The following is a 209,725-nucleotide window of genomic DNA, read 5'->3' on the forward strand; positions in this document are numbered from 1 at the left end:
GCTCTTGTATTTTAACGATGGAAGTTACAGTTGCTACAGTGATCCGCTACAACTAGCGGACCACTGTAGCTCTTGTATCATTATTTTAATAATAAAATATCACTTTTACTTTTCTTTAACTATTTGTTATTTACTCTCTCTCCTTTTCCCCTCTCTCCCCATTTGGCTCTCCCGATATCAATTTTACTTTTTAAGTAATTAATTGATAATTAATTAATTAGGGAAATATTTAATCATATTTAATTAATAAATTAAATAATAATTAAAACAGGAAATTAATTGATAATTAAATTTGATACTCACTTGATATAATTAATATCTCTGATTTTTATTTTATTTATTTTTTGATAGTGTTAATTTGATAATTAATTGTAAACAACATTATTTTTTACATGTTATAGATACACAAATAAATAAACAACATTAATTGTTTGTGCATGATACAATCGGTAAAAATGAAACATAAAAATATTGAAAGTGTTATAAAAGATATTAAAAGTGTTTGAAGAAATTAATATTTTAAGTTATAGAGGATGGTTTAGAGGAGCTGCTGTGAAATGCTGTTGAATTGTGATTCTATGAAACTGTAAAATGACTCATTTTACTGTATTTTAGAGAATCTGTTAAGAAGAGCTGTAGTGGATGCTCTTATAAATTATCCATTATTTCTTTATTTTAACTACTCGAAACTTTTCTAAAAAAGAATATGAAAAGTTGCATAATAAAAGCACTCCACCACCATTCCCTTTTAAGCTAAGCTAAAATAAGACTACTCCCTCTCTCTCCTTCTCTTGGGTGTGGATGTAGAATAGTGTACATGAACATACTTACATGTAGTGCCAAGTAGAAGACAAGAAACAGACCAACAAAAGAGAAGCCACACAATATGCAAAACGGTGTTTGCGTATGTGTACAAACATGATATATATATATATATATATATAGGGGACAAGAAGATTTAAACGAAATTGATGCAACATTTCCAATGAAACAAAATGTGAGAGCCATTAAAAATTGGAAACAACAATGTCTACTTTCGATCCCATTGGTCGTCCTGTTAATTGAAGCCCATAATTTTATTTTTATTTGTTTTAGGATTATGATTGTCCGAAAATTGATAATTTCTAAGGAATTTAATTAAGTTTTAATTAGACAATGAAAAATGGTAGCAAAAGTTGCACAAAGTGCGTGAATTACAAACACTCAAGTCATTAATTGGAATGGTAACGATGATGTGTATCATCCTAGTGATCAGGATTCGAATCCTCATTTTTCGTTTCAAAGAATATAAATATACATAGGAACATTAACACATGATGCTGGCTTTTATGGTGTTCTCGTCTAAGCAATAATATTCACAGATCATGAACAGTAACAACGGTATTCAGATCTCACCAGAGGCAAGAGCGCACACATGAATTTTTCATGTGCTTATCCATTTTGCATGATTTGTGAACTATCACGTAGGCCCGATGATTTAGCTAGTGCAAACTTAGAAGGTAACAACTACGGATTCCATCGTTAAAAAAACAGCATTAAAGGAGTAATACACTTTTTATTGTAATTAATATGGTGACCTCCCACCTAATTATTGTATTTTGTGTATCAATAAGATAAAGGGAATGGAGATTGTCCAGCAGAGCATGCCATATTGCCATGTAATGCAAGTAATAAATTGGCATATAATTGTTGAATTTTGACCAGCAAGTCAAAAGAGAGAGCCGTCGCTACCAAAATTCCCTTAACAACCACTACACAATCATCAATCAATCAATCATCCTAACTTGTGGAATGGAAATGGCCCTAATTCCTAAACTTTAATTTTAGTTACAATTCCCTCTAAAAATTTTTATCAAATCATCAATTTTTTTTTTTAAAATGACATATTATAATTTAAGAGTTAGGATTTATAGCTTAATTTTTAGTTTTTAGAGTTTCGGGTATATAGTTCAGAATTTATATTTTTTTTTAAAATCTACTATATTTTAACATTATGAATATCAAAATACTCAATTATACATTTTAATTCATGATTTAACATAGTCTTGATGGATAATTGGAGTCCACCATCGATCCCTTTGACCTCTGCATATTTAATAAGCCTTACAACCATGAAAGCATCATGGTTTTGGACTTTTTTTTATGACAGTAGTGCATAGACTTGATTTGGGTACGTATAGATAGTCTGAGATAAATAAATGGGCATGGCTGCTGATGAAGCCTGATCATTGCTCCTCTTCTACATCAAGAACCCAAAAAGGTGTTTGGAGAAAGTGACTTCAAATCCAGCAAAGCAATGCCCGGTCAGCCATGCAGTTTTGTTTGAAATCAAAGTCCAAAAAGTGAATTCAATAGACTCATACATACACACACACACATATAGATATATATCTTGCTCAAATTGAAATAAACAAGACCCAAAAACTTTGGTTCAATTCTATCTGCCTTTCTCATTGTATAAGAAAGCGTTGTCTACCTAACTAGACTCCATAATGCATTCACACTAACTTGGTTTGAAATTAATTTGATTTATATGGTTTGTTGTCTGTTACTGTCGATCTATGCATGTATGGTATTTGCAGTGAAGGTGTTGCATAAAGGGCCAGAAATTAATGCATTCATCCTATCTATCATACACCATTATGTCAAGAGTAATATCTCATATCGGATTGACATAACCCAATCGAATAGTATATAAATAGAGTTCTAGCACCAGTCACATTATTTTGGTCTAAGAACCAATGACAACGACCCACAAATAATAAATCCGTCTACGAATTCAGAGTGGACAATATTCAATGATGTATATGGGCTTGGATTACTAATTATTTACATAAATGAAGGCAGGCATGAAACAATATTGACTGAATATATACACATGAAAAAGTGGCATGTAATAATAATAATAATTGAGGTTATATATATTGTGTCATTATATTAGTGTTATTGCATAATATAAATGATCATGAGTAAATAACTATATTGTATAGGTGGTGGGTGGGTGGGTCATGAAATGATTGCAATAGATTAATCATCTTCATATATACTCATAATTAATTGTAATCACCTTATTTTTACCGCTTAATCAGCTTCATTTAATTATATAAGCTTAATCAATCCTTCAATATTCATAATTTGACAAAATGCCTTTTTGTACCTTATTTTGTTGTAGAATTAAAGGAATGGTATTATTATTATAATTGGATCACTAATTTACTTTTTGGTCAACACCATAATCAATATATTCTAATCTTGTAGCAGTTTTTTTCCCCCTTAATTAACCAAATCCAACTAATAAAGAAAGGAAATTCTAATCTTGTAGCAGTAAACTTGTTATTCCTTTCCTCGAAATCAATAAAAAAAAATTAGAAATATCTCTATAAATAATACTTTTTTTCCTGGTCAAACAAATTATTTTACAAAGTAATAATTTAGTAGTCCCAAACTTATTTAAGTAACAAGTTTCTTAAATATATTTTTTAATTATTAGTCTATGTTTTAGGCAAGAACCCAGTACACCTTATGAGTTCTGACATTTTTTTTAAAAATAATTTCTGACAGAATAATTTAACGAGGAAATTTGGCAGAAAATTAACTGGCCAATGAACGTACGAATTTTTAATTTACTGTGATCATGAATTTTAACCCAAACAAACCTCTCAAGTCTCAAGTTGACTCCAATCATTGTCATATATAAAACTCCATTTTTTTTCTTTTATACTACTCAATTAATTAAAAAAATTATAAAATAATGCTAGATCAGTGTAAAAAAAACTCTTCTAATTGATGATTTAGGGAGCGAAAATGACATAGAACCTAATACACATGTGGTAACTCAATGCAGCCCAAGTCTACCTGACCCCTAAGGGACAAGTCCATGTCATTGCCAAGGTGTAAAAATTGAAACCCAGCGTCTTCTCTCTCCCCGCTCACGCAATTCTCTCCCCCTCTCTCTCTGATCGATGGAAAACTTCGCTTTCCCTCTTTCGCTTCCGTTGCCCTAGCGTTCGATTGTCACTGACAGACATCGCCGACCAACTCTTCCGTCACCGATCTACTTACCTATGCAACATTCATTGTCAACTCCTTGAACCTCACTCCCATATCCTTCACTTTCGAACCCTCAGATTTGTTCAACCAGGTTGGACTGGTTCTCTTGCTGGTACTTCCATATCCTCATGTAAGCCTTGAATACATGGTCACGGTTGTTTTGTCTAGATGAATGGGTATTTACTCTGGCTGGTTGATTTTGTGCTTGAAATTGATGATTGTTTGTTGTGTGATGTGGGGATTTATGGTGGTTTGTTCTTATTGATTGAAGGTCTGGCCATTGGGATGATTGAAGCAACAGTGGAAATGATGAAAATTGTGATGGTTTGAGTAGTAGTGGCGGAAGACGATGAGCAAGGGTGGTGCTGGTGGACGATGGTGCTAAAACTATATAGTTATTACACTAATTAAAAGAATGAAATAACATTGATTCTTGAATTTAAAATAATGGATTTTTAACCATTTCACTGATTAAAACAATGAAATAACGTTTTGAGATGGATTATAGAACTTAAAATAATTGATTTTTAGTCATTCCACTGATTTAAACAATGAAATAACGTTCTGAGATTGATTCTTAAACTTAAAATAATGAATTTTTAACTATGTCATTGATTAAAATAATGGAATAACGCTATGAGATTGATACTTGAACTTAAAATAATGGATTTTAGTCATTTCACTGATTAAAACAATGAAATAACGTTCTGAGATTGATTCTTGAACTTAAAATAATGGATTTTTAGCTATTCAACTGATTAATCCAGTGGCGTTTTGAGATTGATTCTTGTACTTAAAATAATGGATTTTTAGCGATTCAACTTATTAAAACAATGGAACAACTAATTTCAGTTACAGATATGGGGATCCTTCATCCAAAGAGGTATACGGTAAAATTAAACAACCAAAACTCACAAATTAATGTAGTAAGACAAGGAAATGAGAATGGATTGAAAGTGTAAAATCATTGTTATATCATTCTGACAGATCAATACATGTCTATGAAAAAATCAATGGAAAGACATATTAAATCAATGAAATAACTATTCCGACGACTATTCTGATCGTCTAAGGGCTGAAACCTGTAGAGCTCATTAAGGCAATTTCAACGACCGTGCTGGTTCGTGATGGGGTGGCCGGATCGGGCTCCAAAAGCTTCGTTTTACCATGGCTTTAAAACTAGATTCCTGCGAAATAGGTGGATGTTAGTGGCAAAGGAGGTTGGGGATGAGTCATGACACTCCGACGGTTCAGTTTGGTGAGTCGACGACCATGATCGGTTGCCGGACAATCAACGTTTGTTTTCACCGTGAGGAGAAGAGAGGGGAAAGGAGAGAGAGAACTAGAGAGAGTGTGGTTGTGAGATAGATTCTTGAAAGATAAAAGAGGGTAAAATTTTTAAATTTTAAATTTTTGTCAACTAGATTTTTGACATAGACATGTCACATATGCTTGGGTTATATTGGATTGTCAAAACTTGGGCAGACTATCACTACTATTTAAGGAGACATTGTCTTGGGAAAAGTAAATTGGTCCAAAATAGACAAACCCCAAATTACACTATTCTTAGGCCTTTTTTTCCTTCTTTTAAAGCTCCTTCATTATTTATCATACCTTTTTTTTTTGCACTTGTAAGTATGTTGTGGATTGATATGATTGAACTCTAACCCACTGAAAGATATATATATAGAATTAAAACAACAAAACAGAGTCGTAGTTAGTGTTAATCTGACTAATCAGCACGACCCAGTCACCAAATTTGGGTATGCTTTGTGTTTGTTTTTGGTTGTCACATGGTGTGATTTGTTCAATTATAAAGCAATTAAGCAAACACAATGCTAAGAAAAGAAAGGAAAGGAATGGAAAGGAAAAGAAAACAAAATGACTGATGAGTGTTTCAAGAGAGGGACTGGAGAAGAGAGGAGAGTTTTAGGTGGTTTGACGTCCATGGCCCGGCAACAACCTATCTCCGCCTTTTGCGGAGAAAGAGATGGATGGCTTTGTGCCTTTGTGGCTCTCTGTACTTGTAAAAATGATTAAGGAAAAAAGAAAAAATGTGAATTCTATCTTTTTTCATCTATAAAACTTGTGCACAACACAGGTTATATACTCTTCCCCCCTTCCCATCTTTCTTTCTCTCAGTCTCTCTTAACCTTTTTACCAAACTAAGTTTCCTTCACATACCCAGTCTCTCTCTCTTTTCACTTGAAATACAATCAATTTGAAGTTTGAACTCATAATTTACACATTTTGAAGGAATCCCCAATTCTGCAACTGGGTTTTGATAGAATCATCCTAAACTTCATTGGTTTTGGAGGGGTGTTAGTGTGTAGTTATGGAGAATGAGTTCTTTCTAAATGCAGGAATCCCACCAGCAGTGCCATTGGAGTTTGGGGCAACTTCAGCAACACAAATGCACAATTGGCAGTCACTCTCATCAGCCATGGAAGTTCAAGCTACAGAGCTTAATTGCTCACTAAAACCAGTTCCTGATTACTTTCTCAACCCCAGTTGGGAAAAGTCAACGGATCAGGGTGGCTTTCATTTTGAGTCTGATCTTAGTTCAATGGTGTCATCACCAGCTGCTTCCAATTCCAATAATATCTCCAATGAGAGCTTTGTGATCAGGGAATTGATTGGAAAATTGGGTCACATTGGAAGCAAATCTGGTGACATCTCACCACATTCTCAGCCCCTTTTGGCATATATGGGTGGTGGTGGTAACAGTACCAATACTTCATGTTACAGTACACCATTGAATTCCCCTCCCAGGCTCAATTTGCCAATTGAGATCATACCCAGTTCGGCAAAACCCATGGTTTTGAGTTCCCATGTCGCTGATTTCACGGCTGACCCTGGATTCGCAGAAAGAGCTGCCAAGTTCTCTTGCTTTGGCAGCAGAAGCTTCAATGGCAGAACAACCCAATTAGGGCTAAACAACACCGAATTAGCCTCTAGATCTATTCTCAATCCAATTGCGGTCAACAGTCAATTATCGCGGGTTTCGATTAGTCCTTCACTCAACGCAGTCGGATCTCAATTGGGAAACAAGAATTCATCACCACATGATCGAATTGAGTCGCGAAATTCTTCCTCCCTTGAAGCCTCGACAGTCTCCGAGCAGGCTCCGATTGGGGAAAGTGGATTTAAGGCCGCCAAGGATTCCAATTCCAGGAAAAGAAAAGCAGTTCCAAGAGGAAAAGCGAAGGAAACTCCACAATCCCCATCAAGCAATGCTTCAAAGGTAAAGTTTGTGAAAAGTATTTGTTCAAGAAAACCCAATTTTCCCTTTTCGATTCTGTACAGAATATTGGTAAAAAAAAAAAATTCAATTCAGGTGACCGACGCCATTACTGAGTCCAGTTCAAAGCGAATCAAGATCAATGAAGGCAATGGTATTGCTAAAGCAGAGGAGGAGACAAAAGGAAGCAATTCAAGTGGTGGGGATGATAAGCAAACAGAGACTAATAACACCACCACAAAGCCTCCAGAGCCTCCTAAGGACTATATTCATGTTAGAGCAAGAAGAGGTCAAGCCACTGATAGTCATAGTCTTGCAGAAAGAGTAAGAATTTGAATTACAACCCAATTCATTGATCATTAAATTTAAGCCAAATGAAGCCTCTTTTAGTCAACATTTGCATAATTGTGTCTCTATTAGGTTAGAAGAGAGAAAATTGGTGAAAGAATGAAGCTTCTTCAAGATCTTGTTCCAGGTTGCAATAAGGTTAGTCAAATGTCATGAATTCTTGAGAGAATTATAGACTCAAATTGCATCAGAATGGACTTAATTTGCTTAATATGTATATTTTTCCCCCCACTATAGGTCATTGGGAAAGCTCTTATGCTTGATGAGATTATAAACTATGTCCAGTCATTGCAAAGACAAGTTGAGGTAAAAAAAACTTTAATATCTATGATCATGACTAATGATGGAGATTTTTAAATTTATCTTCCTAATCATTATTATGCTTTTGTTGTTTTCTTAATTTGGCAGTTTCTTTCAATGAAGTTAGCATCTATCAATACCAGGCTGGATGTTAATATGGATAGCATATTGTCAAAAGATGTAAGTCTGTATAATCTCTGTTTCCAGCTCCATTCATTAAGAGAGCATTGTGCACGAGAGTTTCTTTATCATAATGGGTAACAAACAGTGCACCACAATGAGTAGTCCTACCATATATGTATAAACCAATCTCTCTGTTTGTATCATTTTCAGCTTCCAACATTCAGTGAGGATGAGCTGCAAACAATTGTGCAAATGGATTTTGACCAGAATCCTAACCAGGAACCTACATTGCTGTCACAAAGCTTCCATGGTAATGACAACAATCTGTTTGAACAGTCTTAGTGAAGAACCCATTTTTATCTTCAATTGAGTTGTTTATATTGAGAAAGATTTGTGACATTGCAGGTTCAAACCAAGCATTCAACATCCAAACTGGGTTTTAGATCACAGTTTTTACAGTCTGAATTCACTGTAATCAATCAATGAAGAGGTGCTTTTTTTTATTTTTTCTCCACATCTCATCTTCTCTATTTTGGACACTAACATCTCTTCAACAAATCATATTCTTGATTTCTTATTTGGGGGCCACATCAAATACTTGGTAGATGGCATAATGTGGATGGATTTGATTGGTGGGGTTTTGTTGTTAAACCAGCTGTATGTGTCCCTTAAAAGTCTAATTTGGGTGATTAGGACATTGGATTTTGTCTGAGGTGGGCTAGCTGGAGTCAAACCACCACAATTTGTGGCAGTAACAATCCCCCTTTGAGAGAAGATTCTGTACCCTTTTTTTACTGTGCAGACATAATTGGTCAATTAAGCAAAGATTGGAAGTTAGAAGTTCAGACATGAGAACTACTCCTTTAAATAACAGCATGAAATTAAAGAATCTCAGGTTGGCAGTGGTAAGATTCTGACCACAACCAATAAATCAAAAACAACTTCTATGCCAAAAATTTTGGGTCAGTGATATGAGCTTAGGGAGATCGAGATTCACTAAATGTATTCGTTTCCTCCATTATTTTTATCTATGAAGAGTCAGATACACAATCTCTTTAAAGTCTCCGTCCTAATTACAAACTTCGAGTTAGAGGCGACAAAACTTTATCCGATTGATTCGGATGACCAAATTTATCCGACTTGAATTAAACCAAATTTAAACATAAGTCATATGTTGAAATTCCAAGTCCAAACACAAAATTTTATCCAATTTAAAACCGGATTAAGGTTAGAAATGACCTAATTAAGTCAGGTTAGAATTCGATCATATAAATATTTCATAAACATGTGTAGTTATTCGATCCGAAACTAACACCTAATAATTATAATAATAATAATAATATGGACATGCAAAAAAGTTAAATGTTCTCGAGGGCCGACTCAAAAAAGTTAAATTGGGCCCATGGGCTTTGATGTTAGCCCACTATCTAATAAGAAATTAAGACCGATATAGTCTGATGATTCTATCACGACTCATCACTCATCAGCGCCAAAGGAACACCATGCAATTCTTGTCGCCATAATCAACGGCATATACTACAACGTACTTCATTAGGAGGACTAAAATAAAAAATCAAAAGCCCACGGATCTAATGTCATTTATCTTCTGCTGAAAAAGAGTCTCATTACAATCCCACATTAACCAAAAAAAAATAGTAGTAGGCATCGAATCTAATTGCACCTTTGTCGGCGCTTATGCTCCTGATACCCTTATGCCTTGCTGTCCACAGCCATGAGTTCTGGTTCCTTGTTTGCAGCTGGTTTCTGCATTTCCAAATGCAATGTCATCAGAATACTATGCAAACGGAGAAAAATAACTTCTAAATTCTGATCCAAAATATCGCAAGAGGACCACAGCAATATATATATAATACTCACATCAGAATCCAGGGATCCCAACTTATTCATCTTAGCAAACATGTTGCCATAAAATTTGGCTTCCTTCTTGTTGAATTCTCTCATCTTTTCTTTCAAAGTTTTGTATTCCAGCTTCACATCCCTGATTTTAGAGAGAGAAACAAAGATGATGAGTAATGTTCAAAAAAAATGTGGTCACCCTGCAACTAATGTTGTCAATACTAAGTTCAATCTTGCAAATCTAGTGTAAAAAACTCATACCTGTTGTCAGGATCAATCTCAAGAGCTTTCTTGATATCAAACTCAGCCAAATCCAGATCTGCAAGCTGAATATATGCCTGAGCCCTCCTGTAAAGAGCCTTAACGTTTCTACTATCCAATTCCAACACCTACAGAAACATCATATTACAGTTTATTGCTAAAAAACGAGGATGAAAGATGGCGTTTAGGAAAAGTAAGGAAACTAAATTCTCCATACCTTGGTGCATAACTTCTCTGCCTGCTTATAATCCTTAAGCTTGAGTTTGCAAGCGGCATCATTCAGATTGCAGGCCACCTTCAATGCCCTCGCTTGCTTTTTCTCCTCTTCGCTAAAGGAAGAATCGTAGTCAATGAACTTCACAGCCTGCTTAGGAGTAATTCAGTCATTAGTTTCACAAAGCATTTCTTAGCAGTAAATCATCTAGCAATTTTTGGCATATATACCTTCTCATATCGCTTGGATGCTTTGAAATATTTACCCGCCTTAAAAAATGCATTTCCTTCTTCCTTCTTTTTACCAGCAGCTTCAATCTTTTCCTGAGCATTCATATCCCATGATTCTTTCTCCTGCAGGATGCAACCAGACTCTTTGTAAGCACCATTCACCAGATTGTCATATGCACATGTATATACAACCTGCTTACATCTTCCTATCCATTTATATAACACATTACTAACCTTGTCAAAGGAAACCAGCTCGACCTCATAGCACACAGTAGCATTTGGGGGTACTACAGCCAACTCCTGCTGCGATTCAGAAGACCCAAAGGCATACTCAGGGGCAATTGTCACCAAACCTAACTCACCTTTCTTCATTGTCATGACAGCTCTATCAAGGCCATCAATAACTTGTTCTGTTAAAAAAAATACAAAGTCCACATAAACCAGGATGTACAGCACAGGGTTAATTTGAAAAGAATCAGACAGTGATCATGGTGACTTTCACAGTTCTTACCCTCATCTGTCTTAAACTCAAATGGCTCTTCTTCATCACCATGACCCTTCTTTATAAACACAGTGCCATCTTGCAGCTTCCCAATCAATTTCACTGCATGAAGGAAAATCGTAAAATTAGTCTAATATTCTGCTATCCTTAATTTGGCTATGTACACTCCATTGTTGACTGCTCAACACTTACCTTTAACTACAGCTCCATCGTTTGGGCGCTCGTACCCCTCACCTTCCGTGAGGATCTTTTTAGTAACCTTCTTGTCATCGGTCACATCTGTAACAGTCTTCCACGATACCAACTCCAAAGTAATATGAAGTGTGGCATTTGGTGGGACTGCTCCTTCTTCACCAGAGACTGGTTTTCCCTTCTCCCCAAACCCATCTGCAACCATCCAATGATAAGCAAAACAAGTATGATTGATAAAATATGTAGAGAAAAAAAAGAAGAGACGTCACTAAAAAAGAGCATCAACATTGGACTTACATTGTGGCTTCACTGTCAGAAGCACCTTCTCTCCCTTCTTCATTGTTTTTACAGCCTTTGACAATGCAGGGCAGAAATGACCTATGCAACAAGACACACATTATGAGCTTCAGAAAGCTGGAGCCATTATAGAATATATGAATGTACAATTTGGACACCAAGCTCTTACCTTCCCTGACAGTGAATTCAACACCATCACTCTTTGAAACAATTGTTCCATCCTCACGCTTGACTTCATATTTCACTGCATTCATCGAAAAATGACATCAGTGAACTAAGTCTTTAACACTATTACAGAGTCAACAAAATCCAGAAATAAATTTGACAAACATGCAGTCAGAATCCCAAAAACATTTATACATTCCATACCTAGCACTTCATCTGCATCCTTTGGATTCTCCCATTTCTCTCCTTCAGCCATTATCTTCTTGAAAATTCCACCATCCTTGCAAATGTCCTTGACACTAGTCCAAGACAAAAGTTCAACATCAAACTGGAGTGTTGCATTCGGAGGAATGGTCGGCGGAGAGCCTGATTCACCATAAGCCAGCTCAGGAGGAATGGTGAATATAGCATTTTCACCTTTCTTCATAGTTTTGATACCTTGGTCCCATCCCTTGATCACTTGCCCTGCGGAAGGAAAGTAAGTCATGAACAACCGAAAAATTCCATTTCTGCTCTCCAAATGGTCAACAACTGCCAGTACTTTGTAATATAAGTAACATACTGTACTTGCAACAAAATATGTAAATATCCAGGTAAAGCAACACTGACTTCACTAACATACTGCAACTTCCCCACTTGTTGATTAACTTGTCAGGGATAATCAAATGTCAAGACTCTGGCCATTGCAATATTTAGTACCAAACATGACTCTTTTCTCATGATCTCTTCTAAAAGAATAAGAGTGCATATGACTAATGCATTAGGCAACAGCAGAATTATAGACCAAATTACCATCATGCATCATTCCCATTAAACTTTTGCATCCTCTCAAGCAGCCACCCCGACTCCTACACTATAACAGCAACATGATCCACACAATTTTGTACAACTAGTTTAACACGGTCAAATACCCCTACAAACACATTGGAACACCCAACTATCTAATCGATGAAAGAATTATTCAGAACATCTCAAATTGTTGTTCTCATCTCCCCCTGAACACAAACCAAATGCTTTTCCAAACAACTCCCGCTTGCAAATAGATATTCGTCGAGAATTAGCTAGACTATAAGGTATGGCTTGTTTCTTTCTTCCATATAATTGACTTCTATTCAAGTTACCAAAAGTGCATTTAAGAAGGAAAAAAAATAGTCTCATTAATTGGGGTTCCAACAATAGAAAAAGCATTCGGGAGACAAATATGGCTAGCAGCATCCTCTCTTGGTTAGAAAGCAAGCAAAGACGCACACAAGAAACAAAAACACAGAACGAAAATCTAGAACAATTGGTCGTCACTTCAATTGATCTCCCAGTTTTAGGAATAATTCTGCTAATGCACTGGCAACATGCACATCGACGCACAACATGGGTATGATAAAACAATCATTAACGTACAACCGCAACAATGGAATATGGATGTGCACTCTCCTAAATAACTTAAGAACAGAAATTTAAATTCTACTACGAGGCACTGGTCTCAACTATTTAGGCATAGCCTGTTCAGTAGTCAAGTCAAGCTCCGTTCAAATCCAAGTACCAGAAATGCTCACCTTGACCGAGAGTAAACTTGAAGGGGGAGTCTCTATCCCTGCTCGAATCGAACTTAGTGCCATCAAGTAAGGTTCCAGTATAATGAACTGCAATTGAATTCAATAGTCAAACCAAAACCAAAACAAAAGAACAAAAATGATCACCGAAAAAAAACACAATCCAACAATAAACTCATCCATGAGAAATATTACCTTCAACTTCATCTCCATTATCAGGTGTATCCCATCCTTCACCTTCCTTGACGAGCTTCTTCTTCAATCCCTCCTTGCCGATCTCCTTCTCCTCGCCTACTTTCAAAATAGGGCTCTCGTCGGGGAGATCCAAGCCATCGCCCATCATCATCTCATCACCAGCTGGCATATCGAAATCGTCCATCTACGCCTGATGAGAATCGAAAACTTGATCGGAAGAGAATCAAGAGAGAGAGCGCACAGAAGACTCTAGAGTCACAATGCTAGTACCTTGTATGGGGCGGCGAGGGCGAGATAGGGTGGGGTTTTATGTAGTGCGTGGAGTGTGGAGGATAACCCAGAGGCTTCGTGTTCTAGAGAGTTCTACGAGGGTTTAAATTCTTTGACCAGTCGGGACGTTAGAGATAAGCCAGATCTAGTGTAACTGCACTTTAAAATTGATATTTCGTATATATATATATATATTTTTTTAGAGGATTAATTGTTAGGCACTTGCAATGATAAATTATTGTTGGACCAACAAAGATGTTGTCTCTTATTGATGTGATTGTATTGAAAAATGTGTTTTGGTGATATGACTATATTAAGAGATGTGTTTTGCTGATATGGTTATACTGGGATTGTGTGTTGTGGTGTAGTTTTGCTGGGACAACATAGATGCATGAAATGTTGTTGACCTCAATCTTAGGTGAGAAGGGATAATGTATAGAAATTTATGTTTTATTGATATGACTGTATTGAGATATGTGTTTTGTTGATGTGACTGTATTGAGAGACATGGTTGGCTTGACTTTTTGTATAATAGAGATGAGATCGGTGTAATATTTTTATTGGCCCAGTAAATAGGACACCATTATAGTTACCCTAGATAACAAAGAGCAACTATGCTTAGTTTCCTTTTCTTTCTTTGTTTTTTTTTAACAAAGCAACTACCTAATTCAATGTATCCTTCGGATGGTTGAGCCCTTCTCATAATGGACCGAAAATTCACAAGATCAAGAAAAATCCAAGAAAATATTGTCAAGTTTGAAATCCCAACCTTAACAGTATGAATCCACCCTAAGCACGGAGGTATAACATAAGTTATTACTTTATGATTTATCCTAGTTTTCCCCCTTGAATTGTTAATGGAAGTTGAATATTAAATCATCTGTAAAAGCTTATTTAATATATATTGATTAAAATACTATTATAAAGCCTTAGCAGTAATAAAACTTCAACCAAAAAACAGTATAAAAAAATTTGCTCAAAAACAGTATTAAGTTCTGAATTTGTGTATATAAAATGTTTTTTTTATAGAGCTCGCAACTAATTACTTGAAAAATCCATCTACTTTTTGAATACATGGGAAGGAGATGGTGAAACTCTAACTCAAGACCTGAGATATCATCTGAATTAGTCATGGTTCTAGAAATCTGTGTCCTTGAATTTGCTTTGTTTGATTGCGTTAATTCTACTTCACTAAGATAACAGATTGGTCTACCCGTTATCACTAGCAAAATATTAGACATCGGAGTGAATGTAGCAATGATCAGCGAAGTTGATACCCACCAGCACCAATAGCCGAGGGAGCTGCTTCCATGTGTTACGATATAACCACACTAAAGCCACAACCAAACTAAAGCGCAGGGAGTTGCCTCAACTCCTAACATAATGCGGTTGACAAACATTTTTTATCACCGCAATTCACCTCAACTCACAACAGTTTCAAAACTGGCCACCTAACCACAGGTGGCGAAACATACCCGTTACTTCAATGACGTATACAATAAAAGAAAACTGTAGTTGGTGTCCAACTCCTAGGAAGATGATATGCTTACCTGGTCACAGTAACACACCCAAATTCAATGGTTTTAGTTCCAAAAAACTGTGATTTAGGAACATTGTCATTATTAGGGTTTCAGAGGTGAGTATCGCCAATTTGGCAATCAAATACACCATCTCTTCAATAGGCAGTCAGTATAGACCTCACTGTGCAACACAACACTTGGTATTAAATTGCACAAAGAACAGAAGTTGATTTATTTTATCTGGTTCAAAGAGACTCTTAAATCTAATATGTTTTAGAAACAGTGGACATGTTTTAGTCTATGAAAGAAAGCTACCTAGAAGAAAAACGATCAACTCTCCTGCCAGTGACTATAGGCTATAGCTCACTGTCACTTGCTTCCTCTCCGCTAGAAGGATTCCCATTCACAGCAACAAGCTCTGTGTCAAATATTAGCGTTGCTCCGCCTGTCATTATCCAAAGAATCACATTTAAATTTTCTGGTGAAGAAAATAAATATCTAATTTCGAATTTAGCGTACAAGAAACTACGGAGAAATTCAAAAATCTAATTATGTTAAAGAAAGGTCTCACATGAAATCTAACAATATATGGTAAAGCAGTAAATGTGCCATGCATAAACTATTCAACCAATGTTAATGGGGAAATGGTTCTAACTTCTAAACCAGTTCTGACTTTCAAATCATACATGGAAAAACCTGTGGTACTACACCTTCTAAACTCAGATCTATAAAAGAGCTAAGATGCTATCAACTTCTGGGGCCCGAGAGATTACATTTTCTATGGCTGCATAGCAGCATAAATTCAGGTAATGTATTGCATCCACATGGAATTGTCAGTTATATAGTATGTGAAACGAAATTGAACCTTCAGTGAATCAAAATTGCACTGCCTAGCTACTCCAGGAATATGTAACTTGCATAATCCAAACTAACCAAACATAAACATAACCTTCACAATGAATAGCAATAAGTTTAGACCACAAAGGCACCTGGGATGGTAGGTGGGGAACCCTGGTCACCATAACCAAGTTGTGCTGGTATTTTCAACTTTCTCTTCTCACCTACACACATTCCCAACAGCCCTTGGTCCCATCCTGCAAAGAAAATTTTCCAATCACAAAAGATGTACAATCTCAACCAACAACGGGCACAATCCATCTAAGTATGAAAAGATATAAGGAAATTACAAACGATGTAGCTAAAGCAGTGTGCAGTTACTTCCACATCAATTACCTTTGATAACTTGACCACTGCCAAGTTCAAACTCAATTGGATCACCTCTTTCAAAGCTGGAGTCAAAAACAGTTCCATCTGTCAGTTTTCCCTGCAAATAAAAGGGAAAATATCACAAGAAGCAATGTTAGTTAAGGAACTAGTGAGACTGTGGGAGGAAGGATAACGCTGCGCTATAAGAAGATTAAAGCATTCAAATGTAGCCAACTGTTAAAAGAAGTAATTGCTCGAACTCATGTGGCAATAAAAATATAACTAAAAAGCAGCTCATACAGCCTTGCACACATTGTGATACACAAGGCAAATATAGTTTCCAATTGAATATCTGAGGCAAAAAGGCCAAAGTCTTGTAACAACAAAGAATCTGCTCATCTCATTTGCAACTACAAAACAGCCTAAAATGAACCGATCCTCTTATTACCTTCACTAAGAGTATAAGATACGCATATACCAAGGATTATAACTGACATTATATCTCATTTACCCACCAGCTAATACAATCAATGCAAAAGTTTCATTTGCTGATACTTTGTTTCACATATCGGATTTATGTGAATGTAGGAAGAAACAAGACGCCGTTCAAGGAAAAAAAAAGGCCACTAATATAACACACTAGCTTATTTCTGCCAGAAAATAATGCCTAGGCAGCGGCCAACTGGCACTTGTAAGTACAATTTCCTCTATTTCCCAATTCCCAAACCGTCTATATAAGTCAAAGATTTTGACTGGAATTGCTTACAACCAAAAGTGGAACTGCCAACTATGCGTTCAACAAAAACCTATAAAACAACTTGAAGAATAATAGTAAGTTCACAGACCCTGTTGAACTGTAACTAATAATGAACTACAAAATTTCTGCCACTAGTTTTGAAGAGAAAAGAGACAAGCATAAGTGCATAACTGCTACCATGACTGACATATGCTCCCTTGAATGTCATAGACCCCCTATTAAAGCAACTTCTCAAACTACGACAGTGAAACTATAAACCAAATCAAGGCCTCAAAAGCACTTCTGATTACCCCACAACAAGCTAGTGCTCTCTTGAATGTCACAGGGACCCCTATTGAAGCACCTTCTCAACTCGAACTAAGACGGTGAAACTATAAACCTAATCAACGCATCAACAGCACTTATGATTACCCCACAACAAGCTAGTGCTCTCTTTTTCAAATGTTCCACTGTAACAACTGACAGAAGTTTGAGATAACTTCTCACTTTTTCTCATTAAAATCTAGTTGGACCAAAAGAAGATTTGAATTCTTGGAGTTATCTGATCGTGCGATACCACCTTTCTTCTTTTTTGAGATATTAAGTGAGTAAACCTTCTGATGAGTTAAGTTTGAAGTAAACAGGGTCAAAAGCCTTCGAAAAAAGAACATGGATCATGCTTCTGTCCCTTCATTCGATACAATTCATCAAAATAAGAAAAATTCATTCAATAATCAAAGCATACGGCTGCATAATTTTTGAAAAAGAAAAAAAGAAGACCCATTGTAAGTGGCCATAAAACAGACTTGGTCTTAAACCTAAACAATTAGATCACGATTAAAGGAAGAGAATAACAGTGTCCTGCAAGCTTATAAGTATATACTATCCCGTGAACCAGTAATTGAAGCTGCATTCACACTAACCCGATAGTGTACTTTAATCCTATCACCTTTGTGTGCCTGAAACTCGCAAGTCTCTGGCTTATGCTGCAGATGTAGAATGCAGGAGAAAAAAAGTTAGTGCGCGCCAAGGGTTTATGCAAGTACAAACTCGTATCATCAGCCAATCGCATGTACCAAGTCGATTACAAAAACTTTTGGTGCAGTAGAAACCAGACCTTATGACATGAAATAGTTGAAACAAGAACATCAATCAGTGATTTACCTTCACGCCGATCTGTAACTCTGTTACATCGCCGGACTTCTTCCCGATGACTAAAAGATGGAATAGTTAAAAATCGAATCAATGAGATTGAAATTCTCAAAACGATGCTCAAGAAGAATCAGATCTTCAGGTTTTAACAATTTTTAAAAATAATTTGTCAAACGAAGTCGTCGATCAATCCAAGGAAAACAGAAGAAATTGTAACTTGCCTGATGACAAGAGAACGAAGAAAAATAGAACGGAAGCCGCCTTCAATACGCTGCTTGAACTCATAGTTGCTCTCTCTCACAGTCTAAGCCAACTTTCTCGGAGTCCGGAGTGTAAATAGACCGATGAATGAGATCAGAATGATTTGGATATGGGCCTTAGTCCATGGGTCTGTCAGCTGTATCAAATGGGCCGGGCCTAACATGAAAAAGTGAATCTTAACTGGTGTATTTTGGAAAATTCTTCTCCTTTATGGTAAAGGAGATCAAATACGATTACTTGTGATGCATCAAAATTTGAAAAGGAGATGGAAATCCCAACAAGCCTAGAACTTGAGAGAACCCTATATAAACATGAGTCCCTCGGTATACGTTTCTCGTCATTCTTTCCACATACTCTTGCTCTCTGACAAATACTTGGTTTAATTTTATTCCCTCAACGATGGGTTTGAACAGAGGATCAGTAGCTTTGGCTTTCTTGGTTTCTTTAATGGCTATTGTTGGAGCCTGTTCTGGTGCTGTTTACAGGGTTGGTGACTCTGCTGGGTGGACTGACAATGGCTCCGTTGATTACAACGAATGGGCCTCTTCCAAGATCTTCCATGTCGGTGACACTATTGGTATGTGTATTATTGTATCTCCTTTGCAGCCTTCTTTACGTTGTAAACGATTGATAGATATAACTATATGCTTATATTATTTACACAGTTTTTGAATACGACGCACAATTTCACAACGTGAAGCAAGTGACGCACCATGAATTCCGGTCATGCAACGTCACTTCTCCGAAGGCAACTTACTCCAGCGGCAGCGATTCCATCACTCTGAAGAGGAGGCCAACCCACCTTTACTTCGTCTGTGGGTTCCCTGGCCACTGCCAAGCCGGCCAAAAGGTCGATATCAGGGTTCTTCCTTCTTTTCTCGGCCCAACTGGTAGCCCGAGCCCGAGCCCGAGTGGTCTTCCTCAACCAGCTCATAAGAGTGCTGCCACGTCTGCTCTCTATTATTCCTCGTCACTCGGGTCCGTGCTTTTGGTTGCTCTTGGATTATGGATGGTTGGGTTTGCTTATTAATTAGAGGAATTTCTTTCGATTTTTTTCCTAATTTAGTTACAGTTTATTTTTTTTTGAGTGGAAAATTTAATTACAGTTTGATTGTTATAGAATTCTTTTTATATATGGAATATGATTTTCATCTGATTTTTCATACATTGGTTAATGTGATTATTTATTTTCATCTGATTGTTATAAAATTCGAATTATTTATGATCGAATAGGAGTTGTGAATAAATTAACAATGTAAAGAGATGCTATCATGTTACTCAGTTTCTAGCTACATATATATATATATAACTCAATATCTTCAACTTAACATTCAACCCCCAAGGAAAAACCACATATATAAACACTGGAGAAGGGGAAGAATAGCATTCTTGTCTGACCTACAAAATACCCCCGTCGCTAAGAAGGAGAATGAATGTCCCCTAAAAATACTCACTAAGCTACACAAAATTACATCAGAGTCTACCATACCTCTTCAAACAAGGTCAAGGTGTGCCGAATTAATCACCTGACGGTTCTGCAAGTTTGAAACTGCACCAGGGAGCAAAAAGAAAGTCATGTAACAAGGATGTGAAAATGGGTAATGCTGTCGTAGAACCTCATTGTATCAATGCATGAATCTGCACCCCCGGCCAACTATGATCCTCAGTAGCAATGAGGTGTTCCTAAGTGAGCTGAGCATGCGTACCCAATAGAGTTCACTACCCACAATTACCCATTCCTACTCTATTTTTCTTCCTTCTGGCCAGGAAAGTCAATTTCTGATTTCTCTGCCCAGTGTGAAAATTACTCCCCTGGTCTCAAAGAATGCGAGAATGTGATTCCATCTCTCCGGAGATCCTCTGACAAGGTTTAAAACAATGTATCCAATCAAACAAGTAGCACCATCTCTTATGGTTTATAGCTCACAATCGAAACAGCAGGCTCTAAATGCTTGCTCAGCCGCTGAGCTCTCCCATAAAGGATTTTATTAATCAAGGGAATAATACAGCAATTTCAATTGGAAAAGCATCCGAACCTACTTTCCATTCAGGAAATGCAAGCAGTTCAACAAGATCTTAAAATTCTTCTCTCCCATTGACTGATCTCTCTTTTTCTATTCCTCAAGCAACTCCATGGCTTCATTACCTCTACCTTCCCTACACATCCCCTCCAAAACAGTCTTTTATCGGTTAACAAATCCGGTTGCAAAGAATTTCCCACCATGTCAAACAAAGTCTCAATTGCATCCTCAAACCTCCTCTCCAATGCCAAACAACATATCAAAACCATATAAGTACTACCACTGGGCACCATCCCTTTAGCCCTCATTTCCTTATAAAACCCTAAACCCTGCCCTATTCTCCCTTTCTCACACAACCGTTTTGCTATATACTCAAACGTATATTCATTCGGTTCACAACCATATAAACCCATTTCACGATAAACCCTGATCGCCTCATCAATCTCCAAACAGTTGGCGCAAGCTTTGATTATCATATTCAACACAAATGTGTCTGGTATAACACCGGAAGCTTTCATTTGCTTATTCAGCGACTTCACAGCGTGCAAATATACGTAACACACATTCAATTTATTGAATCTCCTAAGTAGCGAATTTAGAAGTAGAGTGTAAGTCTTGAGCGTGGGTTTACAATCATCTGATCTGAGCATCTTTTTGTAGACATCGCAGGCGCGATTGAACATCATCTTCCGCCCGCAACAGGAGCGGATTATGGAGTTGTATAGAGGTACGCTCATCTCACAAGCCCCCGCAAGGACCTCCTCGACCAGGGTCTCGGCTTGGCGGTACCGCCGGCCGTTGATCAGGGTCTTGATCATGGTCAGGTAGGTCAAGTGGTTATGCTTGTATCCACGCTGCTGGGCGGTCCATCGGAATATGTCGAGAGCGAGATCTGGGTCCGACTTGGCACGGATTGCTTCGTCGACGTCGGGTGGTGTGAATCCGGGTTTGAGATTTTGGATCCATGTTTCGAATTGGGTCTCTAGGGGTGTCCGCGTACGCGTTCTAGTGATCGTACGTACAGCGTTTTCGGGTGCGGTTGGAGATTGAGGGTTATCGGGAGAAAAGGACGATAGAGTGATCGGAAAGTGAAGAGATGATTGGGATCATGAATTATGTTATTTATGTGGAGGGAAGAGAGACAACGAAATGGAGGATTGCATGTTAGGGCTGTTCATAGAGGAAATAAACAGGCCATATAAGCTCGCAGACCTCATCGCGGTCTGCACAGAGTAGAATCAGATGGTGGCGAAGAGTGACGGTGCGGCGTTTTGCTTGGTTTGGGGGAACTCGTGAAACCAGGTTGATGGTAGTGGGTTTGCGAAAAAGTCCATATTCTTTTGCCAAATTTTGTCAAGCCCATCTAAGTTATACTTATTGGGCCAATGATCTCCCAAGGCTCCAATGCCCAAACTTGGCCCATCCAGCATCCTTCGTCGACCCATTGAAAGGTATAAAAGCCTAGCAGCTGCCATCTGAGCCTTGGAGGCTAATTATGTAAATTAGGATGACGCCCGAGGTCAACAGTTTGAACCAAGATATTTCCTTGGCTTGGTTCTCTGGGGACTGGGCTTGTCTCACTTTCAAACTCCTATCTAGCATGACTTCGGTCCAATCTTATATGTCATTAATGTGATGTGGCCGTGTGGGTTGTTCTAACAGTTAAAGATTTATGCTCACTCAATTGTTCAAATAACAATGGTCAACTGGGTAGTTCCTCAGTGCATTGTCCCCTTCACAAATTGTTCCCTCCTCACTCAAATGATTATAAATTAAAAAATTGGCCCCCTTGACTGCTATTTTTTATATGTTCGAGTTATTTTAACAAATAAGTGACCCCTTTGACAGTAACCATGTAAGTAAAAAAAAAAATCCCTATGATTGTGATCCTTAAAAATTTAATATCAGAATTAAATATGAATAAATCATAAATAGGTTTTATATAAGATTCTCTTTTTCGTGGTGGCAAGCAGCCATGTGGAGATTCATGGTACCGTATGGCTTACCGCCTGTTTGGCACAATAGAAACCGAAGCGGAGCTACTTCCGACTTTCACTGTGCCAAATGGCACAGCGGATCCAGCGGATCCACTGGAGTTTTATAAGCTCCCAAAAACGGATCCACTATGAATTTTTTTTTTTCAAAATTTTTTATGTGGATCCCACATAATGATTACCCTTTTATTACTTTTTAATAAAGGTTGGGCCCACATGCATTACAATATTACTTTCTTTTATTTTTTATTAATATTTACAACATTATTTTTTATTTTAAAATTTTTTAACTTACCACATTATCTTAATTAATTTTACATAAATAATTATTATAATATTTAAAATATTTAAATTTTATATGTAATATTAATTTTATTACTAAATTACATTTAATAAATTAAGTGTAAGATTAATAAAAATAAAAAATTATTATAAAATCATTATATTTAATATTTAATAAAAATAATTATTTTATTAGTTTTATTAATAAAATTATATTTATTATATTAAATTTAATAACAAAATTTGTTATAAAAATTATAAAATTTAATATTATAATACTTTAATTGAACAACATTTCAGCTAGCGTCAATTTTTAATTCGCCAAACACCTCACAGCATATTTCACAGCTTTAAACTCATAATATTTTTCACAATATTTCCGTTAGCATTGAAAATTCAGTTTTTCACTCTGCGAAACAGAGCTAATTCCAAACCCAAGCGGTACCGTCTCATACAATGTTAAGGCTAATTATGTAAATTCCTTGTCTGCATAGATTAGTTACTCACCGATAAATCCGCACCAATACGAGGCAGAGAATCTACAGGCACCTTCTGGCTTCTGTACAGTCTGGCGTCTCCTCTCTATATATCTCTGCATTTGTTTTTCAGTGAGTTTTTGTGTGTGAAACGGCGTCGCTTTCTCTGAATATGGCGGCGAAGCTTATGCACGCGGTTCAGTACGATAAGTATGGTGGAGGAGCAGATGGATTGAAGGTTCGTCTTTCATGTACTTGATTTTCATTTTTGTTAATGAACAATATATATCTATCAAGCGTCCTGTACTATACATACGTCAGCGCTTGAATTGCTTAGTAATTGTCATGATTATCTAAAGAATTTAAGAGTTGGGAGAGGAGGGTGAAATTGAAGATTTGGATCGTTACATTACGCGGATGAAGCATCTTTTACTTTTGTATCTAATTTTATTATCTGAGAAGATAATTCTGGAATGGATTGGGGACGGATTTAGGTAATCTTCGTTTTTACTGTACTATTCATACTTTAGCGCTTGAATTGCTTAGTAATTGTCATGATTATCTAAAGTATTTCAGAGTTGGGAGAGGAGGGTGCAATTGAAGATAGTTTTGGGAAATTTTTTATCTTAGCATACTAGAGATCTGCTCTTTTTGTTGAAGTTATTTGTGTTTGGCTGTTTTGTTTTTCCGACGCCGTATTACGATGTTTTGGGCCGACTTATTTCATTAGAATATCTGCTTGTTGCAGCATGTTGAAGTTCCAGTTCCTGCTCCAAAGAATAATGAGGTTTCGCTGAAACTAGAAGCAACCAGTCTAAATCCAGTTGATTGGAAAATACAGAAGGGCATGCTGCGGCTTTTTTTGCCTCGCAAATTCCCTTATATACCTGGTGATGTGATCTTACTTTTGGGGTTTTATTAACGGAGGATGAATCGACAAATCATAATAATGAATATGCTTGCATTTGATTTTGGAGTCCTGTTATCATTCAAAGTGGCAACTGGCAACCAATTATTAATTTAGCCGTAGCCCTTGTTTGAAACTGTGCTGTGCTGGATTGATTTTCCCTTTCATATTATACAAAACCCTTTGTTGCATGTTTTGTTACAACCTAGTGTTATTTTAAAATTAGGTGGTGATGTTAATACTTTTAAACAATTTACACAAATTCTAACCTCATGTGCTCATAATGTTTTAGGAGTCTCGTTCTCAGTTCAAATTTTGCAGTGTCTTCTTTTTTAGGGGCAATTGAACTTTGTTATAGTGCTTAAATGTGGAAGCTGATGCTTCTGTGATTGGACATGGTGGGATATTCTACATCTCACTATATCTGTATATGTGGACTTGTTTCTAGTGTTAGTGAACTAACAAAAATGCTATAAACTCATGATGGACGTTAAATGTTTAGCAATGGAACATTCTGCTCAATTTTTGCTCTTTCCTTTTTTCTTGAATTGGAATTGGACCATTCACCATTGAAACTTTTGTTATGATTGGCAAATCCCTGCCTGCAATCTATACTACGAGAGTCTTGGTAAATTTATGTGGACTAGTGCTTGCTGGCATTTATTTTGTTATGTAAATTCGATTGTGACTATACTGGTTTTGGTAGACTAGTGTGAAATGGTCATTATTCAATGTCTTTAGCAATTTTCAAATGGGACTTTGTTTTTAATACAACATTGAAGGTGTATCACCATAACTTTAAACCTTGATGGCAAAAGTGGATGTATAAGATTGCTTGATTATTGAAATTCTGGTTCTCTATTTATTTAACTTGGTCAGCATCAAATTCATTTGTAATTGCATTGCAAAAATGGAAAAAAATAAAATTTCTTGTGATTCTGCTGGGAAAACTATTATTTGTCCATCTACAAGCATAACTGGTAACTGGTAAGAAGCTTTGGGGTGTTTCCACTTAGACTTCATGTTTCCCTGGACAGCTACCGATGTGGCGGGAGAAGTTGTTGAAGTTGGACCAGGAGTCAAAAATTTCAAAACTGGAGAAAAAGTAGTTGCTATTCTCAGCCATCTTGTAAGTTTGCTCACTTTTTCCTTTTATTTAGATATCTTTTTTCCTAGACTGGGGTGGGACCGTAGGACTATGTTAAATGGAAAAGGGAGACTAGAGAAGTGGAGATGCTCATCTGTAGTGGAATTGGCAAAAAAAACCAAGGCAAATGCACGATTAGTGGGTCTTGACATCCAATCAACTGTATAGAAGTTTGATTTATTGGCTAAGTTGGGGCAAGTTGAACAAGTCAAGAGCAGTTGGCAAGCAAATAACAGAACATCTAAATGTGTCTGAGCCGCTTTATAAGTTTATAGACAAATTATGTGCCTGCTAACTGAATTTTTAGTTTATAACAACTTCGGACCTCCTGTTGTTTCTAAATACAAGATAACATTTTTAACTATCTGGCCTGTGTATTAACCTGGATCAGGCATAGCTGGTTAGGTCCCTGCCTCTAGAATGGTCCGACACTATAGGCTAGCATATCAGGATCTAGTGAATGTGCAGCCTGGGTGTTCTGTTGTTCAATCCCTCTTTGCATCGTACCTTATGTTTTGGAGTACAATTTTTATGATGACAGAATGGAGGTGGGCTAGCTGAGTATGCTGTGGCCAAGGACAGCCTAACGGTTGCAAGGCCGCCAGAAGTTTCAGCAGCTGAGGCTGCTGGCTTACCTGTTGCAGGTCTTACAGCTCACCAGGCTCTTACACAGTCTGCAGGGATCAAGCTTGATGGTAGTGGGAAGCAGGCAAACATTCTTATTACTGCTGCCTCAGGCGGGGTGGGTCACTATGCTGTTCAACTGGCGAAGCTCGGGAACACACACGTAACAGCCACATGTGGAGCCCGTAACATCGAACTCGTGAAGAGCTTTGGGGCTGATGAGGTTCTTGATTACAAAACCCCTGACGGGACTGCCCTGAAGAGCCCATCTGGTAAGAAATATGATGCAGTTATTCACTGCGCAACAGGTATTCCTTGGTCCACTTTTGAGCCTAATCTGAGTGAAAATGGAAAAGTAATAGATATTACTCCTGGTCCTAGTGCCATGTTGACTTATGCCATAAAGAAACTTACACTCTCTAAGAAGCAGCTGGTGCCGCTCCTGCTAATTCCCAAGGCTGAGAACTTGAGTTATCTTGTTAATTTGGTGAAGGAAGGAAAGCTGAAGACATTGATCGACTCGAAACATTCTCTGAGCCAGGCTAAAGACGCTTGGGCTAAGAGCATCGATGGCCATGCCACGGGAAAGATTATTGTGGAGCCCTAGGGTTAACCACAATGTGCTTTAAAAGACTGTTGTTGAAACTGGTTGTTTGATATGCATGTGTGGTGTGCATTACATTTTCTTTTCCTTAATAATTCTGTAAATGATAATGTTTTAAGTGTGATGTTCAACTTATGAGTATTATGCAACTTTACGACAAGTAGTTATGGTATTTTACTTTGGTCAACAGAATGCTTTGGTCGAAATGGTGAAGTTGACTGTATAATTCTTTGCAAACACAGGAGGTCGAACCATCCTTTTTGTTAAATGTATTGAGTTCAAGGATAAATGAATTAATCATTCTGATTGTGGAATTGAGTTTGATGAATCTATATGTACACACACCCCATAAATACTTTGGAAGTGGAGCTAACCAAGTAGGCAAGTCTTCTTACTTTTTCTCATAATTCACACCGACGTGATTACTTCTGTGCTGTAGCACAGAATAGTCAAATGCCCGATTGGTCGTCGTTGAAAGTCAAACGGTGCATCTTTCTTCCTTGCTAAAAACTCACCAAAGAAGGAAGAGTTCAGAGTTGGGATCGAACCGTAAGGCCACAATTGCGACAGCACGCATGAATGCGAATGAAAGGTGGGTATCACCGGCCTCCAAAGACGACGGCTATGTCGATTAGTCGCCGTTGAAAGTCAAATCTTGCTATAACTCACTTCATATAGATGGGTATAAAAACAACCCACTAACCACTTCATGTAATAAAATAAACCATAAAACCATACACCACACTCGGTTTCACTTACTCTCCCAAATTTATTCAGGGTATGGCGGGAAAGCTTATGCATGCAGTTCAGTACAGTAAGTATGGTGGAGGTGCCGCTGCTCTCAAGGTTTCTTCTTCTTCTCCTCTTTATCATATATATATATTGGAATGGGTTAGTATACATATATACACACACCCACATACAGTTTTTGGAGCTTGAATTCTTAGTTTATCGAATTGATATTTTATCATATATGCAGAGGGTATGGGGTATTCGGGATTTATCATATATGCTCGAATGGATATGCTAATGTTGGGTGCTTAATTTGGTTCAGCATGTCGAGCTTCCAATTCCGACACCAAAGAATGATGAGGTTCTGATTAAACTGGAAGCGACTGCTTTGAATCCATTTGATTGGAAAATCCAGAATGGCAAGACAAGGCCTATTTTGCCTAAGAAGTTCCCTTTTATACCAGGTAAATTAAACGACTTCCTTTAATTTATTTTCAGGCTAAACAATTACACCCACTATGATCAAGTTTGCTAGTTAACTTGAAAGATCAGACAACACAGCGACATAATTCTTGCAGAATTTTAGGTTGTGCTTGGTATCGCTTCCAAAAATTTTGAAAACAAAAATAAAAAACAAAAACATAAAACATAAAATTGAAACTTGTTTGGTTGAACACTTAAAACTGGAAACAAAAACTGAAAGCATAAAACTGAAAAAAAAAAAAAATGTGTTTGTGCTTTTATTTTCATAATAATAGAATATATCCACACCACTATATTTTTCATAACTGCAGCCTTTGCCGTGTCTATTGCAATGTAATTCACCATTGAAAACATCAGCAGAAAGAAAAAAAAGATAAGAAATAAAACAATAATAAAGTATATTTGATCATTATCTTCATATCTCTATGCAATTTGCAATATGAAATCTTAAAGAAAATGCAATCTATAATAAGTGTAACTAGTTCTGTTTTCAAAACTTTTCAAAACCTTTTGTTCTTGTTTTCAAAAATTTTGAAAACCTGTTTTTGGTTTTCATAAAACCAAAACAGAAAATACAACCAAACAATATTTTTTATTTTTATTTTCTATTTTTTGAAAACTAAAACAAGAAACAAGAAACAAAAATGATACCAAACAGACCTTTATAAAACATGGTCAGCACCCACGTTGATTTTGGTCCTCTGTTTGCTCCACAAAATCCATTTGTCCATTGTTTTGATGGTTATCTACATTAAAGGGACAGCCACTAATGTGGCAGGGGAAGTTGTTGATGTTGAGAGGGGAGTCAAAAAATTCAAAGCTGGTGATCAAGTTATAACTAGTCTCTATCGTTAGGTTAATTACATCTTTATTTTTTGTGTGTTTTTTATTTTTTACGTTTTTATGTCTTGTACCTGTCTGATAATGTGTACTAGATAGTTATTCAGTATCCTTTGTCAATTTAAAATGGGGCTTTGATGCTTCATACAACCTTGAAGGAGGAGTATCACCAAAACTTGACGGCAAAAGTAGATATATAAGATTACTTGATTATAGGAATACTGGTTCTCTATTTATTTAACGTGGCTAGGAGCTTTGGTGGTACTGGTACATTGGGGTACAAGTATATATAACTGATACGCTTTGTGGTGTTTTCAACTAAGATGACATATTTTACTGAAACAGCTTTCGACGTGGCTGGAGAAGTTGTTGATATAGGACCAGGAGTCAAAAATTTCAAGGTCGGTGATAAAGTAGTTGCTCTTCTACGCAACGCTGTAAGTGTGCTATCTTATTTTTTCTACTTTTTCCCTTTCCTTTTATGTTAAATGGAGAAGGAAGGCTTGAGATGCTCATCTGGTTAAGGCCTCTATTCCAAAGTAGTTGAACTGGCAAAATGGACAGAAGCCAATGCACGATAAGTTTGGCTTGACATCGAATCAACCACATGGAAGACGGACATATTGGATAAGGTGGCAAGTTGAAGAACTCAAGAGCAATGTTTGCTGTTATGGCAAGCAAATGGTAGAACATCTGAATGTGACTGAGCGACTTTATAGACAAATTATGTGCCTGCTAACTGAATCCTAATAACATTTGCACTCCTGTTGTTTCTAAAGATAGAATAGCAGTTTGACTATCCGGCCGACTGTGCTATCTGAGACACACTATAGGCTGGCGTATGCACTGTTCTGTATTCAATCTCTCTTGTGCATTCTATGTTATGTTTTGAAGGACAATTTTATGATGACAGGACGGAGGTGGGCTAGCTGAGTATGCTGTGGCCAAGGACGTCATGACGGTTGCAAGGCCACCAGAAGTTTCAGCAGCTGAGGCTGCTGGCTTACTCATTGCAGGTCTCACAGCTCACATGGCTCTTACACAGTCTGCAGGTCTCGAGCTTGATGGAAGTGGGAAGCAGGCAAACATTCTTGTTACTGCTGCCTCAGGCGGCGTGGGTCTGTACGCTGTGCAGCTGGCGAAGCTTGCAAACGCACACGTAACAGCCACTTGTGGAGCCCGTAACATTGAACTGGTGAAGAGGTTAGGCGCTGATGAGGTTCTCGATTACAAAACCCCAGATGGGGCTGCCCTGAAGAGCCCATCTGGTAAGAAATATGATGCCGTTATTCACTGCGCAACCGGCATTCCTTGGTCCACCTTTGAGCCTAATCTGAGTGCAAATGGAAAAGTTATAGACCTTTCTCCTGGCCCTAGGGCCTTCTTGACTTATGCCATAAAGAAAGTTACACTCTCTAAGAAGCAGCTGGTGCCACTGCTGCTAAGTCCTAACAGTGAGAGCAGGATTGTTATAAGTTACCTTGTTAATTTGGTGAAGGAGGGAAAGTTGACGACAGTGATCGACTCAAAACATCCTCTGAGCAACGCTGAAGATGCCTGGGCAAAAAGTATCGATGGCCATGCCACCGGGAAGATTATTGTGGAGCCATAGCTAACCACAATGTGCTTTAAAATTGTCATCCTTCTTTTAATAATTCTGTAAACGATAATGTTTAAGTTTGATATTGAGCTTATGATTATTTTTCTCTTTGAATTTATCGATTCACTATGGATACATTGGATCCGCAAGACTTAGTTTTCATGAGCCGTCACCATTAGTATTGAGAAAAAAACATGTTATTAATATGAGAGGGTATGAACTTTGCATAATAAGCCACTCGACTAGATTATTGCCATATCAATGTGGGAATGCTACATGAGAGACATAAGCTACGATACTTGGACTCAGATACAGCCTACGGGTTTTGGGTATGGGTACATATTCATGTGTCTGGTTTTTCAAATTGAAAACTGTCATAGAGGAAGACAAGGTAAAGTAAAGAGTCTAGGTATCATACCAATACCCGTGTCATGTATACCCGACATTGATACAACAGGATAAAGTGAAGAGTCCGGGCCTTGTTCAAGGACAAACGGCAATGGTTTGGAATTAACTATAAAGTAGGTCATTTCAGGGAATCAAAGTGGTTTCTCTAGACTCTAGAGCAATCTTATAGTTACATATGTTTATACTTTATAGAACAGCTTGGGAATTCTCAATTATTTATGTAGCGGCGTATTACATGCCCACACCTTGCCAATCTTATCATAAAATAAGAAAAGGATAGTCAAGAGATCTTGCTGTCTGTCTACCCATTTGAAACTTTGTTCACAAGAAAAGAAGCCAGAATCAATTGTAGCAAGATATTTGATGAATCAATCACACTTGCTTTCCAGGCTACAAACATCATCGTTGAATAATTAAGCACAAATTGGTATAAAATAATGGTAAACCAAGATAAGCACAAAGAAAATAGATGAATTTCTAGACGCTTCTCTCACACTCCATCGATGTCATCACTTTTGTCTGGCACAAAACAGTCAAAAAATGGTGATTTAGCCGTTGAAAGTCAGACGGTGGATCTTCTTCCCATCCTTGCTAAAACCCACTTCATATGGAAAACCATAGACCCGCATAACTTCACCATCATCAATTCCCACACACACTAATAGCTTCTGCGACTCTGTAATCTTCCAGTCTCCCAAGTTTCTTCTAGCTATGGCGGGAAAGGTTATGCATGCTGTTCAGTACAGTAAGTATGGTGGAGGAGCTGCTGGTCTCAAGGTTTCTTTTTCTCCTCTTCCCTTTTACCATATTTATGTGGGTGTAGTTTTTATATGTATATATAGCTTTAGGGCTTTTGGGTATTTGGAATTTTGATGGCCTAATTGTCTAATTGATGCAGCATGTTGAGGTTCCAATTCCCACACCAAAGAATGGTGAAGTTTTGATTAAAATAGAAGCGACTGCTTTGAATCCCATTGATTGGAAAGTGCAGAAGGGCGTGATGCGGCCATTTATGCCTAAAAAATTCCCTTTTATTCCTGGTAATTAACCTCAGCTACTTCGTTTCATTTGTTTTTCTTCTTGGTTTTAGTTAATTAGGGTCTGGTTTTGGCCCTCTGTCTTTGCCTTTTGTTATCAATTTCATCCTTTCAAATGGTGTCATGTTTTGCAGCTGATCTACATCTCTGAACTTTGCTTTAGAGTTTTTCTTTGGCAACTTCTGTTTCAGATTATGGTGGATATTATTACTTACTGACAAAAGTATCATTTCTTGTTCAATTTGATTTTGATCATGGTTGATTGGGCATAAGAACTGGATGAGGGGTGTGTGTGTGTATATATGTGTGTGTGTCTATATATATATATATATATATATATATATATATATATAATTATTCAAGATCAGAAGGTCTTACATGTGGAGAGCCTGAGCCTGAAATTGATGCCTAGCCCCGGTAATGGAACTAAAACATGGTTTTAGCTTGCCAATTTGCAAACAGTAACACCAGCTATGATCAGGTTCACTAGTTAATTTGAAGGAACGTTATTCATGAAGTATTTGATAAAACATGGCCAGCGCCTACCGCTTGTCTTGCTCCACAAAATTCATTTGCCTGCTATTTTGATGGTTGGCTATATTAAACTTCTGTGTGCTATAGCTAAAAGGAGTGCTTATATTTTGTTGGAACAGCCACTGATGTGGCAGGGGAAGTGGTTGAAGTTGGAGCAGGAGTAACAAAATTCAAAGCTGGTGATAAAGTCGTAGCTAATGTCAGTCGTGAGATTTATGTTCATCGTTATTTTCGTGTTTTTTTTCTTCTTTTATCTTTGTAAATGTCTTATACGTTCATTTTTTACATTATTAGGGTGGAGGAGGACTTGCTGAATATGCGGTGGCTAAGCAGAGCTTGACAGTTGGAAGACCCCCTGAAATTTCAGCAGCTGACGCTGCAGGGTTACCTATTGCAGGTCTTACTGCTTACCAGGCTCTCCAAACTGCAGGGATCAAACTTGATGGAAGTGGCAATGAAGTAAACGTTCTGATAACTGCTGCCTCCGGCGGAGTTGGTCACTATGCTGTTCAATTGGCAAAGCTTGGGAATACATTCGTAACAGCCACTTGTGGAGCGCGTAACATTGAATTTGTGAAGAGCTTAGGGGCTGATGAAGTACTTGATTACAAAACCCCAGAAGGGGCTGCTCTCAAGAGCCCATCTGGTAAGAAATATGATGTAGTAATCCACTGCACATCTGGCATTCCTTGGTCGACTTTCGAGAGTAATTTGAGTCCAAATGGGAAGGTTATAGACATGAGTCCCAATGCCGGTACAATGTGGACTTACGCTAAGAAGAAAATCACTCTCTCTAAGAAGCAGCTCGTGCTGCTGATGGCATCTCCCAGCAGCGAGAAGCTGGAGTATTTGGTTCAACTAATGAAGGACGGAAAGCTGAAGACAGTCATCGACTCAAAACATCCTTTGAGCAAGGCTGAAGAAGCGTGGACTAAGTCTATCGAGAGCCATGCTACCGGGAAGATTATCGTTGAGCCTTGAGTAAGGTAACTGGAACATGTTTGAAAAGGCTGAAACTGTAAGTATTTGGTTTTGTGAAGGTGCTACAAATGGGTGTTATTGGGAAACAAGAGATTGTGTGATGTAAAGGCAGTTGTGTGTAATTTGGTTTGTCTGTGATGTTTAATGTTGTATTTTGTTATGTATTCAGTAAACAGATTTACTGGATGATACTGGTTGAGTTGTGTGTATATCTTATGGCTGCCTGTAATTATTTTGGATTTCAGAAAGAACTGTTTTTGATTTGAGAATAAAGTTTTGATGGTCTAGATGGATCTCAAGTTTATATTTTGGAGTTCGCCATGTATGGAGTAGAGAAGCTTTTCTCAAGTAATATATGGAAAAAAAAAAAGGGTTTTTCTTTTCAGCTGTGACATAGGGACTGGATCCCTTCAATTGTCCAATTAGTCATCTTTTTTTAATAACTGAGAAATCTGTGGATTGGTCGTAAATTTGGCCATCAATTCAGTTCGCTTCACATTGACGATAGGTAATATCGGACTAAAATATGTACGGTTAAAGAGAGTTAACTCTACAAAACATCAAGACTGTTGGATGTGGAACCATTAACTCATTTTGACATGAGAAATAATTTTCAAGAATTCCATAAAAATGAGAAGTGATATGTATGTAAGATTTTTAAAAGTTCATTAAAAATAGATAACAAATATGAGCCGTTGGTCGAATGATAATGACTTTACATATAAGGATAAACCCATCATTACAGCGTGAATCCGAGTCTCGCCCTCTCTCCATCTCTTATATAAAAAAAAAATTCGAGTTGTTGGACGCAGAAGATATAATATTTTTCTTTCATTTTCAATGCTCCAAAACATGATCCAACACTTAAAAATAATTCATATTTATCATTTTTTATTTAAGATACCAACTACCAGGTGCAGATCAAACTTCAAAGGGGTATCCTTATCCTAATCTCAACATTGAACAATTAAATTAATATATTTTGGATTTTGGATGTACTGACTTGGAGTGCAAGCCAAGCTTTTAGAATTCTTGACCCAATCCAGTCAAATCTCATCAGCCCAAGCCCAGCCCATTGCTCGAGACGTAAGTAAAAAGCATTTTTTGAAGGGTATTTCAGTAATCTAGAACAAGAATGATATAATATTATATATTCATTATCACTCCCCAGGACCACGCGACTTCCCCACCACCACAAGGTCCACGACCGAGTATTTCTTCCTCTTTTAATTCTACTTTAATTTATTTTCCAGGAATTTCTTTGGTTTCTTCTCCTTCGCTTCTTCTGCGGAATCCCCTTGTCATGGCTTAACCACTAACCAGTCTGTTTTTGTGGCTATAATTTCCGCTTTTCTTTTCAACTGAATCGCCTGTGCGTCGGTGATCTATATATACCTTCTGTTAAATCTTCGCCGATTGTATCTATTTAGCATCAATGGTGAGTTTGACCTCTCTCAAATTCTCGATTTTTTTTTTCTTTTACATTTATTAAGCTTTGCAATTCAGGATTCTGAGATCGGTTTGTGCCTCGTTGAGGTTTTTAGAATGTAGTTGATATTCTGCTCTGTTTATTAGCACAGGATGAGAAAGAAATCTTGATTTCTGGAACCTAATTTCTTTAACTTATTCGGTTAGCGGTGTGATTCAATTAGGTATTGTGCGATCGATAAGTTGCTCGGTAGCGTAGAATCGAAGATGTATGAATTTGTTCTCTCTTTCCTGTTAGCAAACCAATCAAACAGGAATTGATTGATATGCAGTATCGGCTAGGTTCGCTTCCATGATGATTATTAATTTTTTTATTCCTATATTCAGTTTCTAACTGATGAGAAAATCGTGCTCAAAATTTATGGAATTTCATCATGTTAAATTTTTCTGAGGTGATAGACTGAATTCTTTTTTTCCTCCCTGAAATTGGAATTGAATGCTTTTCTTCTAGTCCCTAGAATATAAAAGTTGTTCTATATTCGTTTGTTTTGATTCAATTGATTTTGCCGAGTGTAGAATTATACGTATTACATGCTTCCTAGTTTATTTCGTGCTGGTAGTTTTTATTTTTGTTCCAAGGACTGGAAAAGACAGCAAATCTACTTGACTCTCAATATAACTAAACTGATGTGTGAGACCAGTTTTGCTCACGTAAGTCAAAGTATCCTATTTGATTTATGTGTGGAATTCACTTCCATTTTCCTTTGTTTCCAACTGAAGATCAAGTGTTATATTCATTTTACTGGATTTTTCTGATTATCTTTCCTGTTTTAGGTTTTCACAGAGAAGACTTGTCTTCCTAGAATTTTAACAATTTTTTGTCCATATTTGCAGTGGTGCCATAGTTTCTGGCAAAATGGGTATTGTTGGAAGTAAAAGTGAGGAACATGGGTTCATGCAATTCAATGCTCGTCCTCCTGAAGTTCTAGTTGAATCCCCGGACTGCGGTTTTCAGATGATAAAAAGCTGATTGCAGCTTGTAGAAGCTGTACTTAAGTATGTTTATAATATTATTGCAGCTATTTAATCACGCCAACAATGAAGAGGGGATTCCTGTCAACAATGTACGTATTAAGCTACAGTTTAGCGTTAAACTTCATGTGCAAGCCAGTGAACAACACAGTGTCGATAGAGTAGACACCTTTTGGAGGATCTTAGAAGAGCATTAACAAAGCTTTGATTGTCATTTAGTCCAAGTGTACCAATGGAGCGGTAAGTTGCTGGTCAAGACCTTGAATTAACTAAGACCGTTAAAGTTCCCTTCTGCAATTCTTGCCATGACCTCCATTTTTGTAAATTTGATCTTTTCGCATCTCAGGTATAGGATCTTGGAAGAGCTTGGTGATGGTACTTGTGGTAGTGTATTCAAGGCCCTCAGTATGGAAACAAACGAAATTGTGAGGAACTCTTTACATTGTATCAGATAACTTTTACCTCTCCTATTTTTTTACATATATTCTGCCCTCAACATTATTGAATTTTATTATCCATTCTCTTCTTCATTCAAGTAACTTTTGTCTTTGTTCTATTCACCATACTAGAGTAGTAGTTCACTTGCACATTTAAAATGATTAATAAGTTAACGGAAAAGCAGAATGCTGTAATTGGTTGATAGTATTTACGTGGGCTCATGGGGGAGCACCATAAATAGTTAAATAATCTGGTTTTAGCTGGTGGGTATGTTACTTTTTCTATATGCAGAAAAAAGATTTAAAAAAAAACAGGTTAAAAGAAAGATCATGGGCATAGGTCTGATGCAAACCTTAAATAACTTTTTAATGGTATATTTGCTGTGTACTACATAGAACTATACGCAACCCCGTTGATGTTGTGTGGCAGTGAGGGATGCTATTGTTGGAATAACCTTTCATGATTTAATTCTCTGATATCAGGTTGCTGTCAAGAAAATGAAGAGAAAGTTCTATTTCTGGGAAGAATGCATGAACCTGCGGGAAGTGAAGGTATGTGTCTTGATATTTATGGAAGAGAGTTGCCGCAGTCTGACCAAATAGACGCTTGCACACATCTCTTTAAACATGTCATTATATGCATGTGCCTCTTGTTAATTTCTGTTCCTAGTAACAGGCGCTAAGGAAGTTGAATCATCCCAATATTATAAAGCTGAAGGAGGTTGTGAGGGAAAACAATGAGCTCTTCTTCATTTTTGAGTACATGGTGAGAGTTCCTTCTCACAAACTCCATGCAATTTCTAACACGTGATTTATTCTGTTGTGTTCTTGTCAAGTTGATGCGTGCACTGGGGAAGGTGAATTTGCAGCATTATCATACACTTCCGTTGTTCTTAAACATTATTTTTATTACAATAACATTCTTCGAAAAAAGCTCATGGTTGTGGACAAGCCCTTTCTTATGCATTCATATAATTATCGAAGGAACTGGTAGGGACAATGTGTATCTAAAACATTATCACGAATCGTGGACACCCCAAAACGAGCTTTAAGAGACATATTCAGCATTTAGTTTCCTCGAAGTTTTCTTATTGTTCTATCTTTATCGGTGCATCTGTGTGTTTGTTTGTTTTTATGGGTGGTGAGAGTTGAGAAATACGAATTCGAGGTTTCTTAACTACTGTTGCCAAGATTGTTAACATGCAGAATTGTCTACAATATAAGTACGAAGTCGAGGTTTCTTAAGTTGTGAGAACATGATAGTCATGCTTGGAACTGATTGTAGAATGGATCCTTGACTCTAATAATTTAGCACTTCTTAAATTCACATTCTCAGGAATATAATCTTTACCAAAGAATGAGAGAACGAGAAAGACCATTCTCTGAGGAAGAGATATGGAACTTCATGTCTCAGCTGTTGGAGGGACTTGTTCACATGCATAGAAATGGATATTTCCATCGAGACCTAAAGCCTGGTATAGCATTATAGGCATTATCTTGATTTTAATTATAGCTAATGCATTATTCAGTAATCTCTGGCATCTCTGTGGATGCTTCCATCTTTGTATTGAGAATTATTCTTAAATAATTCATCATTTGTGAAGAGAATTTGCTGGTTACGGACAATGTTCTTAAAATTGCTGACTTTGGACTGGCGCGAGAAGTTTTGTCAATGCCTCCCTATACTGAATATGTATCCACACGGTGGTGAGCCCATATTCTATTGGATGTATTATTTATTTAGCTCAGTCACTGACACTCTTTCAGTTATAGCAATTTTTCACTTCATGATTTCGTTTAAATGTGATTCCTTCCTAGGTACCGAGCTCCTGAAGTCCTGTTACAGTCATCAACATATACTCCTGCAATTGGTATGGAAATCTTCATCTTTTCCCGTTTATTTTTAATCCTGTTGCAGTATTGGTGCTATATTCTTTTTTTCATTTATCTTAACCGTCTGTCATTTTTACTTTGTTACTGAGGCTGGCATTGGGTGAAGTTTATCATTAATATAGCCTTTCTATTGAACTATACCACACATAATGGATCTGGTTGGAGAGTTCAAACTACAAACCAAATTTTCTTCACTTGAGAAGACTCAACCTTCTTTAGGGACTCAAAAATCAACTATAAAATTACAGTGATTGTTTTGTCAAATTATTTTTGTGACAAGGTCATGGCCTTGGATTTAGATAATTCTAGTATGAGATAGTACAAACAGAAGAAAGAGATTAAAAAAGACATGCATGGAAGTAATAAGAAAGAATATGACATTTATAGTATTGGTGGATACAATAGCTCTACAAAGGGCATTCTAATGTTGGTAGAAATTGTCACCATGATGTATCACGAGTAAACAATCAGTGTGTAGTGGAAATTGAAGTAGCTTTAGCAACTTGAGAAAATTTATTTCATAATAAAAAATTATTACTGGTAAACATGTGGCCCAATGGTAAAGTTGCAGGGTGCAACCTAGAGGTCACGAGCTCAATTTCTCGCAACTGCCTCTCCACATATTTTGGGGGTAAGGTTTGCGTACATCTTGTTCGTACAGACCCGACCCTACCCAATGCGAGAGCCTTATGCATGGGTGTTGCTTAATTAGGAAAAAAAATGTAAATTAATCTACTGGAGTTTACATTGAAACTGCTGGGATCTCTCAAACGGTGCTGTTCATCTAAGGAATTGGAATTCGATCAATTGGTGTAGAATAATGACAAATCTAACAAGTTCTTAGCATTTTTGAAGGCAACTGTGCAGCATTTTCACTTAAACTACATGTTAAATTATCTTTTGTATCTTCTATGTGGTACTTTCTAATTAAATCTATCTGCATCAACATCTCTTTTTGCTTATTGTATAGCAAATGCAATGCATTATCTTGATGTGTGCATTTGTGAGTTCATGCGTATGCTTTTGATACTGTTAAGATAGCAGAAGACAATTAAATTATTATGTTAATTAGTTTTAATGCATCAAATTTTCACATGAATATGTCATTTCATCTTTTTAACTATTGTTCTGAACACTGAGAGTGCACACAGACATGTGGGCAGTTGGTGCAATATTAGCTGAGCTTTTTACTCTATCCCCGATTTTCCCTGGAGAAAGGTAATACGCTCATCCCAAATTATTGTTGTTGGATTTCAATGATATTTTACAATTTTCTAAAAAAAAGAGAGTTTCCTCTCAATTTGTCAATTCCCCTATGTATAAGCTCAAAACTCAGCTCAACTTTTTATGGTTACATGGAAGACTTACTCTACAACTGGCCAAAAATTATTGCACAAGTTTTTGAATTTCATATAATGAGATTAGCTTGTTCCATGGGCAGTGAAACAGATCAATTGTTCAAGATATGTCTTGTTCTTGGTGCATCAAATTGGACTGCTTTCTCGGAAGCAGCAAATACATATCGATTGATTAATATTAGTTATTCAAATGTAAGATTCTGAATGAACATTTTTTTTTTCTGTTTTGCTATTGTTTCCTCTTATTCTTAAACTTCCCACTTACCTTTTCCTTTTTTTTTTCCCACTCTAAATCTGTTGATAGATTATTCCGGTCAACGTATCTGATTTAATTCCCAATGCTAGCTCAGCAGCTATTGATTTGATTAAGGTAGGCCTTGATCTTTCTGATACAGTCAACTTACACTACTACTTCAAATTATCAATTATTATCAATCTTTAACCATGCTGATTTACTGCATTTCATTTTATTTGACCTTCCTTGAATGTCTGAAGCAACTTTGCTCGTGGGACCCATTAAGGAGGCCAACTGCAGAACAGACATTACAGCATCCATTCTTTCATGTAATATATTGCTCTCAAGCTTTTTCTTTGCTTTATTTGTTATTAGACTAAGACACTAGCATGGCTTATATAGGTGGGTATGTGGATTCCTTATCCGCTCAGGGATCCGCTTGAGCTGAAGCTAAGTAACATTGGTAAGTCTTTATCAAGACTGGAGTCCAACGTTTCAGAATTCCTTTTCTTGCTTCATGTATTTGTGTTGTGATGCAGGGACAGAGCCAAACCTTGAGCTGAATTTATGGGACTTTCATGCTGAACCTGATGACTGTTTTCTTGGATTGACACTGGCTGTCAAGCCCAGTGATTCAAACATGGGTATGCATCGTCGTCTTTAGCATTTTACAGTTTAGTGAATGGGGATTTACTTTTGCAACTGCTTGCTTTAGCCACATTTGGCAGCATGGAAGTTTTGTTAGCATATGTTTTAGTCTACAAAATTTGTAAGTAACCAGGAGAGGTTGGAAAAGAAGGTAAATCTGGAAGCCCCATCCCCAGTTTCCTCTCTTGGAAAGAGATTACTATAAGATGCTTCACATTGCTTTATAAGAACTGCTCATGACATAATGTCTTTCAGACGTTTTTGGTTATGATCTAAGGAGGTCTTGTCTTTCTGCTTTTAGCTTCTTATTATGCTTGATTTATATGTAACAAATATTTATCTGATTTTAAATTATCTGTGGCAGAGCTGCACCATCGTATGTCTAAAAGTATCGAAGAGGTGAGTTTTTTATGTCTTAATTCAGATATGTATATGGCTTGCTTTACTCAACTACACATAAGACATTGTTCTGTCCTTAACTTTAAACAGATTGCTTGACTAAACTTTGAAATTTGATTTCTAAAATGCAGGATATAGAGTTTTGTACTGGTTTCAAAAATCACTCAGTGCAGTCGGGTAACTTTCTGGTCTTGTCTCTCGTGTACATGCTTTATGAGTTTATGTATTATAAGTTTACTTCAGGGAGAGAAAAAGACAACTTTTGCACAGGGTCCATGGAAATGATTCCTGAAAAGATTTTACCCTTCATAACATTTCGGTCCCCCATTTTATTGATATTCTATTGGAATAGGAAAGGGTGATACTGTGTTCTGAGCTTGTTGCTGCCTCTAATTCTTAGTACCTTACACAAAAAATTGAGAAACCCTAGTTGAGGCATAAAGTACCTGCTTAATTTAACTACAAAGAAACATATCCATAGATTTATAAAACATTAGAAATTTTTATCTGTTCCGTGTTTGCTAGTAACATGTGTGTACTGTGTGTTCCAGTTTTTTGGTCTCTTCTTTCTCCTGATCAAGATGTACACTGTGCACCAGTTGAAGCATCTTTGTCATTGTCATTCAGGTAAGAACATATGTGTTTGCAGTTATTCCTTTGCACATAGATGTGAAGTTTTCAAAATAAAAGATTATCCTGGGCAATTCTGGTTTTTCTTTCATGTCAACTTTCGATGTGGTTTTATTAGTGTCTGAAGCCTGACTGTCTGTGGGTAAAAAGGTGCATGTTGTGCTTCCGCAGACATTAACTCCTTCAGTCACTGCTCATCACCCAACCAAAATTGGTTGGCACTTCCTGTTTATAAAAGTTTTTTTGGATGGAAATGAAAACTCAAATGAGTATTTTTGCATCATAATTTGAGGCTTGCAGGCTGCAGCTGCTATGTTCATATCATATCACTGGTTTCTCCCTGGGGTATCATCAACTTCAAAACATTTTGCTTTACTTCATTGTGTGATAGAATCAATAAACTTAAAAAATTCAGGATTTTTCCCTGGTGCACATTAGTTTCACTCCTAGAAATGTTACATTTAGTCATGAGAGGCGCATTTTTCATCCTTGGCAGTTCAATTCAACATCCATTGAATAGAGTTCCACAATCAGCTGGGTTCACAGTTGGACCACTGCAGACTGATATTTTTGACCGTCCATTGTTGGCTGCATCCTCCCCATTGCAGCAGAGTCATTACCTCTGATCAAATTGATTGGTACATAGTGTAAGGAGACTTGTAGAACTAACCCGTCTACCCATGTCGTTCTTTGGTTTTCTTTTCTCCTATTGTAAAACCACATTTAGTATTGTTGTAGATTATTTCTGTGCCTTACGGGTATGGCTGGACGGCCAGCATTTGTCACAGAATACGTCCCAGTATAAGTTTACAGGAAAAATTCATGCCTTTTATGGTTTACGAATACATGTACCTCAGTTGTAAGAAAATACAGGCTGTGGTCTACTTTTCTTTTCTTTTTTTTCCTCTTGGATCATTTGTTATTAAATTTCTCCTTACCAAACATATGAAATATATGTTGCAGGAATTTTAAAGGAAATGTTATTATTTCATAACAATTTGAAAATCACACTTGACGGAATTGGCACACAGAAATTGACAAACTGACAAAGAAAAGGGCAGAGGCCTTTAGGTCATGGCTTTCATTTGTTCAACCATGTCTGTGATAAACCTATCCTGTATCTCTTTATTCAGCAAGAACTCCCTCCAGTTATTGTTATTTTCTCTAATGGTTGCACCAGGCTCTTTATCAATGTCAACCATCACTGTCTTTATTGCCTCCAAGATGTCTTCCTTCCCAAAATACCCATCCTCATCCCTCCTATTTACCTCCACCCCTGCCTTCATGTCCCCGGCTATTAACTTTGCGTTCAAGAATTGGTCCCCCTTGAAAGGCAGAAACACCAATTGACATTCACTTACTATTCCTTCAATAACAGAACTAAATCCAGAGTGATTAACATAACACCCCACACTATCATGGCCCAGAATCAACTGTTGTTGGATCCACCCTTTAATGTGAACAACCCCTTTGCTTTTCACTCTCTCTAGAAGTCCATTGGGCAAGGCCTTCTTCAGATGGGCCTCCCCATCAACTTCTGCTGGAAACCTCAAGACAAGGAAAAATGGTAGCCCAGTAAGATCCAAGCCCAGTACAAGCTCTCTTATCTGATCTTCACTCAAGAATGTTTCACTACCAAATGAGCAGAAAATAACAGACTTGGAAGGGAACTGGCTCAGCCATGTGTCCCATTTCTCCTCCAGCACACCCGTTGGCGGGTCGGGCACGAGTGGGCCTGTACAAAATACGGGTATTTTGAATTGGGCCGCCGTGAAATCCAGGTAAGGCCCTTCCATTTCGTAGCAAGACTTGATAAAAAACGCGGCGGAGGAATTAATTGAATCGACGTCTATGTCGAAGATGGTTGGGCGTCCATTGAAGCTGGTGAAGACATACTTAAGGTCACGAGCTTGAAAAGTGGGGATGGAGGTGAGGGAAGTTGAACGGAACCCATTTGGAGGTTTTTTGAGATCTTCCAATGTGGGATTCTTGGGTCTGGCAGGATTAGTCAAATAGGCAGCTGCAACTGCAGAGAAAACAGAGAAGCAGAGTGGTTTGATGCCGAGTTCGGATGCTAGTTTTGGGACCCAAGACAAACACATATCGTAGAAGATGAAATGGGGTTTGAGATCTGACAAAATGCTCTTGATTTGAGGTTCCATGAGGTCTATTGCATTGCTGAGGAGGCCGTGATCTGATGGTTTGATGTCTGCGGTGTTTTGGAGGTCTGCAGGGAGACCTTCAATGGGAGGTAGAGTAAGAGGGATTACTTCAATGTTTGGTGAGGGAGTAAGGAGAGATTTGACACGAGAGACATTGCCTGCAACTGTTAAGAAAGAAATTCGAACTCTGTTGTTTGAGAGTTTGTTTGAGAGTTGTACAAATGGGCTTATGTGACCAAATGCACTGTGTGAAACCATCATTGCATGAAGATCCGATTTTGCCATGCTCGACTACTTTCAAATATCTCTTCTACCTGATGGAATATATGAATGTCTTCATCAGTTGATTGGTGTGTGTATTTATGGAAAAACAAAATAGGGAATGGTTGGGGGGAGAGGAGCGTAGCATATACCTCATTGCATTAATCAATGACCAATAGTGAAGATGTACGTGTTGAAAGTTTGATAGCAATTAATTGTTCCTTTTTTTTTTGTAAATACATATCGAGAACACACGATTTTGTTCTTATTGAACGTTTCACTTAATGATACCTATGTTCAAAGAAAAAGACCTTATTAATGGACATGAAATGAGACTTTTCTTATAAACCACGGTACTTTGGTGTCCGAACAATATGGGATATTTCACAAGTCTTGACAATTAATGACAGGTTAAGATTCGATACAAGATAGGTGATTGATAGGTTCAATTATGATCGACAATTTTGTATAGCCCTAAGTTCGTCTATCGGAGGAAATCAGTCACAACGTAAACCGTGGAAGAAGAGAAAGGACAAGTGGTGGTTATACAATTATTATTATTGAGTTGTGACAGAGCTATTATTGTATGTATGTATGGCCCAATGCTAGTGTTGGTGTGTTTTGTGGACGAGGAGAGCCTTTTCTTTTACTGTCAATGGTGACCATAAGTTTCACGCATGGCCGCGTGTTCCTTCCTCCTTCACTTGCAATGGAAATTTTTTTTATTAATATTAAATCTCACTTTCTTTTCCCCCTCTTTTTTCTCTAATCACAACTATAAATATTCGTAATCACTTTGTATTTAAATACAAAGTGATTCGAGAATCATAAATAATTCAGATGGCACTCACGTTGTGATATCTCATAGAGATTTCGAATTCGAACATCCCTCATTCCCTTCCCCTATAATAAAAAAATACAAAGGGATTTTAGATTCAACTATTTTGTCCAGCTTGATTAGTTATAAATCCTCAATGTTCAATCGCGTAGGGCGTTAAGGAATTTTAGTCAAGCATTTGTAGTATTGCTTATAAGTTTATAATATGCAAAGACAAGAGTTTGGAATCAACTACATGATTTTATTAGAAAATCAACGGAAATTCTATATATATATATATATATATATATATTTGTTTTTGTCATTCATTTCTATTTACGTTTATATTTTTATAATCTCATATTGAATCCACATCCTTTCTTATTACCCCAAACAATGTTTTTGTAGGTATTCCAGTTCGCTTCGTACTCAATCTTATAAATTATCTCGATCTCTCTTACCGTCGCACAATCATCTCTACGTTGTATATGTACATATAATCTTAAACGATTTTCTCCAATGAAATATTCGTATTTCTGTTACATACATTTTTAAAATGATATGTTGTAACAATTAAAATCATACATCATCACGGACCAACTTAGTATTTCCCATTCAATTTTAAAGGATCATTCGGTTGCATCAATACACGAAAAGACCAGTAAGTTGCTTTAAAGCCCAGGGCCCAAGACCAACGGCCCAATATTATGTTTCAGGCTAAATAGATGGGCTTGAAGCAGATCCAACTAGAATTGGTTTCAGGCTTTCAGATGAAAATAGATGGGCTTGGCCCATAAATTTTTCACACACAAAAGAAAATTCAAAAATTAATTTATTTTAAGTGAACCATAGAAGTAAACCCGAGGGAAAATTTGGAGTTCTAGGAATAATTTCTCGACAGAGAGAGAGACAGCCTCTTCTGATCTTCTCTGCTGGAAAACCCATACGTATCTGTGGCTTTCTTCCATCAACAACTATGGTTTGGAGGTCTGAGAGCACGAACTGATGATACATTCATATAATAATTATACATATATAATTATATATTTACGAGAGATATTCATATACTTACACAGAGAGAGGGAGGGAGACAATCACTTTACTAAACTTTCTTGTTCAATCTTTGTTTTATTCCTCTGAGATCTTATGATCTTTCCTATACCTTTCGAAACGAGTAATTTTTCTTTTTAAAATTTTGAGATTTTTCTCGTCTTCGCCAAATTTTACGGCAAATCGAGCTTTTAATTTTGTTTATAGAACCCTCGTTTTTTTTTTTTTCGGTTTGATTCTTCGAAGTTTGGTGAATTTACTTGTATGGAGACGTTTGGTGATTGAATTTAGGGCTTTTAGAAAGTGGGAGCTACTTGAGATGCATTTTTAGGGTTTGATCAGGTCGTCACTGGAGCGAACCGTGTCTAATTTTTCAACTTTTGAACTCTCAGGGTTACAATCATTACTTATAGAATCGAAGGATTGGATCCATCGATTATTGTTTCTAGGAATTTGATATGTCGGAGATCATTAAATGTATTTTGTAGTCTGCGCATTGAATCTACTGAAGTATCGGAGGGCGCACTTGAATTTACGGGACGATTATTTGTTCTCAGAAATATAGTTTTGAGTCAGCAGACTGTATATTGAGAACTGTGTTTGTACTTTGTACCTGCAACGACTTGGAAATATATACCAGATTTTACGAGGAACTGAGGTTTTCTTCACTACAAGGTTACTTCTAAGTTGCATTTCTGGTATGATTTTTGTTCTTTGCAGTCACGGAATACTCCTGACATTTTTTTACTCATGAGCAGACGATTGCCAGAGACTTCAGCCGTTGTCGACAAACCTTGCAAACAGAATTGGGGCTAAACTTCAGCATTTGAGTATTGGCAATATTTTCATTCTGAATTGACCTATTGATAAACATCTTTCTATTTCTGGAGACCATTTGGGTTTAAGAGGATACTTGATAACTTTCGATTGGAGGACTAGGGCTTGATTTTCAAGCTGGAGATGAGTGCAGGGACATGGTGAATGGACAAGGGCATAGCTTCAGGTCTGTTCCTGTGTTGGAACAACAGTTCAGTAAACTAGTAGAAGCTTTTTGGTCAGTGGAAGGACCCCAACTCGTCCTCTGCAGGATCGCATGCAATGTCTCGCTGCTTTCCATTTCCTCCACCGGGATATGAAAAGAAGATTACAACTGATAATACTGGCCTTCCAAAAGAGGTGTACCTTTTACTTAGTTGCCCTGGATAGCTGGAGTTACTTTTATATTTTTGGATGTTGCTGATATGTGATGCTTCAATTTCACATTTATGTGTTGATCTGCCTATATTGCTGATCAACTTTCATTACTCGTGTTAGAGTTGAAAGTACAGTATTGTTTCCTTTGTCCTAAGAAAAATGAAACTATGCAACAATAGCTGAAGAAGATTTGGAATTTCTAAGGGGAGAATGAAAACTTTGGTGCATGGTAGATGAAAGATTATTTTGGGCGCTCAGATGGAATTCTGAAATTACTCTTTAAAAGGATGGTGTACTGTTCATTGTTTATTTTTTAGAGAACTGTTGGAAACTCTGAACAGACAAGAATTGACTCTAGGTGATGTGAGATGTTCTCTAAGAGCAGAGAAGGTGACTTACGACAGAACCTCTAGAGTTAGTAGAAGAGATGATGTGTTATAGGGTATTCTAGCATTACTCATTAGGGAGAACTTTGGTTGAACTATATGTTCAGACGGTATTATGCCCAGGTAACCATATAATGTCCCTCCTTGTTACATGAGTCGCATACTCACATAACATTTTGAAGTACATTGCGTGCCCCCTAATCGTGACTTGGCATTGATGGGTTTGATTGACATATATGATATATGTCCAGTAACCAAGTAGATGCAATTGACATATACAAATTTTCTTTAGCAGTTCTTACTGATAATATTTGTTTTAGTTGAAGGCTTTGAAGTTCTTGTGGATATTTTCTTGAGGCAATCGTTCATGCCTCCTTGTAACCTCAAGTACACTTCCTTGGTGCCTCATGAATAAATTTATACTATTTAAAAAAAGTAAAAAATTACATGCAATCGGCATGCTGTGTGAAGAGGCTATATGTTCTCTTCTGGGGTACTTCATGAATCTTTCTTGTTTCTAGAATGTTTTGAAATGATTTTAGACCCTTGATTGAGTTTATTATAGTAATATTGATAGTTGTTTTATAAATATGTAAATGGTCATTGATATTTTCATGATTTTTAATTGTATTGATACAACAGGAGAAACGGAAAGAGAAAAGACATAAGAAGGATACAGAAAAGAGGGATAGGGACAAAGACAGAAGCAGGGAAAAACACAAAGAAAAGAAGCGCAAGGATAGTGATAGAGATAAACAACAAGACAGGATTTCCAATGAGAAGAGAATTGGAGTGCAAGGGTGTTCTAGTGTGGAAAATCTTGGTCCAAGGTGCTTGCAGAATATTGGGATTACGAATAATAAATACGTGCAGGAGTTGGCCAGAAGAATTGGGAATGCAGACACAACAGCAGGAAGCCAAATGGTTGAGAAGATTGATCCTGCAAAAAAGAGGAAAGTTGAACAATTGGCAGCGCCAGCAGAGAACAACAATGGCAATCATACTAAAGAAGAAGGGAAACCAAAGGATAAGATTGGAGATGGCAGGAGGGTCAACGGGTGTACAGACCATTTTGTGGCAAGCTGCCTGGAAAATGCAATTGGTGAAAACCTTTTCGGAATGGATCTGAAAAGAGTTGATGGAATCTCCTTATTAAAGGAGAATCAATTGGATGAGAAAGAGAAGAAAAACAAGGAAAGTGGTAAGAGTGATCGACAGAAGGATAGACATCAAGAAAAAACAAGAATGCCAATGGATAACAATTGGGAGAAAGAAAAGAAGATAGAGGAGAAAGCGGAGAAGGTGAATGGGCAAAGTAATGGCCATCTTAAATCAAAAGAACACAGTGCTAGGTTAAAAGAAAGTGGTAAGGACACTGTAAATTCATGCAATTTTAAGCCACCAAGACTTTCAAAGACGAGCAGTAAAACTTCTGTTGGCGAGGAAAGTGTTGGCAAAGGTAAAGATCTAGAGTTGAATAGTTTTTTACACGGTGAGTCATTTCTTGTATTGTACAATGATCACTCTCCAGCACCCTATTATTGTTCTCTACTGACTGGAAACATGAATTTAGATTTGTTTGTCACTGCGAATGTCAATAAGAGGAATGTTGCATTAGATGGTCCCATAACTAATTACTCTCTTTTTTGGTGCAACTGGTGCTATGTTTTTTCCGCTCAACCTTCTGAAGAGCATGATCTTTTGTTTCTTTTACTGATCTCTACTGACTGAATGCATCCACTGATTTCTTTTGAACGTTTGTTCTTTGGTATGCACATCTAGCTTCTTATCACATTTTCCCCTTACCCTTGCCCTTACCTTACTCGTTTAACTTGTCTCACAGAGAATGGCTTTCGGCCTAATAAGTTTCCGAGACCTATATCTTCTCACTCAGTTGTAGAAAACGGAAAGAAATTGGAACCATGCCAAACTGCTTTTCGGCTTACATCTGAGAAGCAGGGGCCAGTTCACTGCCAAACAGTGGATGTTAAGGAACATGGGCTTAGTAGTGTAGTAAAGGATCAAGCACCCAATGCATGCTCAACAAGGTCTTCATCTGCTGTTCTAGCAGTGCCCAGCAATGGTGACACATATGCAAAGCCACCACATCCTGATTCCAAGTATTTGAGTCAGATACTTGCTGTACCCAAAGTGGAGTGGTCTGATTTCGATGATCAGGAATGGCTGTTTAGCAGTGATCTACTGTCAAAGAAGCCCAAAGTGACTTGTAATTTGGTTGATAGGACACCGCAAGTGTGGGCAGATGCTCTAAAGATAGATTCTGCCGATGTTACTGCACTGCCATATGTCATTCCATACTAATTCATATTGAATGGGTTTGACCATAGTATTATCCTGAGAATCTTCTAAGCAGGTACCCCAGAATCTGGGTCTTGACGACATTGTTTCATTATCCTGGCTTGTTTTTTGTTTGCCATTATTAGTTCTTAGGATACATTGCTGATTAGTTCTGATCTCTGTTGGAGTAAGTTATACTGGTTTCTGGATTCCTTGCCCTGTAGTTGATTTATTTTGGGTTCTGATTATGATGCTGTGGCTAGAGCATGACAGTTGAAAAGCCCCCTGAAGTTTCAGCAGCTGAAATCTGCAGGCTTACCTCTTACTGGTCTCACATCATACCGGGCTCTCCAAACTACAGGGATCAAGCTTGATGTAAGTGGCTGATACAAATGCATTCCCCAAGCTTTGCCACTGGGAAGATAATCACTAGCCGTAAGTAACATAACTGGAACGGGTTGAAAAGGCTGAAACTGTTTAGTACTTAGTTTTTTGAGGGTGCTACAACTACAAGTAGGTCCTAATGTGACAAGAGCTTGTGTAATGTCAAGGCGGTTTTGTGTGATTCGGTTCGTTTGTGATGTTTAATGTTGTATTTTGTATTCATTCATTAAAAGGTTCAGTGGATGCATGAATCTCTTTGTGGCCAAATCCTATGCACTCAAGATGTTCTGTGCTTGATTCCTATTGGAAACAATATTTTTATGGTTTCGCATTGGGTTTTGGTCTAACTTGTCTTGTCGTTAGGTGAGGAATTTTTGTACACGCAAGCTTGATCGTTTGAGTTTAGACGTATATCGAATGTTCAAAGGACAAATTTATATAGTGTCATTTCAGTTTAAAAAGAAATATATATTGTTTTGAGTTTTGTGTATGTTAATCAATGAGTCATGAAATTGTATATTGTAAGCATGTTGTGAAGAATCGAAACTTCAATTTAACTTATTAATCAAGTAAAAGATGAAGCATCTTTATATCAAATTGTATGGATTTGGAATGTCATGAATCGTATGGATTCGAAACGTCATGAATTCGATTTTCATTGAAAGTAATATACTCGTGGTCATGTGTAGGGTTTTGGCTCAATGTACCTATTACCATGTTGTCACGTGACAGTCCGAATTTAGGTCAATATCTAAAGATAAATTTGTATGATGTAATTCTTAATTTTAAAAAGGGAATTACTAAAAAGGGTAAAATCGTAAACAATGCTGCAAGGACTAATTTTCACTGCTATACTATCCGCTCATATACGGAAGTAATGTCTGGATCCTGACACGTTTCTCGTGCGTCCCCCCCAATTGTTTTCGATTATAAATACGCTTTCCAAATCAGCATAAAAACTTCTCTCTTCCCTTCCCTGGGGGAAATTTTGGAGAGCTCCCACTTTGAACATATTCTAGAGAGAGAAAGTGATAGAGAGAGAAACAGCCTCTTCTCTGCTCCCAAAACACACCCATACCTATCTGTGGCTTTCTTGTATCAACAATCGTGGTTTCAAGGTATGAAAGCACCAGCTGATACATTCATATAATAAATATATATACATATATATATGTATCTGCGAGAGTTATGCTTACGCAGAGGGAGGGGGAGAGAAAATCACTTTACTGAACTCTCTGGTTCAATCTCTTTCCAATACTCGGAGATCTTCTGATCTTTCCTATCCTTTTGAAACGAATAATTTTTTATTGATAATTTTGAGATTTGATCATCTTCGCCAAATTTTGTGGCAATTCGATCTTTCAATTTTGTTTACAGAACACTCCTTGTTTGGTTTTTTTCGTCTGATTCCAAAGAAAAAAGAAGCTTTGAACTTACTCTTATGTAGACGTCTGATAATTGAGATTAGGGCTTTTCGAAAGGAGGAGCTATAGTCGATGCGAAATTGTTGGCTGGAACTTTTTAGGGTTTGATCAGGTCGTCACTGGAGCGAGAGTTATTTAATTTTAAAATTTTTGGACTGTTAGGTTGCATTAATTGCATATAGAAACGAAGGATGGGATCGATCACTTGTTTTTATTAAGTTGATATGGTAGAGTTCATTATAAGCATTTTGGAGTCTTGCGCATTAAATCTGCAAAAGTGTAATTTTGAAAACAGTGATTTTTGAGGCTGCACTTGAATTTATGGGACAACTATTTGTTCTGAGAAATCTAGTTTTGAGTCTGCAGACTGTATATTGAGAACTGTGTTTGTACTGGCCAAGACTTTGAAATAGACACCAGATTTTCACGAGGAACTGAGGGTTTCTTTGCTACAAGCCTACAAGGTTACTTCTTAGTTGCATTTCTGGTATTGTTTTTGTTTTTGTTTTTTGCAGTCACGTAATATTCCTGACATTTGTTTCCACTTATGAGCAGGCGTTAGCTAAAAACTTCAGCATTTGTTGACAAACCTCGTAAACAGAATCGGGGCTACGTGAATGTTCACTGAGATAAACTTCAGCATTTGAGCCTTGGCAATATTATCATTCTGTATTGTGTATTGATAAAATAGCTTTCTATTTCTGGAGACCATTTGGGTTTAAGAAGATACTGTATGATGATTTTCTGTTGGAGGTCTAGGGCTTGATTTTCAAGCTGGAAATGAGTGCAGGGACATGGTGAATGGACAGTGGCATAGCTTCAGGTCTGTTCCTTTGTTGGAACATCGGTGCATTGAACTAGCAGAAGCTTTTTTGTCATTGGAAGGATCCCAACTCGTCCTCTACAGGAATAAGTGCGATGTCTCGCTGCTTTCCGTTTCCTCCACCAGGATATGAAAAGAAGATTACAATTGATGATACTGGCCTTCTGAAAGAGGTGTACATATTTCTTTTGAATTAGTTTCCGTGGATAGCTGGAGTGACTTTTATATTTTTGGGTGTTGCTGATTTGGCATGCTTCAAATTTACATTTATGTTGCTTATCAATTTTTATCACTTGTGCTAAAGTGGAAAGACCTTTGTGCTAAGAAAAAAGTAACACCTATCCAAGCATTTGGGGTTTCTATTGGGAGAATGAAAACTTTGGTGTGTAGTAGATGAAAGATTATTTGGGGGCACTTAGGCGAAAATCTGAAATTACCCTTTAAGACGAATAGAGAACGTATAAAAATTGACTCAAGATGTGAGAAACCGAAAACATAAGATATGAAACAAATGTCTTGAAAAGTTCCCTAGTGATTTCGACTTTTGAGACCCTTAACAATCCTCTGTTTCCTTTCTAGCCAGAATTTCCAGCTGATTGCAAGTTGGATGATACCTTGATTGGTTGACTACCTAGCCTGTATAAGCTTTCTATCAAGAGATTCAGCACTAACCAATGAAACTTTTCCAGAGTACAGTATCTGCAAGATATTAATCTCTCCCCTGTTCTGGTGTCTGATTATGCTCATATTGTATAGGAATCTTGTGTATGTGATGGGTTGTCGAAGTCGTATTCTTTTGTTCAGTTTAGCATTTATTGATAATATTGCTGTCCTGCCCCTGTACAATGGGAAAAAAGTTATTGCCATCCAGCTTCAGCTGAGAAGAATCATTCTATCGTAAACTTCGCTTGAATGTTATGTAGGTAAATTTTTTAAACATTCCAATGGTAGTAATTGAGTAATATATGTTGTGGTATTAAAGCTTGCATCATTGTTGTAAACAGTAAAGTTGCTACCATATGAAGTTATCTGTGAAGGTGCTACAGAAGCTGCCTCTTTTTGACAGAATCCATTAATAGTCATATTATTATATATTTTATACTCACATTGTGGTTTTTATGGCGTATATAAAATTCCCTATGGACATTTGTGTCTGATTGCCTTTTATAGTTTCTGGCTATGAAATTTACATAATACTTTTTATCCTCTGCTTAGTATTTGGCCAAGCAATTTTATTGTTCCCTCAGTTATGACTGTTTCGTACTCAAATCTGAATTGTTAAGTGCCCTGTTCGTATTCGTCAGAGCTTGTATCTCTATAAATGCTGGGTTTTTACATTTTTTAGTAGAATCCTTGCTTTTACCCTTTATTTTGGTTTTTCAAAATGACTTTTATTTTGGGGTGTCTTTGCCTTTGTTTATATAAAGTATAAACTATTCTGATGAAGTATTTAGTTCTACAAAGAGTACAAGAAGTTAAAAAATATAATGTATTGAGTTACAAAGTGCCAAACGGGGTTTGAAACTCCCTTTTAGAAGTTCATTTGCACACATGCATTCGTTTTGATGGATGATAGCTCCTGTTTGGCAGCTAAATGTTGTACTGTTGTGATTTTCTTGACCTTTTGATTAACGGTTTATTAGAAGTCTATTAGAAGTCTTCCACTAGATAAGCAACGAGCAAACCGTACAGTAGCTCTTTTGAACAAGAGGTATGTATTGGAGGTTTTGCTCTCTCAAGACTGAAGGGGATCTGAAACTGGTAAAGTTGAATCCCCAAGAGTTTGATTACTATGGTTCTGTAATTTTGCCACCTGTTTCAATCACCCCTCTGTAATTAATGGGAAATATTTTTATATTTAAAAAGAAGAAAGGATATAGAATGAGAGGAGAAGATGCCTTTTAGAGAAACAAAAAGGCCATGAAGAATTGATGAGGGTTAATCACGCCACATCAGATTTATATTACAGCAAACGAAATGTCCCTCGTCGTAAAAGTTCTTCTTAATCAGTAAATCCTCATCAAGGAAAGAAATTGGATGCATCACACCCTGCATCCTTTTTGTGTCTTTTACTGCTCTCTGTTTTGGGGACTGTTCACTGTTGTCATTTATTATGTATTATAGGTTACATATAATTGTTTTTTAAATCTGTGGGAATATTCATTAATAATTTTATGATTCTTTTAATTGTCTTGATACAACAGGAGAAACGCAAGGATAAAAGATATAAGAAGGATAAAGAAAAAAAAGATAGGGACAAAGACAGAAGCAGGGAGAAAAACAGGGAAAAAAAGGAGCGTAAGGAGAAGCGCAAGGATAAGGATAGGAATAGAAAAGATAAGCAACAGGACAAGATTTCCAATGAGAAGAGAATTGGAGGGCAAGGGTGTTCTGGTGCAGAAAATCTTGGTCCAAAGAGTTTGCAGAATAACGGGATCAGGGATTATAAATATGTGCAAGAGTTGGCCAGAAGAATCGGGGATGCAGATTCAGCAGCAGGAAGCCAAATGGTTCAGAAGATTGATGCTGCAAAAAAGAGAAAAGCTGAACAATGGGCAGTCCCAGCAGAGAACACTAATGGCAATCATACTGAAGAAAAAGAGAAACCGAAGGATAAGATGAGAGATGGCAGGAGGGTCAATGGGTATAGAAACAATTTTGAGACAAGGTGTCCGGAAAATGCAAATGAAAACTTTTTCGGAATGGATCCGGAAAGATCTGATGCAATCTCCGCGTCAAAGGAGAATAATTTGGAGCAGCACTTGGATGGGAAGGACAAGAAGAAAAACAAGGAAAGTGCTAAGAGTGATAAACAGAAGGATAGACATCAAGAGAAAACAAGAATGCCAATAGATGAAAATTGGGAGAAAGAAAAGAAGCAAGAGGAAAAAGCGAAGGAGGTAAATGATCAAAGTAATGGCCATCTTAAATTAAAAGAAACCAGTGTTAGATTAAAAGAAAGTGGTAAGGACTCTGTAGATTCATGCAATTTTAAGCCACCAGGCCTTTTAAAGAGGAGCGGTAATAGTTCTGTTGGCGAGGGAAATGTTGGCAAACGTAAAGATCCTGAGTTGAATGGATTTTTACATGGTGAGTAATTTCTTGTAATGTACAATGATCACACTGCGACACCGTTATTGCTCTCTACTGATTGGAAACATGAATTTAGATGCATTTGTCATTGAGGAAGTCAATAAGAGGGATGTTGTATTAGATGGTCCTGTGCAAATTAGATTTTTTTTTTGGAATGCTATTGTTGGTATGTTTTTTCCTCTTAACCCTCTGTAGAACATGATCTTGTATTACTTTCATTGGTCTTTACTGACTGACTGCATTTAGTATTTTAGTTTGAACACTTGATGTTTGGTATGAACATATTTAGCTTATTATAACATTTCCCCTTACTTTTCTCTTACCCATTTAACTTGTCTCACAGGGAATGGATTTCCGAGACCTGTATCTTCTCACTCAGTTGTAGAAAACGGAAAGAAATTGGAACCATGCCAAACTGCTTTCCGGCTTACAGCTGAGAAGCAGGGGCCAGTCCATAGCCAAAGAGTGGATGTCAAGGAACACGGAAGTAATGGTGTGGTAAAGGATCAAGGATCCAATAGATGCTCAACGAGTTCTGCATCTGCTGTTTTAGCAGTGCACAGCAATGGTGACACATCTGCAAAGCCGCCACATCCTGATTCCAAGTATTTTAATCGGATACTTGATGTGCCCAAAGTGGAGTGGTCTGATTTTGATGATCAGGAATGGCTGTTTAGCAGTGATCATCAGTCAAAGAAGCCCAAAGTGGCCTGCAATTTTGTTGATATGACACCGCAAGTGTGGGCAGATGCGCTAAAGATAGATTCTGCCGATGTTATGGCACTGCCATATGTCATTCCATACTAAATTCATATTGAATGGATTTGATTTTCCGATAGTAATATCCTGAGAATCTTCCAGGCAGGTAGCCCAGAAGCTGGGTCTTGACAACATTGTTTTGTTATCCTGGCCTGTTTTTTGTTTGCCATTGTTAGTTCTTAGGATACACTGCTGATTAGTTCGGATCTCTGTTGGAGTAAGTTCTACTGGTTTCTGGATTACTTGTCCTGAAGGTGATCATCTCTCTCGAGTTCAGATTATGATGCCACATACTGATCAATATTTGACCAAGTCTGGATCCCAATGGAGAAGCCATTTTCCTATGAAAGTGGACCTGTTGATTCTTAATTGTTGAGACGGACTTGATTTATTAGCCAAGCTGTAACTTACACGATTGCAAATATTAGGATTGTTCTGGCCTTTGTTGCACGCCCAATTTTTGTTTTATTTTATGTAAGGACTAAGGATGAATGGAAGAGATACCCCATGTAAATTAAGGATGGAATGAGTTAAGATTCTACATTAATTACAAGGCATTGGAGGGGACTTTTTTATTTTATTTTATGATCATTGACTTGTCACACGTTGTACTTTGCTTCATATAGTTTAGTGGTTTAAATGCAGCTAGTTCATATTCATTCATTCATGTGAAGTTGAAAGTCTTGACCATAGTCCTGTTTGGCTGAGTTTGAACTTCCGATCTTGGACACCATACGCCTTGAGTTTGGAGATGATCAACTAAACTATCATTAAATGGTTAATTATTATAAGTGAGTCATTGATTGAACGGGCATTTACATTACATGTAAGGATTCAACCATCCACCTATTAGGACGTGAATTCAAGTCTCAACCCTTCCCCATACCCTGAATTTCAAAAAAAAAAATTAATTATTTGATGAAGTTTCTGTGTGGAATCTTCTTTTTTATGATGACCATGTTAATAAATTATGAGTGGAGAGACCAGATTTTTGTTTAACTACTGTCTGTCTTTGTTTTTGGGTTCTCCTTTTGACCACAATAATTATAAAAGGGACCCCGACAAACTATTCCCTTTGCTGCTAATGCGAACGTAGTCTGTCCATTCATATTCCAAGCACGTGGAAAGGCTTCTCTGGACTGGTGTACAGGTACCAGAAGAAACTCAAACCTAATCTTTCTGTACAATGCACCTTCTTAGCTTCTTCTGCTCCATGATGCTTTTATCAAATTCCAACCACAATTTCATGTCCCAGTGATGGAAAGTCAGAAAACAGTTTAGGCACTTACTTTACTTGTATCAAGAAGATTAACATGATTAATTGAAAATGAAAATGGCAATAGTTCAACACTAAAGGCCAAGGGTCACATCCCTATGTTCAGCACTAGCAGCCATTGGCACTCACCTTGACGCAACAGTTTCCTCATATGAATAAAGTGGAATCAAAAGTACAGAATTCCCTGGTGCACCAAAGATTAGACAAAAATGATATCCTTCTATTTCATGTGACAAACTTGAATAAATACTTTGGTGATTTTCTTAACATTACAAGTCCCATTTTTTGGGGTTGAAAATGACGTTGCAATACACTGATCACTGATCATGAAATGAAAGGATGACATGCCCTTGGACTTATCTTCCAAAGGGTTTATGCTACAAACAATGAACAGAACATTACCAGAAAATGAATAATTCAAGATATCTTCCCTTTTCAAACCAATGCAAAACTGAAGCCATGCTAGACTGGTTCGGCCAATCGTCAAAAGTTCAGTCAAAACTTATTTCTGCATACCTGGTATTGCAGAATTAAAGAAAAGCCATCAAGAAGTCAAATATAGATTAGGCAGTTGAACTAAAGTCGGAACCAGCAGATGTAGCAAAGTTTGGAATACTCCTTAAGAACATGCTCCTTGCAGCGGGTTCTGTAGAGAATCGACCCACTACACCTATGGTTGCCGTATTACTTCCAACCTTCTCTATCCCCCTTGAAATCATGCAGGTGTGATTAGCCTCCACAAGTACCATCACATCTCCACCTAATAACGATGAGACAGTCTGAGCAATTTGCCTGGAGAACCTTTCCTGTACTTGGAGCTTGAAGCCATAAAAGTGTACCACAGACTGCAAAAGAGACCTTCCGATGGGGTTGATTCTGTCAGCAGAGAAGTAGCCAATATGGACAACACCATGAAAGGGAAGTAAATGATGCTCACATTGAGACCAGAATGGCAGGTTCAACTCAGTACGTAATTGTTCTTCATTATGGATGATTTCTCCATTGGATCGGATATAATCATTTTTACCATAGACAGGGCCATTCAGCTTCATCTCCAAATTTGTATTCTGGAAGTTCATTAACCAATTCACAAAATGACTAGGAGTTCCTATAAGTTCTTTTCTTGAGGGATCTTCACCCAATGATCTGAGAATTGAAGTTGCTGCAGCAATCATCCCTGGGTTGGCTGGTCCAACATTGGAGGAAAATATCTCACTAGAGGAAGAGCGGAATGGACACCAGCATTGCTCTGTGCAGTCTCTCATATGAATTTTATCCACACTTATGCCTCTGAATCTCATCAGACTGAAAAAATCACTCCAAGCATCAGCTTTTTCATTTTCAAAAACTCCCGAACCTGAACTCACAAGCACCTTTACACTTCCTTGATGGTTAGAGTCGAGAAAGAATGATTGTACATTGGGGAAACGTAAATGTGAACATTGGAGTAAGACAGCAACACCTGCTGGCTTGATACCGTGATCCAGAGCAAAACAAATTTCATCTGCCAAACGCTGTGGATCTTGGAGTCGTTTTGCAAAGGCATCAGCCACTCTAGAGAGCTTGCTTAACCCTACAACACGCTGACCACATGGCACATAACCTACATGACACTTAATCTGGAATGGAATCAAGCAAGTTTCACAGTATGAGAAGAGATCAAGATCACGAACAACTACAAGCCCACCCACACCTCCAGCATAACCAGCTGCATTATCTAAACCAGACTCAGGAAATAGAGCACCTTGGACAATGTCTTTCACCTTTTGTTTGTAACCTGAGAAAACAGGAGCAATCACCTTGATGAGCATTTACTAAGTTATACATGCATCAGGGATTCAAGATCACTTGTTTAAGAACTAATTATAATTTCTATCAAACATGAATCATCCATTCTCATCAAAAGATTTACTTCCATTAACAATTTGCCAACGAGTCTAAGTACAAAATAATTCTATGTTTATTATTGACAACCAAACTATGCTTTTAAAGCAGAAGGCAATTTAAGTGCCAGACGGATTATCAACCTACCAACCCCAGATAGGAAATAAGTACGAAATGCCAAGCCAATTTGGCTGAGGACAGTAAACTTAACTAAGCAAGAAAAGTTTGTACTTTCATCACCATCCAAGAGGACCAAGCCCACAAATATTTGGGTTGGAAATCATACAGATATTGTGAATGCTCTTCTACTGAAATGCATAATTCAATTTATTATATATATTTAACAAGTCTTACCAGTAAACCAAACCACTTCTGCCTATCACAACCAGGGCAACAATAAATAACTCTTTCATTCTCTGGTCTAGAAAACATATAGTTCCACAAGAAACCCGGCAGATCCTGGATGACCGATATAATAAACAAAGTTTGCAAAGTAAATAAGCCAATTTAAAAAGAGGAGTAGAATTTGTTCAACACCTGTGGTTCCCTGGCGAAGTGCTTTGGCAACCCGGAGAGGGGTCTTTAGGAGACCTTCTCTATTGATATCCTCTCCCAAACCCTGCAGCAGAACTTTCACAGCCTCTTCAATAGCTACGGTCTCTGGCTCTCCTTCTACGCCCAACTCAATGCAACTCAATTTCACTCCATTATCAAGCTCCACACCAAAATGCCCATCATCCAAACAGCCCATTGAAAGACTACAAATCTCACCAAAACCAAAGCCCGCCGCCCAGATCCCAATCACAAGCAACTGTATGTCACCGAATCTCAACCTTCAAAGAGGTAACTAGCGATAACAAATCAGGAGAAGAAAAAATGAGGACTTGCGGGTACCCCAGATGTCCAAAAGAACGGAATAAGGGGAACAAATCTTCCCAAAGAGCCGAAACCCAGATACAAATCAGCCAAAAAAGTTAACAGTCAAATAGCGAGCCGCTCTGAATCAAATCAAAATCAAAACTCCGAATAGAAGAAAAGCTCGGCAATGAATCAATAAGCAAATACAAAATCCTAATCCTCGCAACCGAAAAAAAAATAGAAAAACCAAATCAGGAAATACCCTTAACAATAAAGCGGATACAAAACCAAAAATTGTATCCCAGATGTAGAAGAGGAAACCGGGACCTATGGCACGGAAAAAAAAGAATGAACAGAATCGAAGATAGGATGAGGAAACTAGGAAAGTGGCTGGAGTGGAGGAGGAGCAAGCGAGGAACGTAGGGTGACCGTTGATTTTAGGAAAGTGTGGAACTGTGGATAGTACCTTAGCGCTATAGGTTTTCTCTCATCGAAATATTGCTGTTTTCAATTTTCAGTTTTCAAGGGGGATCTAGCGGTTGAAAAGGGCGGTGGTTGGTTAATCGGTGCAAAAGTGTTTGGCGAACCAAATAAAAGTAAATCGCACGCTCCGAATATAACAAGTTGTCAATTGCCTTTACATGTCCTTTTGTTGAATGAATATCCAAGTCAAAAATTTATTGTTGTTGGTAAATTGTTCCAATTCCTATTAGGTGTGGTAAAAAATCGATTTCATGTCGATTCCGGGTAGAAAAACATCACATTTTACAAAATATTTACGTGTTCGAATGCTAATTTGAATTGTTTTAGACGTACTTAATTGATCAAATCTAGATTGGTTTAAATTTAAACAATAACCTAATTTAGATTAGGTTCCAAAAAACTAAATCGGACAAGATTATTGTGTTTAGACCTGAACCCAATTTTAAACTAGGCAAAAAAATTTTGTTTGAATCTGAATTTCGAACATATAACTTATGTACAAACTTATTTTAATTAAAGAGGTACCAATTCGGGCATCCGAACCGGACAAAGTTTACCACCACTAATTCCAATAAGAAAACCATTTTTTTCTTCATTTATTTTACTCTAGTGGGTGAAGAAAGACTTCATAGACGTCTAATGCCTACTGGCGACTAGTAAGTTGGTGAGAAATTTGAGTTTATTCTTTTGATTTTGAGGCCTGAAACAATTATTTAAGGCCCATGAAGCCCAACCCCAGAGCCCATGAACAATGTTTCATGAAACCTAGTGTTAGGAGCAATACCTTTTAGGCTTTTATATCCAAGTTCTAAGCTTTTTTCCAATGCTAGTGATCTTCCATCACAGGAAATCTCAACTTAAATCAACAGGCAGATCTGAGTTCCTAAATATTATGTATACATACACGGGTGTGTTTGAAGTAAATCCCCTACAACTCTCCAGTACCTTAACAAATTTATATCAACATCGTAACGCAAAGTCTTCATCGAGAAAATCAGCTTAGTAGGGATGACAGCTCTCCTACACAAGAGTATGTTTTGAAGTGTGGATTCATAGTTTAACAACAGTACATGCCATGATATATTTACTGCTCCATGTAGCAGACAAGTAACCACATCATGTGAACAACATAAGATACCTTAAGTAAAGATCCATTTTGCCACAGATGACCCACAGAGAGACAAGCATCCTAGAAGAAGGTAGCCAAACAACTTTTGAGGAAAAAGAGTTGAATGAACCTTTCCCAGTAAATGCGCAACCCCACAAGATTTAGGCCTTTGAAGGAAGTTTGCTGAAAGCAGAATTGATTCTATCTTCTTTAAACCGTTGGCTTTCATAGAAATCTAAGATCTCCATTGAGATATTTTTCACCTGTCAAGTAACAAATTATTGAATGCATCCATGAGTGAGTAACAAGCCGTATATAACTTCAGTTTCCACCTTAACAGAAACTAATTGCAGTTTAACTAGTAAGAAATCTTGTGTGAATGTAGTAGGAGCATGTGGTTAGTCAATATCTTTCACAGCAATCTGCCTGCCAAAAATTCTTTTACCTCAGGAGCCTTGAATTTCTCTCCTGTATAAGTTTGGCTGCTTCTAGTTTTGGTTCAATTTATACTATTATTCAAAAATAAGCAGAAACAGTATAAAATAGGCAATACCAAAATGACCTCAATTCATCATCCCTTGGCTTAAGAAAAGTTAGACCAAGTACATGTAATCGTGCAATTGAATCCAATCACCAACTCTGCCTACATCCATTGCTCCAGTTATGAATGACTAAATTAATTAATATGCTGGTGTGGTTCATGTCAGCATTCAAAACGCAGAAATGTATAGATTCAACCAATTAGACGTAAAAGAAAAGGAAAATAATTCATCTTTTTTATCCATTAGACGATTTATTTCTTCATAATGCTCAAACAATTCCCAAAAATCAAAACAAGCAATTAATCAGCCATTTATTTTCTCAATTCGCAACTACCCCTTTCACTAACAATATATGTATATATAAATAGCAAGTTGTGGATGTCAATTTGTGTATCGAGGAAGCCATTTCACAATGTCAGGGAGGCCCATGTGGTCTGTTAAGGGTGATTTAATTTCCTTCTGAGTGCATTTTTTAAATCCATACTTCTAGAATTTGCATATAACTAACAAACCTATGCTAATCAAAGTTTCTACCTATTGTTGGTAGGTTTGACAAATTAAAAATAAAAGGATAAGCTTATAACGCAAACCCTAAACCCTAAACCAACAACCATCAGAAGATATGTAAGCTTTAGTTATAATAAGATTAAGATCAGTAAGAACTTGCACAGTGATTAGCTAGACCACTTGACTTGATACAAGGTTGACATCTCATTCATGAAGAAGACATGGCATATCCATAAATCAATTGTGTGAACACTGGCATGAGACTAATGTCAATATAATTACTTATTTGAACAAAACCAAATCAACAGGTGTTAACAAAGTTAAAAAGATTACTCAACTTACATGAATTTTAGTTGACAGACTTACTCGAATATTTTTCAAGTAATAAGTTTAGAAAACTCACCACATTCATGTCAACACGAAGTTCTTCAAACCATGTGGTAGTATCTTTGTCTCTATACACACTAGCGATGTATATGCAAGCCAAAGCAATTAGGTGAGGAGGGTGTATGAGAATAAGATCCATCTTGTATGTATCGTTCACTATACCCCTGCGTGTTTCATGAAGGCTAGGTTACAAGTTTATAATGCATTGAATCAAACATTCTTGGAAAAAAAAGGAAAAAAAAAGCATAAGAAGCGATTGGTAAATGATAAACAACTCCCGCAAACAAGGATTGGGAAGACCGGAGGAGATGAGGAGTAACAAAAAATGAGAGAACCAAAAACATGTTCAGATGCCTGAAATCCTGAAGCAACTCTTTCTTTTGTCCTAACATTTGGCAGAGAGTAGAATGATGTATTACCACTGAACCAGATAAGACTTCACTCACTCACCTTTGATGTTATGAAATAAATTCATTCAGAGGCAAGATCACAATTTCCTTTTTATCACATTTCGAATGAAAGACTGGCAATTGTGCCCTTACCAAGTTAACTGAGTCATATTTATATCATTTATTCCAGCATCCTGCAGCAACCTGCAATGATGAAAAAAAGAAACGAGGAAAAGCATTGTAACTTGTAAGTAAGATAGTTCAAAAATAAAATGGATATAAAAAATGCCAAAATGACCCACGAGAATAAAAGGCAGCAAAAACAAGGTTGTTTTTTTTAATTCAAAGGAGAAAATTTTATTAACGGGCACATAGAAGGCGCCAAGAAACTATATGGCACCAATGCCCAATTTGAGAACATACAGTAGAACTAGATATATATCTAATCCGATCATTGATCCCTCAAACGTACCTCATCTTTGATACAAAAGGGTCATCTTAAAATCATATATTGATTTATGATATAGATTACTCAAGGCTCAACCAAACAAACATTTCATTCACTATCCACTCTAATATACCAAATGATGCCAAAATGGAGTAGAAGATGACTTAGATATTTGCTAAACCCATATCCGATCTCATCAAAACCCTTTCAAAAGATATTGTTGGTTATAACTTTCATAAGAAGGCACGGTCTGATCTCTGTAAGTGAGATGTAAGTAGCAGCAAGAATAAACTGGAACTCCTTGAGGTTGACCTTCAATTTTGTAAAATAAAGTGTTAAAGGTTAACAAGAGGACAACTAATATCGAGCAAGATGGAGTCCAGAAAATTCCTTCTCCATTCATAAGAACTAACTTCTTGGCAAAGCGAATTGATTTAGATTTTTTTTAAGTTGGAAATTGTGTTAGAGCCCATAAACAAATTCAACCCAGATATAAGCAGCAATTACCTAACCTTTGCCTTTCCTGGGTATCCAATCTCAACATCTTTATCATCCAATCAATAAACATATATAACATGAAAATGGAAAAAGGATCAAATTGAACCAAAGTATGAATACATAAAGAAACCTTGCAAGAAAATAAAAAGACTTACTGAGATAAAGCACGATAAGGATGGAACACAACCAAATAATAATTAAGAGCTTCTAAAATCTTCATCTCCATTTCAAGTATATCTTTGATCTCATACCTATACTTTTCATCAATATCTGCAAAGCAAAAATGGTAAGCATTCAGCAATTTATGCCAATAATCACCTGAGAATGTTCGGAGGATATATCTATTGAATTAAGTCACCAGTGCTTACATAATTTTTTAATGTAAAATACCAGAAGCCTGGCTTGTACTGTGCTTTCTTCCGCTTTTGATGCCAAGTACAAGCAGGTTGGAGCCACGAGCCGCGGATCATACTCTGTCATACCCTTTCTTAAAGCACCAAGAAGAACCAAAGTTAGGGAACAATAACCATATGTAGGGTTAAAACTCTCCCGAATATGATTCGTTTTCACACAATGCCTGAAGGGTAATATGTGAAAACATGTCAAAGTGTGTGACCAACATATGGTAGAAACTAGTTTGATGAGTGCTCAAAAGTTAGCAGCTGAGAACTTTAGAAAATAATGTTTTAACAAAACCAAAATATACTCTTTTTAAATGACTTCCTAATTTTTGATCAAGCAGGGAAACATTGCAGAAAAGCAAGAGGAAACAATTATAACTACGGGTTAAGTTCTTCTTTACATACACACATATAAACCAAAGACTAAGAAACTTTTGTAGTACCTGGTGTAAACCCGTCTCATATACGTAACAGCAGTAGCCACAACCCTGAAAGGTTGACCAATGCATTAGACAACACTACAACAGTAACTGGTGAAAGTAGTTCAAGTGAACAATAATAGGAAAAGGTCAAATAACTTTCCTTTCACACATTCCTTAAATTATAATCGTGGAAACTAAATATTCTTCAACTGATTAGCAATATGAGAAAAACGACATGAGAATGAGGTCAAACCTTTGCCTCACTTTGACATGTTGAGCTAATTTCCCTATATCTGTGGAAAGGGAATGAAGAAAGATGTAACTGTAATTGAAGAATGATGCCGAAAAATAACCAAATAAAACTGTAGCACGATGCCATATCGGCACACACAGAGGCTGAAAATAATATCCTTTTAAAAGGGTGTTCTTCTCTTAAATGGGGATGGTATTTCCCATACATATAAACTTTTAACAATATTCCTTTCATCTCAACATCAGATGCCAATAATTCAAGTATGAGCATCAAAATAAACACACAATGCAAACATCTATGGCTTGTCTCTGTATTTACAATTCTAACAGTGAAAGCCTGAATAGCAACAGTTAACAGCCACGTATCAATTTCCAACTGTATTCCTTTTTGATTGATCTTCTTTTGAGGTTAACTCAATTCAAAATTCAATCACAATGATCGTGCCTGACTGACGACTGCTCGGAACGAATTAAGCATGGATCATTCAAATTCAAGTAGGAGAAAAGGGAAGATAGAAAAACAGCTACGCTGTAAAAAAATTAGTGAACAGTCGTGATCGGACATTACCGAAGAGAGGGGGGAAAAAAGGAAATACAGAAACCCAGATGATTTTGTTTCCCATATGGTTCAAAAAACAACCAAAGAAACTGGAAGAAATTGATCAAAAGCATTCAACAGGAAACCAGAGAGGCGCACAAGAAGGGCATACAATTGGCCATGCTCATCTTGATGATCTTGCAATCTTCAAGGTTCAGACCCCTTTCTTTGTCAAGTGGGTTCACCACATCCACCTCTTCCTGGTCCAGGAGCTGCTTGCTGTACAAATAAAATGAAATTTGAGCTAAAGCAAACGAGAAGGAGAACAAGAATAAGAAGAAGAAAACTAAAAAGAATAAGAAGAAGAAAACTAAGAACACGAAGTTGGGGCGTTAGATTACTCACTAGTGCGAGGAAGTCCAGAAATTGGCAGCCATCCTTCGCAGAGATGTTGGAAGATTTCTGGAATTAGCACTTCGGTCTCAAATTTCAGGCTTTGAGCCCCAATTATGAGGGCGAGGGTAGAACGTAGAAGCCGATCGCAAGAATGTTTTGAATGAGCTGGGCCCATATTAATTGGGCCGAAACTCAGACAGGCAGAATACTGAAGAGTACTAGGCAGCAACAAAATTGGGCTTTTTTGGGCCTAAACTAACTCTTGCCCAATATTTATTTCCTTTTATGGCTTTGAAAACTACAAAAGGGCCAGGCCCAAACACTGACTCGGTGGGTCATGCCCAAGATCCAGCGACCAATAGCCTTATACTTGAGGTCCAATTCTTTTTGCTTTTTTAAAAAAATAATAAAAATAAAGTATCCTCATTAGTAATAGACTTGTTCCATCACCATGTGAAGCTACCGTTTTGGACAATTGTAGTACAACACAGGGAAAGTTGATGTCTACCAGACAACTACCCATAAAGTATTAGTATGTTAAAAGGTGTTAAAGGGATAAAAATCTCACATCGATTGTTGAGGGGTTTGGTGTCTAGTTTATAAGCTTGTCCAAGTCTTCAACTCATTGTCCAGCCTTTTCCAGGAAGGTGGGCTGGGAACTGCCACGGCCCAATGGGCTGAGATGGTGGGGAGGCTGGCTCTGGGTTGTGCCATAGTGGGATTTTCTACATGGTATCGAAGCAGGTGTGCTCGTCCCCGATAAAAAAAAAAATTTCCACTGTTGGGTCGTGGGCTTTGGTACCCAGTCCACGAGTGCGGGGGAGGGTCGTGGGCTTTGGTACCCAGTCCACGAGTGCGGGGGAGTGTTAAAAGGTGTTAAAGGGATAAAAATCTCACATCGATTGTTGAGGAGCTTGGTGTCTAGTTTATAAGTTTGCCCAAGTCTTCAACTCATTGTCCAGCCTTTTCCAGGAAGGTGGGCTGGGAACTGCCACGGCCCAATGGGCTGAGATGGTGGGGAGGCTGGCTCTGGGTTGTGTCATAGTGGGATTTTCTACATAGTCAAATCTTTATTGGTTTTAATCGTTAGTCTAGTCAATTACTAGTTTAAGAATCATTAGTCAATTCTTAACAATTTATGCGTGGTCAATAAGACACGTCACAGGTTTGACTGCTCGAAATGTCCAAAATTTATCCGAGTCCGATGACTGAGTCGTAATTTGACAACTCTTTTAATAAGACACGTCACAAGTTTGACTGCTCAAAATATCGAATATTTGTCTGACGTCCAATGACTGAGTTATAATTTAACAACTCTTTTAATGACCAAAAATTACATTAGCCGAGTCTTATTATAATGCTTTGCTTTTTCTGGTTATGGAATGAGTAAAACGTGGTGGGTTAATGTTGTGCCTCGGTGGAAACTTGTTAGGAAGTTAATTACCCGTTGCGTCTTGCTTCAATTTTGGTTTCTATTGCGAGTGCCCACCATGTGTTTGATCTATTGCCCATGTCATAATACCATCAGCTTCACACGTTTAAAATTTACTACAGAATATTACATACCCTACACGAACCGAAGTAATTCCAAGGGAGGCAAAACCTTGCAAGAAACAAGTGATAGAGAAATTAGGCTAAATGGCCAATCCAGAATTTGATTACAGCAATTTGATGACTTCTTCTGTTATTGATGATTAATTTGATTTCGCCTGCGCATTCGAGCCCCCCATGACAAGTTCTCTCCCGAATCACCATTCTTGCTTCTTCTATGGAGCTCTCTAAGCTGGATCTGCCACCAGTTCTTCCATGCATCTTTCTCGTAGTCCAATCCCTGCATACCAATAACAAGAGAGTCAAAATCAAGTCTTCATCTAGAGAACCAAATGGGTATTGACTGCCTTCTCCTTTGTTTATTTTCAGTGAAAAAAAAAAAAAAAAAAGAGGCAATGAAAATGGAAACCTTAAATTTCAAAGCAAATCACCTGTTTGTATGTGAATTTTTTGCCAGCAGAGTATGGCAGGTGTAACCCTCTCCCTCTGGCCATATCCATATCATACAAAGCTCTGACATTGGGGTCTGACAAGGTCTCGTAAGCCTCCCGGACCTGAATAAACACTTTGGTGTTTTCTTCTACACGATCCGGCGGAGACAAATCTGGGTGGTACTTCCTGGCAAGTTTCTTGTAAGCTCGTTTGATATCAGAGAGAGTTGCAGTCTCTGAAGTACCCAACAAGTCATAGAAAGTCCCTTCACCTTCAACGCACAAATTGCCAGAACAGGCGTTTGCTCTTGTCCTGTAATCCCTGGAGTGAAGTTTGAGGGACAAATCTGATTTGAGGAGGCGGTGATGGGTTTTGAAGGTAATGAAAGAACAAGGTTCAGGCATGGATTGTCTGGTCTGAATGTTGTGAAAGCTAGCTTGGCCTCCATCTGTGACCCCGTACACCATTGTTTTGCTCATTTTTGTTGCTGCTGTCTCTAGCTGTCTTCTGGTGCCATTGGCTTCATAGCTATATAAAAAGAAGGAAGCTTTCATCAAAAGGAGTCGTTGTTAATTTGAATACCATGCCATTATGGGTCTGCTGCCGTTGATGAAAGTGGCGCCCACATTAAAGTATTTTGATCTAACGGTGAAAAATGGTGACCATATGATTATATCAAAATGCAATGTATGGTGGCTGGAATTGTGGTTTAGGCCAAAACGGCCATGATTGAATACCATAAAATATCTTTTTGTTATCATAAAATATCCCATGAAAATTCGGCGATTCGATGGCTACAACGGCTTGACTGCTTTGAGCTTTTACAGTGTATTTTACTAATCTCAATGATATTTTAGGACGAGGGGGTTGTATCCAGCTTTTTTTTTGGCGGGCTTAAGCAATTAAAGATGGGTCATAACCCAATTCAAAGCCGGGTTGTCTGAGGAGAAGTAGTAACAAACAAGTTGGGCCAATTCATGGGCCAGATAGCAGGCCCAAAGATATTTAGATAAAATACTACTAGTTTGCTGTGTTCATATTAATTACTCAGTTTGATTCGAAGGTTTTTACCTCTTATGATGAGGTGAGGCAAGTTTCGAAAATGTCAAGAGATGATGGTAAAGTTTGATTTTTTTTTCATTGATATGATGAATTTATTTTTATAAAATTAAATGAAATAATAAAATTTATTGAGCGCAAAATTAGAAAAATCTTGTGTCTTAATTCTGAAAATGCAATCAATCGCGTTGCGTAAGGAGTGAAAACCATCCTCAACAGATTGAGCTACAAAATCATTACAGTGCGATAATATCATAATGCACCACTTGGTTACATTTTTTTTTCCCCAAATATTGTCTGTTCAACTTCTGTTATTGAGCTCAATTTCTAACGCTTCTGAAAATAAAAAACATATCATTTATGCGATTCATGGGAGATATTTTTTTTTTATCATCCATACGGATAAAAAAAATTATAAAGATCTCAACAACATCCATCCCAAAAGCATCTCAAGCTTTCAATACTGCGTGACACTTATTTATTAACAATGTCATCACATTCGAATGAGTGTCATACGTTGCGGCATGGCATTTGTAGCAATGTAGCAGTCACCCACACCATCTACTCATCTAGCACCAACGATCATCACCTTCCATATGTACGTGGCGTCCATGCAGAGCCCAATCACTACTCTTTACATTTTCAACTTTCAAAGCTACGGTCACAGGTGGGTCCCGCTTTATAGCTTACGTGTCGCAATTCAAGCCATAGTCCTTTCATTCCCAGTCCATTTGTTGGCTTCCACGAGTAAGACAAACTGTATAATGACACGTCTCAAATCTCAATCACACCTATGAGCTGCAAAGCAAACTTCCATTTGCTGAGCTGTAACATAATGAGCCTCAGCCACGTGTCCCTTCTGAGTTCTCTAACCAGTCTAACGCATCGGGGAATAGACCTGCTTGAACCTCACGTGACACGCATCGTCAAATTTGTACGTAGATAAAGACGGTGGAGAGTTCTGGAGACAGCAAGATCTTGCACCACGTGTCCGTATATCTGACGGAGATTAGAGACTCCAAGAGGAGTACACTTGTCGAGTTCTTAGCTTTACATGCAAGCCCGACAAGTGTCCGAAAGAGAATCTGCAGGCCTGCGGCGTGCGTCAAAGTCAAAGATACAGGTAATTAACAAAACAAAGATAACGCATTTAGCAGAAACAAAAAAGTCTTAATTAGCGATTAATAAGGAATTAGTGGTGTAACCTTGCTTAACGCTTCTTCTAATCACAGCCAACAACAATATTCTCTGAGGTGTCAACAACCGTCCGTCTCCCCTTCTCATATTTCGCCACGTGGAACCCTCCTTTCAAAGTTCAAATTCTTTTCCTGGTATTTCTCTGTCATTTTTCTCCTAATCCAAACACTATAGATTTCTTTTAGTTTGTAGCTGATTGTCGAAGCTCTTCAATGGAGAGAAACTGTGCAATGGTGACGAACACGATTACTGTTGCGTTAAAAGAAGAAGAGATTGAGCTTGAGCTAGGATTGTCAATAGGTGGAGGATATGAAAGGCCGGAAAATTTGAAGCCGATTAAGAAAGAGCCAGTGCAGGATCAACAAACGAGCAATTCGAATTCTGATGGCTCTGAATCCGATCCGCGTGAGAAAAACTACCACCATCAGAGATCTACTGTCTCGCCGTGTTTTATCAGAGATGCAGAGCAGGAGATTGATCTGCAGGTGAAGCGTGAGATTCAGGCGGCCCGGAGGCAAGAAGCGAAGAAGAAGAGAGAAGAGAAACAGCAAAAGAAGCGGATGTGTAAGGGGCAAAATGGAGATAACCTGAATGAATTTGGTATAAGAGAAAGGCAGGGTAAGAGAAATAAAGTAGCGGACGCAGTCGCTGGATCTGGAAGCAACGACGATGAACTTATAAACGTGAATGGAGAATTGACCAATCCAATGGCGTACATTGCATCGCCGATGTGTACCGTTATGCCAATGCAGAACCAGCTTCCGCCTCTGCAGCTCGTTCCGGTTACAAATGGTTTTGCGTGCATGATGCCTTGCTGGGCCCAGAATGGAGCCGGAGTAGTGGGAAGCGAGAGAAACGTAATTCAACCGGTGGCGAACCGAATTGCGGAGCCAGTGCAGGCGACGTCGGAATCGGTTCTTAGTTTGTCAATGTGCAGTTCCTCTACCGTCTCCGAAGACCACAGCTCTTCTCCGCAAGAGCAAGGTAGACTAGATCGGAAGAATGATACAGCGGAGCGAGCAGAAGACGGCGAAAGCATCAGCAAATCAACAAACCACATTGATCAGCCAGCATCAAATGCTATTGAATCATCAAGGAACTTGGTTTCAACTCCAGCCACTAATACATTCAGGGAAACAAAGGGGAAACCTCCTAAGCCTGTTAATTCAAACCCGAACACTACTACTCTGCTTCCTCATATGCCCCGCGTCTCGACGACGGGGAACGGTCCGAATGGGAAGACCGTCAATGGTTTTCTGTATAGATATACGAAATCAGAGGTCAGTATTGTGTGTGTTTGCCATGGAACCACATTCTCTCCCGCTGAGTTCGTGGAGCACGCTGGTGGCACGGATTTATCACAACCTTTACGACACATTACCGTGATTCCATCCGCCCTTTGACAATAAACAAATAGCATGTGATATGAGCGGTTGGTTGAACCGGAAATCATGTTGTATGTAAGGGACCGACCCATCCATTAGGGTGTGCGGAGGTGGGTTCGAGTCTGCCGCTTTTCAACCCCTGTTTAAAAAAAAATACATGTGATATGGACTCTGAATCTGGATGATACTTCAATTTCGGCTCATTGTGGAAATTGGGGATTTTGTTTTGAACAGATCAACAATTATGTAGAAGAGTAAGGATTCCAAATGCATTTCTTGATCAGGCAAAAGGCCATATGGTGTAGGAAAGGTATATATTTTTGTTGAATCCTAAATGCATGGGCTTGCTGGAAATGCTTGGGAAGAGGGCTTTCGCCAAGTTATTTTGGAGACAAATTCCTCTATGGTTGCAGATTGGCTAAATAAGCAGAGTGTTCCACAACTCTCTCTTTCCAATTTGATTAGTGTGTGCCGGAAGCTTGTAAATCAAGCTTGGGAGGTGAAAGTAATTCACGTGTATAGAGAAAGAAGTTGGGTTGCTGATTTCCTTGCATATGAGTCTCTCAACTATGGTAATGGGTTAACGATTCTTCAGCATCCTATTGTTGGCATTCAGGGTCTGTTTTGGGAGGATTTTATTGGAGTTGCTCGGGCTAGGCGGGTCTTGCAAGTAGAAGTTTAATCATTTGATTTGTCTGTGGGTATTCCTCCTCCCTAGTATAAAAAAAAAAAGAGAAGCTATAGTCCAAATTCATCATGCAAGAAGAGAAAAACAGTGGGAAACTGGGAATGCATTTAGGCTTAGAATTTGATGCAGCCCATTTGAGGTGAACATAAATTTTCTAGTTTTATTTTTTTCCAATACATATATTTATCCCAATCGATCCATCGGTCGATAATTCAACATTAATAACAGCCTAATTGATATTGTTATATAATAATAATAATAATATATTATGGAAAAATACATGCAAAAAACATAAAAAATGAATACCATTCCGATATTTTTAAAAACTATACCATTCCGAAAAATGATCGTGGTGCGTGCCACGTATTAACTATAAATATCATGAACCATTTTGTCAATTGTCTCTCAGTCTCTGTCCTCCCTCATTCTCGCTCGTCCTCTTCAAGATCCAGGGAAACAAAACCCTAGAAAAGCGCTAAGCGAGGTGAGAGAACCGAACGCAGGAGAGGAAGAGACCGGAGCCACTCTCTCTGTCACTTCACTTACTCGCGATCGAAATCCATACTAAGGTACTATTTTGATATTTTCCCTTCCGATGTCTCGGTTTCATCTCTCTTTGTTTGTCGATGTAGCTGTATCTTGATCGCCTATTTTTAGCTTATAGGGTAGAAAATAATCGTATTCTTGCCGTATAATGGTGACGGAGAAGCATGAACTGTGAACTGAGTTTTTTTAACTGGTAAATTTCCCTGTTAGATTCACTTAACATCCTTGGAACGTAGCAGCCTGTTTGTTTTGTTGTGCTAAAACTCATATAACCACAAACAAAGCACCAAATAGGTTAATCAAATCAAACACCCAACACTAGTAAAGCAGAGAAATCAACACAAATTAGTAAAGAGACAAGAGATTTGCGTGTTTCGGGTAAAGCCTACGTCCACGGGCGATAGAAGATGGTTTCACTATGTATGGAGAAGCATACACCAGCAGACCCTATCAGCTATCAGCAATGCAAAAAAAAATGAGCCAAACAACCACATGTTTATATGGATATTTTTAGAATTTTGTTTCAGAATTATTTGATTTGATTGGGAAATTTTGACTTGCATAGTGGTCGTGGTGATTTGATTTTTGTTCAGTGCTTTGATTGCTATTTGGACTTCAGGAAAGTGTAGTGATGGCAGTAACGGTTGAGCAAGCAGCAGCACCAACGGTTGAGCAAGCAGCAGCACCAACAGTTGAGCAAGCAGCAGCACCAACTGCTGATGTGGTATGTTTGATTTGTTGTGTGCTAGTATTATTTCTCATACACTTGCTTGTTTTTCATTCGTGGTTGTTGATTGGTTTTCAATTAATTTTCATGATTTTAGGTGGGGAACGCCTTTGTTAACCAGTATTACCTTATCTTGCATCAATCACCCGAGCTTGTCCATCGATTTTACCATGATATTAGTAAGCTTGGTCGTCCTGGAGGAGACGGTGCGATGAGTTTGACAACCACTATGCAAGTGAGTTTTCTGGATTTTTATAAGCGCATGTGTCTCATTATAAACATATTTGCTTTTGAATGTGTGTGCATTACTGAGCCAACAAGAAAATTCTTCTCCTGTTGCATGTTTTTGCCGAGAATTGTTTTTTTTTTTTTTTTTTCCTTTCTATGTTTCCATGGAGATACTTGTATTGACTTGGCCACTTATTTTCTATTGGGTAAGAGTTGAATTAGGGCTTTTTCCCAATTGGTTGGGAAATTCCTGTTTGGTTTGATATTCTGAAATGTGTATGGAACCTAAAACAGAGCCTCAAAGGAATAAAAATGGAAAATAAGTGGGAGGAATGTTCATCACTCCTTTAAGTATAGGCTTAGTAGGCAAACGCCTTTTCCGTTAGCATGTTTACTACCCTTTTTTGACATGTGTGAACTTCTGAATGATGCTCATTGGATTGTGATCAAGTTTCAAAATTGTAGTGCTTTCACAGTTTGATTAATTTTGTGGAACAGGCTATTGATGGGAAAATACTCTCCCTTGACTATAAAGGGATAAAGGCTGAAATTATAACGGTGGACGCCCAGGAATCTTACAATGGGGGAGTCCTTGTCCTCGTGAATGGATTTTTAACTGGAAAAGACAGCATAAGGCGGAAATTTACTCAGAGTTTCTTCTTGGCTCCTCAAGACAAAGGCTACTTTGTCTTGAATGATGTATTCAGATATGTTGATGATGAACAACAACAGCAGGGAAATCAAGCATCTGTTTACTCTGTTGAAGCTCCACTTATTCCTAGCCAGGGTAATTGGAAGACAAGATCTAGAGTGGAACTTTTTTTTGCGTACTCTGATTGGTGTTGACAATATCTTTTGCATGCAGATCCTTCTCCGGTACAGGAAAATCACATTACTGAGCATACAGCTGTTTTACCAGAGGAAATCAACAGCGGGGAATTGTACAGTCCCTCTGAGAATGGTGATGGTACAGTGGAAGAAGAGGAGGCCCCCCTGCCTGAGGTGGTTGATGAAGTTCCTGATGATTCGCAGGTTGTAGCTGTTGAATCTATTCCTATAATCGAGGAACTGCCCAAGAAATCTTATGCTTCAATTGTAAGTACCTATCATGAACTGAACAGTTCATACGTGTCTGTTTTAGCTGATTCAGTAGTGTTACGTTTGCATTTCCTTGCAATCTTAGCAATTACTATAATTTTCTAATACCTTAAAGGAGGAACTATATGAGGCAGAAAAAGGAAGCACTTGGTGCACATAAGCTGAAAATGGAGTAAAATGCCCCAAATTCTTCATGCAATCTTTCTGATCACAGTAATGCAATATGGCTAATAATTTGAGTTTTGTTATTGTAGTTGAAGGTAATGAAGGAAGGTGCTCCATCTTTGTCCACTTTTACACCAGCTCCTTCAAGGTCTCTTCAGAAGAGCCAAGAACGACGTATAATTTCTCCACCACCTCCACCCCCAGTGTTGGAGACACCTATTTCCAGCTCTGACTATGTGAATAACCAAGAGGGTGAAGGTGTGTTTTGTCATGCTCAAAATGTTTGTATTACACTATTTTTGTGATATTGTTCGTACATATGCATGTTCTGGTCCAATTTTTGTTGTATTTTATGTCTGCAGATGAGGGTCCCTCTATCTACATTAAAAGTTTGCCCTTGAATGCCACACCTGCCCTACTTGAGAATGAGTTCAAGAAGTTTGGACCTATTAAGAGTGGTGGTATCCAAGTTAGAAGCCAAAAGGTATTTGTTAGATTAGTCTTAATGTGTTCAATGTAGACTGTACTTGCAACACTTTATTTACTTTGTTTACATTGTTTAACAGGGCTTTTGTTTCGGCTTTGTGGAATTCGAAAATGCAAATGCTGTTCAAAGTGCAATAGAGGTAAGCATCGGCATCCTGTGCTGATTTTTCTTTGGTGAGCAGACTTCAGGCTGCACAATAAGAATTTGACAATTGATAAAACGTTTTTTGTTTCATTCATTAATAAATAACGAGTCATGGACTCACTATCTGCATAATTGCTTTTGACATACCGTTCTCCTCTTTGAGGGGAGTCATTTAATCTCTCTCATTGCCATGGTGCCTCCAAAATACATTCTTGTATGGTGCGGGCTTTATTTTGCAGTGCTTTTAATCATCATCAATATTCTTCAACCACTCAATGAGATTGACTCTGCTATCCCGTTTATATATATTGATATTGTTCATTGATGGGCACCATTAAGTTTCTATAGATGTGACGTTCTTCAGTAGTCACAATTCTACATCAGTCGCTGAACCCATACGTTCTAAGATAAGGGTTTCTACATACATTTCTGTTCCTGGAGGGAAACCCCAGTATTTGAACAATTGTCTACCGCATTATTGTTGAGACATGAATGTCAATTCTCCTTTTAATTTAAGTTAGGACCAGCGAATTAGATTACTGTAAGTTAACTTAGTGTTTCTTATGATTATTATAATATTATTGTATGTGTGTTTCCACAAGTTAGCTACTAATGGAACAAGTGAGTTAATTCCCTTTTAATTATCTGGACAATACATTCTTATCTCATGAATTTAGTGCTCTGTTTTGCATAGTATCTTTGAATTCCATGCATTTACTGCAATCAATTAATTTGTTTTGTTTTGTCTTGCTGTTTATAGAAAATTACTTGGTGATATTCCTCTTAGTTGATGTTTCTTTATATGTTTTGCATTTTCATTGCCTCACTGAGGTAGTTTCATTTATTTACAAGTGGTTGCCAGTTATTTTCCTTCTCTGAATTTCTGATCATGGACTCATGTAGTGTCTAGTGAGGTAAATTTCTTCTCTTCTTGTTGGGGTGAAAGAGAAGTCGTCACCTTTTTCCTTTTAGGAATGAGTGTGTGCATCCCGCATCCTGATTTTGTTTAATTTCTTACTTGGAACAGTTTGGGTGATGCATTTTGGTTACTGATTATTTTGTTGGTTTTTTTTTCGGCAAAAAGAATATACTTCAATTAACTACTAACAAGTTGAGCTGTTGATGGGTATTGTGGCCTCCCTAGAATCTAATTTCAATGAATTTGTTCGGTTTTCATCTGGTCACTTGATAGTTTGAATTTTCACATATTGAGGCTGCTAAAAAAAAATCATCAATTTAGTCCCACAGTTATCACGCTTATTAGATTACTTGTGTTATTGAGCATGTGGTATCCAAGTTTACGTTGTCTATCATGTTTCAGGCATCACCCATCATGATTGGTGGGCGTCGAGTTGTTGTTGAGGAGAAGAGGTCTAAAGGCAAGTTCTTTTTTCTGAAAAAGGTTTTATAGCTCTAAGCTTTTATTGCAACTATTTCCTGCATGTTTTTTCTTAAGCTTGGTGAGCATGCCAAGGGTTTATATTTATTTTCAGCAAGAATAAGAATTCTTTTTTCCATATGAAAACAAGCTGTCTTGTCTGCAGGGGTCAACCGGGGGCGGTCATCAGGGGCTGGATATAGGAATGAGGGGGTGAGAGGACGTGGAAACTACAATGGGAGCAGAGGTTACGGTCGCAATGACTCCTTCAATAATAGGAATGAGTTTGGCAACAGGAGTGGAAGTCGAGGAGGATTCTCAAACGGGGGTGAAAATGGATATCAAAGGACTGATAGCAATGGTGGTCGTGCTAACCGAGCTGGTGGGTTGACGCTTAATGCGGCTGTCAAGAGTTCTGCCCCGCACGTATCTGCTTCTGCTTGAGGAACCATGGGATTGAAGGCATTAGAGAGTAGTTGAATTAGGCTTCTGTTTGTAGTTTAGTGATTTTGTCAAATTGGTTGGATAGCATGAAGAGGGAGAGTTCACATTTGTGGATGAGATGCCAGAAATTTTCGTCAGGAATTTCGCTTGGGTCGTTCTCCGCCTTCTTTTTGTTTATGAATGAATTTTTTGGTGAAAATTAATATCTAATATCTGTTTGGCAGTGTGTTTGCACTGCGTTCAGGTGCATCTCACCTCACAGCATCACAGTTTTTTGTGACACATTAAACGCTTTTGCAGAAGAACTTATCTCATAGCATCATAGTTTTTTACCTCGTAACATCTCATTTCACTTTACAGCATTCTCAAACGCTTACAATATATGTTGTATTGTCTCACATAATCAAATTAGGTCAATTATTTTATTTTATATTAATGTACAATGTAAATGTTAAGTGATTTTATATTAATATTATTAGTCATCTAATATAATCGTAATTTAGATACGTCAAACACACCTCATAACATTGCATCATAATTTTAAAAGTGATGCGTCAAATAATTTTTGCGTTCCAATTCATCTCTCAAAGTGCATTAGAGTTTTATAATTCATAGTACTGCACAATATTTCACAGCAATTGACAATTCTGTTGTCAAAACATGCTTCGTGGATCTGTTTAAGTGGCTTGCTACTATCACTTGACAGCAGTCAACAATTCTGTTGTTAAAACATGCTTCGTGGATCTGTTTAAGTGGCTTGCTACTATTGCTCATTTCTCGTGCCTACATGGCTACCATATAGCCTTTGGGGATTGGTTTACAGAATGTTTTTAACTATTTTTGAATGGTTCAGCGCATTCCTTCCACTTACTGTTTACCAAGGTTATGACCGCCAGCTACTTGTTTCTTTCCATCTTTTATAAATATTTCAATATTTTTTATTGGATTCTTTCTTGGATCACAGATGTGCTGCCTTTTTTCTTCTTGTTTTTTTTTTAATATTAGCTGAGGTATATTACTGGTATGAAAGACATTTGTTCTACACTTGATTCGCTCCAGGGTACGGTATTAGTGTGTGCTTTCCAGAATGGGAAGCCGCGATTGGCTCGTAGCTCTATAAAATAATTAAGTTTTTCAGATATCACCAGCAAGTCAACAGGCCAGATCCGGCCTTTACCCATAAAGTCACTCTCTCAAATCCTGGGTATTCAAGGGTGTTGATGTTCCTTTCTTCTCTGCTATCGTTTCTCTCCCTCACCACCTCTTCCGTGTGTGTTACAAACTCTCGTATAAGAGAAAGCAGCCACCCGGAGCTTTCTCAAAACACTCTTCTCAAGGTAAGAGACCGTCCCCGGCCCGCACATTCAGAATCATATAATAATTGCTTTTTCATACTTCAATGACTATTAAGCTATAATTCTTTCTTAATAACATTAACAAAAAAAAACAGGCAATTGACCTCATGAGCGGGGATGCTTACGAGAACAGGGTTGATGACATATATTATGAACGGTCTAACTGCTATAAATATCCAGCACATCTTTGAGTGCCATGTCTTCCGAATAAAATCACTTAAAAAGAGAGATTATACAAATATGGAAATATGTAGTAGTCTTAAATTAATATAACAGATGCTAACCTTCTTCTACGCTGAATAAGAGCAATTGATAAGAAAAGCACAAGTAGTGGCGGCCGACATCATGAAATTAGAGGACTACCATTGGCATATATATGCCCTGAAGAAGCTTTAATTATGACGTATCTATTTAGAGACCAAAGTTGCAGGCCTGGACAAATTCCAATTCTGTGTCCACATACTTTGACCAAAGTGGCTTGAATTGATTCATGGCAATGTCTAGCCATGGCTTCATATTCCCATTAAAGTGAACCACCGCAGCATTTCTGATCTCTTCCATGCTTATGCTTGGATTATAGCCGAGTCCTAGAACATGCCATGACTTGTCTAGTGGCTTCGTAGTGGAGTAAAATGTAATTAAACCAGGGGGCAATGTCCCTAATTTCCACAAGGTCCTGTTCACGTTCTGCAGTACAACCAACATATCAGATAACATAAGACCACAAAAATCTAGAATGATAAATCATAGTGAAACTATTGAGAATGAAACCATAGCTTTCACAAAGCAGGACCTTTCTCTGCAATGGCTAGCGGAAAACTTTATCAGGTTCTTTGACAAATATTTTTTATATTGAATTGAAATCTAATCAGGGGCTTGGTTGTTTGGAAAGTGAGTATGCAAGTGAATTACAACTAGCAACAGACAGATCATGCAAGAAAAGAACATAATACATGGGAGCTCAAGGACCAAGACTAACTTGAGCAAGTTATCAAGTTAAATAAATCGGACCACGTATAAATCTTACCTGATGCTGCCAGAAATGATAGTCCTCTGTGCAGTTCTCCCTCCTCCAAGCATCCAAATCAAAGAAGTTCATCCCATAAGCCCAAGCACATGCCTTGGGATTAAACTTCTGCTTAATTAATGGGTGTGAGAAATTCATGTATTGTGAATATCTGTGGAACGACCCAAAACAAGTCTCAACAGCCCCATTCACCTTCCCATCCATATCAATCTTCCATAACCCAGTCAAGTCCTTTTGAACAACTATATCATCATCCAAAAACAAAATCCTGTTTAACTTGGGATACATCTCGGGCAAATAAAACCTCAAATGGTTAAGAATAGACAAATATTTTGGATTCCTGAACTTTAAATTCGTTGCGTCCTTAGTTGCATTCTCCATCCTATTCTTAAAGTAAAATTCTTGTAACTTAGCATCTCTTAACTGTCTAAGAACAGGCACATATTCCTCAGTCAAGAACGTGAAATCATCAACTGCTTTTACTTCAATGTGTGACCCCTTGTAGTCCTTCAATTTGAACATAACTTGCATAGCACCAAGATTCATTTTATCTGTCACTAGATGAAAAACATGCTTCCAGGGCTCCTTTGCATTTGCCACAGCTGAATTCACCACCACCGACGCAGCAAGTACATTATCTGAGAATATTGCATAGTGGTATAGATTAGGATCCTCAAATTCTGGCGGTGTTGGCTTCCCTGCATCATTGTACTTCTTCGGATGGGCTATTCGCTCTTCCATCAACCTCATTGCAAGACAATGCACGCTCTTTGGAATTGATTTTGCAGCAATCATACTCGAAAAAGCCCCTTGCTTCTTTGCTTTGGTTAACTGCTCATTCACAGCAAAAATTGTGTCCTTCAGCTTCTGAATCTTGAGCTGATTATCAAAACTCTCTTTTGCCTCTGAGATCGCTTGTCTAGTGGCTTTGATCCGCTCCTTCACCTCCTTCTCAAATTGCCGTAGCACTGATTCATCTATGGAAAGCGAATCCGACTCTGATAGAGCTCGATAGGAGGGTTTACTGAGGAGATCCGTGTAGTTCCGCGAGAGATCAGCGAAGCTTCTTACGAGTTTGGAGTTCTCGAGCTTGAGCTTCCGTGCGTAGGAGGCATAAGCGAGTGCCAGGGACCGGTGATCCTCGGCTTGCTTTCGTATCTGATCCACCCGAGGCTTGAGTGGATCCGATTGAACCGCAAGCACGGATCTCCTCGAGGATCCGGATGCATACGAAACCGGACTGAAACCCTAATCCAAAAGCAACACAACACAACTCAGAATTCGTTCGTAGTTTTAGTGAATAATCACTTCAATTAATAGAAATGATAGATTCAGAACCGACTTCAAATTAATAGAAACATTGGATTCAGAACTGAAACTCTTCATTTAAAGCTCCACTTTATACAAAAATGGAATGTGACCTGATAATGTTATAGTTGATTACTCCAGAAAAACCTCTGTTTCCAGGAAAAATAGTAGAGGCACAGAGGAGAATTGAACTTACATAGTGGTGGATGTCGAAGGAGTGAGAATGTGAAGTAAAGAGAAAAGAGAGACCGAAGAAGAGGAGCGCCGCAACCGTAATGCCGGAGAGCAATAGCCGGAAAGTGACGACGAAGCCGCCGCCGCGTGAAGGTCGATGCGGATTCGCCATTTGATTTGGCGTGATTGGTGATTTGATTTCAGAGTGATAAAACAGGTGAGGAAATCCCACTGCGCGTTTGCAGTTGTTTTCTTGGGTCTAATGTAGGAGACTTTCCATGGGGTATTAAAGCAATTGATCACGAGATCTGGACCGTTGCCTTGCGGGCTCCACAGATTCTACGGTCTCGATTTCGCTGGTGTAGTCTGGAAAAAGCTGGATGCCATTTGGAGAGTGGCGGCAGCTCGAGATCCCTGGGGAGTGCCAGCCCCAGCAGTTTGACGATTCACATATAAAATGATTTTTCTTTTTCTTTTTCTGTTTTGTAATATATAAGAAACTATTATTTCCCATTACTTGGATCTACCCAAATTTTAATTTTAATTTTAATTTTAATTTTATGTGTAAAGAACATTTACCCCCTAAAGTTTCTAAAAGGTCACAAATCACCCTCAACATTTAACAAAATATTATCTATTTTACAAATTACCCATCATATTCTAAATATAATATAGAGGTATTGTCCACTTTAGGTACGACGAGGGTTACGGGTTCTCTCTCTGCCAAGCCTGGCTGAGGAAGAGTTACGAAACGTAAAACAAAAAAATATACTGATTCGGGTCGGGCATACTTTATGTAAAGTGACATAAAGTGACCCCCTGTGGCCATACCAACTATAAATAGAAAATCAAAATCAAAAGTAAGGTCATTCCATTTCGACAAAAGACCCACACCCAAGTTCCATAGCTTTGGGTCCGCTATCCCGATCATGATTTTCCTACCCTCAGAGGGAAAGAGAGAGGCAGAGAGGTGAAAAAATAAGAATATTTTCTAAATCATACCCTAGAAAGAACAATAATTGGATTCCAAAATACACAAGTATTTCACCCCTGAAGTTTTCTAAATAAGCAAGTTGTAGCTCTAAATGCCATAAAAGGACACAAACCACCGTCAACATTTGACAAAATGAAAACACCCCTCCCGTAGTTTTAGTCAACTTTTAAGTTAATTAACACCCAACCCTGTCCTACATTTATAAAATGACAAAATCACTCTCATTTCTATCCCCTAAACTCTGCAACTGAACCATCTTCTAGGTTTCTAATGCTAGTTAAGGGATACACCTTGGACATCTTTCCTTTTAGCAAACCCTCATGGGTAGGTGTCTTCTACCCTTTAAACTGTACTCAAGATAGCATACACAACTAAACAGAGATGGGGGTTTAGTACCTCAATTTAAAATTCCATTACATTCAAATTAACATAGAGAAAGTAAACAAAGATCAGAACATTACAAACTGAAAGCTAAATCCGAAACAAGTCAACTTTGATCAAGAAACGCCAAAGTCCATTCTAAATGCAACATCACTCATTCATAACAGGCTTGTTTTCATTGGCTTTTGGTCTCTGTTCTCTAGGCTTTTGCTCCTCCATTTTCCTGATATAGAAAAACGGAAACGAATATATGTGTCAGTTACTTGAAGAAACAAAATGTACCACAACCCCAAATCTTAGGACAAGGATAATTAAAACTTTAGAAAATTGATGAAATGAAATGATAGGAGGCTTATCAAGAAAAATAGAGAGCCGCATGTACATATGCTGGGACCGAAGATGCTAAAGATCCTCCAAACGTGAAATTTAATCCTCTAAAAGCAAGCTAACTCAAATGATATTTCTTATTGCAACTTTTATGGATCCGAATAGGACCATGAAGCATCAAGACTAGACTCTCAATAAAACATTCTTAAAAACAGAATGAGTATACTCTGTCCTCTGCCATTCAAAGACTCTACAGTCCCAACAATCATCACAAGCTAACAATCATGATTGAGCAAGTAAAATTGCAGTTACAGCCATCTCTAATATCCTAAAGCATATGGAAATATGTGACATATATATTGGGTTCAACAACTTAAGGAGGTTGAAAAAATGTCAAGAAATTTGCAGGATGGATTCCAAAACAAGTAATGTATTTGGCTCTTAACAGCTGATTTCATTGTCTACATGCTTATAGAAACACCTAAATTAAGCATAATTTTACCCATACAATTTATGGATTGGAAGTTTCAATTAGCTCAATCGATCCAAAAGAATAAATATAAATAACAGAAGATTTGAAACCTTAGAACCAGAAATTGCACATTTTGCATAGCATCCAGTTCCAAGATTTTGAGATTTTTATCACGCAAGGAAAGGAAAAACATACATGATAGTCGAAGATAGGAGGGCAACAGATATAAGAAGAACATGGCCTCTTAACTAGAAACACAACAAACAGAACAAGGATCATCTTTTTTGGATGGAACAGAACAGTGATTATCGTGGTTCCAAAACCCTAATTTTTTCCATAATCCATTCCATACTAAAACCAGTAATTAGTACAAATCAATTCGAAGTATTGAAAAACACGGATCAGGCGTGAAAAAAGCTATTATCAACGAAGCACGCGTAAAACCATACAAGTTAAACAACTCCAGAAAATAAACCCTAAATATAAGAAACTATATGCATCGACATGAGCAAGGAGAGAGCTACCTCTTGTCGGAGGCTCCTCCCTTCTGGCTGAGGAAGGAACGGAAGAGCGGTGAGTTGACGTCGTATATCATCTTGCTTGCTGAAACCCTAATTTCTCTACGACTCGCAGCTTCTGCCGCCTGTATTCGCTAATTGACGATGTTTTAATCGGAAACGGACAATCCAGAGTGGAAGACTGATGGGCTTTACAACTTACAAGCCCTCTAGATGGGCCCCTGAAGAAGCCCATCATTCTAAAATTTGAAAGCCCAGTTAAAAAAATCAAGAGTCTGTTTGGTATCACTTTTATTTTTTGTTTTTTGTTTTAATTTTCAGAAAATAAAAAATAAAACAAAAAATGTTGTTTGTTTGTATTTTCTGTTTTGGTTTTTATGAAAACCAAAAAGAGGTTTTCAAAATTTTTGAAAATAAGAAAAAAAAGGTTTTTAAAAGTTTTTGAAACAAAACTAGTTATACTTATTATAGATTGCACTTTCTTTAAGATTTCAGATTGTAAATTGCATAGAGATATGAAGACAATAATCAAATATACTTTGGGTTATTATTTTATTTCTTATCTTTTTTTCTTTCTGCTGATGCTTTCAATTGTGAAACACGGCAAAGGCTGTAGTTATAAAAAATATAGTAGTGTGGACATATTCCATTATTATGAAAATAAAAACGTAAACACACTTTTTTTTTTTTTTCAGTTTTACGCTTTCAGTTTTTGTTTTTAGTTTTAAGAGTTCAACCAAACAAGTTTCAATTTTATGTTTTCATTTCATGTTTTATGTTTTATGTTTTTGTTTTTATTTTTGTTTTAAAAATTTTTAGAAGTGATATTAAACACAACCTAAAATGACACTTTCCAATTTCACATCTATTTTTTCACCTTCTCGTTCGAAAAAAATTCTAAGGATGTCCGTGTGTTGTTACAAACTCCAATATTAAAATGAACGCACAAGATTCATATGAAATCGTGAATTTCACATGATCTATATGAAATCGTGTGTGTCTATCTCAGTATTTGAGATATCCGAAACAGAAAACAACGGGATCTGTAAGACCGATGCTTCTTTTTTTTACTTCTTTTGACTCATTCCTCCGTAAACCAGTTAATGTGTCTCATATGCTATTTACTGTGGCCTAATACTAATAGTTGTTTTGGCTTCAAAATGGGTTGAGGTTGGCGAGACATTATCTACAAAAGGCCGACCATCCAATCACAGCTCGTCGGTGCGCTAGACTAGCCCACCAGCCAACCCACCGTATTATTAATTACTTCAACCTCCCCTTGCCTACCCTTCTAATTTCTTTTTATTCCCGATGTGTCCCACTTCTGCCTAATTTACACGGCACTGTCACGTTACATTATTGCCCTCCAACCTCTCCACAAACTCCATTCAAACCATCTTCACTGCGGTTATATTTTTCACGGATTGGAAATCCTACAATTCCCTGAAATTTACAATTCACATTGATATATAAAAATCAGACAAATTTTAAGAATGAAAAAAAATTTGATGTGATATGACACATCTCCCAAACCATTAGATTAAAATCGTAGACTCTCATATTTTTAAACGAATTATGGAGTTCTTAGTAATTAGAGATTAAAGTCAAACAAGTTGTTAACAAATTTTACCAAATAGTCATGCGCTAAAAATAACTAATTTTAATTTTTCAAATAAAAAAACAAATCTCACCAAAGATTAAAATTGTAAAAAGAGCAAATGTCTCACTTATGGTCAAATATATGTGATTATCTCATGAAACAAATAATTAATCTTCAAACTGTAAAAGGAAAATAAAAAAAGAATTGGGTATTACGGTTTATGATGAGGATATAATTTTGATTTTTATACTATCTTCTCGTTGTATTTTTTGATGGCACATAAAAACCACACACATGTAACAACACATACTCACATATATAAACAACTATGATATTTACAATATTCGTACTCAACACCGTAAACATAAATACACGAATGATTAGCCAGTTGAACATCAAGGTTTTTCGTATTGTATTTGCCTTTCTTTTTAATTTGTCTATTCTATCGTATTAATTTTTACATGTTGAAATGTTTTTTTACTTGATCTCTCATTTTTCTGACATGGAAGTTCTACGGGAACATACCTAATTTTACAGCACTCTCAATACATTTATAAGCATTGATTTATGTCAAACCTAACCCATGTGTACAAATTTCCAAACACTTGCAAGCAAACTTGAGTGTATGACTTAGTCATACAAGTTGAAAATTTGCTAAATTTGATTCTCTCTTGACAACATAATAATTCCATGTTGTGTAAAATAATGGCACAAAATATGTTGCCTATGGTATAAAATAAAATAAAAAATTTTAAATTAAAAAAAAAACACATTTGTTGAGAGGAGGAAGGGCATAATGGTAAATGAGATGCACAATCACAATGGGGTATAAAGAACAGTGGAAAAAGGGCATTACTGTAATCAGACACAATCAAGAATATGTGAAGTCCCGTTTTATATTCAACACAACAACAACAACAACAAAAACACCCTCTCTCTCTCCCTCTCTAAACTCACCACCCTCCCTCATCATCAGCACCCTCCCCCACTTCCCTCATATAAAAACAAAAGGTGGTAGATGCATGAGCCAAGCCTTTCGTCTTTCTCTATCTACAAAGGAGCGTTCACCACCTTCCCTGTCCTAAATCCTGACCCGTATTTGTCTTATTTTACCAGATTTCACTTGTACAATCTATCTAACTGAGTGTCCTTTGTGTTCAAGGTCCTTCAACTACCACCTCCTCGCCGTCCGAGGTACGGACATTGACTTTATTTTGACTTTGTCATAATGGTTGCTTCTGTTTTATGGGATTTTACATGCCTCTTTCTGGGGTGGTACGTGCTACTTAGTTCAGTTTATGGTCAACAATGGATGTCAAGGAATCAAGGGTGGCCACTTCTCGTGATGGGTTTTTGTGGGTTTGTCTTTATTTTTGGTACGAGTGTGCATATTGTTTGAGTTTGTTTTTGTGGATTTGGGTTTTTGTCTTTTCTCTGGAATGCCTCATGAAAGGTGGTGGGTTTGACTTATTTCGCTAACATAGGGATTGGGAAGTGTTTACACAGAATTATTTGGGCGTCTTTTGTTAATTTGTTTGAATTCTAAATTTCTAATGCTGTTTGTCATTCTCGGTGGGTTGTTGTTTTCTACACGAATTATGGGGAAACTTACTTTATTTTGAGTTTCTTAATTAGTCTTTACTCCTCTCCTGGGTCGTTGGCCATTAAATTTAGTTGTCCGGGAATTCGACCTGTAATGGAGTACTTAAGGTAACTATCAATGGCATTGTTTGGTTAGTCCCTTTATTTGAATTGCTGCACATAGCCTTTAGCTTGACTAATGTGTTTTGTAACTAGCTAAGGAACATATTTGAATCCTATTTTTCATAAGCACGGATCTGTCTTTTGTGTAGGAAGAGTAAGGTGGTAAATGTTGCAATTTGTCGACTAAACCATTGTGCGTCAAGAGGAGGATAGGTTTCCACCATGGTGAGCTTACGAAGGCGTAGACTCTTGGGACTCTGCTCGGGTAAACTGATTACATTTTTATGTGACGAGTGAAATGTTTTTGTGAATTAACATTAATTAGTTTCATTTTATCAGCAGTTAGCATGGTCATTAGATATAGCTATGAACGAATTGCGCTTCTCGATGCTTTGCAATATTGTTTTGTTGAAATTGTATTTTAATTACTGGGGGTTTTTGGACTATCTGACTCCACTTTAATGATTATAGAGCTTTGGTGTGCCTTTGCAGGGAGAAATTCTTTCCTGTCACCTTTAACTAGGTTTTTTGGTAATGGAAGTTATACTGAAAGTCCTATCCAGCATTCGAGATCCATTAGTGTGCATCCTCTGCCATTTGGTGATGTCACCCAGCCACGGGGGGTAAGAATGTATAACTTTTCCCATTTATTTGATAACCTGCATTGGACAAAGTGCTTTCTGCTACAAAGGTTTTATTCAAACTTCTCTCTGGTCTCCGTGAGTGATTATACTCTCCTAACCATTGCATCCCTTCATTTGAAAACTTTGAACGTGTTCCTTGACAGACTTCCAATGCACTCTTTAAAATTTGTAAGATGTAGAATGACATTGTAGCGGAAAGTTCCATACTGTATTTAACTTGCACATTGTAACCCCTTCTTTGCATAGATAATTGTTTGAGAGAGCTGCCACTGTAATAATTATAGAACTTTCTGTATTGGGAAAAAAGATGAAATGTCATCTTTGTCAAGTAGCTTTGTTTGTCGATTTTACTCAATGTGACTATTTTCTTTTAATGGGGATAGTATTTTTCCCTTTCAGATGCCATTTTTTCCTGCCCTCTTTCTTAAATAAAGAAAAAAGTAAGAATGTAAAATAATTCAATCTCTTAGGTACATTCTTCTGACCTCCTTTTTGATATTGGGTAGCTATGTCCTAGCTGTTCATTGTAGTAGCATGCATTCATCTTATCTGGAAGTAAGCTAAGAAAAATTGTCTGCAAAATATCATGTGTGGTTAGATTTTTACTGAGCATGCAGATAGTCCAGTATGTTGGCTAGTAGTGAACATCTTATACAATGTCAACTTTCTTTAAAACTAGTATGCTAGGTTTGGATATTGGTAACTCTGTGAATTTTATTTTTTTAATATTCAACATTTTTCTCCTGGATGGGGGGAGTTTGAACCCCTGCGCTGAGGCAGAGCAGTGGGATGCCAACCACTTGACTCAGTGCAACTCCATCTGGAGACTAGAATGAAAATGCAGCATATGAAGAGTCCATTGGTGAGTTGGCGCTTGGCAGCTTGTGTGGTTTTTTGGACAAGAGTCCCACTGTACTTTTGGTGGTGGGAGGGAGGGTGGGATGGGTGGGTTGTCAATAGAGGAAGTAATGCTTTCATTATAAAAACAGATTTGAGATGTGCACAGAAAGTTGCCATTATGTGAGTTTAGTGTTTGAGCAACTATGCTTACTTTGAGGAGAAGCAAAATAGCAGCTTATAATGAGACAACTTGTTCAGGAAACCAAGGGTTTAGTCTAGAATCATAATCAATGATTTTGCGCTTTCCCTGGGTCAGTTTGTTTGGAATGTACCTGATAAGCACACATATGTCTCCAAATTATGCACTAAATAATCTGGTTCATAGACAATTGAAATTACAGAATATTCATGATTTTATGCTTTCCTGAATATTTTTTTTGTTTCCATAGACATTTACATTTGTATGTCATCTGTTTCCCAGAAAACTAGTCTCAGCTTAGGACCTGGATCATCAGATACACTTGGTTCTACCTCACCAAAAGAACTCCACAATGAACAATATTCAGGTCTGTTGGTCCGACGATATGTTTGCTTCCAGCAACTGAGCTGTTATTTGTTAAATGAGTGTGAAATTGTATATTTTATTACCCATACCAGGCCATCAACATATTGGGACGTTCTGGGAAACACGATAAGAAATTCTAGTCTGCATCGACGCCTCGTGCCATGCCATCATCCACATATTTAAAACTTGCTTTCTTATTCTTATGGTAAACTGCATAACGTATCACGTGCAGAAGATTTTTTGGATGCTTCACACTCAAACTTGCATTTCTTATAGAATTATTGTGATACAATGCAAAATTATTGTATTGCCAGAACAAGCGATGTTTGAAAAGACACTTTTGTTTCTCTTATAGCTTTTTTTTTAATAATTTGTGGCTGCATGGATTTTCCCTCCTTTTTTTCTTTCTGATTTTTTTTTTTTTTTTATCTCCATCGACTATTAATTAGCTGCAATACCTCTTAAAATGGGAACTGATAGTGTGAGAGTTCATCCATCTCTACTGCAATTTGACTCTGCTGGTTGTTTATTTATTTTTAGAGCAACCAATCAAACGCAGGAAGCGACACCGGAGGAAGCATGTGCAAAACCAAGAACCATGTGTAATGAGAGGCGTGTATTTCAAGAATATGAAGTGGCAGGCAGCTATAAAAGTTGATAAGAAACAAATCCACTTGGGGACTGTAGGTTCGCAAGAAGAGGCTGCCCATCTGTATGACAGGTAATAGTTTGACATTGGAATATCGATTTCTTCTGGTGCTAACCATTATTTGCATATAGCATCTTAAGATGACTATAAATCTATTCATGCACACACACATGCACACTGATTCACACACACACAGAGTAGCAGAGATTGCATCACATGTTTGGTGGGGCCAACTAAAAATACATATATGTAAAAAACAAAATTCGAACAACAAATTCATCAATAAATTGGATGATGGACAACTAAATATGTTTCAAACACAAGTTGAGCACTTGGAACTTACTAAAAGAAAATGATATTTCTTTGGGAGAAGAAAAAAGGGGAAAAAAAGGAGGAGTTTTCCTTGGTGATTCATGAGACATTCTGGAAAAATTTGACATTTTGTATTTTATTGTCATTTGATGTTTTATTTGAATTTGTTATTCTTACACAATGGTCATCACTCATAGGTGAAAGTTGACAAAGATAAAAAGTTTACTACATATTGAAAATTTAAATATTTTTAACAATTACAGTATAAAGTTTTGAAAATTTTGAGGGGGGCCTATGCTCTAATGAAGCTCCACCCCTGCATGTTGCCTTCACAATCATGCATAGAATATGCAGAACTTCCTTTAATCCCACCCCTTCCCAAGCCCCCTTTACTCCTGTGATAGATTTACTTGATTCACTAGATCTTCTTGTAATCGCTAGTTAAAGGTTAGACAACTTCTGCGTGTAAGGCTCCTGCAGTGGAGGTAGGGTCGGGGAAGGGGGAAATGCACACAATCTTACCCTTGCATTGCGGAGAGGCTGTATTGCAACTAGTTTATATTATTCTTTATCAGAAACCAACTTTGATTTAATAAAAGTATGGATTATCATTCTGGTATAAGTAAACACCCTCCTTATTTCTCATTAGATATTGCTTAGAAATCCATGCCCAAGTGTTAATAGAAAACACTTAAGCTCGGATTATAGTTGATGGAAAACACATTACATCAAAACACGTGAAGGTACTGAACTGTCTTCTATAAGGTTTTTGATCCTCAATATTATATGAAGTTGTGAAACCGCATGCATGGCTCTTCTGTCATCTTTTCCCTGGAAATTAGAAAGGAGGAAGAAGATAATGGAGGAAAAGAAAAAGGAAAATGAATGCATAGTTCCCAACATGAACGTGCAAATTGTAGACTTGTAGTAGCCTGTGCAACCCAACACTCCTTGGTGAATATGCAAATGGGTGGAGAAAAGGGTTATTACACATGTGAGATAGCTTTCAGTTAACACCATGTGTCTTATTGTCTTATGACTAATATAGAGTAGATGACTTGGCGAGATTTTCACATATTTTGGTTGGTTGAACTGCAGAGCTGCTTTCATGTGTGGGAGGGAACCCAACTTTGAGCTGTCAGAAGAGGATAAACAAGAACTTAGGAAGTTTGATTGGGATGAATTCTTGGCATACACTCGCCGTTCCATTAATAATAAAAGTGAGATTTCCTTTACAGACTTCAATGTTGATCTTCTGGGTTTTTTTTAGCTTTTATTGATTCCATGTTTAATGGTTTGCCTTCAAAAATGTTGTCAGAGCACAAAAGAAGGCTACTAGGAGCAGGGATGGAGAAAAAGAGCGAGCCAAGCGAGGTTTCAATGCAGAGCAGTGACTGGGATAGCAAACAAGGCGTCAATGGCTTCTCTGCATCGGAAGATGCAGATCCAGACTCATCAGTCTCTTAAAAGTTCTGTTGTGCAAATCATGGTCTGTTCTACTGGTTCAGCTCTATGTGGCCTCGTCCCAGTTTTTGGTGCACAACGGCCACAGTATGAAGCAAATGATGGAACATTTAGTTATCGCTAGCAAGTCCATATCGAATAAGCGATTCAAATTTATATGCATCATAACCAATACAATTTCTGCATCATAACCAATACAATTTCATTCTTGGGACGGATTAAAGGATGCAAAGCTTTTGTGCATCTAATCTCCTGGGCCACAAACTGCTTTGGAAACTTTGTTCCCAGGTTACTATGAAGAGAAGTATGAGTGGTTATTTAGATTATGTCATTAGTGAATCCTGGCAAAATGAATGTTTAAAGACCATAAAGTTAGCAGATTGCACTCCAATGATTAGTGACTGGGCTCAGATTTTAGGTGGAGAGAAAAAATGTTACCAAAAAACCCCACAAACAGAAATGAACAAGTAACAAGTTCTTCAAAAAAACAGGGAGTGTTTACCATGCTCTCTGTATGTTCATCCTTCAAGCAAGTGGGGATATAATCAAGTCTTCAAAGAATTCTATCAAACAAAAGTATTTAAAAATATAATGAGGGAGACTGGGGCAACATTCTTTATGAACACATGTAAAAAAGCAGACATTTTTTCCCAGAAGAAAGAAATTTGATAGAATAAACACATCATCTACAACAAATTGGTTAAGAGAAAACAAAAAGGTACAAGAAAAAAGAAACATAATTTCAGATACATGCCATTCTTGTACTTTTGCCCAACAAAGGGGGTCTTCTGTAAAGCTAACACGTGGCTTGAACCAGAGATCCACAAGCAGTGAAGTATATCACTTATGAATAAACAGGCATGTTAGCAAATACCATAGAGGCGCTGCCATGTTCCCCAAGCTTATGAAAGCAGAGAGACGAGAGAAACAAACTCCAGCGTAACACGGCCCTTGGACCTGGTGTTGATGACAAAGTGTTCTGGGTATTTTCTTAGCAACATGAGCAAGCCATACCAAGGTTTCCCCTTGGATTCAGGACCGGACCAGTCCTCAGATGTGAGATATCTTCTTACTCGACTATGATGCCAGACAGCGCCATATTGCTCCACTAACTGAAGAAGAGAAAAAATATAGAGTGAGTAATCCCAAGGAGCTCAACATCAGATAGAGTAGGTAGAAGCAGAAAGCCAAAAATAAAACGACTCACAATAAGTGCTGCATGTCATATGAAATGGAAAATACATCTACTATCAGAAAAGTGCTCCATTAGAACATAATGCTAAGGTAATGCACATCCTTTATTATATTGTTCCTCAAAAGATGCACCGATAATGCAAGAACACCAGCTTGGCAACATTAATATATAAAACAAGATTAAGTTTTCAAGTTCCAACTGAATACTCAGAGTTGGATGAAAAAATAATGCAAGGCGCTATTCAAAATGTATGTGTGAGTCAATTGACACTGTTTAAAGCTAGCCACAAGTGTGGAAGTAACATGGGTCAAGATAACAACCTATTAAAACTCACCTCTGTGTGTAGTTTCTCCATAGGCATCCATTCCCCTGGACCACAAAGATCGGAGAGCACAATAGCCACAGATGACACCACATCCTTTTCTTCCAACAACAGAAGCTGCTGACTCTCTGATTCGCGTTCGATCCTAGATCTTCCCTCCAATTTTTTCTCTGCAGGAACCAGAGATGAGACAATGACTATGAGAGAGCAATTGTTAGGCAAACATCATGTTTAACACAGCAAGATTTCAAAATTAGAAAAGAATTCAAAATTAGCAAGATTTCAAAATTAGAAAAGAATTCATTGATGCAATTGTACAAACTGCAAAGACCTGTTGTTAGACTGGAGAGGAAACAAAACCAACAGAAGAACAAAGCCGAAGAGTATCAGATTAACGCCCTATTTGGCGGAGAGGGTCGTCTCGAACCCTTGTTTGGCAAAAAAAACATGAGATGTTTGGGAGGCGTTCATGAAACCTTCTGAACCCCTCCCAACAGTCCTTTTATGAACCCACCAAAACAATGGGTCTGAAGGTGTTCATTCATTAAACACTTGCAAAATAACAATATAGTCCCCGATTTTAATAGAACGCTTGGTCCATCACTTATATTAAGGGTATACACCCCTACTAAACAAGTGTTCCCAGTCTCCAACCCAACTCTTCCCAAGCCCTCCCAACCGCCCTCTGAACCTCTCCGCCAAACGGGCCTAAATGTCCATCAAGAATTTTTAGTTTCTTACTTTTACATACAACCATTTCAAGAACAAAATCTTATATCCATCAAAAGGAGAAATATCTTAAAACCAAACACGAATTGATTAGAAGTAAGATATAATGAGCCAACAAGAGTATATTACACTGTCAAATTACCATAAAAACCAGCAGTTATGAAAATTATTGTAATCATGGTGCAATCTTGATGCAGCGTGTGTGACAGAGGTTAGGGTTTTTGCCGTCAAATGGGAACAATGTGAGTTTGTAAGACGCAGTAGAAGATGGAAGTAAAAAGACAACTCTTACTAGATATTTTATTCAGCTGCCAATATATTCGCCCTCTTACTAGATCAAAGATGCCTTTTTATAGACTACAAAGGTATTGAAAAAGACAATCATGAAGGAAATCACTAAAGAAGTCATCTAGCATGAGCTTCAGGAATATGTTTAGAACATAGTCTTACACACTTACACACTATGGTCAAACATCAAATCTGTCTACAACAAATCCCTTGATGTTTTATAAATTTACTGCTACCATTGGATTCCCTTCGGACAACAATTGTATTTAAAAGATGCTTTCTGAAAAAACAAACAAGAGTGTTTACCTTGAATAAAATTTGCCTCAAATATCAGACAACATATCCTGAACTATGCAATAAGGAGAAATATCTAAAATACAAAATAGCTACTTAGCTTCTCAGTAATCAAGCTCCATGAAATCAAGAAGGCAGTAACTAACAAGGGCGTATCATTTATATCCCTTTTACAAGGATAACCAAGACAAGAAGGATGCGTTGTTCGAGCAGAGTAAAAATATAAATAAAAACAAAAAAAATGACACTTGTATTGTAGCTTCTTTCATATCTCCAAATTGATGAGTCTCATTGCCCAATTATATTCTTTTGTATAAATTTATTCATAGAAAATGGCATCAAACAAAGAATGCTCCAACTCTAAACTAATTACTTGCATTCCACAACACAACCCCAGTCCTCTTATGATTCAAGTTTATCAACGAACAGTCCATCATACTCTACAATCTCAATTTACGATTTTATTCATTCTGTTCCTTATTAGATGACTAGATTAGCTCAATTGTTAGAAACCTTTGTGTTGTTAAGTTCAATCCCAATTGGTCAATCCTCTTATCATTGATATCATAGCTACGCTATTCAGCACTGGCCCAGTAAAAGCAGAACAAAATATGATGGGCATGCTCATGCTGAATTAAAACATTAATCTATAAAGGCGGCAAGGCGTACATCAAGAGATTCACACCACAAAAAGGGAACTAGATTCATCCATAAACAAAACCACGTCATGCATAAACACCAAAATCAACATGAAGGCTCAAATGATCCTACTGCGCCAATTTTTACACACAGGTTTTGACAAAACCCCATGTGATTGAACTCCAAATAGAGCAAGCTTCCTACCCGCCAACAACAATAATAACACACTCATTCACAACCATCATTAAAACAAACAATAAAAATCACAAAATCGAATTAGTGGTCAACACATGGTAACATAAAAGCATTCAAACAACCAATCTTGAAATAAAACCCAACATTATTAGATCATTTAAAATCAATCATAATCTGAAATTAAGTTGTTTTATCAAACCACACACAATCGAGTATATACCAGGAGTCAATAAGCTATCACCACTAGCTACTAACCCAATGATCCAGACAATCCGGCCTTACCACCTGACCCACCAGACGCAGCTGTTCCATACCCATAGCCTTCGTAACCTTCTCTCCTCAACTTCTTACTGCTACTGCCAACGTCTTCCTCATCCTCGTACTCATCGTAAAGCTCCCTTCCACTCCCCTTCTTGACTCCGGCCACGGCCCCCATCATACGCCCAGTCTCAGTACCGGAATGGTAATTGTAGTGAGGGACCACGGGCCCGGCTTTCGTTCCTGCGACGTAATGTCTGGGCCCCACGTGCCCGCCTAAGATGCTACGGACCGGAAGCAGGAAATAGAACTCCTTATCGCCGATCTGGAGGAGGTCTTGGGAGTCGAGCTTGACGGGAGTGTTACCGGGAAGGTGGAGAACGCCCTCGACAAGGCAGCCATTCTTTCCGAGAACCTCAAGAGCAAATCGGCGGCGGGTAAAGTCATAGAAAATGCGGGCGTGGTGGCGGGAGATATTCATGCCGCCGCCAAGACTCGCGAGGTCGACGTCGACGGTGGATTTCTTCGAGTTGCGGCCTAGAATGATGGAGTATGTTTGCATGTAGTACTCGAAATCCTCGCCTTGCAGCTTCGCAAACCCGGCTTCAACGTCAACGCCGGTCGTCCCCATCGTCTGCGACTCTCTGATTCTCCAATCCAATTAGGGCTATTTGCATTTGGATTCAATTTGGGAGAGGGATTGAGAAGGAAAATGGAAGGTCCACTTTCCCAATTGCTAAGAAATAGTACTACAGTATGAAATAAGGGAAAATTTCGACCTAGGTACCGAATAAAAACTAATTGGAAATTGGATACCACTTTTTTATTCACAGTTGGCCTTTAAGGCCTGTTTGGCATCTGTGCTCGAAGCAATTTTTTGTTTTGAAAAATAAACGGCCATATTTGAGCGTCTTCGGGTTTTTTCTTATTAACCACAGCCGCTCCCAAACCCTTCGTAGCAGTTTCGCCGCCATTAACGTCGCCGTCTATACTGAAAAATCTTCATCTTCTCGAATCTCCTCTCAGGTTATGCGACTCTTTTTTTCTTTTTCCCTGATTCTCGTTATGAAATCTATTCATTTTCTTAACCCCCAAAATTTGGATGTTGATTGGTGACCTGTTTTCTTTTCGATTGAAGTTCAAATCCTTCCTTTTTTTGTGGGTTTTTCTTGGATATGTTTCAGATCTCTGAATTTCGGGTCTGTTGAGTTATGTTTGTTGTGGTAGACCAAATTCCTTGAGTTTTTTTGCTGACTACCCAACACTACAAAACCCTAAAGTACATTCGCAAACTTGTTGTTTTCAATATATTTAAAAACTTTTTTATTTGCTACTTTGTTTTTCACTACCATATTTTATGAACTGCCAGGTGATGATTACTACATTGCGCAAGGGCTTTGAGTTCCATATAATGGGATAATGAGATAATCTATTTGATATATCCCATCTGATGGCAGCTTTTGATTAGCATTTGGTTGTTCTCTCTCAAATTCTCCCATGGCCATGAATATAACTTGAGTCAGCATCAATTCGATTGTCAATATGGAACAGTTAAAGATTGTGTTTTCAAATACATTGAAGCAAGAAATTTCCTTTTGATAGCATGAGTTGCATTATTTTTTGGGTGACATCAGTTAGCATTCATGGGTTAAAAATACTTCATAATTTGTGAACCCATTAGTTAGTTGTGAGCTCAATGTACTTTATTACCAGCATCGAACTTGGAGCAACCTGTTTTTTTAAAGTTGACGTGGCAATAGTCGTTGTAGACATGAGAATTGTTCAGATCTTAAGCGCCAACTCAGGTGGCTTGGAGTTATGATACTAATGATCCGGTTTTCATTACAAAGTCTCTGCTTATTTGAGAATCGCGACATGTTTGATTGTACCCTCTTTGTATGAGGTGCCTATTTGAAAATATTTTTGAAATACTGCCAGGCGTAGGAGTACTTACTCTTCGTGAATGCAATGAAGCATGTTCTGAAAATTTTAACACTGCTGGTTGCCATTTCTGCATTTTGGATTGGCCTCTTGGAGACATCTCTAATTCCCCGTAGTAATGCCTGGCTGGTGAGTTTTCTTATAAATTTCTAACTTCATTTATTTATGTGGTTCTTTGGTCCCTTTAGTTTTGTAACATTGGTAATATTTGACATTCCTTTTTTAACATGTCGTGCCCAGCTACCCATCTATTTTGTTGTATCTCTAGGATGCTATGGTCTGCTAATGGTGGGAATTGGTCTGACACGATTTCCAACTTGTCCTCATGAAGCATTGCTACTGCAGCAGGTATTATACACCCATGGCAATCAATCAAAGTTCAGTACGTCGGTTCATAGTTTTTCCTTTTAGAGAAAGATTTAACTTCTCTCCTGATTGATGTTGGGTCTAACCCTAATCTTTTTGTGTTCGTTGTAGGACATTGTTGAAGCCAAGGACTTTCTGATGCAAAAGGGGGTTGATGTCGCTTCTACTTGATTAAGTTTTCAGGGTCCTCTTGAATTGGACGTTAGCTAAGGATTTGATTTGAAACTCCTGTAAGTTTGTTCTAACTGCCAGTTGAAAAGCCTTTGTACCTGACTGAAATATTCTAAAAACGAAAGGCTATGTGATGGCTGCCATTACTATTCCTCCATCTTCGCTCTTTTTCTCTGGCACTACGATCTTAGCGATGTTATTTTGAGCGCGAACTGATGCGCTTGTTTTGAAAACTGACAAGGCAGGTTGAATGATGTGCAATATGGGACCTGTAAAAGTCTGTAACGATGAACCTGTCTGAAACTGTGTTTGGAGGAGCCCAAGTAAAACTAGTTTCTCACTGTATGATCCATCCTGAGTAGGAATAGACCTTCTGATTCCAGTTTCAGCCCTCTTAAATCTAAACCTAAACTGACTGTTTACGGGGGTGTTAGTGGAGGTTTAAAGTGGGCCGGGCTGGCTCATCTCATCACAGTTTGCCGGGCCTGCCCGTGAACCTCCAATCATGGCCCGGCACGTTACCACTAATGCCATAACTTCATTTGTGAATTGTGATGGCCGTTTCTCTACATGTAAAAAAAACTTTGAAATTTTTTAAAATTGGGACGGCCAGGTGGGGTTGGCCCCGGTCCTGGTGGGCCTAGAATCCCAGCCCGTTAAGAGGTGCTGGGTTGGGTCTAGCATGGCATATTGATTATTGACCATGGTCAATGGTACGTGGTGGCCCGACCCCAAACAGCTTGGGCCATTGTGGGCTGACGGGCTGGAGGCCCGTTACAAACCTCTAATATTAGAGGAGTTAATCAATGCAATGGACGGCCCCAGATCAAAAATCTAAAAAGCCTTTTCCCAAAATGGCACGTGTATGGTTCATGATCGGCAATTAAGGAAAAGACACGTCGACACATGACATGCTTCCTTCTCTCTCTCATTATCAGAAAAACTTCCAGCTCACAAACACTCGGACCCTTCTACTCATTTCATGGCCATCTCCTCCTCATTACCGTCTCCATTTTCTCTCATTTTTCCTTTTCTTTTCAAAATTTTCTGAGAATACTTAGAAGCTCACGGACACTGATATCCATAACCATTTCATTTGAACTGTAAATGCGAGACTCTGTAGATCCGCCATTCTAATTATACACACGCCGACAAACACGTTGGCGAGCTGAGCAGAACAATGGGGGCTCTCATAGAGTCGTGGTGTTTCTGCAAGGGAGTAGGCAAGTCTGAGAGAATGAAGGCCGCCATTTTCACCGGCAAAAGCCCGGCTATGGCGAGTATATGTAGCCCCAGGAGCGACTCCTGTGGTACTGGATTTTTAATTCATCGGAATCTGCTTCTGACTACTCACGTCAACATTCCCTCTGTTGCCGCTGCTGAAAGTTCGGAGATCCGGCTGCAAAATGGCGTTGCTGCGACCCTAGTTCCTCACAGGTTCTTCATTTAATTCTTTTACTTTGGTTTAGGTTTTCTCTTGGGGAAAAATGGAAAGGGAGAGTATGGGAGCTGCAAAGAGAGGGAATTTCATTTGTAGATACTCAATTTTTGTTAATAATCGTTCATAAGTTTGGCTGCGAAGAAAATTGTGAGGAGAAGTTTAGTGAGCGTTGGTAGAAATAGTGCATAAGCATTGGGATTGAGGGGAAGAGTTGTGTAAGCTGTGAGGGGCAACTCCTTCGATGCATCAAAGAAAAAATGTTGATTGAATGGAAGCAAATGATGTTTGTAGGTGTTCTTTGAACTGGACAAAATACGCAAGTTTATTCTCGTGATTTTCTTTTGCTTCTACAAGAATCAATTTGGAGTTTTCTGGATTTCGTCGTGGAATTATTCTTCCAAATCATCCTTGTTTTGGACAGTTGACTGTCACATATGAGTCCAGGATTTTTTCTTGCACTGTGCCATGTATATCTGGCTTAAGGAGTAGTGAGATTTCTGCGTATATCTCATATTGCATCGCAATTTACTGCCTTTTTGTTTAAGCCCCAGGTTATCTGTTGGATTTTCATAGTGCCCCGCTTTGTATAACCCCTTTTATGAGGTCTTTTTATTCATGAACGTTAGCCTTATGGAAGAAAGAGTGATAAGTTTTCATGCTGCAAGTTTTTTCTCATATTTCTGCACTTTAATCACAGCCACTGAATTTTCTCATGTCTTGTTATCGTGTTGCAGATTTTTCATCACTAGCTCTGTTCTAGATCTCACAATAGTGGGTTTAGATTCTGTGGATGGAGAATCAAATGCCCACTGTCAGCAGCCTCACTCATTGAAGATCTGTTCCAAACCAAATATGGATCTGGGCAGCATCATTTACCTTTTAGGTTATACAGTGAAGAGAGAACTAATAGTTGGTGAAGGAAAGGTAGTGATAGCCACAGACAATCTTATAAAACTGTCAACTGATGGAATTATATGGAGTCCTGGGTCTGCCGGTTTTGATGTACATGGTAATCTTGCATTTATGATCTGTGATCCAATGAAACTAGCTACATCTCCAAACACCAAATCTTCTTCAACTTCATCATCATCCTCATTGTCAATGAAGAAGGAATCTCCGATGCAATTTGGTATCCCAATTCCCATTATCTGTGATTGGTTAAACCAGCACTGGGAAGGCAGCCTTGATGAACTTTCCAAGCCTAAGTTAGCGCTCATTAGACTTATGTCTACGGGCCAGAGGAGTGACCATTCATGTGCTTCCTTCACACTTCGCCAGGTTTTCAAGCAAACTGCCAACAATGATGGGATCCCATCTTCATCAAATAAAATTTTGACAGCTAGGAATGAGCTAGGACCAAGTTCTTCTGCTGCAGCGAACAACATTGGAGAAGCAGCCAATGATCCTCATGTTTCCCATGAACAGGGAATCCCTACTCCAGAAATATATGAATCGCCAAAATTAACTGCAGTGCCTGTACGGAAGAAAGAGAACGTGAATAGCCAGCTTTTGGATATCAATTTCCCTCCAAAGGTTTTGAAAGCTACGGTCTTATCCCGATCGGTGAAACAGCTGCCATCGGTTTCTGGTGAGAACTGTGTGGGGGAATTGCCTCTGGAGAGACCATTCCAAGAAGAAGACCAAATCAATGATGGTGAACTGACTGGTCCTGCTGCTGATGCCGAGATAGCCTCTACAAGGTCTGTAAATGGGGCCCAAAGTGAGGTCCATTCTAGTTGCTCCCCAATCAAACTTTCAGAAATGCATAATGGGTACAGCAGCGAGGGAGAGACTACTATGTACTCTGCAGAAACTGCAGAGAGCCGAAACTATGCGAGTCCCAGAGAGGAAAAGTCTAAGCAAGTTGGAAGGAGCCAGAGTTGTGTGAGTTACAATAGATGGGAAGTTGTGCACAGGAACCCAATGGCTCGCAGGGATATGCTTGAACAGCAGAGGAGCTTCATCCATGGCAGGAAGATGTATTCACAAGGGGCAACTTCACAGAGAAGTAACGACTACTACAGCCCAACTGTCTCCTCTATCATGAAAAAGCGGAACAACTCAGAGCAGCCAACCAGACCCCAGCTCCCAACCAGAACTCGACAGCAAAGTGCGGTTCATTCGTCTCCTAGATGGATGTTTTGATTGATTCTTGACAAGTTTGATACCCAGAAGTGAAGATCAACAGCGAAGATAAATAGTTTGCTTATAAGGTTTGAACTCAGTGTCCATTTACATTATCCATACTGTAACTAAGATGTTACCATGTTCAGACTAATATGAGATGAATAAGAAAAAGTTAATCAGGTTGTAGTAGATCAGATTATTGATCTTTAAAATTTTCAAATCAAAACATGTCTAAAGTGTCTATGATATTATTTGTCTTGTAGCTTACTTTTGGTCCAACATTGTTTACCATGAAATCAATTGTTTTAGGAAAAAGCTAACATCCCAAAGCACCATTTGATGGTATTGGTTATGTTATTGAATTTTGTTACGCATCAACCTGGGCTCTGTTGCATAGCTCTTCCCATCCAAACTAAATACGGGGTGACAATTGGTGCATGGATTTCATGTTATTTCTTCTAATTTTATCGTCTTCCACTCCTCTCCCATCAACCGAACGCATACTGATGCAGAAGAAACAGTGTATTGGCTTTTAACTTTATAAGACACATTTCTGGTATTCTATCACACACGCATTGTATTTCAAGAGAGAGAAAGACGTGACAGGGATGTTGAAAGTCACATGCAATCTTCCCAATCAATTTCAATCTCCATCCCTATGCGGATTCCTAGGCCAGGGCCAGTGCAAGATGAAAAGTGTATGGAACGTGGTCCTTCAAAGTTCACCAGCCACCAGAACTCGCGCCCAGTCAGTCACGTCCAAAGCCAGGGAGGATCAGCTAGTGTGCAATTCTGGAAGATTGGCTGATCAGGTTCATTGGGGAAGCTTAGAGGCAGATGGATGTTCATATAAGGAGAAATTCATAGTGCGGTGCTATGAGCTTGGGATTAACAGGACTGCCACTGTGAAGGGCATTGCAAATCTCTTGCAAGTATGTATTCATAGTTATTTCTGTCCCTACTTGACTTGGTGATGAATATGTTGTATACAGGTTGTCGTTTAACTTCAATTTTGTACTGAAATGAGCAGATTTTGAGGATTTTGCAGTATCTAGACAAAGTTTCTTATTATATACGCCTTGAAGACTTTCGATCTCTGGATATTGTTAACTTAAATATGATCTGTATCACAACTCAATTCAACAGCTCCATTTCCGTCTCTCGTTGTTGCTTATCTTTTTATATGTCAGAAATGTTACAAAAACTATTATGCTTTTTTGTGTCTCCGTGACCACTTGTTGCTTACTTAATATTTTTTCCGATCACAACTAAATGAGATCTTCTACCTTTTCTGACGCTTTATGCATTAGTTGTTTTCTTTATCCGGATAGCTTTCACTGGTTTTGCTTCCGCAGATGGTTAATAATTTCTTGGTGCTCAGTAAGTATTGTAGTGTTGGATGATGAAATTCCGTTTTGAACTTGATACTTCAAATCTTTATTGTGTGATCTAATGGGGGAATTAAAACTGTAGGAGGTTGGATGTAATCATATCAAAAGTCTTGGGTTCTCAACGGATGGATTTGCAACAACCTCCTCCATGAGAAAGTTGCATCTCATTTGGGTGATCACTCACATGAACATTGAAATCTACAAATATCCAGCTTGGTGAGTTCTCATTTTCTTTATCTCGAAGCAACTGCTTTCGAATGCATAGTTTCGCTAAAAATACTTCAAATGTGGCTCTGGTACAGGAGTGATGTTGTTGAAATAGAAACACGGTACCAGGGTGAAGGAAGAATTGGAACCAGACGTGACTATATCCTGAAGGACTATTCCACTGCTGAAATTATTGGAAGAGTTACAAGGTGCATTTTTTATCTTTCCATACTTCTTTATCTGTGTAAACTGAAAGAATTATGGAAGATAAAGAAGAGAGCATGCTCATTTCATACATCAAGATGCGTTGGACACTTGTCTAAATACAAGTAGACAGTTGGATTTTTGGCCATGGTACCTTTCAACTTTGGATGCCAACTGGAACTGCTCTTCAAATCCTCCATCATAATAACTATTAAACAGTATCATTCATCAAAACAAAAAAGGGATTGTTCTTCCCTTCTTCCACGTTAAAGACCTGCAAATTTAAGCATGTGATTGTTCTTTTTCTGAACGAAGGTGCATTGTAAGAGTTGACAATATGCTGTTTGATTTCAGCAAGTGAGTGATGATGAACCAAGATACTAGGCGACTCCAGAAAGTTAGCGATGAGGTCCAGGAGGAGCATCTGGTTTTCTGTCCACGAGAACCCAGGTCGTACCTTTTCTTCTCTCTAAGGCCTAGCTTGTGCCATTCCTAATTTTACAAAATTGATCCACCTTGTGAAATGTACTACCAGACTGCATTTAGAATTTGAACTAGGCATTTTTCTTATCAGATCCATCATCATCATCATCAAAGAATTCAACCAAAACAATTTGAGGTAGTTGCATGAATCCATAACTGAAATTTATTTGGAATAAACTACATGGATTTCTTTTCAGCATTCATTCCAATCTAAAGCTATGCTCTTCACTGATCTTATAGTGTCATATGAGTGGAAAATGGATTAGTGGAAAGATCCAAAGTTATAATATTTGGAAGGAAATCGTGCACAGTTCAAGAGAAAGAAACCGAGGCTGGACTGAGTGGAGAAAGAAACCTGCAAGATGAGGAAGTAACTTCAAGTATGCAGATAATATATACACTGATTTGATCTTTCTAAATGTATACTGGGGCATCATGATCAATGATTTACCCGTAGGTGTGTATGTATGTATTATGCTTATATAAACATAATAAGCAGATATATTGAATGAGCTTTGTGGGTGTTGGATGCATATATGCATTGATACTAAACTAAGGTTGTGCAATGTTTTTTGCTGACAATATCTTTAAACATAGGCTTTGCTCCATGTAAATTCTGAGTACTCAGAGCAACTCCAACCGGGTCGTTACCTGGAGTACTAAATGGGAATAACTGTCATTATACACTCATATCGGCATGTCCCCAAAAAAACCTCTCCAAAGTAGTAAATATTCTCGATAAGATATAAGGGTATTAATGTAAAGAGTCTAATTTGAGTTCTCTAATTGAATACTTTTATTCCTAACCAACTTGGGTAGTTGATTTATTATTTTATTTTCGTACATGTTTGGTGACTCACTATAGTTTAAAATTTTGATCATATAATCATCAATGAGAAGGGATGGCTCAATTGGTAATAGGCTCAACGATATTTCAAAAAAAAAGAAATTGGTCATAATCAAAGTTGTTTCCCAGAAAAATATTTTAAAAAAAGAAGCCAATCTGTGCCCTGTGATGAAAAAATTGAGAATCTGACATAAATAAATAAATAAATATATGTATATATATATATATATATATATGAAAATTCTCAAGTGAGGGATATCTCATTTTATTTAAAATGAGGGATCCATCTAACACCATTTATTATGTGTAAGTGTGGCCCCTATATGTGATGGGGCCCATGCATAAATGGTGTTAGATAGATCCCCACTTTAAAGAGAAAGCCATATATATATTAGAAATTCTCCTATGTGAATCAAAAAGTGTTGACCAACTTTGTGAACCAAAATCCAATGTTTGTAATAAAGCACAACATAAGTGGGGGCCACAAGTTTATTATGGGATCCACCACATCTATGGTTGAAATACAAGTCTATAAACTTGGTCCACACTTTTGGTACACACATAGGAGAATTTATGTATATATATATATATATATATATATATTAACTGACATCTCAAACAACCAACAACCACGTGTGGTGTGATAGCTTAAGATCCACTTGGCCAGTTGGCCGTCGATCGATCGCTCTGTCCATCCGCGACCACAACACGAAAACCGTCAGGCAGGAGAGCGTGGCATTCTCGTCATTTCATCGAAGTCTATTGGCATTTTTTTTCTTCCTTCCCCTGCTCCTCGATCCCATCGACGGAACTAAAACTGAAGAAGACAACGAACCGCAGTGTATATCGTCTTAACATAAAACTCTCCGAGAGACCGATTTCTGGTATTTCATCAAACACGGCATCGTCTTTCCCTTGGAAGACGAGTGTTTGAGATGTTGAAGATCGCATTCAATGTATCTGACCAAATCCAATCCCTAGCCCAATGCGGCTTCCTGGGCCTGGGCCAGCCCAAGTCTATCCTCCACCCTTGCTCCCGTCGACGGAACGTGGCCGTTCACTGCGCCCCGGCCGCCATAACTCACATTCAGCCCCACGGATTCGTGTTGAAGTCTGGGGCGGTTCAGGTCGAGTCAGATTCGGGAACCTTGGCTGACCGGCTCCGGCTTGGAAGCTTGACGGAGGATGGATTGTCGTATAAGGAGAAATTCATTGTGAGGAGCTACGAGGTTGGGATTAACAAAACTGCCACTGTTGAGACCATTGCGAATCTCTTGCAGGTATGTTGTTACATCTACTTCACTTTACTACATGTCTCGTGTCTCGTGCATCTCTGTGATGCTTGATTTGGTGCTTTTGGGTTTTATTGTGGATTTAATGATATGTGTGGTTGTTTGAGTTCAATTGAGTGAATAGGCAAATCTTTGTTTTTGTATATAGGTGTGATGTGGTTGGTATTAGCTTTTATGTAGTCACATGCACTTGTAGGTATGGGAAATTCTGCGATTGTTTTTTTCCCCAATTTTGCAATTGTAAGAAATGATTATGCTTTTCCTCTTTCAATTGTTGCTTGAGCAGCTCCATTAGATTGTTGCTCACGGGTGTTGTAGATACCCTGTGTTGCTTAATGTTTTTACTGATAGCAATTAATTGAGCTCCTGAAAATCTATAGAAGATCTAGATTTTTATGCATTATGGCATTAGTTGGTTTCTCTATATGGATGGGGTTTACAGGTTTACTGAATTTGGTTCTGCAGATAGTTACTAATTCCTCTGTTTTGAGATTATCATAGTATTTGGCGATTGAGTTTCATTTTGATCTTAATTATTCAACATTTTATCGGGTGATCTGATGGGGGAATTCAAATTGTAGGAGGTTGGATGTAACCATGCCCAAAGTGTTGGGTACTCAACAGACGGATTTGCAACAACTCCCACCATGAGAAAGTTGCATCTCATATGGGTCACTGCTCGTATGCACATCGAAATCTACAAATATCCAGCTTGGTGGGTATTTCTTTTCCTTATGATTAGATATTAAGCTGCTTTTGAAGGGAAAAAAAATCTAAAATATTAAAATGTTGGTGGTATAGGAGTGATGTTGTTGAAATTGAAACGTGGTGCCAAAGTGAAGGGAGAATTGGAACTAGACGTGATTGGATTCTTAAGGACTTTGCCACCAGTGAAGTTATTGGCAGAGCTACAAGGTGCATTTTGATCCTTTCCTTACTGTCAATGCAACTAATTAACTGGATTAATTGGACACATGTTTAATTACAGCATACTTAATTGGATTTTATCCATTTTACCTCTAGAATGAATCTTTAGTGTGTGATATATTAGGATTGTTCAAGTGCCAATTTTGAGTTGGTCAGGATGGCACTCCCTTGGTGCCCCGCAATAAATTTATCTGTTCACTCTAGAAGAAATTCCAACTTTGGGCAATCCTCTAATGTGTTGCATGACTTGGTTTAACTTAACACTTTTTCGGCCTTTCCTCTTTTCGATTCTAGAACCACGAGTTTTCTAATTTCTATAGCCAAAGGATTTATTATGCACAGTAAGTAATAATCACCTGCACCATGTGTGGTGTACGACGACGGTTGCGAAGTTTGACTTGGCCCTAGTAATTCTAAAGTGAAGTTGATTCCTTTCTCCTTATCTATAGCCATTAAATTTTGGTGCGGCTGCCATACTTTAAAGCATATTATTCATAGAGTATGCAGTTTTTGCATAAAGATATGCACGCATCAGTCATGGCTGTCCCGCTGGCTTCAGTACTCCATGTATTTTTTTTTCATAGAAGTGACGTACAATGAACCTGCCTTTTGAAACCGTACTTCAAGTTCATAGTTGATGGTATTGGTACTTGGTTATGATGTAACTGTGACAAATCCTGAAAGTTCATTTTGCCTCTTTTTCTAAAGGTATTGTGGGATAAAGTATTTCATGTTAATTTTATATCCCTATGTGATACTAAATACACTGCATATTTCAACACTCACCATCAGATGCTTATTGCAATTGTTAATCATTTCCATAGTAATGTAGAAATCATCCTTGTCTAAATATTTTCTTTTGAGCCAAGGTGCATTCTAATTTCTCATCGTTATTTTCCATTTGATTTCAGTAAGTGGGTGATGATGAACCAAGATACTAGGCGGCTTCAGAAAGTCAATGACGAGGTCAGGGAGGAGTATTTGGTTTTCTGTCCACGAGAACCCAGGTAGCACCTTTATTTCTCTTGGCTTAACTTCTGGCCTTTTTAAAGTAAAACTTCTACAATGTTGTGAAGTTGATTGCAATATCTGAGGTTATTATGTTACTTGAGTCTGAGTGGGTTGTGTTTCAGCTAAATTCTAGGGGCCCTTGTTATTTTTTCTCCCTGTTCTCAGTACAATGTTGATTTGACATAGAGCTGCCCTCATAATTTTTATTTTTATGTCATTGCAGATTGTCATTTCCAGAAAAAAATAACCGCAGCTTGAAGAAAATTTTGAAGCTGGAAGATCCTGCTCAGAATTCAAGACTAGGACTTGTGGTAGGTTCCCTACAATTTATAAAAGACGTATCAAAGTTCTTCCTCTTACTTAGTTTCGTTTTCGTTTTCTTTCTCCAATTGTTCAGCCTAGAAGAGCTGATCTGGACATGAATCAGCACGTTAATAATGTCACGTACATTGGATGGGTTCTTGAGGTTGGTGAATTCTCTCTCTTTAATCTTTTGCTCCTGAATTTTTTACTCTCTTTATTGCCTTATTGTTCTAGTTGAAAATTGTTTCTACAATGAGTTCATTCTCCCATGTTTGTCATGATGGAAGTTTTTGATCTAAAACTGGCTGAACTTGATAATATGCATTAAACCGTTGTATTGTGTGTTGCAATGACAGAGCATACCTCAAGAAATCATCGACAGCCATGAATTGCAAGCAATCACCTTGGACTATAGAAGGGAATGCCAACAAGATGACATAGTTGATTCCCTAACGAACGTGGAACCCGTTGAGGATACTCCAGCAGTTTCCGAGCTTCATCAAACAAATGGCGCTGCCTCTGTCACTGATGACGCGCAAGAGAGTGTTAAGTTTTTGCATTTGTTGAGATTGTCAGGTGATGGACTTGAAATAAACCGCGGAAGGACAGAGTGGCGAAAGAAACCTGCAAGATGAGCAAGTGATTCGAGGCTTACTTTATTGTGCTTTATCCGCTTACTATTTCTTTTCGAATCCACAAGGATCTTTAGTATATTTGTTCTATTAGGATCCAGCTTGCCTTGAGAAACTCCTTGAATCTTGATAGGGAGTCATGAGGATCCTAGTCCGCAGAGACACAATCTACTCAATACTTCATTAAACAATCCAAAGCTTCATTTCCTTAGATTTCTTTGTGTGAATGGAATGAAGCTTTACTTCTTATGATGCATACATATACATATATACATGGAGAAGAGACCCTTAATCAATGAACTTTTTCCCTCAGCATAAATTTGTTGCACTTTAATCTTTTCAATATTTCACTTGAGTTGTATCTAACAAATGATCAACTACACTTGCACTGAATATTGTTCTTAGTTGCATTCTAATAAACCAAGCAAGCTCACGAATGTGTGTTTGTTAATGAACGAGCATATTCAGGAACATAAATTAGATGAACATCAAGATGGAAATCAGATCACAGAATTATCTTCCTGATTAAAACCAAAATCCAGTAAGGTCTAACACAAAATGTTACATCCATATTACTAAACACAGCCTTACCTCCAGATCATGATGAGGCTGTTATGCGGCTTGAACCTTGCATGCTTAAGCTGCAATGGAGCAACTTGACCACTACACCAGAGTTGGCCCCCGATTAAAATAATGGAACCAGGGCAAAAGGCTCTTACTACAACAATAAACAGTGCAATATATAAGCTTACATAACGATAAAATCGTAGCATAGCCTCAAATTCAATTGGCCGTTGGAAGGAACACTCTGATAAGTTCCTTCACAGTGACTTTTTTCCTGCAAGTAGGGCATTTGGCCTGCTTTCCTATGGCCGTCTTAATGCATGTTTTACAGAAAATGTGACCACACTTTGTTGACATCTCCTCAACCAAGGGACCAAAGCAAATTGGACAACTGAATGTGGGCTCCTTTGGTGCTGGTGGGGGCTGCAGAGATGGTTCAGCAACGTTGATACCATTATCTCCCTGCCAGAAAAGCTTTAGTGGGTCAGACCTTCAAAATCACTTAAATTAAGAGAGCACTGGTAAAGAACAAAGGCGAACATGCGCATACCCACATACATACATACATATAACAAGGCATATGGCAATAATATGCTAGTTACAGTATTACCTGTAGACCTATCATCTATCTATTAATCCACAGGAGACATTAAAATCCAGTTAAGGGCACGAAACCTAAAGACATACATATAACCTAGATGTCATAGGTTCAATTTCATAAAACCCTCTATAGTGCACAAAACCTAAAGACATATTACATATAACTTATAGGTCACATGTTCAATTCCAGAAAACCCTCTCTCCCTCTACATATTATGTGGGGTAAGGTCTGAGTACATCCCGCCTGTCCCCGACCCTGCCCACTGTAGGAACCTTGTGCACGGGAGTTGTTTATCTTTTAAATATTTGCAACATTATTTGATAGAGTCGCGCCCATACACGCTCAGCACCCAAAGCCCAACCGACTCCCACCCATATGGGCCGATTGTACCCAAGGCCTCCCAGCCCATACTAGAAAACCTTGGGTACTAAGGGAGGCCCATACCTCCCCCCTATAAACAACACCTTAACTCCCACATCGAAAGATGTGGGACAATCCTATCAATACCCTCCCTTCAAGACCAACGCCCACATTGGTCGTGCACCATGGCCGACCACTCCGGCAGGCGCACCCCTGTTGGTCGAGCACCATGGCTGGCCACTCCACAGGCGCGGCCCCAAGTTGAAGGCACAACAGGATCATGCTTCGATACCATTGATAGAGTCGCGCCTATACACGCTCAGCACCCAAAGCCCAACCGACACCCACCCATATGGGCCGGTTGTACCCAAGGCCTCCCAGCCCATACTAGAAAACCTTGGGTACTAAGGGAGGCCCATACTTCCCCCCTATAAACAACACCTTAGCTCCCACATCTTTCGATGTGGGACAATCCTATCATTATTATATGCAACACATTACTCAATCAAATATGTGGAATGTATAAGAAACATGCCAGTGTCAACTCATAACCAGAAGCGTCATGCTAATATGGAAGAAGTCTTAAAATGAGTCGCGTCATCTGCAAGCCTAAACTGGTATAAAATATAGAACCCTTTGGTACTTTGTCTTCTACATAGAAAAAGAGTGTGTTTGTCTGTGTGCACACCCAAATGCTATACCGCACATAGGTCGGCAACATTGAACATAGCATCAAACAATAAGAAATTACCTTAGATTTGCTACTGGTTCCATAATTTATGTAAAGCTCACAATGGAAGTTTGTTTGATTTTGTGGAACCGTAGTGCGCTTGAGGCGAGTATCAGCCGCATAAGTTGTTTGCCCTTAAATTAAGAGACAGGATAAAGAAAGATGTAAATCATACTAATAACTTGACTGCATAATATGCATATAATCAAGAAAGCAAACATAATATGCAAAATGAATTATGAATATGGTACAGGCAACACAAACAGCAGAAAGTACTTGCTAGTCACCAGTAATGACTGTAATCAGATTTGTTCTCCACTTCTCCTACCTTGGGTGAAACGTTAAGAACAGTCCCTACCCTTGAGTAACCCCACCCCCCAAAACTAAAAGAAATGAAACAATCTTTCGAGGTTCTTTCTTTTTTTCCCTGAGAACCAGCAAGTACATAGCAACATAACTCAAATTATCTTAGATTCAGAGTCATTCTCATCACTAGCAGTTATAATAACACCCCCAATCCATAACATTGCATTGAAACTGAAAAATAAAGGATAATACATCAAAACAAATATAAGAACCGACATAAAAAAAATGAAACATAATGAATATCTTCACTAACCTGAATCTACATCAAGTACAATCCTTCTGCGATTCCTTCGGGAATATTTTGTGGCCTACAATAAAATGATAGTACAATTAATCAAGGTTCAAATCATTGCATGTGGTTTAGGTTGTCCGCTCCTTCCATGATTCCTTCAAAACACAAAATGGATATAGAATACAAAAGGAACTTGAATATGAAACCAGAGAGACTGTACTTCTGCAAAAGCCCCAGGAGAAGATTCAATAACGTCATCGTCAATTGCATCAACATCAATCGTAGCAGGTGGTAATATAGGCTGTCCTTGGCTAGTTTGTGCTGGCTGAGCTTCAATCTGAGAAGTACCCTCATGATCCCTGTTTTCACTTGGTGCCACATTTAAGTCCAGTGCTGCCTTCCTCCTTCGGTAACCTCTTAAAGGAGGTGGCCTCGCCCCCTCAGCATTCATACTCTTTCTCAGATGTGTGCTTCCCCTCCGAGTCTTGAGACTTTAACAAACCCACGATACTCTACAAATTACATCCAGTTAAACCCACATCAATATTTGGCAATAACAATTAATTTCATCACAAACATTTGTGTTCTTTTTTCGTTTCAAAAAAAAGATTCGAGACAGAAGATTAAAAAAAAACATAAAAATGTATAATATGGAAGATAAAAGAAGCAGTCACCACCTCCAAAAAATGGGGGATAAAACTACTATTCAGGGAAATTAAGGTACATCACAAATTTTAAAAAAGGTACATCACTCTTTTGCAAGAAACCAAAAGAAGTTTAAAACAACTAGCATAATATTTCAACACGCACAGAATTATAACAAATAGGGAAAACAAGAAGCATTACAGTTGGCACATCAAGTAGACACTTTTTTTCCCATATCAGTACGACAGTACTGCACCAGTATAATCATCAAGCTTGAACCTTTATTTCACAAATTTAAAGCAAAGCATCCAAGAATATGCGTCAAATGGAGAGAATTGAGTATCTATATAGAGCCCAATTTTACTGCAGATAGATAAGCCGCACAATGATAACATGTAGAAGGTCCTTAAAACGGGAGGAAAAAAAGAACAAGGAGAAATGAAATTATGAAACCCAATAAAGTACTAAACTTTTCCAGTTTGATTCCCCGAAATCGTTACAATCAGAGCTCCCAAATCTGAACTACCCGACCTACCAAATAATCTTGTTCCCGCAAAAGTACAAACGAAAACATTGCCAATTAATGCGAATATTCTTTCATCGTCGACGAACATCAACAAATATCACCAAAAATATAACAAATCAGAGAGAAAAGAACTAATCACATCATGAAATCATCGAAAATAGCCTAAAGAGAACACAAACAAGCGAACTGATTTACAGAATTCAAGATAGAAATCGGTACCGTTAATCCGAAGTCTTCAACAGGCAAAACGATTCAATAATCGAACGTTCCAGAGAAAACACCCAAACACACGAGAGAGAGAGAGAGTAGAGGAATTTCCCAAGTCTTCCCAGTCTAGGGCTTTCAAACGGGAGAAAGCAAATTTCCATACGGCCTTTTAGATGTCTACGTGTCACATCACATGTCAAAACTCGCACGTGCTAAGTTTGTCTCATCCAATTATAGCCTTTAATTTGGGATTTCAAATTTCAATTACAAGCGATTATTTTATATTATATTCGATTTGTTTTCCGTCTTCTCGTCTTCTTCACTTTTTGGGCACAAGTATTGAGTCCAGCCGAAATAGTGTTTGTTCAAATTGAGGCCCAGGCCCAATTCATGTCCTGTAAAGTAACTGTAGAACACTATTTTGTGGCTAAAATTTCCATTAAAATATAATAACCCAAGAGAGATTATCCCTAAAGCTTATATTATATTGATCATTACATGCATAAGAGTTGAAAAAAAAATACAACAGATAAACGGAACCAGAGGAAGGAAAACACAGAAAATATTTGGTTTGGCAGCCTAATATAGTAAAGGAGCATATCAATCACATACTGCTAGGGATATTGTAATTTCAATATTCAGTACAAAAGCTTGACAGCAAAAACAAGGAGGGGGGGGGGGTATAGAGGACAAACCTGCAGCACAAATTCTCAATAGTCACGTATTACATATACACACATTCAAGACGATGATAAATGCCAATCCTTTAAACTTCCTCATCATATGTCTCCTCAATGCTGCATCAGAGCAACATAGTCTCGCAAATAACCATCACAATTTTTAGCAAAACACAGAATCTACTTGGTTAAAAAGAGTTTGATTATTGTAAAGGAACAACACAGCCAAGAATCAGTTTGCAGAACAAAAAATTTTGGCATGTATGGGAATCATGTGAGGAAATAAAACACTGTATTCAATCATGTTAAACATTCAAACAACATGGTCTTCAATGGACCACCAAGGCAACTACTATGGTGGCAATCAAATTGCTACAAGAAACAATATCAAAGTAGAAGGTCAAAAGACAGTAGGAAAATCCGAAGTTTCAACACAGACCTCACTTAACAGTTTTACCTGTTTTACACTTTTACTTCCCTTGTAAATGTTTCATAGTATAAACTTGGAATACATAAAAGGTAAGCAAGGACTTGGAACATGAACTCACAATTCAGGTTCGTCAAAATTCATGAATATGGAATATAATAGAAGTCAAATGTTAGATGACAGAAATCATTCCCAGCTTTTAACCTGTTATACAATAAATAGCCTACACATAATTCTGTGGCAACCTAGAAATCACAGGTTGAATTCCTAAAAACAACTTCTCCACATATTATGTGAAGGTAAAGTCTATGTACATCCTACATGTTCCCAACCCCGCCCACTTTTAGAGCCTTGTGCATAGAAGGTGTATTCCTTTTACACATAATTATATCATACCGAAAGTCAATTATCAGTTCGCCATTTTAACATATTTAAAAACAATGCAGCAAGCACCATTCCTTTCAAAATAAAAACATTCAAATACTTACCCTTAATTATCGTGATCTACTCCTATTTATTGGATATGATTCAAGAATGTTCAACATCTACAGAAATAAGAGAAGCATAGAGACTTAAAGAGAGAAGCATCCTTGATTGAATAAAAGTTACTGTGATTTCTCACTTATTGAAGTTGCAAACACGCTAGGAAAGTACAAGTGCACAAAAACACATCAAAGTTAAAAAGGGATCAATCAGAATATTTTACAAGTTCTATGTCAGAGTTTCTCAGTTAATCTGATCATAAAAGAATTAACTGCACCTGCGTCCAGAATAATCCAAGAAGATTCAAACAGCTCATGGAAGTATTCAACTCCAATTTCATCAGCAGCATTTCTGAACGCAATGCCAAAAGCGTTTCCTTGATCTGCCCCAAGACGTGGCTTCCCACATACCCCAACAATCAGAAACTTATGTGGCTCTTGTGACAAACAAGCACAGAGCAAAGGCTTCATTCTAGCTCCCTTCTCCTTCAAGGCATCCATTAAAAAATAGCAGAATTTAGTCAAAGCCTGCGGATAACCCAACATCTTTGTATCAACTGAATCTTCAAGCTTGACCCACCTAAACTTTCTTCCACTCCTGATAGAACCACTCTTCGTAATTGCTGCACTTCCTTGTCTGAGAATTGCCCTCTGTATTTTTATTGCCTGCTGCATTCCATCTTTCAACTTATCAAGATTATTCAATGACAGTGCATCATAGGCCTCCCCAAACTGCTTCGAAGCACAAGAACCATCAGAGTTTACAAATGATTCAAGAAGCGCAGTAACCCCATGTACAACATCTGCGGCGGAGACTCTTGAGCTATACCCATGTAGCCTCAAGAAACTCCTGTAGTAAAAATCAGTAAGCCCATATTCTGGTAGAAACCGTTCAAACTCATCTTTCATTTTTCGTTTGACGTCAAGATTCATGTACTGAAACTTTTGCTGGCAATCCACAAGAGCAAATCCCATTCGAGCAAGAAGAAGCTTGAGCTTTTTCATTCCATTGTCACTCCAGGTCTTCAATTTTGTGGCAATATATGAGGAACATAACATTGAGTCAAACAAATTCCACTCCTGTAACAGCATAAGCCTTGGTTCGTCTTCATAAGCAATCCTAGATGAATCAGGGGCTCGAATCTTAGTTCCATCCTTCAGGGTCACTGAGGTAACTGCATCTAAATTACCTGAACTATTAATGTGTTGCTCCAGTTCCATAACCCCTGCTTGGTACCTCTCATCAGTCAACCTTTCATGAACAAATTGATCCGTCAGTGAAACACAAGCCAACCAAAGCAACTCATTTGTGTTTTTCCTCAAAGAATGTGACAATTCATACATCAAACACCCTGATGGCTTACCATGAAACGTACCCATGTAGTAATATTTCTTTTTCAATTTTCGGTATAGTTTAACTGGGTCCTCTTCACTCTCGGGACTAACCCTTCTTCGTTTCCTGCCCGACCCATCTCCATCTCCATCATCCTCTCCTTCACTCTCACTGTCCTCTTCTTCTTCACTCTCTGAATTCTCATCAACTTCACCATCACTATTCAAATCACTTGCATTTGCTAAAGCTGAAACATCAAAATCATAGGCCAAATCAGCCTGCTGCTCATCATCCCTCGTATAAAGCAAAATGACGTGATCATTTTGCTCACTCAGATTATGCAAATGAATTGGTCGGTGACTGTCAACAACAAAAACACGAGCCTGGGGGCCTAAATTCAGTACCTGCTGCAAGTCCCGGTGACAACCCCAATTTATCAAGAGAATTGAAATGGGCTTATCAGACGGAGAACATAAATCTGGACCTGCATACTTGTGGATTTCTTGAAAGGAGGAAACAGGGTAGCAAGAGTAGCGAACTGAATCTGACTCGAGGACATGGAGGATGATTTTTAGGGCACAGAGGGAGTCCGCATCAGATGTTGACGGAAATATGAGCAAAGGAGAGAGAGACGAAGCGGTAGCAGACTTACGGAGACGGTCATAGAACGACTCAACCTTCTCCTCCCTCACCATGACAACTAAAATCAGTAATACAAGGCAAATTTGGGGTTCCTTTCTGAGAATTCGAAGATTCTGAACTACTATGACGATTTATTATAAAAATAATAATAAACTAGTTTGTAGACATTGGGAGAAATTATTGGAATTCATATAAGCCAAAAATTCCAAAATTTATGAACTCAATTTGGCTATTTGACAAAGAACGAGGAAATCAATATTCATTTGGTAGCAATTCACGAAGCCATCTAATCCTCAACACAATCCAGGGCAACAAAGAGAGAGAAGCAAAGCTAGAAAGCAAGTTTGGATTGACAGTACCTGAAATTCATTGAGAGCCCAATCAACTCGAGGAAGCGCAAAACCCTAGCGGCCAGATCTGAGGGAGAAAGTGAAGGCTCGGGAGGGAAGAAGCGAGCGTTTTAAGTTTTAAGTAACAATAGATTTCAAATTCAACGTTGCTATGAAATTTCAAAAAATTTTATTACGACCCGCCAAGATCTGGCGCTCGCGATAGGGAGGTAGGAATATCATGAGGACGCTCTCACAGTTACAAGATGTTATTATCTACGAACGGTCAGCATTTGCTGTGATATGCTTAACGAACATGTGGCCCGCTTGTTGTCTTCTCTCGGACATGCAGGCATGTGACGCATGTTAACACAATAACGAATAAACTTTGATTTTTTTTTTTATATAAAAAATATATTATTGTACTCGTAAACCCGATCAAAGTAATAGTGGAGGATAAATCTTCAAACAATCAAAGTAATAGTGGAGGATAAATCCTCAAACAATCATGACATCTCGGTGGTGTGTAGCTATCACAATCATCCGACCTTAATATGACCCGACTCCATATGACTCGCAATCACACGGGCCCAAATAGTCCAAAAGTTCGTTTTTATTACAACGAGAACAATTACAGAAGACCCCAGACAGCCCGCTTCCCTGGTATAGACAATACAAAGCCACTTGCTTTTGGAATGAAGAAAAGTGACGTTCCACTTCTTTCTGTATTACTGTTTTGGTATGCAAAATCCCAACAGTTTTCTACAAACTTAACTGTTTTGGCTTAAACTTGATACAAATGGTTATAGACCCAGTTGATTTTGAGCAGCTCCGGCTCACATTATCAGACCCAATTCACAGCAGAAAAGACCAACTAAAACATAAAATCAAAGATCGGGAAGGGAGTATCTTTGCATTCGTGAATTAAATCAATACAAGAGAATAAACAAGAGTGCTAATGGCATGACAAAAAGAGGGATTTGAAGCTGATACTTCAACAAAGACAATAACAAAACAGAAATGGTAAATAGTACATTACACAGGACCATCTACGACGCAAAGCATGATGAAGACAGATGAAGACGACCCTGTTTTCCCATAAAACATACGGTCTTTATAAGCACACTGAACAGAAAGACAATGAATGCACGGCGAATAAATCACTTCCCTTCGATAGAGCCCTCCGTGTATTTACAAATTCCAGAAATATTGTCCATATCGAAGAACTCATTTTCTGCCCCATGGAAAACAGCAACTCTGGAATATTGAAGATATATATTAGGGGTCGTCAGATATACAGATTTGGGAAAACAAAGAGCACATGAAAAGTTATATTGCGTGCTGAAGAAAAAAGAAGTTGCTAACATACTTTAGCGCTATCGTTATTGGCAGCTTGCCTACGATAGTAGTCATGAGATGATTCAGTTTGCATGCCTCCTGGCACCCTTGCTGTCTGCCTTTCCTCACGCACTTTTTGAAAAATGTGCGTATAACCATCAGCTGATGCAGGGTTATTCTCATCCCAATCTCCAAATTTCGGCACAGCAGCACTTTTGTCGGGCTGCATATCAAAAAACCAAAGGTTGGTGCAAATAAATGCATGAATTTATCTACAAAAGAAACACGTCCCAACCCCCCCCCCCAGCCCGAGGAAGAGGTACAGAGTAAGGGCTGTACCCGCACAACCTTAGACTCACCGGATGAGCATTCTAAAAATTGTATGCTACAAAGACAAAATGACAGGGAAGAAGAGATGAACTTTACACTTTCATCACCAATAGGACTTGGTCTTGTTCGGGCCCTTCCAGGAGTGCCATGGCTACCCTCATATGAACCCTTTCCTTCCCAAGCAGGAGAAGGAGCCTTGACACCTCTTCCATTTCTTGCTTGGTGATGCAGTGGTGACTGCTCAATGCTGTTTTCAGAACCAATACTTTTTGTAGGTCGTTTATTGGTTTCTCCAGAGCTTACTCCACGGCCTCCATAGCGAGGAGCTGATTCGCTAGATCTACGATTTACATGGTCATGACGTGCTGGAGAATCACTGAACTGTTTGAGATCACCATCTTCCTTGCTTCTTTGATGTTCATGGGTTCGTCCAACTGCCCCCTGCGATATTGGTTTCTCTGGTGCAGCATTCATTTTTGATGGAGAAGCTTTTGCAGCTACATAATCGGAAAGTATGTCTGGGTTCTCTTCAGGGTCATTTGGATTAATCACCTTCCCCTCAGTTCGCCCTTTCCGCGCCTTATCAAAATACACCGTGTAAGGAACATTCCCTTCAGCTTCCCAATTGCCAAACTTTGGCACATGTGAACGTTGCTGTCACAGTGAAATTAGGTTTAGTTATATCACTATAATGCACTTATGATCAATCCACTTTACACAAAATTGATCTACTAGTTCTGCATCTGAGTGCATCATGAACTGATATATATAATATCGCATTATTGATCAGTATTTCTTTAAGAGTGAATATTATTAATCATTGTGAATCATGTAATTATACCAGGGATGTGTAATAGATGCAAAGGTCTTCACGTCGAAACAAGATGCATGATGACTTGGTCATCATTGATCAGATGTCTTATTCTCTTCAAGAAAATGCTTAGCACCTAGAGTGTGCATCACTCAAAAGTCACAAATGAGGACAAGCAGACTCATGTGGTAAGATCATCACATGTTCAAAAGACTAAGGAACAAAACCATTTGCGTTCGGAAAATCATTTTTGATTTTATGAAACAACTTAGCCTAATAACAAAAGGAAACTCGTTCTTAAAACAAGTAATCATTAAGGCAGTAATTTGACTGAGTGTAGTTGACGGATTGATCCCAGACCCTTAAACAAGGTCATGCTTTGCAAGAGATTCATAGCTGATAGCTCAATCGTAACGGTGGCATCTTTTATTGAGACCTTAATTTGACAACATGCAGTTAACTTAGTCATCTATATTGTCCATTTTTATCCTTCCACTGATAATGAACAGCTGTATTTCTCACATTCACAGTCCTACATCACTAAATGAATAAATGCAAACTGATGCAACTCATTAATTCACGAATCCCATCAATTAGCCAAATGGACATGACAAGGGGCTAAAGGGTCTAACACTAAGAGATTGTTTCTAAGTTGACAGTAAGGCAGTAATAAATTAGAAGTCAGGAAAACAGAGATTATGTACCATTTCCCTGTATCTACTATTTTCCAGTTACAATCTAATGGTACTGGCTCATATATAAACTCCCAAAACTAGAAAAAAGAAATGCAAGAAGCTTTCTGTTGCCAACCTTCAATTGGGCGCAAGTAGCAACACAAGCATTTCATTCAACAAATTGTGAAATTGGCAACAAATAATTTAGTCAATTTAAACCCCACAACCCTCCTATGCGAGTGGAAGGGGGAGAGAGAGCATGGTGAAATTTATGTAAGATTCAGGCACACCTTCACCAAGAAAGAACACTCAACGACATGCTTTACTTAACTATATTTAAGGCCAAATAACGTGCCTCAAAAAACTAACATCCACAAACAACAGAGGAATTTTTAGACCATGCCACCTTGAACCAATAAATGGACAACTGTGGCAATGAAAATGTTTTATACTCCGGAAGAACACATGACTTATTTATTCAGGGAGTAAAACTTTGGTCTACTATAGATGGAATACAATCTTAAATCATAAGGTGTAATCTGTTAAGGGAAGCGATTGGAATGTAATTGTAACAGCTACTGAAGATGCATGATACGACACAGCTTCAGTACAAAAAATGAACAATAAATCACAACAAACAGATGTTTCTCCCTACCCCTCTTCTTTAAGTAGGCAAGAAGGGAAGAGGAAATCCCAACTCAACACATTGATACAGCGGAATAGCATATTTTTTCCCTACCTTAGAAATCATAGAGTTTGTTTTTGACAGTGGATTATTCATGCAATGCACCAAAAGACAATCAAACTGTAGAAAATTAAGTTCAAATGCCAAGTTTATTCTTCAAACCAATCATATTTAACCCAAATACTAGTTTCTCTATAAAATGTTTTGAAACCATTTTCATTTGCACGTGAAATTTTCAAACTCTTGATACATAGCACCATAGTTTGAGTAAAAAGAGCATGCTTCATTTCCTTTCCATATACAATCGGAGTATATACAAAGTAATACAAATGGACAAAACCTCATTTTCACAAAACAGTTGGAGAACTCATAGTGCAAGTGTAAGTACCTTTTGCGAATCTCAGAAAGTAAAAGCCATAAAATATTCAAGCAACCAGGTTCGGTATATGTTAGCTAAACTTATGAAGGACGTCAAGTTGTCAACACTTTAACAGAGAAAAACTACAAAGCGAATTTTGGTGCTTGCACCAGTTGTGTCATATGTCGTTTCGGCCTTTGAGCATAGTGGAATTTGGCTATCTGTGGACGTAGCCCCGTTCTAGGGGTGAAACATGTAAAAAAATCTTGTGTCTTTGTCTCAATTTTCAGTTCTTGATATTGCTTTATTCCTAACAAATTCAACCTATCATCTAGCATATCCAAGCCTAGCACAGGAAAAAAAAACCTCAAGGTAACTTCTGAGCTACCGCTGTACAGGTTCACACACATCCACCATACTTTGATTATCTCAATTTCCACAATCGTCCCAGAAAATCTTCAAGCAATTGTACGTATAAATAAATTTTCCTTTCTTTCTTTTACAAATATCACTTGAGTATGCAGTCTTCTATTTTATTTATTGCCATATGCCACCCAATTGAAAGATACAAAAGTCATGATCTGATAAACAGGAACACCCAGATCACCAAAACACTCAATTTTGCTAAAAGAATTCAGAATTCAGCTTGCCAACTAGAACAATACAGATTAATATAAATCGAAATGGGAATAAAATAAATCCATGCTTAAAATTCTTCAATCCATGACTCCTATATACAGAAATTCAACCTTCAAAAAGAGAAAACAAGATTACACATCTTTCTCATGTAGTCGCACAGTTAAAAGAAAACTCAATTGAATCAACATGAGAAAGTAAACAATTGAAACGAACTTGAGAACCCAAATTTCCACAGACAAAAAACAGAAAGAGGAAAAGATGGGAACTCACTGCCATTTCTCTCTTCACAAAAGCAAAAACTGGAAACCCAGAAACAGCAGGAAACAATCCTTCAGCTCTGAACACGAGTAGCTCCACGAAACCCTTCAACGACCCAGCAAGCAAGCGATGAAATAAAGAAAGAGATAATTGAGTCTATTGACAGAGAGAGGGAGATATATTGACTGGCGCCACCGGTAACGTTTGACCATTCTTCACCCCCTCCAAAATAAATTCCAAAAATCAATCTCTGTTTCACCACAGTATTCAACTATCTCTCTCACACCACGACAACTCACAGCATATATTTTTTATTTTTTATTTTTTTTGTTTTGTTTATGTGAAATACAGAAATACTGCTGCCAGACGTGTTTTTTCACTGCTTCCAGAGACTTGAGAGTTGAGACGCTCGACGTTGTCCTGTACAATACAAAAAATGGAGTGGTAGCAGTCAGCTTTAACGCCGTTACGTTCATGACGGCTTAAGGCCGTGTTTGGTCATAATCCGCGGTGAATTGACTTGTCAATGTCTGCTTCTGCACGAACAGCCGTCCAACTCATATTTCAAAATACATTTCAGTGTTTCTCTGTTCTGTCTTGACGCCGTCAACTGGCATTAAAATTTTGAAAAATTATTATGTAGTTTCAGTGGGTAAATTAGCTTGAGGGCCCCCCGTCCGCCTGTCATCTCCCATTGCTATGACTTGAAACTTTTTCTTATTACAAAATCAAAAAATAAATTAAACTTTTTTTTTCTGATTGCATATTTACTTGTTGGCTGTAGCTACTCGGCGTCAGTTATATAATTTTAAATTTTTGGCTTTTTTATTTTGTCCGAGACAATTAAAGTTTAAGAAGAAAGCCATTGTATGTGTTTTTTTATTGTTGCTTTTTGTAAATAAATGTTTGGAATGGTGGTGGTCGGCACGTTGGTGTAGGTACCCAGATTCATGTTAAATCATGAATTAAAATATGTGATCGAATATTTTGATATTTATAATGTTATAATATAATAGATTTTGGAAAAAAAACTTTAAATACTAAATTTTAAACCATAAACTATAAATCTTATACTTTAAACCCTAAAAATTAAGTTTTAAACCCTAAAAACTAAAAATTAAACCCTAAAAATTAAGAATTAAGCCTTAAATTCTAAACCCTAAACACTACTTCGTATCTCCTAAACTCTAATATGTTATTTCCAACAAAAAAAATCATGATTTAACATGAGTTTTGATAGAGAATTGGAGCAAAAAATTGGAGCAAGAATTGGAGCCCCTCTCATCCCTGTATAGATAGTTGCTGACTCAAGAATTAGGAACATTTGGAATACAAAAAGTAGTGTGGGGTTAAGAGACAACGACACATAATTTTTTTTTAGTTTTTATGTCATGAATTTACGGATATAAATCACAAACATAAAAACATAATGATATTTCAAAACAAGAAGAAAAATACATGGTAATTTATCAAAAGTGTTCTCTACGAATTTTCATATTTTGAAAACGCGATATTACAATCATTGGTAATAACTCCAAACAACTCTTTTTCTATAAAACATATACGATAGTCATTCAAAAATTAAACTTTCATTCGGTTACGCAAATCAGTTTTGACATCATTTATTATGGTTTAACATATTCACTTATTGTCATTTTCGATTTTTGGTCAATCATTTAAAGAAATATGTAAATATGTTTAATCGAAAATCGACCGTTCGGACGGTTAACCAAATGGTTCGATTTTGTCAATAAATTTGCACAGTCCTAATATTCATTCTCAAAAAATATATTTCTAACACTTACCATTGTTATCAACAAAACCAACACTAACTTTATAAATCCTATACATCAACCCACTTGGGAGTTGGGGCCCGTCCCCAAAGTGGCCCAGCGGTACGTCCTCCCCTGAGCGTTGGTGTGATGCAAGGCCAAGTTGTTGGTCCGTCAAAGAAGCCGGCCAAATGGTTTTTCCAGGTTGACATTCTGTAGAACATACCACCTTCCCCCCCCCCCCCCCCCCCCCCCCACCCTCCACCCCACACATTTTCAAATGTCAATGTTTCTTGCAACTTGCAAAACTCAGAGTCCTCATAAAACCATATGCATATAGAAATTATAATACTACACGTGCCATAATTAAATCTATCCACCCTTGGTTGATGAAGAATTTATTATATCGTTTGCATATTATTATGACTTTATTTTTCTATTGACTAATGTTTTTTTTAAAAGAAGTTGATAGAGAGGTAGATAAACGGCGTCGTTTAAGTGTCGGTTGACATGTATAGAGGGGCAAGTGAGGACTATTTCAAGTCTTTCAACATAAAGTCCAGTTAAGACCCAGCCCGACTTGGTTGGTGGGTTGGTTCTTTCAGCCAGTCTAGAAAAACCCAATGGGCCAGGTTTAGGTTTACCGTTTAGGTTACCGGTCACCATTGAAAATGTGGATCCCAATACGGCGTCGTTGTCGCAATCAACAGATTAAGCAATCCTGTGCCGCTGTGTGTGAAGACGACGGTTGGTTGTTCCTGCTCTGTTGGTAGAGAACGATGAAGCTGCTAACACACAACATGCTCACATCGACTGTCAAGGGAGTCGTCAATGGCTTCCCTCTCCGTATCGAGGTGGAGAAAACGCTGGAGAAGCAAGTTGATTTCAGTGCTGACTTCCTCAGGAACTTGTTCTACAAGGTCGACTGGAAGGCCCTCGTCGAAGCGGCGCAGACCATGGGATACGCAGAGCTACCGGAAGAGGCCCCTGACTCGACCGTGCTTGAGTCCGAAGATTTCTTGAAGAAATTTCATTATGCCCTATTGGAGCTCCATCTCGAAGAGGGCAATCTGGTCTGTCCTGAAACAGGCCGTAAGTTTCCTGTTACTAAGGGAATTCCCAATATGCTGCTTCATGAAGATGAGGTTTGAGAGATATCTTTCTGGTATCTTTCTAGTTGTTGAAGTTAGGCCGGTTTTGATGAAATTAGGGTTTCGTTTTTGTAATTTATAGACTGGTATTCTTGAAGTGTTTTTGAGATAAATGCGGAGAAGAATTCAATTTCAAATCTTGCCCTTTTCTTTTAAAGTTTAATGTTCAATATTTAACATAGTATATGTCCCATGATTTTGTCTCGAGTACTAGCTTTGGGCATACTCATTAGAGTATCATATCTAGCTTATGAGTTTGTACTTTGTAGCAAACTCAAAATTTTCTTAGTAAAAGTATTAGTTTATCAGTGCTTAGTGCTTACTTATTCTGAATAATTTTCTCTCTTTCGTTTTGATCCCTTCTGTTTTCTGATGATTTTCATTGAATGTACATATGCCTGTTAATAGCTTGGTTCATGAAGTTATTTGCTCAAGTTAACATTGTTAATCTTGTGTGCTATCTTCGAATCTTTCAAATTTGGTGCAGATCAATCATACAATCATGCTTGCATATAAGTCATGTTTCTTACTTAACGCTTATTAAGGTGGCTTATTTGTCTCTATCTGATTCTGGCTCTGATAATAGTTTATGATCATTGCAGAACATGTAAATTTTTGTTATGTTGGTTGATAAGGATGTGATAATGCTGGTTATGGCATCGAAACTTATGGTGCATGTTGTGGTTAGGAATGGTGTACCTTCCTAATTTTTTGATGCTTTGAGCTTCTGCTGCGATGAGATTTTATATTGAACAAAGTTTGTTCTTGTCAATATATTGCTTCAACATAGTCAATACAATTTTATATTGTTGGTTTAGTGTTCCCTGAAACAGTAGCTTGTGATCTGTTGGAGCTTCACATCTTTCCCGTATATGTAGTGTTTCTTACTTGTTGGGAATTTATGTGATGCAACTTGTACTCTACCAGCAGTCTACCACTTATGTTCAAATTGAGCAGAACATGGAAGCATAGATATTTAGGAGACTGTGAAAACGAATTCTTATTCTTTATGTGACCTAGTTTGCTAAAAGCTTGCATTTCTTTCATTATGCTACTGAAGTGAGGATATTGATATCAATATTTTTCAGTGATTTAGACTTAAAATGCAGGCATCTAACCATCTATGGGGTTGACATTTATGTTCAATGAAATTAATCGAGGCAGGCAATAAGTTTTGTGGCAGGTGATATAGCTACTGAAGTCCATACTGATCAGTTGATTAACTTGACAAGTGAATGGTAGCTTCTTTTCTGATACTGGATGCCTTCAAGTTGCTAGTGACAATGGTTATTAGCTGAAAAGAAAGGCGAGGGAACTTGTTCCACCCCAATTTTTGCTTCCGTTGACAGTTTGCTGGGCTCTCATGCGTGACAAGTTTCGAATGTCTTGAAAGCTCTTAGATAGAAGAATTACTAGTTCTAATTTCTAAAGCAAAACCGGTTACGGTGAATCATTCCAAGGGAGGGGTTTAAGAGCGATTTGATGCGATGAGGAAAGGTTTTTTTTTTGTTCTTTGAGACCTTAGATGTAGCTCACTCTCAATGTGCTGAGCAGGAGGACCAAGTTCATTAGCCTAAAGAATACAGGTATGGTTGGGTTCTTTTGCAGACTATATTTGTCTTTGTTAGACATGCCCTCCATTCTACTTGCCTGTGCTATATATTACAGGTCCACAAGATTCAATCCATTGGTTTTTCTTTTATTAGTGCCAGTTTGGTGTCAACAACAGCATTGACGTGGTAATGCATTAACAACATTCATGGAGCCAATCCCTTGTGATTTCCTACTCAGTGACTTTGCTTCTAAGAAATAAGACCTTTTAAAACATCATTTGTTGCGTTAGAAAATGGATTAAGACCATGGTTGTTGCACCAAAGCTTACATCTTTAGTTCACTTTCGAAAGACATTAGAAATAGTGAAACAAAAATATGCCAACTATAGCCTATTTTTGTTAGGACAAGTTTAGATTCTTCGGAAACAACACGACACAAGTCCCTGCGCTTAAGACAGGCAAACCAACAAAAGAGAATAGACGGAGGGAGAGAGAGACAGTAGCGTCGCTTTGTTGAACGCGAAGCTAAGGAAGTGTGCAGGTGCATCCACCGACTAGTCTCACGATTTTGTCAATACCCGCAGCCCTTTCACTTTCTATCTGCACAATTAACTTTTTCCATTATCAAACACTCATGGCTTTCGCTATTGATCTCACCCATAAGCCATTTAGTCATCCCCCATTTGCGGGCTATCTAAAAGCCTAAAAGCGAAATCCAGAGTTTTTTTTTTAATCAAAATGAGAATTTCAACATAAATAATTACCTACATAACTATCGAATGAAAATATTTACCAAAATAACAATCCATGTTGTTCAGGATGACGTGATTAGCTTTAAGTTTTTACAATCACACCATCTGGAATGGTGTGATTGTTTTTACAATAGTCACGCCACTTTTAACTCCACCATATCAAAACAAATCAATGGCACAATAGTTTTCCATTCTCTGCTTCCTTCAATACATACTACAGGTGCATCCATAAGTCTGGCAGCTGTATAAGACATCTACTGTACATGATGAGGTTCTTGTTGATCCAATTCATCTCTAGCAAAGATAAGGACTTGCCTTGAAGATCTTCTATAAGTCTGATTTCCTCGACATAGGTTTCGATATAAACATCCCAATACTGCTCCTTCCCAGCTATACAAAGAGGTATGTTGAAGGTCTGTTTGAGTATAATGAACTCGTGTTGACATTGCTTTTGATTTTATTCATACTTATCAGCAACTGAAAATCCACTAATGACATTTTGATTCCAAGGTCATGTCATTATCACCTCCAATCTAGATCACATATAAATTATACTGTTAATTGACAAAAAATAATATCTTTACCTAACGTCATTATGTTTTCTTCAACTAAAGAAATGCTTAATTACTTTTGTCAAATTAGTCAAATAATCTAATTAACAAAACCCACACTGATAAATTAGAAAGACTCGTGGAAAAGAACTGGGTTTTTAAGGAAAAAGCTTCTTCCTTTCTGTCGCAGTTAATTGGGCTATTGCTCTAATCGCAATTTTAGAAAATAAACCCTGTTTCTGAAGTGGGTATCCCTTTGCGAAGAAAAAAGGAATTTCTTTTGCAGTCCTTAATTTTTCTTTTGTGAGACATAGATGATTCAACTGTTGTTCTACAGAATTTCACACTTCCTTCTATGATTTGCTTACTCGGGGATCTATGAGCTTTGAAGCTAGCTGGTTGCTTAGAGTGAGTTTTGGTTTTTCTTCTCATGAGGTACTAATATTTGCACAAAATATCAAAGCAAATCCTTTTCATTGAGCAGAGATGTATCAATTGTGGATCTTGCTTCTGTGTGCTGAGGGTGTGGTAGCATTCCTTCTATTGGTGGAGATTGGGCCACTTAGAGAGCTTTTGATTAAGTTTCTGGATCTGCTCAAAACGGGAACAGGTCCTGTGATTGTCTTGACAATTGCTGGTTTCATGTTTATGATATTTGGGTCAAATGTTATGAGCATTATCAACATCGGGAACAAGGGCACAAGGCTCGGCAGCACCTCACCCATGGATCAGGTTCTTTATAGAACCCACTGGCTTGATGCTTCATACCTAGGTATAACTCCTACTCTCTTCTTCTTTCTTTCCTTTTTCTTGCCCGATGTTGCATTCTAATAGTGGCTTAGATAGGAAATGTTGCCCCTTCAATTAATAGATATACCAGCTGCAATATATCTTGCCTGTTTGTATACGAGTGTTGTTTACCTTTTATTTTGTGGGTTATGCAAACACTATTGCTGATATCATGTCTATTTTCATTTAAGTAATCTTAGTTGTTGAACTATTGATTTACAACATGTTTTTGGACTGTAAGAAAATGAATTGTTTGTGTTTATGTTAAGTATTACTTTTAACCATCATATGTTTCCCGCTTTTGATAATATGTTACTGATTATGCATTTATGTGTCTAGATAAACAAAAAATGAATGGAAAGCATGGTATAAAGTCTAGGTCGGAATGAATATGGTTGGAAGATTTTAGGCAATGCAATGATGGTGATGAGGGCATATGTGCCAAAATGGAGAAAATGCAAATGACCTAGCCAACTTGAAATGTTTGGGGCTTTGTTGATTGGATTGTTGTGCAGAATAGATGGATTCTGAAGAAATTTATTGTTTGCTTTGCTAGTCAATGGCGATTGCCAAACTAGTTTTGATAGACACAAAGATAAGAGAAGATACTAGCCTTTTTTATGGAGTTACTGGATGCTAATTTCTGATTCATATCTTTATAAGAGTTTCAATTAACATCCTATAATATAGAAAGTACTGTGCTTCTTGTAAAGGCGCAAGCTATTCTTACGCCCATTGTCTTCTTCTTTTTTTGCCCATCGTCTTCGAGCTCCAACCAACTCATTCTTAATAAAGCCATTACTCGAGGTTGTAGAAGTATCATTTGATTAAGATAGTTTTGCATAGTCTTAGCACTTTCCTAGTTAGACATACAGTTTTGTTTGTTTATTTTCATTAAATATCTTATTCATCACTTGCTGAATGAGTTTTCCAGGAAACAGGTGGATTCTATGATTTCTATTGTACTCATGGTTTATTCCAGCGTAATTCGTAATAGATATTTACGGTTCTTTAGTTTTCCTGGCATGGTCTGTATCTAATTTGAAGTTTGTGCTCAAAGACTTGATTTACTTCAACTCGATGATTGTTAAGTATTTGATTTACTGAAACTGGATTGTCGTTACGTGCTTCAAACTATAGCGTAACAGTGAAGTGTCTCTGGATACCACTTTTCCTCCTATTATCTGATCACTGAATTACCTCAAATGGTTTGGAATGTTTGATATGGTAATTTCTTTCTTTTTAAATATTTTGTTGCATAATTGTTTTCCTTTATTTTGTGGCTGATTGGTGAAATCATGTTGCTGTACAACGGTAATGCTTAAATCTTTATGAATTACGAAGTGAACTAAGCCACAATTCATAGGTTTTGGAGTGTTGCTGTTCTGTTGTTCCTGTTGTGATGTTCTCTGTTCTAGTAAGCAGAGTAAGCTGTTATTAGTATACTAACGAATAAGGGAGTCTCTTTTAGTTAATCGCCCTTTTTTGCTGTCAAATGAGATAATCTGAACCAAAAGGGATTGTGGGTAGGTGCAATACACCGGGCCTTTTAATTGTGCACATCTGCACCATCCAAGCCAAAGTTTGTGTTAACTGTTACCTTTATGTGGTTTATTCTGCATCGTACATGCCCTCAGGGCGATCAGAGGTGTGGAAGTAATGATAAAAATGTATCGTCAGTTAGACTGTTTTAACGATCTCTCTTTTAGCTGTGTTTTACAAGGTTTCTCATATATATTTTTTATGGTGTGAACTTGATCTTGCAGGTTTTATCCTATTTCTTGTATTCATAATTGATCGCGTGCACAGTTATCTTAAAGAGCTTATTGAGCTGAGGAGTAATGAGGGATCTTCGACAGATGAACTTGAAAATCTTCGGAAAAAGAACATGCAGCTTAAGGATAAGGAGGAGAAAACATCCAAGGAAATGAAGCAGTTGCAAGACGAAATTTCTACTCTATCAGAGTCTTTGAAGAAGCTTAAGTTGGAATGCCAAGAGAAGGACCAGACGACTGAAACTGCTGAAGGCCATGTCACCGCGCTTCAGAAACAATTTGCAGAACTACTACTGGAATATGACCGCCTTTTGGAAGAAAATCAAAATCTTCAAACTCAAGGTCTAGGACACAGGAGTTGAGGAAATCTTGGAAGATCCCGACAATACCTGCTCTGCGAATATTTTTGCTGATTATATTGATCAAACATCACCTTTTTTTCCCGGAATGAACAATGGTCGATAATTTTTTAAGGAGTAGAATGATCAAGAAGGAGCAGGGGTTAGTAGTAGCTCCATTTTGATGCCTTGAGAATTTTTTAAAATTTTCTGGAATCTAGGATCTTTGGTATTTCAATCTTTGCTGTTTTGGTGTTTGATATCAACTTTCTTCCAGGTTTATCCAATTGATACGGTAGTTTGTTATGAACATATGTTTGTGTCATTTGAAGGAAAAGTGATAGAGCTTCCTTTCCTAGCCCATGGAACATTTTGAAACATGATTTATCTGTCGGCATGACAAGTTATATTAACCCAATCAAATCACGGGTTTAATCCGGGTTGAAAAAATTTGATCATCCGGACTGGATAGAGTGTTGGCACCCGACATCCTGAGTCCCGAGAAATAGCTAATTGGATAGAAAGTTTAATTTGGGCTGTTCTCCCGATTAGTTTAACCGCAGCTCGGCCCAACTCTGTGGAGTCACAGGCCCAGCCCGGCCCATGTGTGTCGTCTGTCCCGCCTCTGGCCCTCTATTGGCGCTGGACCCTGGTCTTCATCTGAGACGGGAACCTTGCTTGAGCCCTCAAATGCTGAATTGCAGTCAACCTTCGGTGCTTCAGTAATGGCAGAAATTTCAGAGTCTACGGAACTCGCCAGAAAAGACAGCGTCGATGTTTCGGACTTCGACCCCAAGACCATGCGTACCACGAAGCCTGGACTCAAGCGCCTTTACCTCACCCTTTCAGTTCTCTTCTCATTCCTCCTAGGTCTTTCTCCAGCTATAGATATATATAAACACATAGCATAAAGTGTTCGAATATGTTTGCTTATCGCTTACAATGATTTGCAGGTCTCCCTTTCTTATGGAAATCCGTGGAAATCTATCGCTCGCCACTTCCATTTCGCGACATCGACGCGCTCTCCACTCAAATCGAATCGAATCCTCTGCAGTTCCCTTGCCGCTTTCAAGCCATCTTCGTAGGGTTCTCTAACCTCAATCCAAGTGACCTCCACCTCTCCATACTCAACCAAATTCACAAACTAACCATCAATTCCCCGCAATGTGGCACCTGCTCGAACAACTTCACATTGTCGATCTCCGTGGACCCCGACTCGAGAATTGGCACCATCGATTTCAGTCGCGACGATGATGATGTCGATGAGGCGCTGGAGAATGCGCTGGCAGGTGGTTCTGATTTAGGTGGCAAGGTTTACAGTGTCCTGGTAGTGGATGGGGTTGGTGAGATGGAGGGGGTGAGGGCTGTTGTGGGTAAGTACAGGCACGCGTGGATCCTTGGGAAGGGTTTGGAAACTGAGGCGGTAACGGTGAGGGTGGCGGAGATCTTTGTGAAGGTTTTTGTGAATGGAGGGAGAGAGGAAGGTATGATTCATGGCGAGTTCATGCCAGTGGGTGCAGATGGGAAGATCGTTCTTTCGTTTAATCTGCTTAATGCAGATCCGCGTGATTGGGTCTATGATTGGTATTGAGATTGCTAATTTAAATTTTGGTCATTAGAAGCTCAGTTGGTATGATCCTTGTGAGAAATTTGTCTTTATTAAGTAACTCTTTAATGTGAGACTGGTTATGAACTAAAACTACTGTGTCTACTTTATGGAGGACAAAAAAACCTGCATTTCCGTTTTTTTTTTTTTTTTTTGAGTCTTATTTTTTCGCACATGTACCTTGAATTCATATAATATGTTCATTTAAGAAGGTTAGATAATATCTTTGCAGGGATTTTCAGACTATGGATGAAATTTTGTTGGCTCCTGTGGTTGAAGCTTTGAATCCTATTGCGAACATAAGTGTGGAAAGCCAGGTGATGAATCTTCCTTTCGTAAATGTGTTACTTAGCTCGGTCTTTTTATGCTCTTTAAATTTGTTATATAGTGCAGTCTTTTGGATTTTGATTATATTGATCTTATTGCATGTATTTCTTCTTATTTGTATGACTAGGTCTTATATCACACTCCAAAGGCCTCATTTTCTTACTGGGATGATAAGTGGAATAGCTACATCTTTAGTACGAAGGATCTTCCTTTTTTTGTAAGGTTCCTGACTTTGTGTGTTTAAACATATATCCTGGAAGGACATCGATCTTTATTATCATTATCCTCAAGGGCCACGATAAATTACTTTTCAAAATTTTAAATTTATGCATTTGCTCTTTTTTAAAATCCCTGCAGGAATTTAAGAGGATAGGATATTTTTGAATTCCTCCATACTGAAATAATCACTTCCACCCCTCCTGGCCCCTTTTTCTTAAATATTACAGGGCTATGGCTAGGTTTAGTGTTATTTGTGTTTACTGATTTCTTTCGAATGATGCCGTCAAGTCGTGATGATAGGTAAATTCAAATGAGTGGCACCTGGATACTTCCATTGCAGCTGGAGGGCGGTCTAAAGTATTGCAGATTGTGGTGTATATTCTTTTACTCAATCTTCCTTTTATATACCCATATTATAGCATAAACACGAGAATTTTAGATATGTACTCTCATTTGTAAGAAAAAGTTGGATCTCATCTGAATTCTGATAGCCAATCATTCTATACGCCCAAAATTGTTTTAGCATATGCCGATTGTGAAAAGATGTCATCCAACTGACAGGATAATTCCGTATTAAAAAGTTGGTTTTGTTTTGCTTGGTGGATTGAACTTGAAGTATTGCTTTTGACTGTCTTACATGAGGGCTTGAAGGCATTTGGCGAGAAAAATATATCCATTATAAACATGATATGTGTAACAAAGAAATAGAATTTTGGCTACTCAATTCGTATGGAGACATATTTATATTGACTTAATTATTATCTATGATTTGTTACTTTATAGCTAAAGATACTCATGAAGATGTTGTTTTGTCAGATATATACCTTCTGCAGATGAATCTCCTCTTCTTCTACAGCTTCCAGATGGAGAGATTTCCAGGACAAATAGCTTTATATCTCCAGTTAGTTATCACACGTTTTTTTATCTTTATTTGCATTGTTTATCAATTACACTAAACTACTAAAGCTTCATATGTATCTTTATTTTTAGTGTTACTAGACATATCTTATATTCTATTGCAGATGTGGGGAGGTGTTATTGTTTGGAACCCCCAAGACGTTTCAAATGATTCTGAAAGTAAGCTTCCTGACAGGCATAACATTTCTCGTCAGGTTAGATGTGTGGCTGTTAAATTATCTGAGACCCTCCATTATCTTTTAATGTTTTATGTTTAAATTCTCAACTTTGATGTCTGCACGTTTTGAAACAGGATCTTCAGAAGATTTTTGAAATTTTTATGGGGCAGTTCCGGCAACTATTTGGTCTTAAATCTGATAGTCTTTATGTTGGCCAATCGGGCAAATCCACTGTATTGGCTTGTGACAGAGGCTTTTCAGAATGGTAAGTATAATGGTGTTTCTACGTATAGTTCATGCAAAAGATTTAATATATGTGAAGTTGTGAACTGCCTTTTTAATCAGATGCTCCTTTTCAAATTGTCATTTGCATGGTACTGACTGTACATGGTTAAACTAACTATTGTTTCTTGGGTGCGTGACTGACATGATGGTGCTTTTTTGGTTTGTGCGGACACTTCACATCATATTACTCGTGCTTGCCAGTTTTTTTTCTCTAGGATAAATCTTCGAAAAATGTTTGTAAGCATGTGTAATCTTAGTGATTTTGTGTACCTCAAGTACTCTTCAACCATTTTGAGATCCTCAAATTCAGTATACTGGCGTTTTTATCATTCAGTTATTCCACATTCTTTCAAAGGTTAGGTTATTTCTAACTGCTACTTTTTTCCTAGGGAATTGGATGTGTTGTCGAGGCAGCACACGTGTTTTAATCTACATTCAAGTGCTACAACCCTCGGATCTCTTTCCAGATTGGTAAGGATGGCCAGTTAACCTATACACCACCCTAAATTCTTCCAGACCTTTAATCAAAGCACGATAAATTTCCTTATGCAGGTCCAGTCACTGCCAAGGATGATCATCATGGATGAAATAGGAAAGCAGGTGACATGTCTAGATTATGTCTGTTATATTCCATATTTTTTAAGCTGCAATTTATGACTTCTGTCGTAGATTATCCTGTATATTATCCATGAATCTTGGAAAATATTTTTAGAAGTTGGTTTTGCTTTCCTAGTAAAGAATTGACAAACTCAATCAAAAATGAAGCCTCATAATCAATACATATTGTCTTTAGTAAAATAACGATCAAAGGTACAACACTCGCAATAATACAATACATATGAAGCTTTAGTGTCGAGGTTTCTATCCCTTGGAAGTCATAGTCATTTTGTTGCTATTTCTCTTTACGCATTAGATGTTTTGCATCTCAGTCAATTTATTGTTTGGTCTTGAGTCATTGCCTATTGTTGCATTCTTTATTTTTAAGGGCAGTCATGCTGTATTTTTTAGTAATATTCTTGATCAAGTTGCACAGCTCTAAATTTTCAGGGACATGCAAAAAATGATAATAGATCTCATCATTAATATTTGGTAATATGATATTAACATGTAGAATAGGAGTCTTAACTTTATTCTTGTCCAATAAGTCTGCTCCTCAAGTTGGCGGCCGGCCAAGCCAAAGTATAGGCATGTAAATTTGACATCAGGCTTTTTGTTAATGAATTTACTTTGATTAAATTTGGTTAAGGATTTATATTTCCCTTTTAAGTCTCAAGCTCATGCTCTCTGAATGTTAATGGAGTCGGTATTACTCTAATTATGCAACCTCTTTGAATAGGTGAAGTTTTCACTCGAGGCTGCAAAGTTGGCTCAAAGCAATGCCTCTCTTGGAGTTTATGATGCTTCAGCTGGTAAACTTTGCTGCTATAAATTGGGTCCTATTGTCCAAACATCCTAGCATCTGGATGAAAATTGCATATTTGCATGACATTTCTCATCTGTAAAGGAAATCTAACAATAGTCTACCACTTTTTTCTCATCAGTTTCGTCGAGGCAAGCAAGATCTTTGGCAGAGGATGCATTTTTTCACCCTTCTATCATGTCCGTCAGCTATTACTCATTTGAGCATTGTTTCGCTGTCTACTCGGTTTGTGATTCAACACTTCTCTATCCTTCTAACATAGGCCGAAAACGGCTACTATATGTTACGACTCCTATGCAGTGTGGGTTCCCATGTATATTTGTCATGCTATCAAAATTTAAATACACTTTTTGCAGGTTTCTGTAGTTGATGGATGCACATATAATGTACAGGAACTATTTTGCATTACCTATTGACAACTGCATATTTATAAGATTCAATGTGGCCATTAATAATGTGAGTTAATAGTTGCCCGGGCCTGTAGTAAACCAAGATTAAGGTGGCATGTTTATATTAAAAAAATGTTTGTAAGAGATTGATTCTTGAGAACATACCCGTACTTTCTTTATTTAGGGGGATGGATTTATGTTGAACTTTATTAGTCCCAGAAAGCTAGTTAGGTTGGGTCATTTCACCTGTACGTTATTGTTTCATAATAAGTGTGATTATGCTGCAGCCTAGTTTTAGTTGCTGTATAGAATGACAAAGCTATTCTTGTATGTTCTGTTGTGTTTGTTGCCACAGCCTTTCTTCTTGCCGGTATCAATGCATGTTATCCTGGCGGCTCTGAAAGAATGGAGAAGATACAAACAAGAAAAGCGGAAGTACCTGGCATGGCAGGCAAAGCAAAGGTAGCATCTCAAGAATTTCCCTCTATCTGGCAAATACATGGAGCAAGACTGGTAATTAGCAGGAATGTTAAACATGGGCACTTTTGGAATGTGGTTCTAGTTTGCCTGCTATGTGGACCCATTCAATGACACTTCACACCACAATTATGATCAGGTACTCATTTCTTCTTTTGAGGAAAAACGAAAAAAGATCTGGCATTAAGTCATAGTTTTAATTTTGAGGACTTCTGTAAATTATTGACATTTTTGTGATTAAATCATAGTTGCTTGTGAAAGTTTGTGTGTGTTTATTAAGACAATTACGAACCACTCTTTCCCAAGGCCCACATGACTTCTTATTGCTTTGAATTGAAAATTGCTTCGGATTTTTTTCCCAGAATGCAATAAGAAAGATGTACAATCAAAAGGAATATAGTCAGTCTAAATTCTAAAAGGGAAAAATAAAATTTTTGAACCTTTCATTGTAAAAGAACGCAAAACCCCATTCCATTGTGGACAAGTGCATATGGCTTGCATGCATTAGGACACGAAATCATAATATTAATCACAATGGTTTTAAGAAACCAACAAGTGGAATGTGACTCCCATCTACGCATTGACATTAAATAATAGGGAGAAATGCATTACTTAGTACCAAGTAGGTAATCAAGTTTCTTTCCGCAGCTCTTATATCTATTGTAAGCTATGGATTAGAAAATTTCATAGTTTCCCATGATTAAAAAAGCCCTTCAAGGGTAGGAGTGAGTTCCTCTTCCTCAAACACACATTTTACATTGCTTTCAGATAAATAAATAGATTCAAGCTACAGAAACGAACAAAGGGAAATCAATACAAAAAATAAAATAAAAAAAAAACTAGGTTAATGTGGAGGTTAGCCCAACCCAGCTGCAGGCAAAATAAATTTGAGGATCTTCAAACCAATTAAGGAACCTGCAACCCCCCCGCATATTGGTAAAACAACCCCACACCACCAAATTCCTACATATCAGGCTCTAGATTCCAGTGCTAGAAGTATCTTCTTCCTTGGGCCCTGAAATACCAAAGCAAAGCAGTAAGCTACTAAAATGCCCAGTAAGTGGAAAACACAACAGTTACCCAATGCAAGCAGAGCAGCTGAGCCATATGTAGCATCGTAGAGTAATAAACTACAAATGCAAAATTTTCATAGAGGGGTATCTTTCATGTCTTAGTGTTGCGGTAAGGGACATCATATATATGTTGCAGTATTTGCAATCGACATCAATTAATTATGATACACACTCAAACACATAACCATGTTTTACCACAAGATCTGTAAAAGAAATTTTTGTCAAATATAAAATTAATATCGAACTGATAGCCAAATTCCTTCATTATACAAAGTAAATATTATAACCAAACAAGTGAAATGACCATTTGACGGTTGATAATATAACTGTAGAGGAAAGCTCTTGAAAGTCTGTGATCTTGGTTTTGACCAGTAGAGTAACAAATATCAAAAACAAAATATATAAGTCCGCATGACTTTACCATTGGTATCCCTAAAGCCTTGAGGTCCTCATCAGTCATGTGTACAAGGGTTGTCATGTCAACCTGCACCAAGAGGAGCAAGTCAAATTATTAGTGACAATTCCTACAGCTAATCATGAAAAATAAAGAAATACAGAAATTTAAAGTAGATATAAAATTCATGTACTTCTTCGGCCTGAAAAGTAATTGAATATTTTTCGAGATCCAATGACAGCAAAAACTGATCCAACGATATTTCAGCCTGCACCAAAAGATACAAACTTAGAAACCTTTATATAAACCATCAACGCTGACTGCAACAATTGCATCTCCATGCATCTGTGTTTATGTCTATCGGCAAACCCAATCAATTTGTCCAATTTTTCAATAATTTCAGTGAAAAATCTTATACTTCTACGCCATGACTAAACAATCAATATCAACACTCAACGCTTAGCATGGGGCTGGAAGTGCAGTCAAAAGATTCACATCAGTCCTTAATTTAAGGTCAGGAATTTCATCACCTTTCTGATAAGGAGAGAGAGAGAGAGACTATATTACTATTTACTAGTATTATGTCTTAGGGCCTTAAAAGGAATGTTATAGGCCTTTTTTAGGCACATTGGTCCAACAGTAATGCTCGAAATAGCAGATCCAGCAATGACAGGTGACACTTTTTTTTGAATGAAAAAAGTCTATTCAAGCACCAAGGGGGTGCAACCCAGAAAGAAAACAAGGAGGAGAGTGCAGCCCTAAAAGCTACAACATAAAGTTATATAATAAAAAACATTCCTGATAGGGGTGCACTCCATAACATTAAGCATTCCAGCCAGTTTTCTAAGAATACTTCTAAGGAGGACTCGTTGTTAAAAATTCTGTTATTCCTTTCAATCCAAATCATCCACATTACAGACATTGGAATAAGTTGAGAGAAGCTTCTACGGTGCTTTCCTTTGCCTACAGATTTCCAAGCCAGCAACTCCTTGTCCGCTGAAGCATATGTTGATTGTTGAGATTAGAAAGTTCAAATTAATTAAGACACACAACTAGGGACACATCCAAACAAGAGATAAACATGCTTGTAAGCCCTCGAGCATGCAAACACAAACACAAACAAAGTGGACATACAAGTTACAACTGTGCGATCAAAAGTGAACAAGGCCTTTCCTTACTAGCTTGGTGACAGAATACGAAACCATTCACCTAAACTTCAAAAAGTAAAAAAGCAAATTCTAATAACAATTACTACGCCAAATATGAATTCTCTAACAGGACAACACGGAATTTCATCATTTCAAATCATTTATTCTCTATGGAGTAAACCTATAGTCTTATGTAAAATATTATGGCACAAGTGACTAACATCAGTCGACTTCACCCCAAAATAAAAACAATTCACAATGTAACTGAGGAAGCTGCAATAAATTGTTCGTCAACCTGACATTTTTAAACAATGGGGCAGGAAATAGTATAAAAGTAAGGTAGAAGAGTTACGCCAAAATTATTTAAAAAATAAAAAAGAAAGCAATAGAGAGTAAATGCCTTTTGCTGAGGCTTCTTTTTAGTAGCCAGATTTGCAACTTTTTTAATCTCCAGTTCAGCAGCCTCAGAAGCAACACTTTTCCTAGCTGGTTTAGCAGCCTCCATTTTTTGTTTTCGTGAACCGGCACTCTGTGGTTGCAGATTCATTGTATCTGATAGCTTTTCACGCAAATCCATTACACCTGAAGCTTTCCTCTGGAGCTTCTGACGAAGATCTCGAGCGCCAACTTTGCGATCTTCACAAGCCATTAACACACAGTCAAAACGAAACAGAGTTGATATAGTTGCATCCAACAATAGCAGCAATTTAGTTGCATGTGATTAAGTCAGTCAGTCCATACTTGAAATGTGAGGTTCATCATCATAAAGATCATGTTCCCACTTGTCATCTTGCCTCTGCCTGCAGATGAGAGGTGCAACTCGGTTAGAGAGTATATAGCTTGAATCCCTTGAGAAAAATCAAAGATAAGAACAGACAACTCAGTTGAGATGAAAAGACCATGCTCATTTAAAATACTCGTCACCTTCTATCATGAAGAAAAAAAAAAACTGTAGAAAATGACAGAAGTCTTATCTATTCTTCTTTTCCGTGATTGAACAGAAATCATACTTTGCAAATTATAACTCAATCTTCAAAAATTGAATACATTATTCCTCTTTGTAACACCAAAAAGCTTCTTTTAAAAAGTAAAGAAAATTCGTTAAAATGACAGTGGGGGAGCAACAGGACCGTATAAGATATGTCAAAGACTCTAACTTTATTTTTCAGGATGCAGAAAAAAGTTATACAGAGCACCAAGAATGTGACACCGAGGAAGATGATACAGCACAAAAAAAAAAACATAGCACATCAAAACTATCAGTTAAGTTCATGGACTCAGAGAAATTGCTTTGGTCACAAGCCAACTGTCAAAGAGCACCTACGCTAAGCCAAAGATACACATAAGCCACGAGACATTGAAGGGTAGACCTTTTCCAATTAGTTTTAAGTTCAATGAATGAATCAAGTACTAATTAAAAAGTATAGGTGGTAAAGACAAATATATGTAAGTTTATGTATACAATATTGCCAATTTGTTGCATTAACAAGTGGAAAAAGGGTCCAACCAAAGCTATATAGGCTAACAAACATAGGCCCAGCATGTACTATCTATACTATCTACCATGCTTCTTAAGCCCAATCCAAAGGCACGTGAAAAAATGAGGAGTTCATTATTCAGGCACAAGCTACAATAATTGACATCACATTCACAATTATTTCATAAAAATGCTTTCAATTGAATAGCCCTAATGAGTAATGCAACATAACCAAATGCCATAGGAGAACTACATGGAGAGCAAACATGAAATCAACTTCAAGAGTATTCTCAATACTAATCATCAAGAACTACCAAAAAAAATGTGGAACTTGCAGGACGACTTCAACAATAAAGCTTCCACGAGTTTCTAATCCATATCTTTGATTAGAACAAGATGAAAATGCAGACTATCTTTCCTTCTTTGATAAAACACCACTCATGGCTTATCATCACTAATAATTACTCATAAACACTTATCAGACCCACATTCCCCTCAACCGGAAGACATCATATTAAGTCGAGCGAATTCCATAGAGACGAGATAAATAAAAATGCAAGCAACAATGAGCAAAATCATGAAACCAAATCAATCTCACAAGCCACTGCCGAGAAAGTTCAGACAACGCTAACCAAACAAATCCACCAAAGCGAAACCAGATAGGCAAGGAGAAAAATTCCATGGCGGAAAAGCAGAAGAAATAACCTCTTTCCGGTGATGGGGCGCCGGCGAGTGGAGTTGTCCAAGGAATTTCCATTGAGACGATCTTTTATTGATCTCCTGCCTCCAGATTCTACCCGATCAGCATACATATTTATTAACTCTAAAACCCCCAACCCTAATTGAGGATTAGGTACAGGAGCGTGAAATTGGATTTCAAGAGAAAGATCGAAACCCTAGCCCGTAATGGAATTGAAGATTCTCGGGAGAGAAAGAGTCGGAAAATCTGCGAACAATTTATATGTTAAGCTCCAGATCCAGACTAAAGAAGCTTGTGTTTGGCTTTGGAACGAGCGTGAACGAGGAGGACTGAAGTCTGAACCGGAATTTTGAGCGGCGCGAATTTGTTGTTCGGTCGTGCAAGAGACACTACTTACCGTGAGGCTGTGATCGAAACACATAAACGCAGCGTTTTGATGACAGTAATTAATTCATGTTTTGTGTACAAAAACGTTTTTGAATTTTTTTTTCCCTTCTTTCCATCGTGGAACAATTATGTAGCATGAGTGGAGGGAAATAAATTAATTGTATTTTTTAGCAATTTTTTCCAACATTTTCTAACTGCTATAAATTCAAAAATGAGTCATGGAACAAATTATTAAAACTCCAGAAATTCATTCTATTAACCTAGCAGCGGCCCATTTGGCAACCATTGGGCCAGATGTGTTAAAAGGATATTATTGGATATTGGTTGGTGCAAGGATTGACGTGTTCAGTTCTAGATTTTTTACTAGGGCCAACTTAGGTCCTGGATACTGGATAGGTACCCCAAAGGCCCAAAGTATATAAGAGGTCCAAAAATTCCAGTTAGGTCCAAGGTGAGACCGGGCCTAAGCCCAACCTGAGATCGATCTTGAGATTGAGACCAGTCCGAGAGCGGGCCTAAGCTCAAAAAGAGAGCAGGCCCAAGACCAATCTGAGAGTGGGCCCAAAAATGATAAATTTGAGTGGCAATTAGGGGCGTCGAATGTCGATTTTTGATATAATTGGATCGTTTACGGAAAGCTGAACTGGAAGCAGATTAGTTTCGAGCGAATGAATATTCTGAGATAGAACGAGCAAAATTAAATTTGATTAATTCAACTTCAAAGATTTTAGAACAATTCGAAAATTACAAAAATGAAACCATTCATCTTGAACAAGAAAGAGCGATTAATCAAGTTTGACAACGGCTTTTCCAACAAGCCCTACAAGAAGCTTTAAGTGTCCACGGTCAGTTTTTGACATAAATTTCCCCAATCAATCGATCGATTATTGATGATTTTTTTGGTTTTTCGGTTAGTCCTCTCTAACATATATTTGACAATAACCAACCAAACGGTCGATTCGGTTTAACACAGTTATTTTGAAGAGCTCGTGGCAATTTACAAAATTCTCAAGTAAATTAAATATAGTAATATAGTGTTACCGACTTCTGTGAGAAACACTCAAACACATGGCCTTGTCAGTTTTGTGGATCCTCAGCATTCAAAAATGATATCAGGGTGAGTGATTTTCAGTGTTCTGTTTCAGAAGAAAAAAAAGAGTGCTAAAAGAAAGAAGCATACACTACTTTTCAGAACCAACAGCTCAAATAAGTAAAATATTCAAATGCAATCAAGCAAGAATGTCAATGATGAAAAATTGAGAATTTGCTTCTTCCAAACGGTACAAAATTTGGCTACAAACTTGGATCAGATGGTTGAGTGGGATAAGAAATTTTTTTTTTTTCCTGATGTTACTAAAACCAGTACTCTTTCCTTTGGCACATATTGTACAGCTAAGACTAACTAAATATGATGTTATCCAGAATAGTATTGCCAACAAACGGCTATCGCAGCAACCAATATAACTTTAAACACCAGTTTTGAATTAATGAAGGATGATGATGATGCTGCTTCAGGCGATGAGGGTGGTTCCCACTTTTTTCTTCGAAGCTTGGCCAGAATTTTCGATAACAGCTGCGAAACTGGACCAGTTTTCTTGGCAGCTACAATCAGAATGACGAGGCATAGATCAGGAGATGGGGAAATAAGATATGAAGAAACAGGAAACCAGCAACTTCAAGAATATTAACACATTATTGAGTTGTAAGAGCATGGTATAGTCATAATACTCCACATTCTTTACAGTTTGCACTCATAAAAAATATACAATATCCAGAATCGATACTGCAAACTAAAAGAGAAGTGCTGTCTTCATAGAATATTGACATCTATTACTATAGAGAGAGTAAAACAATTTAAACCCTCAAAAGGGACCGTACGAAATTTTTGAAACTGAGATCCTAAGTAAGACTCCTCAATGCATGAAGTAGAAGACAAAAGTCAGTTGAAACAATGACATAAACAAGAGATTGAGGTTCAACTGAAATACTGCCAAAATATACCAAAAATGCATCATAAAGTTTTGTTTCAAGCTATAAATCCATAGCTCGACTTCTTGGATTGAAGTATAACAAATAACAACCGAAAAACTAGTGTTGAGCTGTAGTTGAAAGATTGAAAAGATTTTAGTAGTAGTAATAATGACACAATAATCCCTGAAATGATACACATCATTCTTTTTCCATATTCTTAAACTAAGTTTGGAATTGCTTATTTCCACAAGCTCATGCTTATTTTTCATTGCTCCAGCATATCATTACTTAAAAAGCAGTGTTTAGCGAAAATTTTTGAAATTGTTTTTTAAAACTTGGTAGTGCTTATTTTTCGCACTTTTAGAGGCAGATGGAAAGACGTTTTTAAAAGTTGCATTATGCTTTCTATATTATTTATTTCAAAAAATCCCCTATAAAAGAAATACTAAACTACAAAAATTTCAACAAACCTCTACAGGCTCTATCTACTCATTTTTATTCGCATTAGCATTTTCAAGAATTTTTTACCAAAAACGTTACTGCTTTTAAAGGCAACTTTTGATATACATTTACCAAAACCCTTTTCTGATATAAGCTTCTTCTATACACGGTTTTTAACAAGCACAACAAATATCAAACTAGCAATCAGACAAAACTCCAACATGCAAGGATATTGATGTATAGCTTGCCAATCACTCCTCATGTTGATACAATTATGTTACAGAGGTAAACAAAGTGGTTTCAAGTTGTGGGATAATTACCAAGACCAGAGACAACAAACAATATATTATTAAAACTCCACAAATTGCATTTTCGCAGGGAACCAACGATCATTTTACTCGAGAGACAAAATATACCTTTGCTTTTCAGAAATCTTTCCTCCTCACCCACTCGCCTCCGCAGAACATTGAGCAATGATCCAAAATACAATGCAAATACTGTGCACGTGATTGTAATGACATTGTAAGGCATGCTAAAATCAGGAGTTGTCAAAGGCACAAGTAGCACTTCTGTGTAAGACAGAACAGGACTCTTTTTCTGCAACATAAAACCAGAATCAATTAATGGAGAAGTCCAGAATGGGAGGGTTTTTAGAACCAAGAATAAGCAAGGAGTTCATAATACCTGAAACACAGATATAATGGGAGACTTGTTCAAAGAGCCATCTCCAAGAAAAAGCAAGTTTGAATGGAAATTAGGAAAGCTTATTACAGCTGATGGAATGTCAAATCCTTGATTAGCATCTGGAGGATACTCATCGATGTGCAAAAAACCCTGTTGAGATATCACAAAGTTGGAAAGAAAAGTCGCAAACAAACAAAAGAAACCAAATGCATGTTAAAGTTGAGCTCAGTGGTGTGACATGATTACGTCATAATAATGATCATGTCACCCACCCTTGACATGATTAGAAATAAAGAGTGAGCTTCGCATTCCATAATAATATGCTTATGAGTTATGAGCACTTGGTTACAAAAGAGTATATCAGCATAATTCAGTAATGCACTGACCAACATATATATGTAAGTTTGCATGGCATGCAAACTTATCATACCAAATCCAAGCTAAGTTCAATAAAGCAGAGTGCATACCTTATCAAACTCTATGGTTAAAGCAGCTGATTTCACACCACAAGGAAGTTTAAGAACCATCTCCATCACTCCAGGTGATTCCTTGTCCTTGGAAGGCGAAACATGTATTTTTTCTACAATATCTCTAACTGCATGTGGTTTACCATCAACAAACACTCCAAGAGTATGGTAATAGACTTTGATATACCAAGGCACCACTTGGAAGATGTCAACTTGCAACTTACAGCTGCCGTCGAGACTATTAGCATCCAGTGAACTCATGATCGATTCTATAGATTTTAAAGAGATAGCAATTGCACCTCTTTCATTCCCACTTCCCATTAAGAATCTGCAGGCATGCAAAGGTGCCTGTTGACATGTCCAGCCAATGGGGATCTTCCAGGTAAGGCCTAAATCAAATGGCAGAGATTCACTGTACTTATCAACTTGAAATTCATATATAATAGAAGGGCCCTTGATATGAAAATTATTAACTTCCTGGAATATCCTGTCTGGTTTAATTGATAATTCAAAGTAGGGATTACTCAAAAAACCCTCCAAGGCTAAATTTTCATCTCCAGATTTTCCATTTTCTTTCTCCAGATTCTTGAGTTCAGACACTAGACCCCTTTCAAATTGAAGATATACATTACTAGACTTGGCAAGCATACATCTTCCATTCACTTTTCTGCCAAATATTGAACTCATTGACCAGCCTGGTTGTAAATTTGGTTTGGAAGAATACATCATATTTTTCTGATTATCCGGTTGAAGAACAACTGTAAGTGTTTGTTCTAGTACAATGCCTGGACCCAACCCCTCCAAATTAGATGCAATTGAGGTCAAACGCAATCGTTGAGAGTGATAGAAGCCTTTGTAAATAGATGGTCTGTGCATTAACGCTGAAAGCCCATCTTTATCACGACAAGGAAGAAGCTTCAACCACGGAGTAAGGTTCTCTGTGCAAACAGCCTCACGAGGCAGAGTTCCATATCTAAGACTGCCTGAGGCAGGCGGAAAGCTCCATTCAGGTGCAGAATAACTGGTAGAAGACTCCAGAAAGTTGATTGAAGCACAGAAAAGACCTGAAAGGGTGTGGGTCAGGTTCTTCCAAGAAGCATCAACCTGCTCTTGAGGAAGATTAAAGACAGCCCACAGTTCGACTCCAGGAGGCTTTGCATTGTTGCTTGGTATGGGATCAAAACTACCCCATTGCTCATAGTTCCAGCGACCTTGTGTGAAAGATAACTCCATTTCCTTAACTTGGAATTTTTTAACCTGCCCAAGCAACAATGTTCCACTGTCATACAAAAATTGCAAATCCTCATACAAAAAGTGCAAATCCACATGTTGATCTAACTTTTTTCATTTACAAGAAAATTGGATGACGACCCCAAACTTTTGGGATAAAGGCTTGGATGATGATGATGAAGAAAATTGGATGACAAATTTAGTAGTCTCCATAAAACAAAGGCCAACACCAACCAATCCCAAATCCACCCTTCCATCAACCAGCTGGCAGGTCATAATAAAATCCATCTTATACCTTATAAAAATGCACAATCCAACATCCCAAAAGCTTAGCGATAAGCATAAAATAAATTCAAATTCGCGAATCAGAGTTTCTCTTATTGGAATTTCTTGAAACCAAAGAAGCTACAATTCAACTTAGCACAACCATTGACTTGATTTTTAAGGCAAGTCACGACCGTGATTGAGAAAACAAAATGAGAAAGTTAAATAGTAATGCTTCTTTCTATTTCAGGAGAATCAACAAAACAACAAACGACAGAATAAGAAAAAAAGGAAAACATACAAGCTGAGCAATGGCCTTGGGGAAGAGGTGATGGTGGCGGCCAAAGGAGTTTGAAGGAGGAGCTCTACTTTCGAAGTGGAAATGCCCCATCACTTTTCGATCCGGTAACGGCCTGAGCACCAATTCCTCATGGAACTCCTCTTCACCAATTACCGATCCAAAGGCGATTCCAATAAACAATAGCTGGCCAATAAGTGTAAAAAATAGTACTAGACTCGGAATCTCCATTGATTCCGTAAAAAACAGTGAGAGTGCAACTGATTCAGTTCGTAAGTTCAGCCGAACGGAGCGTCTCCGCCATTCGAGAGCACCTCGCTTGAAGGCTCTCTCACTTTGGAGTTCTGAGGTCTGAGAAAATAAAATAAAAAATGTTCTCATTCTATGGGCTGGGCTTATTATTCTTCAACAATCGCTCTGGCCGTGGCCCAGATTTTAAAAGGTTTGGGTTTCAGCCCCATCTAATCATGGGCTTTTGTATTAGCACATATACATGAACAAATTTTTTATTGATTGGCAATAACAAAATAGTTCAACTCTATAGTCTATATTATTATTATTATCATTTTTTTTATAACCGAGAATTACACCATAAAAATTTGTACTTTGGACATCGGAAATGGAGTCTATTCGTACAAAAGTTTCTCACACGACTACAATGTAAATTAGGCTAAAATACAATGTGTGACCACAAGGATATTGCTCTCGATGATTATTATCATTATTATTATTATTATTATTAATTTATTACTACCCCAAGAAGTATAGCTTATCATAAAATCTATAGATTAAGGCACTCTGGGGGAGGAGTAGGATATCTAGGCCTATCAGCACAATAGTCATAGTTCATATACTGCCTTCTCACATTCTCATATGCTCTCTGTTGTGCAGAGTCCAGTTTCCAGAATTTCTTAGCATTCCACCAATACTTAGAGTCATAGCAATCCTGATCAATGTTACCATTTGAGCTGCTGCAGCCACCAATGTCAAACCCTTCAAAATGAGCCTTAAATGGTGCATTGCTCCAATCAATCTTGGTCTGCCCTCCATCTGTTGCCCAACTATCTCCATCCCACAAACTTGCTTGTATTTGCATTGGCTGTGATGGGTAACTTACTCCAATGTTCCTGTTGTTCTTGTACACTCTTATAGGAATGTTGTCCACATAAAATCTGGATAACAAAAACAAATAACAAATTATAAGATGGTATCGGAGTAGAAAGTTTGTCTTAGGTTCGAACCTTCACTTTCACAATTTATAAACTCTCTTTTCTTTGAATTTCTCACGTATACCCATCGAGAAGTTGAGTTATATGTTTGGGCGTTTATCCCTTAACGGGCTTTGAATTTCACATGCAAATTATAAGACTTGGAGAGATGAGATAATTAATTAATTAGTGCATGCTTACACAATTTGATGTTGGTTCCAAAGGATTTTGTAGGTGTGAAAATCTGAAGTTGGGTCAAACCAGAGAGTGAGTCTCTGCTCTCTATTTCCTTCACCATTAGCAAATACATTGGTCTGCAGAGTGATTGGTTTTCCTTCTCCATTCCCCAAGAATTCAAAGTCGAGTTCGTCGTGATTGTTACCCTGTGAAGATAGCTGTAACCATGCAAAAACCATTTTACATAAAATTACTTATTATGTATAATCGTTTGTGTGTGTGTGTGTGTGTATACTTCAATCTTTTTATGAATTATAATATGTATATAGACTATAGTACTCACATAGAAAGCAGTGACAACTCCTGCAGAGTTCTTGTTTGGTAGTTTAATCCTCAAATGAAAGAATCCAGAACCAAAGCTTTGTTTGGATGCAAACCCAGACCCTGTAAGTAGATGCATGAAAAATACACTTATTATATAATCTATGACAATTAGTAAACCTTATCTATGTAAAAACCTTTTGATGATTTCATGCATGTATGGTTCATTTTTGGATGAACATAAATAATTTTATTATTACTCAACCCTAAACCTGCCAGACATATCAACTTTCATATTTCTTATTTTTGTAATCAAGTTTACTATTCTATAATCATAATGAAGGATGAGTAAAATGAAGGAAACAAAATCCTAGTAAATAATTCAAGACGATAAATTAAGGATCCGTTTAGTATAATTTATTTTTGGGGAAAGATAAGCTAGCTTCTAAGTTCGAAAAAAAAAAAAAAAAAAACTAACTTATAAATTGTCGGGTGTTAGGTGATACATTTAAAAAACGGACACTAACTTATACTTTATAATTTTATCAAACACTAGCGTATTTTTCAAAATAAGCTCGTTGGTGGTGCATATATCGCTGTCAACAACATTAATTTATCAATATCAATCCATATAAAAAAAAAAAAAAAGGAGTGAAAAGAAGGTTAAGAGTAATAACCAGAGGAAGAATCCATTGAGAGCTGAATTTCTGTTCCTTGGTTTATAGACGAGACGTGATCATATCCCCACGTAACCCCGTAGTTTTGATCAAAGCTAACACTACTGCTAGTGTTTGCAAGTAGAGCAAATAACATGAATGAAATGATGATGATGAGTATCATATTCACGGTGATTAACAAAGACTTCAAGGATCGATAATGAATTAATTTGAATTGCAATAGTATCTATACGTTTAGTACAAGGCTATATATATATATATGTTGGGGTAGTGGGTATTTATAAGACATATATGTTCAGGTTACCAGCTGGGAAGGAACCATGAAAAAGCATAAAGTGTGTGATTTCTCACAAACAGCTTCACCTTATCAACACGCTTTAGCCTTTAGTCCCCCATAACAAACCACATCTCTTAACTATATATATATATATATATATATATATATATATATATATATATATATATATATATATATATATATATATATGATATGTATGCATGATTTTAAGTGTTATATAATGTTTTGAAGTGTTGGAAATTAAAGAAAAAGATTGTTACGTATTCTGCATCAAACGTCTCAGATTTGTTATGTCTATTTTTAATGAATAGAAATTAAGATATTACCGGATTTATAATCTTATATATATACTTGTTACCTGTTTTGCTCACCTTATGCTCCTCATTCAACTATGAATCAAATGCCCTGATAATTCATGATTTTTTTAATCAAAGTAGAGCCTTAGGAAGTGTAGGGATCCCAATCCAGGGTGGTAACACATTTCTTGTACGAGTCATCATGCATGCATACTACTTATATTATAGAAAGAACAGGAAAATACAAGTCTAAAAGGCAAAAGGGGTACAGCAATGAAATGAAGGGCACAACCACCTTGATGAACAATCATGGGCTTGACATCACGGCCTTCTCCAAAAAGGGCTTTACAGTGTGGGCCCAAAACATAGGTCCCACCATAACGATCCAATATGTTGTTCTGTTAAATCTGCTGGGCTCTGACTTTGTGTGAGTAGGATTTCCTTCTGGATTTTCTCCCAATATTTTGATCCCAACATGATCTACTTCTGGATCCTGTTTGGTTTCTTTTTTTATTTTTTAAAATTAACTGAATAATGCATGTAAATTGTAAAATGCTGATGGGTGTTGGGTGGGGCCCAAGAATATGATGACATCCGTTTGCCTTGTTAAGCTCATGCCCTAAAAAAAAAACTTGTGTCCAAATGATAACAGAAGCCCATGTAGGCCCAAATTAGCCCAACTCATGCCAATGAACCGGACTTGGTTTCAGCTAAGATTGGGCTTGTTGGCTTAAGAAACTAACACTGGGAAGCTTGATGGGCTTAAGAAACTAACACTGGGAAGCTTGATGGGCTCCTTGGGCCTAGTTCAGTCCCACAAGAGGTCTATCCTAGTATCCTTAACTTTTTCTTTTTTTTTTTAATATACGTAAGGAATGTTTATCCGTAATTTCTCTGTGATTTGACATCACCAATCACCAATCACTAGCCCTGGATGAGACAGAATATGTTCCATTCAGTCAACAGCTTCGAAAATTTCCATGTGAAAAAAGAAAGCGTCTCCAGTCGCACATTACTGGCCGTTGATACCCTCTTGACTCTTGAGCAATTTCAGCCGTCGATTCTGTAAAGCCACAATCGACCGCCGATTCCCTAGTGGTCCCGGAATCCAAATCTTTATCAATTTTACTTTATTTGGAAACCTCGCATAAAAGTCTTAAAATACTCGCTCGTCATTAAAGTTGGATCTATTTACTATACTACCCCTCTATATCCCTAACATTGCGAGTTTGGACGGTCGAGAACTCACGAGGACCTATGGTATATATTGCGTGAATAAAACGCTCTCTCTTCTGCCTTTTGATGTGACGCAGACCTACCTATTTATTCTCTTGGATTGTTTGTCGAGAGGCGAGCAAACCTAAAAATCACCAGACAGAGAAAAACGCGACTGAGAGAGAATGTCTGCAACAGGCGGCGGCGGCGGAGGTGGCGGGGCAGGTCAAGAGGAGGACAAGAAGCCCGGGGACCAGTCCGCTCACATTAACCTCAAAGTCAAGGGCCAGGTTTAAATCGAACTTGATTGTTTTGTTTGTTTTATTTTTGTTTAGGGTTTTATAAGTTTTTGGGGTTTTTCTTCTTCAATGCTTTCTTGTTATGTCGGTGAAAGGTTGTTGCGTGATTTTGCTTTACATGGTTGTGAAACTCATGTTTGTTGGTTTAGTAGATAACTGCTTCTAATGGCTAATTTGATGCTTGTTGTCCTTGGAGACAATTTATTGGTAATAAAGTAATAATTAATGTCTTTTGGAAGTGAAATGATCTGTGGAAACATGCAATGCTTGGTGTCGTTGGTATTATTGTTGGTGCTTATTGCATTCCTTTGATTTCAAGGTTTAGGATGATTTATATTCTTAATCTGTGACTATTAGATTGGATGGGTTGCTGATTGTGAATTCACTGGTGGTAGCATACAGTCTCTTATAGCTTTTCGGTTTTGATCATTTACATATTTTAAATTTTATGTTGTTTATATCCATTTACTTAAATTCTTTGTGTAATTCTGTATTTTCCCTGTCTTTATTTGCTTCTTGGTTTGCTTGTAGGATGGCAATGAAGTGTTTTTTAGGATCAAACGGAGTACCCAGATGCGAAAACTGATGAATGCATATTGTGAGAGGCAGTCGGTGGACTTGAACTCCATTGCATTTTTGTTTGATGGGCGCAGACTCCGTGCAGAACAGACTCCGGATGAGGTGATATTTCTGCTTGTTTATTAAACTCTACCTTTATTTTTGGGGAACTATATTAATTTTGGTCAAGGTACTGGTACGTTGGTATATTTAGTTGATTTATTCTATCGATTCTTTTTTAAAATTGTGACTTGTGGGTTGGAAACTGGGTTAAGGAGGAACATCTTTGGAGTTTTGAACTGCTTTGAGTGTGTGATTTGTTGCTTGCCATCCCTATGAGGCATAAAAGAGTAATCACAATGAGATACGTTTTGATGGGTATATTAAGCATTTAAAACATAGAATGAATCAATTCGACTATTTTAATAGCATTCTCAATGGAAAATGGTTTGTATGTTCTGCTTTCTGCGTGATGCAACCTAAAAGGTTGCAGAACTGCGCTGCAACAGAGGATAGAATGATAATTGCTAAGGTTTGAGTAGATTTATATTATACTTAGCTCTCTGTCTGATGCAACCTAAAAGGTTGCAGAACTAGATGTGTGGGCCGCAACAGAGGGCGGGTTGATAATCGCTAAGGTTTGAATAGATTAGATTATACGTTGCTTTTAAATGTCAAATTTGTGATACTTATCCAGCTTGTTGTGGGATGGGCCAGACTCTTATACTTTTGGAGTCACCTCAAAGTACTGTATTTTGTTGTTTGAATGTAATAAATTGGTTCATTGTGCTATGGTTTCTATTGTGTTTCTCTTTTCTTATTTATTTTTCTTTTTTCTGTAGCTTGAGATGGAGGATGGCGACGAAATTGATGCCATGCTGCACCAAACAGGAGGCGGTCATCTGGCATAGTTGGTTTATTTTGCTCTATTTTACTTTTATGATTCAAGATATTGGTGTAAATTGAAACGGAGCTAAGGTGAACTACATAGGTTATGCCATGGATGTTGATGGGTTTCTTTTGCTACTTATGGAATTATTAGGCTTGTTTGGTGTTCTTATATATATATATATTTTTAATTTTATATCTTTGCTTCTGTCTGTGCTCGTTTTGTATCCTGATTGCATCAAGTAGCTGTGAATCCATGGATTAAAATAGTGAACGCCATAGCCTATATGACTTGTGCAAGACCTAATGGGATTTTGTAGTTTTATACTATTAATTTGGTGGCAACAGAGAGTTCATATATTGGACTATTGATGTGGATGTTAATAGGGAGAGATGCTTATTGGTTGGATTGTTGGCTTTCATACTGAGAATGAAGTGGTTATGTTGTGGAGGATTTGAAGTAGCACTGACTAGTAGTAATTCATGGGTACGATTCAGAGCAATTCATGGGAGGATGGTGGTCTATGACATACATATATATATGAATTTTCGTGAGTGTAAAATGCTAATCACTTTTCAAGTGGCCACTGCCTTTCTTTCCCTTTTTAAAAAAAAATTATATTTTTTGGTAGTAACATCCTGAGTCAGTCACTTACAAAAGAAACGAATTTATGATTTTATAGAGTGCAATGAACAAATCAATACCAAAAAAGAAAAGGTGTTAGATGAGGGAAAGTTTGAGAATCAAAATGAAAATTCTTAAACATGCTAAAGTCCTTAATTAGCACTTGCATTTCTGCATCATAAAAGTTCTATAATATCAGCCTAAATAAGGTGAGAACCTGTCAGATAAACAAGTAGAGGTTTAGTGTAGTGTATGTATTATTAGTTATAAAAGTAACAATTATTTCTTTATGGCATGAAGGGGATGATTATAAAAATAAATGAGAGGTAACTCGATTGGATTAAATGTGTCTGTCAACGTTTAATTTCAATGAAAATCATATTATTTAGCAGTATTTTAAAAAAAAAACACACAGAAGAGAGACTGTCGTGTCTGAGAGAAATTTGGCGTGTACCCTTTCGGGCATCTCAAGCAGAAAAACACTGAATAGCTATGAATATTTAGGAGATTAATCCGTGTTCCTCGGTAACGGCTACTTTTGATGTTCGTAAAGTAAAGGGAGGAGACGGGCTTTTGCGATTACTGAGGGTCCTGAATTCGGTTGCAGATTCAGTAATGGATTACAACTGCAACAGGTAAATGAAATCTTACCTCGCTATTTTTGATACTGAAACTACATTTGTTATTGTGTTTTGTTCTTTTCAAGTTTGGATGAATATTGGCCTACTGAGATAGATTTTTTAGGATGGTTGGGTCTGTGCCTTTGTTATGCGATGAATTCTTTCTGCGATTCAATGCTGGTGCTGTTAATTGGGGTGTTGCGATTTTTTTTCCGGCTACTGGTGGGGTTTAATGGAAGTAGCTTTATTCTATGCTAAAGGGAGAAGAACCCTCGAATAAAGTGGTGGGCCATTATTCGTTTCTTGTTTTTTCTTTTTTTCTTCATATGTACAAAATGATATGAAAATCTGATTGCCTCTGCGTGTTGGCTAATACAGCTTTCTGCCTTGCTTTGAACTTGCTAGGGTCATCCCAATTTGGGGACAGTTATGCTATGCCAGTAGAATCCCAGATTCAATTGGGAATGTATTGGATCCTAAGAACTGCAACAGGGTTTTGAGAGGTTTAATATTATTGTACTTCAATCACAGATTGGATGTATACTGGTTATATACTATGTCAACTAAGGTTATAAGTGCGTAATGGGGGCTCCATACTCCATAGTATCCACTGACTAGTTCTCTTATCCATATTGCCAGTGCTGTGAGTGTGCATTATATTGTTTGCTTTGAGCTTGAATCTGTGATTACTCATTTGTTGTTAGACAGACCATAGTATAACTGCAAATTGATATTTCTCTTTCATATGATGTCAAATGGTAGTGGTGAGCATTGGAATTGGCAAGGAGATGGTAGTTGCCCTCGAAAGGATTCTAATTATGGTGAGTTCTTGCTGTCATTTTAAGGTTTACTTGCCAAGTGAAGCTAGCATTTTAGGCCAAGCCCACTGATATTTGGGTAATCTTATTCTTAAGCAGATGTCTCTAAGTGCTGTTGGAACGAAATCACTCTGAATGAGGAAGATATTTCCTACATGTTGGATGATCAAACAACCCCCATGAAGGCCTCTGGTGATTTGCATGTTACTCATTGTGGTATATTTTTGATCTTCTGGTCTTCCATATCATATTCTTGCTCTTGCCATTGTGGCTGATTTGATAGACTGGATTTCAGAGAATATAAACAAGGATCCAGAGCAATGTAGGGAGGCTTCTTCACAAGTAAAGAGGCGACGGATGCTACAGTTTGATACTGAAGTAGTAGATTCCCTATTATGCAGTGAAGAGATTCCATCTGTGTTTTTAAAATCAAATGTCAGTCTTTGGATGCCCTTTACTTGTCTAATATTGTCATATCCAAAGCCTGTTTTCTTTTATACTTCTTCCCCCACCCCAATATCAATTCTAAAGCATGTCCTCAATTGAAATGTTGGACAAACATGTCACACACTTGAAATTCTCCTTTATTGAAAACTTACAAAAAGAGAGGTACCGTATTCAAATTTCATGGTGACAAAGACTTGATATTGTTCCATAGATGGTATTATTTCACCCAAATTCTAACTTGTCAGAGTAGATATTATATATACCCATGTAGCACTAGGCACTCAATTGTGGTAGATAGCAATCTTGGGCTTGGTAATTCTCTCAATAGTTCCAGTTCATGGAGGCATGGAGCCTTGCATCAAACATTGTTGGACAAAATACTGCTTCCGAAGCAAATTAGCTCCAGGCCTTAGCCTATTCAACATTTCATCCTTCTGCTCCACTCAACCCTTAATTATCCCTTGATAAGTTTGAAAGATAAGTTTGAATTATGGCATGTTTGTTACATATATAATCATTTTTTTTTGTTCTGTTCAGATGTTACCAAAGTATTTCAATATCAGTGATACTTTGTAATTTGTTTGTTCAGGAGAGGAAGGACTCGTTTGAAGAGGTTTTACCCCAAGTGTCAGAGTGGGTATCTGGGTTTTCAGGTTTGTCTTTTGCATGGCTATGTTCTTGTACAAATATGAATTTTATTTGGGATTACATAATTTTGATTTTTTGTATTCCAGAACATGTGTCTGCCTCCAGTTACAAGGGCCTAGATCAGTCATCTGAAGAATGGCTTGCCGAATGCTTCAATGACACTCAGTTGAATTTTCTCTGTGATGATATGTATGCTTCACTGGACTTCAAGACATGTTTTGGTTTGATCATTATTCCAATATTTCCTGATTGATTTATATATTTAGGAATTACGCTGGAGCAGCCGATATTCAAATTGATTTTTCAGGTGCATGGCATTGTATTTTTATTCAGTCCCGGCCTATCATATTCTCTCTGTTTCTATCTATTCTTACCCTCTTGCCCTCTTCTCATTATTCATTTGCGTATGATATTAAGTTCATAGTATTGTTTAACTTCTGTAGAGTTGTATAATTGTCCGACTGAAACTGAAAATGTGGTTCGACAGCAAGTTACTAGGACTCCTCGAAATATTGTCTTCAAAGGTGCCTCTCTATTCTCAATCTTCTTGTTTTTGCTCTTACTTGCTAAACTTTTTGTCTGATCTCATCTCTCATTACATGGTTATCTATGGATGATTCTTGTTCCTGGTTCTCATCTATACCGACTTGCATATCCTTCCATATTGTACAATCTTGACTTGTCATTGTTAGTCTTATTGTTTTCCATCACATTCCTCATGTGGGAATCTTGGACATCTTTTCGCCTTGCTCAATTTACCTTCGATCATTGTGAATGTTCATCTATGGAAGTCTTAAATGCTAACTAATTATTCGAGGTATTTTACTTTCTGCACTTAGGTAGGAAATCAATCAAACAAACACCAACTAAGTTAGCTTCTTCTGTTACTTCACCATTTACCTTCATCAAACCTTGTGGAGTCCATGGAGATGTTACTTTGAAGGACATAAACCAGAAGATCCACACTCCACCAAAATCAAAGCAAAATTATGAAGATCCTGCTGTTTACCCTACTTCGCCCTTCTCTGGCAAGCCTGTAGTCGGCAAAACAAAAATTCGTACAGATGGAGGAAAAGGTAGCAGCATCACAATCATGAGAACCAAAGGATAAGCAAATGAGTGCTTTTCAACTGTGCTATGAAGCCTTGTTTTCTCACCTTCAAAATATTGTTGGTTGAAGGGTTTCTCTGTTTCATTTCCGGGCAGCACAGTATGTAAGTTGTTATTGCATCTCTTGTTGCTGCTGTTCATATTATTGTAGTTGTGTCATATAGCTGTTTTTTTTCTCTATACATGGTGAAATTTTTCTAAGATTGGAATGAAAAACCTCGTGTGCTTCAGATCTGGGTATTTTCTTTTAGCGTAAGAAAACCGTACCAAATTGCCAATACCATTTAAAATCTTTTAGTCTTCATGCTTGTGTGCTGTAATTGTTGAGTAGGTGTATTTAACATGAGTTGTAATCTACAAAAAATTGCATCTTGGATCTTTTTGAAAGGCAAGTTCAAACTGATTTGCGCACTTGTGTTCTAGTATTACATGTATATTTGACATTGAACTTGGTTTACATGCATTATGCTTCATTGCAATTCGCTTATGATTTTTCTTTTTGACATTGAACTTGTTATGATGATAGATCACTTTACACACTGTCACAGACCATTGTTAATTATGTCTCATGTTGCATTTTCCCTTCGTTTTCTGGTCACTAATTATCAGGACCAGCACACAGTGCACTCAATGGCAATGACTGACCACATATGCAGTGGTTGCCCAGCACTCCCATCAATAAAACAGGAGTGGGTGTGGCTGTTTGGTGATGCTTAGTAGTTGTTTTGACGTAAGACCTACTACTTCAGAACTTAGTTCATGTCCTACATTCATTGACAGAATCTAGAAAATGGATTGAGGGGAGACTACTTGGTTGTGACGGATCAAGGGAGCGATTTATATCAGGGGGCGAATGGTTGAGGGGTTCGGGGCAGTGCTTTTGAATTTTTTTTGTGTTATTTATTAAAAAGTGATCGGAAATAAGCAAATATATATATGTATGTGGAACATTTCCACCTCAACATTCCTAATAATTTCTTATTTACGATTCAAGAAATTTTCAAAACAAATGAAAAATAAATTCAGTACAATTCAGAAGATGTCGAGAATTTCTAAGATGAAACCATTGCAGAGGGGGCAGTTACCCCTCTCCACCCAAAGCTCTCTTGAACAAAGCCTACAAAAGGTGTGCCCACAGGGGATAAAAGCCGCGCCTTTATGCCTCACCATGCACACGCAGCAATTATACTCTACACCACCCCCACCACACTCTTCTACATCCTCTTCATACTCGTCATCGTCGTCGAATTCATCTTCCTCGTCTCCCATGGTGTACGTGGACCCCTCAAGTCCCAACTGCCTATCGTTCTCCTCCAACAAATCCATCAATGACATCCTCACCGGTTGTCCCGCACCTGATTGTTCCTCTGCATCGTTATTCTCCTCGCCCTCTGAATCTGTTCCTTCCGCAGCTGCCGCGGCCGCTGCCTCCGACGCCTCCTGCGCCGCAACCGCTTCCCTTGCTGACAACTGTCTCTCCTCCGCCAATGCCTCTGCCAACCGCCGCGTGCCTTCACTCGCCGGCCCGTATTCGTTTTCTACAGGCTGATTTGAATCTGTGTTGGAAGCCGGTAAGCGAGTCGAGTTGTGCCGAGAGATTTGCGGTCTGAAACTTCTTGCTGGAGGAGCGTCACCGACGACATTAATGTTCACATCCTCCGATGACTCATTGGAATCCGTTGGAACTGGTGACGTGCCGAATCGAGTCGAGCCGAAGCGACTCATCTGTGGTCTGTTACTCGGCGGGTTAGACGAATCATCCTGATGAGCATTGTCCTGAGACGACTCTACGGAATTATGTGAGTTGGACGACATAGTAGTGTAACGGACCGAATTCCGGCGCGCAAATGGGGATCTGGCCTGCTCATTGTTATTCCGGATAGGGACATCGGAGGCAGGGATATGAACAGAGGATGTCCAAGCAGCTCCGGCGCGCTTGAGACGGAGCTTGTCCCTAAAGGTTTTCCAGCTCTTCCTGTGGCCCTGGGAGCCGCCACTGGGGTCCTCGTCGCGTATGATGTCGAGGAGAGTTCGGTTGATCTGATTCGCCGTGGGCGCAAGCGCCGCAGCGGCCCGTCGCCTCTCAGACAGGACTGCGTCGAGGGTTAACCCTGCCAGCGAATCTCGTCCACTCTCAACAGCGGACATGTGATCCAATAATGTAAGTCTCCGTTGACAACCACCTTCCATTATGAATCAGTCACAATTCACAATTCCGAGGAGAACAGAACATATATCAAACAAATTCCGGGGAAACTGATAAAATACAGAGATGAATTCAAGGATCGGAAACTCAAATTTTTGGGAAGAAACAAAACTGCAAAACTCTAGAAAACCAAACAAAAAATTGATTTCTAATGCCATTAAAATCCATGGATGTACAGAGAGAGGAAAAGAAATCTGAAACTGAAAAATAACTAGAGATTTATAGCAAAAAACACTGGAAATGGCATCGGATACCTTACTTGTGTCGGCACCAGATCTCTGGTATTTTTACAACTGCAGCCTTTCAATTATATGTCTGCAGCAAAAGTAAAGTTAGATTTCACGATAAATGACAAAAGTAAACGAAAAATTGAAGGAGAGAGCTTAGATAAGATTACACACACCCCTATACAATGGTCCCTCCCTATTTCCTTCTGTTTCTTCTTTGTTTTGTTATCGTCCGACTCTGTCTTTCTCCGTCAAATCTCTCTAGAAAGATTGGATAGAGAGAGTGAGAGGGAGAGAGTATGGAGAAGAGAATATTAGGAGGGAATGAGAGTTTTGGATGGTTGAGCGAGTCTCATGGGGGTTTTGTGTGTAGTTTTATGGTTCTTGATTTACTTTTCTTTTTTTAAATACCGTTTAAAAATAAGTTTTTTATTATAATCGAATTTTGTCGCACTTATACCAACCTATTGTTGGTTATGGTTCTTGACTTCTTGTTTGCATGGTTGATTAATGGGATTAATTTGTGTTAAACTGATTTGTGTAAATTCTAAAATCTGTAATCAATTTGTTGCCGTCGATCGAAGCCTGTGACAATCCTGCAAGATCAAAGGAAGGTCGACCGTCAAGCTTGGACACTAGTGTGATGTCGCCGAACAAGCTCCGACGGTTAATTCAGTCAACGGTGTGAGATATTTAAGTGAGAGAAGTGAATGACTTTAGAGAGAGATGGAGAGAGATAGGTAGTTGTAGGAGTAAATAAGGAGATGTCCTCTATTTATAGTTTTTCAGACCGGCTTCTTCACTGGGCCATGGTTGGGCCTGTGGCCTAATCTGGGACTTACTTTGCATTATAAGCCTTGGGCTTTAGATGCCTACTCTTGCACCCATCCTAACTGTGGGCCTTGGGTTTCGTTTGGACTTGGGTCAGATACGCCATTAGACTCGGGCCAGATACGCCATTAGACTCATATTTGGGCCGATCCAACCAGGGCCTTTGATAGGCCTTCCATCACGTGCTCAAATATTTCGGGCCAACGGTTTTTGGCCCATACAATTTGTACCTTTCGTTTTGCATGGAGTGGACATACCTATTCAAACCCGACTTGGGCCAGATACTCCTTCAGACGCATATTTGGGCCGATCCAATTCGGGCCTTCGATAGACCTTCCATTATGTGCTCAAATATTTCGGGCCAACGGTTTTTGGTCCATACAATTTGTACCTTCCGTTTCGCATGGAGTGGACATACCTATTCAAACCCGACTCGTCCCAAATAAGGTGTGGATCTCATATTTGTCTATTATATATCTAACAATGCTACTCACCAAGCTTCAGAGATTTGTTTGCATATTACCCTTTCCACGTCCTCTGCAGCTTCAAGGTGGTGAAGGTGGAGATGAAAAGTTTCTAATATTAGCAAATTAGATGGATGTAGTCACAAAGAAAAGAACAATAACACATTTCTTTGATTTTGTTGGGGTTATGCAAGTAACCATATCTTTGACATTTCGATCTGTAAAAAGGGAACTATCTTTTGTTCTCATTAGCAAATAACCTATATGAATGGAAATTTTAAAATTTCAGCACCAGGTAGGATGATTCTTACACTGGAAAAGGCTTCACCACAATTGTGTTGCAATGTTGATTTCTTCTGGATATTTCTCTTTGCGTCTTCAACACAACAATTGGCCTCGAGTTTTTTTGATCAGTTTGAACACTTTTTACACTCTTGGGCCGGCAATGGGACTTGAAGGGTGGAGCAAAATAATTTTCAATATATTTTAAACAGAAAATATATTAAAAATGATTGAAGAAAATAAATATTTTAAATCATAATGTGAAGTAGTGTAGTTGAATTGTAATTGTGTGAGACTATAAAATGACTCTCTATTTTAGAGAATCCGTTAAAAATGAGAGACTTAAAACATGGATGCTCCAACAATACATATTTTTTTTTTGACAAATAAATCGTTGGTTGAATGACAATCACCTTGTATGTAAGGGGATCGATCTGCTCATTAGGGCAAGGATTCCAATTCTATCCCTCCCCATACCTCTGATTTAAAAAAAACACACACAATTTTTATTTTTTTTTAAAAAATCATAGTCCCATTTCTCCCCATTTTTGCCCCCAAAAGCTAGCATTTAACATAAGACTAGGTCTGTAAAACATAACGGCACATAATTATATAAAGCCCACAATTGGACCAATATTCGCAAGGCCTTCTTCTTCTTCTCCATTATGTAAAAAAAACCCAAGCCCACTACCACTCGCAGAGGTCGCATTGTACACCCCCACAACCCCCGAAGAAGGAACCTAGAGAGAGAAACAGCACCAAAAGAAAACCCCAACATAGAGGGAGAGAGGCATACGCATAGTAGGAGGTACGTTTTAGAGAAATAGACAACGGAGCTTTACGTAATCACACTCTCATGGCTGACATTTGCAGCGAGGTGCTGTGTTCTAGGTCAAACTTTGGTCGGTTCGATTAAGGAGCGTTTTCACGATTTCAAAACCCTAGGAGAGAGAAAGGTCTCGAAAGAGGTAAATTGGTTGTCCCAGAGTCGTGCCCTCGCTCTCAATTTTGTACTTATGGTCTCAATTGAGGCGATTAGGGGTTGAATTTAGGTTTTATTTGAGTTTTTCGCGTGTTCCAGGAACCCTAGAATTGGGTGCAATGTCGAAGTTGTTCGAATTCATTATTAATAAATGGTTTAGGGTTTGTTTTGTGGGGTTTACGTATTTAGACTTTTGAATCCTCCTCAATTAATGCATTACCTGTGTTATTGAACATGTGTTCACATTGATGTCTGATTTTAATCCCAAAACTTGTTTGGCCTGCTGTTCATTCTGTAAACTTGTAATTTCAAATTTTCGTTTTTGTTTTCGGAAGGCGTCCGACATGGTACCCAATATTGTTGCTCATATATACAGTAAGGAATTCATGTAATAATTATTATTGTTAATATAGTCAGTGAGTACTGGCACTGGATAATTTTTTAAGAGCTGCTTTCATTTGTTTCCTTATATGAATTTTGATTGTGTGGCTGGACTGTTGCATCCTTTGTGCTAACGGATGCTTCATTTTTTAAGGCACTAATTGCACACACAAGGTTCTGTTACTTTTGGGAACTTTGCTAAGATAGGACATCGCAAGTTAGCTGGATGATTTCCTTTGTGCCTCAATCATTGGAATGTTTTTTTAATGTTCGTGTGGATAGATTGATCCTACATTGTGCTCCTTAGTGGTATAACATTGAAGAAAAACACTCTGCATTATGTGTTCGGCAATTCAAATTGATTGTGTTAGAAAGGTCAACATGCATAATTTTCTTAGGATTTTACATGATATTTATGATGATACTGTCAGATCAATGGATTCTTCACTTTATCCGCAATGGTTCCCTTATTTTATTATGCTTCTGTATCCCCTTAAGGGGGAAGAGATTGAACCCTATGATGTTTAGGTTATGTTGAATCAACTTTACCACTACACCAGGCTTGTATTTGTTTTCTTGTACACCAAGGGTTTTAATCAATCATAATCTTCGGACAGTGCTTCGTCTCATTGTGATTTTGTTTTTCCCAAAACTTAAATGATGGAACATATTTAGCTGCTGTAAAACTCATGGTTTCAATGGATATAGTATGTAAAACGTATGGTTTTGATGGAATATAGTAGCAACAACGTTGCCTACTTTTGGCTGCTGTTTATGTTACTCTATCAAGGGAGCAACTGCATGCTTAACCTTGTGTGGGGTCCAACAATCTTTCTGTTGCACATGACATATTTGTAAAGTGAAAATAAATGTGCACTGTTTTTCTTGGAAGAGTACTTTTATTTCCTATATAAGGGGTATGATTTTCATATCTTCTGAGCTTGCCCTGTTTTTAATACATATTATCTACTACAATTGACCAAATGGGGACAGAATGCATGCTATGGGTGTTTTTATAGATCCATATTTATTTCATGGGGTCCAAATATTACCAAAGCGGACAAAATGTGTTGCCAGGGCCACAATGCCAATATGTTGTTGTTCTTCTTCCATTGCTTGCTGGCTGTCATAGCATTGTTTGCTCTCATCTCCCTTTCTTTGTAGTGATACTTTCTTTAGTCTAGTGAAATTATTTGCTGTCATTTTTGGCCTTGATGATTTAAGTATTTATTTAACTATTGTGTATCCTGGGCAATGGGCATTTAGATTTTAGAGTTATCAATTGACTATATTCTGCATTATGTGTCCTATTTATGTTAACATTTGTCATGATTGAGTCATCCACACTGCATCTAGTTTTGATGCAATTTGCTTGTCCAATCTTGTGAACTTGGCGTGTTTGTTCCATTTAAAAAATCAGAAGCCATCTTGTAAGGTGGTGGCAACTTCAATTTTCACGATTAAAACTTTTATTTCTTTAATTTGTTGTCGATGCTTGGTGCTGTGGACATCTTTGTTAGTTTATGTAGGTATCTTTTTTTAATACATAACCTTAATTCACATCTTCTTTAGGAACGTTTCGTAATTTATTGAATCTATGCAAGGGGGAAGCTTGTAAGTATTAAGGTAGGAATGCATGGATGTTGTTCAGGATCTGCACTTTTAGTCAATGCTGAGGTTGATTCCATGGGAGGGGTTGTTGATGGTGGAGTTGGCATTGGAGTCAAAACCTCTATGCCTCGGGCTGCCGTTGAGAAAGCCCAAGCAGATCTTAGGTAAGGCTTTGGTGCTTGTTTATTTTGCCATAGCTTCTTGCACTGTGTTCGTTAGCACATTACAGTCATCTGCTGATGAAATATGACTTGTCGTTATTTACTCATGACAGACAGGAATATGACATCCGCGAGGAAAGAAGAAGAGAACTAGAGTTTCTGGAGAAAGTAGTGTTATATGATCTTCCCTTTATTGATTTCAACTAATGTTATACTGGGATGATAAGTTTAAGCTTTTTCCTACTTGGCAGGGTGGTAATCCATTGGACTTCAAATTCAGAAATGCAGTTTCTGTTAGTATCCAGTCAACTTCGCTCACTGATCACCCTGCTGAACATTTGGTGATCAGGTAGGTTACGTATGCTGTTGTGTGCAGTTTGTACATCATAATTCTTCAATTTGCTGATTATTCTTCCCCCCTTCTGGGCTTTCCCTTCCTTTGGCTATGATATTGCAGTGAGGCCAAAGGTAGTTTTGCACTGACTGCATCACCTCTTGGAGATTCCGTAGAGAGTAGTGGTAGACCAGGGGTTGATACTGTTTATGAACCGAATAGTGCTGATAATCTCTTACTTTTTAATGGTGAAAATGAGCCACTTGAAGTTAAAAGGAAGCCAAAACACCCTTGTGGAAGAAATAATGTTGCTCCATCAGAACACTCTTCCCGGACGGGTGGGACAAAAAATGCCAAAGAAGCAGAAGATTCTGCAATTTTTCGCCCATATGCTCGAAGGAACAGGTCCAGGCCAAATCGTGACGGTGTTCGATCAAGCTCCACTGACGTGGTTCAGAGTGATGTTGTCCACGGATCTTCCTTGCCTGCTCGCGGGTTGCCCAGGGATGTAAAGGGGGTATCTGAATCAAACAACCAGAAGAACCTGATTGTAAAGGGGATATCTGAATCTATCGACCAGAAGAGCCTGAATGCAACTTCTGTTTCTAAGCCAAAACTTGCAACTTCAAATGGTGATATGGTTTCCAGAACCAGTAACCAGTCAAGTTCAAAGTTGGATGGCATGCAGTCTGCAGAAGTGATTACCAGGCATGGCAAAGGGAGTGTGACTGACGGTAGGTTGAATGTTACAGCATCCGTAAGTGTGAGGGATAACCAAAAAGATCAACTTTCAGATGTTGGTGCTCAGCAAATTCCTGCTACTATGGCTTTGGAGGAACCTGATGTCGTTGGAGGAAATGAATCGGAAGTTGGAGTAGATCCTGTATGCCCACCTTGTCCTCCTATGGAAAAGGCTAAGAATGAAACTGGTCCAGTTCAGCTGAATGGATTTGGTGCCTTAAAAGGAGACAGGAGAAGCATGGGAAATGAAGCCCAAAACAGCCATCTAGCATTCGGAACAAAAGTATTAGATTCAGAGTCTTCCTGTTCACAAAACACCCAAAGCTTAGATATAAATAATGATAATGAAGTTTGCATTAAGAGAAAAATTGTCAATACAAATGGAATTTCTGAAGATGAAAAACTTGAACATGAAGGAACACAGAATTTAGCCAATGTTGAAATGGTGCATGGGAAGAATGAGTTGGATGCTGTTGGAAGCAGTGCTGTCGTTAATGAAGGCCATGATTCTTTTTATCAAGACAATACAGGAAATGATTCTCTAGTCAAAGTCGAGGAAGAAATGCTTGCAAGTAAATTTGACATGGAAAATGCGGCAAAGAAAACCAACATGGAGGGAGTGCAACAAAAGGACAATATTGTATCGGAGACTGATGTAAAAAAAGTGGGTAACTTAGTGGGTGATAAGTCCAACCTCATCACAGAAAACCTTAGCAGCGGAATTCCTCAGGGCTCGGTAGGTTGCTTTGTCCACGAGCTTCCTGAGACTACTTTGTCAGGAAGAATTTTCGCTGCTGCCCCTGACCTTCAAACATGTTCTAGCAACCACTCAAAATTGGCAGACAAGGCTCGCGAAGATTCGATTTTAGAAGAGGCGAGAACTATAGAGGTTATTTCTTTTGTCCCTTCTAACTTATGATCTTTAAGGTGATTAAATTATCCGGGAACTTTCACAAAAAGACTAAAGATGTGACATAATGTATGAAACAGGCAAAACGCAAGAGGATTGCGGAGTTGTCTATTGGTACCTCGACTTCGGAGATTCGCCGAAAGTCTCACTGGGATTTCGTCCTCGAGGAGATGGCATGGCTGGCAAACGATTTTGCACAGGTTTTTTTGTGTGCAGAAAATCAAACTAAGATTTCTCTGCATTGTATTCAAGTTTTTATTCTTAAAATATTTGTCCCCCTTTTCTTCTGGTGTCACTATTCATATATTACAAAATTAACACCTCAATTCAGCTTTATCCATCGTTTGATTTTTGCTACTACTTTTACCAGGAGCGTCTTTGGAAGATGACTGCTGCTGCTCAAGTTTGTCGTCGGGTTGCTTGCACTTCTCGAACGAGGTCTGAAGAGCATGATCAATGTTCAAAGGTTAAAAAGGTTGCGCACACCATAGCAAAGGCTGTCATGCAGTTCTGGCATTCAGCAGAGGCACTTCTTAAAAGTGATGGTCCAAATAACTGCAAGCATGACGTGGCTGTATCAAGGAAAGTTGATGGGGATGAAACTTCCACGTACAAGAGTAGAGAACTTGAGAAGGTGCTTACTTTACATTTTGATCTTTTTCTGGTTATCCATTTTTGGTAAAATTGATGATTAATCTTTCTTTCGCTCTCTGTCTCTCCTCCTAATCTTAAAGTTCTAATATTTATCTGAAGTTGATTTATCACTTTTGTTCTTTTTTCATTCCTCTTCTTCGGTAGTTGAGATATTTTTCTATGTTCCCATTTTTCGATCTCTTTTCTCTGGGTTCAACAGCTACTATTTTGACTGCCTTACTGGTTAGTCTACCATTTGATGAGTAGGCGTTGAAATAATTGTTCTGATAAAGCAGAGAATACAATGAGCTTTACTTGTGTGGTTATTGGAATGTGGATTTGTGTTTGTAGTTTACAGGCTTGGACGAAGGTTTCATCATTCTTTTAGCTCAAAGGGGAGCACTCTATTAGATTACAAAAGAAGTTGTTGACAAAGAGCGGTTGATACCAGGAGTCTGCTACAATATTTCTTTTTCTTTTTATCTGACAGAATGGGCCGAGACTCTTTTTATTCCCGGGGATATCACCCGTACTAATACAAATACGGACTTTTAGGTGCCCCAAACTTATTTCTGACATATATGGTGGTTATGAACAGGAGGCAGGGAAAGTGTTAGAGGTACAACGTTCTGGAGAAAATATTGCGTTTCCAGTTCAGGCATATGCAGTAAGATTTTTGAAATATATCAGCTCTCCTGTGCCTTCTATCCAAGCCGAAGCACCAGCAACTCCTGACAGGATATCGGATTTAGGCACTATGGATATGTCATGGGATGACCATCTCACGGAAGTACGTTTATACTTTAATTATGTTGATTGTTAACACATAGATGTTCGCTAGTGCTATTCCCTTCTCATGGGGAAGAACGTACCCACTTGCCGGGTGTCATAATATATAGTGTAATTTTTGCCTGTTCATTGATTTCAGCATACTAGGAATTTTATTTTGCAATCACTTCTATAATTTTATTTACACCAGGTTTTTATTTGTCAGGAAAGCCTCTTCTATGCAGTTCCATCTGGTGCTATGGAAGGTTATAGAAAATCTATTGTTTCTCATGTGATGCAGTGTGAGGTAAATATGTGCCCCTCCTTTTTTTCGATTTTTGTTTTCATATGCCTTGTCAATAAAACATTATTAGAAGGAAATTATGAAACATGTTGGAAATTATGTTAGACTTTGGTTAAGTGTCCATTTTTCTTATGTTGATAATCCTACGAATCTACTCCTCTATTTGTGGAACTATGCTCTTTCAAAGTTGAAAAGGAAAATGCCACCAAACTTCTTTCTCATTTGAGCAGTTAATTTTGTTGACATTAATTTTCACGAAGGTCGATTGCGGAACTTAATTATCTGTATACTTTTTACGTCTTTTCCCCTTATTTATTGAACGCATTGTTCAGAAAACTGGCAATAGCTTGCAAGAGGAAGTTGAGACATCTATGCATGATGCTGTAGCAGGTAATAACCAATCTATATTTGATTAGTGAGTTGTTTGTTGATCTTTTAATTTACGGGTTCCTGTTCAAATTCAGAATTTGGATATCATGAGAGTGCATATGATGAGGATGAAGGAGAGACAAGTGCATATTATTTGCCTGGACCTCTTGAAAGTAGCAAGCCATCAAAATCTGCTCAAAAGAAACGAAGGAACATAATGAGGTCATATAATGCACGATCATATGAGGCTGGAGCTGATTTGCCATATGGACACGGCACAGTTGGATACCAACATCCTATGTTGTTGGGCAAAAGGCCTGCAAATAGTCTAAACGTTGGTTCAATCCCAACAAAGCGCATGCGTACTGCTTCCAGACAGAGGGTTATAAGTCCTTTTGGTGTTGGGGCTACTGGGGTTCTGCAGGCTACGACGAAGACAGATGCTTCAAGCGGGGATACTAGTTCTTATCAGGATGACCAGATCACTATGCATGGTGGATCCCATATCCAGAGAAGTATGGAAGTTGAGTCTGGTGGGAATTTTGAAAAGCAAGTGCTGTATGACTATGCAGAGACATCAACAAAACCTAAAAAGAAGAAAAAGACAAAGAACCCGGTACAAATGAATTCTTATATGTTCATGTTGGGCATTGAATACACCTGGAAAATGTCTTTCACCACAGCATTCTAAGTGGCAGTAAAAGTGGTGTGTTTCCTGATTTTCTTTTTTAATTGCTTGTTAAGTTGCTTGCAATTCATTTGGTTTCAGGGTTCTGCCTATGAGCACGGTTGGCAACTGGATTCATCGCTTTATAATGAACAGGTTATGTTTCTTCTGCTTTATCAAAATAGCTTTTGAATTTGATAGACATTTTTTTTTGTAATTATTACATTATGGCTGAAGTAATTGGGCATGTTGCAGAGTGTTTCAATAGTGTGTTGCCATGTTTAACCTATGACTTATTGGTGTCATTCTATTTTGTACCCATTGCCTCTTTTATTTGGTTTGGCTGTTAAAGTTTTCCGCTTGTTCATTCTTTTTTGTGGAGTCGAAGATTTCTTGTATTTTGAAGCCGGCGGTAAGGTGGGAACTTTAATTTCTGAGTCTGCAAAGTCTGTAGTGGGGAAGTTGAAGTAGATGTTAGTCTGTCCGTGGTAGATATGAGATCATAACTTGTATAACTTTTCCTATGATATATTTACTGTTATCAGGATCCTCAGTCTTCTGTATCAGTTATCAGTGTTTCTTCTCGGTCTGTTAACCTTCCCGTCATTTCAAATGTTTCACTTTAGATGCTCCCTTTTTCTTTAGTTACCAATTTTTTCTTAAAAGCCTTTTGATTTGCAGAGGGATCATTCTAAAAGAAGAATGGAGAGTCATCTTATGGATTCAAATGGAACTGGTGGTAAGTTTCTTTTTCAAACTCCTATTTGCTGTCGTTGCTGGTGCTAAAGATCTTAGTTGCTTATAAAATTCACTTTTCAAATGTTTTGGTTAAGGCTTGTATGGGCAACATAATGCAAAAAAACCAAAGATAATAAAGCAACAGCTGGAGAGCACCTTTGACAACATCATTCCAATATCTGGATCTACTCCTTCTCCTGTGGCATCCCAGATGAGTAATATGTCCAACCCAAATAAGTTCGTTAAGTTGATTGGTGGCCGCGATAGGGGCCGAAAATCTAAAACACTGAAGGTAGCAAACAATTATTTTGCTCTCAACTTTTTACTCTTTTTTTTTTTCCTTCCTGATATACTTTTCCATGAAATTGAGCATTGAGATTCTTAGCAGATGTCAGCTGTGCAGCCTGGTTCTGGAAGTCCATGGTCCTTATTTGAAGACCAGGTTCCCTTCCCTCTTTTTTCTTAATGAATGTGGTCATTCTCTGTACTTGAAGAAATATCTGAAATTCTGTGGTGTCATGTTGTGTCAGGCTCTTGTTGTCCTTGTGCACGATATGGGCCCAAATTGGGAGCTTGTAAGTGATGCCATCAACAGCACCCTTCAATTTAAGGTATTTAAGGTTTTTGTTATTGACTCTTTTATTTTTCTTTTGTTGTTTGTAAAAAAGCCCCTCTTTTCTTCTGGCAATTGAGTACAGTTTATTATTTTAGATTCTGAAATATGTTGTCTCTCTCTTTTTCTAATACCTCCTTGGGGTGGACATCTTCATATCTTCAGTGTATATTCCGCAAACCCAAAGAATGCAAGGAACGTCATAATATTTTAATGGATAGGAGTACTGGAGATGGGGCTGACAGTGCAGAAGATTCTGGCACTTCTCAGTCATATCCATCTACATTGCCTGGCATTCCAAAGGTGATAACTATTTGGTTGAAAATTCCTTCACAATTTAGAAGTCATCCTCTTGCATATTGACACCCTATCTTTACCACTTAGCTAATTTTGGCTGCATTGATTCATTGGTGTTCCTGCAAAGCAGGGTAGTGCCAGGCAGTTGTTTCAACGTTTGCAAGGCCCAATGGAAGAAGACACTATAAAGTCTCATTTTGAAAAAATTATCATGATTGGGAAGAAGCAGCAATACCGGAAGAGTCAGGTTTGTTTGAGATACAACCTGCAGATTTCCACTTGTTGCTCATCTCCAATGGACTATTTTCCATTAGCACCTCTTTTCCTCCCTGTTATTGTAATATTGAGTAGCTCACTGCACATGCATTCTTTTCATTTGCTATGTTTTCATAGCTGAAGTGCATCTCATTTTTTGATTTTGTGCTCTTAACTTTTTTTTTTGGGCCGGTTTCTAATCCTAGTGTTGCCAAAAAGCAGTATAAATGCTATCACTTCATTTTTAATTATTCAACTTTTTTGACTTTTTTTATAAGTCCTGTTCTTTTTGTTATTATGATTATGATGCAGTGTCCCACATCAATAGTGAATGGGTTGCAAGTGTGGTTTATAAGTGTGGGCAAGTCTAAGGTTGGCAAGCCGGTTTTCCAATGGTTAGTTAGGCCCAACTTATAGCACTTGGGCAGGCCCATGCCGTATGTGGGCTGTATCATTCTTGGGCGCGGGCGCTTAGCCCCTCTGAATGGCTGTGGAGGCGTCACCCTGCATCAGATTATTTGCGTGAAAGGGGAATCAAACCTTTTTCTGGTTCAAGTCCTTAGGGTAGTCTACTGACTACCATTAGGCCAAGAGCTCCTTGTTCAAAATTTTTTTTGACTTATTGCATTAAGAAATATGCATCCTTTTTTGTGAAAATAATTTTTTTGGTGTTTTAACTTGGGATATAAATTGAACAAAAATCTATCTAATGTTCAATGTTAATTTGCATGGTCTTGGCCATTTGAATAAAAGGAAAACAACCATGTACACGAGGCTCCTTCAAAAGAGGTGGGGGTGGGGGAAGGGTGTCATATGCTGCCATCTCCGCACATAGTCGAGAAGCGAGGTCTTGGTCATTTGGAATTTTGGATATTAATTTAATTATTGTTGAACTTGGTGTTTGAAATGGTGAAGTCTCAAAATGTTGTAAGATGAAATGGACTTCAGCAATTGGTGGAGTTCATGAAGTTCCAAAAAAAAAATAAATCATGCACTCGCATGTTTGCACATACAAAAGTGTCGTTCCCATTGTTTAATGTTTCTTGACCAACATTTTTTCTTTTCTGTTTTCCGAAAAGAAAATGTTCGTCCGGTTTCTTTTGTTTTATTTCTGGGATGTTTTGGATGCTCCAGGGCTTTCTCAATTCCCCTCTTCTGATTATTGTGCTTTTAGTTCGTCTCTAACTTTGAGCTTTTGCCTTGTGTTTTTTTTTTTTTGTGGTTTGGGTTGAAGAATGATAATCTGGAAGCAAAACAGATCGTAGCTGTCCACAATTCGCATGTTCTTGCCCTTTCCCATGTTGTCCCGAATAACCTAAATGGAGTTGTTCTAACGTAAGTTTCGGTGCTTTTGAAAAAAAAGAGTATAGCTTGCTATGCATTCAATTGATTCTGTTATTTCTCCGTTCTTGCATTTATTCTTTCGTATATATTTTATTTCTTTGGTCTTTGCCATATTATTTTTTTGTTTCATTTTGTGGATGAAGGCCCCTCCAGCTATGTGATGCATTGAACCCAGATGTTCTTTCCCTTGGCTATCAAAGCTCTCATGTTAGTGGTTTACCAATGTCAAATCAAGGTTCTGTGGCATCAGTAATTCCTACCTCTGGAGCAAATTCGACATTACAAGGGTCTTCTGGTGTGGTTGTAGGCAGTCACCTGTCATCCCCATCTGGTCAACAGAATGCATCTACCAGGTAGAATCCATGTTGTAGCTCGAGATTCTTGTCTTGGTGGTGTGTTAAGTCTATTTCTTTCAGTGAAACATTGGCTGAATTATTCCCCCTCCCCCCTCCCTTCCTAGGGACAGTAGATACGGGGTTGCAAGAACATCTTTAACAGTTGATGAGCAGCAGAGAATGCAATACAGTCATATGTTAGGTGGTAGAAGCATGCAGCAGCCGAACTTGTCTGCTTCAGGGGTCCTTCCTGGAGCTGATCGTGGGGTTCGTATGATGCCTGGTGGAAATGGCATGATGTGTGGGATGAATAGAAGCATGCCAATGTCAAGGCCAGGGTTTCAAGGAATGCCGTCAGCAGCGATGCTGCACTCTAGTAGTATGCTTTCTTCTAGTGGGGTTGGCATGCCAAGCTCTGTAAATATGCACTCTGGGGCTGGTTCTGGTCAAGGAAACTCGATGCTGAGACCTCATGAAGCTTTGCATATGATAAGGGTGAGTTATTTTCCTCTAGTCTTCGTTCCCTCCAAATGCTAAGATTGTTTTGTCAACATTGCATTTAGCATGTTTTGCCAAAGCAATGTGAAGAGATTAGTATCGCTCCATTTTTCATATGCTGTTAATAGGACTAGCTAGCCATGGCATTGGAATACATGAATGGATGCATGCTTTTAATGTTAAAAAAACTCCCGTGTGCAAGGCTCCCTCGTTGGATGCGGGGTTGCGGCAGATGTATGATGCCATACCTTCATATTTTGGAGATGCTTTTCCCGGGATATACCCTTATGCTGTGTTGAGTACTTTTCCGAACTAAAGTATATATGTAATCAAGTTGATTTAATGGACTGCATTACGAGCAAGTTTGGGGAAAAAATGGTTTTTAAACCTCGATCCCGTCCTTTACTCAAGCCAGTGGTGAGCAATAGGTTTCTTGTTAGGTATTGATGGTTATATGGTGTGATGATTTTTAAGTTCAACCAAACTTGTTTGGAATTCTCCAAAGTTTTAAGAATAACTCTGGACGTGGGTGGGGGATGGTCTCAGACTCTCAGCAATGGCATACTTTTTCTACGAGAAACATCAAACCTATGTTGTTAGTGTTAATGTTACTGGACCATAGTTTTCTTGCAATTACTGGTGTATTGTGTTGCTATACTTGAATACTTTTGGATTGTGTGATGGCAGTTTTTGTTTTTGTTATAGCCTGGCCATAGTCCAGAGCATCAGAGACCGATGATGGCACCAGATATACAGATGCAAGTTTCTCAAGCGAACAGCCAAGGAAATACTGTTTTAAATGGGTTGAGTTCTACATTCTCTAACCAGACATCCCCTGCAGCAGGTCAGACATATCCAGGCCATCCCCAGCAGCATCAAATGTCTCCACGACAGTCGCATGTTATCAGCAACCCTCATCATCCTCAAGTTCAAGGCTCAAATCATCCTACGGGACCACAGCAACAAGCTTATGCACTCCGCCTTGTGAAAGAGAGGCAAATGCAGCAGCGGTTTCTGCAACAGCAGCATCAGCATCAGCATCAGCATCGTCATCTTGCTACATCTAGTGCTTTGATGCCTCGTCTTCAGCCTCAGCCCCGAGCTCCAATTTCATCTTCTCTACAAAATAGTTCACAGATTCAATCACAAACTCAAACTCAGCCAGTATCGCTGCCCCCACTTACACCATCTTCACCTATGACTCCCATGACATTGCCACACCAGCAGAAACCAAACATGCCATCTCATGGGTTCAACAGAAATCCTCAGACCGGTGCAAGTGGATTGAATAATCAGACGGGGAAGCAGCGGCAACGACAACCACAGCAGCAGCAGTTTCAACAGTCTGGCAGGCATCACCCTCAACAAAGGCAAAATGTGCAGTCTCAGCAGCAGGCTAAACATTTGAAGGGAATGGGAAGGGGTAATATGCCGGCCCATCAGAACCTTGGCGTTGATTCTTCTCATTTGAACAGTCTTTCTGACGCTTCTGGAAGCCAAGGTGTGGAGAAAGGAGAGCAGATGATGCACTTGATGCAAGGTCAAGGCTTATACTCTGGATCTAGCTTAAGCCCAGTTCAACAGTCTAAACCATTAGTCACTCAATCCTCAAACCATTCTCAGTCTCAGCAAAAACTCTTTTCTGGCCCAACACCCCCTTTATCAAAGCAGGTTCAGCATATGCCTTCTCAGTCTGATTGCAGCTCTCAAAGCCAAGTTCCACCTGTTGGTTCTAGTCAGGCGCTAACAAATGCGCATCAAGTTGTTCCGGCTCCAGTTGTGACTTCCAACCATCAACAGCTACAGGGGCAGCCACAGTTGCACCAAAAGCAGTTTAATCATAGTCAGCCATCGGCTCAAAGAATGCTTCAACAGAGGGTGAATCTGGACCCGTCAAACAAATCTCAAGTTGACCAAGCTCCAGCTGACCAGCAGGCAGTGAACAGTGCTTCCCAGATGGGTGCAAATACAACTGTGGAGATGCCTCGGGCCGATATGGATTCCACTAGTGTAGTACCAGTTGTGCCTTCTGCCGTTGCTCCTCAGTGGAAACCACCTGAGACATTGTATGATTCTGGTATGCTGAATCCTGCTACTCAAGTGGATTCTGTTGGGAGCACGCCTCTCTTAAATTCAGATGGGAATGATCCAATTCCTTCTATCAGCCATGGTTTAGTCCAGAGGCAGTTATCGGGGGGCTTGCCTCATGGGCATAATTCGGGGGCTCAGCGGCAGTTGCATCTGCAACAATCACCAACACCACAACCTCCATCTCAACAACGATACCAACCACAAGAGCAGCAGGAAAATTCCAAACAAGAGCAACAGCAATCACCGCCAGCACATATGCCACTGCAGCAAATGCAACCTTTGCAAGCAGCACAAGGCAGTTTGTATATCAGGCCCACGAATTCTAAGCTGGAATGAGGCAATTTATTGACTTGAATACTCTGGGAGCTCTCAATCTCGCTTCGCTTGGGTTTGCATGCCCTTATAACAGCACTGTACAGGTATATGATTTTGCTTTATGCTAACGGCCTTCAATTCTGTCTTTGGATACATATATGGTACGAATAATTTGCATATTCATAAACTAATTTGCATATTCATGTCTACGTGGTACATACACATTTTTCTTTCTTTTTGTTACTTGTCCTCTCTCTCTCCCCCCTCGTGGATACAATAATTTGCGTATTCATGTCTACATAGTACGTACACATTTTTCTTTCTTTTTGTTACTTGTCCCCCCCTCCCTCTCTCTCTCTCTCCCCTCGTGGTCGTGGATACAACTGTTTCTCTGTGGAGTGGAGAAAGATTCTTATTTAGGTGTGTTTGATGTGCAGATAAAGCTGGTTATTTTGTCAGGGTATTGCAAGATGGAATACAATGGTGATTGTATGCAGGTCGGGCCTTCATATTCTTAATATTTTTTGGGGGGAAAAATGATGTATTTTACCATGGCTCTTCGGAAAGATAAAAGAGGCAGTTATAGAGGTATGTGTACAGTGTATCTTCTCTCCTTGCCTTGTACCTTCTTTTCTCCCCCATCTCAGTTGCCCTTCTCATGCGAGGGGCCATATTCATTTTTCCCCTAGTAGCTAGCGCATGTGTTGTTGCCCGTGAAATTGTAACCAATCATTATCAATGGCCAAAGCCTCTGAAAATTTTGTGAATATAAAAATTGTGTACACGCACTGTTCAATCGCGTTAGAATGATCGTCATTGGCAACCATGAATTATTGTATTCTGTAGTGGTTTCTCAAATCTCCAGTGAAGCAAACTAGCCTTGATAGCAGTTAATCGTGTTTAGAAATTTACTTCGTCAGAATTTGCCATTGAGCCTAGCCCTTGCACCAATTTGTGTTCAACACTAAAATCTTGACCGACTTGTGCCACATTGGGGTGTTAAATTTGTGTACTTCAATGGAGGTTTCAGATGTGCAGCAATCAAATATGGCTAGTTTGAAACCATGGCAAAATGCAGTGTCAGAGACCTTTTGAGATTGTAATCTTGCGTGCGCCGGCGTTATCGATCTTTTAACAATGTTGTTTCTTTTGCGTTGCTTCAAACTGCATTTGCAGATTAACCATTTATTTTGGCCAGAAAAAAGAACCAGTTGTGGTCTTTACTGGGTTTGGTTTCTTATCCATGGTGATCCAGATTTGGTCATACAAAAGAAAACTCACTGGCCGGTTAATGCAAAACTAAGTTCAACCAATAAACAAGGATAGCACTACAAATTCAGGCAGTAACTCAACTTACAAAACATGCAAAGAAAAAACACTTGAAGCAACAATGTGAAAAAGGAAAAGGGTATTCAACACAAGCAGCTCTGCCCAAGGGGAAGCCCTTCTAACAGAGACCATAGATAAGTAAGAATTGCGAGGCTATTATGAAATTCTTGGAAAGAAAGAAAATTAGCCAAGCTCCCATTCATTCTTATTGATGGCATCTAGGTTATTCTCCGTCAAGGGTCTCTATATATTTTAGTAGGCTATTTGCTTTGTGCTTATATAGTTCTTGGAATGCCACTCCAGTGGTAGCTCAGACAAACCCAGAGAAAGAACCAGCTTGGTCATCGCCAAGCAGGTTGTGATGTTCCATATTTGCTAAGCACTATGTGGAAAATACATTATTTTCGTTCGGAAACAATCTAGGCTATCAAATTATCAAAGTTCAGAGAAGTAAATAAGAAAGAACAAAAAAATAATTAACAAAATTGCACCTGTCAAAATTGTGATCTCATCTTTATCTCCTCCTCCTCTGTCGCAAAAGCCCTAGCAATGGCGTCCACAATCTTTCGGTTCGAGTTCAAAATCATCTTGATCCGCCTATTCTCCATCGCCATCCTACACCTCTCTGTCTCCCTCATCATCTCCATCTTCCTCTTCTCCACCCCAATTAACCTCTTCGAAAGCCGTCTTATCTCCGTCGCCAATCCGAAATCCACATCCCGTACCTCCTCCTCATCCTCCTCCTCCACTTCCTCCTCCCTTCTCCTCTTCATTGGCACCGTATGCCTCCGCGATATGTAATTGATGCTCCCAGATTTGGTACGAGTGAAATCATCTTCATCTTCTTCGTCTTCTAATTCATCTTCTTCAACTTCTTGCTTTACAAAACTTGGTACGAGAGCGGGAGGGCGCGCAGAGATTGGGAGGGGACCACTTTCGAGAGACTCCATTAGGTAGAAGTACTGCCAGGAGGAGGTAGTTCCGAGGGAGACGCGTTGTCTCTCGGCGCGATAACGCTTTCTGAGCTTCTCCATCTTGTGCCGGCATTGAATGGCAGACTTGGCAGGGTAAGAGTAGTCGTAGCCACATCGGGCGGCGATGGTGACGGCGACTTCCTCCCATTGACCGGACTTGAGCGGCCCTCGCTTGAGGGAGTACCATTTATCCTGGTAAGCCTGTATGAGGTGAACAGTCTCCTGATGAGTCCAGGGAATTGGTTGAGGCTTCTTCCCGGTGATGGCAGAAGGAGAAGGAGAGGGAGAGGAGGAAAGACTGGCCATCGCAAGGAGGTTGAGTTTCTTGTTGAATTCTTGACGTTTATTTTGGGTTGGTGGCGACGGAGGTTGTTGACTTCTTGTGGTTGTTGCCTTCTTGGTGAGGGTACTAAAGTGAGCCAGGTTGGTGCGGGGCGGTTATTCGCCCCGTATCTGGATCCAAAACCGGTATTGTAATTGGAGCCACCCGGGAAAGTAGAGTCCAAAGTTCGTTCAAAAAACCATGTCAAATCGAATCCAAAACTGTAATTGGAGCCACCCGGGAAAGTAGAGTCCAAAGTTCGTTCAAAAAATCATGTCAAATCGAATCAATCATCAAACCGATTGATTGACCGATCATGGTCAAATATATGTTATTAAGAATCGATTGAAAATTCGATCAAAAATTGAAAAAAAAATTTGACAATAATCAATAGAATAGTCTGTTGTAAAAAATTAACAAAAAAAAAGGATTGAAATCAACCATAAACACCCTTACCGAATACGGCGTCACCATGATAGACAAATTAGACATACATATGTCAGGTTTGACCATCAAAAGCCAAGGATTTTTTTCCATAATCGTTGGTATAATTGTCAACTTCTAACATTAATTTCCACATGTTAATTTCAACCCTTTTCACTATTGTATGTGATAAGATCAGGATCCCACCAACCATTCTGCATTTTGGTTTTCCATACATACAGACCAATGAATGAACTGATCAAGACATGCATATATTTCATCGCAAGTACTCACATAGAAGATAGATTTGAAAGTAGTCGAGCATGGCAAAATCAGATCTTCACGCGGTGATGGTCTCACACAGTGCATTTGGTCATATAAGCCCATTTGTACAACTCTCAAACAAACTCTCCCTTCACAGAGTTCGAATTTCTTTCTTAACAGTTGCAGGCAATGTATCTCGTGTCAAATCTCTCCTTACTTCCTCACCAAACATTGAAGTAATTCCTCTGACTCTTCCTCCCATTGAAGGTCTCTCTGCAGACCTTCAGAACACCGCAGACATCAAACCATCAGATCACGGCCTCCTCAGCAATGCAATAGACCTCATGGAACCTCAAGTCCAGAACATTTTGTCCCATCTCAAACCCCATTTCATCTTCTACGATATGTGTCTGTCTTGGGTACCAAAAATAGCATCCGAACTCGGTATCCAACCACTCTGCTTCTCTGTTTTCTCTGCGGTTGCAGCTGCATATTGGACTTATCCTGCCAGGCCCAAGAATCCTTCACTGGAAGATCTCAAAAAACTCCCAAATGGGTTTCCTTCAACTAGCATCACTTCCATCCCCACTTTTCAAGCTCGTGACCTTATGTATGTCTTCACTAGCTTCAATGGACGCCCATCCGTCTTTGACAGATTTGTCGATTCGATTAATTCCTCCACCGCGTTTTTTATCAAGTCTTGCTACGAAATGGAATGGCCTTACTTGGATTTCACGGCGGCCCAATTCAGGAAACCCGTATTTTGTGCCGGCCCACTCGTACCCGACCCGCCATCCGGTATCCTTGAGGAGAAATGGGACACGTGGCTGAGCCAGTTCCCTTCCAAGTCTGTTATTTTCTGTAACTTTGGTAGTGAAACATTCTTGAGTGAAGATCAGATAAGAGAGCTTGTACTGGCCTTGGATCTTACTGGGCTACCATTTTTCCTTGTCTTGAAGTTTCCAGCAGAAGTTAATGGGGAGGCACATGTGAAGCAGGCCATTCCCAATGGGCTTCTGGAGAGAGTGAAGGGCAAAGGGGTTGTTCACATTAAGGGGTGGATCCAACAGCAGCTGATTCTGGGTCATGATAGTGTGGGGTGTTATGTGAATCACTCGGGATATAGTTCTGTGATTGAAGGAATAGTGAGTGAATGTCAATTGGTGTTTTTGCCTTTCAAGGGCGACCAATTCTTGAACGCAAAGTTAATGGCTGGGGACATGAAGGCAGGGGTGGAGGTAAATAGGGGAGATGAAGATGGGTATTTTGGGAAGGAAGATATTGTGGAGGCAATAAAAACAGTGATGATTGATGTTGATAAAGAGCCTGGTGCCTCCATTAGAACAAATAATAAGAAGTGGAGGGAGTTCTTGCTGAATAAAGAGATACAGGATAAGTTTATCACAGACATGGTTGAACAAATGAAAGCTATGGTTTAAAAGGCTTGTGCCCTTTTCTTTGTGTACCAATTCCGTGAAGTGTAAGTAATTTTCAAATTATTATGAATAAAAACACATTTCTTTTAAAATTCCGGCAATATACATTTTATATGTGTTTGTCAGGAGAACTAGAGAAAACCATGACCTCCATTCTCTTACAACTGAGGTACATGTATTCGACAGCCATAAAAGGAATGTTGTTTTTCCTGTAAACTTGTCCTGAGACCTATTCTGTGACAAATGCTGGACGTCCAGCCATACCGGTAAGGCATAGAAACAATCTACAACAATGCTAAATGTCAACATGTTTGACTAGATATATATTCCCATTTAAAACAGTCCATCAATTTATCGGCTTCGGGTGAAACCCTTTGATGGTCGGATCGGACGAGATCTGGACCTTTCGTTCTCAAGTGCCTCCAGGTTAGGTTTTGCTTTGCAATCTCATAAAAATGAATGTGCATTTTTGTTGTTTCGCATTTTACAGCTCATAGCAACAGTAAACAGTAATTTGTATTTGTGTGGTCTTTTTTTTCGGGTTCTCGTGTTCTTCTGGGGTTCTCTTGGTCCCATTTTATGGTTTTCTGGTTGGTTAGTGTACTCCATTTTATGGTTTTCTGGCTGGTTAGTGTACTCCATTTTATGAATGTGCATTTGTGCATTTTATGGAGTACACTCCATTTTATGAATGTGAAAAGGCAGAAGTACACACATGTACTGCTTTCCGATGGATGGGTCAATTCATATTGAATACAAGGGACATCAAGTTCGTAAGCAAAAAACAGCGAAGAAAGGTAACGTTATTTACATGATAAAAAATTGTAAGCCACTGCTTTCTATTCCCTGCCCTAGTGCTATAGATCAAGTTTCATACCCTGGTAAATACAAACTTCTTTTTCTTTGCTGGGTAGAGAATTAACGTCAATCCCTATAGGAGAAACCCAAGGAGACAAATAAGGAATGAAAACATGTCAGTCTCACAGACGGGAGAGGGAGAGAATGGTCTAACTTTCACCTGTGTAACGAATGAATGAGCCACCTCAGTGTCAACCTACCTCAAATATGCCAAGCAATGTGCATCCAGCAGCAACATCCAATTAGGAGTCGATAGGCAATGTCGAACAGCAACTTAAGCAACCTCGTGATACAAATCGATTGGGGTCATCTTCCCTGGGCGAAAGATCTGCAATATCTTGGCCAACAGGAGTTTGTCCCCTGCTTTTGCAAGATTATAAAAGAAATAATACTTAGGCTCACCAACTTTTAAAAGTCTTGCTCTGCAATTAAGCAAAAAAGACTGCAAACATTGAAGCAAGCTCTAACAAGAATGAAACCCTAAAGAAATCACAGATGAAAGAAGTAAACCACTTGGATCTCATATGAACATAACCATAAGAAACCAATCATCTTCTGAATTTTTTGCACAGTTTTATGAAGCCAAGAATGAAGTCATCTCAGATAATCCAGATTCAAAATATACATCCACTGATTTAACAGAAACTAAATAGAGATTTCCTATAGGGAGTGTTTGCTGCATTCATCAGTAACCCTGTTGGCTTAGCAATTTCATAAATGTATAAAGCTCCATATAAACTATTTTTGAGGCCAAATCTATTTCACTGACTCACTGCAGTGAGGGGATGGCCAGAAGAAAATAGTCTAAAGGAACTAGTATAATTAAGTTCAGGTGGTAAACACTGGCCTCTTTCCAAAAGAATGTGTACTTGAAATCTTATTTTGGAATAATGTTCTAATATCTCTAGTTTCTTTATCCAAAGAGCATCAGGAACTTACAATTAATCCACTCTCTTTCAAATTTTCCAATGACTGGGCAAGCTCAATTTGTTTTGAAGTAGTTGCAAGAAGAGCCTGCAAAACTCAAAACCAGTTCCAGTAGCTGGTAACATAGAAGACAATCATAAATAGAAATTTGTGCGAGTATGATGCACTTCAAAGGAACTCCTGGTGAAAGAAAAAGATGGAACTTACTTTCTTTGTCTTCTGTAAGTCTTGTTCTATAGATTTGATGCGACTCAATGATTCACGAAGCATGTCCTCTTTCTCTGGAGGAATTTTTGTAGGCTTGTTAACCAATTCTGTTACCATGGCTTCTAAGTTTTGCAGCCTCTGCCAACATGGATGGAGTGAGTCCTCTTCTACCACTTGTGATACATGTTTTTGAGAACTCGAATCAAGCAACGGGGTGTTCAACTGATTCTCTGAACATCGATCTGCAAGTAGTACTATGAAAAATCTTCGCACCGATGGGAGTAGTATATATACATATGCCGCCAATTTCAGTATGAAGTGAATAAATGAAAATATTGCACGAGAAATGAATGTCGGTAGTCTTCCATGGGTAACTTCACTGATTAAATTATCTGTCAGAATCACCAAATTTAATAACATGTCAACAACTGGGTTGCAGAAGCACAAGTTACCATATTCAGTGAGAAGTTTCACATTGAACAGAAAAACACAGAATGACAAATAGACACTCTTGGTTACGATATTTAAAAACTAATACATCAATGTCCATTGAGGAGCTTTCTTCAGCATACTAATATCTACTAATAATCTAATATCAACTTCCTTCAGTGACTAGTCAAGTTATTTGATACAGAAAAAACTGCTATTGGGTAATCGTTTAAACGCATCGGAGTCGCATTGAGGCAGGCAACATCAGTTCCCCTATTCATAATTGCCCACAATTTTTTCAGCTTATAATTTCTATCAACCATTCGACAGAGTAAGTTTCCACCTACAAAGCATCATTTCAGACAGAATACTTCTAGGAGACAGCCAGAACACTTTCTCTGATGAGCTCGTATCAGGTAGAAGGAAATGCAAATTCAAAGGTAATTACCAATTTTTTCCCAAATAATCAGAAACTAACTGACAGGCCCAGCTTAAGATTTTAAATGGGCTTGGAAGTTCAAACACAACTTGCAACGACCAAACAAAATATTAGCCGATGCTGCCTATACCTGCCTATAGAGTCAAAAAGTACCAGTGACAGTAAATTTCAGTCAGCTAAACTCCATCAAACTCCTCAATAAATATCAACGGTAGCTAAGTTTACAAAGGTGAAAGTCTTAATTGATCAAAGATATGCAGGCATTGCCCTACACGTACATCCCAAATTGTAACTGCTACATCTTACTCCTATGCAAACCTTCATTGCTTCATTGAAACAGTATGCTAGTTACTAATTATGACAAAACAAGGCAACATATACTTGCAAGTTAGTAATTGAAACACGTACAAGTACAAATATACATATTACTCATGAAATCATTTGAAGAATAGGTACTAATGCACAAATTCATAGATCAAGGAATAAGTATTACTGAAAAATCACATACTAGTCAAACTTGTATCCTCAACTCTTAAGGAATCAACAGATTCAACCAGGCTGCTAAGAGACATAGGATCATTCATGATTCCCTGAAAAAGAAATGTACAAAAAAAGATTAAGAATCAAAGAAGTTGACCCAACATGTCAACATGTATGACTGGATATTATCTTTATTCCCATTTAAAACGGTCCATCAAACTAAAACTACACAATCAAACAAATGCAGCAAAAAAAATTTGCAGAGACTATAAGGGATATGATTTTTTGTGCAACTTGCGGCAAGTTCATCCCAAGATATGTTCCAAACAATTTTCTTTCATTTGAAATATTTTATTTAATTGTCCTTGTAAAAGAAACAAATTGTTTCTTGAAGATTAATTAAATTTCAGGTAATAATAAGTTAGAAAGCATTTAGAGAAATTGTTTCAATAATATCTGGTTCAAACAAGTTAAAAAAGAACTTGGGAAAAAAATTAACATATGCGTATATAATTTCCTCAGGAACCTACTTTGTTACGAGCTGGCTTTAACTGCAAGAAGCCTGAAGAATACTTCCTCACATCCGGTCCTGAATCAGCACAAGTTATTTCACCACTCGAAAACTGCATGATGAGGGTAAGTCCTTTTAAACATTATTGAAAACAGGTAGATAACAAAAGGATAAAATCAGTAGTTAACTAGTCAAGAGCTTGCCTTTGAGGGATAAAATTTGATTTCTAGGTCATCAATATCGGACAAGCTTTTCACTTTCCTCATATAAATTGCATCTGCAGAGTGCACCAGCTGCTCATAGAAGATAGATGAACTTAATTTCAAGCAAGAACCACCAAAATCAAGGAATTAACTTGAAGATGACAAATTTTCAGATGTCGTTTAGGAGATTGATTACTAGCAGTATAGTAACTAGGATCATACTTTCATTATCTCTTGATCCTTCCATGGTCCTTTGTCAGATCTGAGGCACCCGCCTTCATTTGTGCACGAGCAAGTTCCACCAAGAAAATCAGGCAGTTGGCTGTTTATAAGGGAAAGTAGCAAGGTGGTTTTTAAGGAAAGAGTTGTAAAAATAATTTTCAAAATATTAACATATTGCAGTGACACTAAACCAGAAAGTCCAACCTTGAGTCAATAAATTCCAGCAGTTTTTGGTGGAATTTGCTGCCCAAAACCTGTGGAAGAATAAAACGACACTTTTTATGAGTTAATAAAGCAGAATAACATAAAATAAAGTAAATCTACCATGTGTGTACACCCATGGAGTAAATCTACCAAGAGTGTACACCACTGCAATACTCCAGAGGCCAATACCTCCATCCAATGCATGGCTAAGGGGACAGAAAACATTATTTTTCTCCCCCATCCCATTCCTTGGATTTAGATATTGGCCCCTAAAGTATTGAAGGGAGACACAATCCAATTTACAAATACTCTTACCAGTATTTTTGCCATGGTCTTTGGATCAAGAAAGCCTTTGACTGTGTTCCACAGAAGTTTGAATCCACTGCCAGCATTAACAATTAGCATCTGATATAATGTCTGTTGAACACTTGTAAATGTTAGTGACAACCTTAGTTTTAATACTACCAAATACATAGTCAGCTTCTTTAGTTTCATTAATCCACCTCAGGATAGTTGTCACCATCTATCTTCTGAATGCGCATGACGAGATCATGTGCAAACTTGCCAAAGCTCATTAAATTCTGCATAATCAATCAGATAATAAAATAGTAAAGAAAAAGGGCGGGAATGTTGTAAAAAGTTGCATGTGTGAATTGACGCATATACTAATTATGCTCCAACTTACCAACCCATGCACATCCAATATGGTAATAGTAGAATCTATGTGCCTCTTGGCAGCAATAGAACAGGCTGGGAACCTTTCAGCAAAAACCTTTTCAAACCCTTGAATGTGATATTTTAAAAACCTGTCCACTGTGGTGACACTCATCAACTTGCTCGGTTCAATTTTGCCTAGTCTTTCAATATAAACAGGTCGACCTCCTTTGTCTACGCCATGGTAACCATGAGGATAATAGCGTTGAACTTCTTCATATTCTTCATAAATGAAATCCTAGACATGCATTATATCATATAGTACCAGATTCATTAGAAAAGGAACCAGCTAATCCAAATTATTAGAAACAAGGAAAAAATTGACAAGATAAAACTTTCAGCCACAATGACCAAGTTTCAATCAAACTAAGACTAGATGCCTTTGTTGCTGATTCTCAGTCCGTGGCCTAGCTGAGTCTTGGTCTCCATGCATCAGATAATTATCCCTCAATGGCCTTTCTAATTAGTAATTTCTCAATAACAAAACCAAAAAAATGATGTCATGTTCACAATTACCTGTGAGATAGAATCTACTCCATTCTCTTTTCTCCAGTTAAGCATTTCTGCCCACATCTGGACTGTCTTATCAAGGTCAAACTTCCTTGCCTTAAGAAATCTGCAGCAACAAAATCCCAGACATATACAGATCAGCCATAATGATATTAAAAGATATAAAGAAGCAAAATTGTATAATGAATTATTCTGACAAATTTTGACATGCTTAAGACATGGAAAGCTTCTTGACAGTAGAATCATGCAGACACTAAGGAAAATATGGCCACTGTCAAAGAGATTTCTAACATTGCAAGTTTGAAGCTTCGGCTATCGATCTTAAATTCTGAAAGTTGTGTCATAATGTCGTGTTCATTAAATCAAAAGTAATTGGATCTTCGGAATGGTAGCAGAGGTATGATTAGTTAAACACATGTTTTGAATTTTTCTGTGGATCTATTAATCTATTTAGAGTTTCCTTCGTTCTTTCTGTTTTTCAATGCTAGGTGAGGGTTGGAGTTTTCAAGTAGTTCATAATAGCTTCCTCAATCTCTACAATGGAGATGACCATTCCATAGAATTCACCCAGCAATATTTGGGCCTTGAACCTCCCACTGGAATTTGTAAATTCAAACTATGGAGATTTCCCAACAGGTACTAGGTGCTTATCCAATATCCAGTCATTTTCAGAAGCAGAAGTCCTAGACAAGTCACAACAATTGAGTCTATCAAGGTTTAATAAAATCCCCCTGATAATAACATTCAAATTAATATTTATACCATTTATAAATCACAAGTTCAGTGAATGGTATTGTTCTGAAATTTCTAATTTGCTTGAGGCATGATTGCCCATCTTCCCTCTCACTCCTTCCCATGCTTAACCCAAAATCTAAAACCAGGGAAAGATATACACGCACGCACACCATATATGTTGAGAAGTTCTTGTATGATCCTAAACTAGGATATGACAACCCACCCCCAATAACCATTTTTGCTACCTACTGAACAATCCACACAACCTCCACAAGGGCATACAAAAACTATATTCCAATAAAACGATATGAAGACGGAAAACCATAGCTCATTCCTATATGGTTAGATTAAAACATAACTACCCATGCATTCAAGAAGCATTTAAACATACTTCTTCCCAAACTTCAAAAAATCCGACTTTTATTAAAATGGCCAGATGCTAATCAATCTTCTCCTGCAAGTTGCCCTGCATAAGGATCTACCACGCACTTTTACCATTCTGATACTAACTTCACTCCTGAAAACCTCCTAATACAAAAAGATTAAATAGTCTGAAGCAGCATGACCCTAATTAATGCACTAGAATATAATTTCAAGGAAATTACCTCACAATTTAAATTTCCAAGTCTAGCAAACAACACAGCCTAGAGCTAATATTACTATGTATAACATCAACATTGGATAACTGTCACAATTTGCGCATATATAGTGCACTAGAATATAATTTCAAGGAAATTACCTCACAATTTAAATTTCCAAGTCTAGCAAACAACACAGCCTAGAGCTAATATTACTACCTATAACATCAACATTGGATAACTTTCACCATTTGAGCATATATAGTTCGTACTTGTACTTCAATGTCACAATTTGAGAGTTGAACCCTAAACTCGATTACCTTAACATAGTGTGGTAATCATCATGGTGAGCTGGGAGGAGATCCTTCGATATCAATGCCTGGCGAAAAGCATTCACTCCTTTTTCCTCTTCTGCATCTCTTACATTTTCAATTGAAATTGTTGCATATCTACAATCAGCAGTGCGCTTGCTATGCTTCTTAAGACTATGAGTGAGTCTTGTGGGCGCATTCATTGCCTTTTGCCGCAGAGATCTCCCCCGAGCTCTCCGTTTATCATCCTCAGAGGTCTCAATATCGAAGCTTCTCTCATTTTCCAGAGATGAGATTGTCTCTCCTATTGTAAATCGTTATACATGTCAATATTAATCGCTCTGATCTCGATTCCACGCGAATTATGCAAATATTACGTGAATTTACCTGGCATTGTAGGCAAATGCGTGCAATATCAATCTTGATTATACCTGAATCAACAAAGAGGGAAATATTCAAAAATCTTTGAACATATTAGCAATGCCAAATCTCGTTGATCTTTCAAAGCTTCGGCGAAAGCTGATAGCTGCTGATGAAGACAAAATCGATCAAGGATCCACGCACAAGTCCGACGATGACAGAACTCGCCTAATCACGCAACAACATAAAAACACGAAATCGAAAGGGAAAGAATAAATAAATAAAACGAATCCGATCAAGAAATTTTGATCGGATCCTTCGACGGCGTTTCCAACAATCGACAATCGGCATATTCCATTCATACCTTGCTAGAAGTTGCATTCACGCGTTTGCAGTTGAGATCACCATATTCACAGAAAACACATGTATGTATGTTATACGTATACGTATACGTATACACACGCGAGTGTAATGATGATATCAGAGGCAATGCAACAGCTTTTTTAGGTTATACGGGGTCACAGAAGGAACAAGCCGTTGCTTTCCAACTACGAAGGTATCGGATTATAATTAAATAATAAAAAGTAAAACTACTTTATAATAATACAGTGGTGGTTCAGGGAGATTGCTTTCAGGTAACGAAGAAGAGAGAAGCGTGTCGTTGTCAAATGCCGTTAAAAAGATGAAAAGGGACGTAGCGTGACACGGCCGCCGTTGGGCTCTCTCAAAGTGGATTGTCATTAACGCCGTCTGTTTGTTGGTTCTTCCGCCTCTGTTGATTGCGCCGAATTTTTTCCAAGCCATAGGTACCGTTAGCAGACGGTCGACGGAGGTTTTTCTGTCTGGAACGGTCGACGGAATTGATTATTACACGGTGTTGTGTCTACGATACGCCGTACGGGCATTCCCATTTAACATGCCAGAAACGGAAGTTCTTCGTTTTTAAATTAAAAAGAAAAAAAAGTGAATCACGTTGACAAAGACGTGAGGACTGAGAAGAGTCACCGACTGGAGCTTTGCCACGTGGAAGGCGGTGAGGCTTTGTGTGATGCTCGTCCAGAAAGGGTGGGTCAGTCGCAACCTCGTAGTGTTGTCCAGGGTTTCTTATTCATTTAAGCCCTTAACCTCTTTTGTGAAGAAATCAAAATTTTTTAAAAAAAATTGCTAGCATGGAAAGTGTGGATTAATGTTATCTGAAACAAAACCAATTTTTATCTAAATCAGATCAGGAGACAGGAGATGGAAATTGGGGTATGTTGGCAAATTTGTAACATATTGCTAAACAAATAGGTACAATAAGTAGATGGTTACAATCCTTTCATCTCTCAAAAAAACATGGTTACAATACTTTCATCAAAAATTCCCAAAATATGAATTTAGATTCGAGATCTAACTTAACACACCCTTAAGAATGCAATTTCGATCAATAAGAGGTGACTCAATTGGTAATCGACTGGGTTAGGCATATGTATGTTTAAGGTTCAATTTCAATATGAAACATATTTCTCAACTGTATTTCAAAAAAAGAATGCAATTTCAAAAAGCGCAACCATCTAACCTAGATCTAGGTTCGTGTTTGAAATCATATGGAGTTAACCCCTAGCACAAGTACAAGAAAATTAAATTTAAAAATATATAAACCCTAAATCAAATCTCAAATAAAATAGTTGAACCAAACGATTATATTTTAAACGTATTCATTGGTACCATGTCTTAATGCTATAAAGGTGAACATCGTATTTCTCACCGTCCTTGTTTATAAATATGTTTTATGATATGATATTATATAATTATGTTTTCATTGTCGACCTCTTGACATTTTTACAAAACAGACAGTCGGCTCCCACGAGCGAATTAAAAAGTTGGATCTACATTAGATCTCACCAGAATCGCACTATTTATGTTCCTGCAAAGAAGTTTGTTAAAATATGAAAAGTGACTATTGTTAGGAGCTATGTTTGAAATTGGGACGGGTGGAACTTTTAATCCATTTTCAAAATGCAAAACACAATGTGTAAACCAAAATCACATTAATAAAAAAAATGAAGATTGAAAGAAATCAAACATGGAGGATAGAGCACTTGACTGTTGTGAGTTGTGTTTGAAATTGGGAGCTTGGGTGGCAGGGTTTACTTGTGGGACCTTGCGTAGTAGGGTGGGTGGTAGGGTTTATAGGTGGTAACTTGTGTAGTAGGGTTTACGGGTGAATAAGAATTTTTTTGGATTGGGAGAAGAGGGTGGGTGATTGGGGTCGGCTTCCCCAATAATATATTAAGCGGGTTGCATCCTCATAAAATTCTTTTTATTTTGCTTTATTCTATCTATTTTATTTTATTAATATCCAAATGAATCCTATATCTACTCGATTTATAAAATCTATAATAATATATAGAGCGGGTAGCGGGAATGAAATACACATAGTTAACTTGGAATCCTATGTCGACTTCTCCGTTCAAAGATTAACACAAACTATAGATAAAGCATACCTAATGCAATGCTGAATTAGTAGATTAAAGAACAAAAATAAGGGTTCACAATATTTTTTTACCAAACTATTTCGAATCACTAATCTCAAATGTCAAATTGTAGGAGGATAAAAAAAATTACAAGCTGAGTCTTCACCATATTTCCTCTTTATGCTAATCCCCTATCATAATCATTATCACCCCATTGTTACCCCACGAATTTTTGATCAAATAGAACTTTTTTTCGTCTCGTTTGCCCAAACCAACAACCAACACAGCATGTCATCCCATGGGTGCTATTTATTCGTTTGCCCAAACCAACCAACAACAGAGCATGTCATCCCATGGGTGCTATTTATATCTTTCCTCTTTATGCTAATCCCCTAGCATAATCATTATCACCCCATTGTTTACCCCATGAATTTTTTATCAAATATAACTCTTTTTCGTCTTGTTTGCCCAAACCAACAACCAACACAACATGTCATCCCATGGGTGTTATTTATTCGTTTGCCCAAACTAACCAACAACACAGTATGTCATCCCATGGGTGCTATTTATATCTTTCCTCTTTATGCTAATCCCCTAGCATAATCATTATCCCCCATTGTTTACCCCATGAATTTTTGATCAAATAGAACTCTTGTTCGTCTCGTTTGCCCAAACCAACAACCAACACAGCATGTCATCTCATGGGTACTATTTATATCTTTCCTCTTTATGCTAATCCCCTGGCATAATCATTATTACCCCATTGTTTATCTCATGAATTTTTGATCAAATAGAACTCTTTTTGTCTCGTTTGCCCAAACCAACAACCAACACAACATGTCATCCCATTGGTGCTATTTATTCTTTTGGAGAAGGGATCTCGTAAATTCCCACCTAAAATTAATACAATATCAACATGCACAAATTATATAAAATCAAAAAAATTATTTCATTCTAAATATTACCCCTCTAAATGCTCTAAAATCAAGAAAAACTAGCATAGAGGCACAGATTGGTTGATGTTTTCGTAGTCTTAAGATTGTTTCGTCTTTCGCAACTTTAGTGAAACCACTAATTGTCACACATGACTGTAAAATTTTAAGAAAAATGTAAATAATAAGGTTATTAAAAAAATTTAATTAATAAATTAAAATCGAGAAAAACTATCATAGAGGCACAAATTGTTGTTTTTGTGTGTGGAGTAACATTGGGCTTTGGACTTGCATGTGGGGCTGAAGAAATTGGGTTGGACTTGAGTGGTAGTGGAGGCTTTGTGGAGAGGATGAGAATTGTTTTGGTTGGGAAAAGAGGGTGAGTGATGGGCTTCTGATGGACTGAATATTTTAGGGGTGGCTTGAAAAGCTCAATAATATATAGAGCGGGTTGCAGCCTCATAAAATTCTTTTTATTTTTCTTTAATCTATCTATTTTTATTTTGTTAATATCCAAATGAATCATACATCGACTCCATTTATAGAGTCTATAATAATATATAGTAGAGTCTATAATAATATATAGAGCGGGTAGTGAGAGTCAAATACGCATGGTTAGTTTGGAATTCTATGTCGACTTCCCCGTTCAAAAATCATCACAAACAATAGATAGAGCATAACTAAGGCAATGTTGAATTAGTAGATATTAAAGAATAAAAATAAGGGTTCACAACATTTTTTCTTACAAAAGATAACAAAAATTACAATGCGAGTTTTCACCGTCTTTCCTTTTTAGGCTCATCCCCTAACATAACCATTTATCGCCCCATTCTTTACCTCAAGAAATTTTGTTCAAATAGAACTCTTTTCCGTGTCGTTTGCCTAGATCAACCAACAATATGGCATGTGATCGCTTGAGTGTTATTTCTTATTTTGGAGAAGGGATCTCATAAATTCCCACCTAAAAATAATACAATAGCAACATGCACAAAGTATAAAAAAAAATTTATTTCATTCTAAATATTACCCCTCTAAATGATCTAAAATCGAGAAAAACTACCAGCACAGATTGGTTGATGTTTACATAGTCTCATGATTGCTTCCTCTTTCGCAACTTTAGTGAAACCACTAATTGTGACACGTGCTTGTAAAATTTTAAGAAAAAATGTAAAAAATCAGGTTATTAAAAAAACTAATAAATTAAAATTATTTTTTGAAAAAACTTATCTCAATATTTAATGTCATTGGTTGGGTCTCGGGTCAGCCCAAAGTTGACCCGAGGTGTTGGGTTTTCCACCGGACCTCAAAAATGGAGTCCAGGCCAGCCCGAGGCTTAGGGTAGGATTGTTAAGACCCGATATAATTTTGAACCTGGGCTGGACCTAGGCATACCGGTCAAATGGTGATCCCAAATTATTTTGCTGATTAAATGTTGTCAAATGTCATTTGAGAAAAAAAATAATCTAAATTGTAAGATTTGTAACTCTTTTCGAAAGGTCGACTTACCTGTGAAATAGTGGGCCAAGCCGTCCTATCTCAGGACGTAATTGGGCTGTACCTAAAAACAAAATTTGGGCTGCATTTTTGCGAGACCGATCCATACAAATTACACATACCCAAAACCCCCACCCCGTCACTCACTGACTAGGGTCAGAAACCCTAGCCCCCATTTTCTCTATTATATAGTCTTTCGTGACTTTCAAAGAACCAAGCAAAGGCAGTCCCTCGCGGCGGGTGAGAGCGAGCAGGGAAAAAAATGGTGTCGGGGTCTGGGATCTGCGCTAAAGTAGTCGTGGTAGATGCAAGGAACCACATGCTGGGACGATTGGCGTCCATCGTGGCAAAGGAGTTGCTGAATGGGCAGAAGGTGGTGGTTGTCAGGTGCGAGGAAATTTGCATGTCCGGTGGACTTGTAAGGCAGAAGATGAAGTACTTGAGGTTCCTTCGCAAACGTATGAATACCAAGCCCTCTCATGGCCCCATCCACTTCCGCGCCCCTTCCAAGATCTTCTGGCGCACCATCCGCGGGTTTGTTCCCTTTTTTTCCTAATTCTCTTGTTTTTGTTAATGGTAAATACGATGCAGATTTTGAGATTCTGCCATTCTTATCGTAAGTTGAATAGCTGACGTTGAGCAGCTACTCACTTGAACATATGAACTATAAGATTATTGTTAATCAGTACTTATTAGCCATCTTGAAGTCAGTTTTTCATTTTGTAATTTTATCTTTAATCGAAGGAGATGGATCTTTAACTTTTTTTTTTTTGGTATGGTGATACTTGGCGTCTGATTTTACACTTGCATTAACTTAGTTGTATTGTCATATCTAGACGTTCAGGAGTTTTGTTATATACCATGGTTCTGTTTGACTGGTTTCTGAATAGATATATGTCTGGTTTACTAGTGTTCCTTTTTGGCAGAATGATTCCACACAAGACTAAGCGTGGAGAGGCTGCACTTGCCCGGCTGAAGGCCTATGAGGGTGTCCCTCCACCATATGACAAGATTAAGAAGATGGTCATTCCTGATGCTCTGAAGTGGGTTTTACTGTTTTTTTTCCACTTATTTTTATATCTACAGCATTTATTGATTATTTTCAGTGCTGTTTTTGTTATGTTAATCATTTATTGCTAATTTGCTATGCTTAATAGGGTATTGAGGCTTCAGAAGGGTCACAAATACTGTTTGTTGGGCCGGCTGTCGTCTGAGGTCGGATGGAACCACTATGAGACCATCAGGGTGAGTTTTGCCTTTAGTTTCTTATTGTTGTGGTGTACATTTGTACAATACTTTACTAGTGTGGAAGAATTGTTTTGTTCCCAAGCTCCTTTGAAATCATTGTAGCCCATGAATGTTGGTTTGTGAATGAAATACATGCGCTCTTTTTAGTAATAGTTTTAGTTTTAGAGTTTTTTAAATTTTTTTTTTTTTAAACTTTCCCTGCTTCTTTAGGAGAAGTATGAGATAATACTCTATGTAAAATTTTTCTTCCTGAGTGAGAATTGGTACTTTTGTGACTGATGATTCTGTTGGCAACAGGAGTTGGAGAACAAGAGAAAGGAGAGGGCGAAGGTTGCATATGACAGGAAGAAGCAGCTGAACAAACTTAGGGTGAAGGCTGAGAAGGCTGCAGAGGAGAAGCTTGGTTCCCAGCTGGAGATACTTGCCCCTGTCAAGTATTGAAGTCTTTAGCTTTTCTAGCTAGTCTCTTACAATTTTGTTGTGGATTTGGCCATAATGAATTCTTTCAAGTTAATTTCTTTTGGAAGCTTTGAATCTGAGTATCTGCTGAGACATAAGAGCTTTTGTTTTACATTTGGGTGTAGTGTGATTTTGTTTAATTGCTTTTGTTGTTTAATGATGTGCTCACTTCGTAGTCATTCTGTGTCTCCATGAGGTTTTGGCTAGTTGACCCTTTTTGGTGAATTGAAAGTTGAAATGATATCTGGAAAAGCCAAGTTAAATCTTGAATGGAAAAGAGTTTGCAGACCAGACAATTATGTTTGAAATTTTTTTAAGATTGCCTCTATGACTTGGTGAAAGAAAGTGCTTTGGTAAACCATAAGATTTGGTCTGCTAATCGTTGATTTCGTACGCGAACTACTCTTCTCAACATCAATACCTTTTTGCTCTTCATGTTAGACTTATACCTTTCGTTTGCTGTTCCCTAATGGAGGTTGGCTTGTGGGGACTGCTTGGAAATGATATTTTGAGTTGGGTCTTTTGATTGTTTGGCAATGCTTTAGAGCATAGTTTTTAAACCCGACCCGCGTGTCGAACCGTCAAGGTTGAAGGGTCAAGGGTTTCGAGGTTCAAACGTTACGATGGAGGTTGAACCGCGGGTTTTTAATAAATAATAAAATAATAAAAAATTATAATTTAATAGTTATATACTGTATAACTATATACTATATCGCAAGTTAGAGGAGCATACCTGTACAATTCAGCCATAATTTTTCTGCAAAAATTTACTAAATTTTATAGCAATAAGCAAATCAAATAAACAATTCATAAACCAAACACAAAATTCAAATTCATTAACAAAAATAAAATATTTTTGTGTCCATTGAAGGTAAATTACATATTTGACCTCACAATTCATTAACAAAAATAAAATATTCTTTGTTTTTAAGTCATTTTACAAAACTTGCGGGTTTTCTTTTAATCCGTCGGGTCACGGGTTGCCGGGTTTCACGGGTTGACCCGCGGTTTGACACGGGTTGATGCACAAACGGTCTTTTTCCAACAAAAAACCAGGGAGACCGTCGGTTCGCGGGTTTCACAGTCCGACCGACGGGCCGGTCCGGGTTTAAAAACTATGCTTTAGAGTGCCCTTTCTTCCCGAATTTGGTTGAGAATACCTGCCAAGGCTTTGATCAAATAATTTCCCTTTCAGTTTAAAAAGGGTATACAAATCATTGTTGCAAAAATCCCTCTAGTCGGTAATCGGGGCTTGTCGATGCGACTAGAGGGTAATCAGGTCACTTAATCGGTGACCCGATTAAGCCCCGACTCTTCGACTAAATACCGACTAGTCGGTGAATCGTGAAGCCAGCTTCGCTCGGACTCGACTAAGACGGATTTCGGAGAATGAGGTCTCAATTGCCCGTCTTCGAACTCGACCAAAGATCTACGACCAAATCAGATTGTAGGTTAGTCTTCCTTCTTGTTCTCTGGAAGATTCTCATTCTCTGTCTTTTCTTGGCTTCCTCCTTGTTCTTCTCTGGAAGCTTCTGGTTCTCTTTGTCTCTTCTTGGCTTCCTTCCCCTTGTTCTTCTCTGGAAGCTTTTGGTTCTCTGGAAGCTTCTGGTTCTCTCCATCAGTGTCGTTCTTCTTGTTCTTTGGAATTTCTTGGCTTCCTTCTGGTTCTCTGTCTCTTCTTGGCTTCTTGTTCTCTGGAAGCTTCTGGTGCTCTCCATTAGTGCCTTTGATCGTTCTTTTTCTATGAATCTTAGGCTTAGATTTATTTGGGTTGTTCAACTTATGTTATAATGTTGGGCTCATCTTGGTTTTATGGGTCAAGTATTTTATTGTAACCCTTAACTTAATATTTTATTATTTAAACTTTGACTAGTATTCAAACTTAATATTTTTTCTTTAAAAAAAAATCTACAACCTTAGAAACGTCTAAACTCAAAAGTCCAAACCTTGTTTTATTAAAACCCTTTTCTTTTAATTTCTTTCTTCAAGAGGCCAGCCACCTCCTTCCTAAGAAATGTCATTTATATTGTGTTTTTACACATATATATGATATGTATTGTGTATATATATATTTTTTAATTAAAAAAAACTCAAAACGATTAATCCCCAACTAGTTCTCGATTAATCCAATTAATCCATAGTTCCCGCGAACCGCCTAGCGATTTTTGCAACCATGATACAAATTTGTTTATGTTACTGTGGCATTCTTCTTGGCATGTATTTTCTGATATTTTATGACTAGAAAATTTTTGGTGATGGACCTTAACCTCAAGTTTGAGGTGAGAGAGTGACCTTGGAATGATGCTAGTATATCATTGTTAGAGTCCAAGTAAAATAATAAACCGATCTGTCTTCCCAAATGATGAAAATAATTGTTTAGTGACTTGGGTCCCTTTCTTTTTTCTCCCCCTTTGTGTCAACATGTATTTTGAGAGAGGAATGTTTTAAAATTTCATTTAAGAGAATTGTAATCCATTGAACTACCATTATATTGTTTGTGGTTGTGCATTTATCAAAACTAGGTCATGATTCCCCAGTGATACTTTTTCAATAGCTTGTATGCATGAAATTGCAACCACGCATTTGGAAGAACCAAAACCAAAAGTGGTTATATTCAATCCAGAAGAAGCAGCTAAAGCATAAAAGAAATTCCTATGGCAATAAAGAGTTACGACTAGGTCTCCAGATAATCATAAAGTAAATGATGCCACTCTCACAAAATACGCCCAGAAAATGTGACAGACATCATGATTCTTAGCTATCAAACACTACAACAAATTGGACCTATAGAAGCGGTTTTTTTGCAGCGATTTTAAAAATGTGTCGCTTAATTTCAAATTGCGACAATTAGGTATGACAATTTTCGAACCGCCGCTATATTGAAATCATTATTCAAAGGCAGGCTTTAACGAAAGTGTTTTACCCTCTCAGAGACCATTATCACTTATCTCGTAGCTGTTTACCTTCTCTCGCCCTCACTCTCTAGCTTGCCGATCTACATCACTTTCTCACTCACTTTGTGGCATTCTCGATCTACATCTCTTGCTCGCTCGATCTAACTCTCTTGCTCGCTCACCCTTTTGCTCACTCGGCTTTCCTCTCTCACACTCGATCTCCTAAAATTTTACTCATGTAATTTTTTGAATTTATCGATTAGGCTATTTTGAATGATTTTTCAGAGAATATATTAGGGTTTTCTTAGGTTTTGTTGCCCTTTTGGTTGAATATTGGTTGCTTTGTGTGCTTTCGATGTGGTTTGTTGGGGTTACGCTGGTGAAGTCATAAAGGTGTATATGTGTGCTGCCGGATCTACCTTCCTTGCTGTTGTTGCTAATATCATAGTAATAGACATATATGTGAGAGAATTAGACAATTGTTGCTCCTCTGGTGTAGTATCCGAAGCACTCGTGTGGCCCTTGTGTCTTTCTCCCCGCCTCTCTGGTTTGGTTCTTAAGATATTGCATGGTTTCCCCACTTAAGATATGATTTGGTCTACTTATTTTTGAACTCTGTTTTGTTGTTCTGGCAGTATACGTGATTGAGTGAAAGGTTAGTGTTTGACTTCTTCAAAACCACAATAATAGCCTAATTAGTTAGTTTTTGTGACTCTTGCACTCATGCACATGATTTTATGGCAGATCTTGAAAGATCAATATAATATCCATGATATTCATTGTAGTGATTAACTGCTATTTTTGGTGTGACCAGTTGATATATTTTTTGGTTCTCTAGTGTTTGTGTGATTTCAGTGGCTCAAGAATTTTGTTTTGTGCTGTAGGGTTTAGTGTTTGTGGCTCAGGAGTGGTGTTGTATTTGGACATTTGGTGCTTCTTGAAAGGTTATTTCCTAACTAAGTATTACTATTTAGTAATAGTTACCGTCGATGCTAAATTTGCACCGAGATAAATAATATGCATAAAGTATAAAGATTCAAGAGAATGACAACAGAATTTACGTGGTTCGGCAACTTGCCTAGGTCCACGGAGTCTGATCTTTTATTAGAGTTGAGTATCGATTTACCTTACAAATGTGGAATGATATGTATTTATAGGTTTGAAATTTGTCAATTGATGCGGTTATGACAATTCTTAAGACAATTTAACTGCCTTTGGTAACCTCTCCTTATAACTGCTTCTGGTAACCGTCGGTAACTGAACTGTTGAATAAATTGCTTCTGGATAAGATTCTTTTGTCTAGGCGCTGTCGATCTTCCAGAACGTACATTCGAAGTGTGTAGTAGTTTGCTCCACAGTTATATTGATTAAAAATGATTGATAAAAATTGAATGGATAAACCACAAAATAATGTTACATATAAAAATGATGTAATTGAATTTCTTGACTTTGCTTTTCTAAATATTCCGCAAAATGGAAAAACCCTTTGTTTGTAGGACGAGATCTGCCATCTTTCAATTTATCAGCATCGATACGCCGATGGCTACACTGGTGAAAACCTTTTGATGGTCGGATGAGATCTGGACCGTCCGTTCCTCATGAACGGTCTAGATCTCCTTCAACGAGATTCTATTTGACCCTCATCTTCGAGCAGCAGGAAGTGGAGCAGGCGTTGAAGCCTTTGGATGGTTCAGGTTTTGCAATTTTTGATTTTTTTTTTCTGCATATTGTTTTCCGATTTTTGTGTGTGCATCTTGTCCAATTTCACACTGCCAGTGCAGCCCATTTTCACACTGGCAGCTGGCACAGTCCAATGTTACTAACACTAACATCAGACTTAAACCCTAACGTCCACGCTAAACCTCACAACACAGCTCCGGTTACAACCCTAGCGTCCTAGACGCTAAACCTCGCAACACAGCTCCGGCTACAGGTTTGTTTTCAATTTTCCTCTTCTTTCAATCTTCATTTTCATAATGTGACTCCATTCTCTTATTGATTGTGGTTTAATCATTGTGTTTGTTGTTTTGCATTGTCGTTGAGTTGTTTCTTTTTTTCCTCTGGGGTCTCTTGGGGTTCTTCTTGGTTTTCTGTTTCTTGACACATGAGAACAACTACAATCAGTCTTATCTTCAACTACAATCAATAGAAAGCAATCAACGCTATGGCTACTTTAGGACAATTCCCGCCTTAGGACCCCTACTGTCACAACAGCTACTACGCATCCCACATCAGAAAATGCTATCGACGAAACAAACCTTTATCAAGCATATCAGCATGACCTGGTACAGAACCGATCTTCACTTTTCTTAATCCGTTACTTATGGATTAGGAAAAGCCTTCTAACAGCAGTTACACAGCCCCTGAATGTCTTAGATAGCTGTAAGTGAAAAAAGGGTACTAAGTAGCTGGGAATGCGGCTAGCTTAGCTAGTTTACTTACTTGTTTGTACTCCCATCTTCAACTACAATCAATTGGTTTTCTCTTTTTGTATTCTTGTCTGTGTTTGTGGTTTCTGTATTGTTTCTGCCTCAGGGTTGTGTTAATACACATGTTGCTTTCACTTCTCATATTTTGTGGTGAATGATACCCGTTGTATTTTGCAGGAAATGGCTTCAACCGAGATTTTTTTGGGTCTTTTTTTTTTGAAATTTTGGTTTTATTTTTAAAATTTAATTACTGTATTAATATGTTTTATACAGTAAATTGGTTTTGTTTAATATTATTTTTTTGGTTTAATGATTGATGTAGTGCGAGTATGAAGTGTGTTATAGATTTGGTATCACTGAAGTCTGCAGGCAAGGTGCTTTTGGTAAGTTAATTAATTCATTTACGCATTTAATATATTATTGCATTTAGTGTATTGCTTATAACTTTTGAAAATGATGTTTTAGGGTGTTGCTGGGCTATGGCAGCTACAACTGCAAATCGAGGCGGCGTAGGTCATATCTAAATCTAAAGAATTTTTTGACAAATTCGGTGTTAGAAAATTCGATCTCAAAATGAACATTTCGGTTCAACAACTAATTGACTATATGGATGTCAAGTTAGACAAAAAATTTGATAAAGTAGGATGTTTTGGGTCGAGTTATAACCGTGCTTATGGATGGATAATGAGAAACGGTATTTGCCTTGACCGGGATTATCCCTACATGGGAACGAGGGATCCTAGTGAGGAGGGAGAAATATTCAGGTATTATCTTTTCCAAAATTAATTTAAATTTGTTGGTTAATTCTTTTAATAACATGATTATTGTTTTTTTTTTTTAAAATTTTACTGCCTATTGTCACAATTAGTAATTTCTCTAAAATTGTGAAAAAAGTAGAAAGTGAGAAAAGAAAGTCCTGGAAAGCCAAGATTTTGAGAAGTCCTGGAACACCTACAACGTCAACCACTCACTGTCAAAACCAACCACCAACACAGCATGCTTTCCATACAAGTAGGGTTTTCTTCTGGAAGAAGGCCTTCATAAATTCCCACCTAGAATAAAAATACCAATGTTAACATATACATAAACAAAATATATAAAATCAAAAAAATATTTTATTGCTGAAATTACCACTTTAAAATGATAAATTGATCAAAAACTTTTATAGTGGCAGTGAGTGGTTGACGTTGTAGGTGTTCCAAGACTTCTTTCTCAAAATCTTGGCTTTCCAGTATTTTTTTCTCACTTTCTACTTTTTTCACAATTTTAGAGAAATTACTAATTGTGACACTAGGCTGTAAAATTTTTTAAAAAAAAGTAATCATGTTATTAAAAGAATCAACCAACAAATTTAAATTACTTTTGGAAAAGATAATACCTGAATATTTCTCCCTCCTCTACTCAGGGCCGGCCCTGCCCTTTTGGTGGCCCTGGGCATATAATTATTTGGAGGCCCTTTATATAAACATAAAATACAACACATGAAATTTTCAAGGTGGAGGAGCAGACAGCAGCCAATGGAGTCACAGACAACACAGCAGTTGATGCGTCGATGGAGTCACATACAGGCATACAGCAGCCGCAGGCCCGCAGATGGTCTTCTACAGCAGACAACATCAGATAAGGATTAAGGGGTGAAGCTGCAATCCGTGTAACCTAGTTTCGAGTTTTGACAGATATGTATATTTATGTATATTTACATATATTTATATTGGGCCCCCCAGATTGGGGGCCCTGGGCGGTCGCCCAGGCCCGCCCTTGCTTAGGGCCGGCCCTGCCTCTACTGGGATCCCTCGTTCCCATGTAGGGATAATCACGGTCAAGACAAATACCGTTTCTCATTATCCATCCATAAGCACGGTTATAACTCGACCCAAAACATCCTACTTTATCAAATTATTTGCCTGGCTTGACATTCATATAGTCAATTAGTTGTTGAACCGAAAGGTGCATTTTGGGATCGAATTTTTTAACATCGAATTTGCCAAAAAATTCTTCTCATCCATTGTAATCATCCTGAATTTAAGAAGCTCGTAAAATGTTTGAAATTCAGCTAAGACAAAATTACTAGAGAACAATAGAAGACAAAATGATAAGTCATGAAGCAAAAGGTAAACCTTGAACTCTTTCTTCTATTCCCTGGTTGATGGATGATTATCACAATGTGATTTGGCCACTCGTCAGCCATCTTTACAAGGATTGGGGCGATGATGGTTACGCAAAGATTAGCCCAAAGGGAGCAAATGGTGAAGACATACTTTACAATTTTTCTTACCCTATTGTTTGACCATTTGACATTTGAGATTAAGTGTTTAGAACTATTTTTGTAAAAGCCAAGATTAGCCTAAGTAGCAAATGGTGAAGACTTTCTTATGACATTTTGTAAAAATTGCTGTGGTCATCTGATTTCACATCAAATGAACCCTTATTTTTTTTTAATGTCTACTAATTTAGCTTACATTTTCTTGATCGTTCCTATGAATGTATTATATTTAATTCATCATTGCCTTAGATTTTTCTTGATCGTCCCTATGAATGTATTAAGAATCAGGTTAAGAATCTTAGTTTACATATATGTTACTATGACTAATATGTGTTGGAAGCTGGAAAACTGTTATATTCCACAGTATGTAGTAATGTTCTAGTCCCCTTTTGCTAACTATATTGGCGGTCGAGATTATTTGGATTGTGAAAGAATGTCGAGGTGAAGACGACAATGGCATTTAGGGTTTTCTCGGTGGCTAGTCAGGTTTCAAGGCCTCAGCCATCACTAATGCACTATAGAATTCAACTCGTGCTCTGTGATAGTACATCCTCTTCATCCTTGTTCAATAGATTGACTCGGACACCAAATTCACGAGTCAAATTTATACATGAGTCACCAATCGGGAGATTTGAGGTGATTTCTGAAAGAATCTAGGTAACACAAGAGGGGGGGTGAATTGTTTTACCCTTAAAAATATGTCAAATTTGAGTTTAAACTTACTGATTTCAGATTACTTTAAATCTTATAGAAACTTGATATTAGTGAATATAAGCTTGAGGTCTAGGTTAGTTCAAGTAGGAATCAAGTACTAGAATTAAATACAACAAGCACACACACAAATAAACAAGTAAAGAGTAGGGTAAGAGAGTGCAAACAGATTTATAGTGGTTCGGCTACGTATAGTCCTACATCCACTCCTCAAGGCTCCTCCTTGAGAGTTTGAATCCACTATGATTTGCTTGTTGAAGAGCCAAGCCTCTCTCTTTACACCAGCTGTTGTTTAAAGTGCCAACTTCACTTTACAATGGCTGTTTTGGCTTACCAAGTGCCAGCCTCACTTTCTTGTGATTTTGTAAGCTAACCACCAGCACTTAGACTCTTAATTGTGTGTACAAAGTGACTCTATAATGATCAAGGAGTGTACAATGAAGCTTGAGTATTTTCTGAGTAAGAATGAAGGCTTGAATGCTTGTAAAACTCTCAGAGAATTGGAATCAAGTTCTGTGTGGTTCTATGGAGTATATAGAAACATTTATATGCACTAGAATTCCTAAACATGACCGTTGCATGGAGTTAGACCTTTTTGACTTTTAAGGCTTTGTGATCTTGAAAGATTTCAGCTCCCATTTGCAGCTATATTTCACTTCTTGTCTTCTCCATTTATTTCTTCATCTCTTCAATAATTCCAACTTCTTTTACAGCCAACTTTGACTTCTTATCTCTTTCACCTACTTCATTGCTTTTCTTTTCAACAATTGCAGCCATCTTTAACTTTTTGCAGTAACTTGAACATGTGATGTTTGTAGGTGCTAGGAAAGTCTTCATAATTTAATTTTCAGCATGTTTTGCTAGCTGCCATTTCAAATCAGTTGCTAATCTTTCTTTTCTGCACTCATTCATTGAATTTCAGCAAGCTTTGACTTTATAGGATGACAACTTGTGATATGTTAACTTGTGTAAGAGTAGCAAAGGCCAAAACAACAAGACAATTCATAGTGAAATCTGGAACCTGAAACTTAGTGACTTGTAAGCTTGATTAAAAGCTTCATGTGTTGATCTTTGTTAGCCTTGCAAATTAAAGCATTAAAGGATAGAAACAAGTTCAGAATATAATTAAGAATGCATAGCAAACATAGAACACATATTTTGATCAACATATAGAATGCACACTTCATCATTAAAACTCATATCATAACATTCTCCCCCTTTTTGATGATGCCAAAATATGTATGACTTAATTCAGATTTAAGTCTTGATGTTTGTCAATGTTTCTCCCCCTTTTTGGAATAATCAAAAAGAATAATATTGAATGCTCCCCCTGAAATGATGCATGGTAGAAACTAAGATGTTTGAGTTAATCCTAGTTCATGTCTTAAGAATTTAAATCTCTCAGAATTCAAGGGCTTTGTAAAAATGTCAGCAAGTTGGTGAGTAGTGTCAATGTATTCTATGCTAACATTACCCTTTATGACATGGTCCCTGATAAAATGGTGCCTAACATCTATGTGTTTGGCTTTGGAATGATGCACAGGGTTGTTTGATAGATTGATTGAACTTGTGTTATCACACATAATTGAGATTTTTGAATATGTGAGTCCAAAATCACTTAGTTGTTGTCTTATCCATAATAGTTGACTACAACAGCCCGCTAAAGCTACATATTCTGCCTCTGTGGTTGATAGAGCCACACTGTATTGCTTTTTAGAATACCAGGAAACTAACATTCTTCCTAGAAATTGACATGTGCCAGAGGTACTTTTCCTATCAATTATGCTGCCTGCATAATCAGCATCAGAGAAACCAAACAAATCAAAGTTTGATTCTCTAGAATACCATAGTCCTAAAGTAGGGGTACCATTTAAGTATCTAAAAATTCTTTTGACAGCTTTTAGATGTGATTCCTTAGGATTTGATTGAAATCTAGCACACAAACATACACTAAACATGATATCTGGTCTACTGGCAGTTAAATATAGCAAAGATCCAATCATGGATCTATAGAGTTTTGAATTTACCTCATTGCCTTCTGAGTCTATGACAAGTTTAGTTGTAGTTGCCATAGGAGTTGGAGAAGGTTTAGCTTTGTCCATTCCAAATTTGATCTGAAGATCCTTTATGTATTTGGTTTGATTGATGTGTGTTCCCTTAGGCGTTTGTTTCACTTGTAAGCCAAGAAAATAGGTAAGTTCACCCATCATGCTCATCTCAAACTCCCCCTGCATTCTTGCAGCAAATTCCTTGCACATACACTCATTAGTAGCTCCAAAAATCACATCATCAACATATATTTGTACTAGTAGTATATCTTGATCTTTAATCTTAATAAACAAAGTGTTATCAATTTTCCCACGGCTAAAACCACATTGAATTAAGAAGCTGGACAGCTTCTCATACCAGGCTCTAGGAGCTTGTTTTAATCCATAAAGAGCTTTATTTAATTTGAAAACATAATCTGGATGTTTCAAGTCTTCAAACCCTGGTGGTTGTTTAACATACACTTCTTCATTAATTTTTCCATTCAAGAAAGCACTTTTAACATCCATTTGAAATAATTTTATTCCTTTGTAACATGCAAATGCAATTAATAGTCTTATGGCTTCCATTCTAGCTACGGGTGCATAAGTTTCACCAAAATCAATGCCTTCTTGTTGATTATAACCTTGTGCAACTAACCTGGCTTTATTCCTTGTAACTACACCACTTTCATCCATTTTATTTCTATAAATCCATCTAGTACCTATGATTGATTTATTTGCTGGTTTTGGAACTAGTTCCCATACATTACATTTTTGAAATTGATCTAATTCTTCCTGCATGGCAATAACCCAATCATTGTCATCTATAGCTTCACTTATATTCCTAGGTTCAATCTTAGAAATGAGTGCAACAAAATTGAAAACATTAAGAGATGATAATCTGGAATTTCTGGTCTGAATTCCTTCATGTACATCACCAATTATTTCTTTTGGTGAATGATATGTTGTGTACCTTGGTTTCTTTGGATCCACTACTATGGTTGGTATTGAAGTTGTGCTTTCATGAGTTTCATACTCATTTTTCTCTTCTTGTTTCTTTGTTCCAAAAATGTCAACTTCCTCTTCAGAGTCATCTTCCTTCTCTGGAGAAATTGTACCAGCTTTTTCCTTGTTTGTTAATTCTGCAATTTCTGTTACTGTATCCACATTTTTCTCACAAGAAGGTGTTAGAGTAGATAATTCATCAAATTTAACATGTATTGCTTCTTCAACACATTTAGTTCTTTTATTAAACACCCTATAGGCTTTACTAACCAGTGAGTAGCCTAGAAAGATACCTAAATCAGATTTGAAATCAAATTTGTCTAGATTATCCTTGGTATTTAGAATAAAACATTTACATCCAAAAACTTTAAAATAATCAACTCTAGGAGGTCTTCCATTCCACAACTCATAAGGGGTTTTCTTAAGAATAGGTCTTATTGTTAACCTATTTGAGACATAACAAGCTGTATTTATTGCTTCAGCCCAAAAATACTTAGGTGAATTGTTTTCAAACATCATAGTTCTTCCAATTTCTTGTAAAGTTCTATTTTTCCTTTCCACCACACCATTTTGCTGTGGTGTTCTAGAAACTGAAAAATTATGTGAAATACCTTGTTCATCACAATATTTTACAAATTCATTGTTCTCAAACTCACCTCCATGGTCACTTCTTATTCTAGATATGCAACAACTCTTTTCATTTTGCAATTTCTTTACTAGTTTTGAAAATTCAGTTAAGGCCTCATTTTTATGTGCTAAAAATAGAACCCATGTAAATCTTGTATAGTCATCAACTAGAACAAAAGCATAAGATTTTCTACCAAGACTTTTTACTCGACTAGGACCAAAAAGGTCCAAATGCAATAGTTGTAATGGCCTTGAAGTAGAAACTACATCTTTAGGTTTAAAAGAGCTTTTCACTTGCTTGCCTCTTGTGCAAGTATCACAGACACCATTATTGACAAAATTCAGATTTGGAACTCCTTTAACTAGCCCTCTTTTAGTCAATTTAGCTAAGGTGCTCATACCTATATGTCCAAGTCTTCTATGCCAATTTTCAATTACTAATTCAGATGCAACTAAGCATTTTACAGAACTTGCATGTAACATTTCCAAGTCAATTTTATAAACGTTACCTTTTCTGAAACCAGTTAAAGCTGTGACATTTTCAGCACTTGTTATAAGACATTTTTTCTTAGAAAAACACACATTAAGATCTCTATCTGTTAATTGACTAATACTTAATAGATTGTAAGATAAACCATCTACCAAGAGCACATTTTCAATGCAAAAAGAAGAGAGATTACCTATAGACCCTATACCTAGGATCTTACCCTTTGCATTGTCTCCAAAAGTTACATATCCTCCATCTTCTTTCTTTGTGAAGGACGAAAACAATTTTGGATTTCCAGTCATATGTCTAGAACACCCGCTGTCCAGAAACCATTCACAAGCTTTAAGGCTTGATTTTAGACAAACCTGCAGAAAATTTGTGTTTATTTAGGTACCCACACTTTGTGGGGTCCTTGGTGGTTAGTATCAACAACATATGTTCCTTTAGGAACCCAAATTTGGACAATTTTTTTATTTGTAGTTCTTGACCTGAATCTGGAATTTTTAATTACTGAGCTGGTAGAGGCATTAAAATCAAATTTGCTTCTTTCTAATAATGTTTCCTTCAATTTAGTAGGATTGTATCCTATCCCTGTTTTATCTAGATATGATTTTTGCATAGATAGGATGTTATCAAGCTTGTCTGAACTATCATAAAATTTTTTAAAAGACTCTTCTAAGCATTTGTTCTTTTCTTTTAGACATCTAAGTTCTTCTAGCAAATCTGAATTATCAGGCATAGTAATGTCCTTAAAATTTTTAGCTCCTCTAGTTCTATGTTTAAGTTGTTAAGCGTGCCTTGTAATTTACTTATTTCTTCTAGACATGCTTTCTCTTTATCTTTCAAGCTAGTATTTTCCTTTTTCAAGTTCTTGTTTACAAAGATAAGTTTTTCATTTTGATTGCACATTTCCTGGAAAGATTTAAATAATTCATCAATAGAAATATCTTCATAATCAGAGTCCAAATCAGATTCACTAACCTCTGCAGAAGAATGAGCTTCTTCCTTAGCAACTAGGCAAAAGTTTGCCCTGATATCTTCATTATCAGATTGGTCCGACTCTGAAGAATCTAGATCCCAAGTAGATTTAAGTGCTTTCTTATCTTCTTTCTTCTTATCTATGTAGTGTGCTCTTTTCCTCCTTGGACATTCATTTTTAACATGTCCTGCTTTGCCACAATTAAAGCAAACAACTTCATCAATTGTTTTACCTTTTTCATTTCTTTTGCTTCTGTTAGGAAACTTCTTCCTGTACTTCATAAATTTTTTGAAATTTTTAACCAGCAAAGCTGTATCAGCATCACTATCATCTTCACTATCTTCATGGGAACTATGTACAGCAAGTGCAGTAGTTCTTTTCTTGCTGTCCTCTTCTTCCTCTACTTCTCTATCCTTCAATTTTAGCTCATGAGTCATTAGAGAACCAATGAGTTCCTCAAGAGGTAATGTCTTCAAGTTCTTTGATTCTTGAATTGCTGTCACCTTGGCATCCCACTTTTTAGGTAGAGATCTTAGGATCTTTTGAACTTGATCTGCATCTGAAAACACTTTACCAAGAGCAGTTAAATCATTTACTAAACCAGTAAGCCTTCCATACATATCAGATATTGACTCATGAGGTTCCATTTTGAACAACTCATACTTATGAACAAGAATATTTATTTTAGAGTCTTTAACTTGACTTGTCCCTTCATGCTTAACTTCTAATTTCTTCCATATATCTCTAGCTGTTACACATGTAGAAATGTGATTATATTCTTGTCTACTTAGTCCACAGTGTAATATGTTTTTAGCTTTTGCATTATAGGACACTAACTTCTTGTCATTTTCACTCCATTCACTTCTAGGTTTATCAATCTCTGATTCTTCTTCACCTTTCTTGATCTGTTTTGTTGGTTTATATG

At 37.8% G+C, this 209,725-nt stretch overlaps 41 protein-coding genes, 1 long non-coding RNA gene and 1 pseudogene across 73 annotated transcripts; 24 read left to right on the forward strand and 19 right to left on the reverse strand.

Moving 5' to 3' along the window:
- Positions 1–5,911: 5,911 nt before the first annotated feature.
- LOC119999675 (transcription factor bHLH78-like) lies at positions 5,912–8,564 on the forward strand. Its single transcript, XM_038847377.1, has 7 exons — positions 5,912–7,294; positions 7,388–7,615; positions 7,712–7,777; positions 7,877–7,945; positions 8,048–8,119; positions 8,273–8,372; positions 8,468–8,564. The coding sequence occupies exons 1-7, from the start codon at positions 6,386–6,388 to the stop codon at positions 8,503–8,505; spliced, it is 1,482 nt and encodes a 493-aa protein (XP_038703305.1). The 5' UTR covers positions 5,912–6,385; the 3' UTR covers positions 8,506–8,564.
- Positions 8,565–9,542: 978 nt separating this feature from the next.
- LOC119999251 (peptidyl-prolyl cis-trans isomerase FKBP62-like) lies at positions 9,543–13,901 on the reverse strand. Its single transcript, XM_038846721.1, has 13 exons — positions 13,523–13,901; positions 13,331–13,417; positions 11,985–12,245; positions 11,785–11,859; positions 11,616–11,696; positions 11,319–11,513; positions 11,136–11,228; positions 10,859–11,034; positions 10,625–10,747; positions 10,398–10,544; positions 10,181–10,308; positions 9,941–10,061; positions 9,543–9,826 (listed from the first exon to the last, which is right to left on the reverse strand). The coding sequence occupies exons 1-13, from the start codon at positions 13,704–13,706 to the stop codon at positions 9,773–9,775; spliced, it is 1,725 nt and encodes a 574-aa protein (XP_038702649.1). The 5' UTR covers positions 13,707–13,901; the 3' UTR covers positions 9,543–9,772.
- A 1,529-nt stretch (positions 13,902–15,430) lies between these two features.
- On the reverse strand, positions 15,431–18,747 carry LOC119999600 (peptidyl-prolyl cis-trans isomerase FKBP15-1-like). The gene is made up of 6 exons (XM_038847266.1): positions 18,628–18,747; positions 18,419–18,468; positions 18,178–18,240; positions 16,546–16,636; positions 16,302–16,406; positions 15,431–15,757 (listed from the first exon to the last, which is right to left on the reverse strand). The coding sequence occupies exons 1-6, from the start codon at positions 18,689–18,691 to the stop codon at positions 15,669–15,671; spliced, it is 462 nt and encodes a 153-aa protein (XP_038703194.1). The 5' UTR covers positions 18,692–18,747; the 3' UTR covers positions 15,431–15,668.
- A 233-nt stretch (positions 18,748–18,980) lies between these two features.
- Positions 18,981–19,697, forward strand: LOC120000589 (mavicyanin-like). The gene is made up of 2 exons (XM_038848716.1): positions 18,981–19,244; positions 19,333–19,697. The coding sequence occupies exons 1-2, from the start codon at positions 19,067–19,069 to the stop codon at positions 19,695–19,697; spliced, it is 543 nt and encodes a 180-aa protein (XP_038704644.1). The 5' UTR covers positions 18,981–19,066.
- A 254-nt stretch (positions 19,698–19,951) lies between these two features.
- On the reverse strand, positions 19,952–23,562 carry LOC120000590 (annotated as a pseudogene).
- On the forward strand, positions 23,499–26,882 carry LOC119999700 (chloroplast envelope quinone oxidoreductase homolog). Its single transcript, XM_038847411.1, has 4 exons — positions 23,499–23,678; positions 24,189–24,330; positions 25,385–25,476; positions 26,036–26,882. Exons 1-4 carry the CDS (start codon positions 23,613–23,615, stop codon positions 26,723–26,725), a joined length of 990 nt encoding a protein of 329 aa, XP_038703339.1. The 5' UTR covers positions 23,499–23,612; the 3' UTR covers positions 26,726–26,882.
- Positions 26,883–27,042: 160 nt separating this feature from the next.
- LOC119999699 (chloroplast envelope quinone oxidoreductase homolog) lies at positions 27,043–30,495 on the forward strand. 2 transcript variants are annotated; one of them, XM_038847410.1, is made up of 5 exons: positions 27,043–27,314; positions 27,500–27,568; positions 27,777–27,918; positions 29,123–29,214; positions 29,691–30,495. In XM_038847410.1, exons 2-5 carry the CDS (start codon positions 27,503–27,505, stop codon positions 30,387–30,389), a joined length of 999 nt encoding a protein of 332 aa, XP_038703338.1. In that variant the 5' UTR covers positions 27,043–27,314; positions 27,500–27,502; the 3' UTR covers positions 30,390–30,495. The 2 variants fall into 2 exon arrangements, with proteins under 2 accessions (XP_038703338.1, XP_038703337.1); XM_038847409.1 differs by lacking the exon at positions 27,043–27,314 and having other exon boundaries at positions 27,403–27,568.
- An 835-nt stretch (positions 30,496–31,330) lies between these two features.
- On the forward strand, positions 31,331–33,643 carry LOC119999701 (chloroplast envelope quinone oxidoreductase homolog). The gene is made up of 4 exons (XM_038847412.1): positions 31,331–31,562; positions 31,684–31,825; positions 32,476–32,555; positions 32,651–33,643. Exons 1-4 carry the CDS (start codon positions 31,497–31,499, stop codon positions 33,335–33,337), a joined length of 975 nt encoding a protein of 324 aa, XP_038703340.1. The 5' UTR covers positions 31,331–31,496; the 3' UTR covers positions 33,338–33,643.
- Positions 33,644–34,521: 878 nt separating this feature from the next.
- Positions 34,522–42,490, forward strand: LOC119999972 (serine/threonine-protein kinase MHK-like). 3 transcript variants are annotated; one of them, XM_038847821.1, is made up of 18 exons: positions 34,522–34,775; positions 35,660–36,037; positions 36,144–36,222; positions 36,718–36,786; positions 36,911–37,000; positions 37,571–37,709; positions 37,839–37,941; positions 38,053–38,105; positions 39,279–39,345; positions 39,569–39,677; positions 39,790–39,855; positions 39,981–40,049; positions 40,123–40,183; positions 40,260–40,364; positions 40,733–40,767; positions 40,899–40,944; positions 41,319–41,394; positions 42,361–42,490. In XM_038847821.1, the coding sequence occupies exons 2-18, from the start codon at positions 36,030–36,032 to the stop codon at positions 42,389–42,391; spliced, it is 1,206 nt and encodes a 401-aa protein (XP_038703749.1). In that variant the 5' UTR covers positions 34,522–34,775; positions 35,660–36,029; the 3' UTR covers positions 42,392–42,490. The 3 variants fall into 3 exon arrangements, with proteins under 3 accessions (XP_038703749.1, XP_038703748.1, XP_038703747.1); XM_038847820.1 differs by lacking the exon at positions 42,361–42,490 and adding an exon at positions 41,698–41,876; XM_038847819.1 differs by lacking the exon at positions 42,361–42,490 and adding an exon at positions 41,894–42,294 and having other exon boundaries at positions 34,523–34,775.
- On the reverse strand, positions 42,351–44,067 carry LOC119999971 (anthocyanidin-3-O-glucoside rhamnosyltransferase-like). The gene has a single exon (XM_038847817.1). The coding sequence runs from the start codon at positions 43,842–43,844 to the stop codon at positions 42,465–42,467; it is 1,380 nt and encodes a 459-aa protein (XP_038703745.1). The 5' UTR covers positions 43,845–44,067; the 3' UTR covers positions 42,351–42,464.
- A 1,438-nt stretch (positions 44,068–45,505) lies between these two features.
- On the forward strand, positions 45,506–50,293 carry LOC119999587 (UPF0430 protein CG31712-like). 5 transcript variants are annotated; one of them, XR_005468473.1, is made up of 4 exons: positions 45,506–46,863; positions 47,910–48,759; positions 49,111–49,641; positions 49,829–50,293. XR_005468473.1 is itself a non-coding variant. In XM_038847250.1 (4 exons), exons 2-4 carry the CDS (start codon positions 46,786–46,788, stop codon positions 49,587–49,589), a joined length of 1,407 nt encoding a protein of 468 aa, XP_038703178.1. In that variant the 5' UTR covers positions 45,506–46,362; positions 46,446–46,785; the 3' UTR covers positions 49,590–50,293. The 5 variants fall into 5 exon arrangements, 4 of the variants coding, with proteins under 4 accessions (XP_038703178.1, XP_038703180.1, XP_038703177.1 ...); XM_038847250.1 differs by having other exon boundaries at positions 45,506–46,362; positions 46,446–46,863; positions 49,111–50,293; XM_038847252.1 differs by having other exon boundaries at positions 45,506–46,362; positions 46,457–46,863; positions 49,111–50,293.
- Positions 50,294–50,914: 621 nt separating this feature from the next.
- LOC119999588 (DEAD-box ATP-dependent RNA helicase 42-like) lies at positions 50,915–56,628 on the forward strand. Its single transcript, XM_038847254.1, has 5 exons — positions 50,915–51,067; positions 51,740–51,837; positions 51,929–52,369; positions 54,401–55,286; positions 55,633–56,628. Exons 3-5 carry the CDS (start codon positions 52,292–52,294, stop codon positions 56,094–56,096), a joined length of 1,428 nt encoding a protein of 475 aa, XP_038703182.1. The 5' UTR covers positions 50,915–51,067; positions 51,740–51,837; positions 51,929–52,291; the 3' UTR covers positions 56,097–56,628.
- Positions 56,629–57,523: 895 nt separating this feature from the next.
- LOC119999263 (GTP cyclohydrolase 1-like) lies at positions 57,524–60,531 on the reverse strand. The gene is made up of 2 exons (XM_038846739.1): positions 59,746–60,531; positions 57,524–59,101 (listed from the first exon to the last, which is right to left on the reverse strand). The coding sequence occupies exons 1-2, from the start codon at positions 59,957–59,959 to the stop codon at positions 57,888–57,890; spliced, it is 1,428 nt and encodes a 475-aa protein (XP_038702667.1). The 5' UTR covers positions 59,960–60,531; the 3' UTR covers positions 57,524–57,887.
- An 894-nt stretch (positions 60,532–61,425) lies between these two features.
- Positions 61,426–66,596, reverse strand: LOC119999319 (cyclin-C1-2-like). The gene is made up of 9 exons (XM_038846820.1): positions 66,447–66,596; positions 66,214–66,320; positions 65,505–65,544; positions 65,273–65,317; positions 64,797–64,915; positions 64,584–64,698; positions 63,636–63,686; positions 63,110–63,257; positions 61,426–61,920 (listed from the first exon to the last, which is right to left on the reverse strand). Exons 1-9 carry the CDS (start codon positions 66,476–66,478, stop codon positions 61,819–61,821), a joined length of 759 nt encoding a protein of 252 aa, XP_038702748.1. The 5' UTR covers positions 66,479–66,596; the 3' UTR covers positions 61,426–61,818.
- A 1,357-nt stretch (positions 66,597–67,953) lies between these two features.
- On the reverse strand, positions 67,954–69,078 carry LOC120001058 (chaperone protein dnaJ 20, chloroplastic-like). The gene is made up of 2 exons (XM_038849292.1): positions 68,420–69,078; positions 67,954–68,268 (listed from the first exon to the last, which is right to left on the reverse strand). The coding sequence occupies exons 1-2, from the start codon at positions 68,972–68,974 to the stop codon at positions 68,122–68,124; spliced, it is 702 nt and encodes a 233-aa protein (XP_038705220.1). The 5' UTR covers positions 68,975–69,078; the 3' UTR covers positions 67,954–68,121.
- A 1,688-nt stretch (positions 69,079–70,766) lies between these two features.
- On the forward strand, positions 70,767–72,132 carry LOC120000892 (ninja-family protein AFP3-like). Its single transcript, XM_038849059.1, has one exon. It carries the CDS (start codon positions 70,889–70,891, stop codon positions 72,077–72,079), a length of 1,191 nt encoding a protein of 396 aa, XP_038704987.1. The 5' UTR covers positions 70,767–70,888; the 3' UTR covers positions 72,080–72,132.
- Positions 72,133–73,180: 1,048 nt separating this feature from the next.
- On the forward strand, positions 73,181–78,225 carry LOC120000548 (nuclear transport factor 2-like). Of its 2 annotated transcripts, none has more exons than XM_038848664.1 (10): positions 73,181–73,318; positions 73,889–74,019; positions 74,120–74,257; positions 74,749–75,037; positions 75,116–75,345; positions 75,603–75,771; positions 75,876–75,997; positions 76,080–76,139; positions 77,466–77,523; positions 77,689–78,225. In XM_038848664.1, exons 2-10 carry the CDS (start codon positions 73,927–73,929, stop codon positions 77,964–77,966), a joined length of 1,437 nt encoding a protein of 478 aa, XP_038704592.1. In that variant the 5' UTR covers positions 73,181–73,318; positions 73,889–73,926; the 3' UTR covers positions 77,967–78,225. The 2 variants fall into 2 exon arrangements, with proteins under 2 accessions (XP_038704592.1, XP_038704593.1); XM_038848665.1 differs by having other exon boundaries at positions 73,915–74,019.
- Positions 78,226–79,411: 1,186 nt separating this feature from the next.
- On the reverse strand, positions 79,412–82,090 carry LOC120000303 (galacturonosyltransferase 8-like). The gene is made up of 3 exons (XM_038848327.1): positions 81,853–82,090; positions 80,349–81,596; positions 79,412–80,008 (listed from the first exon to the last, which is right to left on the reverse strand). Exons 1-3 carry the CDS (start codon positions 82,000–82,002, stop codon positions 79,733–79,735), a joined length of 1,674 nt encoding a protein of 557 aa, XP_038704255.1. The 5' UTR covers positions 82,003–82,090; the 3' UTR covers positions 79,412–79,732.
- Positions 82,091–83,190: 1,100 nt separating this feature from the next.
- On the reverse strand, positions 83,191–84,695 carry LOC119999816 (wound-induced basic protein-like). Its single transcript, XM_038847573.1, has 2 exons — positions 84,529–84,695; positions 83,191–83,428 (listed from the first exon to the last, which is right to left on the reverse strand). The coding sequence occupies exons 1-2, from the start codon at positions 84,597–84,599 to the stop codon at positions 83,356–83,358; spliced, it is 144 nt and encodes a 47-aa protein (XP_038703501.1). The 5' UTR covers positions 84,600–84,695; the 3' UTR covers positions 83,191–83,355.
- Positions 84,696–87,036: 2,341 nt separating this feature from the next.
- Positions 87,037–92,621, forward strand: LOC119999638 (ethylene-responsive transcription factor-like protein At4g13040). 2 transcript variants are annotated; one of them, XM_038847325.1, is made up of 8 exons: positions 87,037–87,316; positions 87,758–87,832; positions 87,976–88,091; positions 88,319–88,449; positions 89,792–89,876; positions 90,416–90,596; positions 91,935–92,056; positions 92,155–92,621. In XM_038847325.1, the coding sequence occupies exons 3-8, from the start codon at positions 88,049–88,051 to the stop codon at positions 92,301–92,303; spliced, it is 711 nt and encodes a 236-aa protein (XP_038703253.1). In that variant the 5' UTR covers positions 87,037–87,316; positions 87,758–87,832; positions 87,976–88,048; the 3' UTR covers positions 92,304–92,621. The 2 variants fall into 2 exon arrangements, with proteins under 2 accessions (XP_038703253.1, XP_038703252.1); XM_038847324.1 differs by lacking the exon at positions 87,758–87,832.
- Positions 92,622–92,902: 281 nt separating this feature from the next.
- On the reverse strand, positions 92,903–96,999 carry LOC120000224 (FHA domain-containing protein FHA2-like). Of its 2 annotated transcripts, none has more exons than XM_038848176.1 (3): positions 96,245–96,999; positions 93,830–93,987; positions 92,903–93,412 (listed from the first exon to the last, which is right to left on the reverse strand). In XM_038848176.1, exons 1-3 carry the CDS (start codon positions 96,849–96,851, stop codon positions 93,203–93,205), a joined length of 975 nt encoding a protein of 324 aa, XP_038704104.1. In that variant the 5' UTR covers positions 96,852–96,999; the 3' UTR covers positions 92,903–93,202. The 2 variants fall into 2 exon arrangements, with proteins under 2 accessions (XP_038704104.1, XP_038704103.1); XM_038848175.1 differs by having other exon boundaries at positions 96,218–96,999.
- A 102-nt stretch (positions 97,000–97,101) lies between these two features.
- LOC120000227 (dolichol-phosphate mannose synthase subunit 3-like) lies at positions 97,102–99,083 on the forward strand. Of its 2 annotated transcripts, XM_038848180.1 has the most exons (5): positions 97,121–97,246; positions 97,405–97,499; positions 97,590–98,290; positions 98,402–98,509; positions 98,639–99,083. In XM_038848180.1, exons 3-5 carry the CDS (start codon positions 98,189–98,191, stop codon positions 98,696–98,698), a joined length of 270 nt encoding a protein of 89 aa, XP_038704108.1. In that variant the 5' UTR covers positions 97,121–97,246; positions 97,405–97,499; positions 97,590–98,188; the 3' UTR covers positions 98,699–99,083. The 2 variants fall into 2 exon arrangements, with proteins under 2 accessions (XP_038704107.1, XP_038704108.1); XM_038848179.1 differs by lacking the exon at positions 97,405–97,499 and having other exon boundaries at positions 97,102–97,246; positions 98,159–98,290.
- A 550-nt stretch (positions 99,084–99,633) lies between these two features.
- On the forward strand, positions 99,634–102,455 carry LOC120000222. The gene is made up of 2 exons (XM_038848173.1): positions 99,634–100,135; positions 100,874–102,455. Exons 1-2 carry the CDS (start codon positions 99,879–99,881, stop codon positions 102,282–102,284), a joined length of 1,668 nt encoding a protein of 555 aa, XP_038704101.1. The 5' UTR covers positions 99,634–99,878; the 3' UTR covers positions 102,285–102,455.
- A 134-nt stretch (positions 102,456–102,589) lies between these two features.
- Positions 102,590–105,976, forward strand: LOC120000226 (oleoyl-acyl carrier protein thioesterase, chloroplastic-like). Its single transcript, XM_038848178.1, has 4 exons — positions 102,590–103,198; positions 103,740–103,873; positions 103,960–104,073; positions 104,423–105,976. Exons 1-4 carry the CDS (start codon positions 102,875–102,877, stop codon positions 104,427–104,429), a joined length of 579 nt encoding a protein of 192 aa, XP_038704106.1. The 5' UTR covers positions 102,590–102,874; the 3' UTR covers positions 104,430–105,976.
- A 41-nt stretch (positions 105,977–106,017) lies between these two features.
- LOC120000223 (oleoyl-acyl carrier protein thioesterase 1, chloroplastic-like) lies at positions 106,018–109,882 on the forward strand. Its single transcript, XM_038848174.1, has 7 exons — positions 106,018–106,678; positions 107,272–107,405; positions 107,492–107,605; positions 108,529–108,624; positions 108,852–108,939; positions 109,026–109,094; positions 109,288–109,882. The coding sequence occupies exons 1-7, from the start codon at positions 106,334–106,336 to the stop codon at positions 109,564–109,566; spliced, it is 1,125 nt and encodes a 374-aa protein (XP_038704102.1). The 5' UTR covers positions 106,018–106,333; the 3' UTR covers positions 109,567–109,882.
- A 175-nt stretch (positions 109,883–110,057) lies between these two features.
- Positions 110,058–113,954, reverse strand: LOC120000225 (E3 ubiquitin-protein ligase RNF4-like). The gene is made up of 5 exons (XM_038848177.1): positions 113,807–113,954; positions 112,637–112,928; positions 112,438–112,492; positions 111,840–111,952; positions 110,058–110,589 (listed from the first exon to the last, which is right to left on the reverse strand). The coding sequence occupies exons 2-5, from the start codon at positions 112,865–112,867 to the stop codon at positions 110,347–110,349; spliced, it is 642 nt and encodes a 213-aa protein (XP_038704105.1). The 5' UTR covers positions 112,868–112,928; positions 113,807–113,954; the 3' UTR covers positions 110,058–110,346.
- A 1,538-nt stretch (positions 113,955–115,492) lies between these two features.
- On the reverse strand, positions 115,493–117,996 carry LOC119999740 (cell division control protein 45 homolog). Its single transcript, XM_038847469.1, has one exon. It carries the CDS (start codon positions 117,406–117,408, stop codon positions 115,615–115,617), a length of 1,794 nt encoding a protein of 597 aa, XP_038703397.1. The 5' UTR covers positions 117,409–117,996; the 3' UTR covers positions 115,493–115,614.
- A 570-nt stretch (positions 117,997–118,566) lies between these two features.
- LOC120000809 (RPM1-interacting protein 4-like) lies at positions 118,567–122,988 on the reverse strand. The gene is made up of 4 exons (XM_038848948.1): positions 122,790–122,988; positions 119,449–120,006; positions 119,054–119,245; positions 118,567–118,941 (listed from the first exon to the last, which is right to left on the reverse strand). Exons 1-4 carry the CDS (start codon positions 122,793–122,795, stop codon positions 118,912–118,914), a joined length of 786 nt encoding a protein of 261 aa, XP_038704876.1. The 5' UTR covers positions 122,796–122,988; the 3' UTR covers positions 118,567–118,911.
- Positions 122,989–125,188: 2,200 nt separating this feature from the next.
- LOC119999729 (multifunctional methyltransferase subunit TRM112 homolog A-like) lies at positions 125,189–126,015 on the forward strand. The gene has a single exon (XM_038847452.1). It carries the CDS (start codon positions 125,329–125,331, stop codon positions 125,698–125,700), a length of 372 nt encoding a protein of 123 aa, XP_038703380.1. The 5' UTR covers positions 125,189–125,328; the 3' UTR covers positions 125,701–126,015.
- A 2,375-nt stretch (positions 126,016–128,390) lies between these two features.
- Positions 128,391–131,819, forward strand: LOC120000153. 2 transcript variants are annotated; one of them, XM_038848057.1, is made up of 3 exons: positions 128,391–128,407; positions 129,041–129,328; positions 131,112–131,819. In XM_038848057.1, the coding sequence occupies exons 2-3, from the start codon at positions 129,043–129,045 to the stop codon at positions 131,480–131,482; spliced, it is 657 nt and encodes a 218-aa protein (XP_038703985.1). In that variant the 5' UTR covers positions 128,391–128,407; positions 129,041–129,042; the 3' UTR covers positions 131,483–131,819. The 2 variants fall into 2 exon arrangements, with proteins under 2 accessions (XP_038703985.1, XP_038703984.1); XM_038848056.1 differs by lacking the exon at positions 128,391–128,407 and adding an exon at positions 128,671–128,964.
- Positions 131,820–132,117: 298 nt separating this feature from the next.
- On the forward strand, positions 132,118–137,563 carry LOC120000152 (GPI transamidase component PIG-S). The gene is made up of 13 exons (XM_038848055.1): positions 132,118–132,328; positions 132,412–133,042; positions 133,297–133,381; positions 133,519–133,608; positions 133,911–133,984; positions 134,427–134,511; positions 134,633–134,722; positions 134,821–134,951; positions 135,361–135,442; positions 135,524–135,571; positions 136,308–136,380; positions 136,513–136,616; positions 137,136–137,563. Exons 1-13 carry the CDS (start codon positions 132,184–132,186, stop codon positions 137,244–137,246), a joined length of 1,749 nt encoding a protein of 582 aa, XP_038703983.1. The 5' UTR covers positions 132,118–132,183; the 3' UTR covers positions 137,247–137,563.
- Positions 137,564–137,884: 321 nt separating this feature from the next.
- LOC119999490 (ankyrin repeat and SAM domain-containing protein 4B) lies at positions 137,885–142,456 on the reverse strand. The gene is made up of 6 exons (XM_038847088.1): positions 142,055–142,456; positions 140,614–140,672; positions 140,273–140,508; positions 138,918–138,992; positions 138,752–138,814; positions 137,885–138,272 (listed from the first exon to the last, which is right to left on the reverse strand). Exons 1-6 carry the CDS (start codon positions 142,159–142,161, stop codon positions 138,228–138,230), a joined length of 585 nt encoding a protein of 194 aa, XP_038703016.1. The 5' UTR covers positions 142,162–142,456; the 3' UTR covers positions 137,885–138,227.
- Positions 142,457–143,643: 1,187 nt separating this feature from the next.
- Positions 143,644–148,132, reverse strand: LOC119999456 (GPI transamidase component GPI16). Its single transcript, XM_038847025.1, has 5 exons — positions 147,795–148,132; positions 146,000–147,256; positions 145,533–145,682; positions 145,265–145,445; positions 143,644–144,038 (listed from the first exon to the last, which is right to left on the reverse strand). Exons 1-5 carry the CDS (start codon positions 148,020–148,022, stop codon positions 143,851–143,853), a joined length of 2,004 nt encoding a protein of 667 aa, XP_038702953.1. The 5' UTR covers positions 148,023–148,132; the 3' UTR covers positions 143,644–143,850.
- A 424-nt stretch (positions 148,133–148,556) lies between these two features.
- Positions 148,557–149,636, reverse strand: LOC119999461 (xyloglucan endotransglucosylase/hydrolase protein 3-like). Its single transcript, XM_038847035.1, has 3 exons — positions 149,520–149,636; positions 149,201–149,394; positions 148,557–148,963 (listed from the first exon to the last, which is right to left on the reverse strand). Exons 1-3 carry the CDS (start codon positions 149,634–149,636, stop codon positions 148,573–148,575), a joined length of 702 nt encoding a protein of 233 aa, XP_038702963.1. The 3' UTR covers positions 148,557–148,572.
- A 2,469-nt stretch (positions 149,637–152,105) lies between these two features.
- Positions 152,106–153,928, forward strand: LOC119999462 (small ubiquitin-related modifier 1-like). The gene is made up of 3 exons (XM_038847036.1): positions 152,106–152,273; positions 152,814–152,963; positions 153,683–153,928. The coding sequence occupies exons 1-3, from the start codon at positions 152,169–152,171 to the stop codon at positions 153,749–153,751; spliced, it is 324 nt and encodes a 107-aa protein (XP_038702964.1). The 5' UTR covers positions 152,106–152,168; the 3' UTR covers positions 153,752–153,928.
- Positions 153,929–154,757: 829 nt separating this feature from the next.
- LOC119999458 (protein XRI1) lies at positions 154,758–159,036 on the forward strand. 6 transcript variants are annotated; one of them, XM_038847034.1, is made up of 11 exons: positions 154,758–154,988; positions 155,098–155,257; positions 155,379–155,616; positions 155,736–155,794; positions 155,888–156,007; positions 156,087–156,226; positions 156,828–156,891; positions 156,973–157,075; positions 157,153–157,193; positions 157,330–157,410; positions 157,726–158,474. In XM_038847034.1, the coding sequence occupies exons 5-11, from the start codon at positions 155,947–155,949 to the stop codon at positions 157,995–157,997; spliced, it is 762 nt and encodes a 253-aa protein (XP_038702962.1). In that variant the 5' UTR covers positions 154,758–154,988; positions 155,098–155,257; positions 155,379–155,616; positions 155,736–155,794; positions 155,888–155,946; the 3' UTR covers positions 157,998–158,474. The 6 variants fall into 6 exon arrangements, 5 of the variants coding, with proteins under 5 accessions (XP_038702962.1, XP_038702960.1, XP_038702961.1 ...); XM_038847032.1 differs by having other exon boundaries at positions 155,891–156,007; XR_005468420.1 differs by lacking the exons at positions 155,098–155,257; positions 155,379–155,616 and adding an exon at positions 158,777–159,036 and having other exon boundaries at positions 157,726–158,100.
- LOC119999457 lies at positions 158,932–160,783 on the reverse strand. Of its 4 annotated transcripts, none has more exons than XM_038847028.1 (3): positions 160,606–160,783; positions 160,462–160,517; positions 158,932–160,179 (listed from the first exon to the last, which is right to left on the reverse strand). In XM_038847028.1, exon 3 carries the CDS (start codon positions 160,142–160,144, stop codon positions 159,029–159,031), a length of 1,116 nt encoding a protein of 371 aa, XP_038702956.1. In that variant the 5' UTR covers positions 160,145–160,179; positions 160,462–160,517; positions 160,606–160,783; the 3' UTR covers positions 158,932–159,028. The 4 variants fall into 4 exon arrangements, with proteins under 4 accessions (XP_038702956.1, XP_038702955.1, XP_038702954.1 ...); XM_038847027.1 differs by having other exon boundaries at positions 158,932–160,252; XM_038847026.1 differs by having other exon boundaries at positions 158,932–160,323.
- A 1,871-nt stretch (positions 160,784–162,654) lies between these two features.
- Positions 162,655–177,198, forward strand: LOC120000823 (chromatin modification-related protein EAF1 B-like). Of its 8 annotated transcripts, none has more exons than XM_038848969.1 (24): positions 162,664–162,814; positions 162,880–162,974; positions 164,942–165,144; positions 165,255–165,309; positions 165,393–165,490; positions 165,599–167,105; positions 167,207–167,326; positions 167,497–167,760; positions 168,358–168,549; positions 168,754–168,834; positions 169,164–169,221; positions 169,296–169,816; positions 169,970–170,023; positions 170,549–170,606; positions 170,701–170,897; positions 170,994–171,047; positions 171,136–171,216; positions 171,384–171,521; positions 171,646–171,762; positions 173,005–173,105; positions 173,258–173,467; positions 173,575–173,944; positions 174,653–176,457; positions 176,791–177,198. In XM_038848969.1, the coding sequence occupies exons 3-23, from the start codon at positions 165,002–165,004 to the stop codon at positions 176,372–176,374; spliced, it is 6,141 nt and encodes a 2,046-aa protein (XP_038704897.1). In that variant the 5' UTR covers positions 162,664–162,814; positions 162,880–162,974; positions 164,942–165,001; the 3' UTR covers positions 176,375–176,457; positions 176,791–177,198. The 8 variants fall into 8 exon arrangements, with proteins under 8 accessions (XP_038704904.1, XP_038704899.1, XP_038704900.1 ...); XM_038848973.1 differs by having other exon boundaries at positions 165,021–165,144; XM_038848971.1 differs by having other exon boundaries at positions 162,657–162,974; positions 173,581–173,944.
- A 443-nt stretch (positions 177,199–177,641) lies between these two features.
- LOC119999253 lies at positions 177,642–179,061 on the reverse strand. Its single transcript, XM_038846723.1, has 2 exons — positions 178,174–179,061; positions 177,642–178,064 (listed from the first exon to the last, which is right to left on the reverse strand). Exon 1 carries the CDS (start codon positions 178,960–178,962, stop codon positions 178,177–178,179), a length of 786 nt encoding a protein of 261 aa, XP_038702651.1. The 5' UTR covers positions 178,963–179,061; the 3' UTR covers positions 177,642–178,064; positions 178,174–178,176.
- A 663-nt stretch (positions 179,062–179,724) lies between these two features.
- Positions 179,725–181,104, forward strand: LOC120000591 (anthocyanidin-3-O-glucoside rhamnosyltransferase-like). Its single transcript, XM_038848717.1, has one exon. The coding sequence runs from the start codon at positions 179,725–179,727 to the stop codon at positions 181,102–181,104; it is 1,380 nt and encodes a 459-aa protein (XP_038704645.1).
- Positions 181,105–181,802: 698 nt separating this feature from the next.
- LOC120001069 (phosphatidylinositol/phosphatidylcholine transfer protein SFH9-like) lies at positions 181,803–189,669 on the reverse strand. 5 transcript variants are annotated; one of them, XR_005468715.1, is made up of 15 exons: positions 188,817–189,669; positions 188,439–188,733; positions 186,812–186,911; positions 186,267–186,533; positions 186,085–186,162; positions 185,897–185,998; positions 185,582–185,631; positions 185,378–185,477; positions 185,156–185,245; positions 184,972–185,064; positions 184,470–184,551; positions 183,094–183,485; positions 182,899–182,973; positions 182,160–182,322; positions 181,803–182,032 (listed from the first exon to the last, which is right to left on the reverse strand). XR_005468715.1 is itself a non-coding variant. In XM_038849307.1 (14 exons), the coding sequence occupies exons 1-14, from the start codon at positions 188,821–188,823 to the stop codon at positions 182,266–182,268; spliced, it is 1,785 nt and encodes a 594-aa protein (XP_038705235.1). In that variant the 5' UTR covers positions 188,824–189,669; the 3' UTR covers positions 181,803–182,265. The 5 variants fall into 5 exon arrangements, 4 of the variants coding, with proteins under 4 accessions (XP_038705235.1, XP_038705234.1, XP_038705236.1 ...); XM_038849307.1 differs by having other exon boundaries at positions 181,803–182,319; XM_038849306.1 differs by having other exon boundaries at positions 181,803–182,322.
- Positions 189,670–193,815: 4,146 nt separating this feature from the next.
- Positions 193,816–195,557, forward strand: LOC119999537 (60S ribosomal protein L13a-4). The gene is made up of 4 exons (XM_038847156.1): positions 193,816–194,205; positions 194,598–194,714; positions 194,829–194,916; positions 195,217–195,557. Exons 1-4 carry the CDS (start codon positions 193,934–193,936, stop codon positions 195,358–195,360), a joined length of 621 nt encoding a protein of 206 aa, XP_038703084.1. The 5' UTR covers positions 193,816–193,933; the 3' UTR covers positions 195,361–195,557.
- A 2,601-nt stretch (positions 195,558–198,158) lies between these two features.
- Positions 198,159–202,007, forward strand: LOC120000188. The gene is made up of 4 exons (XR_005468584.1): positions 198,159–198,510; positions 199,769–200,205; positions 200,879–201,084; positions 201,167–202,007. It is a non-coding gene; the product is annotated as an uncharacterized LOC120000188 (long non-coding RNA).
- Positions 202,008–209,725: the final 7,718 nt, after the last annotated feature.

Source organism: Tripterygium wilfordii, chromosome 6, assembly GCF_013401445.1.
Source record: "Tripterygium wilfordii isolate XIE 37 chromosome 6, ASM1340144v1, whole genome shotgun sequence".
Classification (NCBI taxonomy): domain Eukaryota; kingdom Viridiplantae; phylum Streptophyta; class Magnoliopsida; order Celastrales; family Celastraceae; genus Tripterygium; species Tripterygium wilfordii.

Bases quoted from the DNA above. Each gene is read 5' to 3' on its own strand.
- LOC119999701 (XM_038847412.1), top strand. From the start codon at position 31,497: ATGGCGGGAAAGGTTATGCATGCTGTTCAGTACAGTAAGTATGGTGGA. The intron at 31,563-31,683 runs GTTTCTTTTTCT...TAATTGATGCAG, and splicing joins GAGGAGCTGCTGGTCTCAAG to CATGTTGAGGTTCCAATTCC. The intron at 31,826-32,475 runs GTAATTAACCTC...TTGTTGGAACAG, and splicing joins AAAATTCCCTTTTATTCCTG to CCACTGATGTGGCAGGGGAA.
- LOC119999699 (XM_038847410.1), top strand. From the start codon at position 27,503: ATGGCGGGAAAGCTTATGCATGCAGTTCAGTACAGTAAGTATGGTGGA. The intron at 27,569-27,776 runs GTTTCTTCTTCT...AATTTGGTTCAG, and splicing joins GAGGTGCCGCTGCTCTCAAG to CATGTCGAGCTTCCAATTCC. The intron at 29,215-29,690 runs GTAAGTGTGCTA...TTATGATGACAG, and splicing joins TTGCTCTTCTACGCAACGCT to GACGGAGGTGGGCTAGCTGA.
- LOC120000223 (XM_038848174.1), top strand. From the start codon at position 106,334: ATGTTGAAGATCGCATTCAATGTATCTGACCAAATCCAATCCCTAGCC. The intron at 108,625-108,851 runs GTAGCACCTTTA...ATGTCATTGCAG, and splicing joins TTCTGTCCACGAGAACCCAG to ATTGTCATTTCCAGAAAAAA. The intron at 108,940-109,025 runs GTAGGTTCCCTA...CCAATTGTTCAG, and splicing joins ATTCAAGACTAGGACTTGTG to CCTAGAAGAGCTGATCTGGA.
- LOC119999600 (XM_038847266.1), bottom strand. From the start codon at position 18,691: ATGAGTTCAAGCAGCGTATTGAAGGCGGCTTCCGTTCTATTTTTCTTC. The intron at 16,637-18,177 runs GTTAGTGTGAAT...TTTTATTTGCAG, and splicing joins GGATTAAAGTACACTATCGG to GGAAAACTGACAGATGGAAC. The intron at 16,407-16,545 runs GTAATTGATGTG...TTTTCTTTGCAG, and splicing joins CAGTGGTCAAGTTATCAAAG to GATGGGACCAAGGGCTGTTG.
- LOC119999638 (XM_038847325.1), top strand. From the start codon at position 88,049: ATGGTGAGCTTACGAAGGCGTAGACTCTTGGGACTCTGCTCGG. The intron at 88,092-88,318 runs GTAAACTGATTA...GTGCCTTTGCAG, and splicing joins ACTCTTGGGACTCTGCTCGG to GGAGAAATTCTTTCCTGTCA. The intron at 90,597-91,934 runs GTAATAGTTTGA...GTTGAACTGCAG, and splicing joins GCTGCCCATCTGTATGACAG to AGCTGCTTTCATGTGTGGGA.
- LOC119999251 (XM_038846721.1), bottom strand. From the start codon at position 13,706: ATGGACGATTTCGATATGCCAGCTGGTGATGAGATGATGATGGGCGAT. The intron at 12,246-13,330 runs GTGAGCATTTCT...TTCCTTCCGCAG, and splicing joins CAAGTTTACTCTCGGTCAAG to GGCAAGTGATCAAGGGATGG. The intron at 11,860-11,984 runs GTATGGAATGTA...CGATGAATGCAG, and splicing joins GGATGCAGATGAAGTGCTAG to TGAAATATGAAGTCAAGCGT.
- LOC119999461 (XM_038847035.1), bottom strand. From the start codon at position 149,636: ATGCATCTACTTACAGGGTCTGGGTTTGCATCCAAACAAAGCTTTGGT. The intron at 149,395-149,519 runs GTGAGTACTATA...GCATGGTTACAG, and splicing joins GAGTTGTCACTGCTTTCTAT to CTATCTTCACAGGGTAACAA. The intron at 148,964-149,200 runs GTAAGCATGCAC...TTTGTTATCCAG, and splicing joins TGGAACCAACATCAAATTGT to ATTTTATGTGGACAACATTC.
- LOC120000225 (XM_038848177.1), bottom strand. From the start codon at position 112,867: ATGAATGCTGAGGGGGCGAGGCCACCTCCTTTAAGAGGTTACCGAAGG. The intron at 112,493-112,636 runs GTACAGTCTCTC...ATTTTATTGTAG, and splicing joins CTCCTGGGGCTTTTGCAGAA to GCCACAAAATATTCCCGAAG. The intron at 111,953-112,437 runs GTTAGTGAAGAT...TCTTAATTTAAG, and splicing joins TGTACTTGATGTAGATTCAG to GGCAAACAACTTATGCGGCT.
- LOC119999537 (XM_038847156.1), top strand. From the start codon at position 193,934: ATGGTGTCGGGGTCTGGGATCTGCGCTAAAGTAGTCGTGGTAGATGCA. The intron at 194,206-194,597 runs GTTTGTTCCCTT...CCTTTTTGGCAG, and splicing joins TTCTGGCGCACCATCCGCGG to AATGATTCCACACAAGACTA. The intron at 194,715-194,828 runs GTGGGTTTTACT...TATGCTTAATAG, and splicing joins GTCATTCCTGATGCTCTGAA to GGTATTGAGGCTTCAGAAGG.
- LOC119999700 (XM_038847411.1), top strand. From the start codon at position 23,613: ATGGCGGCGAAGCTTATGCACGCGGTTCAGTACGATAAGTATGGTGGA. The intron at 23,679-24,188 runs GTTCGTCTTTCA...TGCTTGTTGCAG, and splicing joins GAGGAGCAGATGGATTGAAG to CATGTTGAAGTTCCAGTTCC. The intron at 25,477-26,035 runs GTAAGTTTGCTC...TTATGATGACAG, and splicing joins TTGCTATTCTCAGCCATCTT to AATGGAGGTGGGCTAGCTGA.
- LOC119999456 (XM_038847025.1), bottom strand. From the start codon at position 148,022: ATGGAGATTCCGAGTCTAGTACTATTTTTTACACTTATTGGCCAGCTA. The intron at 145,446-145,532 runs GTATTATGAACT...TTTATGTTGCAG, and splicing joins CCATTATATCTGTGTTTCAG to AAAAAGAGTCCTGTTCTGTC. The intron at 144,039-145,264 runs GTATATTTTGTC...TTCTGATTGTAG, and splicing joins AAGATTTCTGAAAAGCAAAG to CTGCCAAGAAAACTGGTCCA.
- LOC120000152 (XM_038848055.1), top strand. From the start codon at position 132,184: ATGGCAGAAATTTCAGAGTCTACGGAACTCGCCAGAAAAGACAGCGTC. The intron at 133,609-133,910 runs GTAAGGTTCCTG...TCGTGATGATAG, and splicing joins CGAAGGATCTTCCTTTTTTT to GTAAATTCAAATGAGTGGCA. The intron at 134,952-135,360 runs GTAAGTATAATG...CTTTTTTCCTAG, and splicing joins GACAGAGGCTTTTCAGAATG to GGAATTGGATGTGTTGTCGA.
- LOC119999462 (XM_038847036.1), top strand. From the start codon at position 152,169: ATGTCTGCAACAGGCGGCGGCGGCGGAGGTGGCGGGGCAGGTCAAGAG. The intron at 152,274-152,813 runs GTTTAAATCGAA...GTTTGCTTGTAG, and splicing joins ACCTCAAAGTCAAGGGCCAG to GATGGCAATGAAGTGTTTTT. The intron at 152,964-153,682 runs GTGATATTTCTG...TTTTTTCTGTAG, and splicing joins CAGAACAGACTCCGGATGAG to CTTGAGATGGAGGATGGCGA.
- LOC119999588 (XM_038847254.1), top strand. From the start codon at position 52,292: ATGTCTCGCTGCTTTCCGTTTCCTCCACCAGGATATGAAAAGAAGATT. The intron at 52,370-54,400 runs GTGTACATATTT...TTGATACAACAG, and splicing joins ATACTGGCCTTCTGAAAGAG to GAGAAACGCAAGGATAAAAG. The intron at 55,287-55,632 runs GTGAGTAATTTC...CTTGTCTCACAG, and splicing joins GTTGAATGGATTTTTACATG to GGAATGGATTTCCGAGACCT.
- LOC119999972 (XM_038847819.1), top strand. The intron at 37,942-38,052 runs GTGAGCCCATAT...ATTCCTTCCTAG, and splicing joins GAATATGTATCCACACGGTG to GTACCGAGCTCCTGAAGTCC. The intron at 39,346-39,568 runs GTAATACGCTCA...TTCCATGGGCAG, and splicing joins CCGATTTTCCCTGGAGAAAG to TGAAACAGATCAATTGTTCA.
- LOC120000892 (XM_038849059.1), top strand. From the start codon at position 70,889: ATGGAGAGAAACTGTGCAATGGTGACGAACACGATTACTGTTGCGTTA.
- LOC119999319 (XM_038846820.1), bottom strand. From the start codon at position 66,478: ATGGCTGCCAATTTCTGGACTTCCTCGCACTA. The intron at 65,318-65,504 runs GTTTGACCTCAT...TCAACCTTTCAG, and splicing joins CATGTCAAAGTGAGGCAAAG to GGTTGTGGCTACTGCTGTTA. The intron at 63,258-63,635 runs GTAAGGGCACAA...TGAAACACGCAG, and splicing joins AATATGACTCAGTTAACTTG to GGGTATAGTGAACGATACAT.
- LOC119999729 (XM_038847452.1), top strand. From the start codon at position 125,329: ATGAAGCTGCTAACACACAACATGCTCACATCGACTGTCAAGGGAGTC.
- LOC120000589 (XM_038848716.1), top strand. From the start codon at position 19,067: ATGGGTTTGAACAGAGGATCAGTAGCTTTGGCTTTCTTGGTTTCTTTA. The intron at 19,245-19,332 runs GTATGTGTATTA...TTATTTACACAG, and splicing joins CCATGTCGGTGACACTATTG to TTTTTGAATACGACGCACAA.
- LOC119999457 (XM_038847027.1), bottom strand. From the start codon at position 160,186: ATGGAAGGTGGTTGTCAACGGAGACTTACATTATTGGATCACATGTCC.
- LOC120000591 (XM_038848717.1), top strand. From the start codon at position 179,725: ATGGCAAAATCAGATCTTCACGCGGTGATGGTCTCACACAGTGCATTT.
- LOC120000227 (XM_038848179.1), top strand. From the start codon at position 98,189: ATGAAGCATGTTCTGAAAATTTTAACACTGCTGGTTGCCATTTCTGCA. The intron at 98,291-98,401 runs GTGAGTTTTCTT...TGTCGTGCCCAG, and splicing joins CCCGTAGTAATGCCTGGCTG to CTACCCATCTATTTTGTTGT. The intron at 98,510-98,638 runs GTATTATACACC...TGTTCGTTGTAG, and splicing joins AAGCATTGCTACTGCAGCAG to GACATTGTTGAAGCCAAGGA.
- LOC120001058 (XM_038849292.1), bottom strand. From the start codon at position 68,974: ATGAAAGCTTCCTTCTTTTTATATAGCTATGAAGCCAATGGCACCAGA. The intron at 68,269-68,419 runs GTGATTTGCTTT...ATTGGTATGCAG, and splicing joins AAAAATTCACATACAAACAG to GGATTGGACTACGAGAAAGA.
- LOC120000809 (XM_038848948.1), bottom strand. The intron at 119,246-119,448 runs GTAAAGTTCATC...TTTGATATGCAG, and splicing joins GTCCTATTGGTGATGAAAGT to CCCGACAAAAGTGCTGCTGT. The intron at 118,942-119,053 runs GTATGTTAGCAA...TCAATATTCCAG, and splicing joins CCAATAACGATAGCGCTAAA to AGTTGCTGTTTTCCATGGGG.
- LOC119999253 (XM_038846723.1), bottom strand. From the start codon at position 178,962: ATGGCCAGTCTTTCCTCCTCTCCCTCTCCTTCTCCTTCTGCCATCACC.
- LOC119999816 (XM_038847573.1), bottom strand. From the start codon at position 84,599: ATGATATACGACGTCAACTCACCGCTCTTCCGTTCCTTCCTCAGCCAG. The intron at 83,429-84,528 runs GTAGCTCTCTCC...TTTCTATATCAG, and splicing joins GGAGGAGCCTCCGACAAGAG to GAAAATGGAGGAGCAAAAGC.
- LOC119999740 (XM_038847469.1), bottom strand. From the start codon at position 117,408: ATGGTGAGGGAGGAGAAGGTTGAGTCGTTCTATGACCGTCTCCGTAAG.
- LOC119999587 (XM_038847249.1), top strand. From the start codon at position 46,786: ATGTCTCGCTGCTTTCCATTTCCTCCACCGGGATATGAAAAGAAGATT. The intron at 46,864-47,909 runs GTGTACCTTTTA...TTGATACAACAG, and splicing joins ATACTGGCCTTCCAAAAGAG to GAGAAACGGAAAGAGAAAAG. The intron at 48,760-49,110 runs GTGAGTCATTTC...CTTGTCTCACAG, and splicing joins GTTGAATAGTTTTTTACACG to AGAATGGCTTTCGGCCTAAT.
- LOC120001069 (XM_038849306.1), bottom strand. The intron at 185,246-185,377 runs GTATGATCCTAG...TTCTATGAGCAG, and splicing joins AGGATCAAGAGATAATGAAA to CTGGTGCACTCTGCAGATGC. The intron at 182,974-183,093 runs GTAAGTTCCATC...TGAGTTTTGCAG, and splicing joins ACTTACAGAAGACAAAGAAA to GCTCTTCTTGCAACTACTTC.
- LOC119999263 (XM_038846739.1), bottom strand. From the start codon at position 59,959: ATGGGCTGTTTGGATGATGGGCATTTTGGTGTGGAGCTTGATAATGGA. The intron at 59,102-59,745 runs GTGTTGAACAAA...CTGTTTTCTCAG, and splicing joins ACTTCGCCAGGGAACCACAG to GTTACAAACAAAAGGTGAAA.
- LOC120000548 (XM_038848664.1), top strand. From the start codon at position 73,927: ATGGCAGTAACGGTTGAGCAAGCAGCAGCACCAACGGTTGAGCAAGCA. The intron at 74,020-74,119 runs GTATGTTTGATT...TCATGATTTTAG, and splicing joins CAGCACCAACTGCTGATGTG to GTGGGGAACGCCTTTGTTAA. The intron at 77,524-77,688 runs GCAAGTTCTTTT...TCTTGTCTGCAG, and splicing joins TGAGGAGAAGAGGTCTAAAG to GGGTCAACCGGGGGCGGTCA.
- LOC120000823 (XM_038848968.1), top strand. From the start codon at position 165,002: ATGCATGGATGTTGTTCAGGATCTGCACTTTTAGTCAATGCTGAGGTT. The intron at 169,222-169,295 runs GTAATAACCAAT...GTTCAAATTCAG, and splicing joins TATGCATGATGCTGTAGCAG to AATTTGGATATCATGAGAGT. The intron at 170,898-170,993 runs GTAGCAAACAAT...GATTCTTAGCAG, and splicing joins GAAAATCTAAAACACTGAAG to ATGTCAGCTGTGCAGCCTGG.
- LOC120000224 (XM_038848175.1), bottom strand. From the start codon at position 96,851: ATGGGGACGACCGGCGTTGACGTTGAAGCCGGGTTTGCGAAGCTGCAA. The intron at 93,988-96,217 runs GTTAGTAGCTAG...TGGTTCCTGCAG, and splicing joins CGGATTGTCTGGATCATTGG to AGAAAAAATTGGAGGGAAGA. The intron at 93,413-93,829 runs GTGAGTTTTAAT...TCTCTTCTTCAG, and splicing joins TGGAGAAACTACACACAGAG to TTAGTGGAGCAATATGGCGC.
- LOC120000226 (XM_038848178.1), top strand. From the start codon at position 102,875: ATGTTGAAAGTCACATGCAATCTTCCCAATCAATTTCAATCTCCATCC. The intron at 103,199-103,739 runs GTATGTATTCAT...TTAAAACTGTAG, and splicing joins GCATTGCAAATCTCTTGCAA to GAGGTTGGATGTAATCATAT. The intron at 103,874-103,959 runs GTGAGTTCTCAT...GCTCTGGTACAG, and splicing joins ATCTACAAATATCCAGCTTG to GAGTGATGTTGTTGAAATAG.
- LOC119999971 (XM_038847817.1), bottom strand. From the start codon at position 43,844: ATGGCAAAATCGGATCTTCATGCAATGATGGTTTCACACAGTGCATTT.
- LOC120000222 (XM_038848173.1), top strand. From the start codon at position 99,879: ATGGGGGCTCTCATAGAGTCGTGGTGTTTCTGCAAGGGAGTAGGCAAG. The intron at 100,136-100,873 runs GTTCTTCATTTA...ATCGTGTTGCAG, and splicing joins GCGACCCTAGTTCCTCACAG to ATTTTTCATCACTAGCTCTG.
- LOC119999458 (XM_038847030.1), top strand. From the start codon at position 154,969: ATGGATTACAACTGCAACAG. The intron at 156,008-156,086 runs GTATATTTTTGA...ACTGGATTTCAG, and splicing joins TTTGCATGTTACTCATTGTG to AGAATATAAACAAGGATCCA. The intron at 156,892-156,972 runs GTTTGTCTTTTG...TTTGTATTCCAG, and splicing joins GTGGGTATCTGGGTTTTCAG to AACATGTGTCTGCCTCCAGT.
- LOC120000153 (XM_038848057.1), top strand. From the start codon at position 129,043: ATGTATCAATTGTGGATCTTGCTTCTGTGTGCTGAGGGTGTGGTAGCA. The intron at 129,329-131,111 runs GTATAACTCCTA...TTGATCTTGCAG, and splicing joins GCTTGATGCTTCATACCTAG to GTTTTATCCTATTTCTTGTA.
- LOC119999490 (XM_038847088.1), bottom strand. From the start codon at position 142,161: ATGTATGCTGATCGGGTAGAATCTGGAGGCAGGAGATCAATAAAAGAT. The intron at 138,993-140,272 runs GCATTTACTCTC...CTTTTGGTGCAG, and splicing joins AAAAGAAGCCTCAGCAAAAG to GCTGAAATATCGTTGGATCA. The intron at 138,273-138,751 runs GTAAAGTCATGC...TTGGTATTTCAG, and splicing joins AGGCTTTAGGGATACCAATG to GGCCCAAGGAAGAAGATACT.
- LOC120000303 (XM_038848327.1), bottom strand. From the start codon at position 82,002: ATGGCGAATCCGCATCGACCTTCACGCGGCGGCGGCTTCGTCGTCACT. The intron at 81,597-81,852 runs GTAAGTTCAATT...CTTTTGGATTAG, and splicing joins CCTTCGACATCCACCACTAT to GGTTTCAGTCCGGTTTCGTA. The intron at 80,009-80,348 runs GTAAGATTTATA...GTTGTACTGCAG, and splicing joins ATCATTTCTGGCAGCATCAG to AACGTGAACAGGACCTTGTG.
- LOC119999675 (XM_038847377.1), top strand. From the start codon at position 6,386: ATGGAGAATGAGTTCTTTCTAAATGCAGGAATCCCACCAGCAGTGCCA. The intron at 8,120-8,272 runs GTAAGTCTGTAT...TATCATTTTCAG, and splicing joins ATAGCATATTGTCAAAAGAT to CTTCCAACATTCAGTGAGGA. The intron at 8,373-8,467 runs GTAATGACAACA...GTGACATTGCAG, and splicing joins GCTGTCACAAAGCTTCCATG to GTTCAAACCAAGCATTCAAC.